We start from the raw sequence: 288358 nt of genomic DNA on the forward strand, positions 1-288358 counted from the left end.
GGGCAGGGTGCAGAATCCACGTGAATGATCTGCAGGGGCAGGGCGAGGGCGGGGTGGCATTTCCGATCAAAGATCACAGTGGATGCGGTTGCTGTCTTGTGTTCCTAGCACCATTTGAACCCTCGCTCCTGTCCCTGCCAGAAATAAAGGCCAGTTCCTCCTGTGGATGGGAGGGAAACTCCAGCGTGATCCGTTCCCCCCCCCCTTTTACTGGTGTTTCCATCTTATTGGCCCATGAAATCCCAGGACAGCTGCTTCTTCTTCCCATCTCTGCAAGCAATTCACAGTGTCCCATTCCCCCCCCCCCCCTTCTTCATTGCTGAGGATGATTAAATCCTCTTTGAATTCCTAAATATCAGATGGGAGTTCTGCAAATAAAGCCATCTGACCTGCTGTGTATTATAGTTGCCGGTATATTCTAATTTTTTTTTGTCCTATAAGGTGACACAGAAGTCGGGAAGCCAAGCCTTGGGGAGCCGCTGGGGCACGAGGGAATGCCAAGCCGAGAGGAGGGCTGGCACGGCCGCCAGAGAGGAGGGTGCTAAAATGCGCACCCTCTCAGCTGTCAAAATGGCAACAATGCGCAGCATGTCTTGCGAACAAGTTGGCAGCTGAAGGGAAGGGGGAAGAGAGGCCGCCGTGTCGCCACACGCCCGCGTCTTGGCTAAACAAAGTCACGGCTGCTTCAGCATCCGAGAAAAGGGGGCTCTTGGCCAGTTCCCATGACCCTCCGCCGCGGCTCACTCGAAGCTGCGGCTTGATTTTGGCACAGTACGTGCTGTCTTTTTTATTTCTTTTATTTCCCAGGTGGTTTCAAGACTGTCCACAAAACAGGCTGACCTCACCTGTGGTGGAAGACGCCGTCCGGTGGTAGCCAACTTCAGGTGAACCCATAGGGCAAGGGTGGCCAAACTGCGGCTCTCCAGTTGTCCATGGACTACAATTCCCATGAGACCCTGCTAGCACGTGCTGGCTCGGTCTCATGGGACTTGCAGTCCATAGACCTCTGGAGAGCCACGGTTTGGCCACCCCTACTGGGACGACCTGGACTCCCTTGATGGTCTCCTATCCAGTAATAACCAGGGCTGACCTTGCTTAGCTTCAGAGGTCTGATGATGCTGTGCTAGCCTGGGACATCCGGATCAGGGTCCTAGACAGCCCTACCGCTGGGTCTACGTTCCGGTGGAAAGCAACAGAACAAAGCTGGAGCCCGGTGGTACCTGAGTGACTGACAAAGGTTTGATTCTGGGCAGAAGCTTTCCTGGGCATGCACCCTTCTTCTGGGCGGTACAGGTGGGTCACTGTTTTAGTGTCAAGCAACAGGAGAAAATTGAAGTGCAGCAGCACCTTTAAGACCAACTAAGGTTTAATTCTAGTAGAGGAGGGGGGGAGATTGTTGCCAGGCAGGGCTAGTTAGTGTAAGGCAGGGGTAGTCAAACTGCGGCCCTCCAGATGTCCATGGACTACAATTCCCAGAAGCCCCTGCCAGCTGGCAGGGGCTTCTGGGAATTGTAGTCCATGGACATCTGGAGGGCCGCAGTTTGACTACCCCTGGTGTAAGGTGACCAGATTGTCCCACTTTTGGAGGGACATCTGGGGGCACCTGGCAAATGTTGAAATTTTAAAAAATATATATTACAATACTATTTTTGCGTTCAATGTGTTCTATGAAAATTTTTGGTGCTCCATATAGACCAAATTTTAATCAAGACCCCCCCCCCCAGTCAATGGTGTCCCGCTTTACCAATGTGGAAATCTGGTCACCTTAAGTTAGAGCCAAGCCCATACAGTTGCAAATGTGTGATAAATATAGCTAAGATTGAATTTAAGCAACTGGTAAGATCTGTGAATAGCAGCAAATTAGCATATAATGTTTGTTAATTCTTTTATTTGTATACTAATTTGTGGCCATCCGTGGGTTCTACCAACTGCTTTATTCCAATCTCAGCAATATACATTACCCAGTTACCAGTACACCTTGACTCTAACTAGCCCTTCCTGGCCACTAACCAGGGGCTCAGGGTAATTGTAGTCCACGAACATCCGGAAAGCTGCAGTTTGGCTGCCTCTGCATAGAGTCCACCCTCCACAGTGGCCATTTTCTCCCAGTGAATTTCTTCTTCTTCTTCTTCTTCTTCTTCTTCTTCTTCTTCTTCTTCTTCTTCTTCTTCTTCTTCTTCTTCTGTAATCTCAGCCTCTCTCAGCCTCACCTCCCTCACAGGGGTCTGTTGTGGGGAGAGGAAAGGGAAGGCGAATGTAAGCCGCTTTGAGACTCCTTTGAGTAGTGAAGAGGGAGGTATCAAAACCACTTCTTCTTCTTCTTCTTCTTCTTCTTCTTCTTCTTCTTCTATCAACTGAAGGCCTAGCCCTGGGGCCTGGGCTCTCAAGTTCAGTCTTCAGTTGGGGTGACTGCAGAAGGTTTGTACTCTGGGTCGACGGAAGAGCAAAGTCAAACCAACGCATGAGGAAATTGTTGGGAATCCAGCCGTAATGGCTCGGATAAAAATGGCCCCAGAAATGGAAATTGGCCGTCTTCATTGATCGAAGAATGTTGAGAAAGGTCATGGGAAACCAGATACGGGAACCATCCAGGAGCACTTAAGCCCAAAAGAGATGAGATGTGGGGAAAGCCATGGTAGGATTTGTGAGGAGGGGTTTTTTGGAAGCTTCTTTGAAACCACACGGGGTCTCTGACTCGAGCCAGGGAGGGAGGAGATAGTGGGCTTGGCTGTTTACCCCCAACCGCAGGGAGAGTTTGGCAAACCAAAACCAGGCTGGCTGGTGCCGCTGTTGGCTTTTAAAGAAAAAAGACCGTCAAAAGACAGAGACCGGTCTTTTTTCCTTTCAAAGACCAATGCCAGCACCAGGGGTGTGGGGGCAGGGAGGCCGATTTCATTGAGTGCAACCACGCAAGGTATGGAGGGGCTGAAGTTCTTCTAGAAGGGGTTGTGATTTGATGGTAAAGCACTGCTTAGCATGCAGAAGGTTGCAGGTTCAAGCCCTGGCATCTCCAGTTAAAAGGACCAGGCAGAAGAAGATATGAAGAAGAAGGGTTGAGACAGAACTGCTCTGGGAGAACAGATCTATCAGGACTGTGACTGGCCCAAGGTCACCCAGCTAGCTGCATGTGGAAGAACAGGGAATCAAAACCAGCTCTCCAGATTAGAAGCTGACACTCTTAATAACTATACCAATCTAGTTAAGAAATTAGGTTGTTTGCACTGAGAATAGGGTTGCCAGCTCTGGGGTGGGAGATTTGGGGGTAGAGCCCGAAGTGAGCAGGATTTGGGGTAGGGAGGGGCCTCAGTGGAGTATAATGCTGTAGATTCCACCCTCCAAAGCAGCCCTTTTCTCCAGGGGAGCTGATATCTGTCGCCTGGAGATAAGCTGGAAAACCAGGAAGGGGGGGGATCTCCAGGTCCCACCTGGGGACTGGCATCCCTAGATGGGAAAGACCTCCTCCTGAGACCCTGGAGCGCTGCTGCCAGTCTGAGCAGACAATACTGACCTTGACGGACCAGGGGTCAGATTCAGCATTAGGCCGTTCGGTGCGTACCCTCCCCATGTTACTCCAATCCTAATTTGGGGGCCTGTACAGCCGCGGTTTGTCTTCCGGACTCCGACAGAGAAGCTCGATGACCGTCGTGCCCGGTTTGACCCTTGGCGTTACGAGTTAAGCAGGCTGCACCGTGAGCTCAGTCACAAGACAAAGGGAAGCATCATTTGTGGACAGCGACATTATCTTGCCGTTATTAAAGTCATAACGTGCACGGAGCCAGACGGATGTGCTGTCCTGGGTGCAGCGTCTGTTCTGACCCATCTGGGGTCTTCCATTTCTTCTTCTGCAGACGACGGCAGCTCAGGTTCAGGCAGGTACACCTGGGGAGGCGGGGTCTTCCCTCTCCTCTCTGAACTATCAACATGCAATTTCATCCCCCCCCCCATATTTCTGTGAGCCCCCAGTGCGAGAGAAAGCCGAATTCAGAGGTGAAAATCGCGGTCTGGCTTCCCCTTTCGTCAGGCCCTGCTGCTTGTTACTCAGCTCTCTGCCGGGTTATTACCCTCGATATATCGATCCTGCTCCTGCGCCATTTCCCTACGGTGCGGTTTGCTCATCAAGGAGACAGTACAGTTCTTTCCAATCTATTTTAAACAACACTTACCTGAACATAACTTCTCGTACGATTCCCATAAGCCCCTAGCCGTTTACAAATGTTTTATGGATTTCTGTTATAGCATCAAAGCTCCGACGTGACTCAGTTCCTTCCCCCCCACCACCCTTCCCTTCTTCTTCTCCCCGAGCCTTTGAGCTTTAATCAAGAGTCGGCACCGTCGCTCGAGCAGTTTAGGGAGAGCGTTTCGCGTGCTATGTGTTTATTTTTGAAAAAAAAATTGAAAATGTTTCCTCTGAGGGAGCTGCGGAGGCAGCCTTGCTACTGCACAAACCTGGCCCCGCAAAGGGTCACCCATGGACGTGGTTGCAAAGGCGAAATATTGCTAGCCGGTGTTCTAGGCTCGATTCCCCACTCCTCCACGTGCAGCCAGCTGGGTGACCTTGGGCCAGTCAGAGTCCTCTCAGGGGTCAGCCCCATGGGGAGAGGAAGGGAAAGAGATTGTTGGCTGCTCTGAGACACATGTGGTTTGCTTGGAGACCGTGGGCCAGGCACAGTTCTCTCAGAGCTCTCTCAGCCCCACCTACATCACAAGGTGCTTGTTGTGGGGAGAGGGAGAGAAGGAGACTGTAAGCATATATCATAATATAAGACTTTGAGGGGGCTTTAGTACAGAAATACTACATTAGCCTAGCCTAGCCTGGACCTACCGTGCTGTCATTTTGGGACCAGGATGACTGTTGCCACCTTTGGGTTGGGAAATTCCTGGCGATTTGGGTATGGAGCTTAGGGGAGGTGGGATTTAAGGAGGGAAAGTAACCTCCACAAGGTTGTGACGCGGTAGGCCAGGGGTTCCCAACCAGGGGCCCACGGAGGTCCACCAACAGGGCACAGAGGCCGAGGCCTTCCCCTAATGCTGCCTCCTGGCCTTGGGATTCAAAGGCTGACTGCCTCTGAATATGGAGGCTCTCTTCAGGCACTATGGCCCGATAGACCTATCCTCCACGAATCCCCTTTTAAACCCCTACCCCAATTTTAATCCCCGTCTAAAGCTACCTCCACCAGTGGCCCAGCAGAGGTGTCCCTCTCCCTGGACTTGTTTACAGCTGCTGAACCCAAGCAGCTAATCTTGATCCACATAGTTCACCCTCTCTCTCTTGACTGCGGGCCAGAAGGGTCTGTGCAGAATGCGCCCTAAGTGGTGCTGATAAGATTGGTGCTCGGGCATGTGTGATCCAGAGAAGGCCCCCTGCTCTTTTTATCAGCCAGCCGAAAAACATTCCGGAGCTGCCCGGCCCTAGGCCTCAACGCCCCGACGGGGACCAGATGACAGAGAGACGCGATACCAGGCAGGGCTTTCGTGCCTCCGGGTGATACCAAAGAGGCTGAGAAGAGAAAACAATTTATCAGGCTCAAACGGCAGGAGAAGATCCGTTGCAGGCGTAGTCTTGCCAGAGGGTTGGTTTGCTTTTTAAATACAGATCTCCTTTGCAGGCAGCTAGCTGAGCAGAGGGATGGCGTGGGATGGGGGTGAGAGATTACCTTGGCCTTTTATTTACTTACTTAGTTACTCACTTCTTTATTTATTTGTTTGTTTTCCGCTGCTATTGGAAACCGTCTTATGGCAAGCAAAACCCACATGACAGCCTTACCCCAGCCCCCAATTGAATCCCAGTTTGTAGAAAACCTCAGTGGCATAAAACTCTTCTTCTCCCCCCACCCCACCCCTAACCTCACATACCAGTGCCTCAAGGGTGGTCTCAGATGTGTGGCATAGATGAGCTGATATATATATATATGAATAAACATTCTTTTCTTCCCTTTGCTCCAAAACAGAGGAAGCCCTGCTCGCCTGCAGGAGCAGACCCAAATTCAAGCCCGGTTGCACTTTAGAATCATAGAATCATGGAATTGGAAGGGACCTCCAGGGTCATCTAGTCCAACCCCCGGCCGAATGCAGGAAACTCACAACTACCTGCCCACCCATTCCCTGATGATTCCACCCCCCTCGGGAAAAAAACCCAAAACACCAGAATTCTGGCCAGTCTGGCCTGGATGAAAATTGCCTCCCGACTCCAAAGCCGCCGTAAATCAGGTGGGATTTGATGTGGGGGAGGGGCTGGCAGGGGCTCATGGGAATTGTAGTCCATGGACATCTGGAGGGCCACAGTTTGACCACCCCTGGTCTAGCAGAAGAAGCTGGTTTCCAGTTCCCTCAACTGTGTTCCTTGTCTTCCAGATTTCATCCCTCATCTTCTCAGCATCAGTATCAACATTTTGAAAACATTAATGAAATAATACCAAAATATCACATCCAGGGAAAAGAGAAGTAATTTAATGGTGCTAATCCTCAGCTGCAGATGTTTGCTTGTGTTCCTCAGAAACAGTTCCCCACATGCATATTCATGGCATGATGTCGGCGGCGGAATCTGGGGCTGAGACAGAAGGCCTCCAAATGTCAGTTGCCAGAAGGAAGCAGGTTTTCGCTCCACAGTCGCAGTTGTGAGTGGGCCTTCTCTGCAGGGCTGCCAAGTCCCTTGGACCAGCCGGCCAGGGATGGAGGGGGGACTTATGTCTAGTGGTTGAGAGTGGTGGTCGCTAACCTGGAGAACCGGGTTTGACTCCCCGCTCTTCCTCCACAAGAAGCCAGCTAGGTGACCTTGGGCCAGTCACAGTTCTCTTGGGGCTCCCTCAGCCTCACCTACCTTACGGGGTATCTGTTGTGGGGAGAGGGAGGTAAGGTGATCATTAGCTCCTTTAAGACACATGGGGTCTGCTCGGTGACCTTGGGCCAGTCACAGTTCTCTTAGGGCTCCCTCAGCCTCACCTACCTTATAGGGTGTCGGTTGAGGGGAGAGGAAGGGAAGGTGATCGGAAGCCGCTTTGAGACACATGAAGGCTGCTGGGTGACCTTGGGCCAGTCACAGTTCTCTTAGGGCTCCCTCAGCCTCACTTACTTTCCAGGGTGTGTGTAATGGGAAGAGGAAGGGAAGGCGATTGTAAGCCGCTTTGACACTTTGTTCACGTTGTGAACAGCAGGGAATAAAACCCCACTCTTCTTACCAGGAGCAGGGTGGGAAGAAACCTGAAATAAATGTGACATTTCCACAGAAGTCATGTAGGGATATTGGTGATGTCGGGGGGGGGGCAGTTTGGTTTGGGGGCAAAACTCTGTGGTAGACCTAGCTTCTTACCATAGAGTTTTATCCAAAGCTCAGAGTGCTTATTTTATTTATAGTTTAATTTCTATACCGCAGCTCTCAGACTCACTTCCTCCCCCCCCCCCATGTCACCAACATCCCTATGTCTCCTCCGGGTGATGTAGAAATGTCACTTTTTCCCCAGGTTTCCGGGGTGGGATTTCTGCAACCTGTGCAAGCAGCGTACAGTTCCTCCTGGTTCCCTGCGTTCAGCACTCCTCCAAAATCAAATCAGGCAGGATCTACCATTTGTGGTGGCAACAAACCATGCGCTCGGGCCAAACAGCTAGACGGCAAGTAAAGCCGCCCGTGGCCAGGGCCGAGTCTGGGCATCCCTCAATGTCAGTCTGGCGTGGCTCACTCTCGCTGCGGCCTGGCAAAGTCTGGTTTTTGTGATCCTGGCTCAGGGATGTCAAACTTGACGGCTGCGCACTTGACAGGCCCCCTTTCAACACCTTGTCCCCGAACAGCGCCTTGGCAGAATCGCTCCCGTGGCTTACACCAGCCCCCCCCCTCCTCCCCCTTCAGCTTGTTCACACTTAAAGGTCACATAACCTTCCTTCTCAATAATCGCCAGCCTTTTCGCAGCAAGGGCCCAGGAAGGTGGAACAGGGCGCATTATGCGCAGGAGGTGCAGCAGTGTTTGCGTGTGTGTACGTGTGTGCGGGCATGAGTGAAGGCAGACAGGGATCTGGAGTCACACCTGTCGGCAATAAAGCTATGGGGCACGTGCACGAAAAGCATAAGCCCAAGAAGTCTTGAATTTTTACTCTTAAATAAATAAATACACACATACACACATACATTTTCATTTTAAGGTGGCTTTTTAAATGGTGTTTGTGTCTTTGCAAATGTTTTATGAATATCTCTCTGATCAGGACTTTCAGGCTGCCTCTTTCCCTCCTAAATCTATGTCCCTCTCCCATTGTCGACTGGTCACTAGGCCAAATCAGGAAATGCTAGACTATTACGACAATCTGATCGAATAAACAGCCTCATGTTCCCATCCAGCATAGTTTTGCACAGCTGCGTGCCGATTTAAAAGCAATGTGAAAAAAAACAACAACCTAGCAATGTTTAAGTTGCAGGAAATGGCAGTCAACACTGCTTGGGAGGGTCTGCGCAACAATGTGCCAGCTGAAAGTTTTGCCAGAGTTGCCCGCAGGTCCCCCTCCCCACCATCACGTCCCAGCACAGAGAGCATTATGCGCGGAGGCCGGGCGAGTAGGAAACCATAGCAGGATGCGGGAAGAGACAGAGAGGCATTCAGAGATAAAGAGGGATTTGTAAATATTAAATGTGAATCTTAATGGGTTCAAACTCTCTGCCAATACCTCTTACAAGTCAGAGGCTTTGGCACACAACTGGAAAATAAACAAGGGCCATTGCCTGCTGCATAATACAGACAGACAATCGGAAATCCAATTTAACTCTATAATGAGCGTTTTAAAAAAAAAAAAAACCTCTATTAGATATTTTGGGGGAGGTCAAAGAGAAACCTGTTTAGTTATCATTATAAGTCATTAAAATTAGAGACAAAGTGGTTTACAGCAGGGGTAGTCAAACTGCGGCCCTCCAGATGTCCATGGATTCTCATGGGAATTGTAGTCCCTGGACATCTGGAAGGCCGCAGTTTGCCTACCCCTGGTTTACAGGACGAGGTGGAATTAAACTAGCAACAGAGGTCATGCCCAGTAAGGGGGTCTAACAGAGGCTTTCTCAACCAGGGGTTTGTGAACCCCTGGGGTTTCTTGATGCCCCTTGAGGGGTTTCCCAAATGGGTGGAAGTTAATTCATTTTTTAAAAATTTAAAAACATTTACCAAGTGATATGACCCTCCCACCCCCTCCGGGCCCATTGTTGGCCTTGGATGGGGTTTAACATGACCATATATGTTCATATCACCCGATAAATGTTTAACATTAAAAAAAACAGAATTAATTAACTCCCATCCACTCAGGAAACTCTTCCAAGGCGATCAAGAAACCCCAGTGTTTCACAAAACCCTGGTTGAGAAATCCCGGTTTAGGGAAGAGGGACCTTATCAAGTACAACGGCATAGAGTTGACTGGCCAATGCATTCTTTTTCTCCAGGCGAACTGATCTCTGTTTTCTGGAGATCGTTTATGATTGCCAGAGATCTCCAGGCCCCACCTAAGGGGGGACAACCCACTGAACCATCAGGGACATCACGAATAGGCTGCCTAAGGAGGTGGGGAGCTCCCCCTCACTGGCAGTCTTCAAGCAAAGGTTGGATGCACACTATTCTTGAATGCTTTAGGATGCTCTGGGCTGATCCTGCGTTGAGCAGGGGGTTGGACTAGATGGCCTGTATGGCCCCTTCCAACTCTATGATTCTATGCCTTGCAGAGGGGAGATGGCCGTCACAGTTCATGCAGATGTGGAGTTGTCACATCATCGGCCAGCAATTCCACCACAACATTTTTCAATGGAAGCTGTTCATACATTCAACGGCGAGCCTCCGACCGCCGGAGTAATAATAAGGGATAACAATATCTGAATCGGTTGTCAATCAAAGACTATAAAGCCAAGGGATGTGCTGAATTAATATGCATGGCTTTCATAGCTTCACAGAACTGAATTACCAATGGCTCATCTAAGGAGACGGGCCTTCCGAGATCTGAGGGGCCTCCCTTTTACACAAATCAAAGCAAGCGCGCTTAATGTATTCAGGTCACAGAGCCCTGCTTTACTTCGCACCCAGTTCGGTTTACTTTGGAGCAGACCTTTGAAGCTGTCCATACAGAGTCCGGGGTTGACTTAGCAATTAAGATCGGAATGTTTTTGTGAGATTCAGAGCGAAGAATCTGTTTGGAGCTCTGCAGCCACACGCTGTTCTAGGAGCTTTTTGGACATGCTGGCAGTACATCCCACTGGAGTCCCCACCCCCACCCCAAATCCCACCCTAGCCAGGCTCCAGCCCCCCCAATCTCCAGCTATCTCCCAAGCAAGAGCTGGCAACCCCAGCTATCAATCCACTGCGTAGGCCAGTTGTGTTAAAATGGATCCTGGGGCCAGCCATGCCACGTAGCAGTTATCTAAGGCAGGGATCCTCAACCTGTGGTCCTCCAGATGTTCATGGACTACAATTCCCATGAGCCCCTGCCAGCTGGTGGGGCGAGGAGTTCATGGTGAGAGAGGCTTTTCCACAATCTCTCAGCGGCTTCATAATAAAGCCCAGTGATAAAACACAGGCTGCGGAAAAAGCAATTTTCTCGTTGGCCCTACCTTTCCCTCGCCGTTAGTACAGGGCCCTGCCTTCTTTCTAAATACGCACGTTAATTCTATACTTCCTCATCCCCCCCTCCAAAAAAAAAAAACCCCTTCTCTTTCACCCTCCTTTTTTTTTTTTTTTGAGTTCGCCAAACGGCACATCAAAAAGCAAGAAGGCAATTAAAACAAATATGATTGAGGGTTACGGGCCAGAGCCCGTGAGGGCTGCATGAGGAGAGATTAAAGTGTAGGTCAGTGGCCAGATCCAGAGAGGGTGCAAAGCAGAGTTGGGGGTCTGACTCCTAATTTGCATTCTCAAATCTGACATGTTGTGTCTGAACTTTAGGGGCACTGCTATCCAAGGTTTCCTCCAGGGCCTTTGTTGTTCGGGGCACTGGCAGATGACAATCTACTGAGGGAACATCTGGAGGACCACCGGTTGACTACCCCTGCTCTAGACCAGTATTGGTTGTGGCCACACCTAACAGATCTCCCTGGACCACCCAGCTTTACTTCACAATTGGTTTGAGATAAGAGTGCATTATTCAATAACATTGACCACGGAGGAAGACCCAGTAGGGTCAAAACGCATTCGGTCTGTTCATGTGCAGTTAGATCTGTATATATATAGTTTTTACTTTGTTTTTAACCTAATATTGGTGCACTTTAATAAATAATTGTTAAAGTTGTATATTTCCATACATGGTCATAGACCTGCCCACCCAATGGCCAATGAGGAGCCTGGAGGGGGTGGGAAGGGGAGGGGCCCCAGGTGGGCGTGTCCACAGCTCTGTTTCTCAACCATATTCTGCACGATTACGCCACTTCTGTGATTTTTCGAAGAACGTTTCAGGGGTAAAAAAGTTGAGAAAAGGCTGCTATAGGTATTTAGATGGAGGTTTCTTCAATGCACATGTGGCCCAAAATATTTCAGCCTCTTTTAAGTTCTCCCATCCCTCATTAACTTCTCCGATAACTGTTCCAATAGACATGTTTCCCTCCGCCCCCCCCCCCCCGCCCTTGATATATGCATGTAATTCCCATCTGAGTTCTCCCAGCGTTCTGACAGGAGAATAGACCCCTATTAGGAAAGGTGGCAGCAAAGAACAACACGGTGATTAAATGCAAAATTGAAATTATAATGAAAATTGGGGCCACTGAAAAGAAATTTAATTAAGTAAGCAACGGCAAATCAAACAGAAATGTATTCATTATTTAATCAAGTGGTGAAGTGCAAAATCTCTTCTAATCAGGGAAAAAGTCTCGGGGAGCAGATAGAAGAAAGAGCGAGAGAAATCAAGGCACCAATTTAAATCCGGGAGAAAATACCACCCAGCCGGTGTACAAAAGAGCATTTGTCTGAGAAACAAAAGGTTAGCCCCGAGTGGGGCTCTCTGTGTGTGCAAGAGATCCCCCCACCCACATCCACACCCGGAGCAAAGAACGCATGGCCAATTAAAGATGTGCTTGAAGAATGTAACTAATCAAACCCTGATCGGAGCACACGCTGTTTGTTAACCTCGGAAGGGTAACTGATCTGAAAGGAAATTGTCTCTCATTTCTGGGAAGGAACAAACAGGCTGCACTGCCACTGGTGCTACCATCTCTGAGGCTGAACCGTTTACCGCGCTTAAAAATAATAAGATTCTTCCTCTTCCTTTAAGGCAGGGGTAGTCAAACTGCGGCCCTCCAGATGTCCATGGACCACAATTCCCAGAAGCCCCTGCCAGCGAATGCTGGCAGGGGCTTCTGGGAATTGTGGTCCATGGACATCTGGAGGGCCGCAGTTTGACTACCCCTGCTTTAAGGATATCGGGTGGTTTGTGCAAATGTCTGTTTCATTGCCACTAAGTTACCACTGGTGAGATGGACTGAGTTAGGTAGGCCGTGATAGTTGGTCTGTAGCGGTAGAAAACAGCCTTAAGAACTAACAAGATTTGTGGCAGGGGAGGAGCTTTTGTGAATTGCTACTCACTTCTTCAAATACCGGTAGAACATATCTGAAGAAGTGAGTAGTGACTCACAACAGCTCCTCCCTTGCCACAAATTTTGCTAGTGCTCCTGGAATCGTGTTCTTTTCGACGGCTGGTGAGATGGGTTAGGCTGAGACGTAGAGGACAGAAGAGAGAGACAGACACATTCAGTGACTTGTGCCTGACAGGGACCTCATCCAACGGGAATGCTTAACCCATCTTCCCACCAAATAGGATCTTCCCAATTTGCATGAAGGTGAAAGGCAAGCCTTTCTAGCAGTCATTGCACTTGGGGGTTGGCAACATTGGGGTATGTGTAAGGTCCAGGAAGTACATGTAAGAAAGCTGTAGTTGCTGGAAACTCCCATTTTACTCTGGAGTGTAAAGATATAGCATCAGTCTCCAGGGTGCAATCTGGCAACCCTGTGTTAGAGCGTTGCCAATTAAGGTGGGGGGAGTCGTATTTTTCAGTGCATGAGCAGTCATACGCTGTATGCATGCACCATACAAGAGCCTTGAATGCTGAGCACCTGTTATGCCAGGTACACATGGTGATGCCAGGTACCCACTGCAATTGCTCTTTAGATACTATGCCCGTCTTTCCCTTAACAAATAAGACTACTAAAAATCAATTAAAATCACATCAGGTGAACACACCAATGGAACAGCGCCATATGTCAAAGAATAAGCAGCGGAAATCAGAAATGTCCATAAAGAGGTGCACCATTCAAGTTCCTTGGGAAGCCTAGTCCTGATGCACAGGAACGGGTCCTACCCCTTCCTTCCCCTGCCCGAAGTTGGATTCTCACAACCCGCAAAGGAGAAGTGAATCTGGACCTTTGTGAGATCCAGGGGAGGATCTGAGTGAAGGGAAAGTTCCACTCTATAGAAAAGAAACACTCCAGAGACTTGGGAAACGAAACATGGAAGGAAACAGTACTTGCCTTACTTCTCTGAACAGAGCCCCCCCCCCGGGGATGCCAGCCTCCAGGTGGGACCTGGGGATCCCCCGGCATTACAGCTCATGTCCAAGCAACGGAGATCAGCTCCCCTGGAGAATGTGGCTGCTTTGAGGGTGAACTCTGTGGCATTAGACCCCATTGAAGCCCCCCCTCTCCAAACCCCTCCCTCTGCAAGCTCTACTCCCAAAGTCTCCAGTTTATCCCAACCTGCAGGTGGCGATCCTAGACCTCCCAGCTACGGTCGCCAACCTCCAGGTAGGGTCTGGAGACCTTCCAGAATCATAGCTGATCTCCAAACTACCAAGATTCTTCTTCCTGAAGAAAACGGCCGTAGACTCTAGACTCGCATTCCGGGTGGTTCTCCTCCTTCCCACCCCCTTATTTAGGCTCCGTTCCCAACTGATCAGCAGCTGTCAGGAACCCTAAGAGCAAGAGTTCAGGAGCCAGTTGGGTGTAGTGGTTAGGAAGGCGGACTTCTAATCTGGCATGCCAGGTTCGATTCTGCACTCCCCCACATGCAACCAGCTGGGTGACCTTGGGCTCGCCACGGCACTGATAAAACTGTTCTGACCAGGCAGTGATATCAGGGCTCTCTCAGCCTCACCCACCCCACAGGGTGTCTGTTGTGGGGAGAGGAAAGGGAAGGCGACTGTAAGCCGCTTTGAGCCTTCTTCTTCTTCTTCTTCTTCTTCTTCTTCTTCTTCTTCTTCTTCTTCTTCTTCTTCTTCTTCTTCTTCTTCTTCTTCTTCTTCTTCTTCTTCTTCTTCTTCTTTTAATACTTACAAAATTTGTGGCGGGGGAGGAGCTTCCAGGAGTCACTGCTCCCTTCTTCATAGATGAAGGAGGGCTGTGGTTCAGTGGTAGGTCATCTGCTTTGGGGGCAGAGGGTTCCTGGTTCAATCCCTGGCATCTCCAGTGCTAAGGATTAGGCAGAAGGTGAGTAGACAATTCCGACCTTGAAGGCAGTTTCATGGATCCCATCCAGAGAGATTTAGTCAACCTCTGGCTATGGTTTGGGGATCCCCCAGAGTTACCGCTGAACTCTAGTCTAGAGCAGTCGTTCCCCTGGAAGAAATGGTCATTTTGAAGCCCAAACGGTATGGCTTCAGGGGCCCGCAGAGATTAGAATCATAGAATCACAGAATCATAGAATCATAGAGTTGGAAGGGGCCATAGAGGCCATCTAGTCCAACCCCCTGCTCAACGCAGGATCAGCCCTAAGCATCCTAAAGCATCCAAGAAAAGTGTGTCTCCAACCTTTGCTTGAAGACTGCCAGTGGGGGGGAGCTCACCACCTCCTTGGGCAGCCTATTCTTCCCCTAACTCTTCTCTCCCCGGCTTCCACCCCAAATTTCTAGGAATTCTCCATCCCGCATTGAGCAATCTTAGCAGCCAGTACCCCAAACAGCTGTAGCGCGGCCAGATGAATTTCACAAGGCAGGGGGAAATAATAATATCCCCCCCCCAAAAAAATCACATTTCAGCATAGGAGAAATTGGGAGCACAATATCCGAAAGGAATTGGAATCGGTGCCTTTGCAAGCGCGGGCTTGTTTTCAGCTCAGCCGAGGCGAATGAAAACTTTTTTGGGGGCGGAGGAAGGATGCGAGCAAACAATAATTTCGCTCGCTGTTTAAGTACAGCGTGTCTAGAGCCCGAACGAGGGAGGGGGAAAGAGCCCGTATTTAATTAGCAGCTTAATTTAGTGTTGTGTGAATAGTGACTCACTGTTATTAAGCAAGGGAAGATGAGGCTTGTGCAGGCAACCGGTGGGAAGGAAGAGTGACATGGAGAAAAACAAGGGAGGCAGAGAGGGGCAGACGTTTCTGACTCCGGCACAGCTGGATCGGAGGAAAGAGCCGCTGCTAGAGGGACTGGAGAAACCGCCAGGTTCAAACCCCAGGAGATCTGGGATAAAAGTCCCGCGTCTTGTTTAAATGTGATGCTGGCGGGTGAGGAGCATTATGCTCTTGTGTGTGGTCAGAACTTGAGTAACACACGAATCCATGAAATGGTCTTCTGCTGAATCAGACCACTGGTTTGTCAAGGTCCGTATTGTCTACTGGCAGCTGCTCTCTAGAGTCTCCGGCAGAAGTCTTTCCTGTTACTGCATGCAAGATCTGTAGTGTGCGTGATGGAGCAGAATATGGAGAATGTCCTGCAGGGGGCTCTGGGGGAGATGGGTAGTTAGCATATTTGGGTCAGGAGTATTCTGATTGGCTCCTTGGAGATTTCCTGCGCCTTTGAGCACACTTCCTCTCTGCTTGCCTCCAGAATGAACAGAACAGTTAGACAGGGTATAAAAAGCAGGGTATAATAAAACAGCTCTTTTTCTTCTTCCAACTACAGTTGAAACTTTCCTGTCAGGCAAGAGGGCAGTGAGTGCTGCAGAACTGCAGCAGAGTGGGGCGGAGAATGTGTGGGGAGCTGCCCAGAGCCCCATGGTTCACCTCTTGCTGGACCTTCATCCTCATGGGAAGTGCCAGGAGGAGGAGGACAGAGGTGGAGAAGAGCCTCTGATTGGCCCTCAGTGGGGGAGAGCTCTCACCCTATTGGGGGAATGTTCCCCAGTTGAGGGCCAATCAAAGGCACATGTCATCGGAAGGACCCGATGCTTTTTATGTGTTATGATGATAAGCTTTTGGGTGCATGCACACAGCCTCAGATACATCGAAAGGGACGTTGCCAGTCCATACAGATAAGTCGAGGCTGAGCAGAATATTAGCATACGGCAGAATAAAGTTGTTTGACAGATGCAACATCAAACTGGAATAACAAGCTTAGTTTATATGGTTTGATTGGCAGATGTACCCTTCTTAATTGTGGGATGCTGAGAGTCATTAACCGAAACCCTGTCATTACACTCCCCCTGTCTCCTCTCAAGTGTGTGGAGGCATCTCCACAGCATCTTCCTCCTTGAGGGGAAATGAATCTTGAGGCGGGGCAAACGCCCCACCTGAAAGAAGAGAATTCTGTAACATTTCCACTGGTTCTTCAGGCTAATAGTGCTGAATTTGTTGTTGTTCTTCGGTATTTATAGGAAAATTTTCTTTACAAGAATGCAGCTCTCAATCAATAGGGATGCCAGCCTCCAGGTGGAACCTGGGGATCCCTCAGCTTTACAGCTCATCTCCAGGCAACAGAGATCAGTTCCCCTGGAGAAAATGGCTACTTTAGTGGTTGGACTCCATAGTATTATATACTCCATTGAGGTCCCTCTCCGACCCATCTCCGGCCTTCACCCCCAAAGTCCCTAGGTATTTACCAACACAGAGCTGGCAGCCCGACATGTTCCCAGTCCTTTACTTGGCCTTCACTGTCATGGCTACCCTCCAGCTCATAATCATCTCTCTTTTATTTCTCCTTCAAGCACTCACCCAAGAATTTGATGCAAACAATAGAGTTTCATGGCGACTGCTAGAGTGCCATCAAGGCACTTCCAGGTTGTGCTGGACGTGATGTCATTTCGTCGTGGCGATTGCTGCCCCCTGTTGGGCCAGCCTGTTTCTGCCAGCCAACCAGCAGAACATCGGTGAGCAGTGGCCAAAACTGCCTGCCATAAGTAGGAAACCTGGAGAAGCTATATAAGAAGCAGCTGACAGGCCAATTTTGGTGAGATGCTGGCTGCCCAGCAGGAAAGCCCAGGGAAGCCGGTAAAGGCCTTTCTCTGCCTGAGAGCCTGAAAAACTGCAGTGGCCACTAAGAACAGATAGTACTGAGCTATGGAGACCATACATTTGGCCTGGTATCTGGCAGCTTTGGGAGTTTATTTTTGGAAGTGCATTAAAAAAATCAATGTAAGCAAACCAAGGCTGATCGGGGAAGGAAACATGAGAATGGACACTCATTTTTGGAAGTGGAACACAGCAGGTCAGGAGGAGATCCCGCAGAAGAACCTCCATGATCCAGGAACATCTGACAATGGGACCTACATAGAAGAAGAGTTAGTTGTTATACCCCACCTTTCACTACCCAACGGAGTTTCAAACTGGCTTACAATCCCCTTCCTTCCCTCTCCCCACAACAGATACCCTGTGAAGTGAGTGGGGCTGAGAGAGCTCTGACAGGACTGCTCTGCGAGAACAGCACTATCAGGCCTGTGACCGGCCCAAGGTCACCCGGCTGGCGGCATGTGGCATCAAACCGCTGCCAATGTGAATAGACAATACTGGCCTTGACGGACCGAGGGCCAGATTCAGCGGATGATGCCTTGGTGTGTTCCGGTGTTTATCGTAACTGACCCCAAGTGGACCTCAAGGCCTCTTCCCCTCTTGTTCCTTTTCTGATGTGGAACAGCAAGACTCCTGTTTCCCCGACCAAATGCCAAGCCTGCGCAGGGTGTAAAGAGATGCTGCCGGAGACATGATCTCGCCCGATTGCAGGAAGATTAAGTCCTCCCCTTAGGATTAGTAAGAGGACACCACTGCAAATGTGTCCGAATTCTGGGAAAGAGCCCTGACCAGGAGGCTGTAACAATATCCTTGCAGCCTCTGAGTCGCTCCTGCAGTAATCGCTCCGGCTCAAATCAATACGCTCGCTGACCCCCCCCCCCCCCCGTTGGTCTCGGTGGTTGTTTGCTTCCTGCGATTTCTTGTTCCCCGGCCAGGTAGGCCCTGGGCTAGCGAGCCACGCCAGGGCCGGGGGTGCTACACGGCTGTGCCAGCGGGACTGCCAAACTGGGCAAGGCTGATGGAACCACCCTGGAGAGGAAGCGGACATGAAGGGTGTTTCCAAAGGCTTCCCCAGAGCATCTTGGGGGCACAATCACGGCCCCCAAGCCACGATTGCAAAGCGTTTGAAAGGGAGTCGAAAATTGCTGTGTCCCTTTGTGCATGTGTACAGTGCGCGGCTTAAGAGTTGTGGCCTCTACTCTGGTGATTCCTCACTCCTCCACATGCAACCAGCTGGGTCACTCTGGGCTAGTCACAGCTTTCTTAGGGTTGCTCTCTCGCAGGGCAGCTCTGTTAGAGCTCTCCTCGCCTTCTTCTCCTTCTTTCCTGAAAAGTTGTTGCAGGTTTTAGAAATACTGTAAAAAAGGTCAGGCATTTTGGGTAGGAGACCATTGGGAACCCCCTGAGACATATGCAAAGGATGAAGCGCAGAGTTCTGGTTTATATTTCAGCGTGGAATTTTAGATTTTTAGGATGGTTTTGATGTGATTAAATTGTATTATTGTTGTCCACCTCCTGGAGACCACTACAGCGGAAATTTAAATCAGTTAAATAAAATCAAAGCCCACCCAAGAATCGCCCCAGCCACTGGCTCAGGCAAACGAGCCAAGCCGTGGGCCAAAGTCTTCTGGGGAAATGTCCCCTTCCAGCTCTTAAGGTTGTTAATGAATTGGCAGCTTCACCAGGAAAGAGGCTGTGGTTCTGAGGGGAGGGGCTGTGGTTCAGTGGTAGAGCATCTGCTTGACACGCAGAAGGTTGCTGGTTCAATTCCCAGCATCTCCAGGTAAGGATTTCAGGGGGGAAAGAAAATCTCCGAAAACCCGGCCCCCCCTGTGAAGGGAGAGAGCACCTGCTTGGCATGCAGAAGGTCCCAGGTTGGCATCTCCAAGTAAAAGGACCAAGTAGCAGGTGATAAGAAAGGCGCTGGAGAGAGACTGCTGGTCAGAGCAGACGATGGATCAAGGATCTGCAAAATCCACCATCCTGCACAGACCTTTCCTCTCAGGGCCACCATGAAGAGGAAAGAGAAAGGGGAAGACTGTGTTTGTGTCTTTCTTTGGTCCTCTTTGGCTTTCTAGGAGGACTCCCTGCCAATGTCAGGGCTCCATCCCCTATTGTGGTTGCCAAGCTCCAGGTGGGAGCTGGAGATCTCCTGGAATTACCGCCAAGCTATGGACAGCACTTACCCTGGCGGACATGTCAGCTTTGGAAGATGTACCCTGGGGGGCATGATATACCAGTGGGGTCCTTCTGCTTCCCAAACTCCACTCTCCCCAGACTCCACCCCCTAAATATCTAGGAGCTGCCCATCCCACAGATGGCAAGTGAGGAGAGGCACAGATCCCCCAAGAAAAGCAGTCCCCCTTTCCAAGAACCATCTGCTCTAACAACAAACAGCCTTCCTCAGCCTTATGGAAAAGCTCAAGTTGAGAAGAAGAAGAAGCAGCAGCAGAAGGAGAGTTGGGTTGGGTACCCTGCTTTTACTACCAGAATGAATCTCAAAGTGGCTTACAATCGCCTTCCCTTCCTCTGCTCTCAACAGACACCCTGTGAAGTAGACAGACTTGAGAGAGCTCTGAGAGAAATGTGACTAGACCAAGGTCACCCAGCAGGCCTTGTGTGCCTCAAAGTGGCTTACAATCACCCACTCTTCCTCTCCTCACAATGGGCACCCTGTGAGGTAGGTGAGGATGAGAGAGCTCTGAGAGAACTGATGAGCAACAACAGCCCTAAGAGAACCGTGACTAGCCCCAGGTGACCCAGCTGGCTGCCTGTGGAGGAGCAGGGAATCAAACCCGGTTCTCCAGATTAGAGGCCACCGCTCTTAACCACAACACCAAGCTGGAAGTGTATGCTTTTTAAAAAATCTCTGTAAGACCAATAGAACTGCTTTGCTTTGGCTGGGTTTTCCCTGCTCTTGTTCTTTTTTCTTTAAGTGAAACTCTTGTAGCCAGTTTGCTAACATGCCTATTTCTGAAGCCAGCGGCTACAAAACAAGACTCCGCAGCGTATACAAACTGGCCACCCAGTGATCCTCGGTAGGCCAAGGTCAGGGATGTGTGTACGGAGAAAGGAGTGACCCTTATTTATGGGGGGAAAGTTGGAGGGGATGGGCAGGACCACAGAAACTACCCGAGCCAGACACCTTCTTGTCCCACGCGTGGAAGATGTGGTGGGGGAGGTTCCAGGATCCCTGTGACCCAAGAAAGTCAAACCCCCATGCATGGGCAAATGGCGCCCTCTGGCTGCCAGAGACGGGAGGCTGGCTCTGAACTTCATGCTCCTAAAAACGACCGGGATGGCAAAGCGGATTTTTTGTCAGGCAACCCTTAATCCATGTGTCAACTGAATCCATCTAGGTCAAATTCTGAAGGAAGATCTACGTCTCTGAAACGGGGTTGCCTTTCGTAGAACTCCGTGGACTTGTCCTGTAAACCAGGGGTAGTCAACCTGTGGCCCTCCAGATGTTCATGGACTACAATTCCCATGAGCCCCTGCCAGCAACTGCTGGCAGGGGCTCATGGGAATTGTAGTCCATGAACATCTGGAGGGCCACAGGTTGACTACCCCTGCTGTAAAGAACTAGAAAGCTCTGGCTCCGTTAGACTTCAGTCAGTCGTAGAGGTTGTCTCAGACCCTCCAAGGGGAAAGAATTGAGATGGTGTCCAGAGGAGTCCTCCGGCTCCCTGAAATACAGGAGCGTTATTACCTTGCAGTGGCCTTTCCAGAAATCAGAAGAGAAAAAGAAGAACTGGTTTTTTGTTACCCACCTTTCCCTTCTTCTCCCCACACCAGAGGGGAGTTGGGTCATCTGGTACAACCCCCTTGCATTATGCAGGACACTCACAACCCTATCGTTCATCCACTGTCACCTGCCAGTTTTAATTATTTACTGTATACTGTATTTATTTTTATTTTTATATATAAATTCTGTATGTTTCATTATGATGTACCACACCTGAATCCAAAGTGAAAGGGTGGTAAAAAAAATACTAATATACTACTACTACTACTACTACTACTACTACTACTATTACTACTACTACTACTACTACCACCACCATTAATAATAATAATAATAATAATAATAATAATAATAATAATAATAATAATAATAATAATAATAATAATAATAATAATAATAATACATAGAGCCTCATTATTAACCAGAAGCTGGACAAGTGCAGGATTACCAACTCGGTGCTGTCAATCAGAGGAAATATTCTGGGGATAGGGACATGTAACTCAGCCTTGCTTTGATGCCATGGCGTCACTTCCAGGGCAAACATGGAAGTGACATCATCATGCTGGGGCAACTCTAGGATTCCCCCCAATTTTGTGGTTTTACCGTAGAGTTTTGAGGGAATCCTCGATCATTGCCCTGATGCAATGGAACCACTCCCGGGTTTGCAGCAGAAGGGATATTATGGCATTAGAATAATGTCTATTTTCTCCCCATTTCTCCCCTGCTAATTTATTCAGCAGGGACCAGAGACATGGACACCCTTGCGAGCTGGCACATACATTTCAGAATAAACAAAAGAATGCACACTGTGCAGACTAGTATAATTTAAAAAAAAAACTCTGGTGTAAATTTAAACAGAAGAGGAAACAACAGGAGTTGATCAGAGCTCTGCCTTTTTCGATTTTCGCTCGGAGGAGACTTGCACATTTTCCTCTGTGTCCAGTCTAACTGCAGAATGCACCACCATTTCGCCCTTAAAAATAGGAAAGTCTCATCCAGTTTGTCACTGCGGTTTTACTGTTCACAGATTTAACTCTCTCTGCTGGACATCTATCTGTCTGTCTCTCTATCTCCTTTTCATCCTCCCCTTCCTCCAAATATCTCTGGGCAGCTTACATGGCCCTCCCTGCTCCCCAAACATAGTGGTTAGAACAAACCTCTCTGAACAGACAATTCTGAGCTCAAAGGAGTAGGGTCCACAGTTCTGTCATGCTAAGATCCAGTTTCAGAAACTTCTTAGCAGATGAGCAGTCACTAGAGATGCCAGCCTCCAGGTGGGAACTGGGGATCCCCCGGAATTACAGCTCATCTCCAGACTAAAGAAATCATTTCCCCTGGAGAAAATGGAGGGTGGACCCCATAGCATTATACAACCCCAAGGTCCCTCCCATTCCCAGCTCCACCCCTAAAGTCTCAAGGTTCCTCAACCCAAAGCTGGCAACTCTAACAAATACTTTTGAAAGAAAGAAACCTTCCTTAGCAGTGCCCCCATGCAGGAGAAATCATGGAGTCTTTATACTGTCCTTGACCTTCCCATTGTGAGAGAGCTGATTCCCGGTTTTTACCTTCTCTCCGCTCCATGGAAAGACAACGAAACCAGTGCTCTTCTTCAGAATTAGACCTCTAGTGGTAACGACCCGTTAGGACACCCTCCACCACCACCCTGATCTTCATCAGGGACAAGGGGCGGCCATCTTGTGCGAGCTCCCCGTCGGCCATTTCACGAGGCCGCAGGCGTGCCAACTTTCCACTTCTCACAACTGGCCCGTGAAGGGCATCCGTTGCACCTCGAGAAGAGGGTGCTAAAGTTGCATTACAACAGCCACCAAACCTGCCACTAATCCTTATCGTAGGAGATAAGATAGAACATCAAAGCGATTGATTCCGAGCTGCGTATGTCATAGCTAGCCGTCAGCCGTCAGCCCTGCCGCATGAAACCACACTCCTGGGCTGAGTGAGGCGGAGGGTAGGGAACAGATTGTCAAATTCTCGGTGTCCTTTTTTGGTCAACATTATCTTTGCGCTCTTCACGATAATGCCTACGAAGGAACGCCGAGTTCGCCTTCTCTGTTCTCAATGCTGTACGTCTACGTAAGTACCAGTTGCGCGCATGTTCAGAGCATACGGACAGAGGGTCCGTCAGGGAACCTGGTTTAGGATGACAAATGACAGGCATGTGGTAACAACAAAATGGCTGCCGCATGGTAGCCCGTAGTTCATGGACAAGAGTTCTTTCAAGAGATGGGCCCTGTCTTGAGCTGCTTCTTGTCTCCCACTGAGAAAGTCTCCTAGAATAATCTGTTTGTCCAGACCAGGGGTAGTCAAACTGCGGCCCTCCAGATGTCCGAGGACTACAATTCCCATGAGCCCCTGCCAGCATTCGCTGGCAGGGGCTCATGGGAATTGTAATCCATGGGCATCTGGAGGGCCGCAGTTTGACTACCCCTGGTCCAGAGAAACAAAATCTCTGTTTGTCCAGAGAAATCATTTCAGACCAGCCTTTTTCTACTGTGGAGGAGTCCCTGAAATATTTTTCAGGCTTCAAGGAACTCCAGAACTGGGCCAGAATGTCACCTAGCCATGCCCAAGAAGTTCTAGGGGGGAGAAAACAGAGGTGGTTTGAGGCAGGAGTTGGCAACCAAGTTCTCCCCCCCCCCTTTCCCAGGCACATTAACCACAGGAGAATGCCACCCCCAGGTCAATGGAAGGGGCCAGTTCCCAGCTTTCAAGGCAACGCTGGGATTAGCTAATGGCCGAGTCCATTAAGGCAGGATGTAGGGGGAAAGCTCCAGGGAAGCCTGTTTGGAAATCCCCATATTAGACAAATGTTTCCTTCAAGGTAGCACTGGTGGGGCTGGGCCAATTTGCTTCATGTGAAGGGGGCAATGGGAATAATCCCCTCCCGCTGTCCTTCTGCCTGTCACCTAGCGGGTGTCACGTCAAGCTTTTGAATGGTCCTGTGAGGAACGGGACGTCGCCGGGCCAACCGGCCTTCAGGGGGAATAAGAACATTCTCTTATCGGAGCCCGGAATGGCGTGGAGAAGGTGCCGGCTGATGGGCGATAGAAACTGGCTTGTTCCAAAGATCCTTGACTTGCTAACCGTAGGTGTTGCAGTGGTGGGTTTCTCCTTCCCCGCAAGTGTTTTCGAGATTTAGCCTCAGAGATAGGAGCCCAAGCAAGCCCAGTGATTCCAGAAATCTGAAGTGGTGAACACAAAGGATGTATTTGCAAAAGATGTCCCGTCAAAATCTAGACGATACCTGCCCCTGGTCAATACCTGGGCAAGTATCTGGGCAATACCTGGGCAAGTGTCTGTCCTTCAGGGCATTACAGCTGACGGATGTAGCTTCACAATTCTGGCCCTATTTCTCTGAGAAACTCATGGAAGCAGGTTGGACGTGAGAAGCTGGAAGGTTGTCTGAATGATCCCCTTTCCCTGGACTTGGAGAAGGGAGAAGGGAGATCCAGGTGAGTTATCAGGTGTGTTCCCTTATTTGTGGGACACAGGGGGCAGGGAATTCCCAGTTCCTGTGGGTAATTCCAAATAAGGAATGGAAGAGAGGTTTCTGAGCAGGAAGGAGAGGTACAAGAGGTGGTCTTAAATCAGCTTTCGGAGCCAGGATTCCTGGTGGGAAAGTACATAATTTAACCTGAACTTGGCAGGTAAATGCTAATGTGGACTCTAGTTCTTTCAAAGGCTTGGGAGTTCATACAGCTGGATCCCTTATTCTATAGCAGCCATTCTCAACCTGTTTGTTTATTTCTTTGTTTGTTTGTCCATGGCTTTTTTAGGAGCTGTTCTTAGGTCCCAGGTAGGCTCGCTGCTTGCACAATGAGCTAGGCCAGGGGTAGTCAAACTGCGGCCCTCCAGATGTCCGTGGACTACAATTCCCATGAGCCCCTGCCAGCATTCGCTGGAGGGCCGCAGTTTGACTACCCCTGAGCTAGGCTTTAAAAGGCCTAAGCTAAGAGTGAGTTACAAATGTCCAATGAAGAGAAGCACATACATTCAGTTTTTCCCCCCTTGAGTGCATTAATTCAAGCACGCACAAAGGAACAGAGGACATGACTTCTTTTTCTATCCCTTGACAGACAAAGATTTCTAACCATCAACGACGTTCATTGGTTCAGTGACCAGGGCCTCCAAAAACCCTTTGGGCGTTCCCCCCATGTTCCAGTCTGTGTCCTCCCTCAAATGTCCCAGGGTCACCCTAGGAAAGCCATATGGACCTGCCCCTTTCTCTTCGAGCCATGAAGAGGCCAGAAACAAGTCCCCCGAATACGGAAGGAATTAAATCTGTCTCTACTTCCCCTCCCGTTCAAGGCTGTGTTGGACAGGGGTGAGATTTATTATTTGGGGAGTGTAGATTGCTCGAGTTATTTTATAAGGTCGCTTTGACCCGCCGCTGATGGACTAACTATTGGTCAGACCTTCTCCTCTGCCCTCTTGGAACGGATCGCGGGCGATGGCGTTTTTTGGCCCAATTGTTCAGAAAGCTCAAGTGCCTCCTCCTTTGAGCCAGCCACGCGATGTGTGAAGGGCCCTTCTTTGGCGCATCCACCTACCCTCTTTGAAACGGTGATGAAGCCCAGGACCGCCAAAGAACAAAGGAAGAATGATTAATTTGCCGGAGTAATTACCGCAAGGTATGTCGATGGCTAACGGCCCTGAAATCAATCCAATGGATTCACGAAAGAGGATCTTGCCAATGGCTAACAGATAATGATAGTTAAATGACGGAGCACCCCCCACCACCCCCCACACCCACCCCCCTTTTTGCAGGCAAATGCCACTGATTAGCTCAGTCTGGGTGTGAAAATTAAGACCTTCTCCGCAACCCGGCAAGATAATTATTATTCTCTTAACCTCCCACAAGGCTGAGAGGAAGAAGCACATGTGTCTACAGGAATAGCACAGGAACAATGAGGGGCGCAGGGTGTCCGTGGGGGCATGCGACAAAACACCAATTATCCAATTGTCATCTAGCTCATTTGCTCAGTGAGGGTCTTTCTGTCTCTTCCAACGGAGCCCTTGAAGTTGCGGGGGGGACCGACACATCCCTGCGATTACATGTTGGATCACTACGTCTTTGTACCCCACAGGATAAGGTACGTGGAAGGGATAAAATAAGCCATCTTTTTATCCCAACAAAAGGTTAGTGGTTCTGATATGAAAGAAGGATGTCTCGCCCATGGTACGGTGACAGGGTGGAATTGCATGATATACATTTCCCGGTTAGGTTCCCAGGTTGGGTCAATAGATGCTTTCTCAGGACCACCGTGTATTAGGAGAGGGCACTTAGACTTTCGGAAAGGAAGACGGTATGGTATCGCCTGATCTCATCTGATCACAGCAACTAAGCCAGGCCAGTATTTGGAAGAGAGACCACCAAAGAAGACTCTGCAAAGGAAAGTCATGGCAACCTTGCCTTGAAAGCCCCTTGCCGATCTTTGATGGGAGAACACCAAGGAAGACTCTGCAGAGGAAGGCCATGGCCAATGACATCTGCTTCTCCCTTGCCTTGAAAGCCCTTTGCTGGGATCACCATAAGTTTTGAATGGGAGACCACCAAGGAAGGCTCTGCAGAGGAAGGCAATGACAAACCACCTCTGCCCCTCACCTGCCTTGGCAGGTCCTTGCTGGGATCACCATCATCCGGGTGAGATTCGACAGAACTTTCCACACACTTGTGGACTTTCCCTCCACTCCACAACCGGAAACAACTAGGATTTCCAGCTCTGCCTCAGCCAACGGCAGTAGATTTTGATGGTGATGCCTGGAGAAGGTGGGGCTTGAGAAGGAGGTGAGGTCACTTCCAGATGACAATCTAGGCATTTCCCTAATCTCTTTGGTAAAGACCACAGAGAGCTGGGGAAATGTCTAGTGTGTAACTACGGAAGTCGTTTTTTACCATCCCACCCAATTCCAAAAGGCAGGAGTCTGGGGCCAAAGGCTGAGGTTTACCTGCTGCAAGAAGGCAAACGGCAAGCCGAGACACAAATCTGCCCAGCCAGCATTTGCTCCCGGGAGGGACATTAACAGACTGGCTTCCCGCCAAGTTTGCTCAGTGATACAAAGAACAGCTCTCTGGGGTTGTTTCGGAAGTCCTCTGTCCAGGATGACAGGGCTATCAAAGTCCTGCAGGGCCTATAAAAGCAATCCTTGTTCCCCAGCTCTTCCGCTCGGTTTTTCGGTTGAGGCCAGGCAACTCAGAGGCACAAGGGCCTCCCTCCTCTGCTCTATGCCCCTACTTTAGGCTCCCCCCTCCCCCCGGAATATCCCACCACTGTCACAGCATCAAATTGACAGCCAGCCTGTGGCAGTTGGCGGAAAGACGGGGCAGAACTCAGGTCCCCTGGAATTACAGCTCATCTCCATGCTAAAGCCAGTTTGGTGTAGTGGTTAGGAGTGCGGACTTCTAATGTGGCATGCCAGGTTCGATTCTGCGCTCCCCCACGTGCAGCCAGCTGGGTGGCCTTGGGCTCGCCACGGCACTGATAAAACTGTTCTGACCGAGCAGTGATATCAGGGCTATCTCAGCCTCACCCACCCCACAGGGTGTCTGTTGTGGGGAGAGGAATGGGAAGGCGACTGTAAGCCACTTTGAGCCTCCTTTGGGTAGGGAAAAGCGGCATATAAGAACCAACTCTTCTTCTTCTAAAGAGATCCGTTCCCCTGGAGGAAAGGGCTGCTTGGGATGGTGGACTCCATAGCAATAGACGGCACTGAGATCCTTCCTTGCCCCAAATCCTGCCCACTTTCAACTCCACCCCCAAAGTCCCCAGGGCTTTCCCAACCCAGAGGTGACAACCTTAAGGAGCACTTACATAATTGTTTTACAGTGTTTTTACTCTGCTTTGGTTTTCAATGTTTAAATTAGAAGATGAAGGGGAGGTTTTTTTTATATACCCCGTTGTATCCTTGCACAGCTGCCCCCGGGACCCCTACCCCAGAAGGGCTCTCGAGTTCCCCCCTTGTCACAAACGTGAGCCACAAAAACCCAGAAAGTCGTAAAACAAGATCTAACCTATATAAAGTAGCAACACGGAGCCATAAATCAGTCAGTCGTGATTACAAAGGCTACGGCAGAAGATAAGCTCCGTGTAAAAGCTAGGTGTCAAAAGATAAGACATGCGTCGAAAGATAACCATTGTTGATCTGAATCCAGAGGTTCTATTCCGCTCGACGTGGACTGGCCTTTCCGCCTATGGAAACGTCCGCCAACAGAACTCTTTTCTCCTGCTGTAGAAAGACGTCTCGCGTTGAAACAAGACCTTTGAATGGAGACGTTGAGATATAATTTCTGGGGGCGCAGGGACCAGGCTAGCTGGGGACATCTCATTCAGGGGGTCCAGAAAAATCAACACCCTTAAAACTGAGAGAGTCTTTAGAGCAGGGGTAGGCAAAGTGTGGCCTTCCAGATTTCCATGGACTACAATTCCCATGAGCCCCTGCCAGCAAATGCTGGCAGGGGCTCATGGGAATTGTAGTCCATGGACAACTGGAGGGCCACAGTTTGCCTACCCCTGCTTTAGAGGAAGGCTTGGTGACTTCCAGTTGGTGCTATTCTTTCTGCAAACATCCTCTCCGTACTTCTCCTGGAAATAGAACATGGTAGGTAGTCGTGTTTGTCTGTCCATTGCAGAGACCTGGAAAGGTGAACAGGGACTCTCAAAAGCTCCTCCCCTGCCACAAATTTTGTAAGCCTTCACGGCACTCCTGGAGCCTGACTCTGTTCCCCTGAAAGTAGCCACTATTCTCCCCCCAGGAAACAATGAAGACTGAAGGGCTGAGGGCGTCTTGTTTAGGGGTCTTTATACTCGTATTCCTTTGTCCAATCCCCTTTAAACTTGGAGGAGGTCTTTAGGGAGGTGGGTGGGTGAGGTTCCCTCAAAAGCTCTGAAAACACCTGCTCCAGACCTGGGGGTCAGCCAAATTTTTGTGGGTTTTTTTTTCATCATGACATAAAGTTCTGTAGTCCTTGTTTTCATTCCATATATGAGGAGAATTACCCCCAAAGGCTTTCTTTGGGTATATTTTGAGCTTGGGGATTTCAGCACACACATCCCAAGTTCCCTCCACGGATGCCTGTCGTTTTCCTGTCAAAGTTCATCCAGAGCCTTGGCAGCAACAATTTCATCCCTCACCTTTAATGAGCCCCCCTTAATAAGACACTGATCTGCAAGTTAATTCGCCAATCATGAAAAATCGCCCTCGGTTTTGTCGCATCCCTTTCCTTCCGTGACAGAACACCATGCACCTGCTAAGGTTGCCACCCACCAAGGTAGGCCTGGAGTTCTCCCGAAGGTCCTCCAAACGACAGAGCTCAGTTCCCCTGGAGAAAACGGCACCTCCTGAGGATAGACTCCATTGCATCATATCCTTACTGAGTCCCCCCCCAAAAAAAAATCCTACATTTTGGGGTTTTATTGTGCTGTTTTACTCCTCAGCCACCTTAAGCAGGTCTTTAGAAAGGGGGTCTAAAAAGGTTTCTATGTAAATGCAGCTACCTGTGGTAATACATCCTTCCCCATTTTCCAGAGGACCACATGAATTCTGTGCTTCATGGTTGATATTTAAGGAGGATTCTTGTGGTTCTTCTCAATGTTTGGCAAAAAAAGAAAGAAAGAACTTTTCCTGGTTTTGCTCTTAATCTGCAGCTGGAGAGGGCATTTCAGGCATCCCTTGGTTGATCTGCTTGGACTGATGATGTTTTGAGTTTCATCTCTGCAAAAGTTCTTAGAATCACAGAACCACAGAATCATGGAAGGAACCGTACAGGCCGTCTAGTCCAAACCCTGCTCAATGCAGGATCAGCCTAAATTATCCAGGATAAGGATCTGTCCAGCTGTTGCTTGAAGACCACCAGAGAGGGGGAGCTCACCACCCCCTTAGGCAGCCCATTCTACTATTGAACACCTCAGACTGTGAAAACCATTATTTCACTGACAAACCATACATGCACAGGTGGCTGGAGAGTTTCTCGATAAAGGAAGTTGGGGAAGCCATGACTTTGAAGGAGAGCAACGTGCATACGGATGCCTAGACTGTCTCTATTCTTTTACAGGGTTTGGAATCAGAGCTCTGTCATCAACATATCCTAAATAGCTTCTTTCCTGAGGAGCGTAATGTAAATGTTCTAATTCCACAGGCAATCAATCAATCAATCAATCAATAATGATGTAACATCTTGGAATTCTCAAGGTGGATTCCTGAGGTTGCAAGCATATGATATTTCCAAATAACCTAATATGTCATGAGGAAACAGAAAATACCTGTGGTGAGTGCATCATGTAGCCCAGCGGTCCCCAACGTGGTGCTCATTCATGCCATTGCGCCCCCTGACACCTTTCTCAGCAGTCACCAAGAGTTTTTAGGAAGTAGGTGGAGGCTATTACTCAGCAAAGCTCCTGACTGACAATTGGGGATTTGATTGGCACTGCAGCTCTTTTACATTGTCCCTCTAGCAGCAGCTGCCCCCACAGCATAAGGATCTACACTGCGATACCAAAATTATGCTATGGGCAAGTGTTTTGTAGCTGGCCCCGCCTCCTGCAGCAGCCATTTTGTCGCTGCGCCTGTCATGCTGCGTCAGAATTCCAAACGTGCCCATCACTTCCCCCAGAGATGACTGTTTGCCCACACCAGAACATCAGCACAGACCCCCGAATCTGTCCACATATGTTTCCCCTCCCCCACACCGTGTTTGATCTGGCTGAATTCCCCCCCCCCTTCCCCCAATTTTCTGGCTGTCAAATTAACATTTGCATGCCGTTCCTTCCCACATGAGTCACTGCTAAATGATTCAATCTCTATTTGAACACTCTTGAAATGGAACTGACCTTTCTTTTCAGCCGTGGGCACAGGTAGAGGCTTAAAGCAAGCAAGGGGGGGGAGCTATTCGCGCACAGAGGCTGAGATTCAAACAACTTAGGTAGCCAGCATGGAGCGCACCCATGGGGAATGGCCCATACAGCTCCAAGCGCTTGCAACGGGCCTTCCACCTTCCACGAGAAATTCCTAAATGCATTTTCGACAAACACAATTGCAGGCTTCAAAACCTGAAAAGTCTGCCTTGGACACGCTTGAGCACGACACAAAGCCAGCAAAATGGAAGAGTGGCAACTCATTATAAAACGCGGCCCAAAATTATAACGTGTGGCTATTTGTTTCTCCCGCCTCCCCTTTCGTTTCGGGGTGGTTCCCCCCTTCTGCAAAGGAAGCTGGGCGTGAGGTTGCCAGGTTTTCAGAAAACTTTGAGCCGCGGAAGCCCCCCCCCCCCCCCCCGGGTTATTTGTTTCAAAAGATAAAGCACCCAGAATGATACGTTCCATTGTAGAATGACTGAATGGGTCCAGAAAAACATGCAGCAATCAGTTCGAAGTGGGAATTACAAGAAGTCGAGCACCCTCGTCAGAAGTGAACGGTCGCCCTGATGAGGCCATCATGGCTTCCCCCTTCCCTGTTTGATCTCCACCAGGGACAGGTGAAGCTGAGAGAGAACACCTGGCCCCAAGCCAGTAGGGAGGCCGAGTGGGGATTTGAACCCACAGGCAACCTCTCCACCACGCTGGCTCTTCACTCTTCCTCCATCCCCCTTCATTTTTCTTGAATGGCAACCAGTTCTAGTGCCAGCGAGACCCTACCTAGAGGTGCCCTTTATGGGGGAATCCTAAGGCAAGCGTGGCGAGACACATGCCCGGGAAAAGTTTGTCTTTTTATGTCACTAGAACTGCATCAAGGAGATGATAGCAGACACACACACACACACCCCTCGTTGGGGAAGGGGGTTCGACAGTTTTCACAATTGTTCCAGACCGAAACGAAAACCAATAAAACCAATAAATCTAGGCGTTGAGTCCCTGTTCTCCAAGTGTGCCAGGAGACAAGGAGAGTTCAAAGAGACCCTGCTGATTACTTCCTCGTGGTTAGTTCAAGCAAGGAGACTGCGAACGTATTCTGGCAGTGAAACAGATAACATCTTCAAGGAGGAGGAGGAAGGAGGAGAAGGAGGAGGAAGAAGGAGCAGGAGGAGGAGGAAGAGAAAACGAGGAGGAGGAGAAAGGAGGAAGAAGAAGAAGAGAAAGAGAGGAGGAGGAGGAAGGAGGAAGGAGGAAGAAGAGAAAGGGAAGAGGAAGAAGAGGAGGAAAATGTTTCTTTGGATAACCTCCACATACTGTGTCCCTGTTTGTTGTCCTATATCTACAATTGCCAGCATCCCCTCAACCGATACTAAGTTTGGGGACCTTGAAAAATCCCCCACTGTGTACCCTGTGGACGATTTGTGATCCACATGCATCTCCACCCCTGGTCCCTCTCTCTCTCTTTCACAGCATGAATTGGGATTCCAGTTTGGGTTTTCCAGATCCCAGTGCAACACTCGAATCGCCGCACTGTGCTGGGACTCCTCCCCAGAAAATTTGCTTGCTCCATTATCTCCTTGGGAGCCAGTTTCTTCACCGTGCCCCCACCCCACCCCACCCCGGTGCCCTCATTCTTTTAAAATTTTCAAATAAAAATCCGGGTACACAATGAAGTCTTAGAGTGGTGTCAATTAAAAGTAACCCTACTCCACCGGAAAGCTGTTCACAAGCTGATCAGAAAGGGCGCAATCCACTTAAAAATCCATCTGGGAGAGAAGGAACTTAATATGTGGTAATGAAAGGCCAGGTGATGCATTTCCTTGACGACTCCCTCGGCTTTGTTGACCCAGTTTTTTAATGCACTCAACTGGCCGGCATCTCCTCCTCCGTCTCATAGGCAGATAGTTCAATGGCAAAGGAGGTAGGGCTTGGATCAAGGGTCTTGTCCCGCCTACAAGGTGTTAAGGGAGGGAAAGAGAGTCCAGGGGGAAGAAACTAGAAATTCTTTGGGATAAAGCAAGGTTTCTTCTTGCGTTCCTGGGTTTTTTTTGGGGGGGGGAGAGTCCTCAGCGGAGTGCATGACAGAGGCCCCCTCCCTCAAGTAATTCCAAGATATCTCCAGCATCTTTGTGTGTGTGTGTGTGTGTGGAGGTGGGGGAAGACAGCTTTATATTCTAAATGGGATTTTATTTTTTAAAAACACCAAGAGAGTTCCCTTGTCACCGCCCCCCCCCCCCGATGCAGCCAAGTTTTCATTGCCTTTATGCAAATCTGTCTTTTTGGTACGGGTGCGTGAAATGAAGTGGAAGTTCATTGTGAAACGCTTTTCCATGGATCAGATTTGGAGACTGTTCCGAGGCAGCTCCTAATGAGCCCTCATTGGCCACAAATAAATTATAGACCGCAGATGCACTGAGCATGTGTCTCTCACTCAGCCACAGAGCACTGTGAGGGCTGTCGTCCCTGAAGAAGGGGAATATTCTGCTCTCGATGGTTTCAGTGCCTTGCATGTTGTGTTGACCTCCAACGAAAAACACAGAGCTGGCTACCAATGGACGTTTACCTCAGGCCCCTAAGCGCTTTACTGCTACTGTCGTGTTAACCCTACAAACTCCATGACGTTCTGTGACAGTGAACAAGAATGACACCTGGGGAAGGACGAGCCCTTTGCTACTTTGAATCACATCCTGTGTTCACTGTGGTCCTCTTCCTGAAAAGAAGAAGAGTTTGTTCTTAGATGCTGCTTTTCTCTACCTGAAGGAGTCTCAAAGCAGCTTCTAGTCGCCTTCCCTTTCCTCTCCCCACAACAGACACCCTGTGAGGGAGGTGAGACTGAGAGAGCCCTGAGATTATTGAAGAAGAAGAAGAAGAGTTGGTTCTTATATGTCACTTTTCTCTACCCGAAGGAGTCTCAAAGTGGCTTACAGTCGCCTTCCCTGGAGGGGGTGAGGCCCTAGGTGGGCATGTCCACAGCGATGCTTCCTGACCGTATTCTGCACAATCGCACCACTTCTGGGCTTTCTTGAAAGCTGAAATATGTTTCAGTGGGTTCCCAAAGGTAGAAAAGTTGAGAAAGGCTGGCTTAGGGCAGGCGGAGTCAACCTGTGGTCCTCCAGATGTTCATGGACTACAAAGCGTGCTGGCAGGGGCTCGTGGGAATTGTAGTCCATGAACATCTGGAGGACTACAGGTTGACTAACCCTGGCTTCGGGTATGTGATCTAAAGTCGAAGTTTGAAGAGGTTGTGGATTTCGCACAGAAAAATCAGGAGAAAGCTTGGCTGTAAAAGCAATATGCAGATGGGGGAGAGGCATATTGGTCAGAAATAGCAGGACGAAGTTTGAGTCCAGCGGTACATTCAAGACCAACCAAGCTTTGTTCAAGGTGTGAGCTTTTCTCAGACACCTTGAATAAACCTTAGTTGGTCTTAAACTAAGCCCCATTGGGCTCAAACTTTGTTGTGAAACTTCTGTTGGCCTTTCTGTCAGTAATGACCAGGGGGGTGAGTGGATTGCGGCCCCAGAGGAAAAAAGGAACAGGTCCAAAGAGGGGCAAGCTTGGCTGCAAACAGAAATGGGGTCGTGCCCCCTCTGCAGCCAACGGAAGAACATGGCCATCGGTTGTGCCAATGTGCTTTTAATCATGGTGAAACTTTTATTAACTATTTAATTTTATCTGTTGATTCCATTTGTGTACGTATTTTATTCTGAGGCAATCCACCCTGAGTCCACAGAGAAAGGGTGGACCACAAATGTTATTATTATTAACCAGCTTAGTGTAGTGGTTAGGAACGTGGACTTCTAATCTGGCAAGCCGGGTTTCATTCTCCGCTCCTCTTCCACATGCAGCCAGCTGGGCGACTTTGTACTAATCACAGCCTTGATAGAACTGTTCTGACTGAGCAGGATTATCAGGGCTCTCTCAACCTCACCTCCCTCACAGGGGGTCTGTTGTGGAGAGAGGAAAGGGAAGACAAAGGTAAGCCACTTTGAGACTCCTTTGAGGAGAGAAAAGTGGCATATAAGAACCAACTCTTCTTCTTCAGTAATATCAGGGCTCTCTCGGCCTTACCCACCTCACAGGGTGTCTGTTGTGGGGAGAGGAAGGGGAAGGCGACTGTAAGCCGCTTTGAGACTCCTTCGGGTAGAGAAAAGTGGCATATAAGAACCAACTCTTATTAATAACAACAACAATAACACAATGTGCCATTACCATGTGCTCTGTTACTCTGTGAGACCCTGCAGTGCACACAGAACGGCTCCCCGCAGCCTCAGCCTCCAGTCCTCACATCTGGTATGCCCTTCCTCTCTCCCAGCCATGCCCAATGCGCTCCTTAATAATCCTCAATTGAATTAGGCAAGGATTGCACGCCAGGCACAGAAATGGACGGCTAGCCCCATTTCCTCTGCTCTCCCGGGTAATCTGATCACCGCCGGGTAATTAAGGTCTCCTTCGACCCATTCACTTTCTGGCGTGTTGAGCTTCATGCATGTCCCTGGCTTGCTCAACTCTGTCGCTCTGTCGAGGAGATGACTTGGAAGAATGGGCTTTAATTGCGGGTGGAAAGGTACCTGCTGGATTTTAGGGTTGTTTTAACTGCCAGGGTAGTTCAGCAATGGCATCGGCTGCCTGGAGAGGTGGTGAGTCCCTCCTCACTGGCGGATTTCAAGCAGCGACTGGATGAATGCTTGTCAGGGATGCTTTAGGCCAGTCCTGCACATGGGGTTGGACTAGATGGCCTCTATGCAACCTTCCAGCTTTATGAAAGCATATACCCGGGAAATGTTGCTGGTCTTCTAGACTCGAATTTGACAAAGGTAAAAATGAGCTTTTGAACTGTGCTTTTGAGGATGCAAAGAGCTTCACGTACACTGTCATGAAATGTCCAGAGGCACCTTGAAGACTCAAGTATGCATTGTGGCATACGCTTTTGCATCAGACGCATAAAATGTTACATTTGTTTGGCAGAGAGAGATGCTCCCAAAGCTACAAGTGGTGACCGATCCACCCACAGTGGATGCAAACCAACTTCTGATGAATGGGCAAAGTGAGACGGATTTCTTTAGACCAGGGGTAGTCAAACTGCGGCCCTCCAGATGTCCATGGACTACATTTGCTGGCAGGGGCTTCTGGGAATTGTAGTCCATGGACATCTGGAGGGCCGCAGTTTGACTACCCCTGCTTTAGACAATTGACAGGCTGAGGTGGGTTACAAGTAGAAACAGTACCAGAGAACTATAAAAACAACAACATAAATTATCAGTATCAGCCCGAAAGAGGTGAAGTTGGCCCTGACCAGAGACAGGACCTTTCCAGCCCTGGCCCCAGCCTGAGAGATCAGGGCCCTGCAGGACAGTTCCGTGGGGCCTGTTAGACGGAGCTATTCCCCCAGGCTTACGGTTGAGGCCAAAAACATCCACCGTGGAAGCTGGCCTTACCGCGAGGGGAGGAGGGAGAGGAGATGGAAGAACAGCTCCTGCCGAAGCTCCCCCATCTGGGATTTAGTCATGGACATGAGTTATAATTTAAAATTTAAATTTTTCTATGTGTTTTAATGCTGTTCCGCCCTGACCGTTTGGAAGGGCAGGATGCAAATAAAAATCTGTCTGTCTGAACAAATTTAAGAGTCCAGTGGCACCTTGGAGGCTGACAAAGTTATATTCAGGGTATAAATCCAAACAAACAAACAAATAAGCTTTTGTGCGTGCATGCACTTCTTCAGATACAATGCACAGGAAAGCTCAAACCTTGAATAAAACTTCCTTTTTCTTCAAGGTGCTGCTGAACTCTAAATCTTTTCCTCTGCTTAAGACCAACACGGCCACCCATTTGAATGAATGTGTCTGTCTGTCTACATCATCTTCATCAGGGGCAGTCAAAACTGCGGACCTCCAGATGTCCATGGACTACAATTCCCAGGAGCCCCCTGCCAGCGTTCGCTGGCAGGGGCTCCTGGGAATTGTAGTCCATGGACATCTGGAGGGCCGCAGTTTGACTACCCCTGATCTTCATCATCATTCTTAGAACGGCCTGAAATGGCTAGGGGCATAAAAACGGACCAAACCAACCAGTATTCAGCCTAAAATGATCTGTAAACACTCCTCAGGTTAGAAGCAAGAAGCGCTAGGCCAATGTTTGGCTTTTGTGGTCCTTCCTTACACGCCCAGGGTAATACCGATTTCCGTTCGGGGATCAGGAAGGCATTTTCCTTCAGGCCAAATCAGCCAGGGATCCTGGAGGGGGTTGTGCCTTCCTCAGGACATAGAGCAAGGGTCATGGGGGGAGTGGGGGGGGGACAGGTGTGGATTTTCCCGCCTTGTGCAGGGGGTGGACTAGATGACCCTCAGGGTAGATCGCAGCCCTGCATTCCTACATATTTTAAAAGGTTGAAATGTCATAGCGAAAAACTCCAGTGAAACGAAAAGGGCAGAGCTGAAGTACAGCGAGGGATGTCTGTTATTGCATATCCAAGGAAACCGAGTGATTCCCACACTGTTTCTGTCGCGTCGAAAATAACCGGGAGAGGCTCCGAAAAAAGAGCAACAGCCTGTGATTCGAGCACAAATGTCCGTGAACTGCAGCCCACTCCTTCCAAAGCTGAGGCTGCCATAAACAGCTGCCAAAAGATGCCAAAAGACTGTTTTTATTTTTGCTGCTACGCGGCTCCCCCTCCGGACAGCTTAAGCCATCCTCCCAACACCACGGAAAGCATCTGCCCAGCCACTGCTTAAAGCAGGGGTAGTCAAACTGCGGCCCTCCAGATGCCCATGGACCACAATTCCTAGAAGCCCCTGCCAGCGAATCCTGGCAGGGGCTTCTGGGAATTGTAGTCCATGGACATCTGGAGGGCCGCAGTTTGACTACCCCTGGCTTAAAGACCACCAATGAATACACGAATCTGCCTTAAACTGGACCAGACCCTTGGCCCATCAAAGTCAGTATTGCCCACTCAGACTGGAAGCAGCTCTCCAGGGTGTCCAGTGAAAGTTCTTCACCCCAACCGCAGAACTGGAGAATCTGGGAATTGAAATGGGGACCTTCAACGTGCCAAGCAGTGGCTCTACTGTTGAGCCATGACCCTTTCCCTCAGCTCTCTCCCAGAATTATTTGGTCCCCATATGATAGAGATCAGTTTCCCTGGAGAAAATGGCTGCTTCGGAAGGTGGCTTTACCCTGCTTAAGTCAAACCAACCCCACCCTCCAGGCTCCACCCAAAACTCTTCAGGTATTTCCCAAGCCGGAGATGGAAATGCTGCTTCCACCTGGGCCATGTTTCCAGCACTCTCCCACTAGGAGAAGGGAGGTGATAACGTTGTGGACATGGAAACATCACTTCTGATCTGCCTGCAACATACTAAAGATTTCCCCGGTCTCTATGGTCTTCACTACTCTAGGAATGCCCCTGATCTCTACGGCCTTTGCCATAGAGACCAGGGAATTCCTAGAGCAGCATAAGACCCAGTGACATCACTTCCTGGTCTTCAACTAGAAGCAACCTCACTGCCTTGCATAATGCCCCTTGTCCCCCTCGAATCTCCCAGAATTGCCAAGTACGGTTCTGGCAGGTTTAAGATTCAAGCTGAACACAACAATGTTGTTGTAGACATCAGCTTAACACAACCCCCCCCCCCCCACCCAGAGTAGCTGTTCTCTGTTCTCTTTATTATGGGAAGCGTGTCCTTCTGATTGTGTCCCAGAATCGGCCCTGTAGCTCCATGGCTCCCCCTTGTCCTTTTGGCCGAGAAGTCTTTCTCCCCCGCCCCTTGTCCTTTCGGCTTTTGGACAGGTGGTTCCCCGCCTGGCGTGGCTTTTGAAAAAGTCCACCGGTAATCCCTCCTTTGTGAAGCGTGCCAGCAATAAACCCGAGTCATTGTGCCTCTTCGCAGGCTCTGGCGACAGCTCTAATCGGCAGGCTTTGGACACGGCTTTTCTGGCCTTAGCAGGCCGCAGGCTTTCAGAAGTGATTAAAGAAAGGGCCGCGCGGACGTCCTTTCGGGCTGCGGAACAAGCGAGCAAAATCGGGAGAAGGGAAGGTTCCTCCCCCCCCCCCAAAACACACACAAACAAAACCACAATTTAGCAAATTTCTTTCTCTAATGCCCTCTAATAGGCGGACTATTTGGGGGAAATTTGCTTGAACCGGCCAAGTCACCCCGAGGGGACTTGAACCGAGGAGGAAAGAAACGGCTGGACAATTAAGTTAACAAGCCCTAGGTAAAATGTTTTTTTGGTCCCCCAGAGAGCCTGCCGGGGCGGCCATCGACTAATGCTTCACCCCAACCCCACCCCGGTGTGGACCAACAAGCTGGCCCGCGGACGGTTCCGAAAGGGAGCCAGACTCCTCCGCAGGGGGAGGAGGGGGCTATTTGTGTGTTGCTGCAGCCGCACAAAAGGAACCGTTTTTTCCATCGCAGCTGGGAAGGACTTTGTAAGAAGCGGCAGGATCTCTGGGCCATTTCTGCGGCCAGCTGCTTTTGCTGCCCAGCAGAGAGGGCATGGAAAACGGCCGGCCTGGAGCAGCTTGGCCACGGTCACTGTTGACCCCACCAGCAAAGCTCCTGTGAGGAGGGTCAGCCAGGCTCCTCGGGTGAGGCTGGGGTCACCGACTTATCAAGCCTGCAGGTTCGGGAGACGCAGGCTCGAAAGTTCTTCGAAAACACAGCCCTTGTACTGAAGTAAACACCAAGAATACTGAACAAGGGGAGAACCACACACTTATATACACTTTGGTGGCCCCGCCAAGAGCCCTGATTGGCTCTTAACGGAGCCCTCTGATTGGCCCACAGAGTCCCAGCATTTCTAGTCTACGATTGGATAACTTCTCAAGCCCTGATTTGCATAGCGGTTTGCATTAACCCTATTCTGTCCGCATACATAATACAACTCCAGGTTGGGTGATCGAGGGAGATTTGAGGGGTGGGCCTGAAAAGGGCAGAGCTTGGGCAGGGGCTTATAATGCCATAGAGGCTGCCTTCCCAAGTAGCCATTTCCCTCAGGGGAATGGCTCTGTCACCTGGAGGTCAGTTGTAAGAAAAGGAGAGCTCCAGCCACCACCTGGAGGTTGGCAACCCTAGGGGAGACTGATAGGGCTTCTCTGTTGCCCAGGCAGCCCCTCTGCCCCAATCCCAGTGAATTGTGGGAATCTTACAAGAAGTGCTGGACTAAGAGGACATTGGTCTAACCCAGGGGTAGTCAAACTATGGCCCTCCAGATGTCCATGGACTACAATTCCCAGAAGCCCCTGCCAGCATTCGCGAATGCTGGCAGGGGCTTCTGGGAATTATAGTCCATGGACATCTGTAGGGCCACAGTTTGACTACTCCTAACCCATCAAGGTACTTGGTACATTTAAGCAGGAGCTCCTGAGTATGTCCTCTTGCCTTCATCAGCAGCTGACCCTAAGTCACTTTTCCTTAAGAGAAAAGATGGTGGAAAGCATTGTCAAGTCACAGCCAAATTATTGGGACTCCGTAGAGTTTTCCAGGCAAGAGGCGTTCAAAGGTGATTTGCCGTCACCCACCTCTGCATGGGGACCCTGGGCTTCCTTGGCGGTCTCCCCTCCAAGAGCTCACCAGGCTGACCCAGCTTAGCTTCTGAGATGTGGGGAGATCAGGCTAGCCTGGGCCACCCAGTCCACAGTAAGAGGCAAAATACCCCTCTGCTTTTCAGAAGAGAGGAGAAGACAGACTGTCCCTGAGCAAGGTTGGGTGTATTTCAGGGAGCAAAGCAAAGCAGCCAGATTGGGAAGGGGTGGGAGCCTGTGCCAAGATGGGAGTTCCTCGCCTGAGCCTCCTCGGGGACTTATAAATCCAGCTCTCCTCCAGGAAGGCAGGATGTCTTGTACTCCGCAGGCTGCCAAAACCTAATTTGAACTCAAATTGGACGGGCATTACTAATGTATACAGTAACTCAAATTGATTAGCCAACTGTTTGGAAGGGGTTTGGCTCTCCTGTGGTGGGTCCTCGTTCTTCTTCCGCGGCAGGGACAGGAGGACAGGAGGACACGGAGCGCTGCCTCAGGGGTGCCTCACAGGAGCGGGGAGGGAAGGGAAGTTCCGGGTTCGTTTTTTAAAGGGCACAACTGAAGTGGGAAGGACACGTTCGTGAATGCCGAATTCTTCCTTGCAGGAGTTCTGCATCCGTGCTTGTCATTTCGTGGCACAGACCGATGTGTGATATTTGCTGTGATTGTGAAAACAGATGCGTTAGCTGCAGAAGATGAAAGAAGAAGAGATGAAAGAAGAAGAAGAAAGAGCCCCACTTTTTACTACCTGGAGTCTCAAAGCGACTTCCCTTCCTCTCCCTCCCCAACAGACACCCTGTGAGGATGGGGCCGAGAGGGCTCTGAGAGAACTGTGACTGGACCAAGGTCACACTGATCTCTGTTGTCTAGATTAGCTGTGACTCTGGGAGCTGATCTCTGTAGTCTGAAGATTACTTGGGATTCCAGATGAGCTCTAGTCCCCCCCTGGAGGTTGGCAACCCTGGACAGCAACAGAGCCACTTATCAGGCCAATGGCCCATCCAGTCCAAAACTCCACGTCACACAGTGGCCAAAGCCCAGGGGCCTTCTGGAGGTCCACCAGGAAGGACAGAACTCCAGAAACTCTCCCACTGTTGTCCCCCGAGGCTCCCTAGACAGACTGTCCCATCAGGGCAACGAAGGTGGGGAGGGGTTTGGAGACCAAGACGTACGGGGAAAGGGTTAGGAGAGCTTGGTCTGTTTAGCCTGGAGAGGAGCCGACTGAGAGGGGATCCTTTAGAGAATGGAGCAGAGTCATTCTCTCTTGTCCCAGAGGGACGGACCAGAACCAATGGGATGAAATTAATTTTTAAAAAATTCCATCCAAACCTCTGGTTTCTCAGTGGAACAGGCTTCCTCGGGAGGTGGTGGGTTCTCCATCTTTGGTGATTTGTAAGCAGAGGCTGGAGAGCCATCTGACGGAGATTCTGCGAAGGCAAAGGGGTGGCGGGTGACAGTGGATGAGCGAGAGGGTTGTGAGTGTCCTGCAAAGTGCAGGAGGGTGGACTAGATGACCTAAGAGGTCCCTTCTAACTCTATGATTCTATGATTCTATCTATGCCTTGGGGCTAAGAGCCACCGATGGACCTCTGCTCCAGATGTTTCTCCAATCCCCTCTTGAAGCTGTCCATGTTTGTAGCTGCCACCATTTCCCGAGGCAGAGAATCCCCCCTGTTAACGACTCTTTGCCCTCTTGAGAGGAGAAAGTGCCAACCCTTTTCTAGAGGTATCTGAATACAGACCCCCCCCCACCCCAATCACTGCTGCCCACCTCCAGACCTGTTCCACGTTGGAAGGACCACGCAAGCAGAAATTATTCTGCAGAAATCACGGCCTTTGCACAATTTGCTTTGAGGACCATTCCCACACACACACACCCAGAGGATGCAAACGCCCAGGGTGTCTTGTCAGTTTTGCTGCTGTCTACTCGACTGTGGAAAAACTCGTTTGCTGCAGCACCGATTCTGGCGTAGGAGGGAACAAAACCAACCCGTCAACCTGCCCGATTTCGCCCCGGGCTCTCCTCTGCTGCCAGAGGTCCCTCTCTCTCTCTCTCTCTCTCTCTTGTCTCACCGTTCAAAGGCATCCGTCTAGACAAAAGCACCCTATGAGATCTGACCGGCAGCTGCTCGGCTATTCCCTCATTCCTGCTCAGAGCTAACCAGGTCAAATCAGTCTCCCTCGCACAGGTAAAAGCTGGGGAAAGGATGGAGCAATGCTAGAGATTTACGAAAGAGGCGGCCGCTTCTGTTCTTCCCTGATTCATATGCTGGAATATGCAAGATGTGCAGGGTGCATGACTGAACAGAATATAGAGAGTGTCCTGCAGGGGGCATCTTGGGTTATGTGTATTTAGCATAGTTAGAGCAGGAACTTCCTGATATTTTAAGAATTCTCTCCTCCAGTGTCCTGGTCAGCTCCATAGGAGACGCCCTACTCTTTTGAGCACACTTCCTCCCTGCTGGCCTCCGAAATAGCAGTCAAATAGAAGACTGACTACAGACAATAGTTAGGCCTCTCTCTTTCTCTCTCCTTTCTACACAACATGGTTTTTCATCACAATAAAACTACTTTGTTCTTTTAAGTAGCCTGGTGCTCGGCTCCTCTTGGCAAATGTAAACTCTGCCAACGTTATACCGATGTGCCTTTTGGAAGCCATGTGATGGGCCCGTGAGTGGTTTAACCCAGGGACGGTTTAGCAGCTGCTTTAAATTGTTCCACAACAGAATGACACTATGGAGAACATCCCCGCATCTGGGCACTGAGGTGCTAGCTTTCTGTATGCAGGACATCTCCTGTTTCTACAGCCAGCTATGTTTAAACATATACCTATATGCAGATTGTCCTTGTAGCAGACTTAGGGTTGACGGGGGGGGGTGTACCCTGAGATCACTTCTTGGGAAAACCCAGAAAGGGTGGCAGGTAGCTCTAGGAATTGCTGGGAACTCTATGATTACCATATAGTTTTATGGCGATTCCTGGAACTATCCCAGGAAGTGACATCACGCCACATGACACCCCTCCCCTAACCCTGCACCCAAGCTCCTACCTGGGAGCCCTGGGCTTTAACCTAAACGTTAGCAGAAGCCTCCAGTCCAGAGAGCTGTCTAAACTCGTTCTTGCATCCACTGGATTTTCCTTGCCCAGGAGAAAAGCAAAGCTATTCCAGGAAGGGATCCGTGGATCGAGTCTTAGGCTTCAAGCATGATTTGTTTCAGAAAACAGCCGTACCGGACACACGTAAATCACGAGAAAGTTGACACTGACGGACCAAACCCAGGGGCTAAAACATTTCTCACTGATGCATTATTTATATGGGTCAATCGACCGAATAAACATACTGTAACATTCCTCACTAAAGCTCCTCTGTCACTACTCCGGCTTCGGAGGGTCATCTCCACGTCTAGCAACCAAGCCAAAATGCCACCCATGCTGCTGCTCCGAAGGGTCAGCGTGACACCGATTTGCTTGTTTGCTGCCGATTTTGCTCGGCCGTCTATGAGACGGGAAGCAGGTTCTCATACAGGGAACGAATTAGTCCAAGGAAATCAGAGTCAAAAGCAGCAGGTAAACCCAGCAGAGGGACTTAGCTGCAAGTGTTCCAGCCTGTCCTTTTACTTAACGCATTTTTAAAAAGCACTCAAGTCAGTTTGCAAGACAAAACCGAAACAATATCTAGGAGGAAGAGGGCCAAGGAATCGATCAACAATTTACTCAACGACCCTGCACACCTGAAAGCGCTGTTTCCCTCCGATGAAGTTGTCTTCCTGGTAGCTTTTTCCCATCCTTCATCGCTGGCACATCAAAACTCCCCTTCAGGTGGGCCCTGCCACACCGAAAGAATCATAGAATTATAGAGTTGGAAGGGGCCATAAAGGCCATCTAGTCCAACCCCCTGCTCAACACAGGATCAGCCCTAAGCATCCTAAAGCATACAATAAAGTGTGTATCCAACCTTTGCTTGAAGACGGCCAGTGAGGGGGAGCTCTTCAAGCCCAAATGCAAATGTGGCGAACCCCCCAGGAACTCCCCTGTCCTCCTGTCAGCACCAGAAGTTTCCCAAGAAGCCAATTCAGGGTCCTTGCCAAAGACCCTCACCCACTAGCACAGTCTCTCCACTTCTCTGTCTCACACTGGCAACACTTTATCTTCAACATGAGTCACCCAAACCTGGCCTGGGGGTGCATTTTTGGTATAAAAATACCCCTCTAGGCTCAGTTCAATGAGGTGTTTTAGACCCGACACTCAGCTGGCCTAACGCCCTGGTTCGGCCTTTGAGGTTTTCCTGCACTTTGGATATTCTGCACCTGGGAATGCGGCTGTTCAAACCTTTGCTGACCCCAAAACTTAATGCTCTTTTGCACTTTCACCATCTCAGCTCCTCTCATTTCTTCTCTGTGCTTGCATAGTTTAAATGTGTGTGTGTGTGTGTGTGTGTGTACCCACCTTTTCATTTCGTTTTTCAATAAAAATGCCATTTGGTTAATTTTAAGTTTGCCTCTGCCTGAGATTTCTGGGTAGCTCTACCTCGTATTCATGGGTGGACGATTCTTGCTCGCTCCTGTCTCTTGCAAAGCTAATCCCCCCCCCCCATCATAAATTCAGGAGACAGGTCTATTTTAGGCAACTCCAGACTGCCTCCAAGAATCACGCTGGGGAACCCTGTGCAGGAAGTTTAGGCAAGCCAGCGGCTCTTATCTCCCTCCCTCCTAATAGGAGTGTAATAGTGCTGGCCTACCTTTCAGGGCTGTTGTTCAGTCCTGTTAGAGCTGTTCTCACAGAGCAGTCCTGTCAGAGCTCTCCCCGCCCCACCTCCCTCACAGAGTGCCTGTTGTGGGGGGAAGAAGGGAAAGCGATTGTAAACTGCTTTGAGACTCCTTTGGGCAATGAAAAGCGGGGTATAAAACTCAACTCTTCTTCTTCTTCATCCTTCTGCCACATCCTTTCCCCAGTCCTGGATGCTGCCATGACTCGGGGTTTCTAGTCTCAAAGTGACTCAGCAGAACTTGCTGCTTTACTGGAAAAACCGCTCTTGAGGTCTTTCCAGGAAAGAAATGTCCTCTTTGAAAGTTGCTGCAGACATTAAGGGTCATATTACATGTAATGGCAAGAGGCCCTTGGCTTTACACGTGCCAGAAACTGGTGTGTGTGGGGGGAGAGTTTCATTTAAAGCCGAAAAGGGACAGGAGGACAAGCGGATCTTGCCATTCCTGTCCTCAGGCGGATTCTCCCCCAAGGTCATTTTCTGATCCTGATCTTGGAAGCTGAGCAATGAAAAAGTACAGGCAAGCAGGGGCAGGAAGCAGCCTAGCTGGCACTGACCTGTATTCCAGGGGTTCCCCAGCCTGGAGTGAGAACCAGGGTGGTTAAGAGCAGCAGCTTCTAATCTGGAGAACTGGGTTTGATCCCCCTCTCCTCTCCCCCATGCAGCCAGCTGGATGACCTTCGGCTAGTCCCAGTTCTCTCAGAGCTATCTTAGCCCCACCATCTCCCTCACAGGGTGTCTGTTATAGGGAGAGAAAGGGAAGGGGATCGTAAGCCTCTTTGAGACTCCTTCGGGTAGTAAAAAGCAGGCAACACAAAAATCAGTTATTTTTCGGAAAGTTAGACTGTGGGGATTAGAGGCTGAATCTGCCATCGGACTAGATTTTCCTACTTCCAGGTGATTTCTGGAGATCTCCCAGGATTATAACAGATCTCCAGGTGAGTTAGGTGAGGCTGAGAGAGTCCTGAGAGAACTGTGACGGGCTCCAGGTTGCTCAGCAGGCTTCACGTGGAGGAAGAGTGGGGAATCAAACCCGGTTCTCCCAATGAGAGGCCACCATTCTCAGCCACGACACCAAACTGGCTCACTTCAGCTGGCTTTCCTGCTGCTCCTGCTGTGGATTCCAGTCCTGCCTGCCCCCTGCTTTTCAGGATACCAAAACAGATCACTGGAGAACCAAATAAAACCCGAGACAGTGTCGTATGCAGTTTGGCCATCCTTCCCCACAGCTCAGGGGGTTTGGTACTTGTCATTTTCAAAAATACTTCTCTGTAAATCCATTTCCTCTTCTTAGATCAGACCCAGTGGCACAACATCCCCTCCTTCTGAAATGACATTTGGATGTTGCTTTGTTTAGCTGCTCTCTGAGACATCGAGGGGCAGGGTTTTCATTCGACATTCGGGGATGACTGTGGCTCCACAAGCCCTAATTTTGATATCTCCAGGTGGGGAAAGCCCCTTAATGTGGCTGCTAGAAGCGCACTATGGGGAAATCACCACCGTTGTCCGCAGCGTTTCCCTAGACCACAGAGCGAGGCCCTTTGCGCCTTTGTGCGCTATGGGGTGGACCTCATCCGTTTGGGTGGACACCAGAGGTATTTTTAGACAAAGACCTGAGAAATCCTTTGTTAGGCACATTCGCGCAAGCTGATGTGAGCGCCAAGCAGTGCATTAATTACACCAGCGGATGGCTATTAGAAAACGGCACGGCAAGAACGGCGCGTAGGTGGGGTTGATTAGACAGACCTGAATCAAAGGAGGCACATTTGCTCCCTCCCTGCTGATTGCCTCACTTTTCCAAGGTGGAGAGGAGAGCTTTTCCCGAGCAGAGAAGGGAGGCGTCCATTCTAAAATAACAGGCCCATGAGCGCTGCTTGTCTCTCCAGCATAGCCAGAGCACTTCTGATGTGTGTGTGTGTGTATCTATATGTGCATACTCTCATGTACACATTGCTAGGCAACAAACATAAGCACAGGAAAAACTCTCGGATCGGGTACAACACTCTTAAGTACAGATGTATGGTTCAGGCTGACAGCCTCTTGAGACCAGCTTGGTGTAATTGTCAAGAGCAGTGATCTCCAATCTGGAGAACCAGGGTCGATAACCCTGCTCCTCCACAGGCAGCCTGCTGGGTGACCTTGGGCCAGACGCAGTTCTCTTCCAGCTCTCTCAGCCTCACCTACCTGACAGGGTGTCCATTGTTGGGAGAGGAACAGCAGGTGATCAAAAGCTGCTTTGAGACATATGGGGCCTGGTGGATGATCCTGGCCCAGTCAGTTCTCTCCGAGCTCTCTCAGCCTCATCTAGCTGACAGGGTGTCTGTTGTGGGGAGAGGAAGGGCAGGTGATCGTAAGCCGCTTTGAGACGCTTTCTGATAGTGGAAGGTGTAGTATTAAAAAAAAACCCAGCTCATTCAGAGGATGGATTCAGATCCTACCAGGAAATTTCAATTCGGGAAGAGACCAAGATTGAATATTTCACTGTTTGAGTCGAACATCCCCACTTGGATTTCGTTCAGTGTCAGAAAGGACCCGGTGGCTTGTATCCTGCTTTTTAGCCCAGTGGAGTCAGGAGTCCTTCTCTAGCCCAGCCTTGCTCAATCTTTTGACTGTGGAGTAACCCAAGCCAATGGGGCCCCTCTCCAGTAAAGTGCTGTAGCCTAAGACAACTTCCGCTGATGGAAAACGATCTTCTGTTGGGGGCCTCTCCCGCCGGCGGAAGGCTTCTTAGAGCAGTGAGGGCTTCCTCCGATGCCACTGAGCGGAAGGATACAAGCCTGCGATTCGTCACTTGAGCAGTGGCTTCTCTTTCGTCTTCTTCCTGAATGTTTCTCGTGTTTCTGAATGTTTCTCATTTAAGATTAATGTATATTTTTGCATTTTGGGCTGATCCTGCGTTGAGCAGGGGGTTGGACTAGATGGCCTGTATGGCCCCTTCCAACTCTAGGAGTCTATGATTCTATCCATTGTCAAGAAACCCCTGGGTTTCACAAACCCCTGGTTGAAAAAGCCTGCCCTACCTGCTTCCTAGGCTCACCCCCTTGGCTTCTTCTGCAAGATGTGCCGGGGAGAGCAAAGGCACAGGAATCTCCACCTCAAATCTCCTCCCTCTGGGCAATAACTTGTTTTCAAAGGCCAATACATCGATGAACCCATAGGCATTTCTAAGGACTGCTTCATTTGTGCAGATTCAAATGGGTCACCATGTTGGTCTGAAGTAGCACAATAAAATCAGAGTCCTGGAGCACCTTTAAGACCAACAAAGATTGATTCAAGGCGTGAACTTTTGAGTGCAAGCACTCTTCCTCAGACTATGACCTTGTCTTATTCTGCGTTTTATTATGCGTGCTTTAGCAGAAGATATTTTGCTGGCTTTTCTTAATCTTATTTATTTATTTTATTTATTTATTTGGATTTCTACACCACCCATTCCTTGCAGCTCTGGTCGGATGAAACACAAGTTCTTTGGCGTTTGGAGGGAGAATATCTCATTTCTTTTTTCATTATTATTATTAGGCGAGCGGCACTAACTTTTGGGCTTCCAAGGCTTTGGAGTCTGATGCGAGGGAAGTATCCGTCAGGCGCGGTAATCTTTGCTATCTGAAACAGAGTGTTCCAGTTTCGAGCAGTTTAAATAGCCTCCTAAAGTGCTGAGATGAGACAGATGAAAGGTATTTTAAGGAAGGCATTTTAAGCTCGTGGTGGCTCTGGCATAAGACCCTGCAGGGACCCCCCCTCCTCCTCCCCCCATGCCTTTAAAGTGCTGGTTGAGACAAATAATTTTGGAATCCAGCGGCATGATTTGAAAAAATAGCCTACGTCTATTCAGCCATGACTTTCTTAACATGAAAAGCACCATATTATTTTAAATGAATTAGAACAGGAGTACGGTGCCCATGAGCACCACGGCACCCGCCCACACCTTTTCATGCACCTGCCAAGTGTTTTCAGGAAGCAGGCCAGGCCAGGTAAGCTATTAGCAAGGCTCCGATTGACTGTTCCAAATTTGGCGGGCTCTGCAGATTTTTAAAAATGTCGCTTTCACAGCAGTTGCAAGAGGCAGCTGTTTTGTGGCTGGCTCCGCCTCTGGTGGCAGCCATTTTGCAACCACACCCACCACACGAGGTCGGAATTCCAAAGGAGCCCATAGGCTCAAAAATGGGGCAGAGGGGGGTGGCCTGTATTTTGTATTATAGGATTCAAGGAAACATACAAAACACTCAGATAATGAAAATGTTGTTCAGGGGGGGGGGAAGGAATGTGATTTATACACAGTGGTGCAGAGCGCAATGACTTTTAGATAACAAAGCTATCGTTAAGGAAGATCATTTGAGGTTGTGTTGATGGTGAATGACAAATTAACAGAGAGGTGTCGGAGAAGTCACTTCCCTTTAATTATTCTAAAAATAACATTGGGGGGTGGGGAAACCTAGAGTCCAAAAAGAAAACAGGACAACAAAGTCTACTTTTCAAGTATCATTTTAGAAAAGAGACCAATTCTGAGTAAACTGGTTTCAAAAAGGGCACAGGTCAGTTCATGTATGCTCTATTGCCATCTTGTCCCCAGCGGGAATGATCATTCTCACCCCAAAGAACCAAACATTTCCTCCAGGAGTTCCGTCACCGCAGAATCCTGACCGAATCTTACCAGGGCCAGAGCCGAACTTTTTATTTAAAAGAGAGATCTTAACCGGCTCGCCCTTCTCTCGCTTCCGTCCCCTTCTGTTCCGCTAACTCCTCCTCTTTCTTCTTGTAAACCTTCAGGAGATACTCGTCCGGCTTGATCCCTTTCTCCTGCAACTCCGCCATGACCTTCCCCAGCCTCTCCAGCGTCCTGGCGCTCTGCAGCTTGCGCGTGGCGATGTACAGAGTGAATTCCTCCAAGCTCATCAGTTTGCACGTGTCGATCTCGCAGATATCCCGGACGTCTCTGTCTTTATTCACCCGCGGGAAGAAGACGAGGCCCGACATCTTCTCCAGCTCTTCGAGGCCGACTTGGAATTCCGGCAGCTGGCGATCGAAGCCGATAGGATTGTTGGGCACGACGAAGGCCCCCAGCGCCAGCAGGTCGGGCGATGCCGCGCTTCGCCTGGCGAGGATCACTTTGTACAGATGCGAGGGAACAGCCACATCGTCTTTTCCAATTACCTGTCAGCGGAGCAGAGAGATGGTATCGCTGGAGCTCATATGAAAGTAGGCCATAATCCTCACACTTCCAAAGCAAATCCCTTCTATGTAAAGAGCAAGTCTGTATTGCACCACCCTGAAGACTCCTTAGCTCCAGGATCAGGCCGGCTGGAATTTACTCATGCAAGGGGCCGTAACCGACTCGTGCTAATGACCATTGGTAGCCCGTTCCCTCCCCCCCCTCTTACACAGCCAGCTCAGTGTAGTGGTTAGGTGAGCCAATTTCTAATCTGGCGAGCTGGGTTGGATTCCCCACTCCTCCTCCACATGCAGCCAGCTGGGTGACTTTGGGCTAGTCACAGCCCTGATAGGACTGTTCTGACCGAGCAGGAATATCCGGGCTCCCTCAGCCTCCCCTCCCTCACAGGGAGACTCCTCCTGGTAGAGAAAATCGGCATGTAAGAACCGACTCTTCTTCATAATAATAGCCTCCCCTCCCTTGCAGGGTGTCTGTTTTGGGGAGAGGTAGAGAAAACCAGCATGTAAGAACCAACTCTTCTTATTTTTCAATCACAACCACACAGAACGAAGTTTTGAGTCCGGTGGCACTTTTGAAGCCCACAAAGTTTAATTCAAGGTACAAGCTTTCGTGTACACACACACTTCTTCAGATACAATGCACACGGAAGCTCATTCCTTGAAAAAAGCTTTGCGGGTCTTAAAGGTGAGATGAAAAGAAAGAGGGGCTGCACCAAGGCAAGATGAAGTGAAAGAAAGAAATGGTGGGAAAGGATCTTGGATGGTCAAACAACCCCTGTGGATTTCATGTTCAGCTTCGTGGGGGGGAATGTACTTTTAGATACTTTTTCAATTTCTTTCCATGCCACCAGGGTGGAGAATGCACTTTCAGTGTGCTTTTTGCAGCTGGATTTTCCTGGGCTAGATTTTCTAAAGTGCTTTGAAAGTGCAACATGTGCAGAATTGGGTGCAGGTGCCCCTGGACCCAAGCTCTGTTCTGCAGCTTCAGGCCAACATGTCTACCCACCTGACACAACCACAGACACACACAGACACACACACCCAATGCAGAAGCACGGTACAGAAAACCACAATGGCTTTTATTCTTGCTCAAAATCTGCACACAGACCGGAACTGGCATTCCAGAAAGCTTGTAAGAGGAATATGTTTCTTCTGGGAAGGTGTGACTAAGCTGCCAACTGAATTTAGAGTTTAATGCCCAGGCTTCCGGTCTTTTCCCAGGGAACCGGCGCAAACAAACCTTTTAAAATGGAACCTGCTTCTTAACTTATTCAAGGCTTTGCGAAATCACTCCATGCTTCCTCCTTCCCAGATCACATTAGCACTGAACAAGTTCATATTTATTTTACACATTTATAAATATTATTATGATTATAGCATTAAAAAGAGGATTTTTTTGTCAACCTCACATCTGGCTTACAATGACCCTGTAGGGCAGGGATAGTCAAACTGCGGCCTTCCAGATGTCCATGGACTACAATTCCCATGAGCCCCTGCCAGCAAACGCTGGCAGGGGCTCATGAGAATTGTAGTCCATGGACATCTGGAGGGCCGCAGTTTGACTACCCCTGCCGTAGGGTTTTCAAGGCAAGAGGACATTGTCTGCCTCTGTGTTATGATCCTGACATTCCTCGGAGGTCTCCCATCCAAATCCAAGGCAGGGCCAACCCTCCTTCACTTCTGAGACCTCACCAGATCAAGCTAGGCTATCCAGGCCATGGATGGAATTACCAGCTTTTAAAGGAAACAATTCTTGGGCTGAGCCAAAAATTTTTTTGCTTCCCACTTTTTACTATCTGAAGGAATTTCAAAGCAACTTAAATTCGCCTCCCCTTCCTCTTTCCCCAAAAAGACACCCTGTGAGGGAGATGGGGCTGAGAGAGCTCTGAGAGAACTGTGAATGGATCAAGGACACCCATCAAGCCTTGTATGACTCAAAACAGCTTACAATCACCTTCCCTCCCTTTCCCCACAACAGACACCCTGAGAGGTAGGTGGGGCTGAGAGAGCTCCAACAGAACTGTGACTGGACCAAGGTCACACAGCAAGCTGCATGTGGTGGAGGAGTGGGGAATCAAACCCAGTTTTCCAGATTAAGGGCCACTGCTCTTAACAACTACACCAAGCCAGGGTAGTTACATAAGTGCAAAACTGATTTTTGTTGGCACCCTAGTTCTTGGTGAAAACATCCCATCAACAGCCAATTAAACAGATGCTGGGCAACGAAGTCTTTGAAGGGTTTTGCCAAAGGACTGTCCCAGAACTGCTGATTACACAAGTTCCCTCTTGAGCCCTATACAACTGATTTGCCATTAAACTGATCAAAAACAAACAGTCGTCAGATTTACTGTGATTGCAAGAACAGAAAATATTTACTGAAGAGAAATGGGTTTTTATGCACGACACACACACACCGCTTTCTTTACAACTGTGGAAGGGTGCCGTGGATTGCTGGAAAGCAAATATTTTTTTAAGTACCTCAAAGGTTCGTGAACAATACTTGGTGCCCTCAGATTTAAGTCCTGTAAGGTATCAAAAAACTTGGGTGCAAGTTGCTAGTCCATGTCAGGGCAGTTTCTTGATGGCCCTGGAGGGGTTTCCCGAATGGGTGGGAGTTAGATAAAAACATAATTTTGTTAAACATTTACTGGGTGATGTGACCATACATGTTGACCCACCTACCCCTCCCCAAATGGCCAATGATGGGCCAGGAGGGGGTGGGGAGTGAAGGGGCCCAGGGTGGGCGTGTCCTCAGCGATGCTTCCCGACCATCTTCTGCACCAGGGGTAGTCAAACTGCGGCCCTCCAGATGTCCATGGACTACAATTCCCAGGAGCCCCCTGCCAGCGAATGCTGGCAGGGGGCTCCTGGGAATTGTAGTCCATGGACATCTGGAGGGCCACAGTTTGACTACCCCTGTCCACGCCATTTCTGGACTTCCTCAAAGCCTGGGGAATGTTTCAGGGGATTCTCAATGCTAAAAAAGTTGAGAAAGGCTGGCTTAGGGTCACCATGAGTGGGCTCCAATTTAGCAACACGGACATGGATTCAACTCCAGGAACACTTCTGTAGACCAACAAGACTTGGGGGGGGGGGGGTATGAACTTTTAGGAGTCAGCACTTCTGTCAGATATAATATTGTCTAAGAATCTAGCCCAAGGGCTGAAGTCTACAGTAGACCAATAACGGCTACCCTCTGAAACGACATTCAGACCACGGCTGATGTAGCTCATGCAATGAGGTCACGTTAGAAACGTGATGTGCATTTATGTATCATTTAAATTTATTTACTTATTGTTTAAACCTTTATTCCACCTCCTCTCGGCAGACGCAGGGTGGATCACGGCACAACTAAAATCACGCGGAATTCCAAAATACAATATAAAATATGATTTAAATTAAGATGCCCAAATAAATTAAACTCTACTATTGCCCATAAACATCTTTATCGTGGGAATGGGAGCCGCACGAAGCAGAGCTTCCTATAAGGAGTATAACTGGGAGGGTGCAGGCGGAGAGATCGGTGAGAGGAGAAATTAGCTACTAGGCGTTGGCCATAGGCCTGGCGCAACAGCTCTGTCTTGCTAGCCCTGCAGAACTGTCTTAAGGTCCCACGGGGCTCTGGTCTCATTTGGCTGAGAAGGCCCTGGCTCTGGATGAGGCCAGCTGGATCCCTTTGGGGCCAGGGGTCCTAAGTAGAGCAGCGCAAAGGAAGGAGGAGTAGCTCCACCCCTTCCCATTAGCACAGCCCCAATTGGGTCAAGCAGCCAGTTAAAAATTCACTGGAGCCAATCGCCTTCCTTGACCTCTCGATCCAATTCTGTTAAGGTGGCCCAACCTGACAACAAACAATCCTGCACAGACCTCTGCATGCTCCCTTCCGTGTCACGCAGTTTGGGTGTGCGTGTGCTGTGAGACATTACAGCCGCACATCAGAAGAATTCCCAGGCCTCCAGGCACGGTGGAGGTGCTATTTGCAGAGCACCGTGAAGATTGGGCTGTGGATTCGGTTCCACCATATTTTTACACTCCTCTCTGCAGAAGGGCTTTCCTATTAACCACAGGGAGGGGGTCGTATAGTTGCTTAGGAGAGGAGAATTGATCTATTAGCAGACTGATGAATCCTGGAATTCCAGATCACCTCCAGACTACAGAGATCAGTTTCCCTGATGAAAATGGCTCATCAACTGCAGTGGTTCTCAAACTTCCTAAAGCCACAACCCTATAATACAGTTCCTCCTGTTGTGGTGACCCCCAACCATAAAATTATGCAAGGGTTCTTTCACAGAAATTACATCGAAACTGACCCATGGCATGAAGATCCATTGTTCATGCTTATATATAAATTGTTTTTTTCCTGGGGTTTCTCTGCTCGCCCTGCCACGACCCCTTTGAAAGGGGTCCCAACCCCCAGGTTGAGAACCACTGCTCTATGGCCTTGTACCCCAATGAAATTCCTGTCCCCTCTGCATGCTCCATCCCCAAATCTCCAGAAAACTCCCAACTTGGGTCTGGCCACCCGGCCCCGCCCCCTGCTGTTGGCTCCAGGCAACCTGGTATCCCCAGTCCCCAGTGACGCATCCTTTTGCACAGGGGGTCCTTTCTAACAAGGAGTAAATATAGGATAACCTTATTTACAACTAACAAAGAAAGAAACAAGGTTTGTCTAGCCGGTGTCCCTTGAGCTTAGGGATGCCAGCCTACAGGTGGAACTAGGGAAGCCCCCAGAATTACAGCTCCTCTCCAGACTACAGAGATCTGCTTCCTCGGAGAAAATTGATGTTTTGGAGAGTGGGGTTTATGGCATTGGACCCCACTGAGGCCCCTGCTGTCCCCAGGCTCCATCCCCAACTCTCCACAGTGGTAGTCAAACTGCAGCCCTCCAGATGTCCATGGACTACAATTCCCATGAGCCCCTGCCAGCAAATGCTGGCAGGGGCTCATGGGAAATGTAGTCCATGGACATCTGGAGGGCCGCAGTTTGACTACCCCGGCTCCAGGAGTTCCCCAGTCTGGCACTGCCAATCCTTTTCCCCCATTCGCATTCCCTGTGGGCAGCCAGGAGGGTGCACTTGACATCTTCCTTCCACCACAAGAACCAAACGAGGGCAAACTTTGCAAATTTCATAGCTATCTAAAGTTGTTCCACGCCTGCTCCACCCAAGCAAGCTGCACAGGAAAAAAAAAATTAATATGCTTAAAGCCCAGCCTGTTAACCAGCATCCCCGGTCTTCACCCAAAACCACAGCAGGTGAGCTACCCGATAGCTGATGCCCTAGTGCCACCTAGTGGCAGAAGGAGCCACACCCCTCCAGCGCGCCTGCATCAATCTCTATTATTTCTCCCTGACACACGTCCCTCGTGCTGCCCGGCCCGCAAACGTATGTCCTGATTGTGACGGAACAGAAACCGTCTGAGGACTATCCGAGCGCACCTGTCTGCTTTGATTTGTGGAAGTCTATTCACAGGCAGAGAATGATGGTTGAAAGCACAGGCATGCACCAAAAGCGGAAAGCCATCCTGGCTCGAGAACAGCAGTGGCCCTTTTACGATACTGCTGGCACGCTGTGACTAAAAGCCAGGGCACATTAAGAGAAATGCAGCGCTCCTTGGTGCAAGTCCGTGACATGTCATGTTCAAACGGGCACACTGGCTTTCGGCAGGGGTTAAACTACTCAGCAATGCGTTAAAATTCCTGTTTCCCCACAAACTTTTTCTGGGGGGAGCTAGTTTCCTAAGTCTTGAACCCAGGCAGAAATGATCTGCACACGTGCGCCTAAAAATAAATCTTTTATTATCTTTCAATGACGTTCTGTCAATCGACAACTCCCAGGCATTCTGGAATCCCTACCTGATTGGAATTCACGCTGCGGGACTCCACTCCGAACCAATCTACATCTCAGCCTAACCAAGTGTGCAGCGTTGAGATGTATCTGGGCTTCTGATTACTCACATGCCTTGGATGTGCGGGGAGGTTATTAGGAGAGACGAGGATACATTTATTCCGACCTCCTATACAGAGGCTCTAAATTTGCAGCAAATCAAAAACCAAAACGCAGTTAGCCAGAACGACGAGTTCTGCGCATCCAGCTACATGCAGAATCTGCTGGGCATTATCGAAAGCGTGTATATTCCATAATAATTCCGATAAGTAAATCGAGGGGTTCAAACGGCAACGGGTATATCATGCTGCATTTTAAAAGCTGCATTTCAAGAGATTTTTCCTTGTCTTTTATCTACTTGCATTCTTCAAGTGTAAACGTAGGTGACTTATTATTAATTGCTATACCAACTCTGCCTGTAAGGGCTCAGAGCAATTAACTGCAAACCCCCCCCCCCCATATATACAGTAGAATACAAAAATAAAATAACCAACATATTCCCACCCCACCCCATTCCCTTTGCTGCCCAGACTGAAGATGGCATAATAAATTGGGGGGGGGGGGGCAAGGAAGAGGACATGGAGGGAGGCCCGCAAAGCTTGGAACAGCTGTGATCTCAACAATACACCTGACGGAAGAGTGCTGTTTTACACAGCCAGCAGATCTTTGATAGCTCCATCAGGGTTGGGATCCCAGGGGCAGCTCATTCCACCAGGCTGGACCCAGGCCCTTTTCTGCTGCTACAGACAGATGGCAGGGCCTCCCAAAAACTCCCCCCCCACCAGCTCAGGTTTTGTTAGTCTTTAAGGCACCACTGGACTCTGGTTCTTTTCTACTGCTGATGGAACAGTATGACTGATAAAGCTTTTCCGACTGAGCAGTAATATCAGGGCTCTCTCAGCTTCACCTACCTCACAGGGTGCCTGATATGGGGAGAGGAAGGGAAGGCCTAAGCCGCTTGGAGACTCCTTCGGGCAGTGAAAATCAGGGTATAAAAAACCCGTTTCTTCTTCTTGTGGATTCCATGTTCTACTTACACACCGCAAAACTTCCTTTACAACACCGTGGAACTGAGGGGAAGGCTTGCAAGTGGTTAGGAGTGTGGACTTCTAATCTGGCATGCTAGGTTCAATTCTGCGCTCCCCCACATGCAGCCAGCTGGGTGACCTTGGGCTCGCCACGGCACTGATAAAACTGTTCTGACCTGGCAGTGATATCAGGGCTCTCTCAGCCTCACCCACCCCACAGGGGGTCTGTTGTGGGGAGAGGAAAGGGAAGGCGACTGTAAGCCGCTTTGAGCCTCCTTCGGGTAGAGAAAAGCGGCATATAAGAACCAACTCTTCATCTTCTTCTAAAACAAACCTGGTTCCCCAAACTCAGGAGTGGCTGTGGGAGCCTCCTTCAGCCTGTAAAAGGCCTGTCCGGGAACGAAGCACCGCTGAAGGCAGCCCCTTCAAAACACGCAAGGAAGATCTACAAAACGAAATAAGCCACCTCCAACCGCTGCCAAGCTGTGCCCTTTTACAAGCGGGGAGCCTTTCAAAGGCCGGAGCCTTCATTGGGAACAACTTCCTCCTGGAGTGGTAGCGCCATCTCCCGCCCCGTCGCCCTGCAATCGGCTGAGCTCCGCTAACTCGCTTTGAACGTGCCCCCTTTCCATTCTGCAGCTGGCCCAATTAAAACGGCGGCGGCAACTCAGCGGATCAATGAAGAGAGGGGGAAAGCCAATCTCTTATGACAGATAAGTTTGCAAAGCAAATAATTACAATACTTGGGAAGCGGCACTGGGTTCGGCTTATCAGCGCCACCGCCAATTATTGGTCGCGCCCACGGAACAAAGGTTAAGTGTAATTGCTTCGCCCGCTTCTGTTGTTCCTGGAGGTATCGGGGCCCGATCGGGCTTAATTTATTTGGCGGTGTGTTTTCAGCTGGCGTAGCGGCCGACATGTCTAACTTTAAAAAGGAGGAGGACGTGCTGCCGAGTTGCAGCCCGCTGACGGCCACCCGTGTTCCAGGCCAGAGATGAATGAAGAAGAAGGAGAAGAAGAAGAAGAAAAAGGAGAAGGAGAAGGAGAAGAAGAGTCAGTTCTTCTATGCCGCTTTTCTCTCCCCAAAAGAGTCTCAAAGCGACTCACAATCACCTTCCCTTTCCTCTCCCCACAAAAGACACCCTGTGAGGGAGGTGCGGCTGAGAGAGCCCTGATATTACTGAAGAAAAAGAAGAGTTGGCTCTTATATGCCACTTTTCTCTCCCCAAAGGAGTCTCAAGGAGGCTTATGTTCACCTTCCCTTTCCTCTCCCCAGAACAGACACCCTGTGAAGGAGGTGGGGCTGAGACAGCCCAGATATTCCTGCTCGGTCAGAACAGCTTTATGAGTGCTGTAGCGAGCCCAGCATCACCCAGCTCGCTACATGCAGCCAGTTGGGTGATCTTGGGCTGGTCACAGTCCTGCTATAGACCTGTTCTCACAGTGCTGTTCTTTCAGGACTCTCTCAGCCCCACCTCCCTCACAGGGTGTCTGTTGAGGGGAGAGAAAGGGAAGGCGATTAGAAGCTGCTTTGAGACTCCTCTGGGCAGTGAAAAGTGGGGTATAAAAATCAATTCTTCTACTATTTTTAACATAGTTTTAAAAATCAATGTTGGTATTTCCATGAATGTGCAAACTAGTAGCAGTTTAATTTGCACAATTCATTCCTGGGACGAATAGTGAGTTCCTAAGCATGCACCTGGGGCTGTGAAAGGGATGGGCAGAGAATACACAATTCTGCCCAAAATAAATACATTTTTCACTATAAAGTGGCTTACCCTTTCTCTCCCCACAACAGACACCCTGTGAGGGAGGTGGGGCTGAGAGAGCTCTGTGAGAACAGCTTCAACAGGACTGTGACTGGCCCAAGGTCACCCAGCTGGCTGCATGTAGAGGAGGGGGGAATCAACCCAGTTTTATAGATTAAAGCCTCACACTCTTACCCGCTGCACCAAGCCGGCCCTTATTTTGGCAATATTAAGCCCCCCATACGTCAAACAGGTAAATGGAAGAAAATGAAGAAAGGCAAAAAGCCACAAACAAACCTCTCCTTCTGACCTTGGAGAGAAAACTCATTTTTACCAAGCCTTTTCCCAAAGCTGGAACTAAAGCATGACAGTAAAGCTTTGCCTGACAATCTTTGCCCAAGATAAAGTGGATTTTTTATTTTATTTTATTTTTTGCCATTTTAGTCACAGTCTGCACAGTTATCTGACAACCCTTCTCTGCAGAGGGTGACCTGGAAAAAGACAAATACAGAATGAGGCCTTAAAAGGGGGGAGTTTCGCCCTCTTTCCAGCACCAGGAATCAACGTTCCGAGGTCTTAATGGAGTCAGTGCCCTCTAGTGACTGGACGAAGCAGCACGGCCGCATAAACAAAATCAGAGGCAAATGCTGGCCTTTTGTCACAGTGAGCTCCGCCTCGGAGACGGTCATTACCTGAGAGTCCTGCAGGATACGGTCAATAGAAATCAAATTCCACCAAGGCTCGGCTGCCCCTGCACAGGTCTCCTGGCTTCAGAAGAAATATCAGGGGCTTTACAGTGGCCGCCGTGGAAATTCTCTCTGTTCCACGGTAACCCTTTCCTTCCAGAGAGAGCTCCAGAATTCCAGAGACATTTTGAATTATTTTTATTTGTGCTATTGACCCCTCGGCCTTTCTCACTGGGACCCAGCTGGCCAGATCGCCTCAGATCTCGGGAGCTACGCAGGGCCAGCCCGGGCTGGTATTTGCATGGGGGACCAGCAAGGAAGTTCGGGTCATGACAGAGGCAGGCACCGGCAAGCCACCTCTGAACTTCTCCTGCCTTGAAAACCCTGTGGCAGGGATGGGCAAAGTATGGCTCTCCAGGTATCTGTGGACTACTGTTGATTCTGTGAATTTGAGCGGATGGGGAGTGGCCCTTTCTTGCATGTCCAGGGAAATGCCGATCACCACTTTGGGGTCGGGAGGCAAATTTCCTCCAGGCCAGACTGACCTGGGATTCTGGGGTATTTGGCGGGGCATTATCTGGGCATGGAAATAGGGTCACTGTGGGTGGGCAGGGAGCTGTGAATTTCCTGTATTCTATAGGGGGTTAGACTCGTTGACCCTAGTGCTGGCAGGGGCTCATGGGAATTGTAGTCCATGAACATCTGGAGGACCACAGGTTGACTACCCCTGCTCTAGAGCACCTGTTTTCCTCTCATAATCCATATTTATAACAGCCTTTCTCGTTACTAGAATTTTGTTCAGAGTTTTGCACATTTTTAAGAGATTTGTGGGGGGGGGGGGAAACGACATAATCTTACACTACTAAAAAAAAAACCTCACTGCAAGATCAAGTGAAAATCTATTATAAGGCAATAATTTTCTGAAGCATCCCCTGCAATCCTGAGAAACCTGAATTAATTCCCAAATTAATACTCTTTCCTTCCCCAAGGCCCTGGAAATCTACTGAAGAAACATGATGTCTCATGCGCCTCCAAATGAAATGCGCTAGGGTTTCAAGGCAGCACTCTGTAGCACCAACCATCCACAGGGGTCGTACATTTTTAAAACTTAAGTGAATCGGCTGATTCAACATATTTGGAGAAGCGTAATTGAATGGCTGTAGTTAAATAATAGGGCCAAAGATATTAATTAATGTGTGTGCTTAATAAGTTAATTCAAAAACCATTACGTTCAGACTCTTTATTCTAGAAACCCCCTAATTCTAAAGGTAATGTAGGAACAGAATAAGACATCTGGGGGGGGGGGGTTTACAGAATTTCCCTTTTTTTATATGGCTTATTCCATCACCTTCAAAGCTTCCACGGAAGTGAGAAAGAGGCAAAAGGGACAGATGTAATGAATCAGGGAAACCTCTGGCTAGCCCCAGAGGCAGTATAAGAGATCAGATCCTTGATCAGTGGGGAAAACCACTCCGGAAAGCCAGTTTTATATGGAAACGTGTTTTCAAAAGAAATTTGCTTCTGTCCGTGGCCGGGGGACCTCTGCACACTTGGATGCGGCTTGCTTATTAAAAACCAGACATTACAGCAGTTAAGTATAACCAAGCTGCCAGCAAGTAACAGCTGACTCCATGAGGTTTTCAAGACAGAAGATGAACAGGGTGGTTCGGAAAGCCTCTTTGTAGAAACCTTGGACTTTGCTGGTGATATCCTGCTGTGTCCGTGGGCAATTTGAGGCAAGGAATTAGGAACAGGAAACTGGAATCCTGGACTCTTCAATGGGGGTGGTCGAGTCCCTGTTCCTAACTGGTCATTGGGCTGTGCAATGGACCTAGCAGGGGCCTCAGCAAAGGACTGATCGTGTCTTGGCAGGAGCATCAAACCTGTATATAAGTTCCCCGGTTTTACCTGTGGTTGTTCAGAATGGTTGTCTGGAGCTGAAGTGTCCGTGTCTTTACTGGACCTACAGGTTTAACACATCCCATCAAGGTCTGAATAAGCAAACCTAAACCTGCTTACCTTCCGAGAGCCAAGACAGAAAGGCATGGGGAGGGGGGAGGGATAAACCTAACAATGTTTTAAACAGTTTTTATTTTTTTTTCCTGTTGTAAACCACCCTGGGCCTGCTTGTGGGGAGAGGTGGTATAAAAACCAACTTATTAAGTCAGCCCAATGGAATCAAGCTAGCCTGGGCCACTCAGATGCTTACAGGGAATGGACCATACTGAACATTTTCTTTTTAGGTCTGGATCCAAAGACTTGTAATTTTTGTTGATTTGATCAAACATGAATATATAGAAAAGACAAAGAGTCACTGGAAAAGATCATAAAGCTAGGAAAGGTGGAAGAACACAGAGGCTGGGCACTTCGCACACATGGGTAAAAATGCAGTTCGTTGTCTCTTTAAACATTCCAGCAATTAAAAAAAAAGATTTTTTCCCCACTGAAAAATAAAGCAAATACCAGAAAACTCAACTCAGTGGCAACTGCTGGTGATAAAGATCTAAATTATGCATTTAGCCTGTGTTCAGTTTGAGTATTGTGTAGGAGGGGAAATGACTGCAAAATGATACATTTAGCAGCAAAAACCTGCTAGAGGACAAAAAGCCAGCAAATCGATGTTCTCTGGAGAACAGCAGTGTGCAAAACCCGACGCTGTCATTTTGATTTGCCCTGGACAAAGATGGAGAATGTGCTTCTTCCTCTCCAGTGACACAGAACAGATTCTTCCTCCTAGCATTTTTTACTGCACCTTCCCAGACATTAGATAAGGCAAAAGTTTTCCCTTATCAATCTGTCTTTCCAACAAAGGTCTTTCCTAAGGCACAATAAAATCAGAGTCCAGTGGCACCTTTAAGACCAACAAAGATTTATTCAAGGCGTGAGCTTTCGAGTGCATGCACTCAAAAGTTCACGCTTTGAATAAATCTTTGTTGGTCTTAAAGGTGCCACTGGACTCTGATTTTTATTGTGCTGCTTCAGACCAACACGGCTCCCCACTTGAATCTTTCCTAAGGCAGACCAACTGAGAGCATGTGACTTGGACTATAGTAAATTTCAACCAGCAAATCAAATGTACATCTACATACAGGTGAACGGCCTTATCCTGAGGAACTTCACCTGGAATCCCGTGACTTCTTTAAGCCACCGTTTTGGATAACATTAGGACAACATGAAAATAAATTTTCAATGGCGATCTATGGCTTTTCTAGCAAACCGTTTTTTATTTGCTGACTCTACGGTTCTACTGATTGCTTTGATTCCATGGTTTGTTTCACTAAACCGTTTTGTGGTACTGATCACTCTTGGGGGGGGATTTCAAAGAAATCTGGGTAGGTGGTGTACAAATTTCCTACAGCTGTACCATCACTGGCTGCAGAGATTGCTCTCTCACGCATGCAGCCCCAAGAGAAATCCTAAGAACCTGATGACAGGAAGTCTGAACAGAATCCAAAAGGTCTTCATTCCAAGTACGTTTCAGAGGTCTGCAGGAAAAGAGCTGGATTCGAATTCAGTAGCACTTTCTAGACCAATGAGATTTGGGGGGCATGGCTGCCAGGGTAAGGGGAAACCTGGGAAGAAAAGAATCCTTGTGCAGGGAAGGGGAATGAATTGACCTGCCCAAATAAGGAGAAAACCACCCTGGTAAATGTTCTTTTTAATCTGGAAAATTTATTTTAAAACAATTAAATCTCCCCCAGCCGGAGCAACCCCTCTGGAGTAACCCTGGTTGAGAATGGCTGGTTTAAGAACTTGCCTGATAAGTGACTCTTCTCTTCCCGCCATCTTCAATCTGGGGTAACGTCAAAGGCCCTGAAACAATCCACACGTCTTCAAATCTCGCTGTCAGTTCGCGGCAATACATTTCCATTCTGTGAAGATTCAAAACGGACATTGTAAATAAAAGCACTGGAATGGGCATCGTGGGGAACGTAACTATCCCAAGAACAAAGAAGGACACGTTGGCGTTTTGTAGAGAGGCAGAACATTTTTGAAGGCTTACGCAGGCAGAGTCAACTGATTGTTGTAGGTTTTCCAGGGTGTGTGGCCATGGTCTGGTAGTTTTAGTCCTCAATGGCATCTTCAGAAGATGGGAATCTCTCTGTGTCCAAGTATGGAGTGTGTGAACAGCTGCTGGGCATTTTATTTACTTTTGGGGAGTGGGGAAAGACACATCACATACCTGTCTTAACTGGGACTATCCCAGGAGTTGGACTGCTTTTCCTGGGTCAAGTTCATTAGCAAGTCCATTAGGAAACAAGGGGAAAACATCTGCTAATGGACTTGCTAATAAACTCCACACAGACACAGGAAATGCGCTTCCTAGCTCGAGTCCATTCCCTGGGATAAGACAGAAATGTGACATGTTACACACCAGGCTTTCTCAACCAGGGTTTTGTGAAACCCTGGGGTTTCTTTACCGCCCTGGATGGGTTTTCTGAATGGGTGGCTCCTTCCCAACCCCCACATCTCCCAATAGCCAGGCTGGGTGGGGAAGGCTCCTCTATGAGGAGAAGGAGGGTCAGGGAAAGCAAAGAGCACTCTGCTGACCAGCTGCAGAGCCACGGGGGAGTGTTGTAAGCCCCGGTCCTGTTAGGGAGGACTCCTCGGAGGAAAAGCCTTGCCAAGAGCTCCCAGCTTCACCTGAGCCTCAGCTGGATAACAGCTTAGCCCAGCCAGATGTTCAACAGGCAGAGAGCTCTGACCTGGCAAGTTCATCTGTGCTACCTTCCAGCAGAGAGCTGAAACCTGAGACAAATAAAGGAGGCAAAGGAAGCAGCTGGCTTCCCTCCCTTGCCTGGGGGAGACGGAGAATGGGAAGAGGCCGAGGATGGAGCAACTTACCAGCAGCAAGGCCTTTCAGAGAGGTCAGTGCCTCTTCCACCTGGCAAACAGCAAGAAGAGGAAGAAGAACACAGATAAGCCCCACGATTGGCCCTAATTGGGAAAGTGATTGGCTCTTATTGGCAGAGTGCAATTTGAACTGATTTGCCCTCATTGGCAGAGTGCTCTCTCTCTCTACTGGCGGCACACCCCCGGGAGGAGCAACCTGATAGGAAGGGAGTTGTTTGCATGCAATTTGAACTAATTTGCCCTAATTGGAAGAGTCTTCTCTCCCTATTGGCAGCACACCTCCAGGGAGGGCCAATCAGGTAAGGAGTTGTCTGCATGCAACTTGAACTGATGGTGATAATGTTTAGTGGTGAGTCTGAAGCAGATACATTGCCAGCACAATCAGTTGATGCATCAGGTAAGAGCTTAAGAGGATTCCTGCTGGATCAGACCACTGGTCCATCCAGTAAAGCAGCCTGTCTCACACACAACTGGTTCCTCTGGAGGGCCAACAACAGGGCAGAGAGGTTGAGGCCTTCCACTGAGAACCTAAGAAAAGCTCTGCTGGATCAGGCCAGTGGTTCATCCAGTCCAGCATCCCCTCTCACACAGTGGCCAACCAGGTCATCTGGAGCAGGGGTAGTCAACCTGTGCATTTGCTGGCAGAGGCTCATGGGAATTGTAGTCCATGAACATCTGGAGGACCACAGGTTGACTACCCCTGATCTGGAGGGTTCAAGGTCATCTGGAGGGTACAGAGGCTGAAGTTTTCCCATCATGTTGCCAGCAATGGCATTCAGAGGTCTACTGCCCCTGAATGTGGAGGTTCTCTTCAAGCATCATGGCTAGTAGCCACTGACAGACCGGCCCTCTATGACTCCAATCCCCTTTTAAAGAAAACTAAGCTTGTACCTCAGAGCAAGACTTGAGCACGCATCTCGCTAGCACCGGGTAAGTGCAAATATATTATTCCTCCAGTCACAGATTAATCTATTTAAAACGACACTTTCTTTTCAATGTTTGCCACTCCCCTCAAAAGTCCTTCATGCTTGCATTGATGGTTCGGTTTGTAATTCGGCAGGGTCATACGTGGAGAGGCGTTATCTATCTCTTGCTGAACGCCTGGCTTTAAGGAGACAGCGCTTTGTTTGCACCGGGCTCAAAGTGCGGAAGGCCGAATATTTGGGGGCAAGGAGTGGGAGCGGGAGACCATTTGCAGACTCACCCACAACAGCCGCTGCTGAATTAAGAGAAGCCGTTATCGCACTGCGCGCTCTGCTTGAAGCAAACTCATTTTATTCCCGTGGCAGCATGTGTCTAATTAACTGCATTTTATTCTGTTTCGCTGGATGTATGCTTCAAACGGTTATCCGCCCCCAACCTTCAGGATGGGATAAATCAGGGGTAGTCAAACTGCGGCCCTCCAGATATCCATGGACTACAATTCCCATGAGCCCCTGCCAGCATTCGCTGGCAGGGGCTCCTGGGAATTGTAGTCCATGGACATCTGGAGGGCCGCAGTTTGACTACCCCTGGGATAAATTATAATAAATGTAACTAAATACATATATGGATGCTGCACAGACGTCTGCATGGTCCGGCTCTCCGTCCCTCCAGCTGCCGAAACGGTTTTCTGGATCAGTCACCTGAACGGCATTTATGAAGTGGCCCTTCTCCCTTCCCCTTCTGATTTGCCTACTTCGTTTCTTCTCCCTCAGTCTGTGTTTTTCAACTCTAATTTTTACTTTCTCCAGTTTGGGATGAATCACAATGGAAGGGCTGTGCTACGACACAGGATGCAATTTATTTTATTTTTATTTATTTATTGACTTACTTATTTGATTTACAGACCGCCCTCTCCAATCAGGCACGAGAGGATGCATATTAATCATTAATGAGCTCTCCTTCCAGGCATTCGGTTGAGACCAATGAACGTCTGGACAGTTTGGTTAATATCATCGGTGCTCCCTCTGTACGGATACCCCCTGCTGAGGTTTGCCTACACCAGGGGTAGTCAAACTGCGGCCCTCCAGATGTCCATGGACTACAATTCCCATGAGCCCCTGCCTTTGCGGGCAGGGGTTTGTGGGAATTGTAGTCCATGGACATCTGGAGGGCCGCAGTTTGACTACCCCTGGCCTACACAGTTGGCATGATTGGTTTATCTTCCTACCAGATTTTTAATTGCATGTTTTTATGTATTAACAGGGGCCAAGCCCATTGCATTCAGGAATACAACGGGCACATAGATTGGGGGGGGGGAGAACTCTGTGGATGGCCTCTCCGTCCCCCAGGACCTGGAAAGGCTGCAGGCTGGAGGCCCCGGGAAGGGAACTCACCGGCAGGGGCAGCTCTCACACAGCAGGGATCTGTAGCCTCAGAGGGAAGTGGAAGGAGGAGGCGGTGGCCAGGGGTGGGGAATGGACAGTGATTGGCTGGCTGCTGGACAGACAAGCCAGTTGGAGGAGGAGGCACTCAGGGGCGGGGCAACCACCCTGAGTGGGTGTTAAGCGCTGAGTGGCACTTAAGCCATGAGACCAGCTCCTCCTCCAAGGCCTTACCACAAATATATTATGTGGAACAGATGTTTTATGTAACAATGTCGGAAGCCACCCCGAGCCGGCATTGCCGGGAGGTAGGAGTGGAGTATAAATAAAAAAATAAAATACAGAATTATGATTTCAACAAAATTGCTTATTATTTTTCCTTCTGGCCAGCCGTTTTGTATGTTTTCAGGACCCGGCAGGGGTGGGTGTGTTCTTCCTGGAGCAGCAGTGTTAACGTGCTCCAAGTATGTGACAACGTATCATTAATAATGGACTGATCTTTGCACTGTACTTGGCGGATGTAGCAACCACATACCTGTTCCAGAATCCGGCATTATTCTCGTAGTTCTGAGGTACGATGTTGGAGAGATAAAACGTTTCTGCCATGGCTTTCTGCAAAAGAATGGGAACGCAATTTTGGATGGGTGCCTAGGACGGCTTGCCTTAAACATTCGTTAGCAAGCCAAATTAAACATCCAAATCTGACTGTATCCCCGTTTTGTTGACAGCAAACAAGCCGAAGAACACACTAGCCCTTTTGGACACAGAGTAATAATGTCCAGCCATCATGCACAGATATTCTAAGACCTGAATCTTAAAATTGAGTCAACTTTTTACATTATTCATTTAGTGCCTTTAGTCTAAGGATCTTAAGGCAGCATACATCACTTTTCGGAGGAGGACTGGGTGAAACAGCCTGGGAAAATGGCCCCATTCCTTTGCCCACCCAGGCCTTGCCCCCAGGAAGGGAAGGGGAAGCCAGTAGCCAGCCTTGCGTCGCATGTGGCTCAGCTGGGTGCCTCCTGAAGCTCTTTCAGGCCCAGGTATGGCCATGTGCATGGTGCGTTCAGCCAGAAGTCAATTTCCTTAGGAAGGGCACAGCCCAAATGGGGAGGGGAGGGCAGTCCTTGACCCAACAGGTGGTGGTTATAATGGTCAGTCTGTTCCTCTTTCAATTCCCCTTTCAAAACAGCCCTGTGAGGCAATGGGGATTGAAGTTGTTCCACCTTATCCTAATCCGGCCCCTTACTACACCATGCTTGCTTCTGTCCAGATAATTAGGCATATGATGCAAAAACACTGTTCCCCCCCAGCGATTAACAGAATCCATTTTCCCTATTCCCCAGCCCTATGTTTTAAATCAGTCATTTTCCACGGGGGCCACAGGGCCCCCTGGGTGGCCCCGGCACATCAGGAGGGGGGCCACAGACTGGAAAATGAGAGAAGGGGAGCCCAAAGAATTCATGTGAGCCTTGGGAACTGAACCGATGAACAGCTCTTTTTGTAATGTATGTCATTAATTAACCTTCGTTAAGGGAAAGAAAAAGAAATCATACAGTCCTTTCCTTTGTGTGTGCTTGAATTAGCGCATTCAAGGAGAAAAAACAGATGCCCATGCTCATCTTGTTTGAATATTCTAGAAATCTGTCTCGCATTTATCTAAGACAAGGTATGTAGAGTATAGTTATTTCACTCTTAGCTTAGGCCTTTTTCAGCCTAGCCTACTGCGCAAGCAGCCAGCCTACTGGAGGGGCCCAGGGACCCAAGAAGAGCTCCTAAAGGGCTGTGGCCAAAAGAAAATGGCTGTTTCAAATACTAGATCCTAATTCTACTGAAAACATCGTAAAGTGACTTAAAGAACCAGGAATTAAGCAAGAGTCCTACCGGGGAGAACTTGTTGTCTCCGGCTGGTGCCATGTGGCCTCGAGACCAGCCGCTCCCAATGTAGTCTTCATTCATGGCACTGAACAGAGGAGGGATGCTGGGATCGGGTCTAAACTTGCAATGTTTCCTGTCTGCGTTGCCTGAGGAACAGAGTAGCAAAGGGTTTATAAAGGGGTGTTTTAACAATAAACTACAATAAACTACAATAAACAATAAACTACATGCAAAGCAACTTGTGAAAATACAAAATAAACAAGAAGCCTGGGGCATACACTCATGGCAACCACAATACTTGGCTGGGCTTATAGTGGCTCACAGTCACAGGGGATGTGTGGCAATGAGCTCAATAAACTGCAGCTGTGCATCACAAGGATGTGTCACGAGTGACGTGTCTTCCAGAATAGCTGGGCCTCCAGTACTAATGATTTTTGGCAAAGGTCCTCTTCTAATTTTTCGAGGAAGTTCACGGTTCCCCTGAACAATAAGCTGTACGCGTGAGGCCATAATGCAAACTAGATAAACCTGGGGGGGGGGGGGGGATGATACTGTGATGGCCGCAGGCATCAATAGCTTCAGAAGTAGATTAGACAGATGCAGGGAGACGAGGTCTATTGGTGGTTGCTAACTATGGTGATGGAGGGGAATCTCCACATTCATAGGCCCTGATCCCCTGAATACCAGAGCCAAGAGGCAACATAAGGGAAAGGTATTTGCAAGCTGCTTTGGGACAAGAGGCAGCATGAAGCCAAATTTTAACAAAAGTATACAGAAGGCTTTTTCTGCTGGCTGTTGTAGTGGTCACAGGGGCAGACCTGTCCTTTTAATAAAAGAAGTTGTTTTTTATACCCTGCTTTTCACTACCCCAAAGGAAACCCCTAACGGCTTACAAACACCTTTTCCTCCCTCTCCCCTTCCTTCCATGAGAATGTAGCGCACTAAAATTTTCTGTAAGTAGACATTAGAATTCTCTTGCTTAAGAGTCAGACTAGATGTGACGGCATCCACGGATTGTGAGAGCCAGCTTGGTGTCGTGGTTAAGGGTGGTGGCCTCTAATCTGTCGAGCCGGATTTGATTCCCCGCTCCTCCACATGCAGCCAGCTGGGTGACCTTGGCCCAGTCACAGTCCTGTTAGAGCTGTTCTCACAGAGCAGTTCTGTCAGCGCTGTCTCAGTCCCACCTACCTCACAGGCCATCTGTCATGGAGAGAGGAAGGGAAGGCGATTGTAAGCCACTTTGAGATGTAGTGAAAAGCGGGGTATAAAACCCAACTCTTCTTCTGCATCTATTTGGGGCCAAAACAATCACTGCAAGACTGGGAAAGACCTTTAGAACTATTTTGGTTGTGCATCATCTACGAAGTACCTCTAATTTCAGACTAATGACAACGCACATCTGCGAGGAGTTTACTTACCCACAGTCTTCTGTTTGGAGATATGTTCAATCACCCACCTCGGCACTCTTTTTGCTTGGTCGTAAGACAGCGCATGGTTGGTGTAGTATCGGGTCTGCGTTCCATCTACAGGAAATCCATACTTTCCCAGCACAGACTCAGCCACTGGTTCTAAGCGAGATACAAATACAATGTAAGAATATAAGAAGAGCCCTCTTGGCTCCAGGGGTCCATCTAGTCCGGCATCCTGCCTTACACAGTAGCCAACTAGTTCCTCTGGAGGGCCAACCAAAGGGCATCGAGACCAAGATCTTCAAGAAGAGAGCCCAGTTGGGTCAGATCAGTGGTCCATGTAGTCCAGCAGCCTGTCACAAACAGTGGCCAACCTGGAGGGCCAACAGGGCACAAAAACTAAGGCTTTCCCCTGAGGTTGCCTCCGGGCCACGTCTCCTGTATGAGTTAATTTAACGTTTCCCACATTTTTCTACTGTTCCATGTCGCTTCTTGTTTCACTTCATTCATTATTGGTAATCTAAGTCATCTGTATTGTTCCTGTTCTGTTCTATATGAACCACCCTGAGCCTTCGGGGGGGAGGGGCGGTATATAAATATAATAAATAAATAACTTAATTAATTAAAAGGACAGCTGCTTTTTAGGGTGGAATCTACAGCCTAAGACCGTGCTGAGTTCCCTCCCCTCCCCAAACTCTTCCCCTCCTTTTCTTCCACCCCCCCCCCCAAAACACACACAAATATCCAGGTATTTCCAAATCCAGAGGCAGACACTCTACAAAACTGAGATTTGCTCCAAATGGTAGAGGGAAACAGGAAATAGCCCTGATCTGAATGCAACTATTTAGTGCAGGGGTAGTCAAACTGCAAAAGTTGGACCATAAGGAAGGCCGAGCGTCAAAGAATTGAGGCTTTTGAACTCTGGTGCTGGAGAAGACTCTTGCGAGTCCCTTGGACTGCAAGGCGAACAAACCGGTCAGTCCTAGAGGAGATCAGCCCAGACTGCTCCTTAGAAGGCCAGATCCTGAAGATGAAACTCAAATACTTTGGCCACCTCATGAGAAGGAAGGACTCCCTGGAGAAGAGCCTAATGCTGGGAGCGATCGAGGACAAAAGAAGAAGGGGACGACAGAGAATGAGGTGGCTGGATGGAGTCACTGAAGCAGTCGGTGCAAACTTAAATGGACTCCAGGGAATGGTAGAGGACAGGAAGGCCTGGAGGATCATTGTCCATGGGGTCACGATGGGTTGGACACGACTTCGCACCTAACAACAACATCAAAGTTAAACTGCGACCCTCCAGATGTCCATAGACTACAATTCCCATGAGCCCCTGCCAGCATTTGTAGTCCATGGACATCTGGAGGGCCGCAGTTTGACTACCCCTGATTTAGAGCCTTTAAAAAGAAGGTGCAGTGAAAGAAAGCACAGGGACCTTAAGAGGTCAGCCCATACACCGAGAATTTGAAAGAGAGACTTCCAGGAAGCCCTGCGTCATCTCTCATGCATCCACATCCCCAAACATTTAGTGCTTGAAAGGGAAAATCACACAATGCAGTGCATGCCATAACCTTTCTCCCACCCGATTGATTTTTATGATAACAGTAATACAAACACACTTAAGGCACTGGAAAATGGAAAGTATGACAGTGCCAGCAATTAACTCCCGGAGTGACAAAGCCGGGGGAAACCACCTTCTCAATTCAGGACTGATTGATTTTCATTGCGTGCGGGGAGAAAAGAGGAGGATGTTATTTTTAATTCAATTTATATTTAACAATTTATAAACCAATCACAGGCCGCTTGGTTTGATCTTTGTGGCACTTTAAAAGGTTTTGTTTGAGCTTTTTTTCTTTAAAGTAGTATTATGGTACAAACAATGCCAAGTACAGGTTAAAAGTAACTTTTTTTCAATGCCAGCTGTTAAAAACAGAAGAAAACGGGGGGGGGGGGAAGGGGGGAATCTGATCTGCACTGTTCTGCACAATTATTCAGGTGTATTTGGTAAAACATCACTACGCCAGCTCTAAAGAGCCCATAAGGTGTAATTGCAATTTTTTTAGAAACCTGTTTTTCTTTAGTAATTGCCAGCAGCTTTGGAAATAGTGTTAACTTTAAATTGACATCAGTTCAACACATCAAAAGGACAAACAAAGGATATATTAGAAATAAATACAATTAACCTACCCCAAGTTGCCCCCCCTGAGGTTTTTCACCTCTTACATGTTATCTAGATATTCCATAGGTCCAGAACTATAAACTGCAATTCTGCTTTTATGTACCCAAAAATGTCCTCCTATCGCTATAGAGGTGTAGTTACAAAATTTCCCTCCACACCTACAGTAAGATCATTCGGATGTGAATTGGGGTTACTATAGCCCTCTGGACAGGACAGCAGCTAATAACACCTACTTAACCTTGAAAAAGAAGTCGAGGGGGGGGATTATATGGAAGGGCCTTTTCATAGAGGATGGAGCAGAGTTGTTCTCTCTTACCCTGGAGGGATGGACCAGAACCAATGGGATGAAATTAATCCAAAGGAAATTCTGTCTAAACTTCCGGAAGAAGTTCCTGACAGTGAGAGCAGTTTCTCAGTGGAACAGGCTTCCTCGGGAGGAGGTGGGTTCTCCATCTTTGGAGATTTTTAAACAGAGGCTGGGTAGCCATCTGACGGAGAGGCTGATTCTGTGAAGGCTCAAGGGGGTGCCAGGTGACAGTGGATGAGCGAGAGGGTTGTGAGTGTCCTGCAAAGTGCAGGGGGTTGGACTAGATGACCCAGGAGGTCCCATCCAACTCTATGATTCTATGATATGTCCACCCTGTTCATACATACAGTGGGATTGCATGGGCAATTTCCCCCTGGATGATGGATGATCTTGATGATGAGTTGGTTCTTATATGCCGCTTTTCTGTGCTAGGAGTCTCAAAGCGGCTTCCAATTGATATGGTTGCCAACCTCCAGCTGCTCAAGCAAACAGAACACTATATGGGAAACAGCAGTCAGAAAACTAAAGTCCTATACACGAAACACATGTCTTGCATTACTTTAGAGTCCAGTGGCACCTTGAAGTCCAACCAACTTTTAGGCAAATTCTGTGATGCACTCTGCCTCAGGTACCATGGAATGGCATGGAAGCCACCCGTTCCAATTTATAGGTAGAGTGTAAGAGTCAACTAACCCAGGGGTAGTCAACCTGTGGTCCTCCAGATGTCCATGGACTACAATTCCCATGAGCCCCTGCCAGCATTTGCTGGCAGGGGCTCATGGGAATTGTAGTCCATGGACACCTGGAGGACCACAGGTTGACTACCCCTGAACTAACCTACAGGCGTGGCCAAATTGTAGCTTTGCAGATGCCCATGGACTGCAATTCCCATGAGCCCCTGCCAGCATCTGCAAAGCCAGTTTGGCCACCCCTGGCCTAAAGCATCACAAGCATCACAAAAAGCATCACAAAAATGGCTAACAGTTTCCAGAGGGGGAAGCAGCAGTTTGGATTTTTTGGCGTTCACTCGGGATTGAATTGAATGGGAAACATTTGGCGCACAACCCACTATGACCTCCGACCTTGCTGCTGCTGCTGCTGCTCTTTTTGCAAAGCAACCTCCCTCTGCAATGCAACCTTCCTGCCCGCACCTGCTTCCCCGCCCCCCCCCCCCCCGAAGCCGGCAGGGAAGAAGGAAATCCCGCCCGCCCGCCTGGCTCAGTATCGTCTGCGCCCGCCCGCCCCGTTTCTTACCCTCAATCCAGGGCTCGCCGGGAGCAGGGCGGGAGCGGGAGGGGAGCTGCGAGGCGAGGAGGCCCGAGGCGGCGGCGGCGCCCAAGGCTGCCCCGCACGCAAAGCCGCCCCAGAAGCGGCTCCGGCCTAGCCGCCATCGCGGGGCCTGCGCCATGAGGGGAGGGGAGAGGCCCGGCCCGGCCGCGCTTCCCGCGTCTGTCAACCTGTGGCGCTTGTGGACTACAATTCCCATGAACCCCCGCCAGCAGCTTGCTGGCGGGGGTTCATGGGAGTTGCAGTCCACGAGTTACCTGGAGAGCCCCACTTTGGTCACAGTCTAAAAGGGGGAGGGTTTATTTTTCAAGTATTCATTTAGTTGCTGGTTTTATAGGCGGTTTACCTCAAGCTGCTTTTGTTTTAATTTTATTATTTATGCGCTGGATTTATTCGCCGCTACGCCCAAACTAGCTGGCCTGGGCGGTTTACACTGCCGAAACTTTCCATACAGCTCTGAGTGGTTTGCATAGAATGCCGTAGAGTAATTACATTATTAATTATTATTATTATGAATTAGATTTATTTCCCGACACTCCCCGTAGGCTCGTGGCGGGTCACAATAGTCTCATCCCCATTAAAATGAAAAAAATTATAACAATTATAACGTAACCGTGAAGAGCAACAAAGTTTCATGCAAGGGGTGAGCTTTTGTGTTTGTGCACACAAAAGTTGATCCCTCGAATGGAAATTTGCTGCTCTTAAAGGTGCCGCTGGACTCTCCGTTTGTTCTGCTGCTTCAGACCAACACCGCGACCCACTTGAATCTAGTTTCCCAACATGGCAGCAACAATACATGCCCAAGAACTATGCCCACCCCAGCAAACTCCCTCCTGCCCGAACCCCATGCTTTGAGAGAAACGGTGGAGACGTGTAGATGGTGGAAGATCTATGTCTTACAGGCTCTGCGGAACTGTGTCAGCTCCATCAGGGCCCGCAGCTCTTCCGGGAGCTCATTCCACCAGGTAGGGGCCAGCACTGAAAAGGACCTGGCCCTGGTCTCCAATTTAGCACTTGCAGAGCTAAGTGTTCTACGGGGGGGGGGGGCATAAGGAGATAGATTACAGCAGGGGTAGTCAAACTGTGTCCCTCCAGATATCCGTGGACTACAATTCCCAGGAGCCCCTGCCAGCATTCGCTGGCAGGGGCTCCTGGGAATTGTAGTCCACGGACATCTGGAGGGACACAGTTTGACTACGCCTGGATTACAGGGTTACTATTTAAATTATTTTGTCCAAATGCCATCCTGGCACCCCATATCTGTTTTCTCTCACCATTAACTGCCCTCTTTGGTTTTAGGTGGGGAACCTTATGAATCACCTGTATGTAGCTGGTATGTAGTGGCTGGTGAGTCCACCCTTGCCTGTGGGCCGAGAAGAAGGCAAATTCATTTTCAATTAGCAAGGCAAGTTTTATGGTGCCAAGATTTTTTTTCCCTTCTAAGAGAATTCTGTATGCAATCCATAACTGTTAGAAGTTACGGGGGAGTTCCCATTAACTTTTCAGTGAAAACAAACAGCTTGTATTTGACAGCTGATGACCATCTCCTGTATTTGTTTGGGGCCGCTGTAGCAACTCAGGTGAGCACTTTGTGCTGCCACCCTGTCTCTAAGTACCTGTTCTTCCCTCACAAGAGCCCCGAGAGAACTGCTCTGCAAGAAAAGCTCTGAGAGAACAGACTGGCCCAAGGTCACCCAGATGGCTGCATGTAGAGGAGTGGGGTGGCAGCTCTTAACCACTACGCCAAGAGGGCTTCCGGGATGTAGAAGATACAAGAAGGAAAATGACTTATAGACCTCCCAAATTTGAGTTGAGATGTTTTGGAGATTTGGAGGTAGAACCTGGGGAGGGCACAGTATGCAGCAGAATATAATGTCAAGGTCTCGGAACTTGGAGTGATGTGTAAGGAAATGATCACAACTTTCTAATTGATCATACAGTGATTTAAAAATGCCTTTGGTCTGACCTCTCTTTCTGTATTAAGAAATGCTGTTTGCTATAGAACGTTTCACCTCCAATGCCCCCCAGATATGCTAAGAAATTCCATTTTGAGTAAGATTCGAGGTCACTGTGACTTCCCATCCTTGATGGAACAAGGGAGCGCCAGAACTGTTTAGAGCAACCTTTCTCAATATTTGTTTACTGTTGAGAACCCCCTGAAACATTCTTCAGGCTTCAAGAAATCCCAGAAGTGGCACCTTTGTGCAGAATACGGTTGAGAAGCATCGCTGTGGACATGCTCACCTGGGGCGCCTCCCTTCCCACCCCCTCCAGGCCCATCCGTGGGCATTTGGGGAGCGGAGTCAACATGACTGAGAAATGTTTAATAAATTTAAGAGGAGATATTAAAATGTAATTAACTCCCATCCATTCAGGGCCATCAAGAAACCCTGGGGTTTCATGAAACCCTGATGTAAATGTATAAAACCCAACGTTAACACTATTCCTTGCACAAGTTGGATTCTTTGCCTGTGACTTTTCTTTTTGCTGCATTCATAAAACGGTTTTGCAGCCTGGTGTCAACCGTCAGGTGTCAAGCCAGACGAGGGCCTTTGATGATTGTTGTTTTGGAGATTTGGTTGCAATACAAAGGTCTCTCCTGGCTCCACCTGCAGGTTGGCCACCCCAGCGACCTCTGCAAATCATCAAAGCACAGACAGGAATTGTAATTTATTGTTTATTTTAATATACAAAAAAAGATAACTTTGAAATAGTTCTTTCTAGCCCCCCCCCCCATCCCCCCACCCCCAATTGTTGGAGTGGAGCCTGCTTCAACACAGGGCAAAATTACTACATTCATACTGGTTTATTCCGGGGCTCCCGTGCTCCGCCGAAGCAACAGTACCCAACCTTGGCAGATCTAATTTCAAACATGAGATTCATTTCTAAAATACCACAGTAAAAAGGAACAAAGATCCATTGCAAAGGTATGAAATATGATACAATGTTTGGAAACATATTTTTCCCCAGTTCATAACTGCGGTACAGTGGATGTCTTCCTTAGCCCGTCTTACATATGTATTTATATATATATATTTATATATATATATAATATATATATAAAAATCAGCACACTTTTCAATCAAAAAAGGGGTTACAGCAATGAACTCAACTCTGTATTCTTTTTTTTTCTTTTCAATGGATACTTAGCATCATAAGTTTTGTTAACTCAGTAGTACAAACTATGTCTGGTCTACTATTTTTTAATATAGCTACAAGAGTGAAATATAACCCACAACATTTACATTTCACATATCTTGGTTTACAAACAGTACATTGGAATCTGAGCCAAGGACCAATAATCTTTTAAAATTATTTCACCATCTGATAGAGCTTTCTGCATTTTATCCTCCAACTAGGATCTTGACCCTCAATGTATGGAGTTCATTGAGCATTTAAAATGGGAGTTCTTGCAGAAAGCTGGTTACTGTGAACTCGTATTATACCTTCTTGGTACAAGTTAAGGAACACAGCTATTCGTCCCAAAACTGATAACGGACATCTCATCATTCTAGAAGAGTTTCAGGACACAACTTCAAATTTCCATGTACAAAGCGTACCACTTAGAAGCTGCTGACAAAATGAATACTGTCTTAAGAAGGGTGGTGGTATGATTTTCTTTTGTTAGTGGCAAAACACCTTTCCCCCCCTCTCCCTTGAATTTTGTTCTGTGCTGTGTTGTTTAACTATAACCATCTACCTGTATGAACAATGCAGAAAGCTCTTTCCACAAGAACGGACAAACTGTACTTAAGTCAACTTTACAGCAGAAAACTCACCAAACTTAGGGACTCAATGTGACAAGTATTCACAGGTGAAAAAGATTGTAGGCCTTCCCACTGAGAGTGTTAAGTTGGTGGGGGGGTCATGACAAATTCAACAGCAGATCCAAATCAGTGAGATGAATCGAATGCCAAAGCATCGTGCAAATTTAGGGAATACGATTAGAGACCAAGATGCAGATTTTGAAGTCTGCAGCAACTACCTTTCTTGTAGTACCAAGCATCATTAACTTGTTTCATGACACCACAGGAAAGCAGAGAGACAGCAAGATTCCTTTAAGACCTTCACAACTATTTGGACTGACACGGATGCTTTACAAAGCCAGCGTCACTAGGTAGGGTAAACTGATCTTCATCCAAGTAAAAGTAGAGATTTCATTTTGATATAACAGTTGCCAGGAATAAAAGCTAAGCAACTGAATGTTTTTAATCCAGTTTTCCCCCCAAATTGTGAGTAAACAAAAACATCCAAGATTAATTTTTAAAATGCTATCGATTTGCATTTCCGAGACTGTGGTAGTGCTCGAAATTGCTGCATGTAGGGTAAAGGGGAAGATCAGCATTCAGGGGCTCGGGAAATAAGAGACCCATACCTTCAAAAGGGCCATTTCTGTAAAGGATCACAACTACCCTTTGCACCTGTTTTGCTTACCCGCCCCCCAGAAGTTCAGTGACGTTGACCAGATCATCGTAAAATCTCTCACAACAAAACACTGAAAATATCCAATGACCAGTGAAAGGAAGCACTTTTTAAAAATCAGTTAACACTTTCTTGCTGTACATACATCCAACACAATACTATAGGAGAACTTGTCAAAGAAGCTCTTTTGGTTTAATCTTGGGGGGGGGGGGGGAAACAAAAACAGCTTTTAAAAAATAAAAATTACTTAACTTCAGTTAATGCGGTTCAATTTCTACACACACATATATATATTATATAATATATATATATATATAAACACACCCATGTTGTGTGGCATGGTTCCTTGTCTGTGCATGGTAGAGTCCTGCAGTATGAAGAATCCAGAGAGCAACACTGTTTTAACGTGACGTTTGAGGTAATTGGTTGGTGAAATACCTGGATTACAGACTGCATCCAGAAACAACGACTGGCTAATGAAAGAATTCCCACCCCGCCCAGCGTTGGGGGAGAAAAACATTAAAAACCTAATGTAAAGCTGTTGCTTTGCATGGAAATAAAGGAAAGGCACAAACAAATACGTATTCAACTTCATAACTAGAGGGACTTAAAGAATAGCTTCTCCATAGAGATGTATCCTTGCAGAACGGATGTACTTAGATTTAAAAGGCAGAGAGGGCTTTTCCACATTGACATTTTCCTTGCTTATAATTTTTTTTCTCCTCCTGGTGGTTAATTTGGTATTACACCAGTTTAAATCAGCAGCGAGGTATGAGACATAGACCAGTGTAATATTGAATTCACCACTAGAGGGGGGCAAACACATCCCGCTTCAGGAGGAAGCGAGAGCTTAAAAGCGAGAAAAATGGGAATGCAGAAAAGCTCACAGAATCTAGAAGTTTAAAAGTGCTGTGTGAGAAAGAAAACAGAATGATAAGACTGTTTTAGGATCTGCACTGGGACTCTCTTAAATGATAGCTCCGTGGATGTTGAAGCAAGTTTGGCTACCTTGTTGTGCTCACTGCTTGACGTTGGCAACAAATGGAGCACCAGAAGAGAGAAGAACACAAAGAGTCTTCTGAGCATCAGACCTGAAGCACTTTGTGACTGAAGCACTTGGTTAAGCGGGAGAGCATGAGTTCAGCATTTGCAAGGACTAAGTTATCAAAATGGCCCGTAGAGCTTATTCGTGCATCATGAAAACAGGTGATAGGAAGGGGGGGGAAACATTGCTCTATCAACCCCCCTACTGTTCTCCAAGGCCAGTGACAACTGTATGAGGAATACCCATCGGGATGACCCCAGAGCATGCAGGGGTGTGCATTGGGCCGCCTTATGGAGAAATGGCTCTGTCTGGTTTATGAGGTTGAACAAGAATGGCCAATTCACATTGGAAGTCCATCTTGATGTAAAACAGGTTTCCTGGTTCAGGAGCAGAAGGTTGAACCGAGAATTCCAGATGGCCACAATAGTGTTTGGGGGGGGGGGGACTATCAAGGGTAACCTGTTAACACCTATCTGAAGACACAATGTTCTATTTCAGACATAAGGTCTCTTAATCCCATTGGGATAGCCAAGTCAGTCGGCTGCGGTGAAATCAAAAAAGAATTTCGCCCGCAAGAACTCACGCTCGAGTGAAATGGTTCATCTTCAGAATGCCGCAAGGTCACAGTGTCGTTTTGACCCCTCGTCTGTTGTTGTGAGAATGCCCAACAGCTTTCAAAATCCCTCCGGCCTTCCATGAGAAACCCCTTTGCCTTTTCCCTGTTAGCCATGGTATGGCACAACCTGTGCATCAAGGTTAACGCTAGCTGTGTTTCGCTTTAACCGGGGTTTGCAAACCAACTTCCCAACTGGGTTACAAACTGTTTTCAAGCTAACTGTGTTGCGTAGAAATTATATGATGCGTTACTAAGCACCAGATCCAGGTGGGCCGTGCAGGTCTTTAGTAGTAGAAAAGGGCCAGAGTCCAGTAGCACCGTCAAGGCAAATGAAATATGTCGCAGGGCAGGTGCTTTTGTATTTGAAGAAGTGAGCGGTGACTCACGAAAGCTCATCCCTGGCACAAATTTTCTTAGTTTTGAAGGTGCTCCTGGATTCTTGCGTTTTTTTCTGCTGCTATAATTAGCACTGAAAAGGAAAAGGTGAATTGACACCAGAGGCCGAAGAGGGGTATGGATTTTCAGCATGCTCCTAAACATGAGTACCCCAAAGACTTACATGTTCGTCATCTCCAGCCATGATAAAGAGACTGGGAAATGTCACCATTGCCTCAGGAAAGAGAACAAGCCTATATCCAATGTGCCATTTTAGCAGTTTTGATGATCTACTCATTTCTTTCACAGAATCAGAGAGTTGGAAGGGACCTCATGGGTCATCTAGTCCAACCCCCTGCACTATGCAGGACACTCACAACCCTCTCGCTCATCCACTGTCACCTGCCACCCCCTTGAGCCTTCACAGAATCAGCCTCTCCATCAGAGGGGTATCCAGGCTCTGTTTAAAAATCTCCAAAGACGGAGAGCCCCACCACGTGAATGCCAAGTTTTCACCACCTTTCTATTCACTACACAGTTTTAAATGTGTCAAAGACTCATCAGCAACATCCCAAAAGCAAAACAAAGGAATGACCTTCACATTTACCTACCGAGGTTTAGCTCGGGAAAAGATTTTTTAAAAAGCCTGACTTTTGTCATCCAGCGAACTCCAGTTTGCGAAAGGCCAGCAGGTTTCGGAGGGAGGGAAAGAGCCACCGGGCTTCCTGCCAACAGAATGCTAACAAGACAACTCTTTACAGATCACATTGCCAATGTCGAGCCCTGGCTATATTTGCAGAAATAAATCCAATTTTTTTGCAAGATTTCTGTATCTGTTTAATACAGGGGTCGTCAAACTGCGGCCCTCCAGATGTCCATGGACTACAATTCCCAGGAGCCCCTGCCAGCGAATGCTCCACAGCTCATCCAAGAAGGCTCCAAATATTTATTTTTCTACCAGGGATGGCTATACAAAAACAGGCAAGCTTCTGTCGGGGAAGGAGTTGGGTTCACGATAACTAATTACAAATACCCCTCTGCAGTTCCCAAAATGAGCTGAGTGAGTCAAGAGTGTGGGCCAGACTTCAAGGTAGTGGACAGTTAATTTAATGTCTGATTTCTTATTATTTTTGGGCTGTGGTTACCCAGCATCTCCCCCCCCCCTGCAGAAACATGTTAAGCCTTTACAAAAATAATCTGTGGCATAAAAAACAATTGTCACACAATGCAGGATTTTTACTCTTAACATGTAACTAAATATATATATATTTAAAAGTAAAAAAGTCAAATGCATTTTCCTCTCTATTTATATAGACACTTTATTTTTTAAAAATATACATCTCTAAACAATAATACTCATTATGCAAAACCTGTGGATAGGGCTGGGATCTCTCCTTCTTGGCTTTGCTAGTGAAAGGAACTCCGGACAGAACTGCAGGGGCATTTTTGAGCATGCTTTTCTAATGCGGGAGCACCTATCATGGCTTGGATGGCTTACACTTCATCAATTAGAGACCAGAAAGCAGAATACAAATATCAGGAAGGGGTGTTCAGCTTATGGGACATCCTTAGCCAACTGAGCCTTACAGTAGAGGTTAATTCTGCCTTTCCAAAGCACCCACACATCTGGCTTAATGTTTACGTGGAGGGTTTTGCAGATGCTGCATGCATGTAGCTCCATCGGGGTCTCAAAGGTTTACATGTGTCTGGAAATCTGAACCCAGATCAAGTCCCTGCTCGTTCTTTGAAACGGAGCAGGCGTACCAGGAACTGCTGACGGGGCCATATACAAAACATTATTTCCACCAACACTTCAGTTTCTGTATGCGTTTTTGCACACTTTAATCAAGGTCAAGGTGCAAAACAGCCGGCAATGAAACAACAGCCTTGAATTCAATGGTTTGCTAACAAGAGAGCTGGTGGGTGTGACTTTTACTCCTTTCCTTTTCAGATCTTTGGCCCTCTCCAGGTGGGAAAATGTTGGTGATCCTAACTTATTTAACAGAGACTTACATTTTGTTTTGGGAGGTCAAGACTGGATGAGGCACAGCTTCCTTTGATAGCAAAAGGCAGCAGAGGACTTGCAAGTCAACTTTTAATTGGGCTTCAGTAACAACCAAGGGCCAAGACGGACGCCATTTGGGAACTCTAAGACCATATCTACAATTTCCCACCTTAAGTCAGCCACTTGGGGCTAACCGCGCCCACGATCTACATCACTCCTTCCGCAATGGGATCAGCCCCACAGCAGAAGAGAGAAGGGCAAAGGAATGCTCATCTCTCTCCCCAAACTCTGTGTTGTTAATCTCAGCTTCCAGGCAATTTAGAACAGGGAAATCTCCTGGAGGGAAGGGGTTAAATCTCTTTCTCAATATTGCTTTTCAAGGGACTTTAATTAAAAGCAAAAGGAGGTTTCTTCATGGATTTCCCACATTGTGTATGTTTGGGACACACTTCTATTCAGATTTAGTTATTTCTCTGGTGCTTCTTAAATAAGGAATGCTTCAGTTGCACCTTAGGCCTCTAAATAGGGACAAAAGGAAGACCCAACACTCTGCAACCATAAAAGACCAGAATCTGTTCCCTTTTCTTGCTGGTGAATGGGCAATTGCTTTGCTGAGACCGAATGGTAGCCTAATTCACTGGTTAATTTGACGGAAGTTTTCTAGCCAATCTGCTGTAACATCCTTTAAATGTGTCTGTTCCAAGCAGAAGTACAATGCAAATGCAAAAAGCTGGACAGGCTGTGCTGCTAGCAAAACCGTGCCAGGAACGTTTTCCTCCCTAATCACATCTCTGAAATGAACATACAGACCCAGATCAGAGAGAATGACAAGGCCCATTTTATGCTTGCAAGCCATTTGGCTGATGTCCTTTCTCTTATCTTTACAGGCTCCAATTCAATTCCCCTGCCACCTTATGGAACTATGACAGAATTCTCAGTATAAGGTTGCACCGTTACATTTATTTTAACACAAACCGCAGTTTGCCGCTGGATCCATATCAGAAAACAATGGTTTGCACTACAGCGGAAGGGAACCCTTAAGCATTCAGCTCAGCTGTTTGTTCCCAGCCCATGTTTTGACATTACATCTGAACAAGGAGACATTGGTACGAGGTGGGGAAGGCCAAATGTAATTAAATCTAGGTGACTTTTCAGCAGGCAAAGGATTTCAGAAACTAACACATATATCTAGTCTAGGCAGTAAGTAAACCAAACTGTATTTGGTGAAAAAAGAATGTATACTTATGCCCAGCTACTGCCTATGGTAACTATCTCATAGCTCTTATCAAGAAACTTTAAATCCGGCGTACGGAGCCAATTGAGGGCTAGGAAGACTGAACGCTATCCCTGTGGGTTACGCTTTCAACGGAGAAGGAAATCTGCTCAACCTCCTCCGCCATTGGCCAGCTGAGAAAATTGTTTCGATGGGCGCATTAACACGACTCATCACCAACCTCCGATAAACACACTGATCAAACACATGGAACCCAAACGGCAGATAGGGGAAGGCTCTCTTGGGGAAGCAGGAACACCAGGAAAGAAACACTGCGTTGGAATCGATCGTGCCAAGGGGTTTTTTGATTTGTTGGCATGACAAAATGATCTGTAAGGATCTGTGAGCAAGAAGAGGCTATCGGGAACGGCGAGAGGGTTAGCATTCAGTTGGAAACCAGCCTCCGACAGCACCCTATAGCAGTAGAGATTTAACGCAACCAGGAGCAGAGCGTGGGTGCGCATTCCTCCCCAGCCCATGCCAAGGGAAGGTTGAGGATGCGCTCAGGCAGAGAACAAAACTCATATGGCACTTTCAATAAATACATTAAAGCTTGTTAAAGGAACCACGGAGTCGTGTGTGTTTTTAAAGAGGGACAAAGGCAGCTGCCGTAACAGGCTCGATTTAGCCATTACATCAGCAACGCTGCGAAACTGGAGGGAGGGAAGGAATGACATATTTAGAAGGAGCAGGCCTATTACAATAATTAAAAGACCGCACATCTTTCCGCACCGTTCCACGAAGCACCCGGATAGTTAAGCCTGATATTGAAGAAAATATATCACTGTAGGTTTATTTCCGTCTTGCATTGTTCCGTTTCACTCCAGCCTCCCTCCAACTTGAGTTTCTTCCTCTTTCCAACCTTCTCTTTACAACATCAATCACAAAGACGGAAGTTCTGTATGTTTTTGCCAAGAGCTGGAATATCCCTAAGTGATGCTTGCACAAGTTGTGGCCTATTGGTGTGTTGGTGTGTGTGTGTGGGGGGGGGTCTCAAAAGATTCTCCAGGGCTACAAAAATCACGGGGAAACCCATTAAGTCATAGCTGGGAAATTCCTTTTCATCTTGGGGGCTGTGCTCTTCATTCATTCAGCCAATCTCCAAGCACCAAATTTAACTCCCAAACTGACCCCTCTGAAAAGCCGGTCCTGCAAATGGAGTTGCTGGAACTCAGCAGAAAGAGGGAAGGGAGGTTTTTGCCTTGAAAAGCTGTTTGGGGTTTTACTTCTCAAGCAGTGGGCAACAAAATGTTGCAAATTTAGTCCCTAAATTTTGTCCCAGCACGCAAATTTAGTCCCTGCTGGACTAATTGTCAGGAATCCTGAACAATGCTTGTGTGGGGGGTGGGGGTCTACCAGAAAAAGGCATTTTTCCACCCCCAAACAATTGGAGAGAACGTCCCACCTCCCCTGACTCATCTGCCCCAATTCTACATGCCCTTAAGACATGTTCTTGAAATATTTCCTCCTGGTGGATGGATTCTCTTCTGGGGATCGAGAGGGTTGGAAGGAAAGAGGCCAGTGTTAACCGAGTTGCTTTGAAGACCTGGCTTTGGATGTTCCAAAGAAGTTTCTTGGGAGGAGTTGCAGGTGATCTGGGCGGCTTCTTTTAGGTCACACCTGAAGTGGGGGAGATGGTCATTTCCCCTAGGCATGGGGGGGGGGATGTGGGTTTCAGACTCTTCCACTTTGGAACAGGGCCTGGAAGTTATCTGTACAAAGACACTGAGAGCTTTCCTGATTTTTGTTTTTAAAGACTTTCAACTGTACTGTTATGGTCACTCTCACCCTCTCAGGTTTAAACTGTGTTCTGAGGTTTGCAATTTAGACGGCATCAGATCTGTCTTTCACACGTAGAGTTTAGGTCGGACACTTCGTTTAGGTTGGACACCCACGCTGAATGAGAAAAGGGGGAAACCGGCAATTACTACTTTCCGCCTTTTAAAACCAGAAGAGTCTCCGAAGGATCTTCCTTCTTTGACACAAATTGAAAGAGGTCTCTCTGATTCTTTCCCATCATCCTTTTCTCTCTTTTAGACAAGAAAAGCTAAAGATTGAGAAAGCAAGGATTCAGGGTTCTGCATAAATACATATTACTATTATGAATAATAGTAGCCGTTTAGATCTTAAAAGGCAACTTCAAGAACAGACTGATTTGCCATGTTGGCTACATGAAACCTTCATCTTTAAAGGCAGTTTACCTCTAAATATCAAGAGAAATGATGTTTATGGTCTTCCTAGAGGTATCGTGTGGTCTGCTAGGCTGGACTGGGTGGAGCCTTAATCTGATCCAAAGCCATTTAGCAAGTTTAGGAGGGATTCAGACCAATGATTTTCCAGTCACTCTTGTTAGCTAATCAGGTGGAATAGCCTGTCCTGTTTTCACTTCCTCAAGCAAACCAAAGCAAAGGCTATCAAGATTTCTGCCTTGCTTCTCTGGAAAGTGGTGTTGTGTGTCCCTATGACTCCTGACTAGGGCTCCCAAACCCTATTCCTGAGTTTATTTATTTTATTTGTTTATTTTTGTATTTGTATCCCACCTCTCCCGGCAACTGCTGGCCCGAGGCGTCTCACAGTGAAACAATAAAACACAATCCAATGTATCAACAATCCCCCACCGTAATTTAAAACAATCCTATTAATTCCAGGGAACTCCGTGAAAGGAAAGTTAATTTTTTTGTTGCGTACATTTATCTGGGGTGTGGCTATGGGGGGGGGGGGCTCCCTGCATTTCACAATATACCGCTAGACAAAGCGGCTTGATTTTCTTTGGTGTGGTTTCCTTTGAACATCCAAGGTGATCCCCCGCTGCTTTTCCAAGGGAAAAGGCCAATCCTCTCTGGGAACAAGAAATCCCATACGACCAACCTGAGATTTCCAGCCACTCCTGATAATATCCTCCTCTCAAAGAAACTCTCAGGAATTCTAGGTTATTTTTGGCTACATCCAAGTGCCAAAAAGGCAACATCAAAGGAAGGCCTCGGCTTGATCCGGCTAGGTTCTTTTCTTAGATTCTTGTCCCTTCAGCTCCAAAAAGAATCCAACCACATTTGGCACAATTACCTTGGAGTAAATGAGTCCGGGGTGGGGGTGGGGTGTGAGCCTCTGGGTGTTTCTTTGAGGATAATTCATTAACTGGGGATAATCTTGTCAATCAAAGGGATGACAAGAATTTCAACAAAACAAAGCGGGGGGGGGGAGAGAAAGGAAGCCTTGAGCCGGTTACAAAAACCCCCCTTTGTTCCGTTCTGCTGTAATGTGCATTCCTTTGAAATCTGTCATCAAAAACAACTTTCGTTTGTAGACTGATGTTGTATTCAGGGGGGGAAATAGAAAGATTTCAAGAAGAAAAAAATGATGCGCCAATCTTTTTACTCAAACTGCTTTGTGATCCCAACCGACCCCAAAAGAAAGAGAATGGAACCAGCCTTCAAAAGACAAGCATGAATAATGCCCAGTATCCTTAGACAGGCAGTTATTCTAAACCGTTTACACTTATTTACAATGGTGCTTTATAAAACAAACAAACAAACAAAAAAATGGTAGCACTTCCTAAAACGATTTTGGAACTTTTTTTTTCCGTTTTTTTTTCTTCTTTTTTTTTTAAAACTCCCTTGTCAAAAAAGTCAACTTACATTAAAATATACGTACCACAAGACAACACAACTAACAAAATATATAATAAAACTCATACAAGTAGAAAATTCTGAGGTATTTCTGGTTTGAGGTGGTCTGTGGTCGTGAAGGTTTCTTTTCGCAACTTTTTAAAATAAGTTTTAAACCTCGGAAGCCACGCAATGTGTTATGTGTGTACTATTTTTTTTTCTTTAAAAAATCATTGCATGTTTTTGCAAGTTAAAAAAATATTTAAATGTTGAATCAGCAGCATTAGGAACATTCACTGACTAAGAGCGAGTTTATGGCATAAGAGAATTAACGGTATTTTGGAATATGCACCACTGTTACGACAAAAGAGTTGGGTGACAGAGGTCAGAGAAGATTTTTTTTTTAATCCAAAAAGAAAACACCTCAATGCAGACTGCAATCCTAGGCAACTCTCAACCCATTGCCCACAAAGGGACTTACTCTCAAGTAAACATGCATAGGATCAGGCTGTGATGATTACTGGTCAGTTAAACTACATCACTAATACAACAGTTTGGAAACTAGTTTCAAACTGGTTGAAGTGTCATGACTTGCACTTAAGAACTCTGGGAAGGGCACCGATCCTTAAAAAAAGAAACCCACAATTTCTTAGCCCTTCTATCCATCCTGGAGTTTTCCATAATGGCTAAACAGGTTGAAACTGTTTTCAGTTTGGCAGGTTAATACGGTCTGGATATCCTTTCATCTTGGGATGGAATCCAGAGCATTTATAACCAACAGAATTCACCAGGCCCAAGCACTGAAGACATTTACTTGGAAGTAAATCCCTCTGATTTCAACGGGAGTCGATAAGAATGGAAGAGTGCTTTGAATTGCAGTCCGAATGGCCTATCCGACTATATTCTGAAATGCTTCTTTTAATCCTTGGAAGCTATAGTATGAATTTCAAAAACCTTCGAGTCACCAGTGTCTTGCTTGGCCGTTTCTTTTCTTACATTTTTAAATAAAATTAAACAACTCAGAGAACAAAGCTTTTCATATCGCTTTCTCGGACCCCCTGGGGGAATTGGAAATTTGCAGGATGTTTGGCCCAAGGTTTTTTCTCTCTAAAGTAGTCATCCAGTCAACAAGATGCCAGAAGGCCATTGATTTTTTTTTTAACCTCCTGCATAAAATGCAAGCAGAATGGCATTTTACACAATTTGGAATAGAGCATAATGGAAGCCGTCAACTAGACATGTGCTTTGACCATTCTCCCAATTTTTTCAAGGTCAAAGCCATCAACTAACAAGGCCTAGCTCTTGCCTCTTCGATAGTGCAATTGCTAGGCTTCTCCACATTCTTGTTTTCCTTGCTTGTGTGTGTCTGTTGTGAGGTTTCCCCAATATTCTTCAAGTGCTCTTCGCCATCTAGTGGTCAATTCGATATTACACCACTTTATGTCCGGGATTGCTCCCTGCACATTTAAACTGGAGGTTTTTATGCCGGACATAAAACAATGCAATGCCGAATGACTGTTAGAGGGAGCAAAACATGTGCAAAACTGGGGGAAAACACCCTGAAGCAACAAGAACACACAAACAAGGTAAAAGGGTAAGGTGGGAAAACCCCTAGGCACAGTTACACTGGTCTATGTCCATGTAAAGTCAGTGGACTTAGAAGGGTGCAAATCTATTTAGGATGGCATACTAAATTCATTTTACAAGACCCTTGTATCATGTTGGTACGGAATAGGTCAAACCAGATAAGAGGCCGGAAGATTTACAAGTGGATCTTCCTCCTATCTTTTTAATGGTAGGTTGCTGCTGCAGGGGAAGCCAGATTCAACCTGGGGCGGCAGCAGCACGAAAAGGGAAGGTGGTTTAGCTTTTGACTCTAAATAATTTTGTTTTTAAGCAGACAAGCAAACACTGAAGCCTGCGAAGCCTGTGAAACTTCTGCCTGTGATCCTCTGTGACCCAACTTCCTTTGTACAGCTGTTTAATACTCTGCCTCCAAACTGGCTCTCCCTCTCATTAACAGTTTACCTGAGAAGTAGCTCCGTAGCAGATGTTTCTCCAGATGCTGCCAAAGTCCAACGTCTCTTTCCTCCCCCGACCCAAATACTAAACTTTTCCCTTTCGGTTCTACCACCAAAGAATTAACATTCTCTTCTCAGTTCCTGTCCCGTTTCCTCCCCCCCCCAAATGTTACAACACCCGTTAGACCCGTAAAAGACACGCCTGCTTTTCTTTCTCTTTTTTGAAGCTCACTGTCGACAATAGAAAAGAATTTTTTTGAAAAAGGAAAAGGAAAGGGTTTTTTTTGGGGGGGGGGAGAAAGTTCCTTTCTGAGGTGTGATCTTATGTAACAGTCTTAAGTTTCCTCCGAATTTTGCAGCATGTCTTGAAGATAGGGAGGTGTTTTTCACGATATCACAGATGCTCTGGGTTTTTTTAAAAGAAAGACATACTGAGAAAAGAGACAGCCCAGAAAACAGGATCAAAAAGGAAACGAAGTGAGTCCATTGAGGTTTTGAGGTACCTGCATCAGGTCTGCATTCATTAGTCGGCACCCGAATGCTTGCTGAGATGTCCTCTTTTTTTTTCTTTTTTTTTCTTCTTTTTTTAATACAGTAGAGCAATGTGCTGGTAAAATTGATCCAATCAAAAAAAAAGAAAAACCCAACAATAATAATAATAACAATAATAATAACAACAGCAACGGTAAAAAGTCAAGATTAAAATAGCAGCTGCATTCATGTGTGTGTTTGTGTTTGTGTATGTGTGTGGTTTAACTCTTTTTTTAAAAAAAATCCACTGAGTCTGGAAAGACACCAAAAAAAAAAAAAGAAAAAAAATTAAGTGAACCAGGATCTAGATACTTGACTCTTTGGGCAGCAGGTCCATGTTGGTGAGAGAGGTCACAATGGAAACGAGGCAGTCCGAGGTAGTGCCGTTTACCGATTTGCGGATCTGAGATATCCGTTCTTCCACGCAACCCGCCGAGAGGCGCGCCTCGGCATCGTGGTCCCAACACTCTTCGACGGTGATGCACAGCTGCGCCAGACCCTGGAGGAGGAGGAAAAACGGTATCAGTGTCTTATTGGAAGCCATTACTCTCCCTTCTCTGCCATGGCTGCCACCAGCGACCAAGAACTGCTTCCCAGGCCGAGGTCAAAGCTGGTGAAAGGAGAGCAAAAAAATCACCCAAGAAGAAGAGGAAGAGCTGTTTTTTAATACCCCGCATTTCACTACCCGTAGGAGTCCCAAAGCAGCTTACAAACACCTTTCCGTCCCTCTCCCAACAACAGTGGAGCTGGGAGAGCCCTGAGGGAATTGTTCTGAAACAACAGCTCTAAGGGAACTGTGATTGGCCCAAGGTCACCCAGCAAGTAGAAGAGGAGTGGGGAATCAAACTCCAGGTGACAGGCTATGGCTCTTAACCACTACACAACACTGGCTCTTACAGGGTCCTAGGTCTGAAGGAGTCCAACCAGGTATTCAATGTTGGAAATCTGCAAGTGACTGTCTAGCCAGGGATCCCCTAGTTGTTTAAGTTTGCAGGGACCTTTGGAATTCTGACGCAGAACAGTGGGTGCAGACACATAATGGCCGTTGCAGGAGGTGGAGCCATCCACAAATGGCTGTCACAGCTTTGCTCCAGACACAAAGCAAAGATCCTTTTGCAGTGCCAGCAAATTGCTGCCAATCGAATCCCCAATGGCCAATCAGACGACTTGCTGGGCAAAAGCCCCATCTGGCTCGCCCCACTTCCTAAAAATACTTGTCAGGCACCTGGATTGGTGTAGCCAGGCGCTAGGGTGCCCGTTGGGGACCCCAGTTTAGTCTCTGCTCAAACAACCTGCCCTCTGTGGTAATCACTTCCACTGTCGAGCTGCTCTTACAGCTAGCCATTTTCTCCTGATATTTAAAAGAAATCTTCCCTCCTTTGATTCATAGCTGGCCTCATTCTGCACACATTGGATAATGCGCTTTCAAAGCAGATTTTCCAGTTTCGCACAACAACAAAAAACAACTACTGCAAAAGCACACTGAAAGTGTGGGATGAGCTGTTGGGTCTAGCCTTGCCCCCTGCAGCAGGAGAATATCAGTCTTTGCCTTTTTCGGTGGGTCAGCCCTTCAAGGGTGCAAACAATCCCTTTCTCTTCTAAACCTACTCCCCTCCTTCAGTCTTTCCTCACAGAATTTGCCCTCTGAACCCCAGCTACCTTCACGATCCTCCATTAAGACCCGTCAAAGTTTGTATCCATCCTTCTTTAAGGTTTGCAAGACCCCAGTCGAGGTCTGATTAGTGTGAGGTGGAATCTTACTTCTTTTGACTGGAATACTATGTTTTCTAATAACATAGTATCGTAACCTATAAATACATTCATCTTTTTGGGCACCTGCATTGATTCAACCACAATTCCACGATACCTTCTCACATGGGTGGCTTCCATCCCGCATCCGGTGTCAGTGTGTTTGATTCTTTCCTTACTACATTCTGCCTTTCTCGGTGCTGCATTTCATTCCCGCTAGCCTGCTTTCTTGCAGGGCAGGAGAACACATTTTCGGTGCATGGCTGCAATAATTTGCATCTGGATTTTCCTGGGCGGAATACGAAAATCCTCTCGCAAATGACGGCTATTATGCACCGAGAGCGTGTCTTCCATGAGGCGTGAAAAGAGACCTAGCTTTAAAGCCGTGTTGTCAGACTTTGATCCCCCATATTAAGAGAGGGAGGAGGAATGCTCACTTTTTGATGTGTGAAGGAGCCCTTCCAATCACATGAGCCCCAATTGCACTGTGCAAAGGATCAATCTAGCATTACCAACTTTTTTTTTGGGGGGGGGGAGGGAAGGCTGGAGATCTCCCATAATTACAACTGATCCTCAGACTACATCATTTATTGCGCATTTTTGTTTGAAACACATTTTCTACTTCTCTTGGAGCGCATGGCTGGTTTGGAAGGTGGATTGCATGACATTATGCCCTACCGAGGTCCCTTCCCTCCCTCGATTTCATCCTCCCTGCGTTTTCAAGCACGGGAGTTGTCAGTTCTTTGCACATCCCATGGGAAAGTGTCAACTAGACAAGACGCGGGAGATTCATAATCCAGTTCTATAATAACATTTTTAAAGATAAAGCTCTCTCTTTCTCTCTCTCTCTCTCTCTCTGGGAGGGGAATGTAACTGCTAGGGCTGGCTGAGGTGCTGCAGATAGAAAGGTTAATCCTTTCCCCTCCATGCCATTTTCCCCCTAAATTCCCTTTTATTCCAGGGAAGATGATATAAGGAGCCAATAGGTTTCCTACCAAGGAGCAAATAAAATCTCTAGATGCTTTTAATGGAGAAACTGGCAAGAAGAGAGGATTAACCTCACCCCCAAATGTCCAGGAAACACAGCTCCCAGCTTATCTTATTATCTTCCGTTCTGCATGGTGGCTGTTTTCTGTAATAAAAACCCCCAAACAAATGAAAAGGAGATCTAGTCACCAATCTCCTACTGTTTGGAACTGGGCCATCGCTCTACCAAAGAATGGAAGTGTATTTCGGTGAGCCCAGAGGATTCACGGAAACGTACACAAAATTGTGTTTTCAGAAAACTGATCACAGGTTGTCCATATCAGATCTGAATTTTCAGAACAGATTTGGGGGGGGGTGGCATTTTAAATGGCAATAGAGAAATCTGGACATATACAACACCTGTTTCTCTCCTCCTTGCCACACTGTCTTAGGAATACCTGCTCAGAGCCACCAGGAGAGCAGAAATAGGTTCAGTCTGAAGTTTCATTAAGGCAGGGGTAGTCAACCTATGGTCCTCCAGGTGTTCATGGACTACAATTCCCATGAGACCCTGCCAGCAAACGCTGGCAGGGGCTCATGGGAATTGTAGTCCATGAACATCTGGAGGACCACAGGTTGACTACCCCTGCCTTAATGCTTCAAGGCAACTCCTTCCTAGAAAACAGCTGCCAATTTTTTAGTAGGTGGGAACTGACTTGAGCGAGGGGGGGGCATCTAGTTCTGCTGCATGATACTCCTGAGCCTGGTTGGTAGCAGACTTATCACACTGCCCACTTTGGTGGACAACACGTTACCACCAGCCTCCCCAGTGAATACTCAAATGAGCAGAAGGAATAAGGATGAAAGAGAAATGGCAATGGGCAACATCAACTCCAAGCAAACGCCCAGAAGTGACATCACTGTGTCAGACAGTGTTCTAGGAATTCCCCTGTTCTCTATGGTTCTTACTATAGAATACTACAGAAAGCGGAGAATTCCTAGTGCGCTGCACTACACGCTGAAGTCACTTCCAGGTACTCACCCGGAAGTGATGTCACACAATCTTTGCTCCCTCCACCCTTCCACCGATTGCCACCAGAAGCCAGAGAAGAGATTAAAGGCAAAGGACGTACTGGATGTTTAAGCCAGTGTTCTTTGAACGTAGGGCGCATCTTCTTGTGAACCACCACCTCTTGGAGGTCCTCGAGGGATGGATGCTGACCGATCTCTTCTTCAAACGGCAGCATGTACTCATCCACTGGACCTGGGTAGGCACAGAGAGGGCGAAACATCACTAGATAGTGGAAATCCATGGAACACGGCACGGAAATCCGATCTGGTTCTCAGTACTGCGTGACAGTGAAATCACACAGTTCACATCGTAATGAATATCGGGAGTTAGCGTAGCACGGAAGCAGAGAGAATATGCTTTGCTCTGGAAGGTTACTGGCTCAGATCTCATCTCAGCTATGCATTCACTGACTGGCCCTAGGCAAGTGTCTCCCCCACCCCCCCAACAACGCTGATATGCCAATTCTGCTTGGCTGATCAAACCTTCACTAAAAATACCACCTTGCAAACAAGTTAAAGCTGCATCTGCACACTCCGGATCTTTCTCAGGCTGGGGTGCTGGGGACAGAAGGGTTAATCTGTACGTTATTTTCGGGCACTTTGCAAAGTGGAGTTATTCAGAAGGGACGTTGTTTTTTTGGAGTGGTCTGTGTGCAGAAAGGGGGCGAAGAAAGAGATTGCCGCAAGATGGTTTTTATTCCTTTATAATTCAGTGGTTTTTACTACCGCCCCTCCAGGCAAGCGAGCCGGTTGGGCCTATTCACGGCAATACAAAACAAAAGGATCATTTTGGGGACTGGAATCGTTATGGTGGCTTTACAGTTGTTTCATTCCTGGCTTTGAACCGTCTTGTAGCCTGCCTGGAATGGCTACTCTTGACAGTTAAAGCGGGAAGTGCCGAAGCGGCAATGCAACCGAACATCAAGAGGGAAAAAGCTATGACTGCTGGGGAATTGCACTACTTTAATGTTGAAGAGGAAGAAGTTAGAATGGCCTGGGAGTTTCTACTCCTTGGCTCCATCATCAACCAAAGGGGAACAAGCAAGAAGTCAGAAGGAGACAGGGAAGGGCAATCGCGAAGGAGTTAGGGAAGGTCCTTCATGACATTCCACATACTACAGGGTTGGTCAAACTGTGGCCCTCCAGATGTCCATGTTCTACAATTCCCATGAGCCCCTGCCAGTGCATGTTGGTTATCCCTGAATCTGTAAGATCTTCATCAGAGGTCAATAAAGGCATTCTACTTAAGATTTTTTACACTCTGGTTGGAAAAAAAACCATTTATACATGTATTGTTTTGGAAAATGTGTTTTAATGTATTGACCTGCTGGCAGAGGATCATGGGAATTGTAGTCCATGAACGTCTGGAGAGCCTCTGTTTGGCCACGCTTGGCAAAGTATTCCATATTACTATGTGTGGATGTGAAAGTAGGACAATGAAATGAGGTGATGTAGGAGAGTTTTACAGAAACGGTAGACTGCCAAAAAGAAACATCGTTGTTTTACAAGGGCATGCCCACCATGTCTGAGAAGACCACCAACAGCAGAATTGCTTCTGACCTCCACGGAGCACAGTGGAGATTTGAAGACTTACCGTCAGCTGCTCGGCATCTGGAGACCAGCTCCCACAAGACTAGCCCCATGGCATACATGTCTATTCTTAGGAAAGCGTCTCTCTGGAAGTTGATTGCCCCTTCCAAGACCTCAGGAGCCATGTATCTTCTTGTTCCCACCTGAGACGAAAAGAGGAAGGATAGGATTTTGACACTGAAAGGCAGCAGAGACCTATCTCTATTCGAATCCAGTAGCACCCTGGAGAGCAACAAGACTTTGTATATATTGTGTATTTGTTTCGTAGCATCTTGCAACAGCCTAAGGCTATAAGCAATAAAATTTGTGACATGATAATTAGCTGTGGTTGTATGATGTATGCATATGTAATAATCCAAGCGTATAAATATTTGCGTGTGTCAAAGAGACATACTTTTGCCTGACTGCTATAAATTACCTTTATTCTGAATCAGAACCTACCTGTTGGGTCTATCACTGGCAAGCCAGGCAGCTAATCCCAACCATAAAAGGTAAAGGTATCCCCTGTGCAAGCACCGAGTCATGTCTGACCTTTGGGGTGATGCCCTCTAGCGTTTTCTTGGCAGACTCAATACGGGGTGGTTTGCCAGTGCCTTCCCTAGTCATTACCGTTTAAGTAAGAGGCACCCCCTGACCTTCCCACCCCAAGTATACGCTAAGTGGGTATCCTAAGCCAGAAGAGTTAGCCATTTGTCAAGCTGAAGGGCTGTGGTTTTGATGCTTGATGGACAAAGATGCTTGATGGACAAACTCCCAAGTTTTGTACTTATTGGCAGGATGAAAACCTAAGAAATTTACCAAGACTCTCAGGTAAGCTGCCACATATGGACTCATTAACTTTATTCAGCTTATGCTGGCTTGTCACAGTAGGGATAGATGGCCCAGGCTGACCTTATCTCATTAGATCTCAGAAACTTTGCAGGATCGGCCCTGGTTCGTTCTTGGAGGAGACACCATGATGGAAGTTCGGTGCACAGGCAGGCGATCTCAAACTACCTGTTTGTCCCTTGCCAAGAAGGTGGCCAAACTGTGGCTCTCCAGATGTCCATGGACTACAATTCCCATGAGCCCCTGCCAGCATGGCAGGGGGTCATGGGAATTGTAGTCTGTGGACATCTGGAGAGCCACAGTTTGGCCACTACTGCCCTACAGGGTTGCCCTTAAGTTGGCTGTGACTCACTAGGACTTTCTATCGTCTGTTGCGGCCCCCTTGCAGGGCTGGACCACTTTGAGAGGGAAAGTAACACCATTGCTCAAAGAATAGTCAGGAGGATGAAACTGAGCATGTTGTCCATGTAAACATATGATCCAGACCAGGGGTAGTCAAACTGCGGCCCTCCAGATGTCCGTGGACTACAATTCCCAGGAGCCCCTGCCAGCATTCGCTGGCAGGGGCATTCTGGGAATTGTAGTCCATGGACATCTGGAGGGCCGCAGTTTGACCACCCCTGGTCCAGACTGTATGGAAACAGGAATCAGGGCAAAAGGTTGATTCCCCACACCTCCACCCAGTAATTAGACAGGGCAAAGCAGCCAACTGGCCTTGCTTCCTTCCCCACAAATCCTAACGTCCATTATGCCAAGCCTATGCCAATGCTTTCCTGTATTACGGCCTCTTCCTAACTGAGAGGGTGCACACCAACTGCTCTTTGGGCGTTACCTGTCCGTGGGTGTCTCCTGGAGGTTTCCCAGGTTCAAACCGCACAGCCAATCCGAAGTCAGCGAGCACGGCTGTCAAGTCATTCTTGAGCAGTACGTTTTTACTCTTGAAGTCCCTGCAGCCAGAGAGCGGAAGGAAATAAGAAGAAAGTAGATGGGCGTTTTTGCACAGCACGGACCGGGCTCCTCGGCAGCAGCCGGGATAGAATCTTGGCCGATCAAACAGGCAGGTGGTTCAATCCTGATTCAGCCATAACCTACGAGAATCCTGCAACTGATGCCAGAACAAGATTGTTTGGGCCTAAAATATAGGAACTTTCAGCCAGGGAGCATGTTGAGTGCGAGGAAAATTGGTGATGAACGATGCACAGACACGGACAAAATAGTCACTGTTTTTGACAAACGCAGTCTCTTCATTTTTATCAGAGGTCAGTCTACAAATTCAATCCAACTGGTCTGGGGAGGGAATATCTAAACCGTTTTTAAAGGCTCTCTTCTGAGGCTGGGTGCAAAAGACACAGACACCCCAACTGCGTCTTCTCATCGCCCTGCCTGGCATGGGACAACAGAAAGAAGGAAACCTAGAGGTTTCAGGTAATCCTAGCTACCGTACAAATGGCACTCTACAACACAGGCATTCGGAAACTCACGTTTTGCGGTAGTCACACTTTACTTAACGGTGCCCTTACGACACCAACAAAACATTATGTTCAAGTGGGGGGTGTTCCAAAAGAGTATTTAAGTTTTAAGATCAAGCACACAATTTATTCAAGAACCCAGGCTCCACAGAAATCAAGTTAGCCTCAACCAAAGACAGGGTTTTTTTCAGCCCTGGCCCTAGCCCGGTGGGAGGCTCTTCCAAGCAAGATCAGGGTCCTACAGGATATTAAATAATTCCACAGGGCCTGTTAAGCAGAGCTGTTTGCCAGGCTGATGGCTGAGACTGAAAATATCTGGCCTCCCTACTGAAAGCATTCAACAACTCTCAATTACCAAATGTAGATTAGTTCAATCTGTTATATTGGAGAGCCAGCTTGGTGTAGTGGTTAGGAGTGCAGACTTCTATTCTGGCGAGCCGGGTTTGAATCTGTGCTCCTCGACATGCAGCCAGCTGGGTGATCTGGCCTCGCCGTGGCACTGATACTGCTGTTCTGACCGAACAGTGATATCAGGGCTCTCTCAGTCTCACCCACCCCACAGGGTGTCTGTTGTGGGGAGAGGAAAGAGAAGGCAACTGTAAGCCGCTTTGAGCCTCAGTGGTCGAAGGAAACCAGGCCGACAAAGAACACGGTGGTTAGATATTATCAAAATGGACACTGGCCAAAGCATTATATGATTAAAAGAAGCAGTGCAAGATCAAAAATTGTGGCGACAGTTGACCCAAGAGTCGGATATGATTGAATGGCTAACATCATCATGTATGTATGTATGTATGTATGTATGTATGTATGTATGTATGTATGTATGTACGTATGTACGTAAGTACGCACCCACCCACCCACCCACCCTCTGAATGTTGTGGGCCGCCTTGAACCTTGGGGGAAGGGCAGCATAAAAAGCAGAAAATAAATAAATAACTTTTCTGTAAGTTCCCCAAATAAGGCTTCTGGAGACCCGCTCCTGAAATCCCTTGTAGTTTTATGTAATTTCGGGCCCTAGAGGCTGCCGCTGTCCTAGAAAGCTTAGCCAGGCGTCCGAACGCTAGCTGTTGGCTCAGCTCCACTTGGAGAGGCTTAACCAGGGTGCGCTTTCGTCCTTACCTAAGTCGCAAGTAAAATCCCTGCTTATTAAATCGCTCCTGGACTTTCCAACACTTTCAGGGGGAAGGGGAGGGGGGGAGGAGGAGGATGCGGGTGAATATAATTAAATTACAGACCTTAGGCGGCAGATGGCAAGCCGGTGTGTGCTCTGCATTCGAATTCTCCTGCCAGCCATTCAATTCACTGTGGTAACCCTGCCGGTCGGACAGCGGGGCGACCGTGGGGCTGTGCAATATAATTAATGAGGGCAGAGGCAATTGTTTTCTAAACCATCCTGTCAGAATACGTTACGAAGAAAGATACCGCAACAGACCGAGAGAGAGAAAGGGGTAGGGGAAGAGTTCAGCAAATTCCCAGGGTGTGGAACGCCCTGCAGAAGAACGGTTGAGCTCAAATCTCTATTCTTCTGATGTGGGGGGACGGGCAGGGGGGGGGGATAATAAGTTTGGAGAGAGAAAGAGCTCTTCCTTATGCCGGAGGCCCATGAATGTGGACACAGGCTGGCTGGGAGAGACAAGGATGAGGAAATTCTTCCACACACTGGAATCTCTTGGTCACATTTCGTCAACTTAGGGTTTGATTTTATATTGTGATTAGCTGTTTACTTGGTTACACCTTACAAACTGCTTGTTCCCCCCTCCTTTAGTTCCAATATGGGGTTTATAATTTAACCTGTTATGGGATATGGAAAGCATTGCTAGATAGTGTTTCAAGCACACCCAAAACAGCTAGGGTTACCATCTCTGGGTTGGGGGATTCCTGGAGATTTGGGGTATGGAACCTGGATGGGCAGAGTCTGGGGAGGGGCATCTGCACTCCAAAGCATCCATGTCCTCCAAGGGAACTTATCTTCTGTGGTCTAGAAAGGAAATGTAATACTGGGGGATTCCCCAGGTCACACGTGGCCAACAGAAATCCTCACTGACCAATTATGCCTAGTGGTCCTTGAGGCCTATTAACATTAATATCATATATTAAAGGCTGTGAATAAGAGACGGTTAATTGAACAGCAGACTAACACCACGCTCTTATGCAGAGTTACTCCACTGCATTTAGACTGTAGAATTTCCGCATGGGGCAGCACTGTAAAACACCCGTGGAATTTCTTTTTATTTTAAGAAGGAAATGTTATATAAATTGTGGTCCTTCTTTAGTTGGAAGACTCCCTCTCCAAAGGGCTATAATGAACATTTTAAAGGAAACCACTTGCTTTTCTTTGGCGGCGAGAATAGAGAAAATCACCAGAAGAGGAAAGAATCAATCGTAGGCCGCTAGCTTGAATAAGAGGGCAGCTGCCGATGAAAACAGTAATCATCTGGATCCTTCAATGAGCTCCTCAGCATCTGACACTCAGTTCCATTAGGGGGCAATGCAGCACTGGAAAGCTGGATGAGAGATTTAGTGGAAACTCTTTTTGCATACACCATTCGACCACTGCAAAATCCTGGAGCCATGCTGCACAGTACTCCGGGGCATGCCCATGACATAGACACTTGGCACGGTGGGATATATTATCATGCAGAGCTCAGGAGAGTTTGTTTCTGAAGATATTCAATGCTCCCTTCACATACAGATTTCAAGGGAATGTTGGGAGAAAGAGGCAACCAGCAGTGCCATGGCTGGAGGTCTTATTGAGGAAGCTATGAAAATCCTGGAGGTCTTATTGAGGACGCTGTGAAAATCCTGGAGGTCTTATTGAGGACGCTGTGAAAATAGAGTGACCAGACATCCTCTTTTTAGAGGACATGTCCTCTTTTTGGGGTGTCCAACCTCATTGGGGGTCTTCTTTTAAAAAAACTGACAAAAATGTTCTCTTTTGGGGTTGGAAGGTTAAGAATATTCCTAACTGGTAGCAATTTTCACAGCTTAGACCAGCCTTTCTCAACATTTTTAACATTGAGAGACCCCTGAAACATTCTTCAGGCTTTGAGAAACCCCAGAAGTAGTGTGATCATGCAGAATATGGTTGGAAAGCACAGCTGGGAACACACCTACCCATCACTGACCATAAAGTGAGGTATAAAAAACTATTTTTCTACGAAAGACAGGGACCACTCAGTCATGGCACCAAAATTACGGATTTGCTTCCCGGAGATCTTCGTCCATCCCCTTCCATCCCTGCCCTTCACCAGCAGATGAAGACTTTTCTTTGTTTCACTTGGCATTCTCTCAGTGACCTCTCCTTCCTTCTCCATGTTTCATTTGTCGTTTCCGTGTCGTTTCCCATAGATGCATTTTACTTTTGGCTTTAAATCGGCTTTACGGGGTGCTTTACAACCTTCTGCTGTGAACGGTTAGCTGCTTCGGTGGTCCCGATTGGGCAGAAAGGCAGAACGTAAATTCTGTAAACAGACAATGCCTGGAGAACGCTAAATAACTAAACGAGGCAGTTATTAATTGTGATTATCGCATCACATCTTTCTGTAACGGCTGCCGTGGCAGACATTAAGCGGGCTGGCTGTTGAGAACCGGATTCTTCACATCCCACTCCAATATGCTGAAAGCAGTAGGAGCTGCAACCACCAAGCTGAAACTCGAGTGCCGTGTCTTCCCCGCACAGCGTGCTGCTAAGGCATGTTCTTTACACAGTGTTGCTCTGATATCCAAAGTTAACTGAATCATATTTTAGGCTCCGCTTTCCCTGCACCTGGGAGTCACTGTGTCACACCCGCTGTTTGCTTCCAGCCGCACAACGGTGCTCACTGTCACAAACGGACTTGAGCCAAGTTCTTCTCCCCTCCCAAGGCCAGCATGATATTCACTGGGATGGGGGTGGCCAAATTGCTGCTCTCCAGAGGTCCATAGACTACATTTCCCACGAGGCCCTGCCAGCACAAGCCCTGCTGTGCTGGAAGGGGCTGATGGGAATGGTAGTCCATGGACCTCTGGAGAGCCACAATTTGGCCACAGGGTGACTCACTGAAATGGGGAAACGCATATTCCTTTCATGGCCAGGTAAGGCAGCCATGCACTTATTACGTTTGCCTCCTGAAGAATGTATGCCATAATATTGCTCTGCATGTATATTATTTATTTATTTATTTATTTATTTATTTATTTATTAGATTTATATACCGCCCTCCCCGAAGGCTCATGTATTAGGTTTAGAGCAAAATATCACAGTTAATGCTGCACTTGGTTCTGGAGAGTGATATGTGAAATGTACGAGGCTCAGTCTAAAGCATCTATTTTAAAAATATGTCCTGGCTTTGCCAGGTACTGGGTCTTTGGCTCTGAATGAAGCAGAAGAAGAGGAGGAGGAGGAAGAGGAGGAGGAAGTGAAGGAGGAGGAAGAGAAGAAGAGGAGGAGGAGGAGGAGGAGCAGGAGCTGGGGGTTTTGTACCCTGCTGTTTGTGAAGGAGTCTCAAAGTGGCTTACAATCACCTTCTCTCCCCACAACAAACATCTTGTGAGGTAGGTGGAGTGGAGAGAGCTCTGAGAGAACTGTGACTTGCCCAAGGTCACCCAACGGGCTGCATGTGTCGGAAACATGGAGAATAAAACCCCAGAGCAGAGGCTGGCTCTCTAAACCTTCTTTCCCTGTCAAGCATCTCATACAAGTCTGTAATTCACAGATCGGCACTTTCTGCAGCCCCCAGAACCAGCCCCCTCACCTAAAAACCCGAGAAGTCTTTAAAAAGAGAAGCACAACAAGCACCAAGGCTTGTTTGCAATGGACATTTGTCTGTCAAGACTTTTTTCCCTACAACTGGTATGTATCACTGGATTACTGGGAATGAAAGACAAAGAAATTAGCTTGATGTTCCGAAAGCTACACTCCGGTTACAAAATGATTCCCTGGGGCTGGACTCCTCACCTGTGTGCTATAGCAGGTTTGTGACCTTCTCCCTTGCACCAGGGGACATCTTCATGCAGGTAAGAGAGGCCACGAGCCATGGTTTCGGCGACATGACAGAGTTCATTCCAGCTGATAATATTCCCCTTCAGATAGTCAGTCAGAGACCCCTGGAGAGAGACGGGAGCATCGGCTGAGCGTCGTCAAAAGCCCTGGCTGCACAGCTGACGGCTGTTGCTTTGTTTGCAAAGCACTTCCGATTTACAACGGACATGATCTGGCCACAGTTTAATGAGAGAACTGTTTCATTTCAATGAGAGAACTGAGCGAGTGCTTTAAAAGTACTTGCCGCTCCACTTGAATCTCACTTTAAAAATGCTTAAACTTAAGCTGAAGTATGTTCATTGTATTTAATGGTGCGACCATGCAAGCTGCACAATATAGGGCAGGATCATTTCCGTTTTATGGGTGGGGAATGGAAGTTTGGAGGCAGAGGTTAGACCCTGGCCCTGGTCCATGGCAGAGGGGGGACTTGACCTGGGCCTAGTCTGCACACAAAGGATAATGCACTTTCAATGCACTTTAGAAGTAGATTTTCCTGTTCTGCACTGGAAAATCCAGCTGCCAAAGCACATTGAAAGTGCATTATCCTTTGTGCGCAGACTAGGCCCAGGTCTCTCTGGGCCCAAGGCCAGTTCTCTGCTCACCACACCGGCAATGAGGCTCTTGGGTATATATTTAGGACTCCTATATCCTCAAATGCAGCAGAAAGCTTTCTGTTATACCATCGACTTAGGCAGTCAGATGATGCCCAGGCAAAAGGAGGTCTAGAACATGTCCACAGAGGGAGGGGAACCAACACCTGCAAGGCAGTGAAAGGGCTAGCATGCACAGTGGGGAGTTTGCACAGGCCAGACTGTAAACGTTAAAAGAAACCGGTCTCAATTTTTCACAGCTTCTATAATTTTGATAAATTTTAATCAATTCTAGATGGTTTAGCCTGCTGCAAGCTAATTGACGAGGATGCTGCAATAATACAGATGTTTTCTCATCTTTTTTTAAACAGAAGCTTAGACTCAAGGGCTGGGCATGGAACTGAGGTCTGACTCGCTGGTCCACACCTCTTTTGGTTTCTGAGTCTTTGGCGGACACAACCAGTTTGACATTGATAGGAACTGTCCTTTTAAAAACAGGGAAGGTTACCTTTTTTTCCCCGCCCTGACTTGGACAACCCAAGCTAGACTGATCTTGTCAGGTCTCAGAACCTAACCCAAGCAGGGTTGGCCTATAGCAAGGGTAGATAAACTGCGGCCCTCCAAATGTCCATGGACTACAATTCCCATGAGCCCCTGCCAGCATTTGCTGGCAGGGGCTCATAGTAATTGTATTCCATGGACATCTGGAGGGCCTGGAGCTTTACCATATCACTTATATAATAGTGGAAAACCACAGGGTTAGAAGCATCTCTGTCAAATGCCTTTATAGGTTTTAATTGGGTCAGGGAGGGGTCCTCTTCATGAGAACTATTCATGTAAAGCCCGTATCACAAATACATCATTTTATGTTATTCAGATGGATTTTTACTGAAATGAAAAAATATCAACCGCTAGGTTTGAGAACAGTAGCACGTTCGAGGCCAGCCACATCTTCAACTTGGGAGATTTGACTCTCGAAAGCTCATGCCTCCCAAAATCTTCTTGGTCTCTTGAATCTAGCTTTCCTTCAAGAGACCACCCTCCGAAACAATCTTTTACCTTGTCATGGAACGCCGTGATCAGCCACAGCTCCGTCTCCAGGTTCGTCCCTCGCTTCTCCGCTGCGATGAATTGCAGCAGGTTTTCATGCTTCATCCCTGGGGTACTGAAGATCTCCCTCTCACTTTGCCAGGACTGCTTATCCTACGAGGACAGAGGGGAGGACTTACAATTTTAGGAGAAAGCGAAAAGAGGATAGGTGAACAATGCTATTCCGGGGCATTCCACTGGCTTTCCTGCTGCAAAAATTAACGTAATCCCAAAGAATTTTGCAAATTGGTTTGTTGGAGGTTCTTTGTCGTGGGGCTGTGTTTGGCTTGCTTCAGCTGCGTACTCATTCTTGTCTCACAACGCCGAGTAAACTGTGGTGTGCAACAATACAGAAACACACAGTCTTGTTTCTGAAGCTGGCCAATGCTCTTTTGCGGGGGAAGGAACAATTCCAGGGGGAAAGGGCTGGTCTGAATGGATTTGCCTGTAACAGGAACTGACCTTGGGTGTTTGTTACTCATCCCAGAATGCCGCTTGGGAGAGTTAAATCTTTCCTGCACGTCTCCCCATTTTCGTCTGATGAGCGTCAACTATTATCATCAAATTTAAATTGAGTCTTATTGACTGCTCATCACCTTGGGAACCTTCGCAGGCAGAAAGGCAAATCATGGATTTTATAAATAAATAAACATATGATTAAATTCCTGCTCCCGTTGGGCGCGCTGCAAAACACCGCAATGCTCCTAACTTGAAGAAAGTTTAATCAGCACACTTCATGAGAAATCAGAGAGAATAAGGATAAGAAGTAAGCCCCGTCGAACTGCTTCCCGCACACTTCAAAAGGAAAAAGAGGAAATAAGGGAGACGCGTAAAATCATTAGCAGGCAGAGCTTAGTTAAAGGTTTTCCGGGAAAGCACAGAAAAGAGCGAGGACTGTGCAGTCCTTAACCAGATTTAAACTCTTTTGTGTATAATCTTTACAGTTACAGGCCTCTAATCTGGATTAGGATAAAATATCCAACTAGTTAGTCAGAGCTGGAACGGATGACACAGAAATCTTCTCCTCTAAATCCATAATGTCAAACGAATTGAGGAGGATTAAAGAATAAGGTACAGTGCCTACAGAATTCTCAAGGACTATCTAAACCGCAGATTTAAACGAGGTTTTCATAAGCATTCTGTCTCTGTGCCGGAAGACTCTGGGAACTGTGTTCTCTGAGAGGGATGCTCGTCCCACTTGCACAGGGGTAGTCAAACTGCGGCCCTCCAGATGTCCATGGGCTACAATTCCCAGGAGCCCCCTGCCAGCAAATGCTGGCAGGGGGCTCCTGGGAATTGTAGTCCATGGACATCTGGAGGGCCGCAGTTTGACTACCCCTGCACTTCCTATTCTGCAAAATCCCCAGAGTCATGCCCAAATACATATCGCTGTCTTGACATGGCTTCCTTTACTCAGCAATCCAGGACATGAGAACAGCCAAACATTCTGTGAAGGGCCAAGCAATCCACGGACACAGGAAGATCACTGTCAACATCACTAAGTTCTCCTTTGACTGGAATCAGCTCTCCAGAGTCTAAGGCAATGTCCATTTAGCAAATGTTTATGGTGCATCTCCAAGAAGCCCCCTTACAAGAATAAAACATCGTAAAAATATATAAAAGGGGGGCCCTAACTGATGTCCATGGGTGTCACGCAGCATCTACCAACACTTTTTCTGAAGGAGGTATGGACAGGTGGTGTTTTCACCCAGCAAAATAGTTGCTGACTAAAGGCCTAGAATCTCTCTGGAACTCAACCTAAAAGTGTGAAGCAATTCTATCCGAAGAGCAGAGGAAGGTCCCCACTCACCTGTATGGGGAAGATTTTCACCGCTACGTAATCGTTCATCAGCTGGGCCTTCCAGACACAGCCAAAGCGCCCCCTAGCTTTGATCTCCAACAACTGCAAAGGCTTCAGCCCAACCAGTGGAGAAGGGGGCGGCGGGCCCGGATCCTACGAAGGAGACAGTGATTGAGACAAGTAGGCTTTCAGCTCATGGATGGCCAACTGGCCCCTGTGCTCCTGACCCCAGGGACCTCAAGACAAACATTCTCTTTGCCCTACCCAGGACAATTTTTAATGGATTAAAATGTTGTTAGGATGGTTTTATTGACTATTATATTCCATATGTTGTTGTAAACCGCCCCAAGATGGCTGTGCTGAAGGGAGGTTATTGAAATTGATTGATTGACTGATTGATTGATTGATTGAAAGCTGTCTTGCAGAACCTGTGGAACTGTCCAGGGTCCTGCAGGGCGTGGAGGTCCCAGAGGAATGTTCCACCAGGCTGGTGTTCTTAAATAGAACAAGTTTCCGTTATTTATTTCATTCATCCATTAGTGCCCCACCTTCCTCCCCAGTGGGGATCCAAAGCACAACAACCCTGTGAGGTAGGTCAGGCTGAGGGAGTGTGACAGGCCCAAGGTCATCCAAGGCACACGTGGGGATTCAGATCCAGGTCGCCCAAATATTAGTCTGATACTTTTAACCACCACAGCACCCTGGCTCTCCTTAGGCATGATCTCATTCCCTGTGACTTTTGATGCTGGCTTCACCTCCTCTGCAGGCTATTCTGAAGATGGACCCACCATCCAGTTTCAGAATTCCAAGGGTGCTTGCAGGCTCAAAAACTTGCTTTACGTATTTAGTAATATACTCAAGGAGCCAACAGGTGTGTTGTGGTGAAGAGCGGCAGCTTCCAATCTGGTGAGCCATGTTTGATTCCTTGCTCCTCCACATGCAGACAGACAACTGGGTGACCTTGGGCTTGTCACAGCACTGATAGTGCTGTTCCGACCGAGCAGTCCTGTCAGAGCTCTCTCAGCTCCACTTACCTCACAGGGTGTCTATTGTGGGGAGAGGAGGCAAAAGCTGCTTTGAGACTTCTTTGGGCAGTGAAAAGCAGAGTATAAAAAACGACTGTTCTTCTTCTAACTTAAGCCCAACAAGGCATTTCCCCCATACACTCTTTTACATCCTGGATCCACTTCAGCCCACATGCCCTGACTTTTAATTAAACAAACACCTGTGGAAGACGCAGAACAAGCCTCAAAGCAATGTGAAATGACCCCCAACACTCCCACATTATAAGTGTCCCTCTCAGAATGTTTAACCTTGGTTTTACATGGCTGTGTCATTATTCTGCGTCTGAAATGTCAACAACAAAAAAGGTTGACTATAGGTCATCAACACCAGTGTGCTGTAAACAGGGTTGCCCTTAAATGTAACTACCGTTCATCAGATATCTTCTGAGCAGACATACATAAGGACTGAGCATGAGGAGGCATGCCATGGGAGAAGTTTCACAGCTAAAAGCCTCCAAAGTTTACCGCGCAGAGGAGAGATGATGAACCCACTGATACAATGCCAAGGTTTGCTTTTTTTTTTTGGTTTCAAGCCGCATTACAGACGTTACGATTTTTCCCCAAAGCCCGTTTCAATATTTAAAGACAGAAGGAGGAGCATTTTTTCCCTACAAAAACCCAGAAATAGTTAGGACCTAAAAACCCAGAAATAGTTAGGACCTAAAAGGCTGGATGCCTGTGCAACAGGTTAGAAAAATATGGGAACATTTATTGTGTGCAACATTTCTTTTTTTCCTCCCTTGAATTCCAATCAGCTTGGCATTTCACCATGAATTATTCCAATGAAAAGCATTACTTAGGAAAGCAAAATCAAGCTAATGCACTTCGGGAAAAAACAAGCCAGAAAAACACAAAACGCCCAAGACATTAAGTGGGGCTTCAGCAAACTCTGCTCTCTGTTCCCAGCAACGACAGAAGTTTTGAAAGTGAATCTAGATGAAAGATCTTTGTGGCGCTTCACATCCCTCTGCTCAAAATTCCCCATTATTTCATAATGATTGTGGAGCAAATGCATTACGCCCCCCCCCTGCCCCAAAGATCTGGAATTTGCTCAGGGCCCCTGGCCTCAAAGAGCTGAAATTGGCCTTTATGTTGTTGCTATGTTTCTGTGTGTGTATTAGCTCTGGTTTTAATTGTCTTAATGACGTGCTTTTTGTTGGTTTTAGTGGTTTTTCAGATGTGGTTACGTTGTCTATATTTTTGTGAATCGATTCTTGCTTGGCCCATGGCTTTCCAAATGGGGAGGACCCTGTGGGAGGACCGCTGCTGGGTGGCAAGCTTATTTTATACGCCCCCTTCGCTTCTCACTCACCTCACTGATGTCAACGTGACCGTACGGGGGCTTGCGGTGACGATACATCCAGAAGGCCAGCAGAATGGCGATGGACAGGGCAATGATGGGAAGCAGAGAGTAAACCATAATGTTGAGCAGCGACGGGGTGGGCGGCGGCGGTTCGTACACCACTGGAAGGAGAAGAAACGGGAGAAATGGCTAAGCAATGCCCACTTCCTTTCTCATTTCCTCGGTCCCTTAAAAGGCTTTCTGCTACTTAACCCTTCCTGGGCAATGCCCCTCCCCTTCCTCCTGGGCCGCAGGCAGGCAAGAAGAAGCCCGAACCGCCGGTTTGGTTCGGTTTCTTTTGTTCAAGGTTTGGTTCCCGAGCTCCCCGAACCCTGAAAAAACCCTTAACTTTCTAGTTCACGTCAGTTCCTAGTCTTGTTGGGAGATCTTGCTGATGTTGTGAAGAGAGACTGATGCAGAATGGCTTTAATGTAAAAAGGGCTATCTGCGGGGGAATTCCTCAGACTCACCAAGATGTTAGTGAACTAGACTCTCGGCCCTTTACTAACGATGCCTTTACTAATGACTCTCGCCCCTTTACTAACGAAATTCACGGCGGCTGCCTCGCTACAGTACAGTCGTGCCTCTCCCTCTCTCCCTCCGTGCCCGTTGGCATTTTGATACCAGCTGATTGAGATGTTTTGCTCAGTCTGCAGAAAGCAGGCTGCATTATCCTCCTCCCACAAACATTCTGTCTTCAGTGATCCACCCCTAGCGTTCGAGGAGGAAAAGGGATTTGTTTCTTTTGGTTCTAGGCCTAGCGATTCTCCCAGCAATCGCTTTACTTGGACTGCCATGGGAGAGGAAAGAAAAATCTTTTCTGCGTTCCGAAACAAACAAACAAAACAACCCTAAGTTTGCAGAATTTCTCAACTTCTGGACATGACGTAATTGCTGTGTCTAATTAGGATTCCTGTATTCCGACTGCCTGTCTAGGAGACTCAAGGTTAGCTGGTTCTTGACAAACAAGAGCTTCACCTTCCGGACCTGAAACTTCAGGCAAATGAGTGAATTTTTCGTTGCAGTAGTTCCCTTCACAGCAGCAGAAAAACACTTGCGGGCTCTCTTCGGTGGCTACACATTCCTGCCTGCAGAACAATAGAAAACAGACTTTTAAAAAAACAAGCCAGTCCTTAAATGATGCTCCAAGAGGAGCCCCGCCGGGGCGCAAGAGAATTGTCTTTTCTGTTTACCACCCGTTTCTGCTGTGTTTTGCTGAACCACGTCACCTTTTGTTACAAGAGGCAGAACACTTCCCCATTTGCAAATTCAAGAGCCCCTTGAAGTCTACAGAAGGGCAAGTCACGACTAATAATATACAAGTTTAAGCGTAGCTCTAATATCCTTGGGCTTCAGCCACGAGTGCCCACGCGTCACCTTTAAAGACAGGAAGTGGAGAGGCAAGGAACTTTTCAGACAGCCACCAATGGGGTCACAGCAGAAGCATGTAGCCCAAACATCTCAACAATCAGGGCTCTCTTGTCTGAGTGGACAACACTAACCTTGATGGACCAAGGATCTCGTTCAGAATAAATCAGTTTCATGTGCTCAGTGAGAGAGAGCCAGTTATGTTATACCCTACTTTTAACTACCTGAAGGTGTCTCAACCCGACTTACCACCTCTCCTCTCCCCACAACAGACACCCTGTGAGGTAGGTGGCACAGAAAGAGTGCTAAGAGAACTGCTCTGAGAACAGTTTTAACAGGACTGTGACTAGCCCAAGGTCACCCAGCTGGCTGCATGTGGAGGCGTGGGGAATCAAGCCCATTCTGCCGCTCTTTAACCCCTGCACCACGCTTGCGAGATCCACCCCTGAAGGTTTCACCTGTTGATCGTCTAGCTGCTGGTGAGGCAAACTCCCCTAGTCTGCTTCGTGAGACTACACCCATGTAAAATGATTCATGGCCAGAGAGCTCTATGTATATTGACCCTGCTATCCTTACAAGCTTCTAAGGCCACCTTACAAACCAAGTCCTTCCAGAGCTTATTAGCCCACAAAATGTTTTTACAAGCCTGCCTTAACATATTAATTTCAGGCACAGAAAGACCGCCTAGAAGGAAGCAAACAATCCCTAACCTCTTTTTCTGACTATTTCTGCTTTGGAAGTAATCCTTATTCTCCGCCTACAACTAGGAGAAGGGTTATTTAATTATGGGAAGAGTCCCTCAAAATAGTGCAAGGGAAAGCTGAAGATGAAAAGAAAAGAGGGAGACCCAAAATGAGACCCAAAATCAGCCAACGAAACCACGACCCTCAAGACTTGAGCAAGACTGTTAACCAGGGGTGGGCAAACTGTGGCCCTCCAGATGTCCATGGACTACAATTCCCATGAGCCCCTGCCAGCGAATGCTGGCAGGGGCTCATGGGAATTGCAGTCCATGGACATCTGGAGGGCCGCAGTTTGCCCACCCCTGCTGTTAACAGTATGGAGGACATTTATTCATAGGGTCGCCATAAGCTTGAAGTAACTTGATCACACCTAATACACACACATGGTAAACTGATGATATCCCCATATCACAGAGCTGGAACAGGTACTGAGAGGAGAAAGGTGACCCTTGAGTTCAACATTTCCTCACTGGGATCACGGATTAACGTGAACACGAGCTCTAGTTGATGCTGAACCAAGTCTGAGTCCGGTAGCACCTTTAACACCAGCAAAATTCTATTCAAAGACACAAGCTTTCCCAACCCAGAGCTGGCAACCCTGGTTGTCACTGACAAGTGTGCTACACCAATTCTTGCCAACGATACAGTATTTGGATGGGAGACCTTCATCAAGGAACACCAGGGTCGTGAGACAAAGGCAAGCAATGGCCAACCACCTCAAGTCTCTTGAAAACCCTACAGAGTTGCTTGGCTGCAACTTTTCAGAGCTTTCCACCACCAGCTCTTCAGGGGATCGAAAATACTGAACAGTATTTCTCTACAGAAACACCAGCATGAAACCCAAGTTCCCCTTTCCAAGGTGTTCTGCTCCCCTTTGTCAGACTGTCATAAAGAAGAACGCTTGGTGGTAACTGCTTGCGTTCCCGTCAAGTTATCAACTGCAGTTCATCATACAGGAAGCTCCGGGCGCCTTTGTAAATGATGCCCGCAGACTTGATATGCAGAAATAACTGTCCACACACTCTTTTGTCACCAATTCTGCCACTGAGCCTTCCTTGAGTGCTCTTGTCTGATGTTAGACAGCCCACACACAAAAAATGTGGCTCGCTTGGTTTTGTGTTTCCCAGCAAGACGGTGTAACAAACAGATGAATTCTTGACTCCGTGACACTGAGACTGAAAGAAAAGGAAACTTTCTAGTATTGCATAACTTGTTTCAAACCTTCAAGGACAGCATGGAGTTTTCTTTTTGACACACCGGTTAGATCTTTTCCAACCTTTTGACTTTTGGAGGAAAAATGTTTTTCAGGCTTCAAGGAACCCCGGAAGTGGGCACCAAAGTAAGGTTTGGGAATGAGCCAATCAACTGATCAATCATTCACGATTCCGTTTCGGAGAAAGAGACTGGGCCTGTAGAGCAACAAGGGAATTGGGCTCCAGGGACATCTAGAGATGTCAGAGGCTGACCGAACTCCTGGAAAAGGCTGCATAACCCTGGGGAGCTTTCGTACAACCCCACGTTTCCTGGGAACTCTGGTAGGGAACCCCTAGATTAGAGAGTGTAAAAGGGAAATAACAAGGTGCACTCCACTGGTGTCCTATCAACTTCACTCCGCCATGATAGTATCGGCCTGATTCACACATTCATGCTTGCATTGCATGGACATCTCCCATCACTGACATGCAGGTGTGAATGAGCCACTGCACATTCATCAGAACAATGCATAACACTAGTCGCCAATCCAAAAATCAGCTCCTTTCCACCAGATACCGTTTACGCTTTGGCAACACCAGAGTTCTCAAGTAGGGGAATTCTTGTGCATGCATGAATCACTGCAACAGGAAGACGAAATGGAAGTGGCGTCTCTAAAAGCTGCCTGCTAGAGCCCAACGTGTTCCTCTTCTCCAGCACACATCTATGCATGACTAAGTTTCCCTTTTTTTTTTTTTTGCAGCGAACAACTCTTGGAAGAACATATTGCTCTCTATGTAATGGTACAGGACATTTTGCAGAGCCTGCCAGAAACGGCTGAGCTTTTTTGCTGCGTGGAAATACCAAGAGTGCTCCTCTCCCATTGCTTCGCCAACGTTAAATAGCCGGCATTAAATGCAACACAGAGATGCTATATTAAAGTCGACAAGCTCTACAATGGAAAACATGGGCTCTCATTCTTTGCTGTCACCTCAAGGAATCCCGTGAACTTCTTCCTTCCCCAAGCTGAGATGCTTTCATGAGGAAATCAATCATAGAATCATAGAGTTGGAAGGGGCCATACAGGCCATCTAGTCCAACCCCCTGCTCAATGCAGGATCAGCCCTAAGCATCCTAAAGCATCCAAGCGCAGGTTAAAATGGCTTTGGTTGTACTACAGGGACCAAATTACTCTTTTACAAAGTTGAAGCTCTGCTGCACAATATGAAATGGATAAATACAAGCACCTCCCCTCATGAGATCATTTCCTGTCTGCTGACTCCTCCCACACACCTCAATTTAGTTACCGTTCTTTCTGCATTGTGAAATAAAGCTTAAGTCATCGGGGATTTGGAGGAAGACAGATCTGGAAAGAGCAGAGCTGGTGAAGGCCGATGTTAGGGGATTCATTGTCAACGCTACTTATCACTTATATAAGCATCTAGCACATATTAGGCATTTCATGTGAACACAATGCTCATGTCCCTGCAAATACATGATCTAGACAAGAGCATGAAAGGAAAAAAAGGAGAAGAGGTTTTGAAGGAACAAAAGAGCCCTGCTGGATCAGACCATCTAGTCCAGCCTCCTGCCTCACACAGGGGCCAAGCAGTTCTTCTGGAGGGCCAACAACAGGGCAGAGAGGCCGAGGCCTTCAAAAGAACTTGAGAAGAGCCCTGCTGGATCAGACCAGCGAGGGTCCATCTAGTCCAGCCTCCTGTCTCACACAGCAGCCAGCCAGTTCCTCTGGAGGGCCAACAACAGGGCAGAGAGGCCGAGGCCTTCCCTTGATGTTGCCTCCTGGCTCTGGGATTCAGAGATGAGCAGAGGTAGTTTGCTATTGCCTTCCTTTTCTGAACTGCAGCTCCAGCCTTCCTTGATGGTCTGTCATCCAACTGTCATCCAGATGCCGGTGATTGAACCTGAAACCTTCTGCATGCAAAGAAAGTGTTCCAGCCCTGAACAATGGAAATTGCCCATCCTGGTCTCCTTCTCCTGCATGGGGAATTTTTCCTCTAGGAGTGCGACAAGGTTCTCTCAGCACATTCAATTCTCACTGAGAGGTTGAGGCGACTATAAAGAAATTTACTCAAGAGCTGCGAAGGTAAAACGAGGAATAAAAGACAAGCTTTAAAATGTGGGAAAGACTGAAAAGTCGTCTTGGCAATTGAGAGGAAAAAGGAGAGACAGAGAAAGCGTGTAGGTGAAATGCAATAAATCCTGTCTTATGTATACCGAGTCTGCGATCATGATCAGACTTTTGAGCAGAATAGCTGTAAGACAATTGGAAATTGGAGCAAGAGCAGGGGGAGAGAAGTAGAAGGGCCGAATAGTGGGATATTTTCTGCTCCACTGAGCGGACTACCCAACGTGGCCAAGAACCAGCTTAGTGTCGTGTTTAAGAGTGGCAGGCTCTAATTTGAAGAGCTGGGTTTGGTTCCCTGCTCCTCCACAGGAAGCCAGCTGCTTGACCTTGGGCTGGTCACAGTCCTGTTCGAGCTGTTCTTGCAGAGCAGTTCTGTCAGGGCTCTCTCAGCCCCGCTTAACCTCACAGGGCATCTGTTGCGGGAAAAGGAAGGGAAGGAAATTGTAAGCTGCTCCAAGACACCTTCAGGCAGTGAAAAGGAGGGCATAAAAACCAACTCTTCTTCTAACCCAGGGGTAGTCAAACTGCGGCCCTCCAGATGTCCATGGACTACAATTCCCAGAAGCCCTGCCAGCATTTGCTGGCAGGGGCTTCTGGGAATTGTAGTCCATGGACATCTGGAGGGCCGCAGTTTGACTACCCCTGTTCCAACCACTCAGAGCCACACTATGATTACAAGCGGGCCGGGGGGGGGGGGCAACTGCTTGCAACCTCCTCAGCAAACAGAAGCAGCGAACAGGGTCTTTCCCAAAGGCACCCACATGGATGCCATCTCCCCCCCCCCATGCCCTCTTTTCCCAAAGGGTTAACCACCTGTCGTAGCAGTTGAAATCATCCAGCCAGCAGCCTTTCTTCACCAGCTCGATAAATCCGGAGTTGTTTCTCCAGGAGGCGTAGCAATGGAGACGTTTGTCCTTCTCCCCTTCGCAGCGCTCCACCCCGCTCTGGTTCGTCTTCTCCAGCTCCCAGTTGGCATTGTAGTAGATACATTCCCTCGTTTCGGCCTCGCCACGGCCTGGCCCTGAAGGGAGAATTGGTCGGTCCATCAGTCAGTCTCAATTACAGCCCGCAGACGGTTCAAGAGCAGGAAAAACATATACTCTTAGCCAGGGGTAGTCAAACTGCGGCCCTCCAGATGTCCATGGACTACAATTCCCATGGACTTCAAGTTCTCCTTTCCTTCCTTATCAGCACCTGACATGCACTAGATAGGCCTTGTGAGTGGGTGAGGCCTAGTGCAGGGGGAGTCAACCTGTGGCCCTCCAGATGTTCATGGACTACAATTCCCATGAGCCCCTGCCAGCAAATGCTGGCAGGGGCTCATGGGAACTGTAGCCCATGGACATCTGGAGGGCCGCAGTTTGACTACCCCTGCTCTTAGCAAATTAATAGCCAACGTAAACGCTCAGTAGACATCTTTCATCCCAATATCTCCGACGTCTTAAGGGTTGTTCTTACATTGGGATTCCAACCAGAAGAAACATAGCCCTGTTGCTTCTTCCTAAAATCAGAGGAGGTCAGGGTAACTGCGAAATAAATGAACGGGGCATTCAGCAAACCAAAGGTTTACAACGCCGAATGGAGGACACAAGCCAGACCCTGGTATGAGGATTGGTGGAGGTGGGGGTCTAGCAAGCATGCCTCTAGAGAGCCAGTTTGGTGTCGTGGTTAGGAGTGTGGACTTCTAATCTGGCATGCTGGGTTCGATTCTGCACTCCCCCACATGCAGCCAGCTGGGTGACCTTGGGCTTGCCACAGCCCTGATAAAGCTGTTCTGACTGAGCAGTGATATCAGGGCTCTCTCAGCCTCACCCACCCCACAGGGTGTCTGTGGTGGGGAGAGGAATGGGAAGGCGACTGTAAGCCGCTTTGAGCCTCCTTCGGGTAGGGAAAAGCGGCATATAAGAACCAACTCTTCTTCTTCTTCTTCTTCTATTTGTACCACCAACTTGCCCGTTTCTCATGATTGCACCCCCTCCATCTCTTAATCTGCTATCTCAGCTCAGGTAGTTGTATCACCATGGCGATCAGGGGGAGGATGCCATTGACAAATTGCCTTGGAACGTACACCAGGATTTAAAGCTTTTCCTTCTCCCCCCCCCTCAAAAAAAGAATTTCTTTCCATTAAAGAAAAAACACATCTCCTCACAAGCCATAACAAATACGACCCTTGACAACCATACTGTCGCTCCCCAACATAGCAGCTTGTGCCGAGATCTGAGCAATCAGTTCCACGAACAGGAAGGGAAGGACAGATTTTGCAGGTTTTCCTCTTCCTCATGCAGACCTCCAAGTCACCCCTGAAAATGCACCTGAGGGTTTCCTTGCCCCTCGTGGGAACATATGGTTGCCAGCCTCCCATGGGGCCTGGGAACCACTCAGAATTACAATGGATTATCCCCCACTGAAATCCTTCCCCTCCCTAAACCCCACCGCCCCAAGGCTATAACCCCCTCCCAAAAGCTCCAGGAATCTGCCAGTCCAGAGTTGGCAACCCCATGGAACAACATTTCAGGGAGATCGGGGGGGGGGAGGGTGCAGGAAGAGGGGAGAGGAATAGAAGTTCCATTCTGCAGATGGATGTTTCTTCTGTTAACACTTTTGACTTGTCTGATCCTAATCATTATGTGGTAGCTTTTCTTTTCTATTCCGCATCACAATCTTATCTTTTAAAATAAAAGGCAAGAATGCACCGGCTTAAATTCTTAAAGAAATCATTCACTAAGAATAAAACCATTCTTGTGCCCTTTTGCTCTAGAGGCTAGTAACACACAGCCTTTGGAGCAGGGGTAGTCAAACTGCGGCCCTCCAGATGTCCATGGACTACAATTCCCATGAGCCCCTGCCAGCATTCGCTGGCAGGGGCTCATGGGAATTGTAGTCCATGGACATCTGGAGGGCCGCAGTTTGACTACCCCTGCCTTAGAGTGTCTCCTAAGTCAGATGTTGTCGTGAACAGCATGTGGCAGAAGAACACAACTGAGATCCAATACCTCTGCATAGCCTCGAGGTACTTGTGGGGAAAGAGAATGTGTTCCTTTTTGCAAAGGAAATTCAGAAGAGAAATCATTATGAAAATACCATTTCCCTGCCAAGGATGTGGCAGCCTCGTAACCACAGAGAAACGCTATACAAAAATCAATGGAAACGACTCAAGTAAGTTTGTGTTGAAATGCCAGTATGAAATTGCTGGGTAGACAAACAGAATCGGAGAAACAGATTACTTGGAAATCGCGCATACAAATCAAATGTAATTAGCAGATCAGCATAAACAGTCAAGTGGCAGCGTGTTTGCTCCCAACCGGAGGTCATCAAATTCACATCGCATCCCAGGCGCAAAACTCATTTGACAGCCTCAGGGAAGCTACACTCGTCCGGCTGCATCCCATCCACACGAGCCCGGCAGAATGACGGGGGATAACGATGACCAACCTTACAGAGAGGAGAGGAAAGCAACTGAGGTTACACCCCAGTATTGTCAGACCTTGGAAGCTAAGCAGAGTCAATGCTTGGAAAAGAGACCACCAAGGAAGGCTCTGCAGAGAAAAGCAATGGTGAACCACCTCTGCCATCTCCCACCTTGAAAGCCCCTTGGATGGAAGACCCCCAAGGAACGACTAAGAGGTGACACGATAACCATGTACTTGAAAGGCTGTCAGATAAAGGATGGAGCACAGTTGTTTTCTGTTGCCCTAGAGCAGGGGTAGTCAAACTGCGGCCCGCCAGAAGTCCATGGACTACAATTCCCACGAGCCCCTGCCAGCAAACGCTGGCAGGGGCTCATGGGAATTGTAGTCCATGGACCTCTGGAGGGCCGCAGTTTGACTACCCCTGCCCTAGAGGGTCAGACCAAAACCAACGGGTTGCAATTAATTCAAAAGAATTTTCAACTAAACCTCCGGAAGACGTTCCTGACAGTTTGAGTGGTTCCTCAGTGGAACAGACTTCCTGGGGAGGGGGGTGGGTTCTCCTTCTTTGGAAGTTATTAAGCAGGGGCTAGATAGCCGCCTTGCAGAAATGTTGATTCAGTGAATGTAAGCAGTTTGCAAGTGGGTGGACAGGAATGGTTGTGTCACCATGATGGGGAGCCATCATCTGGCCATGAAACTGGGGTCAGGTCATTGTGAGTTTCCTGCACCGTACAGGGGGCTGCATTCTACGATGTTTCTGAGTCTGCTATGAGATATGCTAGGTCAGGCTACCGAGATTGGACCCTTTCCCCCGCCTCAAGAGCTCCCCTATTGATTCTCCGTGACATTTTCAAATACCACAATTCCAAATTCAATTCACTGACATTGGTGGGCGTGGGGGAGGGATTGTAATGCATGGAAGCAGATGATAAGACGCAGAAAGTACGGAAGGTCACACATCGGTCACAGTCGTGCAAACCATGCCCCTAAGAGCTTGACTGGGGTCTTTCCCCCCTCCTTGACACCCTCTTCCACCTGAATAATCAAAGCTGAAGAATTGGTAGTCCCCTCCCCCGATGAAGCAGAGGGAAGAAAACGGAGCCACCATGCATAGAACCTTGTTATGAAGCAGGGGTAGTCAAACTGCGGCCCTCCAGATGTCCATGGACTACAATTCCCATGAGCCCCCTGCCAGCATTCGCTGGCTCATGGGAATTGTAGTCCATGGACATCTGGAGGGCCGCAGTTTGACTACCCCTATTATGAAGCCTTCCGCACATCAAACTCCACATAGAAAAAGACACAATGGCTTGCTCACATGCAGCTAAATCCTGTGGCAAGGATTTTCACTGTTTTACAAAGGTGTAAAGGGAGCTTCTCCCCAGACTGAAATTGCACACCATGGCAACCTATATCCTTGGGACAGTCTCCTCTGACCTCAGTGTTCGTGTAACAAATCATCGCAGCTGTGTGGTGGTCAGAGGCGGATCCCACCAAGAGCTGGAAGATCTAGATGCAAGCTCACTCAGGTGACTTTAAATCAGCCACGTGCTGTCGGTCTAACCTACCTCAAAGGGTTGTTGTGAGGACAAATGATAGGAGAGGGGAAAGATGTTGGCCACTATGAACTCAGCGCCTGTCTTGCTCAGCCAGCTCTGCCTGCACTGCCTGTCTTCCACGCCTGGCCCCACCCTCCTTCCAGAATCAGTTTGTTGTGGATTATAATCCACATAATCTGCAGCAAGCTGATTCTCGGAAATGTTTTACTGTTAAAGGAGGCAGCCACATGTAACATCAAGAATCCAAACGTGTCCATTAACTAAAGACGTGTTCCGGGTTTAGTAGTTAAGACTGCTGTAAACTTCCAGAAGAGGCCAGTAGCTGGCTTTCCATGCTCTGTCCCCACATTCTGAAAAGGGTTATTGTTATTAAAAACAAATAATTTTCTTTACTAATTCAGCGGATCTTCCTACCTGGCCTTAGTCGCTTGACATAAAACTAGCCTTGGAGGAGCAAAGGGGGAATAAACTATAAGGAGTCATTCTTTGCTCTGGGCACTCAGGTCTCAAGAGGTCCAAAAGGAAACCAAGCAGGCATTCTTTAAATTCTTCAAAGAGAACAAAAGGGAGGGGGGGATCAGTAAAACAAGAAGCCCCTGCGGTCACCTTTCGTCTTCCAGTTAGAGAATTCCAAGAAGTCCCCTTATGGTAACAGAAGGAGCTTCTCACTCAGCACAAAACGGTTATTCTCAAATGACCTCCAGGAAGGAATGTTTACGTAGCTCAGCTGCCAACAGGAAGTTTCCAGGGATTGTTCCCGCTGCAGTACTGTCCCCGTGAGCAAAAGGTCGGCAAAAGAAACCAGGAGCGCTGAGGACTTTCTTGTTTTGCAAAATCCTACCCATCGCGCCCTTATTTCCTGTTCTACCCCTGACGATTGGGACCGTCTCTCGCCCACTGTCTGGAAGAGCTCCCCAGGCGCCACCCTTAACCCTCGTTCAAATCTCTGCTCAAAGCCCATTCTTTGCGAACCTGTTGACTTAACCCCTTAGTCCTGACCCACTCGCCCCCCCCCCGTTTTTCCCTTTTCATTGTTTCCTGATGCCGCGACGAGGAACATCCTCCCATTCTGTAGAGCGTGTGCTCCCCGCCTGATAAAAAAAATTCCAGTAATAACATTTCAAAGAACACGTCAGGTTGGATCCCACCAATTCATTCTGATGCTTTCCTCTGAAGCAGGAGGCTTTCTTGCTGACGGAAGTGCCTCTGTGTCCAGCACCTCCTTAGGAACCAAAACAATTTTGGGACAGACGCTTTAGAGCAGGGGTAGTCAAACTGCGGCCCTCCAGATGTCCATGGACTGCAATTCCCAGGAGCCCCTGCCAGCATTTGCTGGCAGGGGCTCCTGGGAATTGTAGTCCATGGACATCTGGAGGGCCGCAGTTTGACTACCCCTGCTTTAGAGAGAGTCAAATCTCTATTTGTTAACAAGAGTGCTGGATTCTCAAAAGCTTCTACCCCAATAATCTTGTTAGTCTGGATCCCTTGGCAATGTCCCTTCAAAATACTGACCGGGGCCAGCCGTCCTTTGCTTTCAAGATTGGACGAAATCAAGCTTGAGTTATCCAGGGCCCAAGGTCTGGGGTGGCCAAACAGTGGCTCTCCAGACGTCCATGGACTACAATGACCATGAGCTCCTGCCAGCATGGTTGATTGGCAGGGGCTCATGGTCACTGTGGTGCACAGACAAGTGGAAAGCCATGGCTTGGTCACCCCTGCCCTAGATACTCTACCTTAAATTTAGAACAAGGACACTGAACCATTTGATGTTGGCTCCTGAAAGAGAGAGGAAGAGGGAGAGTTCCAGCTCATGGATGTCTCCGCCCGTTCTAAAATGCTGAGTCGTTGCAGCCTCTTTTCCCTATCTCTCGTCTAAAACCTCAGCAGCACGGCAATTGTAAACAGGAGACTTCACTGCTTTAGAGGAAAGTTTCTGCTCTGCTAAATACGTGCATGTCCTTGCAAACACGGGCTGTTCTGGAAACCCAGATAAGAAGGGGTAAACTGCAGCTATGTTTTCAGCTCTCTCTCTCTCTCTCAAAAGCATGTGTTATGCGAAGGCACAGTAAGGGATTCAGGGCAGACACCCTGTTGTGCAACATGAATTTTAGCTGGACGGTGTTTTTCCAGTCAGCATTGACCAGATATATTTCAAGAACTCTTTTCTTTTTTTTAAGGATTCCCATGCCAATACAACTTGAGACTTCACCAAGCAAGGTCTTTCACGGAGACGCTCGCTACAAATCGACAGCTAGAGCGGTACGCTTCCCAGATGGCTTTTGCCAACTTTGCTAATGCACCATGGTGAACCAAGGACAAAGACAGCAAATCTGTGATAAGATTTCACACAGAACACACATACACAGAGAGAGAGAGAGCCTGAATTGGCCATCTGCTTCCAGTGTTCTAGCAAGCAAGCCAGGCTAATCCTTTCAACCATATGCATGGCGGCCAGTCTCCAAATTCCAGGCACTGAGCAGAGCCCCTGAAAAGAAAGACTGCAGAGGTAACTTCACAACAGGCTAGGCAACTGCCATTAACTTGCCTTTTTTGGGAAAAGGGAACAAAGTAATGGAGATGGATTTCTAAGAAGAAGAAGAGTTGGTTTTTATACTCTGTGTTTCACTCTCAGAAGGAGTTTCCAAGCGACTTACGACCGCCTTCCCTTCCTCTCCCCACAACAGACACCCTGTGAGGTGGGTGAGGCTGAGAAAGTAGTATATATACATAGGACAGAAAGTATTGCCTCTGACCTAAGCGAACACTATAATGATTCAATACTTTGCAAATGGTGTTATAACGATGAATTTTAATCATGCTTAGGCTTTGTACCTGTTCTGTTTAAATATTTTTCTGTATTCAAACATTTTTTCCGGTATTTACTGATAATTTAAATGTAGGGTCTGAATGACCGTAAATAAGATTTATGTTTTATGTTAAGTTTCACCTCGCTAGTATAGTCGAGTCATTGTTGCTGTTGTTTGAATTTCTAAACCGGCCTCCAGGACTACCCCTTTTGACTACCCCTGCTGTAGAGGTTTCACAGCAAGGGATGAACAGAAGTGGCTGGCCATTGCCTGCATCTGCAGCCATGGATTTCCTTGGTGTCACCCATCCAAGTGCTAATCAGGGCTGTTTCTGCTTCACTCCATCAGGTACAACTAGAGAAACAAACGCATGGCTGTTGTGTGAGCAGCCCTGGTTCATTCAGTTCAATTTATCAAGAAGTTGGACCTGAGTCAGGTAGCAGCAAGTCACCCGGAGGTTGCTCCAAAACAGGGCCTTGCTCCTTCATCCTGCCTTTTACCACAGAAACCAAGGTCTCCACTGGCAAAACATTGGTGGTCGCTGGGCAACGACAATAAGAATATTCATTTCTTAAGGCGATGGCTGCTGCTTCTCTCATGGGGGGGGGAAGTATTTACCTTTAGATTTCTGCAAACCTGGGGCTCTTCTCAGGTGTGTAGAAATACCTGCCTTACCTGTTCATGGCTCCAGTCTCTGGATTTAAGTATCCACAGATGGGGCCATGTTGAGAATTAAAGATAGCGATAACCCAGTGAATCTCTCTGTGCACCTTTTCCTTAAAATCCTCCTCTTCTAGCCCTTGACTAAACCACCTGTGTGGTGTAATTAAACCAGGACCTGGGAGAGAAGGGGATCAAATCCTCATAACTATCTTTTGTTTCTTAGAAAAACAAATATTTTCAGAACCAGATAGTTCCAGGATCAGCTCTTAGAAGGCTGACCCTTCTAGCCCTTTTTTCTTCTTGTTCTTCCCAGCTATTCCCTTTCTTTACAGTGGGGAAAATATACAGGTATCAACAATTAAAAAAAGACAATAAACACATACACAGGTGCAAGGTTTAGCCCAGGGGTTGCTGCCTTTTCCTTTAACAAGCAATACTTCTAAGAAAACCCTTGAGCTCCTCCCCTCACCCCCACCTTGACGTGTTTTGCTCTTTCGTAGAGACAGTCTTGGAAGCGTACCAGAAATGAAAGTCTCTACTAAGCAGCACAGGGAAAACATCTTCTTCTTATGAAATAAAAACTTGAAACCTACACTGTATCTCTCTGCAATCTTTTCCTGGGTCTTCTAGAAATACGTGAGCTACCAATATTCCTGCTGGTTAAATCAGTCAACTAAACTTTTGGTTGATTAAACTACGGGCATTGACTGTTAATGCGCATGGCAAGGTTTTAACCACCAAAGCTAAACCCATAACCTACAGAGGTCAAAGTGAAACTATAAACAACCGCATACTCCCAAACATTCCCAAGCTGACCAAACGATTCCTCTCTCCCGGCAAAAAATATAATACAAAGAATGCATGCAGTAAAAACCATGGTGGAATCCTGGTGCCAACACAAATCCTGGCATTAAGAAATTAAGCCACGACCCAATGTGAGGAGAACGTGGCAGCTTTACTTAACTCAGGAAGAGAAGTAAATACACATTTTTAAAAAATGCAAGCACCGTGTGTATGTGTGTGTGTGTGTGTGTTTAAAGCAAAACATATGTCTCCTGTAGGGAATGCCATTCACTTAATCATTGAGTGTTCCTGCAGATGCTGGCCTTGGAAGAGGTCATAGTAAATCCAGGCTCTTCACTTCTCTCCGGGCATGGATAATTTCCTGATAATGAATCAGGCGCAAACTGGAAATTTCATCTGGACAAGGCTGAATTGCAAAGAGGTGCAGTGTCAAAGGCAGCTTCAGAGTCAAAAACAGGTGAAGAAGTTAGATACAAATGGGTCGCCGTGCTGGTCTGAAGTAGCACAACAAAGTCAGAATCCAATAGCACCTTTAAGACCAACAAAGATTTATTCAGGGCGTGAGCTTTCGAGTGCAAGCACTCTTCCTCAGTTGACTTCCCACATCGGAAAAGATTTCTCAAAAAGCGATCCTTCAGGACAGAACAGTGGTACCTGCTTCTGTGTACAGGCACGCTTCTTCAGATACTACGAAAGCTTATATATTTTGAATAGGACCTGGTTGGTTTTCAAGGCGCCACTGGACTCAACCTGTGTCCTGCTGCTTCAGACCAACACGGTCAAGGCTATCACCAAGATAGTGAAGGACGTAAGTTGGACACTCCGCTCTAGCAAGTATGCTCCTGGGCTGTTAGCCAGGGTCGGGGGTCTGTATTACTTTGGAACCGGGTCAAAATGCAGCTGCCCCCGTTCCTGATTGCCTCTTTAGCCATCTCAAACTCAGCCTTGGCTTTCACAGGAAGGTGCTGTTACTGCCAGACTTCCAGTACTGCCTTAGAAAAGTACTCAAAATCTGCGGCAGATCTGGAACGCGTGAACACGTGGAATGGCTTTATACGGAGTCACATTCTTGGTCCACCAGGGTCAGTCCTGTCTACACAGACTGGCAGCAGTTCTGAAAGGCAGAGGTCTTTCACCCCGCCAACTACCTGATCCTTTTGTTTGGGAATGCCAAGGGAGGAACCTGGGACCTTCTGCATGCCAAGCAGAGGATCTTCCGCTGAGCCACAGGCCCTTCCTTGAAGACACAGGTGATAGTTAATTTGCCCATAAAGAATGCATCACTCTGATGTCTAAATACTTGCGTTGGCTTCTGTTCATCTTTCAGGCTCCACCAGCTGCTTTACAGTAGCTCCTGCATCGTAGAAGAGCCAAAAAATATTTCAAAGAGACCAACTCTAGGCTTTTTTTGTTTCATTGTTTTTATTTTCTTGTTTCATAGGACCAAGCCCTATGAAGATAGGTTGAGGGACTTGGGAATGTTCAGCCTGGAGAAAAGGAGGTTGAGAGGGGACATGATAGCCCTCTTTAAGTATTTGAAAGGTTGTCATTTGGAGGAGGGCAAGATGCTATTCCCATTGGCTGCAGAGGAAAGGACACGCAGTAATGGGTTTAAACTACAAGTACAACTATATAGGCTAGATATCAGGGAAAAATTTCACAGTCCGAGTGGTTCAGCAGTGGAATAGGCTGCCTAAGGAGGTGGTGAGCTCCCCCTCACTGGTAGTCTTCAAGCAAAGGTTGGATACACACTTTTCTTGGATGCTTTAGGATGCTAAAGGCTGATCCTGCGTTGAGCAGGGGGTTGGACTAGATGGCCTGTATGGCCCCTTCCAACTCTAGGATTCTATGATTCTTTGATTCTATTTCTGCAGATTTTTTCTCTGTGCTGCTGAGCCAAGCATGTCTTTTGGTGCGCTTCCTAACCCAGCTGGACGGAGAAAAACTTGCTATCCGGACAGTGGTGGCAGGAGGAGCAGCTTAGGATATTTTTCATTACTCAGAGTCAGGACTACGAGCAGTTCTAGGCACAGATTTTATTCAAGGACAAGGGTCTTTGTGAGCCGTGCCTGTCTGGGGTGGAGTGGTTAAGAGCGGCAGCTTTTACTCTGGAAAGCCGGATTTGATTCCCCAGTACTCCACATTCAGCCAGCTGGGTGACACTGGGCTAGTTACAGTCCTGATAGTGCTGTTCTCACAGAGCAGTCCTGTCAAGAGATCTCTCAGGCCCACCTACCACACAGGGTGTCTGTTGTGGGGAGAGGAAAAGGAAGACGATTGTAAGCCGCTTGGAGACTCCTTTGGGCACAGTAAAGCAGGGTATAAAACCCAACTCTTCTTCTTTTGTTCTACCACTTTTCTACTGAATGCCTTCTTCCAGCCCAGAAGGCATTAATGTAAACACTAGCTCAGGTCTACATGAAGGACGGATCATCAGATAGAAACCAGCCATATGTTCCTTGCCTCTTCCTCGCCTTTTTCAAACCATGCTAGAAATATTGGTGACTCAATCCAAGAACTGCCCCCTGCTCCGTTCAGGAAAGACTATTCCACTTTTTGCTCCTCTGCTGAAAAAGCCAGAATACTCAAGAAGACTGGAAGAAGGCGGGATGGGAAAGGGAAACAAAAGGAGAATCACACCCTCGACAGTTAATTTTGAAAAGGATCTGCCAATACCAAGGGCAACAGCTTTATTTTCAAAAGGTGTCGTTTCTTCTTACAGAGACGCTCTTCCAATTTGAGATTTACCACATTAATGTGCCAGATCATGAACTGATAAGCTGACAAATCCTGCTTTTCCACATGGTAATACAAGCTGTTTCTTCTTTCTTCAGGGGGCTGCTATTAAGGAAGCCTTGGTGTTTTGAGACAATAGGAAAAGCCTCTTGTAATAACTCGGCACGGACCTGTGCGTATTTCCCCCTTTGGTGATTCCCCTGAGTAAATAAAATTTAAGAATAGGAGGGAGAATGAAGGGATGACAGAGCATTGAAGGACGTGGCAAAGAACCACCCCAGAGAAAGGGGCAACCCAGAATTCAAACACAGATCCATAATGGTCATCGAAATGATGCAGGAATTTAGAATGCATGTTGATCCTGGCTTGAGCAGGGGGTTGGACTAGATGGACTCTATAGCCCCATCGAACTCTAGGATTCTATGCCTATGTCTAAGCTTCATATGTGATATTCTTCTCACACTTCTGATGCCCTCCTGACACAGCACTCAATAAGTAGTCCACAGCCAAAACATCCTGCATGGTACAAAATCATTTTTAAGGCTTTAAATAAGAATTCAGCAGCTCATGGCTGCTGGTCCTCATTATCCTGTAATGCTTACCTACTTATCTACTTTTATGGGACAGTCAACGCCAAGTCTCCACTTTATACAGGAGGATATAATAGACTCCGGCTCCAGCTGAAGTTAGTTATAAATCCTCACTGATTTCCCTAGAACTTGAACGCAATCAACCTTGGATTAGAGTTGTAGCATCAGGGTAATCCTGTTTCTCTCTGCCTCCGGAACTGACACACAAAAGCTGGAAATCTGCAAACAGCTTTAGCAGAGCTACGATAATTCACCACTTTGGAGCATCACGGCTAGACTACCATGACCGCGTTCTGCCTGGTTCTGCTCTTGAAGATGTGCTGGAATTTCTACTTCCGCACTCACTTCTCTGAAGGGGCGTGTCACCACTCTGTGGTCGAAGGGCTGGAAAAGACTAAAGACCGCCGTGACAAAATTTCCCTGAATTAAAGACAGGACAGAATTTCCCCGAACTAAAAATCCATTCTGAAGATATACTTAATTCCAGGCTGAACACTCTTTTCTATTTTTGCTTCTTTCTACAAATACATGTATATTTGTGTGTGTGTGTGTGTGTGTGTGTGTGTGTGTGTGTGTGTGTAGTGCACAACCCACTCACAACAGATGCCAGCTTCACTGAGGGGGGGGGGGCAAAGGTTAAAGAAAGTGTTCTCGCAGCTCCATTTTCAGTTGAAAGAGCACGGCATATGCTCCAGAAGGAAATTTTAAAAAGAACAGTTCCAAAGTCTGGGTCTGCAGAATGAACTGAACAATTTAATTTTGCGAGGCTGCCTGCAAAACAGAACCCTGGTATGCTTGGCCCTGTACAGAGCGAGCCATCGTGGAGTATACCCCTGTTGAAGACCATCTCCATCAACCATAGTGATTAAGGCCTCTAATCTGGGTTTTATTTGCCACTCTTCCACATGCAGCCAGCTGGGTGACCTTGGGTCAGTCACAGTTCTCTCTGAGCTCTCTCAGCCTCATCCACCTCACAGGGTGTGTGTTGTGGGAAGAGGAAGGCGATTGTAAGCCGCTTTGAGATTCCTTCAGGTAGTAAAAAAGCGGGATAAAAAAAAAACCCAGTTCTTCTTCCTTCCATCTGCTCCAATTTCATGTACTGTAGCCTGAACTCTCCCTAGGAGCTAAAATGACTAAGCTGAAGCTATCATACCTGGGTCACATTATAAGAAGACAGGACTCAAGGGTGTAGGTGTAGGAGAGCCAGCTGGTGTAGTGGTTAGGACTTCTAATCTGGTGAGCTGAGTTTGATTCTCCACTCCTCCACATGCAGCCAGCTGGGTGACCTTGGGCTCATCACAGCACTGAAAGAGCTGTCCCGATCCAGCAGGAATATCAGGGCTCTCTCAGCCTCCTCTCCCTCACAGGGTGTCTGTTGTGGGAGGAGGAAAGGGAAGGTGAATGTAAGCCGCTTTGAGACTCCTTCGGGTAGAGAAAAGCAGCATAGAAGAACCAACTCTTCTTCTTCTTCTTCCCCAGCTTCTGTCTGAGGTCATTTAGGCAAGAGGGAAAAGGCCGTAGGCCCCCTCAGAAGCTTCCACAAACCCCCAGCATTCCGTGGACCCTTGGTTGGGGATCCCTGTTCCACGGTGTCAAGCTAGGATCTTGGACGCCCAGATTTAAATCTCCACTCTGCTGTGGAAACTTGCTGGGAGAACTGGCCAGTGACACAATCTCAGCCTAACGTACCTCACAGGGTTGATTGCGAGCCACTTTTAGACTCCTTTGGGTGGCTCACCCGGGGTATAAAAACCAACTCCTCTTCTTCAGCTATACATCTCTCCCATTGCCCACACTCTTGTAGACTTAAGGCTCCCCTGTCAGCCTCCAAGCTGAAACCTACATCTGCCTTCCAAACAGCTGGATTTCATTTTTCAAGGAGCCTGCCGCTTCTGTTCTAAAGTTCACACCAGTAGCGTCTGGCAAGGAAAGCTTAATAAAAAAAAAAGTTTATCAAATCACAAAGGGCTTTTTTTGGCTCTTTCGCCGCAGCAGTGTCCAGGCACACTTTACCTCTCCTTCCATGTTTTCTTGTCTGCAAGTTCCTGTCAAGGCGAAGTGCAGCCAGTTCACCCCAAGCCAAAGTTAACTGGTATGCCTCACCGTGTGCTCTCTGCTGCCAAAGTGCCTGCAAATCTGAGTGTTTTCGTTGGCTGATCCAGCTGTAGCCTTTAGTACTTCTGTGTGCTTTCCAAACACAGCACGGAGTAAAGCGATGACAAGTTGAAAGGAGAGTATGATTAAAACAGTGTGTGTATACGTGTGTGCGCGCGTGTTTGTGGGTCGGTGGGAGAAACCAGCTCTAACATTTTACGTTTTCACTTCTCGGGAACAAAACAGGCACTTTAGCCACACGTCTGAATACCAGCGGATTTGTATCAAATACACAACGAAACACAACTTTAGGAAGAGCGTGTCGTTTCTTTGTCTTACTGATGGGAAAGGACCCAATGCGACAAATTGCCCTTCCGTATACTCTAGCAATTTTTATCAACAAAGGTCAAACTAAACAAGCCGCGGGGGAGAGCCATACAGTACCTTGATGTTTCCCCGCAGCAGGGCACATAGCAACCCTGGCAGAACGATTGAAATCACAAAAGGAGTGTGGGGAGAATGGGTTTTAAAAAGCCCTCCCTTACACCACAGCTCAGTTACGAATCAATCCTTATTTACCAGTAAAAACAAACGCAAGGGAAATCTATTCTTGTCTTGTCTAGCTTGATCTCAAGCTGCAGCGCCATACCACCAGCTTTTTCTTTATTTTCAAAAGATCTTTCTCTTTAAGTGGGGAAAACATGTCCTGTAGCCGGCTCAGCTTACCTTTTCATCTCTGGCTTTAAAAGGAATTAAATCAAGGTTGCAAATATCGACATAACCCTAATAAGTGCATTAGTTACTTTCTTAGTTTAAGCGGGTGCAAAAGCTTTTCCTCACGGAGTTGGTGTTTTATGAACACTTAAAGCTGAACTGTAGGGACCCAACACGGCACGGAGAGTTTTGGCAGGATCAAAACTTATTTTTCACCAATAATTTATGGACCTGAGCTCAACTCAGGGTAACGTTGTGGCCCTTCAGAGCTCCAAGAGAACCATCCTAACCTGAGTTGTACCCTTTTTGGTGACTGGCGACAATGGATTTTGGTGTAGCTACGCTTTCAATATTTAATGCCATAGATGACTTTAAAAAACTAAAGTCCCCACAGAGAAATCCTAAAACCTGTTAAGACCAGAGATGGCAACAGGACAAAAGAAACGACACAATCTAAAATATCACATTAGTTTCAAGCTAATTAGGAATACTATTTGAAAATACAGGCATCTGCAATGGGAGTTCAACTGAAGTGGGGATTCCCAGCTAGGTTGCAGGCAACTCTGAGGTTACGGGGTCAAGTGTCCTTTCCAAAAAGTCCGAATGGCCACTGACGTCACTAGACCACCAAAGCCCACTTCTCCTGTTCTACAGCAGTGGTCGCCAACCTTTTGAGCCAGTTTGGTGTAGTGGTTAGGAGTGCGGACTTCTAATCTGGCATGCCGGGTTCGATTCTGCGCTCCCCCACATGCATCCAGCTGGGTGACCTTGGGCTCGCCACGGCACTGATAAAGCTGTTCTGACCGAGCAGGAATATCAGGGCTCTCTCAGCCTCACCCACCTCACAGGGTGTCTGTTGTGGGGAGAGGAATGGGAAGGCGAATGGAAGCCGCTTTGAGCCTCCTTCGGGTAGGGAAAAGCGGCATATAAGAACCAACTCTTCTTCTTCTTCTTCTTTTTATCACCGGGGGCCGGTCAACGCTTGACAATTTTACTGAGGCCTGGAGGGGGGGTAGTCTTTTGCCAAGGGACATTGCTGCCACTGCCTGAGCCCCTGCTCCATTTGCTTTCCCTACAGTGCCCCTGACTTCCCACCGCCTTCTGGGGGGCGCTGCCAGCAGTAGCTGCCCAGTGCCACGCCGAGGGGGAGCCCCAGCCATGGCAGCTGCCGGAGAGCACCAAGTGAGCCGGTGGCAGATTGGCAGGGCAGCCCCCAAGGCAGCAACTGGGGAGATGGACGAGGAAGAGCCGCGGCCCGGTACTGAATGATCTACGGACCGGTACTGGTCTCCGGACTGGGGGTTGGGGACCACTGTTCTACAGGCCCAGTCTCTTTCTCCACTGTGGAAACTGTGATTGATTGATTGATTGATTGACTGATTGATTGATTGATTGGCTGGCTGGCTGGCTGGCTTCCACATTCTACTTCCGCACTCACTTCTCTGAAGGGGCATGTCACCACTCTGTGGTCGAAGGGTTGAAAAAGACTAAAGACCGCCGTGACAAAATTTCCCTGAACTAAAGACAGGACAGAACTTCCCCAAACTAAAAATCCATGGTTATTCCCCCCCCACACACACACACACCTGAAATTTTCCTCCAAAGAACAAGGAATGAATCTGCACACACCTGCCCTCTTTGTATACAGCTGACCACATGCCCCCCAAGGCTCTTTCTTTGCTCCTTCCTTAGGGCCATTCCCCTGAACTAATTACATTCAACTGGTTAATGGTTGCAGTGCTGCAGCTGTGGGGAGCTGTTAATTCTTTCCTTAAGCTGAATCTCCAACTCCAAAGGCTTAGTTTGACCTTTGCCCCTGCCCCCCAGTGCCTTATGGTTGAAAGCTGGCAGGTGGTCCAGATTTAGATGGTTCAAGAAAGGTTAAATGCAAAAAAGCGAGGGAGGCAGTCTGTACTTAGGGGTTATTCAGGAACCAAACAAAGGAACCCCCCCCCAGCCCATAAACCACTCCCTGTGCTGTCATTTCCTCCTCAGCTCCCACAAAGATGGTTTCAAAAGCACCACTCTCAATTTCTGTTGGAAGGCAGCTTCAGAGGGTTAGCCATCTGCAGTACAGCAGCTGGATTTGAACCCAGAAACACTTTGGAGACCAAGTATCCTAGAATCCTAGAATAACAGAGTTGGAAGGCACCTCCTGGGTCACCTAGTCCAACCCTCTGCACTATGCAGGACACTCACATCCCAATCGCTCATCTACTGTCACCTGCCACCCCTTTGGCTTCACAGAATCAGATATCAGAAGATGTCAGACCAACAAAGATTTATTCAAGGGGTGAGCTTTCGATGAAGAGTGCTTGCACTCGAAAGCTCACGCCTTGAATGAATCTTTGTTGGTCTTAAAGGTGCTCCTGGACTCTATTTCTGTTGTCCCGTGTTCTTTGTTGGTCTGGTTTCCTTTGACCACTGACCAGTCCTGGCCTAACTTGCTCTCTCCATTGAATTGGATCCTACGATAGGGCCAAAGTAAGTGAGCTGGAGTTTCGTGATTTCGCCTTCCAGTGATATATTGGGCATTATGTGCTCTAGCATTTCCTTGCTTGTGACTTTTGCGGTCCTGGGAATGCCGGTCCTAAGCCGGGTTAAATGGGAAGAGTTCTTCTTCTTATGATTTTTGTGTCATGTAGCCAGGTGAAGATGAACTCAAAAGCTTTCATTATGTTTTATGTTATTTCTGCTTCCCCAATTAAAAAAAATATTATGTGGCTTTTGGTTCTTGTTTTAAATTTTTGGGAGGCCAATATGTATGCTCCTTCTGTACCATGCCCAAGCTAAGGAGTCATTTCAGGGTTAAACCAACAAAATAGACAAGAGTGCAGAAAATTGTATTTTGGGATGGGGGGAGAGAAAGGGGGTGGCGTTTCCCGTTCCAACTCCCTTTCCCCTTCAACCTTTGTCCTCTGTAGCCCCTCTGGCATTTGATCTTTCACCTTAGTCCATTTGTTCTTGTCACCAGCTTTCCTCCACTGATTTTGTTCTTGGACCCCTCTGTCAATGGCCTCTCCCACCCCCACCCTGCCAATTCTGTTCTCCAAACCAGTCCTTGCCCTGGGTCCAAGCCATGACCTTCAAGTTGGTTTAGAAGGTTTCTTATGACAGCCCGCACACATGGGAGTCCGCTGATGGGATTTCCGTAACTGAAAGGTCCAATCCAATACCTGCTTCCCACGAAAATCAGTTTCTTACAACTTTTTTTGCCTGTCAACTCACAGATGTCCATGGCTACAATTACCATGATGTTGGCAAGGGCTCATGACATCTGGAGAGCCGCAATTTGGCCACTCCTGACTAATGGTGACCGTTGTGGGGTTTTCAAAGCAAGAAAGGTTCAGAGCTTGTTTGCCATTGTGCCCCTGGTATTCCTTGGAGGTCCCCCATCCAAATAACTAATAGGACCAGCCCTGCTTAGCTTCCAGGATCTGACAAAATCCCAGAACCACAGAGTTGGAAGGGGCCCTACAGGCTATCTCATCCAAACCTCTGCTCAGTGCAAGATCAACCTGCCAGGGATTCCCAACCAGGGTTCCGAGGATCCCTAGGGTCACACAAGATCTCCCCTGGGGTCACCCAAGAGCTCTCCAGGGGTTATGTGGCCTTTCCCAGAAGTTCAGATGGCCACTGACATCACTAGACATCAATGGAGCCTTCTTCCCCTGTTTCTGTACAGGCCTAGTCCCTTTCTCCACCATGGAAATGGTAAATGATCAATTGATTGGCCAGTTCCCACATCTTACTTCTGCCCCCATTTCTCTGAAGGGGACGTCATCAATTCCATCGAAGCCTGGAAAACATTTTAGGGGTTCTGCCACGGTCAAAAGGTTGGAAAAAGCTGGCCTACGCTACTGACAGGGTAGTTCGATAACCCTCGGAACGGTGAAGTCTAACAAAACGTCCTCCCTTTTCAGTGTAATAGAGAAATACTTTCTACAAGCTGCTTGAGATTCTCTACGTAAAGTCTAAATTCAAACAAGGCAATTCACTAGCATGGCCAGGTCCTGAAAGTTATTGAAGAGCTGCTAAGAAAAGTCAGGAGGATGGAGGATGGACTGCATTTGGTTATTAAATGTTTAGTCCTGTCATAGATGGTAGTAATACCCAAAATTCATCTTTCGTGAAGTGGTGTCCTTTCTCCATTGTGTTTGGGGTTTGGGGTGCTGAAAAGGAACGTAAGCTAAGAATATCTCAGCTAAGGATATTTTACTTTTCCACTTAGGGCACTGACAAAGAAACCCTTGCCTTTTTTTGTCTGTGATGCTTTCCTTTAAGACAGAGATCAAAGCAACATCAGCCATTAATGGGCTGAGAAGAACTGTCAAAAGATTCATGTTTCACTGTTTTCATATCTAAAATAGATGTCAGGGCCCTCTTAATCTGTGTCTTTTTAAATGGGTGTGGGGGTGTGTGCACTAAATAGAAATCCACATGATAAAAGTACCCTCTCCAACCTATAAAAAACCGACAAAATTTTAGCCTTTTGAAACGGCTGCCAAAGGCCCCATGCCCCGTACAGAACACAAAACTTAACTGCAATTTAAATGGCCCGGCACACAAGAAAATGCTATTTCTGCAGTTTGAATATCGTCATTCAATAAGAGAAAAAGATTTTGTCGGCCTGCTGTGTGAATAAAACAGCTGATCAAAGCGAGCAACCAATTTTTCTTATCCCCAGTGGCACGGTCTTTCATGCCGCTGAACTGCAGAAGTTAAGGGGGACCCAAAGGCTATCTGGGCCAACCTTCCTCTCCACAAAGACAAGACTGTTGACATACTGAACTCTGCAACCTCATTATTCCGCACGGAGATCAGGATTGCTGCAAACCAGCCAACCAATGAGAAGAGCTATCCTCCCCCCCCCCCACACACACACACAAAAGTAGAAATAGCAATAGCATACAAGATGATATAACAAAAGAAAAGAATCGGGTATTTAAGCATATTAGGTGGATTTTTTTATACCCTGCTTTTCACTACCTGAAGGAGCACCAAAGCGGCTAGCAAACACCCTTCCCTTCCCCTACCCGTGACGGACATCTTATGATGTAAGTGGGCCTGAGAGAGCTCTAAGGGAACTGCTCTGCAAGAACAGCTGTAAGAGAACGGTGACTGGCCCAAGGTCACTCAGCTGGCTGCAGGTTGAGGAACAGCAGGGAATCAAACCTGGCTCTGCAGAATAGAGGCCACTCTCCGCATCAGGACACCCCGCTGGATCTCTTAGGTTAGTTCTTACTCAAAAAAAGGAGGAAAGTTCTAAGTAGAAACGCTTAATGAGACAGCATCAACCCCACACCTCCATTATACTGAGGCCAAGCTGTCTGCTTGAGAACCCCACTTGCAATTCATATCTTGGTCCTGGAAACAGCCAGGGAACAATATGGATGGGGAATGGCAGAGGAAATTCCCTCTTATGTCTGCATCGTATCTACAGTCTCAAAAAATCACAGACCCAAAGATGTCTTAAGTTGCCAAAATGAGGAAAAAGTACACAAGCACGCTAGGGAGACCTGTACAGCAGGGGTAGTCAACGTGTGGTCCTCCAGATGTTCATGGACTACAATTCCCATGAGTCCCTGCCAGCATTTGCTGGCAGGGGCTCATGGGAATTGTAGTCCATGAACATCTGGAGGACCACAGGTTGACTGCTGTACAGCATCCCTGAGGGAGTCTTTTTCAGTCAGGGGTGCGACAGAAGGCACAGAATTAACCGCTGTGGTCTTCATCCCAACACACACCCCTCTACAATGTAAAGCCCTTTTACACACTAGGTATTAAAAGCCCAAACCTCCACCACTATATCCTTGAAGGCAATCTAGAGCCAAACTGTGGCTCTCCAGATGTCCACGGACTACCATTGCCATGAGCCCCTGCCAAAACACTTCTTTTAAATTAAGCAGTTCCTTTTATTTAAGAGACCACGCTGGCAGGGACTCATGGTAATTGTAGTCCATGCAGATGGGAGAGCCCCCGCTTGGCCGCCCCAAGAATAAACCTCATTCCTGTTTCCAAAAAGACATCCCTGCCTGGATGCCCAGAGCCATCTCCTCCTCGCATGAAAAAGCCGGCAAGCCTACATGCCACTCACCCCAGAGTAAAAGTCCAAAGATCAAGATATGCTATCGGGGGTCTAGGCCTATTTTTACCCCAGCGCGGTGATTGGTTTGCTTTCTTTTCTCCCCCACCTTCCCTGCCGGCAGGGCTTCCTAGCTGCACTTCACGAAGCTGCTATACATTAATCCCTCATTATGAAAGGGGGGGGGGGGAGACCGTGCACCAAATGCAAAGAGGGCATCATGCACACACCTCTGATGTTGTCCAGCCAGCCAAAGAAAGGCCATCTCTTTCTCGGTCCTCTCCTTCCCACGCCACCTCAGAAGGCACTACGCGCTCGCTTGGCAGGCAGCCAGCTGGAAGCCGAAAGGGGCTTCCCTTTCTTGCGGATCAACCTCCTCAACCTCCTCCGTTTGAGTGCTTCTTTTCTCCAAACTCGCTGCTATTTATAGCAGCTGGCGGCAAACCAGCCCGCAGTTCAACCACAGAACCACAGGTTTAACACACACACACATTCTTATTTTGTTTATGTTATTGCGTTGTTGTGAACAGCGGGACATATGCAAACGAGGCCCGTCCCGCAGAGTGTTCAGGGGGCCAGAAACCGAAGAGGTAAGGCGTACAAGAAGGGCGATTTGCAAAGGGATGTAAGTTTGCAGCAGAACATTCTGCATATACAGGAGAAGAAAGCCAGAGTCCAGGAGCTCCTGACAGGATCTGTGGCAGGGGAGGGGCTTTCGGGAGTCCCTGCTCACTTCTTTGGATCTGAAGAAGAGGATTAGCACAAGATGGACTTCCCAGCTGAGGATGCAGATGTTAGATCCAAGCAAACCCCCTAACCCCAAGCAAACACCTTCTACGTCTTGCCTTTTTTATCATCTGAGAAGCACAGAGAATTTTTCTGCCCACCTTACAGAAAGATTCCTGAACAACATTTATTAATCCTTAACACTATTTTGCTCCCTTCTATTTGGGAAACAGCCTCCTGGGAGGAGACTGTCCGGGGCCTTGTCTGTCCAGGTCCACCCTGATTGGCCCTCCCCCTCCAGGTCCCACCCTCCCTCCTTGCCTGTAAGTAGCCTTGTGGCTGCGGTCTCCATTGTCACCCACGAGGAGAGAGGTAGCGACAGGGCTTTCCAGCCCACAGGTATGCTCCTGCTGGGAGGGAGCTGGGGGGGGGGAGCTTTGCGGGCCAAAGGGAGCCATGGCCACCCTCTAACACTCTCCCACCTGCCGCCCCTTTCAAAGCCCATTTTTTACATGGGCTTTGATACTAGTCATCGTGAAATGGAAGGAGGCCCGGAACAGCCCCGTCTCATCAGATCTCAAAAGCTAAGCAGGGTCGGTACTTGGATGGAGAGAACACCAAGGGAAACTCTGCAGGGGAAGGCGATGGAAAACCATGCCTGCTTCTCACTTGCCTCGAAAGCCCTTTGCTGAGGTCACCATAAGTCTTGGAAGGGAGCCCCCCAAGGAAGACTCTGACGAGGGAGGCCATGGCCAACCACTGCTGCTTCTCACTGCTTGGAAAGCCCCTAGCTGGGGATCACCAGAAGTCTTGGATGAGAGGACACCAAGGAAGGCTCTGCAGAGGAAGGCCATGGCCAGTCATCTCACTTGCCTTGAAATCCCCTTGCTGGGGGTCACCAGAAGTCTTGGATGAGAGGCCACCAAGGAAGGCTCTGCAGAGGAAGGCCATGGCCAACCCCCTCTGCTTCTCCCTTGCCTTGAAAGCCCCTTGCTGGGATCAGTAAGTCAATTGCCACTGGACAGCACTCACACGATGTATGCACACAGAGATCCGTTTTAAAAGGAAAGGCCCTTTCTTTTCCCGTGTCCCACGAACACTCCACCTTCCTGCCAAGATGCTTCTTTTAAATGAAGCAGCTCCTTTTTTAAAGGGACCTCACTGAAACAGGACACATCTCCTCCGCTCCTTGGACAGGCCTTTCGAATGCCTCCTGCTACCTGGAAGCCAGTCCTGCCAGCGGCTCCTTATAAAACTTTCCCTGCTTTCCCCTCTGAGCGCGGAGAGCCCATTTCATCCTCTCCAATTACATTCCGTCACCATATACGGCAAAGGGTTGACATGAGTGGCAAATCCTCACCCTGGCACCACTTGCCAACTTAGGATGTACAAGGAATCAGGTTCCTCTTATAACCGAACGGCTAAAAACATCCTTTGCCCCAGGAGCAAAGGAAAGAGACACATGCTGGAGATGGTCAGTCTGTAGGAACAAGCAAGAAAAACCAGGGAGGGAGAAACTCAGTCATTCTGTGTGATCACCAGATTGCTAAAAGCTACTGGGGTGTAGTGCAGGGGTAGACAACCTGTGCTCTTCCAGATGTTCATGGACTACAATTCCCATGATCCACTGCCAGCATACTGGCAGGGGCTCATGGGAATTGTAGTCCATGAACATCTGGAAGACCACAGGTTGACTATCCCTGGTGTAGTGGATAAAGAATAGCGGAATCTAATCTGGAGAAACCATTTGATTCCCCGCTCTCTTACATGCTGCCTGAGTGACCTTGGGCTCATCACAGTGCTGATAGTGCTGTTCTCACCAAGCAGGAATATAAGGGCTCTCTCAGCCTCACCTACTTCACAAGGTATCTACACAAAATCCTTCATTTTTGGTACCCTGTTTTTTAATACCCAAAGGAGTGTCAAAGTGGCTTCCAATTGTGGCTTCCCTTCCTCTCCCCACAACAGGCACCAAAGTGGCTTCCCTTCCTCTCCCCACAACAGGCACCCTGTGAGGTAGGTGGGTTTGAGAGAGCTCCGAGAGAACCGTGACTGGCCCAAGGTCACCCAGCTGGCTGCATATGGAGGAGTGGGGAATCAAACCCGGTTTCTCAGATGAAAGCCACTGCTCTTAACCAGTAAACCACTCTGGCCTTTGCCAAGGCAAAACTTGCACCCTACTGTTGGGTTTTGGTTGTGTTTCCACTAAGCTTGCTGCTGGAATTGTCATTCCCCACCCCCAATTTCTTTGCTTCCAACACTTGATGCTGATTCCTTGGAGCCCAAAGTCGTTTTTCTTGCCTTGTCACTTAATGTCTGAGCAACCAAACACCCAAAAGCAGGGTTGGGGAGGGCAGGATGCGCCCAAGTAAGCCACCAACCCTACCTCCTAAACGTCTGAGCCACAGAAATGAGGGTCCCGATTATACAGTCTTGTTCCTGAACCACCAACAGCCAAGCAATGACTCCAGATTTACACATCCGCGTGGAACGCTCAGCAAGAAAAAGCGTTCTGGAATTCTCTTTCAAAAATATGGCCAGAGCACAACAGCTGCATGATGAAGGCAAGCAGGTGATTCATTAAGGATATTCGGGGGATGGGGAAGGAAGGTGCCACGGAATCCAGGATGCAACATCTCCAAAATGACAGCCCTATCTGTGCTCCTGGCTGGGTGATCGCATTTAGATTAAAGAGTCTATTTTTAGAACCGTTGAGCATACATAAATAGAATGAATGAAATCTGAAAGCACATGCGGGCCTGAACTCCCCCGGAGCGAACAGCAGGGAAGGCCTCTGCGACATCCGGAGCTGGAATAAGAGGCACAGACATGGTAGGTAGGCAGGCAGGTCAGATGGACAGACGTACGGACGGACAGGCAGGGAGGCAGGCAGGCAGGAAGAGAGGCAGGCACGCAGGCGTTCGATAACTAGATGAATAGCTAGCTAGATGGATAAATAGATGGATGGACAGATGGATCAATGGATGGATGGCTGATTGATAGATTAAAGAGTACTTCTAGAACTTCTCCTGTACCCTCCAAAGAATGTTAAGATCAGGCAGCTTAGATGTGCCTAGGGCCCTTGGCCCTATGGAGATAAGACTGGCCTTGACAGGGGCCTTTTCATCCTTGGCCCCGATTTGGAATGTCCTGGTCAGCAACCAGTGGTCCAGGCAGATGGCACTGAGATGCAGAGTTGCCAACAACTAGGTGATGTTTGGAGATTTCGCGGAATGACTCTTGATCCCCCAGGCTTTAGAGTTCAGCTCCCTTGGAGAAAATGTCAGTTTTGGGGGGGTGGACTGTGTGGAATCGTATCCCTACTGACCTCTCTCCCCTTCCTAAATCTCCCCTTCCCTAAATCTGGCCCCCAAATCTCTAGAAGTCTTAACTTACAATCGCCTTCCTTTCCTCTCCCCACCCTGTGAGGTAGGTGAGCCTGAGAGAGCTCTGAGAGAACTGTGACTGGTCCAAGGTCACCAGCTGGCTGCATGAGGAGGAGGAGTGTGGAAGCAGGCATGCTGCTGCAGATTAGACACAGCTGTGCTTCACCGCAACACCATGCTAGGATGAGAATGTGTGAGTGGCCCCGGTATTCATGGCACAGCTATGATTGCAACCTGGGTCACCCGGTCCTAAAACTAACTCTGCGCCCCCTCCTGTATGCCAGTGACTCACCAGTAGGACCAGGCAACAGAACAAATCTGAGAAAACAAGCAACAAAAAAAAGCAAGTTTGCTAACTTTCCCTCCATCTGCACGATGTCTGCTTTCATTCCGCCATCCTGACCTAACCCCGGCAGAAAAGGGAATGAAAAGGGAGCAGCCAGTGCCGCCCCTGTGCCTCCATGTAATCTCCAGCTTTGTTCAGAGGAGCCTGATCTATTGACATGACAACTGGGGAAAATAAAGGGAGCCCAATTTAAAATTTAAATAGCATTTTTTTCCACCCCTGGGTTCCAAAGGCCAGCAGCGAAGCCCCCTCCCAGGCAGCAGGCCTTGTTTAAAAAATGCTTTCACTATACAACCCCCCCCCCTTCCCCTTCTTAACAGAATTCCTTCAGACACAACTGTTCTCCTTAAAAAGAGGCTGCACAACTGAAAGGGGGGAGGGGGAACAGTACCTTCATTTTAATGCAAATCTATATTATCCTTGTTGTGAAGCAGCAGGTGTTTGGCTCTGCTACACACAGCACCACACACACACACACACACACACACACACACACACCCCGGAGAAAAAACCCAGCTTAGGCCCCTGCTAGTGTTCCCTGCAAGTTCCCAGCTAGCCATTTCCAATTTAAAATCTGTGCACACTTTTTTTTTTAAGGGCACACAGGGACTGGTGGAAAACAGGGGTGTTTGTATTGTGCCCCCCCCCTCCATTGTGCAAATTCAACCTTCCATTGCAAACATTGCATGCTGCAGGGCAAGGTTCCAGCCAGCTCTTCGGTTCTGCTAATATATCGATCGCGCAGATTTTTCGCGACAAAAAATAAGTGGGTTTAAAAAAAAGAAAAGAAGAAAAAAACCTTTTGGAGCGGCTCCAGTTTGTGGGTTTCCTTCTCCCCACCCCCCAAACGCCCTGTCCTGAATTCCCATTCCAACGTCAATCCATGCAGCCACTGAAAAGCCTCGATAGTCTTTTGCTGCCCATTGAAAAGGAGCAAAAACAACATCAACATTTTGTCCAAGGAGTCGGAAGGCCTGTTGACATGCAGCAGAACGGGCGTGCAAACATCCTGCCAGCAGGGGGAGCACGAGGCACTCGGAGAACGCAGCCCATCAATGTAATCAATGAGGCTGTTAAACAAAGGAAATTAACAATACATCTGCAGATGGAAAGCAATACATTATTCATTAGCCGCTGTAGCAGCTTATCCCTCCGGGCCAAAATCCGAATCAGGACCCACACTCTCCTCTATCCCGACAGGCATACGCAGCACGCACACACATAAACACGACCGGTCAGGCCCCCTTTGAAGCGAAAGGGCGAATCACCCAATGGAACAAGGACACAATAAGCAGAATATTTCGCTCTCAGGAAGACTACCGTGAGTGAATGCTACGAGGTTAAGATTGCAAGAGATCCTGTAAATATCACTCCAAAATCGTGGGCAATATTGAGAGAATGCAGAGAAGAGTGACAAAGAGGATCTGGGGCCTAGGGCAGGGGTAGTCAACCTGTGGTCCTCCAGATGTCCATGGACTACAATTCCCATGAGCTCCTGCCTGCGAGTGCTAGCAAGGGCTCATGAGAATTATAGTCTATGGACATCTGGAGGACCACAGGTTGACTACCCCTGGCCTAGGGGGCCAGCTTCACGGGAGGGACTGCGGCTCAGTGGGAGAACATCTGCTTGGCATGCAGAAGGCCCCAGTTTCAATCCCCTGAGAAAGTTTCCTTGTGCTAGAGGATGCTTTCAGGAACAAAAGTGGCAGTACTGTACAATGATGGGGTCAAGGCCAACATGAAAAAAAATAAAGCACAAGATAATAGCTGAAAGCTTTCAAACTCCTCAGGACTCTTCTGTCTGCTGGATATGGAGCACAAAAGGAGCGGGGAAGAGAGGAGATGCTCTGGGGCATTATGGAAAAGCTCGTCTCTGCCTTATGACGGAGATCAGGAGGCTGCAGGCTTAAGACTGGGTGCCAATGCTGGGTGCAAACCAGATTCCAAGATCCCCTGAGAGCTCGTGAGATAAAGAAGCAAACATGAAGTCTCTATTGTTGATAACAAATGACAAGAAGTCTTCCAGGTGCCAGAGAAAACCACAGTTCTATAAGACAACGGAGTGAGGGGAACATGGTTGTTCTTCTGCTAATGAAGCTTTGGAATAATGTTAGGTGATGCTCCAGGTAGCAACAAAAGGGATCCAAAACAGGATAGCAAATGTTCCTATGCTTGCCAGACTTTTTCCAGTAGAAAACAGCCAGAGACCAGGGCAGAGTCTGCACTTACTTTGTTTATTCCATTGTCAATCCTGTTGAATTCAGATCGATTTGAACTCGGGTCTTCCTCTCCCCCCCCCCTTCCCCATTGAAACAGCAAAGTGTTCTGCACATGGTTAGGGTAGTTCAGAAGCGGGGGGGGGGGTGAGCCAAGCCTCTTTCTTTCTGTTCTTGAAGGGGGGGAGAGGAGCCAAGCAGGGAGCCTCTTTCTTTTCTTGGAGGGGGGGGGGAGAGAGGATCGAAGAAGTCAGAGGTGGGAGAAAAAATACAAGACTAACAGAAGTTGAGAGAAATTAGAGGCTTCTCCTTTAAGGCAAGCTTGTCACACGGCCACCTTTGGCCAATCAGAGGTTCTCTACCACGGAGGAGAGCCCAGATTCAAAACAGCCTTTAAATATTGAGGGTTAAAAGCACTCTAAGATATCGCACAATAAAGGTAGGGTCACTCCGGATCAATCCCTCTTGCTGCAGAAGGAAAATTTAAATCACCCCAAATCAAAACGGAAATTGCATTCTGTGTAGATGGCAGGGACTGAATCGACCTGGGATTGGAATAAAAGCTCCATGCAGTTTACATCCAGGAGCACTTTAAAGACTAACAAAATTTGGGGCAGGATATGAGCTTTCGTGAGTCACTGCTCACTTCTTCAGAGACTCCAAGCCTGCCAACAAATTTTGCTAGTCTTTAAGGTGCTACTGGATTCCGGGTCTTTCCTATGGCTGCAAAAAGACTAACCCGTCTAGACCTTTTCCAGCTATTGCCTTCGGTCCTCCAACACCCTACAAGCATCAGCATCCATTGCCCGTATTTAACAAAAAAAATCCTGAAAAGTCACACATTTTAAAGATTTTGCACAGAGCCGCATAAACGAATGTACAGCTGCGAAAACTTCTGAGCCGCTAACTGCTGAGGTTTATTTTATTCTTATTTGTTTATTGTGTTTATATACCGCCCTCCCCTGAGGCTCTTTTTTTATTTTGTTTATTTTGTGTATGTGTTTAATGATGAGGTCCAACCCCTGAGCTTTCTGAGCAAGCAAACCAAAAGAGACCTACCTAAAAACAATTATTTCCAATTCATATGCCATCTAGTCTCTCCCCCCCCCCCCCAACACATACACACACTCTCTCTCTCTCTTCCCCAACCTAACTTTCTTTGGAGCAGACTGGCCTAGAAACCCAATCTGAGAACAGGAAGATGAACTCCGGAGCTTCTTAGCACAGATGCACTTGGGACTCAGCAGCCTGAAAAGCTGGAGTATGTGGGTCAGACTTCTATTATTCCATTTCTTTTTTTAAAGAAAACTACTTTAAGGATCTCTTCTGCCCTCCTTCGCCATATGGTTGCAAACCAGAGGGTGAAGGTTAGCCACTTCATTTGCGAAAGGGATGAGAAAGGAAGATCTACCAAGGATTCCTTGTATCTCATAACAGAGTGTTTCAGGAACCTCCTCTCACCCTTATTTTGGGTCCCGCCGAATGGTTTGGGGTTGTGGCAGAATGCCCGTTATTCTCTCGACCTCCTCCCTTGCCCTGCAGACTCAGAGCCAGGATTGACGATTTTCCAGGCTTAGGAAGTTTTCGTTTGCTTGTTTACTTCACTTCTTCCCAAGTGGTTTACAATGTTCTCCCTTCCTCCATTTTATCCTCCACAATAACCTTGCAAGGTAGGCTAGGCTGACAATATGACTGGCCTAAAGCCACCTGCCAAGCAGCCATAGCGGAGTGCTGATCTGAGCACAGGGCTCCCAGATCCAAGTAACACTGACTCCTAAACCTCCACCCTTTACCACTGAAACTCCCGTTCACCTTTCTTCCAGTGGTGTGGTGGTTAAGAGTGACAGCCTCTAATCTAGAGATCTGGGTTTGATTCCCCACTCTTATTTTACCTGCAACCAGCCAGGTGAGCTTGGGCCAGTCACAATCCTGTCAGAGCTCTCTCAGCCCCACCTACCTTACAGGGTGCTTGGGGAGAGGAAGGGAAGGAGATTGGAAGCCGCTTTCAGCCTCCTTCGGGAAGTAAAAAGGGGGGTATAGAAACCAACTCTTCCTCCTCCTCATAGTCGAGGCAGGCAGCCTTCGAGTCCTTACGGCTCAGCCCAGGTTTTGAACTCAGGGCAAGGAGAGGCAATGGCAGGATACTTCCCCCACCGATGCTGCTGACCGCAAAAGTGGCCAAAGTGATAAATCGTGACCCCGCTTTCAAAAGCGACTGGCTGAATGAAACCGGTCTGAACAGGGGAAAGTGCGTGCTCAAACTTGCCAAACCAGACCCCAATCCGGCCTCTCCACTCACGTGCTCAATCAAGCAGGCTCCTTCTGCCGTCCTCAAAATCCGCTGCTCAGAATCTGCTCCACGGTAACCTGCTGCCTGCAGAAAACCGCCAGCCCTTGGCATCCCTGCCGGTTTCCACCCCTAATACTGCAAATCTTGCAATGTTGTGGCGAGACTGCAGTTTGCAGCTGGTTGGTAAAAATATGGGAACTAGGCAGAGCGAACCCTCGGCCACTCCGTTAGGTCCACCACTGAACAAGGAGTCTTTTGTGCAAGAACTGGCTATCTGCCACCGAGATGACAATAACTAATAGGCTGATTTGCACAACCCGGTTTCCTACTGAATTTCTACCACTGCTGCACTGTGGCAGACATAAACAGCCCAAGAAGCTGCATTTGTTTACGTGAAAACGTCTATCCCACCTTCCCGCCGCTTTACAAATCAAGGTTGTGATGAAAGAAAAATCGATCCGCTTTGTGTCTAATTCGGAGTACAAAATGCCCAAATAAAGGCAGAAGTCCCAATTTGCAACAGAACAGGCCAAGAAATCTCTACATGGCGAAACATGTTTCTAACCCCACTCCCCAAAATAGCCCCGGCCAATAAATCAACGGCAGGCCCAACAAAACAGAAACGTCTTTCAAGCCCTGTGGGGAAACAGAAGAAAATTCCCCCTTGGGAAGAGATCCACCACAGAGAAGCTATGGGGTACAGCCCCTACTGAATGCAGGGGTAGTCAACCTGTGGTCCTCCAGATGTCCATGGACTACAATTCCCATGAGCCCCTGCCAGCTTTCACAAAGTTATCCAGGTAATAACTGGAACTGACTCAAAAGAGCCAGCTTGGTACAGTGGTTAGGAGTGCGGACTTCTACACTGGCGAGCTGGGTTTGATTCCACGCTCCCCCACATGCAGCCTGCTGGGTGACTTTGGGCTCACCACAGCACTGAGAAAGCTGTTCTGACCGAGCAGGAATATCAGGGCTCTCTCAGCAGTAATATCAGGGCTGTGGCTCTCTCAGGGAAGGGAAAGTGCTTTGAGACTCCTTCGGGTAGAGAAAAGCAGCATATAAAAACCAACTCTTCTTTCTCTTTAAAAGCAGAGTGGGAGCCAACAAAGTCAACTGGAAACAGGATGAAATATAAATACATGCCCACTGTCCAATGCTGGCAGCTACATTTTGCACAAATCGAAACTTCCAAGCTGCCATCAAGGGCTGCCCTCTTCTACAAACAGCCCAGTAGTCTATGCATTTGAATTTTGTCCATGAGGTCCATCAGTGGCCAAAAGCCACAAGGAACACATGGAGCGCTCTGCCTGGGGCAGTGATGCTCTGTGTTCTTGGGGCTGGGGAGGGGGACATAGTGGGAAGGCTGCTGGAGTTCTGGGGGTCTAGCCCCTGCCTGCTCTCTGTGTCCCGGCTTTCCAGGCTGCTGCTCTCCAGCCAGGTGAGTCCTCTTGGGGTTGGCACAGGGGGTGATATCACTTCCGGGGGCCTGGCGGGGAGGTGCAACCAGCTGATATCATTTCAGGGTTACCTCGAGGTCTGCAGAAATAATTTCCAAAGGTTACTCCACAATCAAAAGGCTGGCCCATGCGTTATTTCAACAGCACTTACGGAATATGGATCATGGGGTATAGAAAGTGCCCTTGCAACAGTCCTAGGGATGGGTTGCTCCTTGTCGTTCCTCTGAAGAACGGAGACCGGAGAAATAGCATCTCGGCCAACTTCAACAGGTTCTTTGCCAAGAAAGGACTTGAACCCTGGCCTTGGAAATGCAAGCCCGATAATTAATCGCTGCAAGCTTTAGTATATTTTATACCTGACATGGCAAAAAAAAATTTTTTTTTTGGCATGGCTCAGATGTTTTAAAGCATGCCTCTTTAAATGGTGGAGAATGTGGTCGATTCACAGCTGACGTCTGGCTTCCCCATGTGGTTTCCAAGGCAAGAGACAAGCAGAGGTCATCTGCCCTTGTCTGGCTCTGCACAGCAACTTTGGTGGGCTCCTGAGATCCGATGAGATCAGGCTGGCCTGGCCCATCTGGATGAAGGTAAGTCACTTTCTGCAGGTTCACTCGTTACAGAGCTGTGGTTGGCTTCAAACCCATTTCGCCAACGCTTTGCCCAGGAGAAGGGCTCCTGTCTGGAAGCCACCCAAGTTCCCAAAGCAAAATATAAATCCCAGAATAGAAATAATGTATACGGAGGCAGCCTTGCTTGTTGCCCTGACCTGGATAGTTCAGCCCAGCCCAATTTTGTCAGACTTCGGAAGTGAAGTCAGATGTAGTTAAGGGTTTAGAGAGAAGACCACCAAGGTAGTCCAAGGCTGCTAAGCAGAGGCAAGCAATGGCCAACCACCTCTGTTTGCCTCTTGGGGTGGCCAACTTGTGTCTCTCCAGATGTCCATGGACTACAATTCCCATGAGTCCATGGGAATTGTAATCCATGGACATCTGGATAGACACACGTTGGCTACCCCTGGTCGCCATTAAGTTGGCTGTGACTTGAAGCCCCAAAATGGACTTTGCTCACGCCCACTTCACAGAGTATGGCAGAACTGATTTCTGTGTTGGAGTTTTACTCCTGTCTCCCGATGGTTTCGTTAATCTGCATGTATTTCCCCCGTCTGATTCCAGGTTTATTTTAAGTTCCTTATAGTGGGAAAAACAAATTCCTCTAGTTGTATAACCATTTCGCAAGAGCTCCTGGAGGGCGGGGAGAAGGGTCTTAAAAACTGTCTCTCCCCAAGTTTCTTGGAAGTAGCATATCACAATGTAAAGCCACCATACAAAACACATCGTTCGAAGCAATCAAAAAACATTCACAACCTCTCCAACAGAAACAAGACAGCTGCAAGACTAATTTTCATCGGAACAGCCCAAATTGATAGATTCCAAAGCTAGGTGATTAAATTCTGCTGGCAATTTTGCTTTAATAAGAATTCTGCTTTAATAAGGAGCCTAGAATCACGGTGATGAAAGGGGCCCTTGCGTGCAACATCCGAGATAAGCCGGGTTAAAGAACTAAACAAAAAAACCTGGCTAAATTATCCACAGCTCCATCTTTGCTAACCCCAAGCATGGCTTATCCCATTTCAAATATACATGGCTGTTCTGTCCACCCAAGCTGGCCCTTGCTTGTCGTCTCCCCCTCCCCTCCCCAGCCCCCTCATCCCTTCCTACAAAAGAGAGAAGCAGCTGTGCTCCTTCAGAAAACTAAAAAGAAAGGATTCCAGGCCAAATAAAATGGGGGTGGGGGCTGGAGAGAGACTACAGTCGGGCTTTAAGTCCCGTAGACACTACTGGAGCAGACAGAATTAAGCAGCCGTCTTGGGCAGCGACGGGTGGATCAACAGCAGGGCGGGTAACCATGCACAGAAAGGCAAGTTTCCCAGGGAAAAGCAGGGAGGTTTCCTCGTCGCCTTGGCGTGCCTAAAAAAGTAGGATTTAAACCAATCTAGTGTAAGCGAGCAAGGGGAAAGGAACACAAGTCAGCAGAGTTTGAGGCCTCACAACTGTATGATGACGTCTCAAGGGCCTTGCTGGCATTTTGTGATTTTGCTGTTTCAATTAAGGCATCATCCACGCAAGTCACGTTCATGGCTTTCTTCATAGTGGAAACGCAGTCTTGGGGGTGGCAAATGCCACCGAGCTGCAGTCTGTTTAGGGCCGCAGATGTTTCAAGGCAAGAGATGTTCAGAGGAGGTTTGCCGTTGCCCCCGTGTCACGACGCTGGACTTCCTTGGCCGTGTCCCACCCAAGGACGAACCACGGCCAGCCCTGCTTAATTTCTGAGGTCGGGGATCTCAGGAAATTCACCTCCCGACCCCAAAGTGGCAATTGGCATTTTTCTGGGCATGCAAGAAAGGGCCACAAGAGCCAAGCATGGACACCATCCCCTCTGCCCACCCACTCACCCTCTGCTTAATCAGCATTTCTGCAAGGTGGCTACCTGGCCTCTGCTTAAAAAGTTCCAAGGACTTCTCGGCCAACCAGCAAGCATGCCATCTGGACAGCAGGCTGTGAACTCCTCCCCACGTTTAGGCGAAAGGAGTGTGCCCCACTTTCCAGAATCAAAAAGTATCACGGGGCACAGTCCATTTGCAAAGACATTTAAAGTCTATACTGCACATGTTTTCATGCCCTTCTCTAGCATCATCTTCCGTTTCCGGAGGTTGACACTGACTACAATTCCCAAGGGCCAGCATTTCAAATTTAGGTGCCTACAAGTTATAGTTTCCCCAGAAGCGTTCCCCTCTTGTTGAGTGGCTTTTTCTCTCTTCCCCTTTGCTGGCATATTTGGGCTCCTGGCTTGGAGGCTCCACTGGGCCAGTGCCTGGAATACAGCGCACAGCAGGGTGCCTTGGAAAGAAATACTGGGCCAATTTGAAAAATCTGGAATGCTGGAACGGATGCAACGATGAATGCCGTACCCTGAAGAAAGGGGCCAAAGCTTACAGCCCGCAACTTGGCTGACCTACTGCAAGAACAATTCCCACCCTTATCGGGGATATCAATCAAATTTATTTTAATACAGCACTGCGGCCAGATAACCTTATTGGGGATATCAGAACCGAGAAAACGATAACTCGATAAACGATAACATAATAAATAAATAAATAAATAATTCACGCTCCCCCCACACACACACACACACAGTATTCTGCTCCCTCATCCTCCCAAGATTTTTCTTAACTGTATTTAAAAGTCTGGGAGAGGAACGAGTCAAATTGACATTTTCGTCTATGGCATGCAAGTTATTATTCTGCTTATAACCCCATTGATTGTGATGCTTAATTCATAACCCTGCCTTCATGATAAAATCAGTGTTCCATCAACCTCAGCTCTAACCAGCTGTATGATACAACCCTGCCTTTTTCTCCAATGGGGACCCTCCTTTTATCTTCAAACAACTTGTGAGGTAGGTGAGGATTTTTTATACCCCGCTTTTCCATGTCCGAAGGAGTCTCCAAGCGGCTTGCAATTCCCTTCCCTTCTCCTCCCCACAGTGAACAGCTTGTGAGGTAGGTGAGGCTGAGAGAGCTCAGAAGAGGACCTTCCTGCCAAGCCCTTTAACCGGAGACGCCAGGGACTGAACCTGGGACCTTACTGCTGTCAGTTTGGAAGAAGGAACAGATGCCCATTGCTGGAACTGAGGGGCATTAAAGGGCCCCACAATCGCGGCTTCTAGTATCACAAGGCCTGCTCATTTTACCCCTTCCAAGACCATTTTCACTTCCCAGTCTGCTCCTGTCTATGTGCCAGGCTTGTAAGTCTAACAAGATAACATATTTTTAAAGTGTTTTGAATACTCTAAAAAGCAATATAAATGCTAAGTAGCATCATCATCGTCGTGAGATTTGCATGCACTCACAGACAGAAGCTATTGTCACCCCGAACTCTAGCTTGCATTTTTTTTTTAAAGAAAGAATCCCTGAAACACACTTACAAAGTAAGCTCGACGCCCGAAGCCAGTGAGTTCTGCAAAAACACAGGCTTTCAGATTTGGATTTCCCGTCTCTAAGCGCTGCAGTGCGCTGCTAAAGTTATTTCCTACAACTGCAGCATGAAAGAGAGCGCATGTTTTATGTAACAGTAGCAGTTTATCGCACACCTGGAGGGAGGAAAACGAGGTGAATGGAGCAACATTTACAGCACGCCCTGGTGAAAGGCATTTTCCAAAACATTCACAAGGACAAGTGTTTTAGCACAAGAGGAAGCATTCACTGCTGCATCTTGTAATGTACGTTGATTCCCTCAGTGATGCCTGACAGCCTATGGGCAGGGGTAGTCAAATTGTGGCCCTCCAGATGTCCATGGACTACAATTCCCATGAGCCCCTGCCAGCTAATGGCAGCTCGTTGCCTAGACTTTCGATGACGTGTTGGCTTATATGGAGAGAGTTATGCAGCTTCCGGATCACAAAGTTATACAGGTAATAACTGGAACAATGAACTGGACTCAAAAGAGCCAGCTTGGTGTAGTGGTTAGGAGTGCGGATTCCTAAACTGGCGAGCTGGGTTTGATTCCATGCTCCCCCCACATGCAACCAGCTGGGTGACCTTGGGCTCACCACAGCACTGAGAAAGCTGTTCTGACCGAGCAGTGATATCAGGGCTCTCTCAGCAGTGATATCAGGGCTGTGGCTCTCTCAGGGGAGAAGAAGGGAAGGCGAATGTAAGAATGTTCTCTACTCCTTCAGATAGAGAAAAGCGGCATATAAGACCCAACTCTTCTTCTTCTTCTTCTTCTAAAGTGCAATCACAGCCAGCCTTTCCTGAGGCCAAAGTCTTCTAATCTTTCATCTGTGTACTAAAGAATGACTAGCAATAATGACAGAGAGAGAGAGAGAGAGAGAGAGAGAGAGAGAGAGAATACCAATGAACAGACATGTAAGAGGACCCTGCAGACTGATCCCCCCACCCCCAGTGAGATGAAATATAATGACTGGATTAGAAAGGCGTATGCACTACAACAGACCACCGCTCGCTAGCTGCTTATACTAAGACAAAACCATGAATTTCACTGTCTGAGCAAAACAGGCCACAAAAAGAAGTTGCATCACCAACAACAACTTTTCAACGGGGCAAACAGATTCCTCCCCCCCCCCCCACCGCCCACCCTTTGCTGGGTAGGGTGACATGTAAGCACTGTAAATGAGAATAATCAAAATAGCCCAGAGGCACACTTATAATAACTTTATTAAATGCGTATAATTAAACAGCAACATTTGGTAGTAAACATCTCAGTAGACAGATGCCGCAGCTGCTCCGTTCCGTCAAAGTGCTGCTAAAGAGTGGGGTGGGGGGGCGGGGGGAGGCATGTCTGGTGCATTCCAGAGCGGTTTGGGAGAATCCGTCTCTACAATCCCGTGGCATGACCAAATGCATGCTCAGAGCTGGGCGTAAGCAGAAGCTCTGGTTCCTGGCCCAATAATCTCAGGCTAACCTAAATCTACCATGAAACTCCTACAAACCAGAAGCGGTTAAACCCTCAAAAAGAAAAGAGGCAGCTATGTTTACAAATCCCAACCTCAAGCGTTTCTCACTGGTGCTGCATTCTGTAACATGGTTTACCCAGAGAGTCTTCTCTGACTCCTCATTGTGTTTTGCAGGAGCGCGATACACTTCCTGGTTTGAAGAATTGGTTTTTATACCCCATTTTTCACTACCCAAAGGAGTCCCAAAGCTCTTTACAAACACCTTTCCCTTCTTTTCCCCACAACAGACTCCCTGTGAGGTAGATGGGGATGAGAGAGCTCTAGAAGAACTGCTCTGTGAAAACATCCAAAAGAGAACTGCAGTGGCCCAAGGTCACCCAACTGGCTGCATGTGTACAAGTTCTGTTACTTGAGCACTTCTTAGGCTGTTGTGGTTAGGATCTGCCCCAGGGTACTTTTCTTTTAGTCAACCAACATGTCCCAGGTAAAGGAGGAAATCTTCTAAATAGCTACAATTTTCTTGAAATGCTACACATAAATAGTAACATATTACGGGTGCAGATCAAGACGGATAGCCGTATTAGACAGTCTGTAGCAGCAGAAAAGGAGAAGAATCCAGTAGCACCTTAAAGGCTAACAGAATTCTTCTGAAGAAGTGAGCAGTGACCCACAAAAGCTCATACCCTGCCACCAATTTTCTTTGTAAGGTGCTATTGGACTATTGCTCTTTTCTAACATTATGTATGGATGGAGCATCAACTCTCAACCAATTTATGGAAATCCCAGTAAGAGGCTTTTAAGGCGAGCTAGAAGCAGAGGTGGTTTGCCAATTTTGCCTGCAGAGTCTTCCTTGGTAGTCTCCCATCCGATGGTGACCCCAGCAAGGGGATTTCAAGGCAAGGGAGATGATTGGCCATGGACTTCCTCTGCAGAGTCTTCCTTGGTGGTCTCCCAGCCAAGACTTATGATGACCCCAGCAAGACGCTTTCAAAACAAATGAGAAGCAGCAGCAGTTTGCAATTGTGTTCCTCTGCAGAGCTTTCCTTGGTGGTCTCCCATCCAAATGCTGACCCTGCTTAGCTTCTGAGATCTGGCTTTACCCTACTGTTCCACAGCCCCCAGTAATATGACACCAACCTAAAAGCCATTCAGAACAACATTGAGATAAAAGCCATCATGCTCAAACCTTAAAACGAGAACAAATTCCTGAAGGAAAAGAACAGATGTAGGACTGATACGAAGGTCTAAAGTAAACCAATAGATTCCAAAGCCAGGTGGGTTGAATTCTGCTGGTGGAACTCACTATGACAAAAGGGCCCTTCTATACAAGGTTGCATAGAAACTGCAACGTACACAAAAACAACTCTGCACCAAGTAGGTTAAACTGCCTGAATAAGTTATGCAACTTAACACAACGTTCATGGAGCTTGTTGTACTTCTGAAATAGCCCATATTTACAAGACGTAAGACGACAGCAATTAGGAAGCTCTTATGTTAGCAGGATTTCCTGGAAGAGAAGCACATGCAGGCTGTAAGGTGCTAGTTCCTAGGCACCTGCCTGATCTATGTCAGTCTGTAATTCAAGAACAATTTGCTGTTCGCCTCCAAAGCCCTGAGAGTCACAGGAACGCTTCGGAAAAGTTCCCAGCCTGGATCCAGAAAGTAAATCAGAGGAATGGCCAGCCACAACCTTATTTTTCAAGTAAGGAATCATTTTCTCTGCAAGACACAAAGGTCACTCCCTGTACGTGCCAAACCTTCTGGCTGTAAAAGGAAATAATGTGACCTTTGTCCTTTTCAGCCGATCCATAACTGCATGTCTTTCAAGGTAAAACAAGAGAAGCAGCTGGTAATCAAAAGCAGGAAGGGAGAGGAAAAACACCAATTGGATCCAGCGTAGAAGATGACCAATTAAGTCTGTGTTTCTAAAAACTATATCCTACAGGGAGACCAAACTGCATCTCACAGGTCCACTTGCACTCTTCCTAACAGGGGTGCCTTGGCAATTCAAACGTGGCCTCTGGGCAGACATTTATATCACTGGCATCGTGGGTCACCGAAGAAGCAAAATATTAGCATGGAAGCTCTGGCACTGATTGGCCATGTTGCTGTGATGTCATGGCATGTTGTTCACAAGCATTCTAACTATTCAGCCAAGTGCGGGAAAGGCAGGTGTAGGCGGCTGAAGAATACAGCACAGGTATGAAGAACAAGACTGAAATGAAACGGTAGGTTCTACTCACTTCCATCCTGCTATAAAACACATTTATTATCATTATAGGCTGAATGCTGAACACAGTGTTAAAAAGGCTGACCAAGAGACAGTCGATAAAGTCAGCAAAAGAGGAGGAACATAAGAAAAGAGAACAATGAGCAGTAGGAACATGGAAACGGGAAAATATCACTGTTTGGCTAGCCCAAAACCTCATGTTGGAGTTAGTACAAAAGGAAGGAAATTTGGAGGACCGGTCTAGTGATACAAGGAGGCAGAGTGTGGTAAGGTCCCATGCTTAGGCCTGGATGAAGCTACTATATTTTAGAGCAGCTTGGAAGAAGACAAAGACGATGAAGAAGAGTTGGTTTTTATGCCCCGCTTTTCTCTACCCAAAGGAATCTCAAAGCAGCTTACAACTGCCTCCCCTTCCTCTCCCCACAACAGACACCCTGTGAAGTAGGAGGGGCTGAGAAAGCTCTGGGAGAACTGTGACTGGCCCAAGGTCACTCAGATGGCTTGGGGACTCTGCCAGCTGTGGCTTCTAGCATCACTGCAAAATTGTGACTTGGCAAACTAAACTATGCTCTACTCATAAGGCTCTGCCTATCAACGCACAGTTTGAAACCCCCGATTATTTGGAAAAACCCAAGTCTGAGTTGGGCCAGTCAAATTCTCTCCACCTAACCTACCTCGCAGGGTTGTTGTGGAAAGAACAATGGAGGAGAATGATGTCAGCTACTTTGGGTCCCCACTGAGGAGAAAGGTGGGTTATAAATTAAATAAAATTGTGCCATTTTCAGCAGCAGGCTTCCGTCTGCTGCATCAGGCAGTTCCTTATTTACATGCCGAATAGCAGGCCTTTGAGGACCTGTTCCTTTTTTGCCTCTGAGCGCTTTTAAGGAGGGCTGCAGTTTATAATCCGTGACAGCGTGGTTACTACAAATCACAGCCCTTAATCTCCTTGTTGAAGTTTTGGTGAGGCTGCATTCACCTGTGAAGTGTAAATATGGCGAAATGTTATACTGAGCATTAGAGCATTAGAGTTGCCGCAAAAAGTTCTGTTTTGAACAGATTAAGATGTGGGAAAGGTTGCCTTTTTAGGATGAAATCACCAGCACAGAGAGGAAGAGAGAGCCAGACAGGCATCCTAATTGCAATCAAAGCAGATTCCAAATAGGCATTTTACCACACTGACTTTCTGAGCTGATGCCACCCAAGTAGGCAGAGCGGCAAACAGCTGCTCTCATCGGCCTTCCAAGAGCTCCCAAACCCCATTAAAAATGCTACCTTCAGAGTTAGAATGGAGGCCTTACAGTCACAGAAACCTCTAAAGTCATTCACATCACAACATCTTTAGCCAGTTCCATATTTTTCCAACTTAGAAACTGGCCCCCGGAGAGAAAGAGATTCAGAAGTAACAGGAATCTGTTTTTGTAAGAAGCAATCTCTTTCACTTTTAAAACCTTCCAGATTCTGAAAGAATAATGTATTGTTAACAAGGAAGTTGTCTTTGACTTTTTTTTGGTGGGGGGGGGCAAAGAAATTAATGCTGCACAGGTTATACTGCATGCTCATTGAGCGTAAGTGGGAGGGAGGAGCAGAGATTTTCTCTAGAAGTAGTTGCCCATTTCAGAATTTTCTTCCACCGTGCTCGTTGGATCTCAGAACCTAAGCAGGGCTGTCTCTGGCTGGCACTTGGATGGGAGAACCCCAAGGAGATCCAGGGATGATACTCAGGCAGGCAATGGCAAACCACCTCTGAATGTCTCTGCCTTGAAAACCCTATGAGGTCCCCATGAGGCAACTATGACTTGACAGCACTTTACGCAAACTCATGCTTGCATGACTCCACAGGTAAACTCTACTGACCTACACACCCAAGCACTAAAGGAAAAGAAAAGGTGGGCCTCTGTCTGAAGAACTATGAAGCTGGGTATTGTATTGAGTGGTTTGGCTAAGAATTCCTCCCAAAAATACACAAAAAAACATCAGCTATCCTATACCAACGTTCCTTCTCAAATCCATTGGGTCCCATGTGATATCAAACCCCAAACTTAGGGAACACACTGCTGGGCCCATAACCCTATGTTAAACATGGGATAGCTTATCCCTTCCTTTGGGGTAATACCCCAGCTCTCACCAGATGCAGGATATTCCACCTTCTTCATCTATCTATCTATCTATCTATCTATCTAACTATCTATCTATCTATCCATCCATCCATCCATATACATACACACACACACACACACACACACATATATTTATATTAAGAAAGCTGAAGCTGGACACACACGGGGAGGGGATGATTCCAGAGCAGGGCTTTCAGACCCCCTCCCTCCTGACCTTAGAGACTCAAATTAGGCTCCAGAGATTTCCCTACACACACTCCCATGTCAGTTTGCATGCCCGGTATGTATTCTGGATTTTGAGAAATATAGGGACCATTGTAAGGCAACTCTTAGAATATACTAGGTAACAGCCACGATTTCTCGAGCCCACACTGTTCCAGGTGAATTGGGAGAGCACGAAGACAGCCATGGGGTGTTGCAGAATGATCCCAAACACAATTCAATGTCCACATATCCAACAGTAAAGATAGACAATCGATCTTTCCAAAAAGTAGGTCTGCTAATACTAAAATTTTCCTGAAGGATCCTCTTTTGTGGCTGCTGAAAGTTCCAAGGAACATCGGATGAAAACCATGCCAAGGAGTTAGTTTCGGAGGGCGGAAATTTTGGTCTGCAGAGGAGGTAAGATCTTGTAACACCTAGGAGACTGACAAGATTTTCAGGGTCTTAAGAGCCAGTTTGGTGTAGTGGTTAGGAGTGCGGACTTCTAATCTGGCATGCCAGGTTCGATTCTGCGCTCCCCCACGTGCAGCCAGCTGGGTGACTTTGGGCTTGCCATGGCGCTGATAAAACTGTTCTGACCGAGCAGTGATGTCAGGGCTCTCTCAGCCTCACCCACCTCACAGGGTGTCTGTTGTGGGGAGAGGAAAGGGAAGGCGACTGTAAGCCGCTTTGAGCCTCCTTCGGGTAGGGAAAAGCGGCATATAAGAACCAACTCTTCTTCTTCTTCAGTAATATCAGGGCTCTCTCAGCCTCACCCACCCCACAGGGTGTCTGTTGTGGGGAGAGGAAAGGGAAGGCGACTGGAAGCCGCTTTAAGCCTCCTTCGGGTAGGGAAAAGCGGCATATAAGAACCAACTCTTCTTCTTCTTCAGTAATATCAGGGCTCTCTCAGCCTCACCCACCTCACAGGGTGTCAGTTGTGGGGAGAGGAAAGGGAAGGCGACTGTAAGCCACTTTGAGCCTCCTTCGGGTAGGGAAAAGTGGCATATAAGAACCAACTCTTCTTCTTCAGTAATATCAGGGCTCTCTCAGCCTCACCCACCTCAGAGGGTGTCAGTTGTGGGGAGAGGAAAGGGAAGGCGACTGTAAGCCACTTTGAGCCTCCTTCGGGTAGGGAAAAGCGGCATATAAGAACCAACTCTTCTTCTTCAGTAATATCAGGGCTCTCTCAGCCTCACCCACCTCACAGGGTGTCAGTTGTGGGGAGAGGAATGGGAAGGCGACTGGAAGCCACTTTGAGCCTCCTTCGGGTAGGGAAAAGCGGCATATAAGAACCAACTCTTCTTCTTCTTCAGTAATATCAGGGCTCTCTCAGCCTCACCCACCCCACAGGGTGTCAGTTGTGGGGAGAGGAAAGGGAAGGCGACTGGAAGCCACTTTGAGCCTCCTTCGGGTAGGGAAAAGCGGCATATAAGAACCAACTCTTCTTCTTCTTCAGTAATATCAGGGCTCTCTCAGCCTCACCCACCCCACAGGGTGTCAGTTGTGGGGAGAGGAAAGGGAAGGCGACTGTAAGCCACTTTGAGCCTCCTTCGGGTAGGGAAAAGCGGCATATAAGAACCAACTACTACTACTCCTCCTCCTCCTCCTCCTCTTCTTCTTCTTCTTACGATTTCGAGAATCAAAACTCCCCTCATCAGATACTGATATCCTTCTGTTATCACTCTGTATCTCTAGTCCCTCTCAAATCACTGTCTATTTGTCTTGTTTGTCCCTTATTCCAAGAGCTGCCATAATGCCTAAAAATGCCACCTCTCTTTCTCTCTTTCATCCTTCACATTCTTGCTCAAGCCCCACCTTTTGTGTGACGCCTCAGGCACAATACTGAAACGAATTCTGTAACTGGAATTAATGAGGAAGTTCCTTCCCACTCTCTACCTCTTTCCCCCCTTTTTGGTCACCTCTCTTGTCAGTTATTAGTCTGTAAGCTGTTTGAGGCAGGGATGTGTGTTCTTACACTCTCTGAATGACCATGTGCCATGATGGTACTAGATAATAACACGCACTGGTCATGAGTATTAATAAGAATACAAATCTTTTCCCAGTTGAAATCTGGCACCTGATCTACAGACTGGATTATGCATTATAAAAACCCGCAATGAAATTGGTATGTTATCCTTTAAAAAAAAAATCACAGTATCCTTTATTATATCATCAAATTTTACAAGGAAAAAAAAAGCATACAGAAGATGACAAAATATACAACTTTAGTTAGAAAATGGTGTTTTTAACACACTTCAAATTTCAATGAATATGGTTAATTATACTGTGCCATTTGGACTGAATCTCACAGGCGCGCTCATTTCTTTGAAGTGCTGTAAGTTTTATCATTAAGTAAAACTCTTTTATTATAACAATTCAAGCACTGATTTCTGGAGCCTCTTTTACTTTCCATCTCCATGCCAAGATTACATGTGCAGCAGTAATCAAGTTTAAGACAACTGTCTTGTTTTTTTTCTTTGGAATTCCAGGAACATAATTTAACGGCATACATTCTGGGGCTTTGTCTGCTATTCTTGCTAAATCCGCAGTAATCAAAACTGCCACACTCTTCCAGTAGCTAATACCCCTGAACAAAACCACCACATATGGACAAAATCAGCAGGCATTGGTTGCCTTCAATATGAGGTCCTGTGTATTCCTCCAGCGATTCAACAGAATTGCAGCATTTAATATCAAAGTTCACCTTTGTTAGCTAACCCCAATCTTTGACTCTGACACTGAAACCTGTATCTGGGAAGCATCTCTGGAAACCCTGCTTGGGTGATTTCAACATCACTAGGGTATTTTTAGTTTTCCACTGAAGATTAGATCCTCTGTACAATCAACATTGTTTGCTTCTTGGGCTTATCTGTGTACATCAGCCTGACTAACTTTTTAGGACTTATGTAAGGTTAGAAATATGCCTGCTGTTAATGAATGCCATTGTTTTCATTTTTTTCAGCCCGGTTCTATAGGACAAACGAAAAGTGGTAACCCCGTACAATGCAACAACTTGCAAACTGCTTGGGGGGTGTCAGCTCCAGGTTGAGAAATTCCTGGAATTTGTAGTTGTAGTTCAGAGGAGGGTGGGATTTGAAGAAGGGAGGATTCCCAGTAGGATATAAAGCCAAAGAATATACCCTCCAAAGCAGCCGTTTTCTCTAGAGCAGGGGTAGTCAACCTGTGGTCCTCCAGATGTTCATGGACTACAATTCCCATGAGCCCCTGCCAGCAAATGTGTTTGCTGGTAGGAGCTCATGGGAATTGTATTCCATGGGCATCTGGAGGGCCGCAGTTTGACTACCCCTGTTGTAGAGGGGAGTAAGTACTCTGCGTGAATGGAGAAGGGGTGCCACAAGAGTGCACATGGGTGTGGAAGGTGAAAAAAGAGAGGAGAGCACACAATCAAGGCCACGTTATCCCTATTTCATTTCTGCTAAGTAGGTAGCAGGACTCTAAAGAGATGCAAACCCATTCTGCAGGGGGTTGGACTAGATGACCCTGGAGGTCCCTTCCAACTCTATGATTCTATGAATTTACACCACTCAGATGATGTTTTGTGAGGTGTTTGTCACATACTGGGGGAGGGGGGGGAGAAGTAAGAGTGAGGCTCCTAACAGAGCAGAAACCCCCTCCCTTTTCCTCCTTAACTGAATATCTCCACAGAAAGAATGAAAAGGTTGCAATTACTCTGACAGTGTTTCGAAAGCTTGCAGAAATTCGGGGGCTGAAAATAAATGGTTTCTTTATCCTTTTTTCTTTTAAAGGCTCCTGTATCTAGGTTTAAAGTCTGAGCAGAGAATAAAGTTGCGATAAAGCAGTTGGACGCATTTCTTTTTTTTTCATTTGAACTCTTCCCTGTCACTAGATAGGCCAAAAAATAAATAAATTAGGATACATATTGGCAGAACTTAGCCAACAAAACTTGTGTGTGACACAAGAGCTGGGCACCGCATTTTATTCAGAGCATCTACAAACTCCTACACACAGACCACAATCTTATTATGCCATGCACCATAAAGAAACACATAAAGGATGATTTTACTGAACAAGGGCATCAGAAGATAAAATTAGACACGTTCCCGACATTATTCTTTACAACATGGTATAACTCAAACCCACAGGCTCCATTCATTCCAAAACTCGAGTTGTGCCGGGGTCTTTCAAAATGCATTTTTCACCAGGCTGATAATCCTTAAATTCATGTAATTTGAAGCTATTCTGCAGTGTTAGCATAATAAAAGAAAGCTCCATATTCTCAAATTTGATTAATCAGAGAATGAAAGACCCTTCATTCATGCAACAACCAATACGCTTTTTTGTTCATTAAACTGAAAACGACCTTTCCTTTCTGAAGAATCAAAATGGTACTTTTCACCAAGGCCTTGCAACATGAAAATGATTTGAATTTGCTAATCAATTAATTGGCCAAAGGCTGAGCACAGTGTTTTTTTTAAGAATACATAGATCAGCAGCCCTATTATAATCAACATCTCTTTCTCCTTAGCTACAGCTATCAAATACGTCTCCCAGAAAATAAAGGTTATGCACCACTTAGGATATGTGATGGAGGCCCCTCCCAACTCAACGATTCTAGAGCTCTGGTGAAAATCCCGTGGGAAGAGATCTTGTCTATGTCCATCATATCGTTCAGTATTAATACTGGTCTCATAGAGGGGTGAGGGAGGGAAAAGTGGGTGAGGCCCAGATCTGGCATTCCAGCTGGATTTCCGCTGTCCTCAACCATCAGCTTGGTGGAAGAAGGCAGTCTTCAAGCAAAGGTTGGATACACACTTTTCTTGGATGCTTTAGGATGCTTAGGGCTGATCCTGCGTTGAGCAGGGGGTTGGACTAGATGGCCTGCATGGCCCCTTCCAACTCTAGGATTCTATGAAGCAACAATGCTAGGGAAAGTTGCAGGCAGGAAGAAAAGAGGGTATAGCCATGGCAATGATTCTCTCTGCTAGGCCCAAAATATCTTGCATGGATCCAAATGAGTTCTCAGCACAGATGTTCGTTCCTCAAGGCATCTCTGGCACAAAAACTCTTCCCACGAACAAACAAATGGATAGAGAAATTTGAGCAAGGCATTACACTCATGACTTCGGAAAGCTGCCCCAGGGAGCCCTCCTACCTCATGTGTAGACTAACCCATAGCTGCATTTCAGAACTCTTGAATAGTCCAGAGGGCAGGATATCTTGCCAAAATGTGACAAAGCTTGGAAACCCCAAACAAGAAGGTGAATCACACTAGAAGGCTAAGATCCAGCCAGGACCCAGTGTAGATGTTTAAGCTGTGATCTTACACACGGTTACAAGCAAGTCAGACCCATAGAATTCACTGGGTTTTCACTTCTGTCTAAATCTATTCAGGATCTGACTATGAAAGCCCTGAGTATCTAGGCAGAGGATAAATGGAACAGAATCCTCAACAGGGGTTGCTATGAAATAACGCTTTTGTTTAATTATTAAGAGTCGGGTAGGCAAACATTAGATCCCAACGGACAGAGAACAGCTGTTCGCTTGAACAGAAAGCCACTCACGCGCCATTCTTGGGACTCTGAAATACTATCAACAATAAATGTAAAATGACTCTAGTGCAGCTTAGAGTTTTCAACTGGCTTTCATATTTAGAAGAGCTATTTTTAGCTAACTTTTGGTTTGTCAAACTCCAGCTTTGAAGAGTTTTACACTTCAGTGATGGTGGGGAGACACTGGGAAATAAATAAGCCAAAGGATCTCTCTCTCTCTCTCTCTCTCTCTAAATAAAGTTTGCATGAGCAGTTCATCCATCTCTCCCTTGACTTTATCCTTTTCATCATCAATTCATCCACAAGACATTTTGATCACCGCTCAATGAGACACGCTTGCAAAGGCACATTTCAGAAAGAGATGATCACATCGAAACCCTGATCACATTTACCTTTGCTTTTTGCCGTAGCGCACCCTTACATCACCATCGTCAATACAAAATTTGCATAATTGACTCTGGGGGCTTTACCTCCTCTGAATAAAAGGTTTTTTTTTTGTTTGTTTCACTCAGTAAGTTATTTCAGGTTAGCTGTCCCATGGCCTGAGGACTGTGTTCGTTTGTTTTTTTAAACATATACATATAAAATAATGTTTTGTAATAGCTCACTAGCTGTCGGCCACCAAATGCCAGCTGGAATAAGATTTTACACTGATTATGGATAACACTGCAGCTTTGGTGAACTGGCCCCCAAAATACGAGCATTGTCACTGTACCTTCAACTGCCTCTAAAATTACAGGATTACACAGTGTATTAGAGCGATTAAGACAGGGGTAGTCAAACTGCGGCCCTCCAGATGTCCATGGACTACAATTCCCCGGAGTCCTTGCCAGCATTCGCTGGCGAATGCTGGCAAGGCTCCTGGGAATTGTAGTCCATGGACATCTGGAGGGTCGCAGTTTGACTACCCCTGTCTTAAGAGAATAGTTGTGGACCAAGTCATCCCTGGTTCAAGTTTTAATAACTCATTTTCTTTTTGTTCCCTCCTTACAGAATTACAGAAATAATGCATCCATGGTGCTTTAGACACTGTAAATTGCTATTATGGCAAACAGTCACTTGTACCATCACCACCCAACCTGGATAACCCAGGCAAGGTTGATCCCCTTAGATCTTGGAAGTTTAGGGTTGGGCGAATGGCCGCTTCGGATGCCAGAACGCCCAACCCTACACAGGATCGGCCCTGGCTAGCCCTTGCAAGGATGACCTTCAAGGGTTATGGTACGGCAATGGGCAGGGGCAAGCCCCTGCCAAACATCTCTTGCCCTGAAGGGAAACACAGCTGGCCACTTAGTGGTTAGATGATCAAACCAAGGGACGAAACACTGAGTTGATTCCCAAATAAGCTGTGATAAATATACTGAAAGTCACTTCATAGGCGGTGTTGTTAGTAGACCAGGTCCCCCAGAAGAGTGTTTTCACATTACAGAATTATATTTTACGCCAATATTGGCTGCTGAGGAAGTCCATCAAAAAACCGACTCAACCGGTGTGGTTTTCAGCCATTGTTTTGAATAAAGAGTTATATTTATCACAGCTTATTTGGCAGCCTCAACTCACTGTTTTGTCCCTTGGTTTAAACAACTCTTGTCTGGCAGGCGGATAATCTTAGGATCTCCAGGCTATATTACACACATGCCATACAATAAATCAATAAGTAATGTACCATCGCCTGTGACAAGTAAGAATTATGACTAGTCTGCGAACTGGAAAAGCAGATTGGGGTGGAGTTCAACCTTTTCAAGCAGTTACGTGCCCCAAAAGTGACCAGCGTAAGCATGATAATTTTAAGGATTATTAAAATACTATTTATTCAAAGTGATAACATTTACCTCGTCCCAACGCAGGGGCTTTTATCAGGTGTTCGCATATAATTTTGACAGCCGTGACGACCATTTAGAAACACTGCCCTTTCACAATGGTTTACCTGGGCCCGCCTGTTTCCTTCAGGTTTAGCTCCCCGGTAGGTCGCTTTAAAGTCAGCCCCACGATGCCAATCGGAAAGGACCTGACAGTATATAAAATAAGATCACCTCAGCCAGATGTGCCTGAAGCAAAGTGAAGTCACGATTGGCAACTCAAACCATGTCTACACCCACAGGACTTGTATTTCTGGATTATTATTTTTAAACCCAAGTGGAAAATGTCAAAATAAAAGAAGAAACAAGTAAGTGAAGATGACACAAGGCATTTGGGGGGGTGACTCTCATCAAGTGCCCAGAGCTACAGACAGATGAGATGTGTAAATGATCGAAAATACCGGTACACTCGCTTGAGAACATATGTTGTCTCCGTTTCAAAAATTCTGAGGGGAGGTGTTAGGCATTCCACCCCTCTCCGAACAAAAGCCAGAGGTTTGGCAAATGCTGTGTGCACTCAAGTCACAAAACTGCATACACCATGTTCAGATTTTACTGAAGCAAAAGGCTAGCCAGTGCTTGAAACTTGATATGCATTTGTTTTGTGTGTGCGATTAAAAAAAAAAAATCCCTGAACAACGAACTCAGTCTGCATACAGAATAAGTGGCACTCCCCTCTCCTGTTTCCCTCTCCCTCTTCTGTAATTCTGTGTAGGGAAATAGGACAATTCTTATCTTTTGCATCATTTTATCCGAAGAAGTGAGCTTTGACCCACAAAAGCTCATACTGGAGCAGATGTTGTTAGGCTTTGAGGTTCTGTTGGTCTCCTATAGCAAAAGTAAGCAGAAATCGGACATAGAACTACTCCCTCTTGAACAGTCTTTGTTCAACTTCTATCTTTGAAGGGGGGTAAAAAAAACAGCTCATTTAAAGTCTTATATGATTCCAGAATAAGAAGGTAGGGTGATATGTAGTCAGGGTTGGAAAACCACAGTAACATCAGTGTTTTGAACACAAGGGCAGCCAGGGAACCAGGATTTTTCATTCTGTACCTCTAATGTGGTGAATGGGACATATATAGACATATTATAGGGACGAAATCAAAGTCTCAGCCCTAAAAAATTTAGAGCAACAGAGGATAGCTCTGAGCCATGTTTCCCCACCAGCTGAGTCCAACTGCTTCCAATAAGACTCATTTTCATGTGAGTGTGTATAGACTGCAAGGTTAAGTTATTCATTCCTACCTATTTATATTATTTGCACCTGAACCCCCGTTTTCACGATACAGGTCTTCTTCAGGTATTTATTTTTTCCCCTCTTCAGTTTTCACCACCATCCCTCAACACTACACAACAAAATATGAACAGATTAGCAGCAAAATTAAAAGGGGGGAAATAAACAAGAGCTTTCTGGTGCCGACTCTCTACCAAGGAATGGCCATGCATCTGCAGAAGAACATCTGCCTGGCATTGAAAAGTACCAGGTTAAACCCCCAGCATCTCCAAGTAAACGTATAAGAAAGTTGGTGATTTGATTTCAGGCTGAAATCCTGGAGAATCTCAGCCTGTCAGAACAGACAACGCCAACCATGATGGAGCAACGGTGTGAATTCAGCTTTATGTGTATCTGTCCTTTAGCAAATCCAGATTTGCTGCTCTTGACACCAGATTTGCACGCACGCACGCACACGCACACTAATTCCAATAACATTTCACAATCTCTTTGATGGAAATGATGAGCATTTTGTGTGTCTCACTTCATTCCCTTCCTTTCCTGCTTAAGGCGGACAAAGAAAAGAAACTAGGGAGATCGAAGACACGCCTGTCAGCAGGAAGTGATGTCACCAGCTGTGGAAGCTCTCCTCCGGAAAAAGAACAATCTGTCTCATGTGAACTTCGTCAGATTTCCTGAACCAGTTTTTACTCTGAGCACAAGGGGCTGGAACTAGAACAGCTGCACAAATTAATTTTGAGGAGGAAAAAAAAAAAGAGTTGCTTTTTATATCCCGGTTTTCTCTACCTGAAGGAATCTCAAAGCAGCTTACAAACGTCTTCCCTTCCTCTCCCCACAACACAGACCCTGTGAGGTAGGTGGGGCTGGGAGAGCTCTAAGAGAACTGTGACTGGCCCAAAGTCACCCAGCAGGCTGCATGTGAAGGAGGAGTGGGGAATCAAGACCAGTTCTCCAATTTACAGTCCTCCGCTCTTAACCACTCCACCACAATGGGTCTCTCTGGTCTCTCTCAGTGGTTTTTTGTCCAACTTGCCTTTGTAACCTGCTATATACTTATCTCACTTAAAGCACATTTTAATTATCACAGACTCCGCATACATCATAGAAAAGTACTGCTATTCTGTGTTTTTAAAATAGGGAGGGCTGGAGGAGGCCTGTCACACTCCCTACACAGAACAAAGAAACAATAAAGTCCTGAGACACCTTACAGCCTCCAGCACCCCTTTTCTTCCTAGCAACAATGGAGATGTTTCCATCCCTCTGTAATAAAACCGAAATTTCAAAAGAAAAACCTTGCTGAAACAGATCCACATCTGTTCTCAGCATCTGGTTCTCTCAAAAGCTTCCTGAAAGTTCAGGGTTTTCAGATCTCCTTGTCAACACATTTCTTTACACTCACCAAACTTTGAAAACTGTATGAGAGCCAGAGTTCTCCTTTGGAGAAAGCATGGCATGCTGGTTTTTATTTCACCAGCCAGCTTGGTGTAGGGCAGGGGTAGTCAAAACGGCGTCCCTCCAGATGTCCATGGATTACAATTCCCATGAGCCCCTGCCAGCAAAGGCAGGGGCTCATGGGAATTGTAGTCCATGGATCTCTGAAGTTTGACTACCCCTGGTGTAGAGGATAAGAGTGGCAGCCTCTAATCTGGACAGCTGGGTTTGAGTCCCCACTCCTCCACAAGCAGCCAGCTGGGTGACCTTAGGCTAGTCACAAAGTTCTGTTAGAGCTGTTCTTGCAAAACAGTTCTCTCAAAACTCTCTGAGCCTGGCCTCCCTCATAGGGTGTCTGCTGTAGGGAAAGGAAGGGAAGGCAATTGTAAGCCTCTTTGAGACTCCTTTGGGTAATTAAAAGCAGAGTATAAAAACCAACATTTCTTCTTCTTCAAAACCTATCATTGTATACAGTTCATATTTCTGGCCTTCTCCGCCACTTTACCTAGGACAGGAATCAAGGAGATGGTTTGCGATCCCAGACTCCCTCCCCCTGCCTTTTAAACTTCCTAGTCTGATTGACTTTAGTGATAAATGTACAGTTTTTTGCTAGATGATAAAACAATATCGCATCCAAAGCACTTATCAAAGGCCAAGGCACGTGCAGGAAGGCTCAGCCCCCGATGCCTGCAGTGAAGACAGGAATCGATAAGATCTCAGCTGCACATGAGGGTCACCAAGATGAACTCCTGCCCAAGATCTGAACCAGCAAATTTTAAACTCGCAGTTCACATCTTAAAATATTATACGCAGAGTTCCATATACTCACAGACAGCTACAGAATTGCCAGTCAGATCCTAGCTCAGAAATCTTAGCCTTGGGTCAGGATGGGGTGGTGATAAATGCTGTATGGTGACTCCATAGGGCAGGGGTAATCAACCTGTGGTCCTCCAGATGTCCATGGACTACAATTCCCATGAGCCCCTGCCAGCATTTGCTGGCAGGGGCTCATGGGAATTGTAGTCCATGGACATCTGGAGGACCACAGGTTGACTACCCCTGCCGTAGGGTTTTCAAGCAAGAGACATTGAGAGGTGATTTACCACTAACTGCCTCTTTATAGTGACTGCATCGTGATCTTCCATCCAAGTTTGAACCAGGGCTCACCCTGGAGAGCTAGCTTGGTGTAGTGGTTAAGGGCAGTGGCCTCCAATCTGGAGAACGGAGTTTGATTCCTTCACATGCAGATGGCTGGGTGACCTTGGGCCGGTCACCGTTCTCTCAGAGTTCTCTCAGCCCAACCTGCCTCCTCACTGTTGTGGGGAGAGGAAGAGAAGGGGATTGTAAGCTACTCTGAGAGACAGGAGGCCTGCTGGGTGCCTATGGGCCAGTCACAGTTCTCTCAGAGCTCCCTCAGCCCCACAGGGCGAGAGGAAGAGAAGGCAATTGTAAACCACTTTGGGATTCCTTCAGGTAGTAAAAAGTGGGGTACAAAAAAAACAAGAACAGCTCTTCTTTGTCTAATTCCAGATCTGATGGGATCAGCCTAACCTGGGCTGACCAGATCAGAGGAACCAGAATGTAGCGTTGGGCTTTTGCAGAACTCTATTTCAAGGCAAAGGTTAAGTTTATTCTGGGATATGGAGATCAAAGCCCTGTGAGAAAACATTCCAGCAGGGGTGAACAGGAAACCCAGCGAGAAAGGAGATGCCGAAACACAGCCCAAACCAAATGCCTTCCGTGTTTGATTATAGAATGTCCAAAGGTGGCAACCTATCGTGATACCAACACCGTGGCATCTTTGCAACTTTAATAACGCTGTATTCGGTTTCTTTATTTGAGAAGGGCCCTGGCATCATCCACCCCTAGTGCTTCAGTGTCCTAGCTATCAATAAAAGATACCACAGTGGAGAGGAAAGGATCCCTGCAAATATTTCCTTCCCTCTCCTTCTAGCTCCGTGCTCTCCTGAACAGGATTATTCTCCTTAACATCCATAAATGCACCCCCTTCCTCAACTTTTTAACCGTTGAGAAGCCCCTGAAACGTTCTTCAGGCTTTGAGAAACACTAGAAGTGGCATGATCGTGCAAAATATGGCTGGGAAACAGAGCTGTGTATGTGCCCACCTGCGGCCCCTCCCCTTCCCCCTCCAGGCCCATCCTTGGCCAATTGGGGAAGGGTGGGTGGGAAACCCTTCCAGGGCCCATCAAGAAGCCCCAGGGTTTCATTTGAGAAAGCCTGTTGTAGAAATACAGTACAACTCTGCTTGCCTCCATTCCTCCTGCTTCTGTCATTTAAAAAAAAACAGAGCTACAATTGACATTGCTTCATAATCATCATGGATCAAAAGCCAAAGCCAGCCCGGAAGAGTAAACAAAGGTGCAAAAGAAGGCTGGATCAAGGCAAAAGCATTGAGGGAACGTCTCCCATTGGGCATAGTCAGTGGAAAGCGGCGGTGGGGGGGGGGGGGCACAAATTAAATCCCAGGAGATCAGAGCAGCAGCACAACCTTTGTATGCAGAAGGCTCCAGGGTTTATTCCCCAAGCAACTCGAGTTACCGGATTCCAAGGAGAAAGGCTGGGAAAGACCACGGAGGCCTTGGGAAGCTGTTGCTAAATAGAGCAGATGTAAGTAAGGCTAGTCTCGGAATAAGGCCGCTTTGCATTTTATTCTCCAGCAAATGAAGAATAAATAAATGAAGAATATAAATAAATGAAGAATATTCTCCTGTCTATCCGTCCGTCCGTCCCCCCCTGTCCAGGAGCATATTGGTATTGTCACGGCAATGCCTTGTCAGAGGTACAAAAACAAACTCTTCCTTGGAGTCAGTTCAGGACGTCGATTTGATTCAATTTATTTATGAAGAAAACACTCCGCTCGAAGCAGCCCTGACCTGAGATCTTGCCAGATCTCAGAAGCCAAAGCTCTCAGAGAAGCATGCCTGGCCTCAAACAGGGCCAAGGCCTTTTCGGTCCTGGCCCCTACCTGGTGGAATGAGCTCCTGGAAGAACTGAGGGCCCTGCAGGAGCTCCTGGTGTTCCGCAGAGCCTGCAAAACGGAGCTCTTCCACCAGGTTTGTGGTTGAGTCTGGGCAGTGAGGGACATCTGATTAGGGCCTCCCTGGTGCAGGGCAGCAGTTGGCCATGTGTCATCTACGGTCCCCTCTTGGATGTTTCACTGGGGGGACGGGAGGCTGAGTTACACAGCCATGTTCTGGTTTCTACTGTATAACTTTTATGTTCATGTCATTTTCAATGGGGTTTTCATACGGACAATTGTACCCCACCACGAGCCGGTTCCGGGAGTGGTGGGTAATAAATCTAACTAATAATAAATAATAATGATGATGGAGAAGATGGCAGGGGCTCATGGGAATTGTAGTCCACGGACATCTGGAGGACCACAGGTTGACTACCCCTGCCTTAGGCAGCTACCTCATGCTTCATTCACAAGCTGAGAAAGGCAGATCAAAGACACAGATGAAGCTGGTTCACTGAATCATGATTTGGTACCAGTGAATGTGCTCTGGCCTCTCACAATTTCCCCTCCTCCTGAATGATGCAAGACAGTAAGCTGCAGCAGTCAGATTATGAAACTGGGACCCAAAAGAGGCAGTCCCCATACTGCCATGAAGTTCTCTAGGTGTCCTTGGGCCAACTGCTCCCTGTTTTCATTTATTTAGCGCTTAATAAAATCCCACCCATTCTTTCAAGGAGCTACAAGTAACATACAAGGGTTCTCCTCTCTTCCGCAACTATAAACTAGAGTTTACTGGCTCAGATTTAAGAGTTAACTACGGTTTCCTGGAAGAATATTTTCGCTAGTTAAACTTGCAGTGCAAAACTGCACCGGGAATTCCAGGGAGAAACAGCGGGGGTCAGTGAAATTCCCAAAGACCTGTTTCTTTTCACACTCAGTCCAGACCATCTGATCAGACCCACCATCCTGTAAGGCAAAGGCTGCATAATGAATTCCCCGGTTTTTCACTTTGTATTATACTCATTTGCAAATCGTGAGAGTCTGACCTAAACAGAGTTGAATTTCAACCACAGCGACCTTAGCTTTTTGCAGGCAACATAAGATTATGGTTTCTAACAAATCTGTTTGTTATTACAGTATTCAGTATACATCTGCCTTGCATGAAAGTCCCTAACATGTTTTCGCCAATTTCTCTTCCTCCTCCTGTTTGTTACTAGAGAGCTAAAACCAGAACACCAAAACATGAAGATGGGGGAATCTCTGAAAGTAACTTTCCCACTTATATGATTTCAGCCTATCATTGTCTGAGTGGGAATAACTGACATAGAATCATAGAATCCTAGAGTTGGAAGGGGCAATACAGGCCATCTAGTCCAACCCCCTGCTCAACGCAGGATCAGCCCTAAGCATCCTAAAGCATCCAAGAAAAGTGTGTATCCAACCTTTGCTTGAAGACTGCCAGTGAGGGGGAGCTCACCACCTCCTTAGGCAGCCTATTCCACTGCTGAACTACTCTGACTGTGAAATTTTTTTCCTGATATCTAGCCTATGTCTTTGGACTTGAAGTTTAAACCCATTACTGCGTGTCCTCTCCTCTGCAGCCAGCAGAAACAGCCTCCTGCCCTCCTCCAAGTGACAACCTTTCAAATATTAAAGAGGGCTATCATGTCCCCTCTCAACCTCCTTTTCTCCAGGCTGAACATTCCCAAGTCCCTCAACCTGTCTTCATAGGGCTTGGTCCCTTAGCTGCATGCAAGACAGATTGTGCTGCTTAACAGAAGTACAGAGGAAGCACAAAAGCCAAAGGGCTGGTTTTGTACCCCACGTTTTACTAGCCAAAGCTGCTTACAATCCCTCCTCTACCGACTAAGCTTACAACCCTTCCTCCCCCCATAACAAACACCCTGCGAGTTAGGTGAGGCTGAGAGAGCTATGAAAGAACTGTCACTGGCCCAAGGTCGATCATCTGGCTGCATGTGGAGGAATGGGGAACCAAACCTGGCTCTCCAAATCAGAGGATGACACTAAGCTGGCTCAAAACTCCAAGCACTGCAGAAGATCAACAGGCTGGGCTAATATGACACACATCCTTAAAGACGATTATAGCTCTACAGGTGGTTCTATTTTATTAGGCTGGGGGGTGACTTAGGATTGCATTGTTACTGGATGTTTTCAATTAAGTAGTGTAAGCTGCCTTCAGCCATGCAGAAAGGTAGGGTACAACCCCTTTTTAATAAATAAAATGCGGCAACGGAAGTAATTGGTCAATTCCTACAGGCAGTGCTAACATCAGAACAACTAACAGACAAGACCGCTGCTGCAAACAAAGACTGGGGAAACCACAGCATGATTTTCAGGTTCCTGGAAGAAGGATTACAATCTTGTAAGAGTCTGGAAAGTCAGGACTATTTATGAGAAGCTGGCCACCAGACGGTCTTCGTTTTTAGTTACTAAGCACTGAACTTCCAGCAACTCCTAAGTAGCAATTTTGAGAAAGTCCACAAAGTAATTTTTTTCACATCTCAGGTAGCCAAGCTGAGGAAAACCACCAGTTTTCTGGTCAATAAAACCTGCTGGCAGGGGCTCATGGGAACTGTAGTACATGGACATGTGGAGAGCCACAGTCTGGCCACCCCTGGCCCCAATTCTGGGCCAAGAGTCTGACTCCAGTATAAGGCAGCTCACATGCTTAGTTGTGGGCACAACACACCAAGTTACCAGTCATGATTTCAACACTCCACAAAAAGCACTGACAAATAAACTCCTAGCATAGCACAGACTCTTTAATTCACGCAAGACATTATTAATTTCCAACCTCAGGCAGAGTGGGAGGCGGATAAAGGAGATCACCCATCTACCGAAAACAAAGATTTCCGCAATGCAATTCCTGCATTAACACCACCTTGTGGGAGACGGTTTCCAGGGGCAGCCTTGCATGTGATGAAATGGGCTCCTGTCTATGAAACAGTACCCTGGAATAAACAGAACAGCTCTCAGTTTCTGAATAAACATTTGAAAGTACCTCCGGCATTTCGTGTTACTTTGCTTCCCAAAGGAAAAGTCCTATTTTAGGACCTGTTTAGGTATATATTTGGTAAATATCTTCAATGAAGGGGACAGGAAGAAAGTGGGTTCCTTTGAAATATTCTGTTGGAGGAGTTTAATACCATGAACCTTCAAGAGACAAACAAATGGGATCTAGGTCAAATCAAGCTTGAACTAAAACAACCAAAGTGAGTGCTTGTATTTGGTCACGTTATGGGAAGAAAAGACTCATTGGAAAAGACCATCATGTTAGGAAAAACTGAGGGCAGCAGAGAGAAGTGCTTTTTTTAAATACCCTGTATAGAAAAAGAGCCAGTTTGGTGTAGTGGTTAGGAGTACAGACTTCTAATCTGGCATGCCGGGTTCGATTCTGCACTTCCCCACATGCAGCCAGCCGGGTGACCTTGGGCTCATCACGGCACTGATAAAACTGTTCTGACCAAGCAGGAATATCAGGGCTCTCTCAGCCTCACCCACCTCACAGGGTGTCTGTTGTGGGGAGAGGAAGGGGAAGGCGAATGCAAGCCGCTTTGAGACTCCTTCAGGTAGAGAAAAGCGGCATATAAGAACCAACTCTTCTTCTTCTTCTTCTTCTTCTTCTTCTTCTTCTGTGTTTCACTACCCAACAGAGTCTCAAAGCAGCTTACAATCACCTTCCCTTCCTCTCCCTAGAACAGACACGCTATGAGGTAGGTGGGACTAAGAGAGCTCTGCGAGAACTGTGACTGCCCAAACTCATCCAGCTGGCTGCACGTGGAGGAGCAGGGAATCAAACTCAGTTCTCCAGATTAGAGGCTGCCATGCTTAACCACAATACCACACTGGCTCTTGAAAATAAGGCCCAACATGAGATACATTGACTCAGTAAAGGAAACCACGGCCTTCGGTTTGCAAGAGCTAAGCAAGGCCGTCGACGACAGGACATTTTGGAAGTCATTAATTCATAACATAACAGACTTGGCACTTACACACACAACCCTGCTACTACACCTAATCCTTTTTGGATGGAGGGAGGAAAAGATATAAAACACAATATGCAAACAGAGGAGACCCTTGGGTTTAATGATAGAACATCTACCAATTTGAAACAGACAAATATGGTTTACAGCTTCTCTTTATAACACAAGAAGATAAACCCTGCTTGAAAATACCAAAGTCCATCTACTCCATCAGACCAATAGTTCATCTAGCATCCTGTCACACTCAGTGGCCAGACAGTTCCTCTGTCCAGCCAACCACTGGGAATACAGGCCAAGGCCTTCCCCTGATGTTGCCTCTGGGATCTGGGATCCAGAGGCATAGTACCTCTGGATGTGGAGTCACTATGGCTGGTAGCTGCTCATAGTTTCATGGAAATAAGCCTATCTAATCCCCTTTAAAAACTGTTTATTCCTGTGGCTGACAATACATCCTCCGGTAGCAAATTCCACATTCCCATCACTCTTGGTGTAAAGTGGTATTTCCTTTTGTCTGTTCTCAACCTACTGCCCATCATCAGTCTTCAGCACAGGGAAGGTGCTCCAATCTCTTCTCTGTGCTTTTCCCAGCTCTGCAATATTCTGCCTTCTTACCTCCATACTAGCCAGGGGGAGAATTTTTGGTGAGTCAATGGGACACCTCACCAGAACAAGAGGCAGGGAGGGAGGAAGGAAACTCCCCAACTACCACAGTATACACTGTGTTCACTTCACACAACTTCCACCATGCTGCAAAATCCCCAAGGTACACTTACGAAATCAGCTGCATGGAGGGATTAGGTAATCAGAACACAGCAAGGACTTTCTGAAGCAAGCAGTTAAATTAAAGTTAGGGAAGGTAGAGCTCTGTCTATCTGTTTCCTGAAACAAGAACTGGTCTTTATATGTTTACAAATATTATCTATAAATATATATTTATTTGCCGTTGGGAAAATTACAGGGTTGTTTTTTGCACCTTCAATTCCGCCCCCCCCCCTTTTAAAAGGATCACACATCTCAAAATGCAACAGATGTTTAAACAAAGAGATTCCAAACATTATTCCTGTTGGCTAAGGAAACAGCAAACACATATCCCTCTGATGTAAAGCCGTCATAGACATCTATTATGAACATTATCGCTTTTATTTTTATCGTTTCTTCCATCATGGATCTTGGGCTGCCAGAAATGTGGTTTCTAGGAGGCTGCCCATTCAGGGGCTAACGAGACCCAGGAATGCTGAGCTTCTACTAGGTTGCTCTAACTCTACATTCTCCAACCATGCCCTGAGCCCCAGATTAGGGATGCAACATGTTCTGAATCTAAAATGCAGCGGGATCCTGACCATTTCTGCTCAGCTCTTGGAGGTCAATGCAGCTTACTCTCTGGGCAAATGTGCTTAGGATTGTAACCTTAAAGGTACGGTGTACACGAACGCCCACTGCAATGTAAACATTCCAAACCGGTCATAGATTCTGATATTTAGAATGGCATAATCTATATCTCACAATAGATCTTTGTTAATAGGATCCTGGACACTAGTTCAAGAGTTTTTGTGTTTTTAAAGACCAGCACTATTAACCTTGGCACAGCACTCCATTGTGTTTAATTAGCAAGCTAATGAAGCTGGTCTCATTCCTTTCCCCCACCACAAGAGGATAAATGGGGAGCTCTGGGAAAGTGTAGACTTATCTGCTTGGGATTCAATTCTTTGCTAGGTAGTGAAGTGCTTACAAAAAGGGAGGGGGGGTGATGCTTAACTTTCGAATTGCTTTGCCAAGGGCCTTGAACAACAGAAATCCTTTTCATATAATCCATATTGTCTTGGGGGGGAGGGGGGGAGGGGGGGAGGGGGGGAGGGGACACAGGCACAAAGTAATAATCATTAAAAAAAGAAAATGATTCCTGAACATTTGGGCGGCAGGAAATCTGCAAACAAAACAGGAGAAACGAACATAATGTTTTCATCAACAAATCTTCAGGCACTCCAAAAATTAAAGTACACAACAGACTCTTTCCTTTTTAGAAAAAAAAAAGAAAAGCAACAATCTGTGTTTGTACCACTATAAGTTATCCAAACACATGCCACTAAGGTCGTGCTGTTTTTAAAACTGCACTCCTCCTCCTCCTCAGACGCTCAAAACACCTACACACAAACACACGCAGAGAACCTTCTGACCAACAACACTGAGGGACGACTCCCTTACAGCGTTTAGCACGTTTCTGGGAAACCAGAAGAAAGATACCTTGCCAAACAAATCTAACAAAAACCACCCCACAAAGCACAGCCGAAGCCATTCATAAAAGCAGATGTATCGCACAGCTCCTTGTTCCCTCTGATGTGGTCCATCTTCCGAGGATTCTCATAATTCACGTGAGGCATGTGTGCCTTCCTTTCTTAAAATCACATTTCCAGAAAGCTCGATATAATTATGCCAATCTTATGGACCCATGCAAGCAACCTTCTAACAAGCAGCTATCAATTTGATTCCCGATGGTCAGTATTATTGCACATTAAATGTAAAAAAAGGGAGTTACAGTTACAAAACAAGGAAAAGGTCTTTATCTGTCAGATAAAGCTACGGGCTTTTTGGAAAAGGCATGCCGTGGGGGAGGGGGAGAAATGAAAAGTAGCCAAAAACAGCTCCTTTACACAAACCCTAGTTCCAACCCTGGAATACTCTGTGATTACAGGCATATACTGGATTTCCTGACTGGTGGTGCTAAAAACACACATGTAAACAGGGGAACTCCTTGTATTGTTCTCCCCCGTCCAAAAATGCCTGGTTCTGCAGGGCTTTCTCCATAGGATCACACATAAACCTTTACAAGCAGAGACAAAGATCTATGCAAATACACCATCAGTTTAGACAAGGGCTCGGTTGCTTTGCTTATCTGAAGACACATGTTAAGACCTCCTTTTATAAAAACAAAACAGAAATACAGGCAAGCATCTTTCCCATTCCAACTTTCAGCTCAACTGAAAAAGAAGAGCACTGTTTACAATACGAAGGAGAAGGAGGGAGAAAGGGAGACGGCAATGTGACAATGAATATATAATGGGTACCCTGAACAAAGAAACACCAGCAAAGCATCGGTACTAGCTTTCTGCTTTTGGTTGTATTTTCAACCCCTCCCCAGGGTTTCAGAGCAGATTCCAAGCCAGACCTAGAACCATGGGGATCTGCTAGTTACGTCTTTCAGGGGGGAAACAGTTTAACAGGGGAAAGGAGAGGTCGGTTTCAATGCCGGATCAGTATCACGGTGGAGTAGGATACAGCAGTTAGCTGTGCCTATCTATAATTTAAACGCAATCCACACTCCTCCAAAAAGATTAAGATTTCTCCATTGCAGGACTACACACATTGCACGGGAAAGACCCCCTTGTTCGAAACCTCTTCTCCCAGTGTCAATTTATTCCACAATAACCACACGGGAGTCCCCAAGGCAAAAATGTTTTCCCTTCTCTCCTGCACCGGCATGGCGTGACTAGGGAGCGCCAAGCAGGGTCACCCTCACCCAGAGAGAGAGAGAGAGAGGGCCTGTGAGCCACTGCACAGTGTTGTGGGGGCTTTCTGGGGGGGGGGCGAAGGGAGGCTGGAGAAATTCGGGGATTTGGCTGCCCAACCCGCCAGCCTCCCCCCTTCCTTCCCCTTGCACGCCCAGCCTGGAGAGGCTGAAGGGGGAGGGGGGGTCGTAAATGCGGGGCTGGCGACCACGGCGCCGCTCCTCCGGGATCCGCAAATCAATCGCTCCACGCCAGGCGATGGGGCCGGCCAGTTACGTCAGCCCCGTTGTTATTATTCCGCGGCCACGAGATTTGTGTTGTGCTGCGCGGAGCCCTGCGTGCATGCGTGTATATGTGTGTGTGTGTGTGTGTGTGTGTGTGCGCGCGCGCTGGGTTTTGGTCTGCGAGCCGCCGCGGCTCTGCAATCCCCCCGAAGGGCGAGCTGTCTCCCCCCTCCCCCTCCCCCAAGCCCCTGCTCCGCAGAGCCCTTCCCCCCACCCTCCCCGAAAGTCATCAAAACAAGGAGGTGGGGAGAAGCCGCCAACAACAAAAGCGAGCAGCCAGCCCGGAGCACACAAAGCCCAGGCTGCCCGGGCTACGCCGAGCCAGAGATGGGGAGGGGCACAGCGCACCAGCCCCCCCTCCCTCCCTCCTGGCAAGGGCGGGGAGAGGAGGGGGAGCAAAGCAGATTTGCAGGGGATCAAGGAGGGGGGTGGGCAGCATTTCCATAACAAGAGCGAGTTTTCTACACAAAAGTTCCAGCCGGGGCCTCAAACAGCCATTGCTCTGTGCGACAATACGCATCCCTTCTCTTTCTTTCTCTCTCTCTCCCCCGGGCTCGTACAAAGGGGGTTCCTCTGCCCCCTCCCCTCCTTCCAGGGAGGGGGATTGTAAAAGCCCAGACACCGCCGGAGCCGCCTCGAATGTCAATGAAGCCGCGCAGCCCGGATCAACAAAAGCCGGATCCTTTCCGTCGCTCACGCCCCGGCGCAGGCGGAAGCCACTTTGTAGCAGGGCCTGGCCGGGAGCTCGGCCGACTTCTGGGCTCCCACGTGGAGCTCCGCTCGCGCCAGGCTCACCCCCCCCCCCCCCAAAGAGCCTCCAAACGCGCGAGACCCGGAGGGAGAAAGTTTCTCCAGGCTCACAAAAGGCCGGCCTGGCCGCGCTCTCCCGCGCCCCCCCCCCAAGCACCCGGCAAGCTTAACCCCTGGCGCGCCGCGGGTCGCGTCGAAGCCAAGTGGCGCCCTCGGAGCGCGAGAGACACGAAGCACCCGAGTCGGTCGGTCTGCCGGTCGGGACGGCTGGAAAACAAGCCGCAGCGGAGCCTAATGGGGGGGGGGGGGAGAGAGAAAGAGGCGGGTTTGCACCCCGGGCATCGCCTTCCACGCGCACCCGCGCGAAATCATATCTTGTCTTCTCTTGGGAAAGCCGCGTGCAAAATGTGCACCGGCGAGAGGGACTCGTGGGAGAGGCGTTTCGGGGCTCGTTTTTTTTTTTTTTTTTTTAGCACCTCCAGAAAAACGCAACCTTTCGGGAGCGGAGGGAACATGCCCGGCCCCAGTGACCATGTGGCTCCACGCGGAGCAAAGCTGGTTATCTCGAGCTCGCCGGGTGGGTTGCTCGCCCGTTCCGGACGGAAACTGCCTCTTTCCCAAAGGCTCCTCTCCCCTCTTTTGTTTTGCAACCGCGCGCCTCCCTGCCCAGCCGGGGTCGGGGGCATCGCACACCATCGCGCCCGCGCCCCAAAAAGACCACCTTTCGAGGTCTGTCCCGCGAGCCTTCCCACAGACCAGGCGAAGTCGCAAGGCTCACAAACGCCAGCGGTGCACAAAGTTGTGTTGTTTTGCTCTCCTTTAAAAAAAAACCAACAGCAACAACAACGGCGAACCGAATTAACTCTTTGTGTTTCCAAGCCGCCTGGGCGCCTGTAGGGACCGTCTTCCCCGTCGCTCGGAGCCCGCTGCATTCCACTCTCGGCGTGCACAAGAATGCCCTTTAAACAAATTAAAGGGAATAACGATGGAAACTTTGTTTTCGGGGGGGGGGGTGGCTGGTTGGCGTGTACTTACGCGCGCAGAAAGTCCCCCAGAGGAAGGCGAAAGTTAGCCAGGGCACCATCCTAGTCCGCCGCTGCCTCGTGCCTCCTCCTGCTCCGGGCGCCCCGCCGAGGGAGGCGGGGAAGGGACGGGGGAGAGGGGGAAGGGGGGGGCTTCGGCCCCGATTCGGACACGCGAACAGAAAGGCGGGCTCCTCTTTCGGGCCCGCGCGGTTCTCTCCCAAGTCCCAGGCGGCGGCGGCTTCCCCGAAGCAGGCTCCTCTCCGGACAGGTGAGTCGAGCGCAGGCCGGCCGCTCCAGGCGTCGCCCCAGCAGGCGGGCGGGCGGGCGCGGGCCGCCTCCGCTGGGCCCCGGGCGGGCGCGGTTGGCGTCTCCCGGAGCGGCGGCCGGGCGGGCGGGCTCGGAGGTCCTTGGGCTGCTTCAGCCCCGGCGCGGCGGCGGCGGCGGCGGCGCCTCCTCCTCCTCCCGCATCCCCTCCCGCGCGCGCCCGCCGGACTCCCGCCCGCCGCCCCTCAGAGGCCCCGCGGCAGCGGCGCGAACTTGGCCAGGCGAGGCGGCCAGCGCGGGGGGTCGGCGGGCCGGGGGCGGACGGGCAGAGCGCCGCGGCCGGACAGGGCGCGGAGGGCTGGCGGGCGACGCGGTCCGCTCTGAGGCATCGCTCGCTGGCTGGCTCGGGCGCTCGGCGAAAGGGCTGGCAGCGCGCGCGCCACTCGCGGCGCGAGGCGAGGGCGGGGGACGAGGAGGAGGAGGGGGAGAGGCTGGGGCTGCAGTTGTCATGTACACACACACACGCCCCCCCCCCCAGAGGACGCCGGGCACCTGAACGGAATCCAAAATGGCTTCTCACGGGGGGGGGCAGGGGGAGGGGGACGAGGCGCCGACCCGGCGTGTGCGTAAAAACACAGATGGGGCGCGCGCGGGGATGTGTGGATGTACACACGACCGCGGGCCAGCGGGGGAAACCCGGATGTTTGATACAAAGGGGAGAGGCGGGGGAGGGGGAGGGGGCTGGGGTGGACGGGAGGAGGGGGGGAGGCGCGAGGCGGGGCCGGGGGAAGGGGCTGAAGTGGAGGCCGGGCCGCGGACTGGCGAGGCCGGCTGCCCGTCAAGGCGCGCGAGGGGGCGGGGCAGGGCCGGAGGAGGAGGAGGAGGAGGAGGCGGCCAAGGGGAAGGGGCCGGGCGGGAGCGGCGGGCGAAGCAGAAGCAGGCGCTTGGCTCCCGGCTCTCCCGGTGCCGTCTCCGCGTGCGGTGAGGGGCAGTCCCCGGAGCCGCCTGTGCGGTGTGGCGAGGGGAGAGGAGCTGTCCGGTCCGTGGCTCTTTGGCCGCGGGACCCCCGCCCCCCCCCCCCGGCAGCCTCCCAGGGGCGCCTTCTCCGCGCTTCGGCGGCGGCCCGTTGACCTGCCGGGGAACCAGAGCTCGAGGCGCCGCCTGCAAAACGCCCGGAATCTGCCTGTCCTTTTAAATAAGAAGCAGCCGCCTGCAGAGGGCAGCTCGGAGAGGAGGATGGGGGGGGGACGCTTAACCCTTTCCCCGCAGCCCTCTCCTTGCAGGGTCCCCCACCCCAATGCTGCTGCGGCACCCTCCTTCTCCTAGAGTCGTGCCTTTGGGACTGAGCAGGAAAATGGCTGGCAGGGGAACGCCCCTCTGCTCCAGACGGCTCCTTCCAGGGCAGTTTTTCATCTAACGAGGAAAAAACACTTCCTTGGGCATATTTGCATGGAGCCTGCACTTTGGCCCTGGGAGCCAGCAAACTATCCAATGCAGCATTGTGAGGAAGGGCTGGGTTTTGATACCCCACTTTTCACTGACCGAAGGAGTCCCAAAGTGGTTTGCAAACATCTTTTCCCTTCCTCTCCCCACCGCAGACACCCTGTGATGTAGATGAGGCGGAGAGAGCCCTGAGAGAACTGTTGATGGGCCCAAGGTCTCCCAGCTGGCTGCATGTGGAAGAGCAGGGAATCAAACCCAGTTCTCGTGTGATACGGGATGCTGGACTAGATGGACCATTGGCCTGATCCAGCAGGAGTCTTCTCGTGTGCTTGTCAGGGGAAGGCCTTGGCCACTGTGTGAGGCAGGATGCTGGACTGCATGAACCCTTAACCGAATCTTTTGGGATGAGCCTGAAATGTAGCAGTGGCCCCATTATGATATTGGGGATCCACGGTCAGATCTTCTGATGCCTTGTTTAGCCACAAGAAAGGCATGGGAGACCTTTATTTGATTTCTATACTGCCCCTCCCCACAAGCAGTCTTTGGGTTATTTATGGTAATTACTAGGGGCCAAGCCCATTGCAGTGGGTGCTAGATTGGAGGGGGGGGGGTGGTAGAAGAACTCTGCTGATGGCCTCCCCCTCCTTCCAGGACTTGGGAAGTCTGCAGGCAACTGTTAGGGAACTCACCAGCAAGGGCAGCTCTTGCATGGCAGGGATCTGCAGCCCCCAAGCCTCAGAGGGAAGTGGGAGGAGGGGATAAGGGACGGAAGGCGATTAGCTGGCCGCTGGACAGGTAGGCAAGCCGGTTGGAGGAGGAGGCACTCAGGGGTGGGACAGCCACTCTGAGTGGGTGGGTAAACACTGAGTGGCACTTAAGCCATGAGACCAGCACCTCCTCCAAGCTCTTACCAGAAATACGTGGAACAGATAATACCGTTTTTAAAAATTCAATACCTCTCCCCTCTTCCAGACTAGCAAAACTGGGGATTGTCTAAAATAAAGAGGGGAGCCAGAGGGAAGAAGAAAGGCCGCTATAATTTCTGTCCAGCCCTGACCTCAACCATTGGTCTTGCAAAAGAGCTCCGTTTTGCAGGCCCTGCTGAACTTTGACAGCTGGGTCAGAGCCCAGTTTTCAACAGACAACACCAGGCGGAGGCCAGGTTGAGGCCAGGCAAACATCTTTGGGTCCAGGGATTGCCAACAAATTAGCGTTGGCAGAGCGCAGTGCTCTCCTGGGGACATATTGGGATACCAGGAGCTGTGAATGCCCCTGTTGCATCAGCCCCGTTGATTGGCCAGTGGCCTCTGGGGTCGCCTGGTCTTGCGCATATACTTAAGGGCCTTCTGACCTTGGTCAACTTGGTCTGAGGTGTTTCTAGCACCTGGTTCCAGTGCAAGTCCACATCCCTCAGTGGCTGATAGGAAGCACCATCAAGTCACAGCCATGGTGGACCCTGTAGGATTCAATCCAAACAAAGACCTGCATTGGTTCTATCAATTAAACATGAAATAAAAGTTCATGCAGAGAAATTTGTGGAAAGCCTCTGCATTTATAAACCTTGTTTAAAAAAAGCAAGGACAGAGTTTGCAGAGTAAGTCTCTGTTTCAAGTTTTTCACACAAGGTCTAAAAAACATACAATGTGATAGTTATAAACAGATACATAGAAACAAATACAAAAAGATCAAGCGGCAAAAACAGGGAAAACACCCCCCAGTTACCTTGTATGGTGAATTATTCCACCAAGGGAATCTCTTCCACTGATATTTGTAGCATCTTTCAAGGAGATCGGCAAAGAAAAGTTCAAGTGCGCCTTCATAACTCCAAACAACTTTAAAGTAATATTATAAACTCAGCAATCCCTTTTTTTCCTACATGGTCATGTTTGCTGGCAGGGGCTCATGGGAATTGTAGTTCATGAACATCTGGAGGACCACAGGTTGACTACCCCTGAGTTACATTATATCCCCAAAGCACTACAAGCAATCCAAACACCGTAAAGGTGTCAGAGAACAATGCTGACAAGATCCAAAAATTATTAATTACTACTCTTAATTAATAGGCACAAACTGGCCCTGATATCACCTTGGCCAGCTCTGCTTCTGATATCTAATGACTGCTGGGAATGTGGCAGCATAGAGAGGGGGAGAGGAAAAGCCCCTTCCCCACTCTGGGTTTGTTTACTTATTTTTATTTATTAAACTTTTATGCTGACGCTCCTATGTCAGCTAGCTCGCAGCAGCTCACATAGAATCATAGAATAATTGAGTTGGAAGGTACCTCCTGGGTCATCTAGTCCAACCCCCTGCACTATGCAGGACACTCACAACCCTCTCGCTCCTCCACTGTCACCTGCCACCCCCTTGAGCCTTCACAGAATCAGCCTCTCCGTCAGATGGCTCTCCGGCCTTTGTTTAAAAATCTCCAAAGATGGAGAATCCACCTCCTCCCGAGGAAGCCTGTTCCACTGAGAAACCGCTCTAACTGTCAGGAACTTCCAGATGTTTAGATGGAATTTCTTTTGAATTAATTTCATCCCATTGGTTCTGGTCCGTCCCTCCAGGGCAAGAGAGAACAACTCTGCTCCATCCTCTATATGGCACCCTTTTAAATACTTGAAGATGGTTATCAGATCCCCTCTCAGTCATCTCCTCTGACATCAGCAATGAAATACAGTAAAACAATTAAGAACCCTCACCCACCCTCCCAGCCACCCCAAAAGCTCCCTCCCTACAACTCCCCACAAAGCCTCCAACCAGCTGTTATCTGCATCAGGGGTGAGGGAGTAGGTCACCTGCTAGGGCTGTCCACAGCCTGATCCCAAGCATCCATTGGCTAGGGTCTGTCACATCATGGCAATGAAAGACTCTGTATCTTTCCCCTGCTTGGCCCCTTTCCAATGATGGCTTTTTCTACCATTACTAAATAATCTTTTCTGCCCTTGAGTTTTCTTTATTTCCTCTCTCCTCCGCATCTCCTCTCTCCAAGGGTTTTGCTCTGCTACCTAAAATCATGCTTCCCATTATGTACTTACTGTATCCAGCACGGACCTTATTCTCTCTTCCTTCCATTGTCTGAGATGCCACGGGGTTTGCGGCTGGCGCGACTTTAATTCTTGCCCTGTCAAGGGCCGTTTTCGGTCTTCTGGAAGGGCCCAGTTGCCCATCTGACCACTGTGGGTTCTTCTCTTGTGACCGAGCTACAAATGGATCTGTAAGCAGAGATTCCAGCTGGTTTTGCATTATCCAACCCCACAGCATTAATTCTTTCCAGTGACCAACTGGGATAGAGTGTTTCCCTGTTCCTGAATACTTTCCTGTTCCTACATCTGTTCCTACACACTTTAGTCACATGCTGGCAGGAAGATTACAATTTCCTTGCATTTGACAGGAGGAGATCTAAATCTAACATGTTCATAATATTGTTCGTGGTGTTGTATTACCCAAGTGCCTGGTTTAGTGGTTAAGAGTGGTGACTTCTAATCTGGAGAGTCGAGTTTATTCCCCACTTCCCACTCTTCCACATGAAGCCAGCTGGGTGACCTTGGGCTAGTCATAGTTCTCTTAGAGCTGGTCTCACAGAGCAGTTTTCTCAGAGCTCTCTCAGCCTCACCTACCTCACAGATGTCTGTTGTGGGGAGAGGAAGGGAAGGTGACTGTAAGCTGCTTTGAGACTCCTCCAGGTAGTGAAAAGCGAGGTATAAAAACCAACTCTTCTTATAAACAGTGCGTTGGGAAACAATCCCTGGCAATATAAAATTTGGAATCTAGAAGTTGTCTGTGGAGGAAATGCAAGGGAGGAAAAGAAGATGGGGGGGTTTTGGTCTCCCCCTGCAATTACAATCCACGGATCATGCCCCACATGGCCCCTTGGATCCCAAAAAACATATTTTGAGATCAGTGAGCTGCAGCAGGGATACAGGGAGGAGGATGTAGAAATTTCTGTTCCATTGACATAAATTCCTTCTATTAATAGAAAATTTGTTCTGGATTCAGCCCAATAAATCATAAAGTATTGGCTGCCAAATTGCAGTATTACATGCTCATAGTAATATAAACACATAGGTGTTAAAAGCAAAGAAAGAGAATTACTTTAATTCTACTCCACTTAGCATTACAGACATTGCTGTTAATTGGGGCGGGGGGCTGCATTTCTTCTATACGCACACATACAGTTTTATTCATAAATAGCAGTCTCCTGGAATTTTATTAGCCATATGTTCAAACTTGGTGTCTCCTCAATTTCCTGATTTTTTTCCTTTTCATAGTACAGTCTGGCTGGTGGTACTAACATTCAGAAAATACTTCTCCTTTCAGAGAAGTCAAGAATTATAACTATGGAACTGTTGAGAGTGCAGCCTCACACAGAGCTGAAGAACCCAGGCTGGTAGATCTATTCACATCTCGGAAGTTATGTAGTGTCAGCCCTGGTCAGTCTTTTTTAATTATTATTTTTATTATTATATTTATATACCGCCCTCCTCGAGGGCTCAGGGCGGTTAACAGAAAGCAGGAAAGGATACAATGGGAGACCACCAAAAATCCAGGGTCACTACGCAGAGGCAGATAAGGGGTTCTATGTCTTTTTATGGGGGTTTTAAAGGGTTTTATGGACTTTGTGACCCCCCACGGGCTTCCCTCAGGAGTGGTGGGAAATAAATATAAATAATGGCAAATCACCTCTGAACACCTCTTGCCTTGAAAGCCCTCTGCAGGGGTGGCCAAACTGTGGCTCTTCAGATATCATGGACTGGATTAGAACCCACCACTCTTAACAACTACTGATCAAAGGCAGCTAGTCTCTGTAGCATGGAGATGAGCTCTCCAGGGGGTACCTGGAGGCTGGCATCCCGGTTAATCTCTTGCCTTGCAAACCCTAGGGGATCTGCATAAGTTGATTCCGTCTTGACAGCACTTCAGACAAACAAACACACACTTTTACAATACGGACTGGGGGAGGATTTGCATCCTTGTTGTGTTGAAACGTAGGGTGGGTGTGTTTTGTAGGTGCGGGATGAAACCAGGGCCTATCGGTCTGCAAACAAAACCTTACTTGAAAGAGCTGCTCAAAACTCTCCTTGTCTCTTTGGAAGGGCCTGAAAAATTTCACACTTGGAGCAGCTGAGGAGCAATGACAAACAGCCAGGCTCCAGACGGGCCTCTATTGACCCTCCCGAGTTTGCCCCCATGTTTAATCAGAGTCCCCACACGACAGCTGCCAGGGGAAGGCCTGCGTGGTGTCTGGCACCCCTCCGAGGAATACTTTTGATCTTTCCCCATCTCGCCCTCCCCAGGACACTGTGGGAATCGGCTCTTCCCCACACGTTTTTGTCAAAGGGATCGCCGCTGGGCCAGTGAAACTGTATCTCCTGTGATTTTCCCAAGGAGTTTGTGGAGACGCTCTCACAAGTCCCTGAGCCTTCAAGAGATTCATGGATGAGGATGCGGAATGCTGTCAATCTTTCCATCTGTCGTACCATCTGTAGGAACCTCCAGAGTAACTGGGATGGCAGCAAAAGCCTACTAAGGAAAAACAACAAAACGAGAGTCCAGTGGCACCTTTAAGACCAACAAAGATTTAGTCAAGGCGTGAGCTCACGCCCTGAATAAATCTTTGTTGGTCTTAAAGGTGCCACTGGACTCTGATTTTGTTGTGCTGCTTCAGACCAACACGGCTACCCACTTGAGTCCACTATGGAGAAAGTCGGACAAAGAGTTTTGCAAAAAAACCAAAACGGTTTGAGTCCAGTGGCGCCTGTAAGACCAACAACGTTTTACTCAAAGGATAAACTTTTGTGTGCAAGCACACTCCTTCAGGTGCATACACGTATCTGGTTGTTCATGGATTCCTGCAAGAACCTGTTAGTCTTTGAGATGCCATGTTTGTAAAGACTAACAGAGCTCTCTGACTTACGTTAAACGCAGAAGTAAACGTCACTGAATTTGAATGGTTCCTTCCCAAAAAATGTACAGGAGGCTACAATTAAGCAATTAATTCCCCTGAAATGCCAGGATACTTCACTCTGTTCAAAGTGGCTTGGAATTCAACATTAGATATTTCTGAATGAGTAACTTTGCTTACAAAACGTCTTCTCCCAAAAAACTGGAACTTGAGGACTGATGGGCAGGAGGCTTCAGGACAGACAAAAAGAAATCCTGCTTGACACAGAGTGATCCAAATATGGAATTCACTGCCAGAGGACTTAGTGATGGCCACAGGAATAAACAGCTTGAAAAGGAGATTAGATATATTCATGGTAGATACGTCTATCAATGACTACTAGCTATGGTGGCCTTCCACATTCAGAGGCACAACACCTCTGAATCCCAGATAACTTTAGGGAAAGGCCTAAGCCTCTCTAGCTTGTTGTTGTCCCTCCAGAGGAACTGGTTGGCCTCTTTGTGAGACAGGAGGCTGGACTAGATGGACCACTGGCCTGATCCAGCAGGGCTCGTCTGGTGTTCTTATCAGGTGAAAGCCTTGGCCTCCCTGCTCTGTTGTTGGCCCTTCAGAGGAACTAGTTGGCCACCGTGTGAGGCAGGATGTTGGACTAGTCTCATCCAGTAGGGCTCTTCTAATGTTCCTATAAGGCAAATGCCTTAGCCTCCCTGCCCCGTTGTTGGCCCTCCAGAGAACTGGTTTCCTTTCTCTCCATGTATAGTTTTCTACTTGCGCAATGCCATTTCCTGCATTTAACACATCAGGTTTTATATTTACATTTTGTTTCAGATTGCTGTAATCTAAGTCCCAGCACCTTGCCTGTTCAATGTCCCATCCTGTTGATCGGATTTGACTTGCAGCGTATTATCCGCCTTGCGCCTCGGTCAAAAAGGCGGAGTACAGATAAAATCAGCAACATGCTGCCGGTGCTACAGCATCATTCCGAACTCTTATTTCGCCACGGATGTGGGTGGGGAAAGAAAGAAGCAGAGAGAAATGGAATAACTAGCGTGTGTCAAAATATTTTTATAATAATTTTGCAGCAGGGTTTTTTATTTAAAAGGGTAATATTTAAGGATTTTAGGAAACAAAACAATCATTAAGGGTACAGTCCTATGCGGAGCTACACCCTTCTAAACCCACTGACTTAAAAGAATTTAGGGGGCTTGACTCCATGTAGGACTGCACTGCAAGTATGGTAAGAGGCAATTTTAATTTGACTGCACATCTTAGGGCAGACTTTCTCAACCAGGGGTTCATAAAACCCTGGGGTTTCTTGATGGCCTTGCGAGGGTTTCCTGAATGGGTGGAAGTTAATCAATTTTCAATATATTTTTAAATTTTTAAAAATTTGTTAAAACATTAATGGGTGATATGACTAGATATGGTCATGTTGACCTGCCCACCCCTCCCAAAATGGCCAGTGATAGGCCTGGAAGGGGTGGGAGTATGAAGGACCCCAGGTGGTCATGTACTCAGCCCTCCTTCCCAACTATATTCTGCATGATCAAGAAACTTTTGAAGTTTCTTGAAGCCTGAAGAATGTTTCAGGGGGTTCTCAGTGGTACAAAAGTTAAGAAAGGCTGTCTTAGGGTTAGGATTCTTTTTTACACATAGCACCTGAAGCATGCCACCATAGATCAAAGGAGGGAAAAGCAAGATGGAAGTTTTAAGGGGAGAGAATGAAAGCTTGCCCTCTTTAAGATGTCAGAAGAAAAGCAAGGAGAACAAGAATCAGCGTGTCTCAACGGAGAGAGTGTGTGCAGGAAGACCTGAAAGCTGCCTCGGACTGTAAAAGGCATTGTTACAGATGTAATGTCCGAGCAACAGCTGGCTTGTGTAGAGGGAAATGAAATGAAGGAAATACACCAATACATCAGTAAACATCTTGATGGAAAATCTTCGCCACACGACCTGGGAATGCTTAGCAATCCTAACCCAAAAGATGAAAACATCTGCAAGCACCTGTCGATGAATTTTTAAAAATATCTAATATGCTGTTCTTTATTATCTGCGGCTGAATTTGTGCAATTATGTTATTTTGTATATTTAGTTAATCATGTTGTGTGTGTGTTTTTCCACGTATTTGTGTTGGCATTGCCAATTTTTTCCCCTTTTTTGTCTAATGATTTTTTTAAAAAAATTAAAAATTACCTGTGGCTGAAGAAAGGCAGACGAATCCACAGAGAGTGCACTGCTGGTAGATTTCTGGCGGCTCAAGGATGACTGAGCAGGTAGATCTGTCCATTGCCCTCAAATGCACGAGAAACCCAAGGAGCTAAGCCATATCCATCTGTGTGTTTCTTCTTTTTCACTGGTGCCCAAAGATCACTCATCCCTACTTCCACCACCATATTCACTGTGCTCTCCACCCTATATATGGGGCTGCCAACCTCCAGGTGGCACCTGGAGATCTCCTGCTATTGTTATTGATCTCCAAACAACTTTGCTCAGTTCCTGTGGGGAGCATGGCCTCTTTGGAAAGTTGACTCTATGGCATTAACCACCCCCACCCCCTGAGCTTTCTCCCCTCCCTAAACACTGCCCTCCCCAGACTCTGTCTCCCAAATCTCCAGGTATTTCCCAACCCAAAGCTGGCAACCCTGCCCATAGTCCTGGGAATTATATCCCAAGGCCCTGCTTGCTAGCAGATGTTTTTTTTTAAATTCCCAGAGCTGGAAAATATAATTGAAAGACTTCATCATTAAAAAAAAATTGGTTCTTCTACAAAACCTTTAATATCGTATGACCCCAGAGAGGCAGTAAATTAACACACATTAAAAAAATGTTTGAAAATGCCAAATTACGTGATGTCAAAACATACTCCAGTACTTCCCCAATAACTGAGCAATGTTTATGCCAGTGCAGAAATGTTATCTCAGGATTGTAATAAGCCACTTGGCTGCTAAGGATTTGGGTGGTGGTGTTTTGTTTGTTTGTTTTGAGCCTTCATAGGTAAGTTGTTCTTTGGGGATGGGATCTATGACATCACATCCATACTGAGCTCCCTCCCACACCTCTGCCCTCCCCCAGGCTCCTCCCCTTCAATCTCTGGGAATTTCCCAACCTGGAGTTGGCATCCCTAGTCGCCTGGCCTTCTAAAATTCACCACCAAGACACTGATCTGGCACCAGCACCACCTATTGACAGAAGAGGGGATAATCGTCACAGTCTCTCTCGCTCTCTCCGCGTACACACACCCTCTGCCTGCCTGCCTGCCTGCCTGCCTGCGTGTGCCAGCAAAACATATCACCACCCGCTACACCTGGCCGACAAAATCACAATCAAGCCGGAGCCACGGTTTGTGTGACAGCCCAATATATTCTTCCTGGTCTTCCTCCTGTTTGAACCGATGAGGATTTTATTAGCTTCAATTTCTGGGGCTGAGGCAGCAGCTTTTTATTTCCCCGTCTTTGTATTAATTTATGGCTTGCATTTAAAATAAAACGAGAGCTGCTGCCGCTGTTCTCATTAGCCATTTTTATACTGCTGCTAATTGCTTTTAATTTTGTCTAAGTTGAATTTGTTTATTTTTGCTGAACTGGTGAAATGGAAGGGAACATAGATTTACGGAAGGAAAGGGAGGAAAGTTCACTGCTTAATGTGAGGCTGGTGGCCACTGTATTATTTGCCAGGGCATTAGTTTCTTCCCTGCTTGGTGTAGAGGTTAGGAGCACCGACTTCTAATCTGGTGAGCTGGGTTCAATTCTGCGCTCCCTCACATGCAGCCAGCTGGGTGACCTTGGGCTTGCCACAGCACTGATAAAGCTGTTCTGACCGAGCAGGAATATCAGGGCTCTCTCTGTGCGGTGGGGTATTGATATGGGGGGCTGGTTTTTATATTTATATTTATTGGCATATTTTTATTTTATATGTTTATCTGTATACGGGGGTGTGGCAGTGGGCATGGCCAGCTAGAATCATAGAATAGACTTGGAAGGGACCTCCTGGGTCATCTAGTCCAACCCCCTGCAGTGTGCAGGACACTCACAACCCTATTGCTCATACACTGTAACCTGCCACCCCCTTGACCTCACTTCCATGGTACTTCGAAGCCTGAACAATATTTCAGGCATACCTCCACTGTCAAAAGGCTGAAAAAGGCTGGTTCAGAGTGTTGCACATCCATTCTCTCTGGAATCCTTACAATACTCCTGCAAGGTTGCTTAGTATTATCATCCCCCTGATTGCACACGGAACAGCAGCTTACCTTCAATCCCAGGAAAAAAAGGGGGGGGGGAAACACTCTACAACCAACTTCAGTAGCAAAAAAGCACACACCCCGTTGCTCAAAAACTGTATACAATTGTCTAGGGATGGACTACAAATTGAGATGTTGCTCTTTGTACAAAATAAATAGAACCCGCATCCAGTGGAGAGAAATCTAAGAGACCCTTTCCGCCCATCTGGGCTTTAGACACAAGGAAGTCAGCTGCCGATGATATGTGGATTGACCCTCCACCTCATCTCGCCCCTACGAAAAACGCTTCGTTAAGATTTACCGTGCCATAATCCATTTTTGATTAAAATGATAAATCAGCTGCCATTTGATGTTAACTGGATTCCCCACCCCATTCTCCAGGGCACGGGGCACTTGTCAAACTCAGACATGCCTGCCAGCAAGGGGTATCCTGGCCAGGGCAGAATCAAAGGGAAGGGGCCCACTCCACTCTGGCCACATGTGTGCGTGTGTAGTTTGGAGACACAACTATGTGCATGAAGTGAAGCCACAAAGACAAGGCCAGGAACTGTTGCATCTCAGAGCCAGTGTCCTTTCTAGACAAATGCTCAAAAAACGTGGTTGTAAATGGGAAGGCACCATGGTTTCCCTCTCTATCAAATGCGGAGGGATGCCAAACTATGGCTGTCCAGATGTCCATGGACTACAATTCCCATGAGCCCCTGCCAGCATGTGCTTATGGGAACTGTAGTCCGTGGACATCTGGAGAGCCACAGTTTGGCCACCCCTGTCATAGGGTGTCTATGGTGGGAGAGAAAGGAAAGGGCTCTGATTGCCTCTTGATTTGTGATTTCTTTTCCAGCGAGAAAGAGAGAAAGCGCAATCCGGGTATGAATTTGCTGGGACTGAGAGCACAAAAGATCTCGGGATCGTAGTGAACAGCTCAACGAAAGTGCCAACGCAACACTGCAGCACTGAAAAACTCAAATTCTATATTGGGCATTGCTAGCACAGGGGTTGAGAACAGAGCAGCCCATGTTGTAATGCCCCCGGACAGATTTATGGTGCAGTTCTCGGCACTGTATCTCAAAAAGACCATTGCAGAGCGGGAAAAAGAACAGAGGAGGGTGACTGAGATGATTTGGGGGGTTGGAGCACCTTCCCCAGGAGGAAAGTCTTAAGAATTTGGGACTTTTCAGTTGAGAAAAGAGACAACTAAACAGGAACATGACAGAGGTTTATAAAATTATGCCCAGACAGAGAGAGTTGACAAAAAGAACTCCCCCCCCCACTCTAAAATTCTAGAACTCAAGGGCATCCAATGACATTGACGGGCAGCAGGTTCAAGATGGACAAAAGGCAGCACTATTTTATGCAGGGAGTGATTCAGATGTGGAATTGGCTGTCAGAGGATGTAGTGATGGCCACTATTTGCAAAGATTAGATTCCTGAAGGATAAGCCTTATCTGTGGCTGCTACACATGGTAGTCGAGGGGAACCTCCACAGTCAGAGGCACTGAACTGAATCCCAAAACCAGGAGGCAACTTCACCCTGCTGTCGGCCCTCTAGATAAACTGGCTGGCCACTGTGTGAGAGAGGAGGCTGGCCTAGGTGGGCCCCTGGTCTGATTCAGCAGGGCTCTTCGTATGTATTTTCTTCCCTCCTTCCAGCTCCTGCCAAACAAATTTTTAAAAAGCAAAAAATTCCAGATCCACCTGACTTTTCCAAACCAAAACAAGGCTAGAGCCGTCTGTATGCTTACCGTTAAGCAAACCTCTTTCAATCCAGCTGGACCGCCACCAAGTAAACGAAGATAGCCCAGACCAGAATCGTCACACAGAATTAAGCAAACATTGACCTGTTGGTTTGCCTAACCTGGGCTAATAATTTGGGGTTTCTCAGCGAAAGATTCGAAACGGATCTTGGTTGCCGGATGGAGAACGTGCAGCCCTGCTGGATACAAATCCCCCCCCCCCCCGGCGCTTCTCTGCCTCGTCCTTGGCCGACCTCATGAGATTCACTTTCCAGTCCTTGAAGGGCACCTGAGAACAGAACAAAGGGGCTGTGTGGATCACACAGAGGAACCTTCCCCCTCCCACCCACCGTCACGCCGTAAGTCATCGTCTGTGAGCAAAGGAGGGAAAGTACATCGATAGTGGCTGGGATCCAGCAGAGTGTTTTTGAGGGTAGGAAGATTCCGCCCGCAGTGCGTGACCTCCGCTTCCCACTTTCCCTGCAGCCCCAAATGGCCCCATATGCTCCTCCTGGGAGCGGGACAGCGTTTCAGGTCGATGTTCTAGGCTGTTGGGGGGGGGGGGAGAGAAAGTCACATTCTGTGGGTGGGAATCCTTCTGCCCTCCAAAACGCTCGCTTGGACCGGGGCCAATATACTTCCCTCCCCCCCCCCTTCACGAAGCTCTCAACTTAGCAGGCGCATCCCCCTCCCCACCTTGAAAAGTGAGTCATTATATTTCCTTTCCATATGTCTCTTCCCATCAAATCAATCAGGCCGTCTGCTCTGCTCGAGAATCGCTTTTGCAGCCGCCTCTATTAGCAAGAAGGCGCGTTTTCGCGGCAATAAGCTCTCAACGACCAACTTTGCAGAGACGGCGAATGGAGGGGAGGCTGTTATGGGCTTCTTGGAGTCAAGAAATGATCCCTATGGCAGGGAGAGCGGCTGAGGTTGATGGCGCTTTTGTCATGCTGGCTGGATGGCCGAGTGCAGAAGGGGAGCAGTTGGGGGCAAAGAGGCCTCCGGGCAAGGCCCCGATTCAGATCCCTCCAGAGGGAGCCTGCGGCCCCTCAGGATGTTTCACCTAGCAGGAGGGGGCTCTCTGATCCCACCAGCCTACTTCAGCCAGTTGCTATTTCTCATAGAATCCTAGAGTTGGAAGGTACCTCCTGGGTCATCTAGTCCAACCCCCTGCACTATGCAGGACACTCACAACCCACTCGCTCATCTACTGTCACCTGCCACGCCCTTGAACCTTCACAGAATCAGCCTCGCTGTCAGAGGGCTATCCAGCCTCTGTTTAAAAATCTCCAAAGATGGAGAACTCACCACCTCCCGAGGAAGCCTGTTCCACTGAGGAACCACTCTAACTGTCAGGAACTTCTTCCGGATGTTGAGACGGAATTTCCTTTGGATTAATTTCATCCCATTGGTTCTGGTCCGTCTGCGAATAGTGGTACAGTCCTATACAGAGGACACTTTTCCATATACATTGACGTTAATGGGCTGGCATGGGTGTAACTCTGCTTAGGACTCCACCAACGGGTCGCTTTTCAACGGCTCCTAAGGCAGGAGGGAGGCAGCCCCCTCTCCCAGCTCCACTCCCTTTGGTTCTGAATCTCGCATGGGGAGGGGGAGAGGAGAGCATTGCGCATGTGGAGTAGCTGCACGTTCTCTCTACACATAGGAAGACCTTTGCTCGAAACAGAGGTGGCGGGAGACGAGGCATGAGTCATTCGCACCCCTATAGAATATCTGAAGCAGCTCTGATTGTTTAAACTGCTGGCTTAAACTGTTTATGGACTGCAGTTTTACAGCCGCTAATAAAACAGGGTGTCATAAGAGCAGAATAATTTTGTTCTCTGCGCCGGTTTTTATAATTCCCCGGATGACGGCGCATTAACATTCTGTTGGCCCACCTGTTAGGAAAGGCTGATCCGAAGAGTCATAACTGTAAAACAGTGGGCGACAACTTAATGAAAAATTGAGCTCCACGTTTAATTTCCTTTTTAAGTTCTAGCCGGGCATTCAGGGAGATCAAAGAGGCTCCGGCATTTGCAAATCATCTATGATATCAGAGAATCAGATTATAGCACCGGCGTCCACTTTGGTATTTAAGCAAACGTCTGCTTTTAAATACCAATGTTTTAAGCGGCCTGTGGAAATAAAGCGGAACACGGTTCGTTCCCTGATCCTAATCTATAATCCACTGGAATCCATAGGAGCTTTTGTCATGACGATCAATTGTCAATTTTTGCTCCACTGGGAATTTTTTTTCTAACATGCTGGAAATGACCCTGAATATATCCTGAACTGAGTACAGGTGTAGTGTAATAAAAATTGCAGGGGCCTGATTCAGTTTCCCCTGTTTAACCCTGTACCTGCCTGGGAGGAATCTTGGAAGAATCAGAAGCAGAACTGGGTTTTATACCCTGCTTTTCACTGCCCCAAAGAATCTCAAAGCAGCTTATGATTGCCTTCACTTCCTCTCCCCACACAACAACCCTGTGAGGAGGTAGGGCTGAGAGAATGCAAAGAGAAACTGCTCTGTGAGAACAACTGTATCATGACTGTGACTTGCCAAAGGTCACATTGTTCACTGCATGTGGAGGTGCAGGGAATCAAACCCGTCTCACCAGATTAGAAGCGCCAGTCTTAAATACTATTCTCTTCATTTGCCCCTGCTTTTTCCCCCAGTGGGGATTGAATGGGGTTTTTATCATTGTTCCTTTCTCCTCCATTTTATCTCCACAACAACTCGGTGCGGTAGGTCAAGCCGAAAGTGTGTGATCACCCAGCAAGATCACCCAGCAAGCTTCCATGGCAGAGTGGAGATTCGAACCCGGGTCTCTCAAATCTTTGTCCAACATTCTAAACCACGACCCCATGCTAGTTCTAATCTGTCTTTTCTCCCAATGGAGGCCCAAAGCAGCTTGCAAAATGGGCCGTTTGGCATCATACCCTCCTTCAGGTCTCCACTCCTTAAATCTGCATAATTTCCGAACTCGGAGTCGGTACCCTTCATAGCATCTGGTTGAGCTTTGTTGGCTGGCAGGCTTGGATTTGAGATGCATCCATTTGCAAACAGGAACGGCCTCTGCCAGACAGAAAAACAATTCTCATTTATTGCGGGGCCTAGAAAACAACACCAAGAATCATTTTTCCCCACCCAAGCCTTCGTTTTCTGATACCTTTAATAGATTGATAATTGACTTCTCTTCCTGTTCTTTCCGTTGTTTCTCTGGTGGGCTTGTTTCTATTCCAAACCAATTTTTTTGCTGTTCTTTTATGTGAATGCCTCTTTCCGCCTTCCCCTTCTTTTTCCGATTCATCTGGCCGAAGAATTTGTTCCACGCCAGTGGAAAGTTGTCCAGTCTGGCACCGAGGTAATATAAGGTCAATGGGAACTTTTATTGCTCCCTCTCAATAGGAGGGACAGGTTTTATGGAGAGCCAGCTTGTTGCAGTGGCTGAGAACGGCAGCCTCAGATCTGGAGAAGTGGGTTTGATTCTCTGCTCCTCCTCCACATGCACTCCTTTCACCTGTATATATTTTAAAAATGTTAAATTCATTTGGGTGATATGACCATATATGGTCATGTCACCCCCCTCTCTGTAGCCAATGATAGGCCTGGAGGGGATCAAAAGGGGAGGGGCCCCAGGTGGGCGTGTCCACAGCTCTGCTTCCCAACCATATTCTGCATGATGGTACCACTTCGGGGGTTTCTCGAAACTTAAAGAATGTTTCCGAGGCTTCTCAATGGTAAAACAGTGGAGAAAACCTGGATTAGAAGATGACTCTGTTGTCCAGCTACTTGTAGATGGCCCACTCTTGCTTTCTCGCTGTGTTTTCATGTTGATTTGTTAAAAACTGCTGTTAAAATTTCCCATTAGGAATAACCAAACGGCAGCTACAGTTTGGAGACTTGCCCCGGCACCCTGGCGGACCCTTGATTTGTATTGTGCTTGACCTCCCCAATCATTCCCCCCAAACACACACACACACTATACCAGCTTGCTTTACACAGGCTTGGTTATGTAACCCCCTGGATGGTGGCCAGCAGCGGGATCTCCTTGCTGGCGAAGGATTAAATAAACATTAACTGAATGTATAGGATTGATTTTCACCAATAGTCAGAATGACATTGATATGCCTTAAGGGAGATATTGTCCACGTTAAGCTCTTAAGCATAAATCTGTATGTAAGCATGAGCCCCACCATCCGTCTTTCTTGTCTCCTTTCCAGTGGGAAGTCCAAGATCCAGCTGTCAGCTGGATGGACACTATCTCCATACAATTTTCCTTGCTGTTCGTCTTTAAAAAAATAATAAACAAACCATTTCTCTGGCTCCATGGCTTATTTTAATTTAACTTACAGCTCCTAACCACTACAACACGCTCGGGACAAGTCAACAGCACTAGTTGCTGTGTTTGATGAACTGCACGGGTGTAGATCTTGATGCCCCCCTGCCCTGAATGGCCCAGGCCAGCTTGATCTTGGCAGATCTCAGAAAGTGATCAAGGTGGGCCTCGCTTAGCACTTGGATGGGAAATCACCAAGGAAGCCCACAGTTGCTCCCCATAGACAGGCTCCTTCTGCTTGCGTCCGGCCTTGGGAACCCGAGGGGATCGCCCTGAGCTGGCTCCAACTTGACTGCGCCTTTCAGCGCCGCTGCAAGGGCTTGATTGATTAAACCAGGGGTAGTCAAACTGCGGCCCTCCAGATGTCCATGGACTACAATTCCCAGGAGCCCCTGCCAGCGACATCTGGTGGGCCGCTACAGTAATTGTTGGAGTAGAAGCTGACTGGCTGAGCTGCTATGATGTCATGAAAGGGTAAAAAGAACCTACAACACCCAGCTCTTCTCCAATTGTTTTAGATTTGCGCCACTGGGTTTGATACCTGGAATCCTGGCCACCTGTGCCTTGCCCCCAGGCTGTGTTTTGACTCTCCTTTGCTTACCTGGCCAAACCCAGACGATTTGCTTACTAGGAAAGTTCAAAATGGGTAGCCCTTAGGATAGGCCTGGATGAATTTGACCCCCAGAGAACTGAAGAGGACAGTTGTTTTGAACTGCTTCGAGGCAGTTTTAATGGCCCAACCCCCTCAATACGAATGGTTAATTTGTTTTTCTTTTTAAAGCAGGATTCTGGAATGGTACAAACCCCTTGAAAGGATGCCTCAGTTGGAGGCAGGAAGGTATTGCTGGCTTACACGGTGGGAAGGATGGCTCCTGTAATATTGTGAGATAAGATAATTGTGTAGTTGTGAATAACGGGATCAGCCTCTCAGCACTGGCTCTAATTAATGTGATTACTCCATGGTCTATCAGCAATAAACCTGTCGCTCGGAAGATTACAAGCACGCAGGCTTTAATGATATTAATGCGAAAAAAGCGGTGCCGTGTTTATTGGGCCGGCGTGAGCGACCAATCAATGGTTTCTGGGATAACTATGGATGGGCGAACTGGCCAGTCATTAAGATTTGATTAATCTCTAAAACTCAGTTTAATTTAGATTAGACCGGTATCGATTGGTATTTCTTCACAATTACGGTCTCGGTAAAGCAAACTTCCCAGGTATTATCGAGATAATTATATCTATGCAAGACATTGAGAGGGAGACGTAAATGAAGGGCCACTCGGAATATTCAGCAACACTCAGAATACGCAGCTGAAGGATATGATCCAGGGAATGCAGGAGGACAGAGCGGACTGCGAATTCCTCTGCTAAGACCAAGGGACCAAGCCCTATGAAGACAGGTTGAGGGACTTGGGAGTGTTCAGCCTGGAGAAAAGGAGGTTGAGAGGGGACATGATAGCCCTCTTTAAGTATTTGAAAGGTTGTCACTTGGAGGAGGGCAGGATGCTGTTTCTATTGGCTGCAGAGGAGAGGACACGCAGTAATGGGTTTAAACTTCAAGTACAACGATATAGGCTAGATATCAGGGGGGAAAATTTCAGTCAGAGTAGTTCAGCAGTGGAATAGGCTGCCTAAGGAGGTGGTGAGCTCCCCCTCACTGGCAGTCTTCAAGCAAAGGTTGGATACACACATCTCTTGGATGCTTTAGGCTGCTTAGGGCTGATCTTGCGTTGAGCAGGGGGTTGGACTAGATGGCCTGTATGGCCCCTTCCAACTCTATGATTCTATGAGCCCTGCTGGGTCAGACCAGTGAACCATCTAGTCCTGCATCCTGTTTCACATACTGGACACAACCAGTTCCTCCGGGGGCCAAATAAAGAGACTGCATGCACACAAAAGCCCCAGCCTTGAATAAATCTTTGTTGGTCTGGGCTATTGGACTCACATTTTGTTGGGATAGGAATTGGTCATTCTTTCCGTGCTCGCTTCTGCCGGGGTGGTGGTGTGTGTTTGGGGGGGGGGAACCATATTGCAAGCCACAGCATTCTGCGCGGCTGACAGTCCACGGACGGAGTGAATTGAAAGCTCATCACAGGACAGGGCTGCAGCGGTTTGACAGGAGATGCTATGCTGAACAAACGATTTCACAAAGGACGGCAGAAAGTTCCCACACTCAAGAGCCTGTTTTAAGAAAGCCAAGTCGTTGTGTTTTTGAAAAGAGGGGGCTAGAATTTGAGCAGGCAGGAAAGCGGCACGGTGTAGCCTGGTCTTGTCGGATCCTGGAAGCGAAGCAGGGTCAGTGCTTGGAGGGGGGACCACCAAGGGAGACGGCAGGGGACAGCCATGGCCATATCCCTGGTTCTTGCGTGCCTTGACAGCATAACTGAGGCTTTCTCAACCAGGGTTTTGTGAGGCCCTTGGGATTCTTGCAACCCCTGGAAGGGTTTCCCAAACAGGTGGGAGTCAATTAATTTTGAATCTGTTTTTTAAATGTGCTCAACGTTTATCGGGTGAGATGGACATATATGGTCATGTCGACTCCCTCTCTCCCAAAATGGCCAATGATAAGCCTGGAGGGGAGGGGCCCCAGATGGGTGTGTCCACAACTCTACTTCCCAACCAGATTCCGCATGATTGCACCACTTCTGGGGTTTCGCAAAGCCTGAAGAATGTTTCAGGGGTTTCTCAATGGGGAAGAAGTCGAGACAGGCTGGCATAACATGTAGCTAGGCCCCCCTACCAGGAAACAGGGCTGGGGAAGATCTCCACTAGAATCGCTGATAAAACTGGGCAGATTATATCATCACATTTCTGCTGTTGGGATTGGACCCGGCCCAATAGATTCTTTTGACCTTGGAGCAGCTTGCCCAGTGCTTTGAACCTTGTATTTTCTCTTTTTCCTTTGAACACCTGCTTTACCTACGAGATACAGATTCTCTTCTCAGCATTCAGGAGGGAAGCCCAGGCTACATCATCGGCAGTGTGGTGATATCACTCCCGCATGTACTGGAGGTGACATCATCATGTTGGTGGCATCTGGGTGACGCTCTGGTATCTGGGCAAAAAAAACTCTATGGAAGAAGCCATTTTTACCATAGAGTCTCAGCCCAAACGCTAGAGCGTCGCTTGGATGTCCCAACATTAGGACATTACTGGTGGTTTACACCACGAGTGACATGCCACGAGGTAATGCAGCCTGGGGCTCCCTCCTTCTCCTGGTGGTCCCACCCTCCCCTCCCCTTCCTTGCTGGAAGAGGCTGAGCAATTTAAACTAAGCTCCTTGACTTAGGGCAGGGGTAGTCAAACTGCGGCCTTCCAGATGTTCATGGACTACAATTCCCAGGAGCCCCTGCCAGCGAATGCTGGCAGGGGCTCCTGGGAATTGTAGTCCATGGACATCTGGAGGGCCGCAGTTTGACTACCCCTGACCTAGGGCTTCACGAAATGGCACCATTTTACAGCTTTGGATCTTTATCTTCCCAAATGGCACAGGGCCCCAAATGCTACAGGGGGCCACACCCGAGGAGCGACCTGGGTAGGCTTCTTTGAAGCTTAAGGCCCAATAGATCAGTTTCTTCCCAGGGCATCATTCCACCAAATCCAGCCTGCTCCTGTGAGGTTGGAATTCGATCCCGTATTTAACTCGATGCTGGTTTTAAGAGGCCTCGCAAGCGGGAGTTATTAGTGTATAAAATGCAACCTCGATTAGGCAGCACTTTTGAAATGAAATCATAAATGCCTTTCGGAGTGTTAAAGGTTTTTACAAGAATTCTGAAGGATGTGGGCTATTCACTTTGACATCTCTGTAAAAGCCTGCCTTCAGTGAAGGGAGGGGAGAGAAAGAATGGCTCTTCCAGGGTATTCAAAAAATTCTAGCCTTTTCCTTCTGGCCATGGGTGGCTGCCCACCCAAGGGGATTCTGGGAAGGCCAAGAGGCGGGGAGTTAGACTAGATGACCCTGGAGGTGCCTTCTAACTCTATCATTCTATGATTCCCAACACTGTTCCGTTTGCCTTTCCTCCTGAGCTCAAGACTGGGATAATATCATAGAATCATAGAATAATAGAGTCGGAAGGGACCTCATGGGTCAAGATGGGAAGCTCCCGTGTAGACCTGCAACCTGAGACGGCATAGTCCCAGGGACTTCCACCGTGCCAGAAGCAGTGCACAAATCCAGGTCATTTCCAGAGTGGCTTGTTCCTCAGGTAAGATGTTACTGTCTCTCTGTCCCCCAAATGTGGTAGAACCTCCTACTCGTGTGATAGGATGATACAGGTGACCAGGCTGCAGGAAATAAGATGCATCAATTACAATGCACTCCAACTGAGCATCTTACCAGGAAGGCCTCTTCCTCATCCTCTGTTCCAGCTGCTGATCTCTAGATAGGGCTATTCTAGAATGGCAATTCGAGGGACACTTGAAGATCTCTTGCTATTATCACCAGTTGCCAGATAACCAAGATCAGTTCCCCTGGTGAGAAAAAAATGGCTGCTTTGCACTCTCTGGGCCAGGGGTTGTCAAACTGCGGCCCTCCAGATGTCCATGGACTACAATTCCCAGGAGCCCCTGCCAGTGTTTGCTGGCAGGGGCTCATGGGAATTGTAGCCCATGGACATCTGAAGGGCCGCAGTTTGACTACCCCTGCTTTGGGCATTATACTACACTGGGTCCCCTCCTCAAACTCCCCCTCTCCCAGGCTCCACCCACAAAATCTCCATTTATTTCCCAATCCTGAACTGGTACCACCCCCACCCCCTACCCCCCACCCCCATAAAGAGAGTGACTTTGCTTCAGCAAATGAAAATACAACAGAACTGGCAGCTTACCCAGAACTGTACCCTTCTGCTGTGCATGTTGTGAGCCCAGGTCCTGTTAGGGAGGACTCCTCAGAGGAAGAGCCTTGCCAGGAGCTCCCAGCTTCACCTGAGCCTCAATTAGATGACAGCATAGCCCAGCCCTGTGTTCAACAGGCAGAGAGCTCTGACCAGCAGAAGGGAAAGGAACTGCAGCCAAACCAGGGCCTTGACTCCAAGTGGTTGCAGGAGCTTCTCCTCTTCCTCTGCCCAGCTTCCAGCTGCAGCTCCCTGTCTCATCAGCCCAGCTGGCTTACCTCAGCCAGTTAAGCCAATTAAGCAATGTGCTCCAAAAGACCTCCGGTATAAAAGGGCCCATGTCAGGTGAGCAAGACAATTGCTGACTGCAGAAACCTGTGAGTCATCGCAGAGTGAGGATGGAGAGGTCACTAACAACCTATATTAATTCAAGGTGAGGAGGCCTGGGTTGTGGATACAAATGTGCAAGTATCTGTGACCTGTTCCTTCTGTTAATGCTCTTGGACTGCCTGAATGAACCCTTGACTCACTGGACTGTCTGACCTTGCATTCTGTTCATCCCCTTGGCATTCTGTTTTTGGATACTGATTCTCTCTGCTTCCCTGTCAGCTTGTCTGTGCTTCCTTCCAGCAGAGAGCTGGAACCTGTGACAAACACAGTGCACTTAACAGCTATTTGATGTGAAGATTCAACTGGTGATGCTTTTCCTAAACTTCCCTAGCAAGCTTTTGTTGAGGGAACAGATATGAGTATCTGTTCTGGATTTTTGGCAACCCTAAAAAGCCATAAGGCATTCTGGAGGCATATGAAGCTTGTACATCTCCTTGGAGTGATGGCAGTGTGCCTTATTGAAATAAATATGGAAAGCAGGTTTTAGCAGAGCCGAAGGGCCTTGGCTTCGATAGGCCCTTCCTTTATGTGGAGTGGTTGAATGCCGGAGAATTAGCCCTATCCTCCCCTCCCCCTCTCTGCAGGCAATTTTCTGAGACGCACATTGTCCTTTTTAACGGAATCCTTAATATTTAATATCATGCTAGGATGAAGTCTGATTTTTACGGCGAAAAATGTCAATTTTCACAGTTGATTGAGTTTGTTTAAATAGCGAACCGTTTACTTGTATTGAAAGCCATCTAAACAGATCAACCTATTTATTCACATTTTTAAAAAGGGAGACCATTTTTATGTTTAAGCATTTCTCTTTTTTATATTTATTTTTCAGAAAAAGCAAAAAAAGAACCGCTCTGAAATTAAGCTCGGGCGGCTAGGTTCTTTTTATGTGCCTCTCCGAAGGCAGATTTATTGTCGTCCATAAAACAAGCCTCTGGATCTTGCAGTGAAGAGAATTTAGAAATCAACTGAGCCGAGGTCCCTGAAGTTTTCCATAATTAACTACTGGCTACTCATTGTCTCTTCTGTTTCTGACTTTTGGGGCTGTGCTCAACGGTAATGAACAGGGGCGCTCAAGGGGCATCTGAGATGCAGCCAGAGGGCGATACACACAACAGGAGATAGGGTTGCCAGCTCTGGGTTAGGAAATACCTGGTGACTTTGGGAATGGAGCAGGGAGTGGGTGGGATTTGAGGTGGGGAGGAACCTCCGTGGAGTTGAATGCTGCGGAGTCCACCCTCCAAAGCAGTAATTTTCTCCAGGGGGAACTAATCTCTGTCGCCTAGAGATGAATCATAATTCCAGGGCATCTCCAGGTCCCACCTGGAGGCTCAAATGGGTAGCCGTGCTGGTCTGAAGTAGCACAATAAATTGCTTGCACTCAAAAGCTCACGCCTTGAATAAATCCTTGTTGGTCTTAAAGGTGCTACTGGACTCTGATTTTATTGTGCCACCTGGAGGCTGACACCCCCTAGACCCACCTGCCTTTAAAGAAGCGGCTTGTGGGCATGATATGATCTGTGTCCTTTCTCCCTTCATTCTTTTAAATGCTCCCCCACTCAATGCTCACGCACAGTGTTTGCAACTGACGCAATGTTGTACACAGAAAACCCTTAAACACGCAGACACACACACCCTACACACACAGTAGGACTGTTGGATCAGCTTTCTGTTTCCATGATGGTTATATTATTTTGTCTAAACGCCTACGTGCTGCATAGACATCCTTGAAAAAAAGAAATGCCTGATCAACTCTTTGCTGCCACCTTCCCTCCTTCCTGCAGAACCCATTCTGCTGTGTAGGCTGTGCAGCAGAGATCTTTCATAGAATCCTAGAGTTGGAAGGGACCTCCAGGGTCATCTAGTCCACTCCCCTGCACAATGCAGGAAATTCACAACTACCTGCCCACCCACAGGTGGGCTCAGATGATTCCCACTAACATCTGCCCTTAAAAGGGGCAGGTTGAGAGTTGTCTTATCAACACCTCTGTTGGAGTATTTATAAAGATTCCGTGACTCCTCAACACCCAAGCCAGCCATCCAGTCATCAGAAGACAGTGTTCTTACAACCCCTGGCTTCAGAGGTTTCAGAGATTGCAACCTATATTGGTTTATGGGTTGCACACTCTCCATCATTCCTACCTCCCAGGGTTGTTGTGAAGTTAAAATGGAGCAAAGGCGAAGGATGTAATGCTCCTGAGTCATGGCTCTACTCTATAATTTATTGTCGCAATAATTCATCCGAAGCTGACTGATTTTTTTGCAGAATCCTGACATTATTTGGAAAATCAGCTTTGCTAATGTTTTCCTACCCTTGAAACCAATTTAGTATTCATGGAGATGAGGAAAATAGACATTGTTATGATCCAATTCTTCTTCCTTGGCTGCATTTTAAAAAGAGCTGTTTTTTTTTAATTGAACACCCCCCCTCTCCCCCAATAAATATCTATGCTTAAATACAGCCTCATTATTTGGGTCAGGGATGAAAAACAGAGAGAAGGGTGGAGCATTGATTGCCCTGTCTTGTTTCAACATACCATCTTATGTGTTTCTGTAGTGCCATTAGAAATCAATGGCGCATTACAGACACCACATGGGAGAGGCAGCATGGTGTAGTGGTTAGAGTTTTGGGGTGAGGACCTGGGCTCAAATTTTGCCTCAGCAGTGATGGGGTCAGAGTTTTCTGGGACTGGTCACTGTCTCAGCCTCAAAAAGCGGGCTGGAATGGGAATACTATGGGGAAGGGGAGATGAAGAGTAGATAGGAAAGAGGATGACCAATGGACCAAGCCCTCTTAGCAGCAGAGAGAACCCGCAGTCATGGTTTTAAACTATGTGGAGAACGGTATCAGCTAGGTATCGGAGTGAAATTTCCATAGCTGGGTGATTCAGCAGTGGAATGGGCTGCCTAAGGAGTTGGTGAGCTTCCCCTCACTGGTGGTCTTTAAACTGTGGCTGGACAGATGCTTCTCCTGGATGCTTCAGGCTGACCCTGCATTGAGAAGGGGGCTGGACTAGATGGCCTGGATGGCACCTTCCCAGGATTCTATGAGTCTATCACCCGGAGATTAATCCTAGGAGATCTCCAGCCGTCACCTGAAAGTTGGCAACCCTATGGCTGGGGGCCCTCAGACGCAAAACATCCCCTTTCCCAGTTCTTTTCTAGCTTTCCTCTGGGCCTTCATGTCCTTCAGTGTGGGGGAGGAGAAATGTATCCCTCACTTTCTCTCCCTACGCTGCCAAAGCAGGACAGCCGATGCGTCCCGGTTCCCATGGAAGTGCATTCATTGTATTCACTTCTTCACGCACCCGCGAAAGCCAAAGGAGCTGCTGTAGGATTTTCATTGTATAAGACACATTCAACAGTCACCTAGGTCTCGCTTACAGGGTTTCTCTGCCCTCTCCGTCTCTGCCTTGAGTCTTTCCAGTTTCCCCTAATACCCTTGGGGGGTGCCTGCCTTGTTTTTTATTTGTTATTCTGTTGTTGTCGTCGTCATCTATTCAGTCGTATCCAACTCTTGGCGATCCCATGGCACAGTTGTCGCCACAGTCCTCCAGGGGTAGTCAAACCGTGGCCCTCCAGATGTCCATGGACTACAATTCCCACGAGCCCCTGCCAGCATTCGCTGGCAGGGGCTCATGGGAATTGTAGTCCATGGACATCTGGAGGGCCGCAGTTTGACTACCCCTGCTCCACCCTGTACCACCTCCCGCAGCTGCACGATGTTCTGGCTGGTGTCCATTTTGATGGTATCTCGCCACCCTGTTCTTTATCGGCCTGGTTTCCTTTTTCCACTGATCCGTCCTAGCATTATACTTCTCTCCATTGCGTCGGATCCCACGATATGGCCAAAGTAAGTGAACTGGAGTTGCTTGATTTTTGCCTACCAGCCTTTATGCGCTGTCATATTTCCTGGTTTGTGACTTTTGCTGTCCGGGCCATGCGCAGGAGCCTTCTCCCACGCCCGAATCAATTCTTCTCTTGTCCGGTTTTTGCATCGTCCAGCTTTCTCCGCCATAAGTAGCTATTGGTAATATGATAGATCTAACTAATCTACATTTGGGAGTCGGGCTCATGTCCTTGCTTTTCCCGTGTTCGGCTCGAGCTCATTTTTGCTGAGCGCCCCAGAGCATTTCCATGCTGCAATCGCCACTGAAGTCAATTTGTGATCCAAGAAAAATGAATTCTTGAACGCATTCAATCTCTTTGCCGTCGATTGTTATTGTGACAGGTCTGTTGTTGTTGTTTTTTTTTTGCAGTGGTCATTATTTTTGTCTTTTTAGTGTTTAAGAAAAGGCCATCTTTCTTACAGACTTCATTGACCTTTGTAGCCAGCTGTTCTAGGCCTTCCTTAGTGTCTGACAGGAGGGTGGCGTCATCAACATGTGATCCTACAGAGCATCTAAATATGTAGCGATGACACATGCACGCTCTTTCCACAGTCTCCCTTGCGCTCAGCGGAAAACAGCTCCAGAGTGTCCCGGGCACTCTTGGAATTCCACCGGAGAGCAATTCCTGGGCAACAATCTCATAATATTATGGACTATGATTCAAAACCGGTGCGCACGCAATGGTCATGTCTGAATTGCCTGTGAGGTCTGAGAGACAAGAAACCAACAATTTAATGCGCAATGAAACAGCAGCTAATATTCTGGCGATGCGACATAAATATTCAACAGCAATACTTGTACGGGCATGGTTATTACCAGTGGTACCGGCGGCTATCAGGCCCTAGAATCGTTTCTTCCATGTTATCCCTTCCCCCCCTCCTTTAATCACAATAAGGAGAAGGGGGGGGGACTATCAGGTGTGAAATACAGAAGTACATTTTGCTGATGGCCGCCCAGTGCCGAAATCCAATGAAGCAAGGTCATGCGGAGTCTTCCGAAACCCCGGCGGATTATTTATGGAAAAAAGCAGGCCACGCACTTATTGTAGCTCTCTCTCTCTCTCTCTTGCTCTCAATGGATCTCATCGTTCAAAACCGCTGAACGGTGCGGGGAACAATTACAGGGGGATAAGCGGAATGAAATATGTTGCACCGTGAATGTGTCAAGCTTTGGACCGCTGGAATTTACATACATGAATAAATATTGAACGCTGGTTGTGGGGGGGGGGACGCAGCTCGGGGCAGAGTGGTGGCGGTGGGCAGGCAGCAATGCGAAAATAATTGCTACCTTTATTACCCGTTACTGACTTTAATAGCGGGAAAGGAGGGGGGGGAGGAAAACAGTGGTGCCTCGGAGGCAAATTAGAGGATGCATCTCCCGGTTACCTGACCCAAATATTAAAAGCTTCCCGGTCGGCGTCCAACTGAGCAGGGAGGACAAAGCAGAGATTAGTGGATTTTTGTATGTGTCCCCCCCCCCCACCACCACCACCTGAACTTCCACAGCCACATTCTCACCGTCCCGAATTCTGGGTCGGACATGACTCTGGCATTGGACTGACAATGGTAGGGTTGCCAACTCTGCCTTGAGCAGTTCCTGGAGGTTTGGGGAAGGAAGGAACCACAACAGCCTTCGGTGGGAGGCGGGATATAAATATAAATATAATAATAATATAATAATAATAACAGGGAAGCACGCCATAGCACCCACCCTCCAGCCCTGCCGTTTTCTCCGAGGGAACTGCTCGCCATGGTCTGGAGATCAATTGTAATTCTGGCTGATCTCCAGGCCCTACCTGGAGGTTGGAAACCTGATGGGAGACCCACAATGCCCCCTTCTTAATACAACGTGCATCCGCTGGAGGTGACACAAGACCTCAAAAGATGGTCTTTGATATTTATGAACCATTGTTTTGAGGTTTTTATCGATGTTTTGTTGACTGTTTTATGCTGCAAACCGCCCTGAGGCCGTCTAAGGAAGGCTTTCTCAGCCAGGTTTCTTGATGACCCTGGAAGGCTTTCCTGAATGGGGGGGGGAGGGGTTTGATCAATTGTTTATATTTTTTAAATTTGTTAAACATTTATTGGGTGGCATGGCCATATATGGTTGTGTCAACGTGCCCCTCCCCTCCAAAAATGGCCAATGATAGGCCAATGGAAGGGGTGGGAAGGAAGAGGGACCCCAGATGGGCGTGTCCACAGCTGTGCTTCCCAATCATTTTCTGAACAGTTACCAATGAATGTGGAGGTTCCCCCTCCCCCCATCACCACGGCTAATAGCCACTGATAGACTTATCTGCCATGAGTCTATCTAATCCCCTTTGAAAGCTGCTTATTCCTGTGGCCATCACTCCATCCTCTGGCACTGAGTTCCCCATTTGAATCACTCTCACTGTAAAGTCGTATATCCTTTTGTCTGTTCTGAATTTAATGCCCATCAGCTTCACTGGATACCATCAAGTTCTAATGTTATGGGGAGGAAGAAAAATCCCTCTCTTGATTCTTTACACTCCATGCCTAATTTTATAAAACTCTATCACGTCCCTCCTTAGGCCTCTCCCCGGATTCTTCAGGCTTTCTTCCCAGGGAAGGTGCTCCAGTCCCATAATCCTCTTGGCTGCCCTCCTCTGTACTTTTTCCAGCTCTACGATGTCCTTTTTGAGATACGGGGACCAGAACTGCCCACAGGATTCCAAATCAGGCCACACCATAGACCTATACAGGGGCATTATAATACTGGCCGTTTTATTTGCATAAAGTTTAGCCTTTGTTACTGCTGCAAAACAGTGGATTGAGCTGTCCACTATGACCCCCAAGTTATTTTCTGCTCTCAGTCTCAGAATGTGCTGGCAAGGCCTCGTGGGAATTGTAGTCCATAGACATCTGGAGGGCCACAGTTTGGCCACTCCTGCTGTAGGGCCGTTAGCCTCCCTTGCTGAGGGCCATTCACCTCCCCAAACTCTGCGCTCCCCAGCCTCCACCCCTAAATGTCCAGAAATCTTCCTCACCCCAAATTCATAGAACCATAGAGTTGGACGGGACCTCCCGGGTCATCTAGTCCAACCCCCTGCACAATGCAGGAACTCACCGCTACAACCCTATCCCTGGGAGAAGGCCAGATAAATAAACTCCACGCTATACTATACGTTCACCTTCCTTTCTGTTGTTTGTGAGTAAGTTGGCCTGTCTGTTAAGATGCCAGGCGGCTTGAAGGATGTTTCTCCCCCCCTCCGCCCTCTCCCCATCCATCATCGTGTCTCGATCTCGTGGCAGGTATTCATTTACAAAACTTAAACCCCCCAAAAATGCTGCTTGGACTCTTCTTGCCTAATTGACTTGACCTATAGGTGATGATCCATTTGCATAGTTGTCCGCTCTCTTGAGCGGTGCCAGCCCACAAGCGAGGCGCAGGGACCGAGGGGGGGAAGCACAGGTATTGACTCCCCAGGAGCGCGGCAGGCCCCGGCTGCCAATACAAAGGTGATGCCCCAAAATGTGACTGACTTAATCAATGGGGCAGAAAAAAGAAATAATTTAATGATGCAAATCGGTATGCAAAGGAGGAAGCAGGTTGGGGAGGGATCGCCCCATTCTTGACCTTTTTTCCCCCTCTCTGTTTGATCTCATTACTATAAGCAAGAGCGAGAGAGAATTGAATTAAAACCTGAAGTGGAGACATCGGGTTGGAGTGTGATTAAAGAATTGGGGGGGGGGGGAGGGGGGGGGGAGAGAGGAGAAACAAGCTATGCATAAACATGAAATATGAACTTGCGCTGCAAAACCATAAAGGAAATGATTAGAAAATCAAAAGCAAAAAAAAAGAGTTTAATGCAATCAGGGGAAAGGCCCATCCAAAGTGTAATAATGTAAGAAAGCTTTTAAAAAATCTATTCCCCCCCCCCCCCTAGAGTGTTTCCTCCCTGTGATGTTTAAATACTTTGTTGTTTAACCACAAAACCTGGAGGTGATGTTTCCCTCTGGCAGGATGCTTGCATTCAGAGATTCAAGAATCCTACACGGAAATGAACTAACACAAGACTGGGGTATTTTGAGGTCTTGCAATGCGGCCGGAACACAGGAGGAACAAGAGCCAATTTGACACCAAAACAAAACACTACCGCCCCCAAATCTTAGTAAGTACGGATGCCAGCCTCCAGCTTGGACCTGGAAATCCCCAGGAATTACATCTTATTTCGAGACTACAGAGATCAGTTCTCCTACAGAAAATGGTTGCTTAGAAGAAGTAGTGTTGGTTTTTATGTTCCACTTTTCACTACCAGTAGGAGTCTCCAAGCGGCTTTCGGTCGCCTTCCCTTCCTCTGCCCCCTGTGAGGTAGGTGGGGCTAAGAGAGCTCTGACAGAGCTGCTCTGTGAGAGCAGCTCTAACAGGACTGTGGCAAACCCAAGGTCACCCAGCTGGCCATACGTGGAGGAGGAGAGGGGCATCAAACCCTATTCTCCAGATTGGAGTTTGCCCTTTTTTTTTATAGGGTAATGCGGGAGATTCGGCAACTGCTTTGGGGAAGCAATGAACTTTGTCTAACTTTCCTCTAAGATTCGATGGCTTGTATGGTACACTCTGTGCACACGCCTGTGTGCGTTTAAGGCAATTCCTTAAAAAAAAAACGGTATAATTTTCACAACGTGACAAAAATCTAGCCAGCGTCAACACTGCGAGATGCGTGCTGTCCTTTATACAAGGGAGGGACGGATAGACAAAAATAAACGCGAGCAAGAAAGGAAAGTACTTTCAACCTTCATTTTAATTTCTGGGCATCTGCCAGGTTGTGTCATGGTTTGATGTCTTAAGGAAGACCTTTTGGAAAACGACAAAATGAACAGCGTGAAAAAGTTATTGGCGCCGGCTGCCTGTTCGTCACCTTTGGCGATGGGTTTCCATCGGGGAGCGGTGACTCGGGTGGCCAGATCCGGATCGAGAAACAGCTGGCCATTTGGAGGGTGGGGTCTGAGGACAGCGGAGGTGGGGGGGGGGAGGGACTTCAGTGGGGAATAACACCAGTACAGCCCACCGACCAAAGTGGCAGACCCAGTAGATCTCCGCCACTACTTAACTTGCACACACGCATACCCCAACTCACATTCAGTTATCTTAAACAGAAATAAAACTTTACCAAAAAGAAGAAAGAAAATGGGTGTGCAAGCTGACATGGTGTTTGAATATGAAATACAGGATTCGGCCCTGAACATTTGCACCAAACACCTGTTGCTTGTTTCCACTGTCAAACCGAGACGCCTCTTACAAGCGGAGACCGGCCAGGCAGAAAACCCCTTCGACCCCCTTGCTCCACCAAGGATGCTTTTGCTAAAACGGAATTAAATTTTAATCTGTTTTCCCAGGTTGCAAAGAAGAACGGGTACCTGTGGAAGCCTCTGCAGCTCAGGGTAATGTTTTTGCCTCGTTTGCTGTTAATTTAATTGCTTCTTGCCCGTGACCCGAAACATCTTTTCTCCCCTCTGCTATTCCTAGGAGCTATTTTATCAACAAAGACAGATTGAGGGACCTGACGGATGAAAAAGGACAATGTGTGAATTAAAATAAGCGAGTCAAGAGCACAGCGTGAACTAAATCATGTTCTATTACCATTAATATTTCAATTGCTCCTTAAGAGGAGACAGAGGAACAGCCTGTTCCCGGCCGTCGCAGAAGGAGGAGACGAGGAAGATGACACCTTCTTCGTTCTCTCTCACCTGTGTAAACCCAGCTCTTCTGGCACACGGAGAAAGAAAAACGAGAGACAGGAGACCTCAAAGGAGTCCTGTCGGGAACTTCAGGTTCCCTCTTTTCTTTCCAGAGCATTTAACAGTCTCCTGGAGGTGGTGGAGATCTCCTGGGACTAAAACTACACCATGGAGAGGCCAGGGCATAGTGGTAGAACATCTGCTTGGTGCCCAGAAGTTCCCAGGTTCAGTCCCTGACCTCAGATAGTGGGTGATGCAAAAGACCTCAGCCTGTGTGGACCGGGCAGCTTCATATATCTCCAGGAGATCAAGATCTGTTCCCTTACAGAAAATGGCTGCATTGTTAGGTGGGCCCTAGGGCTTTATAAGAGCATAAGAGAAGCCATGTTGGATCAGGCCAGTAGTAAGTGGGCCCTAGGGCCTTCTAAGAGCATAAGAGAAGCCATGTTGGATCAGGCCAGTAATAGGTGGGCCCTAGGGCCTTCTAAGAGCATAAGAGAAGCCATGTTGGATCAGGCCAGTAGTAGGTGGGCCCTAGGGCCTTATAAGAGCATAAGAGAAGCCATGTTGGATCAGGCCAGTAGTAGGTGGGCCATAGGGCCTTATAAGAGCATAAGAGAAGCCATGTTGGATCAGGCCAGTAGTAGGTAGGTCCTAGGTCCTTATAAGAGCATAAGAGAAGCCATGTTGGATCAGGCCAGTAGTAGGTGGGCCCTAGGGCCTTATAAGAGCATAAGAGAAGCCATGTTGGATCAGGCCAATGGCCCCTTCCGTCCAACACACTTTGTCACATAGTGATCCAAACCCAGGGGCCATCAGGAGGTCCACCAGTGGGGCCAGAACTCTCGAAGCCCTCCCACTGTTGGTCCCCCCCCAAGCACCAAAAATATTGTCTCAGGCATAGGGTTTTCCTATATTTTGTGGTTAAATAGCCACTGATGAACCTCTGCTCCATATGTTTATCCAGTCTCTTCTTGAAGCCGTCTATGCCTACAAACACGAGGGAAGGAGAAGCAGTTTTACGCCCCATTCGCTTGCCATATGCATGCTAGGGGTGGGATATTTCCTGTCCCATTTTCAAAGTTCCTTTTGTCAGATACAAGTAGGAAGGGAGATCCCGGCACCCTTATATCCCAGCCAGAAGGGTTGCTGCAAAGAATGAATTCAGGAACGAACTCCAAGTGTTTGGCGGCAGAAAATGAGCATCCGTAGTGAGCTAAGAATCCTCTTATCCCTCACTGAGACGGCCATATATGATCTTTACGTTCTTAGCCTCTGTCCACGAGCCAGGATAAAGGTTAACAGGTGACCGAGGCATATTGCTCAAGAATTCATCGTGTTCTTGCTACCTGGCCACACGCAAGGAGAAAATGCATTGAAATTCTGCCGGGGAATGCGAATTTTCACAGAAACGTGAATCAAAGCCTTGGGCTTGGAGTTGACAGGCCGTGCCGAGTTCCGCACCATCTCAGGCACAGAGAGAGGTAGCAGGAAGATGAGATGTAGCAGGAATGCACACATGTGACATCTATTGATCTGTCACCGAGAGTTTTAAGGGAGCTGTCTTCTACAGAGCGCTCTCGAGAGCAGCCTTTCTCAGATTTTGTACCATTGAGAAACCCCCAGAACAGTCTTCAGGCTTTGAGGACCCCCAGAAGTGACCCCTGGAGGATCATTGTCCATGGGGTCGCGATGGGTCGGACACGACTTCGCACATAACAACAACAACAACAACAACAACAACTAGAAGAAGTGGCCCAATCATGCAGAATAGGGTTGGGAAGCATAGCTGTAGACACAACCACTTGAGGCCTTTTCTCTTCCCACCCCTCCAGGGCCATCGGCCATCTTGGGAGGGGCGAGCTGGTTGACATGATCACATAGGGTCGTATCACCTGATAAATGTTTAACAAATTTAATAAATATTTTGACAATGAATTAACTCCCACCCCATTCAGGAAACCCTTCCAGGGCTGTCAAGAAACCTCAGAGTTTCTTGAAAGCCTGGTCCAGAAGGAATATGAGGGGCTCTTCACGGTCCTGGGTGGATCTTTATCTGGAGAGGCCAAAGAAGAGCCTTCCGTATGCAGGAATATGTGGTTTTTCATGGAGCTTCTGCCATTCTGTATGCAAGGGTGAAAGCAAACTGACGTGGTTTGCTATGGAGTCCAAGCAAGAACAGATGATGCCCTTGTGTCAAATGGAAACAGGGAACCAAGAAAAGAGAGAGGTGGCAGATATATGTTGCGAGTGTGAAGTGCCATCCAGTTGCAACCAACTTATGGTGACCCCAACAAGGGGCTTTCAAGACATTGGAGAAGAAGAGGTGGTTGGCTGATGAGGATCCTCCCTGCCCCAAATCCCGCCCACTGCCAGCCTCACCCCCAAATTCTCCAGGTATTTCCCAACCGAGAGCTGGCCACCCTACATACCTCTGCCCAAAGCCCTTTTCCCAGTGGCATTGAGCCATGAAGAAGAAGAAGAAGAGTTGGTTCTTATATGCCGCTTTTCTCTACCCGAAGGAGGCTCAAAGCCCTGTGAGGTGGGTGAGGCTGAGAGAGCTCTGATATCACTGCTCAGTCAGAACAGCTTCATCAGTGCCGTGGCGAGCCCAAGGTCACCCAGCTGGCTGCATGTGGGGGAGCGCAGAATCAAACCCAGCATGCCAGATTAGAAGTCTGCACTCCTAACCACTACACCAATCTGAGTGAACCTGAGAGCATGAAAGAGTCCCAGCCAATGGGGGAGGTGCTGTGAGAAAGCCCTGGGCCCCAGCCACTGCCCCACCTCAGGGTATGCTGAGATCGGCCCTGCAATGCGGTATCTCTTGGGATGTCTCAGAGCCAGGAAGCGAAGCCCTTATTCGATGCCCAAAGAGGCTCTAGTAATTCCTGGGATGCATCTGGTAGGGCAGGCATCCCTCCTCTCTGGCGGTGGATTACAGAGGCTCCAGAGAGAGTGCTGAACGAGCTCGCCCTGTCTCCAGTGGGCTTAGCTTGGGCACGTCCCTGGACAGAGACGGAAGTGGCACTTGTTTGCTTTTGTGTCCGGGGCTTAGAAAAACGGCGGCTCAGTGCTCAATCAACTGTTGCTCGGTCTGACGGAAGCCATTCCAAAGGCCCGCTAGAATCCACAAGCCCAGCAGATTTCTCCTGGGATAGAGAGCTCGAAGGGAAATGCGTGCACACGGAAGCTTGTCCTTGGAATCAAATCGTGCCAGTCTTAAAGGTACCGCTCAGACAGGGTTTCACGGAGTCCTCGGTTTTCAAAACAGCCTAGGAAGGGTTTTGTCAATTGGGTAGGAGTTAGTTAGTTAGTTAATTAATTAATTAAAATTATCATGTGATATGACCACATACGGTCATGTTGACCTGCTCCCCCTCCCCCTATGGCCAATGATGGTCTGGGGAGGGGAGGGACCATACCAATCCTTGCTGGCCAAGACTCATTGCATGTGGTGGCAACTGAAGTCCAGAGAGGTAGGAATTCTCTTTTTAACTTAACTGTGTGTGGGGAGCAGCACAGACCTGCTCTGTCCCTGTCCCTGGGGTTGGAAGTGGAGGCAATGGAGTGTCATAGGCCTGTCCCAGCCCTGTTTCTGCAGGATCCCTTGCAGGTTCCCATTATTGAAGAAGATCCAACTGGTAGCAAGCCCAGGGTGCAGCCATGGTTCTGTTCGCAAGCCATCTTAAAATATGTCTTCCCTGTTGCTTCCTGTGCTGGGGGAGTGGGATGCTGATGTCCCATCCAGTGGGAGTGTCTGGGTGGTGTCACTTCTGGGGGCGGGGCAGAAAGATGTGGCCGGCTGACATCACTTCCAGGGTTTCTCAAAGCCTGAAGAATGTTTCAGGGGGTTCTCAACGGTAAAACGGTTGAGAAAGGCTGGCCAGTTTGGTGTAGTGGTTAGGAGTGCGGACCTCTAATCTGGCGAGCTGGGTTTGATTCCCCGCTCCTCCTCCACATGCAACCAGCTTGGGTGACCTTGGGCTCGCCACGGCACTGATAAAGCTGTTCTGGCCAAGCAGGAATCTCAGGGCTCTCTCAGTATCACCCACCCCACAGGGTGTCTGTTGTGGGGAGAGGAAAGGGAAGGCGACTGTAATCCCATTTGAGGCTCCTTTGAGTAGAGAAAAGCGGCATATAAGTACCAACTCTTCTTCTTCAGTAATATCAGCGCTCTCTCAGCCTCACCCACCTCACAGGGTGTCTGTTGTGGGGAGAGGAAAGGGAAGGCCACTGTCAGCCGCTTTGAGCCTCCCTTTGGGTAGAGAAAAGCGGCATATAAGAACCAACTATTATTATTATTATTATTATTACTATTATTATTATTATTATTGGATCTGTCTCACTCCATTGGTTTACTCACCTGATACATTGCAGGGTTATCTTAGGGCTTTGGATGTCCCTGCAGCTGCTGATGCTCAGGAATATCCTTTGCCATGGGTCACAATAGACTCAACGGTTCCTTTTCTTCCTACCTGGCTGTGGAGAAATCCACGGCGTGCCGCCAATATGAAGCCGGTTTTACGGTGCCCATTTAGGTTGTATCTGCACAGAAGCTATGATTCTTCAAGATACTTTGGGGAAAGCCTAGACAGTTAAACAGATATAAAACCTGATTTACATTTGCTTTGAGTGCATATAGTCTCCCAGGATAACAGAAAGAAATACCTAGGACACATTTCCCCCACAAATTACACTCCATAAGCTTATTTGTCAAATACGATAAATGATATTTTTTAAACCCAAAGGATGTGGTTCTTTCTCACCTTACATCCTTACAGTGCTTCCCAGTAGGGCCTGTGGTTTTTCAATAGCCACAAAAAGCGTAGAAATCTGGCCTCGAATCCTGTTCCAGACACCAGACTCTATGAAGAATTCCATCTATACTTATGGAACATTATTGTATTTGCTGCAACAAAGTGAACACCAGCAGTGGTGCTTCCAGTCTCCTGAGGTGAAGGGTCATATGTCAAGCTGAGAGAGCGCTGATATCACTGCCCGGTCAGAACAGTTTTATCAGTGCCGTGGCGAGCCCAAGGTCACCCAGCTGGCTGCATGTGGGGGAGTGGGGAATCGAACCTGGCATGCCAGATTAGAAGTCAGCGCTCCTAACCACTACCCCAAGCTGGTTCTCACACCAATAGTCCCTTCCTATGCCCTGACGGGATCCTATGGAGACTTCCTACTCCTTTGAGCACCCTTCCTCCCAGCACCAACAGAATGAAGACTGAACAACAGTTAGCTAGAGGGGTCTCTCTCTCCCCCCTCTCTTTCTGTACAATGTTCTTCCTCTTCTAAATAAAGCTATTTTATTCTTTTAAGCACTCAGTGCTGCACTCTCCCACAAAATTCAACTCGGCCAGCCTCCAGTTCTCCCCGATCTTAACCAAGGCATGCTTTCTTCCTGGAATCCACAGGTGTCATGGATGAGTTCGTCCATTGGCTTCAAGATCCAAAGCCATCGGGGAAAAGGGAAGGAATTTTTGCTAAGTGTAAGGCAAAACGGTTGCTGCTGCTGCTGTAATCTACCTAGGCGGCAGGAGAGAGAGGGGCTGGGAAGTTCCAGACGTCGGGGGCACCCACCAGAATTTAGCCGTGGAAAAAGAGCAAAGCTTTAAAAAATGGCCGTAAAAAAGGTGAAAGGCAATTCCACAACTCAGACTTACGGGAATTTTAAAAAACTAAAATCTACATTTTAAAACCATCAGCGGAGTTTAAAATATTACGTGTTTTTGATTTTTCCGAGAAGAAAAAGACTGCAGGTCTGGCTTGTTAATTTGTCTGTGGACGGGGGTATGTTATACGGGGATATATATTTTGAAAGGTATTACAGGTCTAGACGAAGGGGCTCAGTTACTGAGGCTGAGTACAATGCATGCCCCAGTGCAACTAAGGGCAGACTCCAAGGAGCCAGCTTGGAGTAGTGCTTAAGAGTGGCAGCTTCTAATCCGGAGAGCCGGCTTCGATTCCCTGCTCCTCCACAAGCAGTCAGTTGGGTGATTTGGCTAGTCCTATGAGAGCTGTTCTCCCAGAACAGTTCTGTCAGAGCTGTCTCAGATCCACATATTGTTGTGTAGAGAAGAAGGGAAGGCAATTGTAAGCCACTTGGAGACTTCTTTGGGCAGTGAAAAGCAGGGTACCAAAGGGAAGGCAATTGTAAACCGCTTTGAGACTTTGGGTAGTGAAAAGTTGGGTACAAAAAACAGGTCTTATTTATGACAAAAGGAGATGGGAAGAAGCAACCACCAAGTCTGGCTCTGTGTAAAGTATGTGATTATAACATAAGGGATCGTCTGCAAGGCTTCTGGTATTATTTCTCCAAATGGTTAACGGCTTCCAGGTAGACATATTAATCCCAGACTTTTTCCTGTAAACCAGCACCTGGTTGTGTGGTCCAAGCTATTTTTACTGTTGCCAGTCAAAGAAATTCCTAGAGTGTCACCGATTCCATAACATCACTCCAAAAGAGGATGTGACATCACAGCATTGCATGATGCCCATTTCTGAAGCCTTCACCTTCCTGTTGCTCCCCAAAAGAGTCTGCAAACAGGTGAGAACAGCAAATTGATTCCTGTCTCTCACCTTCACTGAATCCTCTTGTAGAGGAATCCCTATTGAAAGACTTTGCAGAAGGAATACGGAGGTATTCCCGCTAAATATGACCTTGGATTAGCCTGCATTACTATATGTCGGACTGGGTGACTCAGCATATCTGGTCACCGGGGGGCACTACATCACTGTAAGGGTGTCTAGGTGTTATCTCCTTGAATGGGATGCTTCGCTTTGTCTTAACCTGGGTCCTGCCCTCATGCCCTTCCTCTCCCTTTGTCCTCTCTCTTCCTCCGCATGGCCTTCCATGGAGATAAAAGTCCCTCCTGTAGGTACAATGTCTTCATGCCTCCCACACACGATGCTGGATTAGCTGGCTATTTGTGAGATGGAAAATACTCCTCAGATTTGACCTCCTTTCTCTTCTTTTTACTGTTATCTGAACGTGGACCGGATCTACTTGAACAAATGTAAGTTTTTACTTTTTTGTTTGTTTGCAGTGTACTTCTTGGGAGATTTATTTACTTCACTCAGTATCATGTTCTATGACTGGGCAAAACTCGGCTATATTAACCAAATATCCCCGTGGTATAGTCCTTGTTATGCTTTTTCTTGGGGAAAGAAACATACACAGAAGACAGACACGGCTGTGTAATCAAGCTCTGCTGTTTTCCATTTGGTACTGAAAGCATCCAACATGGAAAACAGCTGGGTTTTTAAGTTCCCCAATATTGGCAGAGCCCGGCTCTTGGTAGTAGACAATTCATCTGTCATTAAACCTTGATGAATGGTAGAGGTAGCTGCAGGTTGAAGCCAGTTTTTTAGATTACGCATTTCAAGAAATGCTGCTTTTCCTCGCTCCGAGACATCAAGCATTTTGAGATGGTGGGTCGTTTTTTGGTTTTTTTTTACCAGATCGCTTCAGAAGCAACCGGTGAAAAATCTATCGCTTTGTCACAAAACTCCCAATGCTTGTTCAAGCATCAGTATTTACACAAACACAAGGCTAGGTTTTTTTTCCCCCCACATACCCCAAAAGATGACGTGGTCATCTCACATTCATATACATTGGGGAGGGACCTTGGCTCAGTGGCAAGCATCTATTCAACATGCAGGATGGCCCAGGTTGGCATCTCCAGTGAAATGGAGCAGGGAGCAGGTGATAAGAAAGATGAAAAGGAGTCCCTACCCTTTAAAAGAGAGCCCTGTGCCCCTGGGTGTCCTCTTTCCTGCTCCAGAGACACTGACATCACCCAGCTATCCCACCCTGTGTGTAAAAAGCATGCACCTCCGTGATATATAACAGTATTCCATCGAGAGCAATGGCAGTCGGAAGCAGTGAAGGCACAATCAGAGGAGGGTGTTCATTGCAGGCTGTCTAGTCCCACCCCCTGCTCAATGCAGGATCCGCCTCAAGCATCTGTGATAAGTCTCTGTCCAGCTGCTGCAAGAAGAAGAAGAGTTGGTTCTTATATGCCGTTTTTCTCTACCTGAAGGAGTCTCAAAGTGGCTTCCAATGGCCTTCCCTTCCCTCTCCCTACAAAAGACACCTTGTGAGGGAGGTGAGGCTGAGAGAACCCTGATATTACTGCTGTGATGATCCCAAGGTTGCATGTGGGGGAGCAGGGACTCAAACCCGGCTCACCAGATTAGAAGTCCGCACTCCTAACCGCTACGCCAAGCTGGCTGAAGACCAGCAGTGAGGGGGAGCTCCCCACCTCCTGAGGCAGCCGAAGCCACCACTGAACTACTCAGGCTGTGAATTTCCCCTCCTGCCGATATCTAGCCAGTATCGTTCTCTATATAGTTTAAACCTACTACTGTGGGTCCTCTCCTCTGCCGCCAACAGGAACCGCTCCTTGCCCTCCTCCAATTTCACGCCCCTCTGCTCAGCAGGGGCCAATGCAACACAGCCCCCTCCCCAAAGCCGGACTTTTCTCCATTGGAGCTGCTGTCTTGTCATCTGAAGATCAGGTTGACTAGGACCGTGTTTCCGACCTGCTTGCTTCTCATCGGCTCAGCCTGCATATATATTTGTAATAAACCAATATGACACCAACTGGGACCAGTTTCGTGCCATTCAGGACAGGCAACCTTTTCTCACGGAAGGAGGGCGGGCAGTTTTGAGACAGCTCTTGCCGAAAGAACGCTGGCTTCTGCTCCCTGCCCTGCATCTTCCGGAGGTTTTCCTCCGCAAGAGAATGTTTCCTCTCTTCCCCTCCTCTCCCCGCCTCTGCAGCTGAATTTTGGGCACTTTAACGTGTAAAAGGCTAAAAATGGATAATGAGTTTTCGGTCAATTGCTTTTGACTGTCAATAGAAAGCCCGCATTACCATCCCACAATATCATTATGCAATCAATAGCAATTAGTGTGTAGCCATGCCCGGGATTTTAATCATTCCCATCCAAATACCCATCATCGCAAGGTTGCATGTAAATATCTGGAAACGCGGCAGGGCTTGCCAAATGGATGGAGTCCTTCCTTCTGCCAAAGGGATCCAGGAGATCTCGGGGATGTTTATTTATTTATCTATCGGAGGGATTCCCAATCAGGGTTCTGGGGGACCCCAGGGTTACGCCACAGCTCTTCTGATGTTCTCATCAGGGGAAGGCCTCTATGCCTCGTTGCCGGTTCTTCAGAGGAACTGGCTGGCTACTCTGTGGGACTGGATGTTGGACTAGATAGACCACTGGTTTGATCCTGCAGGGCTCTTTTGATGATCTTATCACAGGAAGGTCTCTGGCTCCATGGCTGTAGTTGGCCCTCCAGAGCAACTGGTTGGCCAGTGTGTGAGACAGGAGGCTGGACTAGAAGGACTATCGGTCTGATCCAGCTGGGCTCTTCTTATCTTATGACTATCTCAAGGTCCCCTAGCAAGCTTCCATGGCATCGTGGAGATGTGAGCCTAAGTCTACCAGATCCTAGACCAGGGGTAGTCAAACTGTGGCCCTCCAGATGTCCATGGACTACAATTCCCATGAGCCCCTGCCAGCATTCGCTGGCAGGGGCTCATGGGAATTGTAGTTCATGGACATCTGGAGGGCCGCAGTTTGACTACTCCTGTCCTAGACTGACACTCTAATCACTACACTGCACTGGCTCTTAATTACACAGGCAAACAGAAACAAAGAACCAAGAACAAGCACAGTATACCTGATTCTGGGCTAGTCATGAAATGAGCCCAGCTCAGCGAGGGTCCGAAGGCCAAATTAGACTTTGCTTTTTTTTAAACAGTTGAATCTCTGGGCTCCCAGACCAAGCTCGGTTCCCAGAAGCTACACAGCTGCTGTGGGAAATGGCTTTTTAAAAACCACAAACAGTCAGTTTGGGCAAAGAACACCCCTGAGAGGGGAGAAAGGGGTCCTGCCTCCCTGCCCCTGGCTGTTTACTGCATGAAAACCATGCTGCAGGGCAGTGATTTCCCTGGTTTTGCTTCTCCATGTGGAGAGTTCTGCGCATGGCCGGGAGCGCTCCAAGGGATGAAGGGATCATGCATCGCAGTTTATAAAACAGTGAGTTTGTGCCGTTTCAGTTCGCCTGGGAGAAGAAACACCAGGATTAACTGTTCAGCCGCTGCATCATTTGATCATCCAAACTTTCTGCTCCTCTGTCTGGACGGCGGTGGCCTTGCTGAATTCACACACACTGGAAGAGGAATGGGAGGGGACAGCTGAATCTGCTGCACTCCCCCATGTGACTTCCGGGGCCATGACAGGGAGGCGTGGCCAACTGACATCACTTCCGGGGAAGCTTGAAGCTTGAAGACTATTTCAGGGTGTGCTTCATGGTCAAAAGATCAAGAGAGGCTGGTTGGGGGGAAGGATTCTGATGAACCCTTGTGGAGATGCATCTAGCGTGGACCCCAAATGGTGACTCTGTAATTGTATTTTCACAGGAGGCTTTTTTTCCTGGAAGCTCTATGAGCAACATGGATCCTCTCCTTATCTCCCAAAGAACACGCGAGTCAGAGCAAGCGTTCCAGAGGCACTCAGTTGTCCCCGACGGAAAAGACTCGTGCAATCGGCAGGGCTGACGGGTGAGTTGCCAAAGCAGTTATCGGAGTCACGGCACTTCATCGACTCTGTCATCGTGGGAGGCTGTTATGCAGCCAACGGTCGCTGCCGGCCGAGTATATCATGGTTGTCCTGGCTGACTGTAGTGCTTGCAGCCGCCAGATTGCTCTCACGCAGGGTGGGGATGTCAGGCAGAGCTGCCAGGTTTCGACTGGGAGATGTCCCCGCTTCACCTTATCCCTTCTCTTTCACTGCTGAATGAGACAAGACAGAAATCCCTGACTTCTGACAGACCACTGGACTCCTGTTTATGGTAGCAGTCGAGAGCAGGATTCCCAGCACTGCCTCAGCAAATTCCAAGAAATCTTAGAGATGGCAGCTCAAGTGGACAAACTTTGGGAGGGATGTGATGTCACTTCCTGGTGACGCTCTAGGCTGTCTCCCCGAGGTTCTGTTGTCTTTATCACAGATAAGGGAAATTCCTAGAGCATCACAATATGGAGGCCATTTTTTTTCTCCTGCTCCTCAGTTACTCAAGGCTGGGAAAGTGGGGCTGGGTGCAGGCAAATCCCCACCAGTATATGGGAGGCCTTATTAGCTGGTAGAAAAATAGGCCAGAGGGAGGGGACATAGAATCATAGAATCATAGAATTGGAAAGGACCTCCTGGGTCATCAAGTCTCAACAGGATGTAGCAAAACTGCATTGCCTTATTTTCTGGTTTTAACAATGATGAGAAAGTATGGGTGGGGTGCATGCTTATAACTATTATGTATGGGGTTGCCATTTCCAGTTTGGGAAAAACCTTGAGACTTTTGGGATGGAGCCTGCAGAGGGTGGGGTTTGGGGTGGGGAGGGTCTTCAATGGGGTAGAATGCTGTCCACCTTCTACATGGCCATTTTCTCCAGGGGAACTAATCTCTGTTGCCTGGAGGTGAGATGTAATTCTGGGGGCTCCCCGGAATTGGCTGATGTGGCTGATAAGGGGGGGCGCGTGTAAGGAAATAGGAACAGCCTAAATTTGAAATATCCTCTTTTGAGAGGCACAGTGCGTGTGCGTCTTTTGCCAGAGGCAGGGGATTATTTTGGAAATCTGGGCAGTCAATAAACTTGAAGAGATGAGATATTGTCAAACACGAGGGTTGTTTTAATAAAGGGAACTAAAGAACAACGCAATTATTCAGGCAGCATCTTATGTCCCTTTCATTGTTGGGAGCTCCTTAAGCGATGAATGAGCCCCAGGGCCTTGTTCCTCACAGATAACAATAAAATTACCAGAAGATAAAATGACCCCCCACAGACACATACACAAATGCTCAACAGCTAAGCTGATCTTGTTTTTCTGTGCTGCATTTATTGCATGCATTACAATGGAACACACTGCTCCCCCCCCCATGATATTGGTGTGTGGTTGTGGAGTTGCAGGGCAGTGAAGTCCCTGCTCAGTGAGTTAGTTCTGTTTGCCTGCAAAGGTGGGGTGAGCATTTAAAGGCAGCGGCTGGCACACCGAATAGCTGATAATGACAGGTGCCCCACCCACTCCCTTTAAATCCTTCTCCTGCTTGGGGAGGGATTTAAAGGGAGCAGGCGGTGCATTATCAGCTGTTCGTCACCCACCCTACCCCACCTTCTCAGGTGCTGCGGGGGGGGTGCATTTAAATGGACTAAATCCTAGTTGAATCACCGAATCATGATTCAGCCATCCTGACCCAGACGGTTTGAATGCAAGGAATGGATGGGTTCAGCTCAGATGACGTGGATAAGTACCGAAGTCAGCGTTGATTCGGGTTCTTTTCGGCTTATCCGAGCCAATCTGCAAATCTGAGGCCTGCAAATCTGAGCGTTTCCAGATCCCAGAGCGAGAGGAAACTCTTGTTGATTTCCCGAGAACAGCTAAGGGCAGGTGATTGTCCCGGCAGTGATATGCCTTTTATGCTTTCATGTAATAAAAGTCTTTGACATCCTCCAAAAGAGGAGGCTTAATTTCTGTCACAGACATCGAGCTCATGATCAAGGTGCCCCAGTGACACTGGCAGATAAAACAATCGCACACTATATTCTCCTGTCACCTTTCTCTGCACTGATCAATAGAGACAGAAAAGAAAATATTGCTTGGGAAATGAAACCTGTAACCTAAGTGGGTTGCGTTGTGTCGGTTGCGGGCATGATGGGAATTTTCTTCTCCCCTGAAATCTACCATGTTGCCTTGCTGGCTTCTTTGGGCAAATTCAGTGTTGGTTTGTTGGTTTATTCATATCATTTAACACGGGCGACCAAGGTAGTTCATGCCACAGTTCCCCGCTACTATGTACGAGTGGAAAAGTTGGACAATAAAGAAAGTTGGACAATGGAGAAACCTCTTGATGAGGAAGTCATGCCCTCAGTTTGCGAGGTCGAGAGAGCTCTGAGAGAACTGTGACTGGCACAAGGTTGCAGGTGGAGGAGGAGTGGGGAATCGAACCCAGTTCTCCCGATTAGAGGCTGCCACTCTTAACCCCTACACCAATCCGGATCAAAGCAGAAATAAAACAAGCCACATTGTCATCCTCCCTCTGATCACTGTCATTTCGAATAAGCTTTTTCAGTCAGGAGGGGCCTGGCCCCACAATTTAGACAAAGACACGGCTTCCCTGTCAGTTAATTGATCCGGCGGTGGTAACCGCAGCGCTAAATTCATGTTCCAAATACATCCCGCTGGGAAGCAGGTGAATTATCGGGCCAACACCTGTGCGTGTTAAGGCTACCCTCGCTTCTTTTACATGGATAATCCAAGGAAGCACCTGTAGTTAAGACGGAGTCTCCTTAGAAAACCTTAGCGTAACAGTGACATTTCTTTGAAAGTGGCGTGCTGGCCATTTATTCTCAAAAGCTCTGTTGCTCTGGGAAGGGCAGTGGGTGATGATGGCTGGTGTGTTTGCATCAGTGTACCTCTCTGCTTTCAACCAAAGAAACAGAAGGTGGGGAAAGGCTAGAGGCTCTCCTAGTTTCACAGGGCCACAGAGAACGCAAGCCGCAACCAAGCATGCTGAGAACATCAACAGGCACCTGTGCTATAGAACAGGGGTAGTCAACCTGTGGTCCTCCAGATCTTCATGGACTACAATTCCCATGAGCCCCTGCCAGCGTTTGCTGTCAGGGGGTCATGGGAATTGTAGTCCATGAACATCTGGAGGACCATAGGTTGACTACCCCTGCTATAGAATATTCCGATGTGGTGTCGTGGTTAAGAGCGATGGACTCTAATCTGGAGAACCGCGTTTGAATCCCCATTCTTCTGCATGAAGCCAGCTGGGTGACCTTGGGCAAGTGACAATTCTCTCAGAGCTCTCTCAGATTCAACTGCTGTGGGGAGAGGAAGGGAAAGGTGTTTGTCACCTGCTTCGGGACTCCTTTGGGTTGTGAAAATCAGGCTACGAAAAGCCAGCTCTTCTCTCCTTTTTAAATTTGTTCCCGAGCACAATGTTATGGCAGGCCGTCTGGCAATGGCACAGTTGCTACATGGTCAGGCTGTTGCCATTTGCAGCTGGTTTTGACCGCTGCATGAATTAAATCCTCTCGTTCACTGGAGAAGAGGCTAGATCCCCCGGGGTCACTGAGGGGCCTTGGAGAGACCAACTTGTATGTCAGTGCACGGAGTCGCTTGGAATTACTGGTGCCTGAGGAGTGGTGTCTATTTCTGAACTGGTTGAAACTGGACTGGTTGCACTGCTTGCTTTTTGCACCTGTGCAGCCAGCTGCATCTGTTCCAGAACAGATAGCAAGTTTATCTGGGTTCATGGACAGGCACCAGAGGTGTAGAGAGGTACCAAAGTAATCAGCCTAAAATCTTATAACGACTCCCTGCCCTTTTCACATGCACCTTTTGCAACTGAAGGCATGGCCTATGAGGAAGCAACCCAATTGTGCAAGGAAGCCGTGTGTGTGTGATGGCAGACTGGGCGCTTTTGAAATTGCTCAGGATCACGCAGCCTACTGGTTCCTGGCTTGCCACTGGCCCCTCGGATGGGAGCCAAACTGGAAAGCAGAGCTACTCAGAATAGCTAGGCAAGGCCCACTTTGAGGACCCTTCTGTGGATGTCATTTTAGGCCAGCGAGAATGGCTTTATGCTATGTGGGCGCCTCTGGCTTGTTTTTAATGTCAATCATTTGCTCTGGTTTTTATTGCATTGTTTTTCATTTTGTGAGCTGCCCGGAGCGGGTCGCTGCAGTGACAGCATATAAATTCTCGATTTTCTTAAAAAAAAAAAAAAAGCTATTAATTTATTGATATATTTAGTTTTTAATTTAAATCATTTCTATGCTGCCTTTCCAACCACTTTAAATGGGTTAGTCCGATTTAAAGGGGTTAATCTAGCCCCAATCACTTTCCAGACGGCGTGAGGTCATTTGGGGAGGGGCTGGGGCTCCTCTGTTTGAAAGGCAGAAGGTCCCAGGTTCAATCCCCAGCATCTCGAGTTAAATGTACCAAGCTGTAAATGATGGAAAGATTTCATCCTGAGACCCTGGGGTTTCTTGATGGCCCTGGAACGTGTGGGAATTAATTCCTGAGTTCGGTGGGAATTAATTAATTTTTAATATCATTTTTAAATGTGTTAAGCATTTATCGGGTGTTCTGACCATATTTGGTAAGGTCAACCCAACTGCCCCTCCCACACACCAATGGCCAATGAATGGGCCTGGAGGGGGTGGGAAGGGGAGGGGCCTGGGTGGGCGTGTCCACAGCTCTGCTTCCCATCCATATTCTGCATCATCATGCCACTTCTGGGGTTTCTCAAAGCCCGAAGAATGTTCCAGAGAAAGGCTGCCCTGCAGAGTTCCTGCCTGTCTGACCTGACAATACTGAATCAGACCATAGGTCTATCTAGGTCCCTATTGTCTGGACCAGCTACTGGTGGGTGGTTGGGGGACACTACAGTCTCTGCCTTGGTCTTCCATGATCCGAATGCCGCCATGTTGGCAGGAGATTTGGACAGGAGAGACCTGTTTCCCCACCCTCCATACATTCAGAGTGAATGCGCCAGGTTTTAATTCTTCATGATCTCACCCTACAGTTTTGTGGCTTTCTGTTTCTCGGAATCCCATCTCTCCCACCTCCACCCCCCAAATACCGGCCGGTTTAATTTGCCAGAGAGTGTTCAGCAAAGACAGGGTAGGTTTGCCTTGAAAAGTTATTTTAAGGGACATAAAAAAAAGAATACAACCGACATGTCGACACAAATCAAAATGTAACCCAATAAAGCTCGTTTTAACTCCTTGCCATTCTTCGGAGCCAATAAATCTCTCCTACTTCATTTCAAACGATCCGGTTTGTTATTCATCAGGCTTACTTTAAAAAAAAAAAGCTAATTAACTCAAGCAGTTTAGCAATCTTTCATACATTTAACATCCAACCCTGAGCCGAAGGCATTTTTTAACAATCCCAGAATTTGACACGAAACATTCGTGCTTCCAACAAAAATTCTGAAAGCATTTCGTGAAGGCCTGTGAGATTATTCTGTTCGTATATGTGCAATCTAGGGAAAGTCCAATGGTCTTCATTCTCATCTGCTTCAGTTGTCATTAGGAATGGACACAAAGCCATCTATGAAGTGAAATTTGTCACGAATTTTGTCCTGTCGGTGGTTCACGAACAGAAGTTTGTAATAGATCTACCGCCACCAACTTCTGTGATTTTTAAAGCAATGTGTGTGGTTCGTGGATGGAGCAAGAAGCAGGTTGAGAAAGCCGGCTTGAGGCGGATCCTGCCTTGAGCTGGGGGTTGGACTAGATGGCCTTTTTGGGCCCTTCCCTCTCTAGGATTCTATGAGTCCAGTTCAGCAGTGGAAGGGGCTGCCTAAGGAGATGGGGAGCTCCCCCTCACTGGCGGTCTTCAAGCAGCGTCTGGACTGATCCTTCTCCTGGATGCTTGAGGCTGATCCTGCCTTGAGCTGGGGGTTGGACTAAATGGCCTTTCTGGACCCTTCCCACTCTAGGATCCTATGATTCTAAGGCATTTTCTATTGGCAGCATCAGCAGTCATAGCTGGCTGGGAAGCATCCCTCTCTCTAAAGGGGCAAGTTTATCTTTGAACACGCTGAATATGTAAAAATATCAAGAGATTCATTGCAACCGAAGCAGGAGATGTCTTGTGGAAGAGGCTGATTTGGGCACCCAGGAGCTGAAACATCAGCCTCATCTATGGCCAGGTTATTTTTTGTTTGAAACTGAAACGGGACCATTGGCAGAGGCACAGCTCAACACACAAGTCTCTCTGAATGCACCATGACTGCTGGCGATCGTAGAGACCCCTCGGACAGGTAAGGGAGCGGGAAGCGAAAAAGGACTCAGGCAGGACGGGAAGAGAGAAGAACGGCAATCTTTGAATAAGATGGACTACTTTCGGAGAGGCGGTCATGCTGATACAATGTCACAAATGAGAAGGAGACGGGAAGAGAAAGGCATGGTAAATTGAGCACTGAGGCACTTAAAAGGCTGGTTATTTTCTGGCTAGTTGCTTTCTGATTGTCTCTTTAAAAAAAAGAAGAGCCCGAGAGATCAGCTTGGGGAAGAAGTCTATTCATTCAGAGCTTGTCATCCGCGCACACCCCCATTCTGAACTTTCCGTTTTTCGTCTGGCCATTATGACACGGGTTGCTGTGCATACATCAAAAACGAAAGGTGATGTCAGTGGTGCCCAGGTGGCATGTCCTTCTCCGGGTTACTAGTTTTGTTCACATCCTCACCCTTCTGACTGTTTTTTGTCCTACTAAACCTCAGTGCAGCTTAAGCCCAGAACAGGGGTAGTCAAACTGCGGCCCGCCAGATGTCCATGGACTACAATTCCCAGGAGCCCCTGCCAGCGAATGCTGGCAGGGGCTTCTGGGAATTGTAGTCCATGGACATCTGGAGGGCCGCAGTTTGACTACCCCTGGCCCAGAAGCACGAAACTATCCTGCACAGTTTAAAGCAGCATCAAATGATATGCGCATCCTTAACGAGAACATTGGCGTGCTAGCCTCGCACTAATTTAACGCCTGACCATATCAGCTGAGATGAGTTAGGTCGGCCGCTCCCTGCCTCAAAAGCCTTTGGAAACAGAGGCATCTTTCTTGTCTTTCTCAGCCTCCAGAAGGATGCGGCCCATTCTGTGCTGTGATGAGAACTCCATTAAAGCGGTGCCACCACTAAGAAGGCCCTGCTTTGTTTTTAGCTTGCTAAAGGTTACAGGCACTCCCAGGCAGGGCCACCAAATGATCTAAGCCAGCAGTATCCAGTGTGCTGCCCGTGGACGTCATATTACCTGCCAACCTCTTTCTTGGCACCTGCCGAGCATTTCGTAGAAAGTAGGAGGGGCTAGGTGGAGCTTTTGCCCAGCAAGACATTGGCATTTTGACTGACTGTTCAGATCTTCAAAAATGTTTCCTGCAATTACGATCGCAACACAAGAATCTTCACCGTGTGACTGAAGGTACCCTGTGGCAGCCATTTTGTGGCTGGCTCCACCTCCTGTGACAGCCATTTTGTGCCCTCTAAAGGTGCCCTCAGGATAAATAAGGTTGGGGACTGCTGACACTAACAAGCTAAAATAAAAAAAACAGGGTTGAGAGACTTTGGGAGTGGAGATTTTGGGGGTGGAGCCTGCAGAAGGTGGGTTTTTTTTGGAAGGGTGGGACTTTATTGGATTATAATGCCATACAGCCCCCCTTCTGACATTTTCTCTAGGGGGACTGATCTCTGTAGTCTGGAGATCAGTTGTAATTCTTGTAGTTTTCCAGTTCCCACCTGGAGGTTGGTGACTCTCCTTGACATCATTGGAACACTCAGTCAAAGAGGCACCGGTGAAGATGCCTGAAATCTGTGAGATCTGTAGCTGCATGATCCAACAGTGTATGAAGAATATACACCAAGGGGCATTGGGGGAGAGGTGCAGTCATCATATTTAGAACATATTTAGATCAGGAAGTTCTCAGTCTTTTAAAAACAATCTCCACTTGCTCAGTTGGAGACTTCCTGCTCCTCTAAGCACACCTTCCCCCCTGGGATGAATGAACAACAACAGTTATTCAGTTAGACTCTTGGGATTCTCTCTCTCTCTCTCTCCCTCTCTCCCTTACAAATTTGAACAAACTTTGGGTCTAGTAGGAGCTTTTAAGACCAACCAAGTTTCATTCAAGGCATGAGTTTTTGTGTGCACACCCCTACCCTCTCATACACAATGTTGTGGAATGGAAGCCATCCATTCATGCTAATTGTTTAAATTTCTACTCTGTCCTGTCTCGGGTGACTCACTGCTGACGGAAACTTCCCCAAGTCAATGTGATTTGGGACCAGTTCTGTCTGAGAGAGAGCTCTCTGCTTGAGAGGGTCCAAGGCAGCCTTGAGGAACAGAGACCACTCTGGAGCTCTTCACCCATGGCTGCTTTTCAGACCACGACCTTCCTTTCCTCTGTGCGAGGCTCAATGTCCCTTGAAAGGGCAACTTCCTTGCCTGTCAGGAATCAGCCATTCAGAGCTGCAAGAAGGCAGAAATCATTTTGGCAGCCAGATCCTCTCCCCGGCTGTGGCCGAGCCGGGAAACGTTGCAACTTGAAGGCCGTCGAGGCAGACAAAGGAGAAAACTTTGCACTTTCTCTGGATCGAGTAATAGTAGGGAAGGTGACCCGGTGAGCAAGAGAGAGCAAAACACCCAGCGATCCCCATATGAAGAATGCCCAACGAGTAGGGCATTTCCTCTGGGTGAAATTTGGGGCCTGGCCGTTTTGGAGCCGACGTGCCCCCTCCCTGTGGCTCCCCCACCCTGAGAAATACGCCTGATTCCTGAATGGATCAGCAGCTCTTTTTAATAGAGTGAGTCCGAGGGGCTGTAATGGACTCGAGCTGCTCTTTCTCCCTCGCTTAATTCATCTTTCCACAAATCATTAACGTTGCTGAAATAACTGGTCTCATTAGACGGCTTTTCTTCTCGCCCGAGCCTAGCGGCAGGATTTTAATAGGTGGGGGGCGAGGAATGTGACCGTAGGATTAGCTCAGAGAGGGGCTGCGGTTGGGGTTCCAGCGGAATGAAATCTCTTGGGGAGGGGGCAGAAGCAACACCGTCCCCTAAGACCCCAAACCTTCAAGGCAGACTTTCTCTCTTTTTCCTTTGCCATTGAGGAACCCCTGAAAGGTTCTTGGAGAACCCCCAGAAGTGGTGCGATCGTGCAGAATAGAGCTGGGAAGCAATGCTGTGGACACGCCCCCCCGGGACCCTCCCCTTCCCACCCCCTCCAGGCCCGTCTTTGGCCATTTTGGGACGGGTGGCAGGTTGACCTGACCATATATGGTCATATCACCGGACCTGTGTTAACAAATTAAAAAAATAAAAATTCATTGACTCCCACCCATTTGGAAAAACCTTCCAAGGCCATCAAGAACCCCCAGGCAAGATTTCATGAAACTCTAGGTGAGGAAGCCTGCTTTGGAGAAAGGCAGAGAAAACTCTCAGGCAGCCAAGTTGCAGAGCGGAGATGAATGAACAGGTATCAGGTCCACAAGGAGGGGGTTTAGACCCTTCGGACGCATGTGCCATGATCCTGACCCACATCAGCCCCCCCCCCCTCCCCATGCACCTGACTTTAAGCCCAGGGCTCCCAGCACATGTCTTTTGGCAGGACCGCGGTGGACTCAGAAATGGTGTAACATGTAGACAGGGCCTTCCACACTCATTCCAGTTGCATATCAGGCTGCCAGCTTGGGGGTTCCACCTTCCAAGGTGGCTGTTTTCTCCAGGTGAACTAATCTCTGTCTCCTGGAAATCTCTACCCACCACCTGGAGGCTGGCAACCGCAAGTCTTCACAGCCAAGGCCCACCAGCATTCTGCAAGCTTGGGTGAGTACAGAGTCGAGTTGCGAACCTCTGGGTGGTGGCAGGATGCCTCCTGGGATGAAGAAGAAGAAGAAGAGTTGGTTCTTATATGCCACTTTTCCCTACCCGAAGGAGGCTCAAAGCGGCTTACAGTCGCCTTCCCTTTCCTCTCCCCATGACAGACACCCTGTGGGATGGGTGAGGCTGAGAGAGCCCTGATATCACTGCTTGGTCAGAACAGTTTTATCAGTGCCGTGCTGAGCCCAAGGTCACCCAGCTGGCTGCATGTGGGGGAGCGCAGAATTGAACCCGGCTCACCAGATTAGAAGTCCGCACTCCTAACCACTACACCAAACTGGCTCTCAAACTGGATGACAACATATCTCCATTGATAGAGGTCACTTCCCCTGGAGAAAATGGCCAACTTGAAAAGTGGACCCTGTATCATTGGACTCTGCCCCCCGTTGAAATCCTGACCTCCCCCCAACCCTCTGCCATTTCAGACTCTGCTCCCAGAATCCCCAGCTCAAAACTTGTGCCTTTAACCACCTCGTCCCTCTCCCCTGTCTTATTGGATCTTTCCCTAGCGAGGAGTTTGCCCGGCCTTTCTAGGCCAAGCGGAAAAGGCCGTTCCCCTGCCTGCCACGCGGCCCGGATTCTGACACGAGCCACGTCGATGGGAAGCCTCAGTTTCCACCGCTCCATTAATGCAAACAGCTCCTTCTGCATCTCAGCAGCAGGAACAAGAGCGAGGCTTTTACTTATTGGCTCCCTTGTGTGATATAAACTATCATTACGAGATGCATTTTCTTTTCCATTATGCCATCGGGAGGGGGGGGGAAATATAAAGTAACGCAAACCTTCCACCTTGCGATCTAAATATACATTTCCTCCTGGAGTATCCTATTTGGTGGAGAACATGGTAGAAACCTAATCTCCTTTTAATCGATGAAACACCAAATGATGTTTCTATTTAATGCAAACTTTGCTCCTTGCCATGTAATGAACCTGTTTCTATTAAGGATGCAGCCATTAACGGGATAAATAATGTGTTCCTGGACACGGCCAGCCTCAGCTCACTCCTTTTCCTTCTGCTGTTCAGTTTGCGGGCTCTCTCCTCCGGGGTCTGGGAGGCAGCAATTGCGTTGCCCACCGATTGGCCGTTTCCTGCTGCTGATTTTTCTTTTAAGTGCATTGCTAAATTATGCTTGTCGAGTGACAGATCTGGAGTTTGGCCAATGCCTCGCTGCCACGTGCTGGTCAGGTCCGGTGCAGTTTGTAACCTCACAGGGCTAGAAAGTGAAAGGGTGGGGGGGACGGTACTGGTTTAGGGAGGCCCATTTTGTGAGTGAGACCATGAATGGATGGAAAGGGGTGCTTTTTCACCCATATCGCTTGGTCAGCTTGTCTTTTTTTTTTAAAGTCAGGCAGCCAACATCCAGGTGGCACCTGGAGATTTCATGTTATTTGTTGGGACCTGGGGGTCCTCTGGAATTACTGAGATCACCACCAGAAAACCAGACTGATCTCCAAGATTAGTTCCCCCGGAGAACAGGGCTGCATTGAAGGAGAGATTCTACGGCAGGCTTTCTCAACCACTGGCCATTTTGTGAAACCCTGGAGTTTCTTGACCACCCTGGTTAGGGTTTCACTGGAGACCTTTCTCTTGTTTTGTCCCAGATGCATGCTGGAAAGCGCATACTGCCACTGTGTTCCCCCTCCTCCCTGCCCATGCTTGTTCTTCCAGAGTCGCTCTATCACGGCCGCAACAACACCCCCAAACAGTCTGGGCAACAAAGAGAATTCATGATCATCTCTTTCTCCTGACAACCCTTGTCATCCCTGTTGCATAAATAAGGAAGCAATGGTGGTACTGCAAACCAGGGTCACGGGACCAGGAAAGGAAAATGAGGACATGTAAACAGAATTTGCAGTAGGGAATGGAGATCTAACTCCCCCACGCCCACATGCGCCCACAAAAGCCCAGGAAGGGCGAGTTATTAGAGGAGGAAAAAAGGAAGGAAGCCACCCTTCTGATCTGTAATCTGACTTGCTCCGGAGTCCCCTTCTGAGAATGTATAGGTGCTGTTTCAGTGTTAATAATAGATAGCCCTTTGGGGCAATAAAGCATGTAAATTGGGCTGCCAGGTCTTTTGGAGGCGAGATATTTCCCTGCTCAAAAGTCATAAATATCAGTATGTAGATGCTCTGTTCACGCCGAGGGGCTGTCTTCTCCTCAGCTAATTCCCACAGAAGTGCCTCTTATCCGGAAACAGGATTTCTTCATATGCCATCTATCACTTCTGGTGTGTGTGTGTGTTTTTTTAACAGGACTGTGGAGACATACTGTTACTTGACTAAATTAAGGGTAAAGCTGAAGTGAGCTGTTTGTACTTTGGACCATGTTTGTACATGGATGCTTTCTCTCTATTTTGCTGCGTTTGAGCACTGCCGATGGATAGAATCAATGATCCCCCACATCTGGTTTGGGACCGGGAAAAGAACATAGTCAGGAGGCCTGGGAACAGCCCGGAACAGCCCATGTCTTCAAGACCAAGGCAAGTACTGCCTGGGAGGAGCTGTGGGGACTGAGATCTTGAGCAGTCATGGATGAATGGTAGTCAATGGTTATTGTGGGAAGAATATCTGATTTGGGATTAGACAGTTTAATCGATTTCAGTGAGAAAATTAAACATGTGAAATCAATGGGATTTGAAAGTGTACAGTTGTGTCTGGGCTTGGCTCAGTTGGAAAAGAAAGTTTACAGATGGATGGATGGGTGGATGGACAAAGAAAGCGGGTGCATGGACAGATAAAGCGGATGGATGGATGGACAGACAGAGAAAGTGGATGGATAGATGGATGAATAGACATAGAAAATGGATTGATGGACAGAGAAACTGAATGGACAGGTGGATGTATAGACGGACGGACAGAGACCAAGAAAATGGATGGATTGCTAGACTGACAGAAAAAGTGAATGGATGGATGGATGGATGGACAGAGAGCTGGACAAAGACAGGCAGGTAGACTTTGCTACAGCAACACCCCAGACACATCCCCAAGTTAAAAGAACGCCATCGTCATAACATCTATAAAAATCAGAATATGATCCAGCCACAGTGAAACATCTTGAAGTACCCTTCAATTAAGCATATGATTAAACCACTCTCATTAAAATATATTGAATGTAAACTCCATCCCCAAATACAGGATTAAGCATACAAATCTTCACCAGTTATCTGAAATGATTGAAGAGGTTACTTGGTGAGCATTTCCAGGGGTTTTCTTCCAGAGCTGAGAAGTCACCACTGAGATGACACTGCTCAGGGATTTGTTCTATCTTAGCAGTACAACACTTGCCAGGCTTACACAACAGCCTCACACATTCTTTGAGTATGTGGGGAGGGAGAGGCAATGCAAGCATGCTGTCCATGCCCCCACCAACTACACTGGTTAGGAAACATCGCTTCTTGCACAGAGGGGGAAGTCACACAGCCCCCTCATCCATGCGGCTACCCTTCTCAATGATCAAGCAGTTGTGAAGAGGTGGAGGGCGGAGCCAGTGTGGCCGTACCAGCTCTCCCTCCCTGCAAATTCAGTGGAATCATAGAATCATAGAGTTGGAAGGGGCCATACAGGCCATCTAGTCATAGAATCATAGAATCATAGAGTTGGAAGGGGCCATACAGGCCATCTAGTCATAGAATCATAGAATCATAGAGTTGGAAGGGGCCATACAGGCCATCTAGTCCAACCCACGTGTGGACACGTGTGGCTGGCACATACACCAAGCTACCATTGCCGACTGATTTCAGAGAGAGGGAGGGAGAAAGAGAGAGAGATTGTGTGTCCGGCATGCGCTTCGTCTTCTTCAATGACGTCATTGCAACTCGCAAGGCCTTAAGTTTCTTCGGACCACGAGCAAAGTTTTGAACCGCCATGACAGCGAAAAAGAGACAGGGCTCAGGAGCACGGGAGCTAAGGCTAGCTCGTGACCCCTTTGAAACATCGCAAAGCGAATTTCAGCTGCCCCTTTGCTATAAACGTCTGACGGTCGCACATCCACCCGCCGCCAGACATTAGTCGTCCGCAGCCGGCCTCCCTCGGTCCTAGTCGCTGACCCATTACTGCATCCGAAACGGAGAGATTGGATTTGATCCTAGGAAAATCACATTACATGCCCCAAAGATCTCTTTTATTTCAAATTGAATGTGGCAGCTTCCTGAGGTACTTTTAATTTTAACCGCACACAAACACACACATGCAATCGTTCCAAAACGTAATGCAACAACACTCCTGTGTGTGTGTGTTTAAAAAAAAAAATCAATGACCTTTTTTGGAGAGGAAAGTAAGTTTAAAAAAAGTGGGGTTAAGAAAGGACTTTACTCGAGCAAGGAAGGGGGTTTGGGGTCATCTATTATTTCCTCACTCCTAACGAAATCCCCTATAATCATAGAGTTGGGACCTCCAGGGTGATTTAGTTCAACCCCCTGAAGAATGCAGGAAATCCACAGCTACCTGGCCTCCCACAGTGACCCATTTCCATGCCCAGATGATGCCCCCCCAACAGAAATCTCCAGAATCCAGGATAGCCTGGAGGAAATTCTCCTACCATCCTACAGTGGCAATCAGCAATTCCATGGGTATGCAAGGAAGTTGCCACAAGAGACAAACACTGGCCCATCCTTTCCTGCCCACCCGCTCCAAATAAAGTCCAAATGAATAAATAATTAGATAAATAAATAAAATGTTGCCCCCTGGCCCTGACTCTCTGAACGTGGAAGCTTCCTTTTGTCATCCTGGCTAGGAGCCAATGACAGACCTCTTCTCCATGAATTTGTCTAATCCCCTGTGGCCATCCCTTCACCCTGCGGCAATGGATTCCAAATTTTAATCACTCTCTGTGTGAAGATTTGCGCTGCAGTAGTTTTGGCCAAGCCAACATTGGAGGGGAAATAGGGAGTGAAGAAGAACAGGAGAAGGAGGAAAAATTTTTAAAATGGTTTGAGGTTATGCTTAATGTTGCATTTTGGTGCTGGAGAAGCTGAAGGCCCTTGTGGCCAAGGACCCTTCCCCGCTGGAAGAATGTTGGATGACAAAAATGCTACTCTAATTTCTGTTCATGTATCAACGCTTACCGGACACGTTGGCCTGCCCCTCTCTCTCCAGCCACGATGAAGACATTTTCTCCTCAAACTGCTATGCAGGCAAATCTAGAATCAAAGAAGTCCCTTCCCCGGGACACGATATATTGAGTTCACCAGGTCATGAGCACGTGAGAAATTAGAGATGACCCCCCCGAGCCAGAGAAGGCATGTGTATGCGCCCATGCACCCATGCACACATTGCTTGCATCCTGGATTTGCACCAGGAAAAGAAGAAAAGAGCAATCAAAGGAGAAAGGCCAGAAAGCAATCACACAACATGGGGGCATTCTCTGGAGTCCCTGATCGTATTGCTTGCACCCCTCTCGTGCTCCTTCCTTACAACAGCCTTGTCATGAGAGCTTTTGAGAGCCAGTCGGTTAAAGAGCAGCGGACTCTGTTCAGGAGAACCGGGTTTGATTCCCCCTTCCTCCTCCATGTGACGCCCACTGGGTGATCTTGAGTCAGTCTCACTTCTCTCAGAGCTTTCTCAGCCCCACCTCCCTCACAGGGTGTCTGTTGTGGGGAGAGGAAGGGTAGGCGAATGGAAGCCACTTTGAGACTCCTCCGGGCATTGAAAAGTGGGGTATAAAAATCAACTCTTCTTCTTCTTCTTCTAACTGCTGAGCTGGCGATAACAACCTGACCAGAAAGGACTTGGGATTTTATCAGCTGTACTCTTCTTAATTTACTACCAGGATTGTTTGGGGGAGAATAGCTCTGGGGATATGTTGCAAGCAGAGAATGACTAGTTTGAAGGTTTCCTCTCTATTTTGATCAAGGTGGCGGCAATATGCCTTATTCCTCTGCAAACATTCGGACTCAGATGAAGCAACTCCGAGATCTCCGTTTCTAATAATATCTGAGGATGGAAGCTTGGACTCCAGCTTGGTGTACTGGTTAAGATTGGCAGCCTGTCCTCTGGAGCGCTAGGTTTGATTCCCCACTCCTCCTCCACAGGCAGCCAGCTGGATGACCTTGGGCTATCTACAGTTCTCTCAGAGCTCTCTCAGATTCACATTTCTTTCAGAGCTCTCTTCGCCCCACCTTCCTTGTGAGGTATCTGTCATAGGAAAAGGAAGGGAACGTGATTGTCAGCTACTTTGAGACTCCTTCGGGTATTGAAAAGTGGGGTGTAAAAACCAACTTTTTTTCAAAGCTTATATATCGAAGCAGCTCTTGTTGGTCTCGAAGGTAATTCTGGACTTGACTCGAACTGAAGCTTGTGGTTTTCCTGCCCAAAATGAAGGTTTCCTGGCTGGAATCCATGACCAAAAGGAAGCTCTTCTGTTCCATCAACTGAAGGTCAGTTCTGGGCTCAGGCTGCTTAAGGAAAGGCCATTTTCGGCCTTGCCGGCTCTGTGCCCAACAAGTCCCTTAAGCCAGGGGTAGTCAACCTGTGGTCCTCCAGATGCCCATAGACTACAATTCCCATGAGCCCCTGCCAGCGTTCGCTGGCAGGGGCTCATGGGAATTGTAGTCCATGGACATCTGGAGGACCACAGGTTGGCTACCCCTGCCTTAAGCAGAATGATTTTACCCCCCCACCCCCACCCTCCGAAGGGAGTGTGACATCTCTTCTCCGGCTGTGACCTGTCATCTCACACCGATGCTTAATCAGACGGTGCTGAAAAGCAAACTGCAGAAATAAGTCTGTCTTGCTTTCCTGGCTTGGCACGGCGATAAAATATAATAAACAAACATGCAAAGCCATGAAGGGCCCGCCGAATGCCCCCCGGACATCATTACGAGGTTGTCGCTAGTTAGCGGGATATATGTATGAGGGGGAGAATCTGGAGTTTGAGGAGGAGATGCCATGGCATTTTTGTTTATGGACCTGAGAGTCCTTCTGAGGAGCCCCCTGTGCACAAATGCGCATTTGACAGAGGGTGACTGCAGCCTAGCAAACGTTAGTTCTGACTCAGTAGAGCTGAGCTGAATTTTCTCCAGGAAATATTGACAGTGGGGTGCAAGGCCAGAGGTTAAACCAGCCTTTCTCGACTTTTTTTTGCCATTGAGAAACACCTTTAGACTTCAAGAAACCTCAGAGGTGGCGCAATCATGCAGAATATGGCTGGGAAGCATCGCTGTGTCCACGCCCCCCTGGGCCCCTCCCCTCCCCTCCCCTTTCCCTCCAGGCCTCTCATTGGCCATTCTGGATATCGGTTGTAATTCCAGGAGATCTTTTTGTGGTTTGGAAGCTCAGACAGAACGCACTGCCCCCCAATACATCAATGCTGCCATGGAAGTTAACGTTTTAATAATACATCAAATTGGCTGCAATCCAGCCATGGTCAAGAAACACAGTGTACTGTCAATGACAGGAGGGGGGATTTGAAGCCCATGGCAAACTCTCATATTGGAATTAATGAAAGGTTGCCAAATCCAGGTTGGGAAATTTTTGGAGATTTGGGGAGGGGATGCTGGAGTCTGGAGATGGGCGGGACCTCAGTTGGGGATAATACATAATCCACCCTCCAAAGCAGCCGTTTCTTCTAGGGGAATAGATCTCTGTTCTCTAGAGCAGTGGTCCCCTACCTTTTTATCTCCAGGGACCGGTCAACGCTTGACAATTTTACCAAGGCCCGGGGGGGCGGGTAGTCTTTTGTCGAGGGACGTTGCTGCTGCCTAAGCCCCTGCTCCACTTGCTTTCCCACCAGCGCCCCTGATTTCCTGCTGTCCGCTGAGGGGCGCCAGCAGCCGAGGGGGAGCCCCAGCCATGGCGGCCGCCGGAGATCACCAAAGGTGAGCCAGCGGCAGAGTGGTAAGGCAGCCCCTCAGGCAGCAGCTGGAGGAGGACGAGCCGCGGCCCAGTACCGACTGATCTGGACCGGGGCTTGGGGACAGCTGGTGTAGAGAACAACTGAAATTCTTGGAGATCTCCAGGCCCCAAACTAGGAACCAAAGTGGTTGAGAAATCTAAAAATTATTATAATAAAAATATATTAAATGCACCTTTTATTGCACAGTGCTAAACAAGGCCAAATAAAAACAAGACATTAAAATATGCAAAAACACTCAAAGTAACACAGACCATGCCAAAAAATTTATGCTACAGCTACCAAAGCAACCTGATGCATTTCGAGCCCATTGGATTGTCATCTATGCAAATGCTGGCAGGGGCTCATGGGAATTGTAGTCCATGGACATCTGGAGGACCACCGGTTGACTACCCCTGATCTATGCAGATTAGCAGAACCACTGAGTGGGAACTGCGATTCAGAGATCGGGGACTCTTAATGGTATTGGCCAGTATGCAGGATCCATCCTTCTATTGGATCGTTAAAAGGGTCCAATTGGTTTGAACTTGGGGAACTCGCACTGAGCCAATCACAAGCTATGACAGAAACTTTACACTGTATCTAATATCAGATGGTGGCCTGCTGAGTTCACTTCAGTTGTGTGCCATCTAATAAAGAGCTGAACCCAGTATTCAATATGGATTTTCTTCAGAGGTCAATTATCAACCCTCACATACAAAATAGGATATCAATATACAACCCCCCCCCCTTTTTATACCCAGGGAGATTATTGTATAGGTCTGAACCACCACAAGGTGCCTACATTATTGATGTAAAGAATTCATGATCACCAGTTGGATTTTTCCAAAAGGCAGCATTCTGCAAACCTCTCCGGTGTAATGGCGAACGTGCATAAACGCAAATGATTTAAAAAATGACTATTTAAAAGGGTTAGCATGCTGACTTTGGTGAAAACCTGTACATGCATAATAGCCTCTGGACTGAAAGGAAATCACCTCTGTATGGCTGGGTGCATATCAAAGGAATAAGCTCCTCCTGGAGGGTTGGCAACAGAGTCTTGAGTTCTGGCATGTTCATCCTCATGACGTCCATCTCATCACCCAAGTCAGGTTTCTTCCAATACTTCACCAGTCATCTCCTGATGAAAGGAAGGAAAGAGGTTATTACTGAAGGATCTTTGGCCCAACAGAGAAGGAAAGCTATTTCCGTCCCAACCTATCCATTGCTGCACTGTCACCATTGGGTATGACACGTCCCTTCTGCAAGGATCCAATGGTGCTCGAAATGGGTCAGACACCTCATATTTGTAAGCGGGGCTTGTCTGGTTAATTAGGCATATGCAAATAAAGACGAAGCTCCATTTTTAGCCCTCCGCCCATTGTTAACATAGCCCGTCACGGCGGGGCCTGCCGCAGAGATCAAGAGAAGAGATCAAAATTCAAATAAAGAGCTTTTAATTATTTAACTCCTCTCCCGTCTTGTTTACCGGAGGTGACGAGTGATCAAAGGGTCCGTTTGGGTTGCCTCCGAATCCCTGCGTTCTGCGAGCAATCTAAGCCAGGCCTTTATTTTATTGTTTGCTTGCGTGAGATGGGTATCAACATCAGAAGCATTATTAATAAAGGCATGAATAAGAGAAGTGGGAGAAAAAGGGGATGGGAGCAGCTACTGCTTTATGAATTTCTTTGCTAATCATAGCACATAAATATTGCTTCTAAGGTCCCAGTGCCCCATGGCACCAGATAAGACTACAAGAATGATTTCAAAGCAGTGATTTGGCTGTGCTGTCCCATACCATCTTATTGAATGATGAAGCTGAAGTACGGATGCCAGCCTCCAGGGGGGACCTGGAATTACAACTCATCTCCAGTTTCTGGGAGAAAAGGTATATTTTGTTGTTGTTGTTGTTGCTTTCCAGAGTTTGCGTCTTCCCAATTTCTATCATTCACTATAATCTCATATTAAACTCTGTTTTCTTCTGAATACCAATATAGATTTATTGTGCATCAAATATGTAAGCTTTGCCATTGACCCAAATACCATCAGTTTATTTAACCAGTCTGTAATGTCTGGTGAGAATTCTTTTTTCCATCTCAATGCATAAAGGATTCTAGTAGCTGTGACCCTATATTTAACAAACTCATACATTTTAATATTATTTTGTACCACAAAGTTAACTTTCAATGTCCTTTGCAACTAATCAGAAGTCAATATCTAGTATTTCCTTGCCTTCTGGCAGGTTCAACACGTATGGTAAAATGTTGCCTTTATTTTCTGACATGTCCAACATTTTCCGTTCTAACTCTTAGTGATTCCTGTTATATCTTGAAGGGCAATAGCCCATCTAAAAATATTTTATACCAGTTTTCTTTTAGCAGTTGACAATAAGTACATTTCAACTCATTAACCCACAATCCCTATCATTGAACCATACTTATATTACCAACAATGTTTTGAGCCCAGAAAAAATAGATATTTGGGGGGTGGCCTTAATGTAGTTCCAAGCTCCAGGAAGTTGGTAAGTTTCTTTGGGACGGGGACGAGAGGAGCATGGAGGCCCAGGGGGGGAGAGTTGGAGGCCGCAGATTTCTGGGGGAGCCATAGCAAGACTCCGACTTCCGTAGTGTACATCCATTGTATAGCAAAGCTATGCCTACAGCTAATGATGTTTCCACATCAGGGGGTCTCTGCTATATCAATAAGCACCACGAGAATCAGAACAAATAGCCTTCTCCCTCCCCTGGCTGTACGAATGATTCATACCGCAGGAGTTCCGTACACCACGTTGTGCAAACTATGTTCACTTAGGCCAGCCACGGATGCATGATCTCACAACACGACTTAAAAAAAAGCTGAGGATCTATTTTCCCTCCTGCTCTCTGTTCAAAGATAACAAGCTTTTTAGAGCACATCTAACCTTTAAAAAATAAAAACATTTTTATTTAGGAAAAAGAAAGAAAGAAATACTACATAGTACACAGTACGGAACTGCTCTCTGAAGAAAAGATAAGCCTAAAGCTGACATTTGACAATATATATCTTGTTCTTTTGCATATGGAGAGCATGTAGCTTGATACTGCATCACGTCCTTTTTACCAGCGATGAGAGAGATCGAATCAGAAGAACCCAGCTGTGTGTTTCCCACCCCCCTTTTACACCCAAGGCTGAAGGTATTAATAAACCAGAGTAGTAGCTTGATCAGTTGGCCTCTCAGCCCTTGGAGGCTGCAGACTTTTAGTGCCTGGGTGTCAGAGGGAGGGGAAGATGGCGTCATTTCATTAAGTGATCTCTCCTCTGGCGTTCTGGAGCACGATTTGGCCTCTAACACGGGGACCCAGGAGACCTCCCTTAACGCAAAAGGTAAATGATTTGTGTTGGGATTTTCTGAGAAGGCAGTGGCCAAGCTCATTTTTCTCGGCTTGACCTCCACAAGAGTGAGATCCGCATCTCATAAAACGAAGTGAGACGGTTATTATTGTGGAGCCCTGAACTAGGCTGACCGGTTGCTGTATCCAATATAGCTGTCAGGGCTCAAGAGGATTGGAGCAACACACAGCGGCACAGGCTGGCCGACATGCCACCGTCAAGGCCTGGACGCCCCCGATGGCCACAGGATTGCGCTGGGAAACAAATAAAACCATCCAGGTTGGTTGGGTCCTTTATTGATTGTAAATCCTTCTGCTTCAGAAGCGTTCAGCTGACCTGAAGCTACAGTGGCCAAGCCTTAGGTGGGTACAGGAAATCCCCCAGAATTATTTATTTATTTGTTTTATTTGTTTTATTTGTTTTTAGATTTCTATACCGGCATTCTCCAAATGGTCCCGCGGCGGTTTCCAACCTCAGTAAATACAATAAAGCACATAAAACATCCCATAAAAACAATTACAAATTATCGCAGTTAGACAGGTGACAACTGATCTTTCCATACATCAATAATAATAATAATAATAATAATTTCATTTGTAACCCAACCTTCCCCAAAGGCTTAGGGTAGGTAAAAGCACATGTAATAACAATAAAATACCAATAATCATTATTTTGTTGTTGTTAGGTGCGAAGTCGTGTCCGACCCATCGCGACCCCATGGACAATGATCCTCCAGGTTTTCCTGTCCTCTACCATAATCATAATATTAAAACAAACATTACTATTTCCTAGTTAAAGCAACTCTTTTCATGGCTGCTTTTAATCCTCCAGTGAAGGCTTTCTCAACCAGGGCTTCGTGAAACCCTGGGGTTTCTTGATGGCCCTGGAAGGGTGCCCTGAAAGAGTAGAAGTTAATTAATTTTTAATTTTTTAAAATGTGTTAAATATTTATCAGGTCATAAAACAATATATGTTCATGTCAACCCAACCCCCTTCCCCAAATGGCCAATGAGGGGCCTGGAGGGGGTGGGAAGGAAAGGGGCCCAGGTGGGCATGTCCACAGCTCTGCTTCCCAACCATATTCTGCTTCTGGGGGTTCTTGAAGCCTGATTGATGTTTCAGGGGTTTCTCAAGGGTAAAAAAGTTGAGAAAGACTGCTGTAGTGGGAGAGCTGGTGAAGATCTCCGTTTCACAGTGTGGTGATAATTCGGCTGATGTTTTGAGCAGGGAGGGCAGCATTTCGATATTGGTTGTTTCTGGCCTCCACCGTTCGCCTGGTGGAACAGCTCTGCTTTGCAAGCCCTGCGGAACTGTCCTGCGGGGCCCAGAGCTCACCAAGAAGAAGGTTCCACCAGGCCAGAGTCAAGGCTTGTTTACTTATCTAAAACATTTATTCCACTTCTTCTGGAGAAAACTGCCTGATTTGGAAGGCGGACCGCATGGTATTATGCCCCACTGAATTCTCCCTAAATCCCACCCTCCCAGGCTTCACCTTCAAATCTCCATGTATTTATAAACCTGGACTTGGCAAATCAGCAGTCAAAGCCTTTAAAAATATATTTTAAGACCTAAAAGGTGCACTCCTTAATAGGATTTGCTAGTAATCTGTTTAACCTGTTCATAGAATCCTAGAGTTGGAAGGGACCTCCTGGGTCATCTAGTCCAGCCCCCTGCACTGTGCAGGACACTCACAACCCTATCTCTCATCCATTGTAACCTGCCACCCTCTGTTGATGGTTGTAGGTTGAATTGTGGGTTGAATTGTGAGTTGTGGGTTGAATTCCCCCCCCCCCCAAATTTGGGGATGGAGCCCGGAGTGGGCGGCTACAGTCCACCCTCCAAGAGTCATTTTCTCCAAGGGAACTGGTCTCTTTCGTCTGGAGATGAGCTGTTACTGTACAATACATTCTTGCTTGTAGTCCTACCTGGAGGCTGGCATCCCTAACCTGGCAATTCTTGGGTTAGTTCATTGGTGAGGTGGTCAGCGAGGTATAGCAAAATACACCCTTCTAGCTTCCCCTGTCCCAACTCCTGCTGTAGAATAGTGATCCTTTCCCTCCAAGTATCTAGATGTTGACCTTCCTTGTTTTAGTTGCTTTGTTGGCGGGAATTGGTTTTACAAGTGGTATTGTGCATTTAGGACTGTGGGGAGTTACAGAAGGTCATGTCTCTAATGATAGCTGCATTTGGTTGTAAGATTATGCTTATTAACCTGTCTTTTCGAGGTCACAGCTCAGAAATGGTGCGTGTGTGTGTGTGTGTGTCTGTGCATGTGTGGAGAGTGTCAAGTTACATCTGATTTGTGGTAACCCAGGCAGGGTCATCCACTGCCTTTTGGTATTCTCGTATCCAAATACCAACCAGGGTTGACCCTGCTTAGCTTCTGAGATCTGATGAGATCAGAGTAGCTTGAATTTCTCGATACCCAACAAACCACAGTTTCCTTTCTTTCTTAAAAATCAAGTTCTCAAATCAGAACCACATTATTATTATTATTATTATTATTATTATTATTATTATTATTATTATTATTATGATTATGATTATGATTATGATTATGATTATGATTATGATTATGATTATGATGATGATGATGATGATGATGATGATGATGATGATGATGATGATGATGATGATGATGATGATGATGATGATGATGATTATATTTATATTTATACCTGGTAATATATTTATATGCTGGTAATTCCCGCAGGGCCCTCAGCTCTTCCGGGAGCTCATTCCACCAGGTTGGGGCCAGGACCAAAAAGGCCCTGGCCCTAGTCGAGGCCAGGCGGGCTTCCTTGGGGCCAGGAACGACCAGTAGGTTAGCCCCCGCAGAGCGTAAAGCCCTGCGGGGGATATAGGGCAAAAGGCGGTCCCTCATATATGCTGGGCCTAGACCACGGATGGCCTTGAAGGTCAAAACCAAAACCTTGAACCTGATCCGGAAGGCAACCGGTAACCAATGCAGCTGCCTCAGAACTGGCTGGATGTGAGCCCTCCATGGTGTAGCTGTGAGGACTCTAGCAGCCGCATTTTGGACGAGTTGCAGTTTCCGGATCAAGCCCAGAGGCAGGCCGGTGTAGAGCGAGTTACAGAAATCTAGTCTAGAGGTGACCGTCGCATGGATCACTGTGGCCAGGTGTTCAGAGGACAAATAGGGCGCTAGTAGCCGAGCCTGGCGAAGATGGAAAAATGCCCGGCTAGCTACCTGTTTAACCTGTGCCTCGAGTGTTAGTGAGGCATCGATGGTCACCCCTAAATTCTTAAAACTTAACTGCCTGCTGTCTACTCCCCACCACTTTTCCCAAGGAGAAGAAAACTGGGCTCCTCCCCATGAAAGCAGAAAGTTTAAATGGCTTGGAGCTGTTTAACCTGCTGTTTCATGCTCATCACAAATTGTCAGAACTGGAATTTTGTGGCCGCTCTTCAGTTTGCAAACTTGTTTCTGAACCATGAACTGGCCAAAATTCATCATGAACTTATGCTTGTGAGCCGTTTCGTGTCGATCCCTACAAGAGAACACATACGCCAGAGGATGCTCAAAACTCATTCCTGTTAAAAATAATACTTAGTGATGGGTTAAAGCAGCATGTAATCAGCAACTGCTGTTTATCAATTTATACATTACTTTATACCCAAGGTGGAAGCGGTTTTTTCAATGCCCACAATAAAATTATCCTGTATGACTCCCCCACATGCACATCAATTCCATATATACAGTCCTCCGAGTCATGAAATAAAATTGCTAAAAGGAAATAAATGTGATAATATCCCTTTTCTCATCAAAAGACTATACCTGTTCCCCCTTTCCCCTGCATGAACCCTGCTTGTATTCTCCCGCAATGTATCCCCCACCCAAAAAAAAAGAGCACCTCGAGTGAGATTTTGGCAATGCGCAGCTTTATTTACCTTTGATTAATTAATTAACCAATTAAAAGGCAAATGATTAATTCGCTAACATTCTTGGCTCGCTGGAGAGCTCTGCCGGTAACAGCGCTTCCCAAAGGGGAAGATCACATAATTGTGCTATCCCCCCCACCTCCATGTCTTTCCACCGGATCTGCCTGCCACAGGGAGAAGCTGTGGGAGGCAGGAAGAAAGTCACACAGCGTATTCCCTCCATGATCCATTCGGCTTCCCTTTGAAAACAATCGGCGTCTCACAGTAACAATTAATTAGTTAATGTTTGCACGGCATTTGGAAGGTGCGAAGTGCTCAAGAGAGATTGCAAAGCATTTTTAAATTAATTATTATTTGCGGTTGGGAAGGACGCCAAGACAATAAACACCAATAAGCGCGTTAAGGAAGAATCCCTTTTACTATGCCAGTTAATAGCTTATGAATTAATCCTGGCTAATGAGAGAGAGAGAGAGAGAGAGAGAGAGAGAGAGAGAGAGAGAGAGGAAAGTAGATCACGCAGTCAAAATTTTCCCTCTTCTTTTTTAAAAAGAGAGAGAAAGATGAACACTGGATGGTAAACTTCAGAAGGGCCAAACTTTGACATTTGTAGGGCTGGTGCCAGCATAGCCCAAATGTCCAACCTGGGGGGTTCATCATCATTCATTTAAAATATTTACCTCCTGTTTGTCTCTTGGTCAACAACATGCCAAGTGAATGAGGGAAACCCGCTATGTTGCAAAGTTACAATACAAGTAACGAAGACAACCAAGGGGTGGCCCATTTGCACAGTCACGACAACTGGCCTTCCTTCATAAGCTATCCAAAGCACTGGAAGTCATGCTTTGCAGAAGAGTATGAAATCTATGTAAAAGTGGAGACTCTCTGTGTAAACTCCTCATAGGGTTGGCCGTTCCGGGTTGGGAAATAGCTGGAGGTTTTGGGGGTGGGGCTTGGGGCGGGGCTTGGGGGCAGGGCTTAGGCGGGGCTTGGGAAGGGGTGGGACTTCATCTGGGGATAATATCCAGTCCACATTCCAAAGCGGCCATTTTCTCCGGGTGAACTGGTCTTTGTCGCCTGTAGATCAGTTGTAATGGCGAGAGATCCCCAGGCACCCCCTGGAGGTTGGCAAGCCTAATGCTCCACAAAACAGTAGCCGCCACCCCTGAAACATATTAATTTCATTTCTACCTCACCGTTGCTCTAATGGGGATCCAGAGGAGGTTTCATTGTTCTCTCCTCTCTCTATCCTCACGAGAACTCTGTGAGGTCGGTGAGGCTGAGAGCCTGTGACTTGCCCAAGGTTACCCACTGAGGAAGAAGAAGTAGAAGAGTTGGCTGTTATATCCCACTTCTCCCTGCCCAAAGGAGTCTCAAAGCAGCTTACAGTCTCCGGGCCACCAGACCTGTGACAATTCCAAGGTCATCCAGCCAGCTGCATGTGGAGGAGTGGGGACAGCTTCCATGGCAGAATGGGGATTCGAACCTGTCTGTCATAGATTCTAGTCTGACACTACAGCACACTGGCTCTCCTAAAGCACAGTCATCCACAGAGAAGCTGTTCTTGATAGCCCGAGGGCTTGCGTCCTGAAAAGGACAGAGTGCACGCAGAACAGGACAGTTAAACTGCTAAGACTCTCTCTCTCCCTCCTCTCTTTCTATACGAAGTTATTTCTCTTCACCATGATGATGATGTCATCCGTTCAGTCATGTCCGACCCTTGGCAATTCTATAGGAAAGTCTTCGCCATGCGCCCCTGTCTCTGACTGCTTCTTTTAGTTGGTTCATGGTCATCCCTGTGTCGGCTTTGATCGTGTCAAGCCAGTGGATCCTTTGGTGACCACGTTTCCTTTTGCCGCTGACCATGCTGAACATTAATGATATATCTAATGACTTTGATCGCATGATGTGTCCAAAGTAAGTGAGCTTCAGCAGTAATATCTTGCCTACTAATGACCTAGTTGGTTTGCTCCTCTCTCAAACTGTCTTGTTGGTAACTTTGGCTGTCCGTGGTATTCGCAGCATAAATAAAACTATTTTATTCTTTTAAGCAGCCTGGTGCTCCGCCCCTTCACGTATAGAATCATAGAATCATAGAGTTGGAAGGGGCCATACAGGCCATCTAGTCCAACCCCCTGCTCAACCCAGGATCAGCCCTAAACGCAGTTAGACTTTACCAACAATTAAAAATGGCAGAAGTACAATTGATAATTTCCCTAGCAGAAAGGAATTCCTCATGAAAAAAAAATACAGGTGCAAATGTCTAACACAGGGGTAGTCAAACTGCGGCCCTCCAGATGTCCATGGACTACAATTCCCTGCCAGTGAATGCTGGCAGGGGCTCCTGGGAATTGTAGTCCATGGACATCTGGAGGGCCGCAGTTTGACTACCCCTGGTCTAACAGAAGGCTTTAAAAATGCATTGCATGGCATAAGAAATTCTGATCTGTTTGATTCTCCAAATTTGGAGGACTTGTCCTGCAATGTTGTGATTTTATTGTGGTTTTATTATCTTGTTGCCAACCGCTGCCAGCTGGCTGCAGGTCAGTAAGTCTAATAATAAATAAATAAGTAATGAATCTCACACAAGGTCCCTCCAGTCAATGGATTTAAACGGGAATAACTCCGCACAGTTATTCCCCTCGGTGGCTTCTCAAGGGACCATCCCTTGCAGAATGCGCTAGTTCCACGGGGCTCCTCTTCCTCCGAAAAGCAGGTTTGCTGGGGGCGTGGGCTTGTTTTCCTCCCCGAGGTCTTAATGCAATCAGCTTATCTGCGAAGCCAGTCTTTGGAGACAATCTTTGGTCTAGTTTAGCACATGGGGGCCTCCTTAATCTAATACAGCCCGGGAGCAGCAAAATAGGCAAGGACAGATGTTCAAATACTTTCACCTTGGCAACAGAGAGCCACAGCATGCCAGAGAGGTCAAAGGGCCAAAGGTCGGAGAGGGAAGAAAGACCCTTTAAGCAACACGCAATTGCTTCAGGATGGCGGGGGGGGGGGCAAGGCTGAGGGGGGGGGAAACGGCCACAATAATGAAGTCGAAGACCTTCTGCGCTGGCTGGAAAGCGCTTAAGCCTGGAACAATCATATTTAGATCTGTCACAATAACGCCATGCATTTGGGAGTGATTGATTCTTGGCACCAGGTGCCGGGTTCATTTTGGGCTCGTCCCTCCCGCCCTTTCCCCTCTCCGTGCTGCAAATTGCAAAGTGCCACGCTCGGCCCTGGCGGGGAAGAGATCATTTCCCTTCGTTCTCCTTAAGGCAAGGAAGGGCCCCCGTATCGCTTGCTGGGGGTTGGGGGAGGAGAAGGGGGTTCATAACATTGCCGGGGAGGGACCCCCACTGCTTCCCTGTGCAGCCCCACTTTGACGGATCGAGCAAACACGTTATTTGGGTGACAGGCAATTTTCATCCTGATTAATTCCAGAAGCGTGGAACAATGGGCTTCTTGGGCTACTGAATAATGCATGCTCGACAATGCAAATAGCCATCAGTGGGGTTCCTGGCTCTCGTGACAGATATTCACACTCCAGGGCTATTTTAAGAAGTCGTCACGGGCAAAATTATTTGCGTTCCCCCGCCCCCCCAACTCCAGCACCCGTTGAACAAACATGTCAAGAGCAGGGAGTGCCGACAGAACGGGGGTCATGGGGGGAGCCAACGTTGTTGACTAGGGTTTTCATGACACTATTGTGATACCCCGAACAGAGGTGTGGGTTTGTCTCCACCAGTGTACCCGAGACCAACAGGCCCTGATGGCCCAGACTGATGAACTGCTTCTCTTTCAATGGACTCTTTGGGTCAGGGCCTGGAAACTTCAGAGCTTGTTAAGGTCTTGGGGTTCATAATGGGGGCAGGTCAAGATGGGCAGCCGTATGAATCTGTCTGCAGCAGTAAGAAAGTGCCAGACTCCAGGAGCACCTTCAAACAGCCCTCTTCAACCTTTTGACCATGGAGGTATTGCTGAAATATTTTCAGGCTTCATGGTACCAGGAAGTGACGTCAGCTGGCTACGCCATCTGCCACGCCCCCGGAAGTGGCAAAGGTTTAAATGGTTGGGGCCCCTCCCCTTCCCACCACCTCCAGGTCCATCATTGGCCACTTGGGGAGGGGGCAGGTCAACCTGCCCAAATAAGGGCAGATTTTCTTTTTTTAATGAAAAAACCCTTTTTCTTTCACAGGGTGGGAGGGCTTTTCCCAGACACCATGTTGAAAACCCTCATGCTGTGGTACCATGTGGTACCTCGGTACTGTGTTTGGGATACCCTGCCTTAGACCAGGGGTAGTCAAACTGCGGCCCTCCAGATGTCCATGGACTACAATTCCCAGGAGCCCCTGCCAGCATTCGCTGGCAGGGGCTCCTGGGAATTGTAGTCCATGGACATCTGGAGGGCCGCAGTTTGACTACCCCTGCCTTAGACTAACAAAATCTGTAGTGGTGGATGAGCTTTTGTGAGTCTCTCTGAGCTACTCTTCCACACTCCCTGCCCTTTCCAGAATCAATGGCCGGGAGGTGCTGGGATGGCCGCTGGCCCGAGATGCCCTTCCCAAAGCCACATGGATGTTAATGATTGATTACATTTTTTTAACCCTCCCCCTTCATCCGATGAGCTCAGAACAGCATGCCTAATTCTTGCCTTTTCCATTTTACTTTCACAGCAACCCTGCAGGACAGGAAGTGCAAACAGGGTGTGTTTCCTCTTTCCCCGAGGCTGTCATATTACTGAAGAATCGCACAATGGTGCCGTCCATGTTCCAGATGTCAAATCAGGTTGTGAACATTACCTAGAAAAATACTTTGAAAAAAATGTATATAAGCCCCCAAGAACTTAGGACATAGGCTTCATGTCCCCATCTCAAACAGAATTCTCATATGGCTGCATTTGGATGTTGTGACACAGTTTACTAATGTAACAGGATTAACTTCTGCTTATATATTCCCACTGTCATGATGGTCAGTTCATAGCTTGCACTCGAAAGCTCACGCCTTGAATAAATCTTTGTTGGTCTTAAAGGTGCTACTGGACGCTGATTGTATTGAGCTGACAACAAAGCCCTCTTTCAATATTACACATAGTCAATTATCATAGTCAGTTGGCCAGAAGCTGCGTAAAAATGATTGGGTTGTAACGGGTTGCTCTTTCCTATACTGTGTACATGGAAAAGGCCATGCTGGAGTCCGGAGGGGGAGGCATACCAACGGCAGCAATGAGGAGGGGGAGATGGTAGGCTCCCACCCCCTCCGTGCCCCATGGGAGTGGAGTCACAGGATCCCTCACCCCATTTCTGTTCAGGCTTTTTCATCAGCTGGTCAGTCCTAGGAAAGGTATTATGTGGATTATGTTGTTGGTCTGGGGATCATAAAAAAGATTGCTGGCGTTTTGTCACTGGGAGGCAGAGGGTTTCATATAAGATTGCTTGTGAAGAAATGCATTTTTTCTTTGGGGGTTTGAATTGTGCGAAACCTTCACTCTGAGTGTCAAAAGTCCTCCCCACACACACAGAGAAGGAGGGGGGTAGGGAGAAATCAGTTCAGCTGCTTTCCCAACTTCAGCCCGGATTCATACAAATGCGAATAGAGTTAGCAAGAGAGATAATGGGTGGGTCAACTCGACCCCTCCTCCAAGCTGGGAATAGAGAGTTGAAGGAAATTTCTAGAATCTTCAGGAAAAGCTTCTCTGGTCAGTGGAAGGAGAAGCGGCTATGATAAGGTTCAAGGGCATGGCCAGTTATAATGGATGAGCAATAGGGTGGTGAGTGTCCTGCATAGTACCGGGGGTTGGACTAGATGACCCAGGAGATCCCTTCCAACTCTATGATTCTATAAAAAAAAGATTCCTGGCAGCATAGAGGGAGGGGCCTTTGGTGCTGTGTCCGTCAGAGCAGATTTATGTCTTTAGCTATTTAGACTCCTAGAGTTGGAAATGGCCAAACAGATCATTTAGTCCAACTTTAGGATCAGCCTGAAGTTATGATAAATTTATTGTATTGTAATTGTTACCCACCCTTTCTCTTTGGTCGGCGGGTGGGGTACGCCATAAATATATAAACGTAAACAAGAAATAATTAAAGATCTAAAACAATTAAAGCTCTTTCATCCAGCACTGCCTATTCTGGATTTCAGTGGGAGGGAAGGAGAGAGGGGGCAGAAGAGCCTTACCCACCCCAAATGATGTACAGCTGGGGATTTGATCTTATAGGCCTCAGCCATAGGCCCGGTAGAACAGCTCAGGTGAAGGAAAATAACATATTTCAGTAATCCTTGAAGACGCTTGACTGACATACCACTCAGAACCAATTTTCTGCTAACCTTCCAAGAGTACCTTCACCTTTGGTCTGGAAAAGTGTATGAGAAATTGCACTCTGGTATTTCTTAAGAAAGCAAGCTGAGGAGGCTAACATGGCCACAGTGATCTGAACTTCTCCCCCTTTTTCCTGTCCTCTGCTTTTCATGGCAAATTAAAATTTTGCTTTTGTTTCTGAGAATGCAAAAAAGGGCATTGAAGGGCAAATATATCATCCAGTTTGTATTTGCGTTTTGTGTTTGCATTTCAATTCTACATATATCTGCAGCTAATCTCTGGGCTCTTCCATGCATCAGAGTTGATGATACAGCAACACAGGTGTGCTCATGAGCATTAGCAGCAGAATCAATGCGCAGAATCTGGGCAGGTAAGCAAAATTTGAGAGAAGCCCATGGTCTGAGCCTGTCCTTAGTCAGGTCCTTCCATCTTTCCACAAGTTACCAGTTAAAAAAAGACGGTCTCAGACAGTCCCTCCAATGACTCCTTTTTTCCCTTGAAGGATTCTTTACTGATTTCAAAATGGAATGGAAACAGCAACCAGGCCATTGAACCTTCTCAGTTCTAATTTATGGGAGCCAATCAATACTAATTACTTTAGTGCTAAAGCCTTATTATGGTCCCTCTCTGATCTTTTACTACCTGCTCTGTGGCTTGACTGTATCATCCTTCATTACAGGGCGTGGGAGCAGGTGGCAGGAAGAAATGGCTTGCCGTGGGGTGCCATCCAGTCCCTTTTATCTCCCTTTCGTGGGTCAAAACCCTCAAGCTCTCCAGGAGTTCTCCAGCCACCTCCTAGAGGTTCAGAACAGCAAACAAGACACTCAATAGCAGGAATATACACTCCAGAGGTACACAAAATTCTGTGTACAAAAAGTGGAGGGTCTTCTTCAAAACATATTGCCTGTGTTAACAAACGAAATTACGTTACTTTAGCAGCCATCAAAAGACGAGGCAGCATGCTTTAAGGCAGGGGTAGTCAACCTGTGGTCCTCCAGATGTCCATGGACTACAATTCCCATGAGCCCCTGCCAGCAAATGCTGGCAGGGGCTCGTGGGAATTGTAGTCCATGGACATCTGGAGGACCACAGGTTGACTACCCCTGCTTTAAGGCATTCTTCGGCAAGGCTGTGGTCCACCGGGTTGTCACGAAAATAACAAGATGTATTTGCGAGTCCTAACTGAGCCTGGAAAATGATATTCGAAACCACCAGCCTACCTGGGAGTTCTGTTGGTCTTCATCTGTTTGGAAGAGGACTCTTGTCTTTTAGAGCGTTTGTTTCAGCAGCCAGAGATTGTGACTCCATCAAAGTGTCCACTAGGCAAGGAAAGATAACCCGCAAAGAAAATATTCAACAGAGGCTATTCATGCAGTGTGTGGACCAAGGATGTTAGGGGTGATCACTGATGGCTGTTAATGTAACATAATGCTATTTGTTAATACAGGCTATATTGAATAAGAGTGCACACTGCCTACAGGTTGGCCACCCTGCCTTCTGCAGGTGTTATTCACATATTGTCTAGCTTTCCCCTAAGCCTTGGGTGACATGATGCATACACCCTGCAAGTACAGCAACATTTCCTCCGGCACTCATCTTTCTCCACAAAGACTGGCTTTGAGGATTCGGTATCCCTGCACCTTTGTAGACCTGTCCCCAAAACACCAAGAGATGCTAAAGCTTTCTAAATTCAAATTGCTGTGACCCCAGAAGGTCTCGCCTTCTCAGGACAGCTGACACCAAGGATCTGATTCAGCACACTGAGCCGGCATTAATAAGCAGGCGAGGGGTTATTTGCCAACGGGTCCCTTTTTGTGCTGAATTTGGCATGATGGGGCAGTGTCCCCAGCCAGCTTGCATGAACCAAAGATCTCCAGGATCAGATCTTGCCAGCTGCATTTTTATAATCTTAATTCAGGAGTTGGATTATTGATGGGGAGAGAGATGGGGAGGCATAACATTACCCAACTGCACTTTTTAGAAAGGAAATGGGTGGAGGATTCCCCTTGGGCATCTGGCACTCCTTCCTGTGCATCTTAGAATCCTGATTCCTTTGTGATGGTCAGGGCTGTGGAAGTCCGAGCAGGCACCCTAGGCCTTGACCTGACCCATGGTCCATTTGCCCGGTAATTTCAGCAGATGGGAACTGTGGGGTTCCGGTGACCCCTCTCCCTTCCAATGGACAGGCCTCTCTGGTTCATTAATCGCTTGCTGGAGGACAAGGGGGAAAAGATGGTCTGTCTCTTGTATGGATATTTGAAATCCAACAATTTGCTACCTCTATCTGAATCCTTGGGTTGGTGTATACTATGCAAATAGGGATGCCAGTCCCCAGGTGGGTCCTGAGGATCCCCTGCTCTTATAGGTCATCTCCAGACTAAAGGGATCAGTTCCCCTGGAGAAAATGGCTGCTTTGGAGGGGGGACTCCTTAGCATTCTACTCCACTGAAGTCCCTCCCTGCCCCAAATACCACCCACTCCTGGCTCCACCCCCAAAGTCTCCAGGTATTTCCCAACCCACAGCTGGCAAGGAAGGAAGGAAGGAAGGAAGGAAGGAAGGAAGGAAGGAAGGAAGGAAGGAAGGAAGGAAGGAAGGAAGGAAGGAAGGAAGGAAGGAAGTGGACTGAGATAGAAGGAAGGAAGGAAGGAAGGAAGGAAGGAAGGAAGGAAGGAAGGAAGGAAGGAAGGAAGGAAGGAAGGAAGGAAGTGGACTGAGATAGAAGGAAGGAAGGAAGGAAGGAAGGAAGGAAGGAAGGAAGGAAGGAAGGAAGGAAGTGGACTGAGATAGAAGGAAGGAAGGAAGGAAGGAAGGAAGGAAGGAAGGAAGGAAGGAAGGAAGGAAGGAAGGAAGGAATGCCACCAGGCTTTTGCTTGGGGCCAGTGAACTGTAGAACAACATCAGAATGGCCTCCTCCAACAAGACCCCCCCCCCAGAATGGGAGAAATGGAATAACAGGCAAGATTTTAAGCATTGGTGACTGCAACTGTATGTTTATTTAAATTTTTAACTGTTTTAATCGTTTCAATGGTTTAGCGTAATGGTTTTAATTATTATGTAATATAAATAATGCAAGCCTCCCTGCGCGAGCTATGCTGGGAAGGGTGGTTATATAAATCTAAACATAAATGAATAAAATAAATAACACATGAAATTGCCTTGTGTTCGCAGAATTGCCCTACGAAGGTCAGTATTGGCACGAGCTCTCCAGGGTCTCAGACAGAGGTCGTTCACATTACCTGCTACCTGACCCTTTCAACTGGAGGTGCCTGGGATTGAACCAGGGACCTTTGACATGCCTAAGCAGACGCTTAGCCACTGAACCAAGGACCCTCCTGTTCTGTACTGTGGTAATTCTCCCAAAAACAGGCACTCAGAACTTTGGGGGGGAAAAAGAAAAAAACCTCAGTAGTTTATTTCAGGAGAGAATTAAGCGCCTCACAGGACTCCTATGACACTTAAGACAAAAACAATCGATTAATGTAGATAGCCATGTTGGTCTGAAGTAGCACAACAAAATTTGAGTCCAATAGCACCTTTAAGACCCACCAAGATGTATTCACACCTTGAATAAATTTTGTCCCTTCCTCTGTTATAATTTGTTTTGAAATTTCTTTAATTTATACACGGGGAGGGGTTTGAAGTCACTCAGGTGAGCTAAACAGCATGGCCAGTTTTTAGGGGGTGGGAGAACGCAGAGCAAGGCAGCGTTATCAGGGGGGTGCCCTTAATAAATAAGGCAGGATCCTGTCACTTCCTTAACCATGAAATATTGATGAAGCTGTATGCAGCCCCTCCGAAGAGTTCGCCTTTGCCCTCACTTTAGTGCGTCCGCGTCCAAGGGCTGACACAAGGGAAGGAGAAAAATCATAATGACTGGAGCCCGTCCAACAATCCCAGAAAGCAGCTCGAAGGACTGGCTTCTTCTGGAGTCAGCCAGATTTCTGGGAAACTCATTCTGAAGAGAGAAAGAAAACTTCCCCCCATTCAGGGTAACCTCAAAGCCTGCAAAATTTGTCAGGGATTAATCAGTCAAAAGATTGAAAAAGGCGGGGTTGGATTGTACGGCCTGGGCAACCTGGGTTCAAATCCTGCTTTGCCATGAAACTCACTGGTTGTCCTTGGGCCAGCGGCTCTCTCTCTCTCTCAGGCTACCCAAAAGGGCTGTTGTTGCGAGGATGACATGGGTGAGTAAGTTTGCCACGGTGAGCTCCTCCAAAATATATGGATTGAGTGTGTCAGTGTCAGAAGAGCAGTCCTCCTGTGCTTTGATTTTTGGTTTTTGCTTGTTTTGTTTTTCTGTCTGGAGAAAGACCAGAGTTGAGATTCATCCAGAGTTGCGGCAGTCCCTATTGCACCGTTCACGCTCAATGCAGAGATGTGGCAGAATCGCCCACCTTGAGGGGAGGCTTCCTTATGTCTCTCTGCAGGAATCCCTGTTCTGGTGTTGCTTCCTTCCCATCCGGAACTGCACCCAAAGTAACCTGTCTTGGAATTAAACCTCATCTCCGGACAGCAGAGATCAGTTCCCCTGGAGAAAATGGATGCTTTGGTGGGTGGACCCTGAGGGCTTGTGCCCTCACAGAGGTCCTTGTCCTCCCCAGGCCCCATCCCCAAATCTCCAAGAGGCTCCTAACTTGAATCTGGCAACCTTTCCCCCCATCCCCTGCTGGGGTTCCCCGGTAGGGACCTCGTAGCCCTAACACTAAGGAGAGTGGGGCTTTGGGGGGAACTTCAATGGGGTATAATGTCATAGAACCCACCTCTCAAAGCAGCTGTTTTCTCCAAGTGATCTCTGTTGCCTGGATATCAATTGTAATCCCAGGAGATCTCCAGCTGCCAACTGGAAGTTGGGAACCCTAATGCAAACAGTGCCCCTCCCTCCCTCTTTGCATAGCGGGGTCAAGTGCCTCTTGAGTTGTCCAGCCCTTGGCTGTTTCCCTTGATTTTCTTCCAATCAGGGCGGCAATCCGACGGCTGTTTAGATCTTCTCTCTAGACAGCTTTCTGCCCCTGACTCTAGGGCCCGACTTCGTTAAAAAAAAGAATTATTTTACCATGGCCTTATTCCATGTCACAATTGTAAAAACACATTATAAAAGCAACCGCTACTGAACTAATTTTATCACCAGGGTGGTAATAAAGTTTAACACAACTATAATGTGGTGGTACACGGGAAAGATTGCTAGAGAGCCACAATATCCTGCTAAATTCCTTTTTTCCCTCCCCGGCCGAAGCCAAGAGATCCTTTAAGAGATGCACTGAAGATTTTTGTGTGTGTACGTGCTCCCCCGCCCCCTCCCTTGTTGAGATCTATGCATTATGTATATTTTAGAAATGACAATAAAATGCTTTGGCAAGTTGGGCGGTTTGTGTCCAAGGCACCCTGGCTGCTCCGTAACAACTGTGTGGGGGAAAGAGAAATCAATAGAGCAAACTTATACAGAGGAGTAAATAAGTGGGGGTGGGGTGGGGAGTGATGGATTAATTTCTTCCATTGTGCTGAGTCTAGATGAAAACAATCACAAAAGGGCAACAAAATATATTGATTAATATTAGACCCCGGAAAGCTGACCCAGGGCTTTCCTTTAACTGTATATTTATGATACTTGGAGACTGACAGAAATCAGGATGGTCTATAAATTAGCTTTGCCATGACCATAGAATTTTTTATAGAGAAGAAGAAGAAGAAGAAGAAGAAGAAGAGTTGCTTCTTATATGCCACTTTTCCCTACCCGAAGGAGGCTCAAAGTGGCTTCCAATCGTCTTCCCTTCCTCTCCCCACAACAGACACCCTGTGAGGTGGGTGAGGCTGAGAGAGCCCTGAGATTACTGAAGAAGAAGAGTTGGTTCTTATATGTCACTTTTCTCTACCCGAAGGAGTCTCAAAGCGGCTTACAGTCGCCTTCCCTTCCTCTCCCCACAACAAAGAGAGAGAGAGAGAGAGAGAGATGTATAAATTTATTACGAGGGATATGTTTGGGAAGAGGAAGGGAAGGAGTAAGCCACTCCAAGACCCCTTAAAGTAGAAGAGAGTGGAGTATAAAAAACTATTCTTCGTAGGCCTCCCATCCCAAAGACTCAACAAACTTTAGGCATGTCATTTCCCCCTGGCATTTCTAAATGCTTTATGAGGCCTCCTCCTACATTTGTTTGGCATTTATGTAGCCATCTCTGCAGGTATCTGAGAGGGTTGCCTAGAGCAGGGGTAGTCAACCTGTGGTCCTCCAGATGTTCATGAACTACAATTCCCACGAGCCCCTGCCAGCGTTTGCTGGCAGGGGCTCGTGGGAATTGTAGTTCATGAACATCTGGAGGACCACAGGTTGACTACCCCTGGCCTAGAGAACTGGGGATGGGGCAGGGTTGCCAGGTCTGGGCTGGGAAATACCTGGAGACGTTGGGGGTGGAGCCAGGAGTGGGTGGGATTTGGGGCAGGGAGGGGACCCCAGTGGAGGATAATGCTATGGAGTCCCCCCCCAAAGCAGCAGAACAAAGTTTGAGTCCATCTGCACCTTGATTCGAGATATAAGCTTTCGTGCTTATATCTTCTTCAGATAACCTTTTTCATTAAGAACTTTTATTTTTATAATAGTATACAGGAAAAAGAGAAATAGCTTTTGGTTACAGTGTGTCCCCCTCCCTCAACCTCCCAAAATTTCATTTGGCAATAGATGACCTTTTCAGGGAAGAGATGGTTTGCCATTCCCTGGACTTCCCTGGGGTAGGAATTTGTGTGTGTGTTTCTGTGTATGTATTCAGGAGCTCAAAAGTTGAGTTAGGAAACAATATTAAAACAATATTTAAAATTATAACAAATATTTATTAAAGTGCACCAATATTACGTTAAAAACAAAGTAAAAACTAAGCATATACATATCTAAAGGCACATGAACAGACCAAATGCATTTCAACCCACAGGGGTCTTCCTCAGTGGTCAGCATATAATTTACAATGCACTCGTATCTAAAAACAAATTCTAACGTTTTGCTGGGTGGTCAAGAGAAATCTGCTTGGTGTAGCCCCAACCAATACTTCTACAGCGTTTCTTTTGGGAGCCCACCTTCTAAAACATATATTGTCTAGGACAGGGGTAGTCAAACTGCGGCCCTCCAGATGTCCATGGACTACAATTCCCAGGAGCCCTTGCCAGCGAATGCTGGCAGGGGCTCCTGGGAATTGTAGTCCATGGACATTTGGAGGGCCGCAGTTTGACTACCCCTGGTCTAGGACCACCACTCTCAGCTATTGTCTTCTTCCGCATCAAGGATGCATTTCATGTGTGTCAGAAAAAGCTTTTCACACGGCCAATTTCTCCAAATGCCTCTTCTGTTCAACACCAGGCAGTTCATCAGCTCTTTCAACATCAACTCTTTCAAAGTACAAATTTGTGGGAGGAGGTGGAGGGTCCAAACTGGGAGGAGGGATCAGGTGGCCCTGCTGCCTTTCCCCCTAAGTTAAGACCCTGTCAGGTGGCGCTTGGAATGAAATATATTGTCCGTGTTTACCCAGCTGTCTCTGGGAATGTCCATAATGATTCTGTTTTTTATCAGGCAACCGAAAAAGGACAAAAGAGCAGCGGGGCAAAGAAAGATACATTAGCTGTCAACACGCAGGTAACATATCACGCTAACACACTGCATTCGGCTACTCACCCAACTACTTGGTGCTTTGTTTTCTTTTTAAGAGCCTCCCATCAACCCTGACAGATGGATTACACCTGAGAGACATCCGTTGCACGAGAGAGATCGCTACCTGCACAGGAGTGGGATCCTGCTTTGTCATTCGAGCAGCTTCCGCCTTCCCTAATAGGCCCTCTTCCCCAGGAACAAGTAAAGCGCATGTGTGATTCGTTTTCAACTTCTAAAAATCTCCCAACTGTTTGCAGCAGGATCCATTCTCTGCTGGTCACGGAAGGACTGCGAGAGCATTTGATAGCAAGGCCGCTTGGAGACGGGTTAAGGAATGGCCGGGTTCCTGCGGAAAAATTAATAAGGACGCTCACCAAAAATAGTCAGTTTTGCAGGAGGGCATGAAATGAGAGGGACACCTTGGGCTCACCTTTGTTAGGGCTTGCAATAAAATTTTAAAAAGCAGAGTGGATCGTTATTCCCAAAATGCCAGTGTGGGGGTGGGGGCTTAAGTAAATTCATTCCTTCCCTCTCCTTTCATTCTCATGGAAGGGGAGACTCACAGGCATAAGAACATTAAAACATCAGAAGGGCCCTGCTGGGTCAGACCAGTGGTTCATCTAGTCCAGCCTCCTGTCTCACGCAGTGGCCAAAGACTTGCTCTGGAGGGCCAACAACAGGGCAGAGGGGCCAAGACCTTCCCCAGATGTTGCCTCCTGGTTCTGGGATTCAGAGGTTACTAGAGAGCTGGCAAGGCGTTGTGGTTAAGAGTGGCAGCTTCTAAGCTTGTGAGCCAATTTTGATTCCCTGCTCTTCCATGTGCAGCTAGCTGGGTGATCTTGGGCTAGTCACAGTCCTGTTAGAGCTCTTCTCACATCTGCCAGGAGATGAGTTGTAATTCCAGGGGATCCCCAGGTCCCACCTGGGGGCTAGCATCCCTTATTTTGAAAACCCTACAATGTCACAATAGCTGGGAGTTGACAAGAAGAAGAAGAAGAAGAAGAAGAAGAAGAAGAAGAAGAAGAAGAAGAAGAAGAAGAAGAAGAAGAAGAAGAAGAAGAAGAAGAAGAAGAAGAAGAAGAAGAAGAAGAAGAAGAAGAAGAAGAAGAAGAAGAAGAAGAAGAAGAGTTGGTTCTTATATGATTCTTATCCTAAAAACCCTACAAGGTCACAATAGCCGGGACTTGATGACAACTACTTGAGCCAACCGGTGAAACTGGTGCCTGTTTTATGGCCAACTTCCCACTGTTCTGTGCTTGGCACGGATTCTGTCCTCTCCGTGCTGCAGTGTCCAAAACAGAGTCGAAGGGAAGGGAAGGCAATCCGAATGAACGGCGCCTCTCTTAAGAGTGACCGTTACTCATAATCAATTTATGCCTACATAAAGCTTTTATAAGGAATTCAGCCAGGTTATATAGAAAGGGTTTATTTTACTGCTTCAAGGCTCAGCGGTTTATTGAATTAGTATGAGGGATACCCCCAGAAAGCACTCAGCCGTGAAGCTGGACGTCTCCGATTCAGATGCTGCCTCTGCCCCAGGCTGCCCCAAGCCACTGTCCCTAGCTCCGCCCACTGTCCCTAGCTCCGCCCACAGGACTCCTTCCAGGGCTTTTGCAATGGTGACTTTGACCCTTCTGAATGGGGTCTCCCTGGAGTCATCCCCGCCTACCTTTTACAGAGTACCTAAAGCTGTTTTATTTAGTCAGGTTTGTTTGAGATTCGGCTTGCAAGAGATTCGGCTTGCAGTGATTCCAGGGGATCCCCAGGTGCCAAATTAATTCAGGCTGAATCGGAAATGTTTAGAAAAAAAATTTGGGTGCACATGCTTAGGCCAAGCAGATTACCACTGAGCCAGGGCCCCTCCCAAATTGGCTATCAGCGGTCCTCAAACCCTATTAACTTTTATGGCCACCGTGATGGAGCAGCTTGCAGGCCAGGTTAGGATCTGGGACACTTGGGTTCAAATCCCTGCTCCGCATTGGTAATTGGCTTGGTTCTCTCTCTCTCTCTCTTCCTCGCAGGGTTGTTGAGAGGACAGAATGATATTGTAAGCCGTTTACAATACAAATATCTGAATGAATCAATGGCCTTGTTAGAAAATGGAAACCTGCAATAGAACAATCCTTAGACATTCCTTTCCCTGCTCTCTTTAAATTGCTCTATCATGGTTTGGAGATCCTATAAACTGGTCTTGATATTGTACGCCTCCAAGTCAAAGGCTGGTTCTGATGTCCCCTCTGAGCCACCATAGCCATGAATGATGTATCTCCCACAGCACCTGTTTCCTAAGTCGAAACAAAAAAAACCCACCAAGCAGTACAAAGTTTTCTGAATGAATTGCACCACGGAGTAATTATACGTCCCCGCAGACTACTCAGTGCCGTAATTGCACTGCTCTCTTTGCCAGGTGACTAAGGGGGAAGAAAAATCATATATTTACTTCATATTGTAACCTACCATATACAGTAATTACTCTGCCTTTCCTCGGCACTTAACGTATCAATGGAGGTTCCACAATTATCACATTTATAAAGAGCCCTCGTGGAGGCGGTCCACAGCCCGTAATTTAAATCTTTCTGAGCGACTACCCGCTAATGATTTTAGTTCAACCTTGTGAAAAGGCAATATTTATTGACAGCTGTGCTTTGCATAAGGCACATCAAGTCCTCTAAAGCCGGGAGAAATATACTCACACCTTTCATAACGCCGATCGTTTTACACAACCACAGCATGGTGGAGTGGTTAAGAGCAGAGCACTCAGATCTGAACCGCTGGCTTTGATTCCTTGCAGGGTGACTTTGGGCCGGTCACAGTTCTCCCCGGACTCTCTCAGACTTCACAAGGTCCCTGTTGTGGAGAGTGGAAGGGAAGGTGTATAAGCCTTCAGGGAAGAGTGGGATAGAAATAAAATTTTATATTGCCTTATTTTGTGCTTCTGTCAGATGCTGGCGACCACATTAGATTCTTTTCAAAAGTAAGAGTCTGTGAAGCACAGAGTTGTCTCCCCCCATCACAATTTACTTACTTTATGTATATCTTCCCTCCCCTCTCCTTCCATGGAGACCAAAACTACTTACATGATTCTCCCCTTTCCCCCTCACAACCACCCTGCGAGGTAGGTTAGGCTGTGAGTGTAGGAACAGCCCAAGATCAACCAGCAAGTTTCCATGGCAGAGCAGGAATTTGAACCTGGGTTTCCCAGATCCAGGGATGCCAACTTTGGGTTGGGAAATTCCGGGATATTTGGGGTGGAGCCTGGGGAGAGCAGAATTCATAAATATCTTGAAGAGGATGTGAGCTGTCAGGTAGAACGGAGATTATCTCTGTGATGATGAGGTGGCCCCTAAACCTGCCCATAAGACAGGTTTGCAGGGGGGAGTTGGGCTGAAAGTCGTCTTACCCAAAAGGAGAGAAGCAAGAGCAATTCTTCAAACTAATCTGAGGTTGGATAGCACTTTACGGGGACCAATAAAATGCCCGAGGAGGATCCAAAGTATTTAATATGGGTTCAGAAAGTTAAGTCTTTGCTGGTCTTTCTCTAGAGAGCTTTTGGGTCTATCCAGAGCATTTTTAATTCCATGCATTCTCTAAGAAGCCCAGACTGTTTCTCACGTGGCTCTCACAACAACCCTGCCAGGTCGGTTCGGATGAGCATGTGTGACTGTCCCAGTCATTCAGCAAGTTTCAAAGCAGAGCGAGGACTTGACTCCTTCATTGTCTCTCCATGGGTGGCCAAACTGTGGCTCTCCAGATGTCCATGGACTACAATTACCATGAGCCCCTGCCAGAAGACGTGATATCACAACAACATGTCAGTTCTCTAGGATTTGCCCCAAACTCTATGGTTTAGTCATAGAGGGGATTTTTTGTTGTCCTGAAATGTGCATATATCACATGCACATGATGGGTTTTGTAGTCTTTAGATGGTACCGATTGCTGTTCTCATGTGCATGTACTTCGATCACAGGCACCCTTTCTTTTGTCACAATCGCTCATCCCCTCGGGAACTGACCACTTGCCCAGGACCCAAAGGCATCTCTAGAACGATCAGGGTTCTGTTTTGCAGAGGTATTGGGGAACTCGTTCTGGGTAAACAAACCCGCTGTGTTCCTTGATCCGACCGAGCGGTGGCTGAGGAAGGAACTGGGTTTGCAAATGGCTGTGTGGCAGTGGCTTTATTTTAAACCACCGCTCTTCACGCCTATGAAATAAATGCCTTGACTGGAAGGGGAGGGGGAAGCGGGCGAGGAGGACGCAAGCCTACACCGGAGATCAATAGAAAGCATTTAGCCAGCAAGGTGACAGAGACAGAGTAGGCTTAAATCAAAAGGTCTTTACTTCTGAGTTTGGGGAGTACAACCCGGCATGCATTCATTCCGTGTTGCACGTCCTAATAATTCTCCGATTAGCAGCTCTCCGTCCTCTGCTGAGCTGAAAATTCTTTCGTGATCTATCGAAGGCCGTGGCGTTTCCCACAGACAAATTCACGCCCCATTATGCCAGCCGCCTGGATTTTACATTGATGAACTCTGTGGCAGGCCTTTCTCTCCTTCTTGCTACCTGAAATAGACCTGTCTCCTGAATGTATGACGGGGGAATTAGCAAGCCTACGAGATGGAACTTTGCAAGAGGGGCAATAAGTGAGAATCTCCACCACCTGGTACTGGAGGGGGGGGATCTAGCCCAAAAATTAGTAGGTAGGTGGGTGGATGGATGGATGGATGGGTGGGTGGGTGGGTGGGTAGGTAGATAGATAGATAGATAGATAGATAGATAGATTAGATAGAATCTCAGGCAGAGGCAGTTTTTAGAAATTGATAAAAAGGATTTTTATTATAAACAAAATAAGAAGCCCTTAAAATACAAACACACAAATGTAAGTTAATGCATACACACAGAGGAAACAAAATAGGTAATTGTTTGTGATAGGGAATTAAGATTAGGGAATACTAAGAGCCTCTTGTGTCGCAGAGTGGTAAAGCAGCCAACATGCTGTTTGAAGCTCTGCCCATGAGGCTGGGAGTTCGATCCCAGCAGCCGGCTCAAGGTTGACTCAGCTTGCTGGGGGGTAAACGGTCATGACTGGGGAAGGCACTGGCAAACCACCCCGTATTGAGTCTGCCATGAAAACGCTGGAGGGCGGCACCACAAGGGTCAGACATGACCCGGTGCTTGCACAGGGGAGACCTTTACCTTTAACTTTTTATCTTAGGAAATAAGGTCAGAGAAAGTCTGAGAAAGTGAGCCCAGTACTGGGAGAAAAAGAGCAGGAGCCCCATCCTGCAAGCTGGGCTTCATGAAGGGAAAGCCAAAACACAAGACAAGGATGGCCACTCTCTGTCTCTTTTTTTATAGCCCAATGTGTATCTGGAGGCTAAGATTGGGCATGAGAGCCCTATAACAATGTCTTCATGGAATTAATGTGGCTATATTATTGAAAGTAAAAAAGTGTAATATTCTGGCCAGGTGTCCTGATAATGCCAGCATGATGTCACTGGAGATGTCTCAATCTGTGGTGACGGCTGGGGAAGCCCTGAGGGATTTCCCAAACAAAGACAAAAGGTGCTAATGAACCACCTGAATAGGTGCTTAATTGCAAATGGGCACTTAACTCGATGGAGGTTGGACTGGATGGCCTGGATGGACCCTGACATCTCTATGATTCTCTGACTTTCCTGGGATAGTCTTGGACAGGAATTTGGGCCAAGGGTGTTTGCTCTGGGTGGGGACATTTAGCAAAAGAAGAGAGCACAGGAGTAGTCAACCTGTGATCCTCCAGATGTCCATGGACTACATTTCCCATGAGCCCCTGCCAGCATTTGCTGGCAGGGGCTCATGGGAATTGTGGTCCATGAACATCTGGAGGACCACAGGTTGACTACCCCTGCCCTAGCACATGCACAGGAAGGTCATCTGTGCATTCAGGGTAACCCAAACAGGGTGCGTGCTTGTATGTTGCTTTAGGATGCTTAGGGCTGATCCTGCGTTGAGCAGGGGGGTGGACTAGATGGCTTGTATGGCCCCTTCCAACTCTAGGATTCTGTGATTCTGTCATTGTCTGAAAAATTGGAACCCTGCCCTGGTTTTATGGCTCTCTACCTGTTGGGTACTTCCTCAGACTGATTAATACCAGATGAGGCCCCGGCCCTCTGAGCCCTCATTTCCCAGGCCAGAGGCAGACGCCAAGAGCAGAAAGCTATTGAAAGAATAGCCATTCAAGAGACGGAAAGGTCACCAAATGGGCACGTGGAAAAGGCCAGGCAGCAAAGCAAATAAGGAGGTTGGGGGGAGAGCCCGGGTGCATCTGAGCCTCATCTCCCATCAGCAAATGTTGCCGGCCTGGCGGGGATTTCAGCTGAGGCTCGATTGCCTCCCTTCCCTCCGGATACTGGAGCGATTCAAAATGCCATCATTTAAGGCAGGGGTAGTCAACCTGTGGTCCTCCAGATGTTCATGGACTACAATTCCCATGAGCCCCTGCCAGCAAACGCTGGCAGGGGCTCATGGGAATTGTAGTCCATGGACATCTGGAGGGCTGCAGTTTGCTCACCCCTGCTGTTAACAGTATGGAGGGCATTTATTCATTGGGTCGCCATAAGCTTGAAGTAACTTGATCACACCTATCATAGAATCATAGAATCCTAGAGTTGGAAGGGGCCATACAGGCCATCTAGTCCAACCCCCTGCTCAACGCAGGATCAGCCCTAACCATCCTAAAGCATCCAAGAAAAGTGTGTATCCAACCTTTGCTTGAAGACGGCCAGTGAGGGGGAGCTCACCACCTCCTTAGGCAGCCTATTCCACTGCTGAACTACTCTGACTGTGAATTTTTTTTCCTGATCTCTAGCCTTTATCGCTGTAATTGTAGTTTAAACCCATTATGCTGGCATTATGCTGCAAATGCTGGCAGGGGCTCATGGGAATTGTAGTCCATGGACATCTGGAGGACCACAGGTTGACTACCCCTGCTTGAGGCTGATCCTGCATTGAGCAAGGGGCTGGACTTGATGGTCTTGAGGTACACTTCCAAAACTATGATTCTATACAGCGAATATGGGCAGGGAAAGGAGAGGGTTCATGAGGATTCGTGCTTCAGAATCATATTTTTTGCTGCCATAAAGGCAGAGTTTGAGGAGCACTTTCCAAAACAGCCGTTTTCTCCAGGGGAACGGATATCTGTCTCTTGGAGATTGGCTGCAGTGCTGGGAGCCCTCCAGGCACCACCTGGAGGTTGGTAACTTGATCCACGCCTCCAAAAATGTTTCCTGCTCAGTCACAGCTACTTCAGAGGCCATCAGCATTCCAGATAAATTAGTTTTATTGCCATAAACACTTACCAGCACTGACAGGGCCGTCCTGAACAGAGTTCTGCCTCTTAAACACATTGACTTAAATGGACCTAGAAGGGTGTAACTTCACCTAGGATTGCACTGAGAATCTCATTTTGTTGTTAGGCTGTCTTTTCCAATTAAAAATAGCACCCTCGCAGGAAGAAATTCAGCCGGTATATCTTCATCCAGCTGATATGGTTGTTGGGAGTATTCTGATCCTCTGCTCGGGAAAAAGAAAACACAGCCATATTCTTTTTAGTACAGGAAAATTAAAACCTGTAAATTCATATTAAATGTAGGCAAAATTTGGAACTGTAGTACACACGGACCTTTCAGAGAGCAACTGGCAATCAAAATCCAACGACATAAATTAGGAAAAAGTGAATCTGGAATAATTCAATCCATGTTAAACGAATCAATGTGGCAGTATAATCCAAATTAAATATTCCGCACTGAATGCACATTTCTAATTAATGCAGATTAACACGGCTCATTTTCCCACCCAAATAAATCTACGGAGGGGAAAATAGACTGAAAGGCTACAGGAAAGACTTAATCAAGAACTTTGCATCAATCCTGCACACCTTTTGATGGAGTTGTAAACCCCACAGGTTTCATACGAACCTAAGATGAGCCCCCCTGGGTCAGACCAGTGGTCCATTAGTCCAACATCCTGTCTCACACAGTGGCCAACCAGTTCCTCCAAAGGGCCAGCAATGGGGCATAAAGGCCCTATTGCATCTCCTCGAATGGGATGCCTCTTTTGTCTCAACCTGGGAGCTGCCTTCTGATCCCTCCTCCCTTTGTCCTCTCCCTCTCTCTACGTGGCCCTCCATGGAGACACACATCTCTGCAGGCCTCTCCTGTAGAGACGATGCCCTCATCCTCCCACACACATGATGCTGAATTAGTTGGCCATTTGGGATAGTGTATTCACTCTTTAGATTAAGCTGCTTCTCTCCTTTTGTCTGCAGCCTGAATGTAAACTGGATCTACTTGGGTGAATAGAACAAAGTCTGAGGCCAGACAAAACCTCCCAATCTCCAGGTGTTTCCCAGCCTGGAAATGGTAACCACCACTACCCCACCCCTCACCAGTGGCCAGGAAGAACCTGACAACCTTCCGGCCCCCTGATTTCCATGGAATCCTGCTCTGTTGGGACGGGGGACCCTGACGAATGACATGGATGGGTCTACAGTGGGAAGGGAGGACTGGTGATCTTGCACCCCGGATCCCACCCAGGCTCCTGAAAGCCATGGAATTTCTTATGATTTAAAAACTGAGCTTCCTGCGCTCAAATTCACAAAGGCTTCGGTTTAGGGTGCACAACAAGAATTATTTGTCTTCGATGAGGGCCCCCCCGTATTCCTGTATGAGTCACTGCTCCAAGCATGCTGCCCGATTGGAAGGAGGCAAGCACACAGCAGCAGCCCATCCACAGATGCGGCAGGGAGCTTCCACGGAGGGGTGGGTTTAATCGCGGGCCTCGATAATAATGCCCCCCTTGCCGCCGTGCTACAGCAGAGCCTCTTTCCTGGTGGTTTCACAGTTCCGCCGCCCGCTGCCCCGTTGTAATTCTGACCAGGCTCCCGGGAAAGAGTAAAATCGTTAGGAGAATTACATTTCAAGAATGTGATATTGTCACAGGAACTCAGAAATGGCCTGTCGCATTTACCGTGCCCTGGCTAACTTCAGCAAGAGTGCTTTCTAGCATAACAAAAATGGAAGCGCCTTGGCGTCGCCCACCGAGCTGCTGACGTAAATTTCCCGGGAGACTGTATATTGTGGAAGCAGAGCCTGTGTTGGAGACCATGACATTCCGTTCGTTATTTTTAAGGGGGAAGAACAAATGGTTTCAGCCCTGCCCGATGTGAAAACAGAAGTCGTCCTTGGCTAAGTACTAATTCCAGAGGCGTAGTCCGTGTTGCTCGGTTGCAGCACAAGCAAACAGGGATCTGGGGGCACCTGAAAGATGAATGAGATTAGAGACCCCTTCATCATCGGTACAACATTATTTGACTTATTCAGAGGGTGGGTTGGCTGGCCTCTCCAGAGGGGGATTGAGGTGGCTCAGAAGTGACCACAATTTAAGAAATCGCAAACAAAACAAAACAAACAAACAAACAAAAAAACCACAATAAAAACATAACAAGGTTCAAGGTTTTGGCCCTAGCCTCCAAATCCCTATGTGATCTGGATAAGTGTATCTATGGGACCTCCTTTTCTTTCTCTTCCTATATATAGTTGTTTCTCTTCTGAATAAAAAACGTTTTTATTCTTTAAGCAGCCTGGTGCTTTGCTCCCTCTGCACATCTAAACTCCGCCGACAGAATCGAGGGCAGCTTGTGTTCCTGATACATGAGGCTGGATCTCTCCCAATGCTACAACAAAAAACAAAAACATGCAAGACTGGAGGGTGGGATCAGAACTGTTTGGGTCCGGTGTCTGGATGACAATAATGTAGGGTTCCACCATGGAAAACTGTAGAACGCCTGAAGAACAGAGGGAAAGGTTTGCCCTTTCTAAATCCACCATAAGACAATTTGGCCATGAAAGACAAGCAACTGTCAATTCCTGCTCTGCTCACACCAAATTGAAAAGAGCACCAGGGATAGGGGACGGGGAATGTTTGTTGAGAGAACATGACAAGATGTCACTAGGAACAACATGCCGATCCTCCTAAAGGCAGCGAACAGTACAAAATTGCGAAAAATACAACAACCCAGGAACACGTCGTGAGAAATACCATAATGGTGAAGAAGGTAATGAGACGTTGCAGCCGCGGTACTTTTGACGCTTCTGCAAATGCTCTGCAGGGGAACGCAATGGCCAAGGACAGTACTTAGCCAAGGACAGGTGCTTGTCTTTCATGCCCTTCTCACTTGCCCCAAAAGCCCCTGGCTGAGGTTGCCGTAAGTCTTGGATGGGAGACCACCAACAAAAGCTCTGCAGAGGAAGGCCATGGCAAGCTGCCTCCGATTCCCACTTGCCTTGAACGACCAGCCAAATCCTTTGACGTCTCACATCCAAATACTATCCAGGGTCAGCCCTGTGTGGCTTCTGCGATCTACCAGGATCCGCCTTCCTGAGCGGCGTCTTAGAATTCTTTCTTAAAACGAGGCCACTAGAATCCAATGTGACTACGCATGTCCCATTGAGCATGGCAATTCTATTTATTCCCTGCGTTTTGGCTTCTGCCCTCCCGTTCGCGCTGCCGCAATCATGTTTCCGACTCCATATTGCATTCGTCTTCCAACAATCCTGTTAGGGAAATCACAGCCCTCGCTGGCAAATTATTGCCACGCTGAGGGAGGCAAACTCAGGACCGGCGCTTCCCCCGGCTAATCCATGACTGTCAGTTCTTAGAAAGACGTGCCAGACTGGAAGGGGGTAAACAATGCTGGGAGGCAGGCATGTTGATATTTTCCCAGCAATTTGGTCGGCGCAAACAAACACCCATACAAAAGGAAGGACGCCTGCCTTGGCACAGATGGACCGTCTCTTGCATCCTGCCTCCCGCCCACACGCAGAGGACAATTTACTCTTGAATCAGCACGGCTTAGCAATAGCCTGGCGGGTTGTCGGAACAGCAAACTGTTGCCGAAATACCGCTCTTGGTACGTCTGTTGTTTGTGTTTCGGTATTGCGTTTGGCGCGGCAAACGCCGCTTGGACGAATGTTTAACAGTGCCGGGTTGATGGAAAGAACATCTGGATCACCAGCTGGGAAGACGATGGCCAGTGGAAGTGGTTTGAAGGAAGGTATGGCTCAGTGGAAGAGCATCTGCTGGGCATGCAGAAAGTCCCAGGTTCAACGCCCAGCAACTCCCGATGAAGCTAGTGTTGGAATTAATCTGGTGATGTCAGCCCTGAAGGGCTGTTGTTAAGTTGTTTAAGCAGCTGAGCTGGACCTGTGTGCTCACTAGTGGCATCAAGTGGTCATTGGTGAGGTTGCAGGGAATTCTGAGCCATGTGCTCTGGGGATTCCTTTGTTTAAGGTGGGCTCCTGCCACTTCCTCCTTCTTCAAAAAGAGAAGCTCTGTGTGCTTTGCTGAAGCAAGGAATGGACTCCATTAGGCTCCCAGCTCTCTCCATCTGATGTAGTCCTGCCTGCAGCCCCAGTCATAGAGGCTTGCAGTGTGCTGCTTTTTGGACTCTTTTTGTGCTCACATGCTAAGGCACCTACATCTTATGCAATAATATATGCTAGTGCTGCCTAGCAGATTGGTGGTGGTGGACAGAGTTGTCCAGTCACAGCAAACATACAGGATACTTAGGGGTTTTCAGGGCAAGACACGTTCAGAGGTGGTTTGCCATTGCCTGCCTCCATACTGGACTTCCTTGGACTTCCCATCCAAACACCAACCAGGGCCAACCCTCCTTAGCTTCTGAGATCTGATGACATCAGACTAGCCTGGGCTAACCCAACCAGGGTACATGTAGCAGATTAGCTCATTAATAATGCCCTGACTTGGACAGCACAGGCCAGCCTATGATCTATCTTTTTATAGCATCTCATGAAGCTCCAGGTGTGCATATTGAATCCTCCGGAATATATGGAGCCAGGCTTAGAGGCAACCCGCTTCCTCCAGGATGCTACTTGCAGAATGCTTGTTTTTCCTTCCCCTTCATCTTCAAAATATACCCCCAGCATGCCCCTGATATGCCCCCAGATGAATTCTAAGATCTACAAATGCAAATCTGCTGGTGGTCCGTGGCCCTAAAGAAGCACAACTGGCCTCGACCAGAATCAGGGCCTTTTCGACCATGGCCCCAACCCAGTGGCATACGCTGCCAGCAGAGATGCAGGCCCTGACGGAACTATCAAGGTTCTGCAGGGCCTGCAAAATGGTGCTAATCCACTAGGCGTACAGCTGAGGTCAGGATGCACAGATGAACTGTACAGCCCCCCCCCCCCGGACCCTCCCCAGACCCCCCCCCCCCACCACCCAGATATACTGAGACAGAAAACTGGGATAGTTTTTATTTATTGTATTCATAATTCGAGTCATAGCCTGCCCCTCACAGTCTAGCCACGAAGGGCCATCTATAATGACCTGTTATTATAGTTATTTTAGATTCTGATTTTAGTATTATTGTAAAAAATATATGCCGTACATCGGCCGGAGCCTGGATGCAGAGAGGGGCGGTTAATAAACGGAATAAAATAATAACAACCCTGCAATGTAGGCTGTGAAGACAAGAGGGGTAGGGGTAAAGTTCCCCAGAGACCTTCACGGCTGACTTCAGATGAGAATCGGCATCCTCCAAGTCGTAGTCCGGGCACTGTGACCACCACACCAGAACATTTTCTTAAGCAGGTGGTGTATAAAGAGAGCAGCTGGGCGCCACCTTCCCGTCAAACTGTCATGGCTGTTTCAGCCACTGATCCGTAAGGGGGGGGGGGCACCTCCCCGGTCGCTAATAGCAGGGGAGGGGAGTGAGGAAGGGATCCGAGAGGGGAAATTGACTTGCCCGACGGAGCATGTGATTAGATTACCTCTTTCAGCCTCAGACTAGACGTGGGTTTAAGAATCTCAGGCAACTGAGCCGGGAGAAATCTGGAAAAGAACGTGATGAATTGACGATAATCGGCCGAGTTGCCTTCTTTGGAACAATTGTTTAAGTTGCCTAATAAGAGAAGCCTTCTTTGGAAAAAAAAATGTTATGTTTAAAGTGAAGATCGACTATATAAAAGGCTGCCGCAGAGTAAGTGGAAAGCGTTATTTGTCGGCGGAGCGGGAGACGGCAAGAGATTCGAAGTGGCTTAGTGGTTTATGGTTGATTGTTAAGGTATTGCCCGTCACTGCTCTGATAGAAGTGTTCTGGGTCATAAGAACATAAACCGTAAAAGAACATAAGGGAAGCCATATTGGATCTGACCAGCGGCCCCTCCAGTCCAACTCTCTGTGTCACAGAGTGGCCAAAATCCAGGTGCCCCTTATGAATCTGACCCCTTATGAATCATAGAGTTGGAAGGGACCTCCTGGGTCATCTAGTCCAACCCCCTGCACTGTGCAGGACACTGCCAACCCTATCGCTCATCCACTGTCACCTGCCACCCCCTTGAGCCTTCACAGAATCAGCCTCTCCGTCAGAGGGCTATCCATCCTCTGTTTAAAAATTTCCAAAGATGGAGAACCCACCACCTCCCAAGTAGGCCTGTTCCACTGAGAAACCACTTGAACTGTCAGGAACGTCTCCCGGAAGTTTAGAAGGAATTTCTTTTGCTTTAATTTCATCCCATTGGTTCTGGTCTGTCCCCCTGGGGGATTGGTAGGCACAACCACAAAATGGCTGCCGCAAAGTGTCTGCTGCAGGATGGGAAATCAGCCACAAAATGGCTGCCACAGTTTACCTTCAACCACACAGTGAAGACCCCCGTGCTATGGGACCTTAATCCGTTCTGCAGGGCCTGAAAGACGGAGCCCAAAATAAGAACCACCGATATATGCTGGCCTCTCTACTGGGAGAGATGGAAAGACCAGCTCCTGGTTCCAAACACCCCTGTCTGAAAATATTACTTGGGAGAAGTTAGATTAAGAATGTTTTTAACTTATTTTGTGTGATGTTTTCTATATGATGATACCCACCTCGAGCAACACTGGAAGGGCAGGCTAAATAAAGCATTTTCTTGGATGCTTTAGGATGCTTAGGGCTGATCCTGCGTTGAGCAGGGGGTTGGACTAGATGGCCTGTATGGCCCCTTCCAACTCTAGGATTCTATGATTCTAAATAATTTAAAATGTGTTGTTGTTGTTGTTGTTGTTGTTAACTCTGTGGATTCCAGGTGGACATGGACATGGTAGAGATTTGAGCTCTTTATTAGGACCCCAGCATGGTACCAAGAAGAACTGAAGCAACAACCCCCCTGTAAACAACAATTTATATACACAAACAAGCAACGGATCTTGGTCAGTTTTGGCTGAAACTGACTGGATCCAGCAAACAGGATCTAGCCACTCATTGGCCAATTGCTTTGTAAGCTATGATCCTGCCTTGGACCTCAAGTCTGGTCCTCTGCAGGTCTACAGACACAATATTATTATAGGAGCAAGGGCAGCTGCTGCCAAAGCAATGTTTAAAAAAACAATCTGTGCAGCCAATCAAATCTCCAGTGGCCAATCAGAAGCCTTGCTGGGCAAAAGCACTATCTGGCCCCGCCCGCTTTCTAAAAAATATTCAGTGGTTTCCAGGAAAGGTACCAGCAGGTGCTATGGGGTCCACAGGCACCCGACTGAGACCCTCAGGCCTAAATCTACATAAATATAAGAAGATATTCATAAGAGACAGCTGGTTCTGTCCATCAAACCAGAATTCAGGTAATCAATCAAGTACGGGGTAGGCTAACCTTGCCCCACCCTCCAAAACACGCTGCATGCTACTTCTGCAAGCAACTAACTTAAAGGGAAGAAGAGGCAGTGACAACCTGAGAAAGTTGTCAAGGGACACTGTTATTATGTGGATATTTGTTCCTGCAAAAGACTTCATGCATCTGAGCTCGTGCCTGAACTATGGTCCTCAATTACGATTCACTGGAATGTTTCAAGCAGCCAATCGGCAGGGCGTGTTTTGTAGCCAATCGTGGAGGTACGCTAACAGCCAATAATGTGTCTCGAGGGCGTGGCCTGAAGCAGTGGGCTAGGTATATAAAGCTTGTGCGTTCTCCCTGCTGAAGTCCAGTTTTCCTCCCTGTTAATTAAATTTCTCTTTGGGCTGGAATGGAAGTACCTGCGCCCTGACGGAACCGGCAGATGTGACAGGAACACGGCGTGCTGAAATTAAACCCCGCTGGCTACCATTTACAAAGGAATAAGAAAAGATACCGGCTCCTGATTTAATTGGACAGAACATGAAAGGCCGGTGAGATCTACCTAGAACACGCTGGGTTTTCCCTTTCTTAACGAGGGCATCAAAGTAGCGCACCGAGGGATGCTGCTTCTCAAATGTTAGGTGAGCCTCGCTTCGGCCAACGGGTCTACCCCAGCGTAACTGGTCACGGACTCGCCAATTAAAGCATCTATTGTGAGGACCTGGGAACTCTTGAAGTCCACCGACGCTCAAGTAATCCCCCCTGAATGCCATCCCCGAAAGCGATTGTGCGCCTTGGAATAAAGATATCAACATGCGCCTTTCATTCTTGGGTGGCAGAGCTGGTACCGCGCATGGAGTGCCCCTTGACCATTTAATTAATGAAGAAGCCCAAGCAGCCGAAATGAATGTGCTCCTCCCCCCCCCTCAAAAAAGAGCGCCCCAGTGAAGGATCAAGCTGATATTTTCATTTATAGATTTGCTTCTTTGGCGGCCCCATCACGCTCCTCTTTTGCACGACAGAGGGCCTTGTCTTGGCTCTCTTCTGCCCGCAAGCTCCTTTTCGGTTTGCCTCTGCGGCGTTTCCGCACTGGGAAGCCTCACCCCAATTAACAGCGACAATCGGAGTGGAGGAGAATTTTAGCCGGCTCAGCAGGGCTGCTTTTTGCTTCCCAAATTCTTTGGAGGGGGAAGGGGATTAGGGGTGGTGCCCCTTCTCTTTTCTGGCCTTGATTTGCAGTCTTTTGGCATGCAACCAGTCACGCAAGCACAATGCCGAAAGGAGCCCGATTGCAAAACTCGCACTCTCAACCTAAACTCGGGGCTGTTGTAAGGATAAAAGGGAGAAGAGGAGAAAGACGGAAGCAGCTTTGGACTGCCATTAGGGGATAGAAATGAAGAGAGCCAGCATGGAGTCATGGTGAAGAGCTGCAGACTCTAATCTGGAGGACCGGGTTTGATTCCCTACTCCTCCACCTGCAGCAAACTGGGCGACCTTGAGCTAGTCACAGTCCTCTTAGAGCAGTTCTCAAAGAGCAGTTCTCTCAGGGCTCTCTCACCCCAAACACCTCACAGAGCGTCTCTGGTGGGGAGAAGAAAGAAAGGCTATTCTTTTTCTAGTTGGATGCAGCTGACAATAACAGTTCAAAACAGAGCACTTTTGATTTACGGGATGCTTTTTCTTCGGGGAGGGGGGTTTATTTTGAAGTGCGGCAACGTGGCATAAGAGACTCCCCAGAACTCTTCCCCAAGCCCCATAGAGCCTCCAAGACCATTGGCCAAGCCCACGTCCCAAGCGTCATTATGAGCCCTTAGTTAGGATCCAAGTGGAATCCTGCCATTTGCATAAATTATGCAAATTAACTAGCTTTCGATCAGGGCTCTGCTTCTGCATAATTTATTCTAGAGCAGCTGGTTGTAGAAGGGGCAGGGATGATGCTACATCGTATGGTCCCCCAGCAATTGGGTATATCCAGGAAACGGCTTCTTGTCCTTTGCAGAGGGAAAATTTAAAGCAGCCCAAATCAAAATGGAAACTGAATTCAGTGTAGACGGCAAGGATTTATTCGGATTGGGAGTGGGAGATGAGCTGGGATGCCAGGGGATCCCCAGGCCCCACCTGGAGGCTGGCATCCCTGAACTGCAGTGGAGGTTGGCATTCCTACATCTGGGCCTTTTGCATCTCTCTCCCCAGGGTAACCTGCCCTAAACCTGCTCCAGGTCAGGCAAACCATTTTGAAAATGCTGTAACATTAGCAAAGTTTCCCTGCAATATGTCCCTTACCTCACAACCTGCACTGTCAGCTACAGAAGACGGAGAAGAAGAGAGCGTCTGCAGGTACCGGCGTCAGGCAGCCGGGGAGACAGCTGTGTGTCATATTCTTTTCCCCTTCAAACCCCATCGAGAAGGGGTGAGGGGAGGTTGCCAGCTCTTGTCTCGTCTTCCTCAAGAATCAATAAGGAAACCCTTTTTCAAACTGAGTCGAAGACTGTGTGCCGTCTCGGTCCCCCTCAGGTCCTTGTAACAGAAGGAGAACATGGCGTTCTCTGTAAGGACCTGACAAAAGGGAGCGTCAAGACATGGATCGCAATGAGGCTGCCAAACGGCCAGCTCTGATGTGGTCTTTTAAAAAAAAAAAGCAATGAAGGAAAAAAGGCTTCAGGAGAATCAAAGCTGTACCTCAATGGAACCTCAGAGCTACATCCCTGGGGCAAATTCAGGCTGCTCAACTCTTCACATTGGATTGTCTCTGCCCAAGGCTCCCCCTTTATTTACTTTCCCCCCTTTTATTTACTTTACTTTATTTACTTTTTTTATTTACTTTTTTTTTTGAAAAGGGGCTTTGCAAGGGTTGCCAACCTCCAGGTGGTGGCTGAAGTTCACCTGGTAGAATTACTGGGCCTGGGTTGGGAAATGCCTGGAAATGTTGGGGGGTGGAGCCAGGAGTGGGTGGGGTTTGGGGCGGGGAGGAATGGCAGTGGAGTCCACCCTCCAAAGCAGCCATTTTCTCCAAGCCCTGCCCACACGCTGCGGAGACGATTATTTGGAAGAGACAGTGAGGCCCTGGCTACGTTGCTGACAATGTGGCGATGTCGTTTCCAGCTTGCACCAGAAATTGCAAGTCCCAGAATGCTCCGGTATTTGGGCACAAATTCTATGGTAGAAGCTGTTATTCCTCTAGGGCGGGGATTCCCAACCAGTCATCTTGAGACGGGCAGGGCATAAATTCTATTAGTCGTTATGTCATAGAATCACAGAGTCATAGAGCTGGAAGGAGCTGTAGAGGCCATCGAGTCCAGGATCAGCCTAAAGTATCCCGAAGTGAATCAGGTTCCTTGGGAGGCAACACTCCTGCTTTGGGGGCATAACTCTATGGTTAAGGTGACCAGATTTTAACATTGGTAAAGCGGGACACCGTTGACCCAGGGGGGTTCTTGATTAAAAACTTGGTCTATATGGAGGAACAAAAGGTTTCATAGAACGCATAGAACGCAAAAATACTATTGAAATATATATATATATATATATTAATTTCAACATAAGTACAATTTGCCAGGTACCCCTAGATGTCCCTCCAAAAGTGGGACAATCTGGTCACCTTATCTATGTTAGAACGAGCTTCTACTCTAGATCTTTGTCCCAAAATGAAGCATCACCCCCAACGTATCTGATGTGCCTGGGTCATTCCTGGATCGCATAAGCGCATAGAGTTAATTTCCGGCATTCCTCCCCACTCCTTAGTAAGGACCTCTCTGCTCTCCTATCCCCCACCGTAAGCTGCAAGGGAACGGGCAATCCTGCTGGGAACTCTGCCTCCCCCCAAAAAGAGTCCCCAGAACCAATCCTGGCCTACCTGTGCAGCCCCTCGGCCCAGGGAATGGCCCTTCAGAAAAATCCCACCAGAACCCCACGAGAGACGCTGAGAACGTGGCATCTGAATCATCCATAATGAATGTACGTTGGGCTTTTTTATGCACGGCATTGTAAATTGGGGTCAAGCTGTGGCGCAAAGCACGGTGAGCCATCAAATTAGTAAAATTAACGGTATCTAAAAGACCGTACTCTGACGCCCGCTCACTGAATGAGCGGGTGGAGATTCATGGCTTGACGGGCCCCTGCAAGAATCTAAACAAGTGCCAGATCTTTCCAAGGCACAAACGCAGAATGGAAAATGATAGGCAAACCGCAAAATGTTGTGTTGTGGTTTGAAGTCCAAAGGAAAAAAAGATTCTGTGCTTCTTGTCAGGCAACCTTTACCCATGGCTATCTTTTTTGGTTGTTAATATTTTTTTTTGGGGGGGGGGGGAATCTTTAAAGCAGGGGTAGTCAAACTGTGGCCCTCCAGATGTCCATGGACTACAATTCCCAGAAGCCCCTGCCAGCGAATGCTGGCAGGGGCTTCTGGGAATTGTAGTTCATGGACATCTGGAGGGCCGCAGTTTGACTACTCCTGCTTTAAACAGTGGAGGAACAGTGAACAGTTTGTATGGGTCATTCGCCACGAGCATTCGCACCAACCCAGACGAATTCTTGAAAAATTCCTGTGACCAACAGACTCTTCTAAACTCCCAACCACCCTATGAATCCCATGTAGGGGTGCTGGCTACGGACTGAGAAATTCATGGAGATTTGCGGAAAGGTTCCTTTCTCAGCCAAGGTTTCGTGAAACCCCGGGGTTTCTTGATGGCCCTGGAAGGGTTTCCAGAATGGGAGTTAATTAATTTTTAACTTTTAATTTTTTAAACAACATTTATTGGGTGATATGACCACACATAGTCATGTTGACCTGTCCCCTCCACATGGCCAACGATGGACCTGGAGAGGGCAGGGAGGGGAGGAGCCCTGGATGGGCATGTCCATGCTGCATATGGAGGAGTGGGGAAGCAAACCCGGTTCTTCAGATTAGAGGTTGTTGCTCTTCACTGCTAAACCACACTGGCTCACAGAAGGGTGGTGCATTGAGGAATAAGGAGGGGGAGCTCAAGAACTTTTAGATGATTGCTTTTTATTAGAGTAACTAACAATAAAAATAAATTGGGCAAGCTCCAGAGAAAGCACTTCATCAATCAATGATGGAAAACAGAGCAGAGAAAGAGAGACGAGGAAGGAACAATCGGCAGGGTGTTAATTCAGCCTGACAATTTGCGAGGAGGTGCTGGATGGTGCATGTATAAGAATTGCGGGAGGGGAAAATGGTTGGCGGGTCCTTAAAGCTGAGCTGAGATCCCACGCAGCCATACTTTGGAGCAGGGTTGCCAGCTCTGAATCAGGAAATATCGGGACATTTGGGGGGGGGTGGAGTCTGAAGAGGGAGGGGCTTGGAGTGGGGAGGGACTCCAAAGGGCTATAATGCCATAGGGCCCTCTTACCAATGAGCCCATTTTCTCCAGGTGATCCTTGTCGCCCAGAGACCAATTGTAATCCCAGGAGATCGTCCATTGCTACCTACTTTGGCGACCTTACTGAACTCTGAAGGACTTACTCCTTGGCCCTGACTCCTGCCAGGTGGAAGGAGCTCCCAGGAGAGATCAGAGCCCTGGCAAAACTCTCCGGGTTCCGCAGGGCCTGCAAGATGGAGCTCTTCCACCGGCCGGCTGGATTATGTCCAAATCTCAGGCCACCCTCCCACCCTTTCTGTGACAGTAGTCATTATAGCTTTTAAACTGTTTTAGAATACTTTAATTTTAGTTTTGTTGAATGTATTGGTCTTATGAATTTTATATATGGTGTAAACCACCCCGAGAACGTACTGCTGAGTGGGGCGGTATATATACCTCCAAATAAATAAATATACACAAAAAATCCCATTATCATTACTTGCAGGCAAAATAGCAGCTCCCCAGGGCTATTTCAGGAAAGGGGGGGGAAGGGCACTGAAGAACAGGGTTGCCAACCTCCGGGAGAGACCTGGAGGCCTCCAAGAAATATAGTTAGTTGTCAGAGGTCAGTTCCTCTAGAGCAGGGGTAGTCAAACTGCGGCCCTCCAGATGTCCATGGACTACAGTTCCCATGAGCCCCTGCCAGCGTTTGCTGGCAGGGGCTCATGGGAATTGTAGTCCATGGACATCTGGAGGGCCGCAGTTTGACTACCCCTGCTCCAGAGAAACAGCTGTTTTGGAAGGTGGGCTGTATCCTCCCCAAATTTTGCACTCCCCCAGCTCCACCCCCAAATCCCAAGGAATTTTGGAACCAGGAGTTGGAAACTTTGGGGTCTGATCCCTGAAAACCTTGCCGCCGGTGGAGAACCAAAACAGCCTCAAACATTTGGGGCCAAACTTCTTAACAGGCCGCTCCGGAGTCTAGCCGAGCCTGGCTCTGTGCATTGCAGGGTACAGTCAATTAACTTGAATATTAATTATCTATAATGAATGTACCCTTCCTAAGGGCTTGAAAAAGAAGCAAATTACTTGGAGAGGGACTAATTAAGATGATGTAATCTTGACCACGAAGAATAATTCCTTCCCGGTGACAAAGATGATCTAATTGAAGCATCTCATTAATTAACGCCTCGTGAAATTGACGGGGGAACAAATGCTCCGATGAATGCCATCTGAACCCGGGGCCAGCCGAGGACTGCTGCACCACACAAACCCCTTCCAGACCCGCTGGCTGGCAGTGTAATTAGGCCCTGCAAGCCAGCGGGACTCGGAAGGATTTACGGCCCGAACACAAAAGGGAGCGAAGGCCGAGATCGGTTTCCAAACAGAGGGAACCCTGAAAGGAAATCTGTGGCTGGGAGGAGCCCTACAGCTTCGACCTATTGGTGTTCCTGGCTGCTGCTGAGCTCCAGGATCTTCCCCTTTAGGGCTGGGACCCGAGCGAGGCAAGGTTGCAGGGGGGAGTTAATTGAGGCCTAGATCCGTTGTAATCCCAGGAGATCTCCAGCCACCACCTGGAGATTGGCAACCCTATTCCCCTTGACGGTGCTTGCCTTTTGCCATTGGTCAGTGGGTGGGCTGTGACCCCAACCGGGTCCAGACCTTCCCTTAAGGTGGAACATGTCAGCTTAACTTCTGTCCTTCTGGGTGAAAGCCAGAGTTGCCAGCTTCCAGGAGGGACCAGACCTGGGTTAGGGAATTCATGGAGGTTTTGGAGCAGAGGTAGTCAAACTGCGGCCCTCCAGATGTCCATGGACTCGAATTCCCATGAGCCCCTGCCAGAATTCATGGGAATTGTAGTCCATGGACATCTGGAGGGCCGCAGTTTGACTACCCCTGTTTTAGAGGGAGTCCCTAGGATCGAACCCTCCAGAACCGCCATGTATTCCTGAACCCAGATCTGGTCCCACCTGGAAGCTGGCAACTCTGGCTTTCACACCCCCAAATCACCAGGAATTTCCCAACCCGGAAGTGTCAACGTTAACCGTCGTAAGAAAAAGGGAAAGAGGGAGAAGGGGAGAGAAATGCAATGAACTCTCCCCATCCACATCACCGCCTACCTTGCACCCAGGTGGGCATGTCCACAGCTCTGCTTCCCAACTACATTCTGCACGATTCTGCCACTTCTGGGGCTTCTCGAAGCCTGAAGAATATTTCAGGGGTTTCTCAGGGATATCAAGGTTGAGAAGGGCTGTTCTAAGGACAGACTTTGAGGGGCTGTGGTTATTGATGCATTATTTCTTTTCTGTTTTTCCTTTCTCCCAAGGACTCAAGGCTGATGCCACAGAATGAGTCAATACCTTCCTTTATTCTCAGTCACTCATGAAAGGAGGAAAAACGTAACCCAAAAGACATGAATTAAGAAGCTGGCTGGGTGTAGTGGTTAGGAGCAGTGGCTTCTAATCTGGTGAGCCGGGAGCCCCGCTCCTCCACATGCACCCAGCTGGTTGACCTTGGGCCAGTCACAGTCTTGATAGAGCTGTTCTGACCGAGCAGTAATATCAGAGCTCTCTTAGCCTCATCTACCTCTGTTCCGAGGAGAGGAAAGGGAAGGTGAATGTAAGCCGCTTTGAGATTGCTTTGGGTAGAGAAAAGCAGCATAGAAGAACCAACTCTTCTTCAGTAATATCAGGATGCCCTCAGCCTCACCTCCCTCACTAGGTGTCTGTTGTGGGGAGAGGAAAGGGAAGGTGAATGTAAGCTGCTTGGAGACTCCTTCGGGTAGAGAAAAATGACATATAAAAACCTCTTCCTCCTCCTCCTCCTCCTCCTCCTCCTCCTCCTCCTCTTCTCTGCTTGAATTTTTTGGTCATGTGCAATTATTATAAAGCTGAAGAAGTTTCACAACAAAACTAGAGATTACCTGGAAATCTAGCCTGATGATATGAAAGATTCTGAAGACAAAAACTTCTCTTCATGCTTAATGTTTGCCTCTAGTGGGAACATAGGAAGTCTGTTACAATTTATTGAGCCGCATGATTCCCCCCCCCCTTTTACAATGGAACGACGACAGCTCCCTGGAGTCCCCTGGTGCTCAAGACACGCACATTAGCCCAACACCATGATGCACATGGCATTCTCTACGAATGCAATATTGTTATTTGTTTATGCCGGTGTTGTTAAACCTTTTATCAACTATGGGCATTTAATTGACTTTATCTACTGCAGCTAGGGCTCCTTAAGTATCGCTGAGCATTCGAACGCTAATTACATTTCAGGCAGCTACCAAATATACCATAACTAACATTTATTGGGCAATGAAATGTGGCGCAGTTAATAATTACAGATTCACGCAGATAATAAAAGCTGAAGCCTCAGAAGGGTGATGGCCAATTTGCTGTGGAGATGGCATTTTGCAGACGCTTCTGTGTACAAGGAAGGAAGGAAGGAAGGAAGGAAGGAAGGAAGGAAGGAAGGAAGGAAGGAAGAAAGGAAGAAAGAAAGAAAGAAAGAAAGAAAGAAAGAAAGAAAGAAAGAAAGAAAGAAAGAAAGAAAGAAAGAAAGAAAGAAAGAAAGAAAGAAAGAAAGAAAGAAAGAAAGATTCATGGGTTGCATTTCTCCTAGCAAAACTTGAGAAGGTCTGAAATCCTAATAAGTTTCACCAGCTGGCGTTATCAGATTTCATGGGTAATTTGAGCAGGTTTTCTTTTTTAACCAAAACAAAGAATTTGTACTCCCTCCTCCCTCATTTTCCAAATCCATTTTCTTTCCTAAAGCTTCATTTGTTTTTGGTTCAATCCGTTATGGCTTGCATTTATTTTGCTCATGCTGTTGGCTGGGATCCTGCCCACATGCCTTGTGGCAATGGAGGGAGGGAGAGCCACTCGGGACCACCAATAAGGCCGAACCAAGGCCCAGGGGACCTCTGCGGAGGGACAAACATCTGACTGTGACAATTCATAACAACAACACAGCAATAATATTGAAAACCTCTGTTCTTTTCTTCAAAGGGTACTCTCTACTGCTTTGCCTTTCATGGTGTCCTCAGGTCGGAGCTGAGGTGGGTAGAAGCTGAAAAGAATCTCATGGGATTCAGTTCAAGACTGCAGGAATCCCCAAAATCAAGAGCAAGGAAAGAAGCACCATGGTGCATTATGGGTAGAAACTGAGGGGTCACGGATGGAACTTGAAGGAAACAGGAGCGTCCTTGTTTTCAAAACTTCTGTTCCAGTGGTCACACAGAACATACAATGGCTGCCTGGGCCAGACAAAGGGTAGCGGATTAGCTTCCCTTGCTGGCCTGCATGACCTTGCGGTCCATCCAAATCCTATAATGTAAAAGGTCTAAAGAAGAGGCCTCTGTGCTTTTGAACCTGGGGCATATTTGGAATTCTGGCCCAGCATGGTAGGCCCAGTCCCAAAATGGCCGCCACACAATGGATACCACAGGAGTTGGAGCCAATCACAAAATGGCTGCCAGAGCTTCCCTATAATCGCACAGTGAATATACTTATGGGATGGTGGCAGCCACTGCCAAAGCAGCGTTTTTAAAGATCTGCACAGCCCATCCAGTCTCCCGTGGCCCATCAGAAACCCTGCTCTACCCAGCCCCGCCCACCTTCTAAAATCCCTTGGAAAGGTATGAGCAGGCCCCGCATTGGGAATCTCTGGCCGGATGTTAACTTCAAGGAAAGATCTCTTGTCTTTCCACCGGCATGTTTGCTGTCCGAGAAGCCCTCCATTTTCCCGGTTAACAATGGTCATGTGATTGATGACGCTCATTAAGGAAAATGGGTTGTCTCCGCAATTAGCTAGCACACACGAGGAGCGAAGGCGATGGAGTCTGCATGAACAGGTAACTCATTGCAGCCAGAGAGGGAGAGAGAGAGAGAGCTGGGCTTCCATTACAGTTCTCCAGGCCCTTGCTTGACTTAACATACTGCACTGTTAACATTAACTCCCCACTGTATATTGCGGTATAGATAGACAATCGATACGCCAACTGAAATATGGTTTTGTTAAATTGTCTAGGGGGCCGTACACATTTAGCTTTCGCACTATTTTCAGAAAATGAACATCAATATAAAAATAATGAGCATCATAAAATAGAACCCTGGTCCAGGCAGCTGAGTTGGCTTTTAAGAAACAGGCAGAGATTTATACGGAGGAGCCGGGAAAGACACAGGTTAGAATAACAGGGAAGCGTCCTTCAAAGGCCAGGCGGCTGGGAGGGAGATGGGAACTCGGGGCCTTGTGGCTGAAAGCCAGTGAATGCAAAATGGCGGCCATTCCGGGCCAAACTGGATGTCACATCTAGGAGTCACCTGGAGATCTTCCACCATTACGGTTGATCTCCAGGTCATCGAGATAAGTTCTCCTGGAGAAAACAGATGCTCTGGTGAATGGGCTCTTTGCTGAGATCTCTTCCCTCACCAAACCCTGCCCTGCCAGGGCTCTAGCCCCCAATCTCCAGGTATTCCCATGCCCAGAGTTGGCAACCAAAATTGAGCCTCAGGTCTCATACCAGTTGATCCTCTCCCAAACGGGTTTGCAGCTGGGGTTGCGAGAGTTGTGAGCTTTCCTTTTATTTCCAATTCTTTCTCACCTTCCCGGTGCTTGAGTCTTTGGTGTTTCTCTTGGCCCACCTCCGTGTTTACGATGGTTTCCTCCATCGAAACCGAAAGCAAGCAGCCAATCATGGCAGCCCTCACTTACGATGCAATCCGTTGCCTGGGAAGTGAAAGGAAGTGAACCCCAGAATCTGTGGATCAGACGACACAATTGGGCCCGTGGTCAGGTTGTTTGCTTGTATAAGGTGCCTTTCTCAGATTTTTTTTCAGTTTTTAACATACCAGGCCAGTCGGGGAGAAAAACATGCAAGGACTTTGAGAAACTTGTATACATGCAAATCACTGCTCATCCTAACAATTGGAATCCACGAATGCTGCTATTAGCGAGAACTTGGACAGGCACCAAATGGTTGTTTTATTTTTATTTTATTTTTTACAGGCCGGTTTGTCAGTGATTTTAAAGCCCGGGTGCTCTTCTGACTGGCTGTCTGAATTATTTGCTGTGAAAAGTAACATGTACGGATGACAGAGGAGAGTAGAATTCACTCTGTTGAGCTGTGCCTCTGGGAAGATGTAGACAGACACACACACACACACTCATACCATATTGTGGTGTTAGGGATATGTTGGAAAAAAATAAGTTGCCAAATTAAAAGACACATTTCCTCAGTAGCTGAAGAGCCCATGGATTCACCAGCTCCCGGATGGCGACTGGTGACTTGTTTTATTTCTTTATTTATCCAAAACCTTAGGAAGCTCAAGGCAGCCTCCAAACTAAGATAAAACACATGGAATAAAATGCATTTAAAGGTTTAAAACCAAAATTTAAAATCGCAATGCAGGATTGCTGGTAAACTTTTAGCCCAATGCAGTCCTCGATCAAAACCTTCTTCAGCTGTCTACTAAAGACTGAAAATGAGGGGGCCAAGTGCATCTCCCTTGGGAGAGGGACGGAAAGAAGGAGCCATGGCCCAGTGGTAGAGCGTGGCATGCTGAAGGTCCCCAGTTCAATCCCCGGCATCTCCAGTTTAAAGGACCAGGTGTGTGAAAGACCTTTATTTGAGACCTAGGAGAGCTGCTGCCGGCCTGTGTCAACAACACACACCTTGATGGACTGATTCTGATTCAGTCCATGGCAGCTTCATGTGTGCTCATGTGCATATAGAGAAGAATCTCTAGCTGGCCGATCCTTTGGCAGAGTCACTTGATTTCGGTTGCTTCAGAGGGTTGCTTCAGAGGGTTGAGAGCCAGCTTGGTGTCGTGGTTAAGAACCAGGCTGGATTCCCCATTCCTCCTCCACATGCAGCCAGCTGGGTGACCATGAGGCAGTCACAGTTCTCTCAGAGCTCTCTCATCTCCACCTACATCGCAGGGTGTCTGTTGTGGAGAGAAAGGAAGGGTAAGTAATTGTAGGCCACTTTGAGACTCCTTTGGGTAGTAGAAAGCGGAGCACAAAAAATCCCAGCTCTTCTTCTTCTTAGGACTCGGAGAACTACCTATGCTACGCTGAGCTCCCTTGAAGAAGGGTGGAATAAAAGCCAGAGAGTCAGATGGAAAAAGTTTAGAGATGAGACACGCGTCCCCAAACCATCCACAGAGTTTTCAGCAAAGCCTTCCTTTGTGAGTATTACCAGGTCATCCTGTTTGCCTCAGGGAATATATATTTTTTCATCCGCTTTACGTTCTGTTGGGCCGGATTCTGTCATTTCTAATCCGGTCACTTTAGCTCACGTCACTTGAGTGGATGAGATCAGTTGGGCTTTCCATTTCGTGCCCAATAGGGTAACAACTTTACTTATTCATTACATTTATATGCCACCCCTCACTGTGACGTCTTGGGGTGGTTGCTAAATGCAACACACACAGCCACACAGGCACAAACACACAAGCCCCTTGCATTCTTTGCAAGCCTTCGAGGATGCCCAATGGACAGTGCTTTGTGGAAAGTCAGGGGGTGTCGAGGGGGCAACGCTAGCCCCATTGTTCGATTACAATTCCAGGAAGAGTGTGATGTGAGTCCCTGGTCGGTCCTCATCAACTTGCTTGGACTAATCCAAAGTCAAAGGGAGTCCGTAGCTTGGTACCCTGGGGTAAATAACTGTGTAAACAAGAAGCATCCTAGAGGAGGCAGAAAGGAGAGGAAGGAAAGGGTGTGGATAAAATTAGTTAGGAAAGTAGTTGAGATTTGCCTTCAGGATTCAGGGGGGGGGATGTCTAATCTGCCTGACCTTCGGCGCTTCCTCCTTCAGAAATAAGAAAGCACGAGGGAGACTTGGATCAGATAGGATTGTTCCTTCCGTAGAACGTTCATTATTCTTCGTTTCTGTTCTCAGCGCAAAAAGGGAGTGCCAGAAGTTAGGGCAGTTCCTTAAGGCGAAAGGATTTGC

At 47.8% G+C, this 288358-nt stretch overlaps 2 protein-coding genes and 4 long non-coding RNA genes across 10 annotated transcripts in view; 3 read left to right on the forward strand and 3 right to left on the reverse strand.

The window, feature by feature from the left end:
• The window catches only part of LOC143821153 (uncharacterized), a 32849-nt gene extending 10319 nt beyond the window's left edge, over positions 1-22530 (reverse strand). The window contains exon 1 of the long non-coding RNA XR_013225699.1: positions 22462-22530. This is a non-coding gene — a long non-coding RNA (uncharacterized LOC143821153). The remainder of the gene's footprint in view (positions 1-22461) is intronic.
• Positions 22531-49420: 26890 nt separating this feature from the next.
• Positions 49421-73949, reverse strand: EXOG (exo/endonuclease G). The gene is made up of 6 exons (XM_077303634.1): positions 73748-73949; positions 70017-70166; positions 68605-68744; positions 67256-67332; positions 63318-63432; positions 49421-50198 (listed from the first exon to the last, which is right to left on the reverse strand). Exons 1-6 carry the CDS (start codon positions 73899-73901, stop codon positions 49737-49739), a joined length of 1098 nt encoding a protein of 365 aa, XP_077159749.1. The 5' UTR covers positions 73902-73949; the 3' UTR covers positions 49421-49736.
• A 2950-nt stretch (positions 73950-76899) lies between these two features.
• Positions 76900-178387, reverse strand: ACVR2B (activin A receptor type 2B). 2 transcript variants are annotated; one of them, XM_077304099.1, is made up of 11 exons: positions 178224-178387; positions 114517-114724; positions 109243-109343; positions 108226-108377; positions 105859-106002; positions 104019-104162; positions 102286-102434; positions 96710-96824; positions 95054-95192; positions 93522-93652; positions 76900-90172 (listed from the first exon to the last, which is right to left on the reverse strand). In XM_077304099.1, exons 1-11 carry the CDS (start codon positions 178270-178272, stop codon positions 89978-89980), a joined length of 1527 nt encoding a protein of 508 aa, XP_077160214.1. In that variant the 5' UTR covers positions 178273-178387; the 3' UTR covers positions 76900-89977. The 2 variants fall into 2 exon arrangements, with proteins under 2 accessions (XP_077160214.1, XP_077160213.1); XM_077304098.1 differs by having other exon boundaries at positions 109234-109343.
• On the forward strand, positions 178347-189345 carry LOC143820817 (uncharacterized). 3 transcript variants are annotated; one of them, XR_013225534.1, is made up of 3 exons: positions 178347-178481; positions 184238-184350; positions 185014-189345. It is a non-coding gene; the product is annotated as an uncharacterized LOC143820817 (long non-coding RNA). The 3 variants fall into 3 exon arrangements; XR_013225533.1 differs by having other exon boundaries at positions 185215-189345; XR_013225535.1 differs by lacking the exon at positions 184238-184350 and having other exon boundaries at positions 178360-178481; positions 185215-189345.
• Positions 189346-201335: 11990 nt separating this feature from the next.
• On the forward strand, positions 201336-210807 carry LOC143820820 (uncharacterized). The gene is made up of 3 exons (XR_013225538.1): positions 201336-201400; positions 210602-210646; positions 210732-210807. It is a non-coding gene; the product is annotated as an uncharacterized LOC143820820 (long non-coding RNA).
• Positions 210808-217917: 7110 nt separating this feature from the next.
• Positions 217918-256490, forward strand: LOC143820818 (uncharacterized). Of its 2 annotated transcripts, XR_013225537.1 has the most exons (5): positions 217918-217965; positions 221029-221271; positions 221392-221532; positions 251171-253664; positions 255983-256490. It is a non-coding gene; the product is annotated as an uncharacterized LOC143820818 (long non-coding RNA). The 2 variants fall into 2 exon arrangements; XR_013225536.1 differs by lacking the exon at positions 217918-217965 and having other exon boundaries at positions 220851-221271.
• Positions 256491-288358: the final 31868 nt, after the last annotated feature.

The sequence above is a fragment of the Paroedura picta genome, chromosome 11 (assembly GCF_049243985.1).
Source record: "Paroedura picta isolate Pp20150507F chromosome 11, Ppicta_v3.0, whole genome shotgun sequence".
Taxonomy (NCBI): Eukaryota; Metazoa; Chordata; class Lepidosauria; order Squamata; family Gekkonidae; genus Paroedura; species Paroedura picta.

Coding starts and splice junctions, on each gene's coding strand:
- EXOG (XM_077303634.1), bottom strand. CDS start 73,901: ATGGCGCAGGCCCCGCGATGGCGGCTAGGCCGGAGCCGCTTCTGGGGC. Junction 68,745..70,016: donor CTCCAAACAGAAGACTGTGG/GTAAGTAAACTC, acceptor TCTGTTCCTCAG/GCAACGCAGACAGGAAACAT. Junction 67,333..68,604: donor GAGACAACAAGTTCTCCCCG/GTAGGACTCTTG, acceptor ATTCTTTTGCAG/AAAGCCATGGCAGAAACGTT.
- ACVR2B (XM_077304098.1), bottom strand. CDS start 178,272: ATGGTGCCCTGGCTAACTTTCGCCTTCCTCTGGGGGACTTTCTGCGCG. Junction 104,163..105,858: donor TGAAAATCTTCCCCATACAG/GTGAGTGGGGAC, acceptor CTGTCCTCGTAG/GATAAGCAGTCCTGGCAAAG. Junction 95,193..96,709: donor CAGGAGACACCCACGGACAG/GTAACGCCCAAA, acceptor TTTTCGTCTCAG/GTGGGAACAAGAAGATACAT.